This window comes from Phyllobates terribilis, unplaced genomic scaffold, assembly GCF_046119375.1.
Source record: "Phyllobates terribilis strain yellow unplaced genomic scaffold, ASM4611937v1 Scaffold_4__5_contigs__length_816908805, whole genome shotgun sequence".
NCBI lineage: Eukaryota > Metazoa > Chordata > Amphibia > Anura > Dendrobatidae > Phyllobates > Phyllobates terribilis.
Window position 1 is genome coordinate 555,097,934 of NW_027362764.1, and position 288,358 is coordinate 555,386,291.

Sequence of the window (288,358 nt, forward strand, 5' to 3'; positions counted from 1 at the left end):
AGACTGACTCTTATAAAAATGAACAAGGGCGGGATTGGGCCAGACTTCTCAACACCACCGAATGATAGCAGCGTAACATAAATTCAAATGCAGTGGTTTTTTTGGGAGGTGTATTTCCATGCACCTCTTTCCACACACACATGGGTATACGCTTCCTGATTTTGGCTATTTGCTCTTGTCCTCCTCCTTCTCCTCATCCTCATCCTCCACCACAATATCACCAAAAATTATACAGTATGTTCATGTATACCCCCCAGGGGTAAATGTTTGTCAGCCCATACACTTAATGCATGGGCATTACAAGTATTGGAGACCCACTACTTTCTAATGGGAACATTTTTTTATGAGGCCCTCCTCCACTTCTCTTCCAAGGGGCATTGGAGTGCCTCCCAATTTTTGGCAGCCCTTGCATTCACTGCAAAGGCCAACACTATTGGAGACCCTCTCCTTTCTAATGGGAATTTGTCGTTACTGTTGCCCTGCTCTATGTGTCTTTAAATTCTTAGTGGGGTTTTTCCTAAAAATTGGTCAGCCGTTGGACTGACTGCATTCCCTATAACTGTATTGCAGACTCTCTCCTTTCTAATGGGAATTATCGTTACTGTGGCCCTGCTCTGTGTGTCTTTAAATTCTTAGTGGGGTTTTTCCTAAATTTGGTCAGCCGTTGGACTCACTGCACACCCTATAACTGTATAGCAGACGCTTTCCTTTCTAATGGGAATTTGTCGTTACTGTGGCCCTGCTCTGTGTCCTTACATTCTTAGTGGGATTTTTCCCAAATTTTGCCAGCCTTTGCAGTAACAGCATGGGCATTACCACTATAGGAGACCCGCTTCTTTATAATGGGAACATTTTTTTTACTGAGACCCTCCTCTATGTCTCTTAAAAGGGGTATTGGGTTGTGTTCAAATTTTTGGCAGCCCTTGCAGTCATTGCATATGCATTAACAGTATAGGAGACCCACTTGTTAATAATGGGAACAACAAAGCATAGCTGGCTGATGGCCATAGAAAAATAGGCTTTATGACTTTCAGAGTTCCTCCATCATAAATGAAACAGGATCTGTCTGATGATGTGTCACACACCACATTGCCAGATAAGGTTGTAAAATGATAAAATGACATTTCCCGGTGAAAGCATTTGTCTTAAAAAATAACGTAAAAAACCCCAAAACAATAGGATCTTTCTTTAGTATAAAAAACCGCATTGCCAATTTAACCTCAATGAAATCACATTGTTCAGCTCCTGCACCTCCTCCTTCATCTCTGAAATGACCACATCAGTCACAAGCTGAAAGCACTGCAGCACTGCCTTTGCCAAGCGGCAACAGGCTGTGCTGAAGATAGCATGCTTAATACTTAGGTGACAAACCGCCGAGCGCTGTAGAGTTGTTGAAAGCTGTAACACATCAGCCTGATCTGTGGCTCTCACCACTGAACATACAGCCACACAACTCCCACTGAGAAGCTGTTTCAGATTGAAAAACATTGTACCCACCAGAGGATTTGATTCTGAGGGCTCACCTTTCTCCCCCGCTCAAGAGCCCCATAGCAGCTGCAAAGTTAATGCTATCATGAACTCTCCTGAGGTAGAAGCCAGGGCACACCAGAGGATTCTCTGGTGGGAACGTCCAACCCTCCCGAGAAGCAGTCCTGGCTAAGAAAAGTATGTGGGAAGGTTCCCGGACACTCTATGACTGCTTTTTTACTGAGGAGGAAACACACACAAACATGGGGAGAACATACAAAGTCCTTGCAGATGTTGTCCTTGCTGGGATTTGAATCCCAGCACTGAAAGGCTTCAGTGCTAACCACTGATCCAATGTGCTGCCGTTCACCCTCTAATATCTAACAGGCTGGAGAAACTTGTACCTGCAGCCACTCTATCTTCAGCTCCTTTGTGAGAAACTAATGTATTTGGGCAGCCAATCAGTCTATTAAATAAAATTCCTGAGAAGGAAATTGGGGATGGCTTTGCTACTGGTACTGGGGGCAGTGCTAATACCATGGCGTCGTACCATAGTTTACTGGAAAAATTCCAGGCTTGTAGGAGGCAAGCAAATTCCCACAGAAAAGCACCAGCAGTAATGTTCAGGGACCCACACTTGTAGAAGTCAGAGATAACACCGAGAGGAATAGTTACGGCAGGGGACCGAGTATGAACACGAGGCATGAGGTTGTGAAAAGCTTCCGCCTCCACGAGCCTAAAATGTCACATTTCAAGTAAAGTAGCTGCCCAGACATCTGGCAGTTTAGTATTGCGGCTGGTGGGTGGGTGGCTGGGTGCATACTTGCGCTTGCATTTCAAGTAACAGAAAGCTTAGCAGATGGTGGTCTCTATCATCATCATGGCCTCACCTCGGCACTATGAACTCTCCTGAAGGAGAAGCCAGGGCCCACCGGAGGAGTCTCGGGTTTTCTGGTGGGTCCGTCCATCCCTGCCAAGAAGCAGCCCTGGCTAAGAAAAGTGTGGGGGAAGGTTCCCGGACACTCTATGGCTGCTTTTTTAATGTGGATCGGACGTTCTTACTTATGCATGTTATTTCTCAAACTGCATTGCAGATCAGGCCATTGCCCAACTCTGTAGTCATGAAATTAAATGCGCAAAGAAAGATGTTTGTAAGTCAAAGCACCACCGACAAGTGCGAGTTGATGTTGGAAGGGCTGCAATTGCTTCTGCAACAAAATTCATTCGAGGACTTCCTGGGAGAAATGACACCCAGAGTAGATACGGTTTCCCCAGTCCTTTCACTGAGCTAAATACAACTCTCAGCAAAAAAAGCTGCTGACTGGCTCCGTACTGTCCCTGGCCACATTCACCTGTCCATGTATTTGTGGTCAGCCGGTCCTTCCCAGTAAGTGCACTGGGGAGGGGACGGTAATGTTGTGGGACCCGTGCTTGTGGAAGGCGGAGACGATACCAGGAGAAATAGTGGCGGCTGGGGACCGAGTAGTGATACCCGGTCGCCACCGCCATAAGACTGTGGACAGCTTCTGCCTCTACGAGCCTAAAAGGCCACATTTCAAGTGCAAGCAGCTGTCAAAAATTTGGCAGTATAGTGGAGTGGGTGGGTGGGGGGCTGGCTGCATACTTGCGCTTGCATTCCAAGGAATGGGGTAGGGACAACTGAACGCTGCACTGGCACTACGACGTGGACGGTGATTGTTGCAAGTCTGCAATGACAGGTGCATGGCGGGAGGCATCTTCGCATTTGCGAAAGGAGCACTTATGATGGGCACACTTTTAGGCAGTGACCTGGGAGTCGGAGATGCCTCCAGAAGTCTTTCCCATGCTGTTCCCATGTCTTTTCAGCACTGTATGCATGTGTCTGATGATGTGTCACACACCGCATGGCCAGATAAGGTTGTAACATGTTAAAATGACATTTCCCAGTGAATGCATTTGTCTTGGTTGAAAGCAATGCTAAAGGGCAAAAACGCATAAAAAACGCAAGGTGTGGAGGAGTAGTTTTGGTTTTGGTTATTTATTTTGCCTTATATAGAAATTATTACCCTGGAAAGGATGTTCCTTAACATATTTCCCAGGAAAATCCATTTTGGCTTTGATTTTGTATGTTTTATTGTGAGTCTGTAAAAGAGGCGTAATACTCTGACAACATTGTTGACAGCAGTGACCTGGGAGTCAGAAATGCTTTCAGGGGTCTTCCCCATGCTGTTCCCATGTCATTTGAGCACTGTTCCTGTCGATTTGGGCAATTTTTATGCCCTCTGCAGGTCGCCGGGGAGAGCCGCCTGAAAAATACTCCAGCACCCGAGTATTACAATTTGCTCGACCCGAGCAACGAGTACCGGAGCATTTTAGTGCTCGCTCATCACTAGTCACAGTATGTCTATATAGTTATTGTGAAATGCTCATGATATTTATATTTTTAAAAAATATATTTTTCTTTTAATATGTGTTTTTCTTTTGTTTTGTTTTTGATTCATGTATTTATGCATTTTATATTTATACCAGTATCGTTCTGGTTTAATAACATTGTCTGGGGAGTATATACTGTATACCTGGTTCCTTGCGTCTGATGCCATTTTAGATACTGATGATTGGGATCTGTGAGAGGGAACACTCCACCCACAACTAATTAAGTATAAAGTATAAAAGTTTCTATATGTCACTATTTCTTTTACACCTGATGAAGACTCAAAGAAGTTGAAACGCGTTGTGTTTTTAAAAGTTTTTTATGGTAAATGCGGTTTGACAGCAAAATTTGTTTTTAAAACCAATAAATCTAATATGGATATATGGACTGTCTGATCTCCACATTCAAACGGAAGCTCCATCGCAAGTTCTTCTCTCCTTGTATACCTCCTCGTGGAGCAGATTCAGAGTCAGGAAAAGCACACTACCACGGCATTGGATGAGCAGCATACCGGAGGAGAAACTCCAGTCCTTTTCAAAATTTTCTGCCAGTGTTGTGCCTGTCCAGCACAACCATTTTTGGTGAGTTCATTACATACACTTCACCTCTCCACAGTGTTAGAATTAATTACCACGCCCAGGCAGCGTTCTCTGTTCTTTTTCCTCCTATCTTCTCCTGCCAAGGATAATTAATGTCACCAGTGTATAAGAGGTGACAGGCAGTCGCCCTGCAGTTGGGTGCAGGAGATCTCTATGTTTGGCATTTCAGAAATCTTCTTAGATGAGAGCCTCTCTCTAGGACCTAGCTGCTACCTCCCTCTGGTAATTAGCTCCCTGGCCTGTGTGTATATATACCTGGTTTGCCTGAGAGGGAGGTGTCGGCTATATTCATTTCTACTTGTGAAGGCTTAGCAAGAACAGTACTTCGTCCTCTCTGGAACTTGAGGCCGAGTTTGCATTTGTCTGGAGTCATCTAAAGCTAAGCATTCTCCCACTGTTTATTTACCCTTGTTGTCTATAGAGTTTAGTGGAGATTGACTAGTGCTTATCTCCTCCCATCCCTAGCCTTAGCCATATGCCAGGGAAAGACAGGGTGAGGCACGCGTGCGGCGATTGCTGAAGAGGCAATATAGGGACGATAGTTGAGACAGGGTGACACTAGACCTGACTAGGAGGTCTCCATTTCCCCCTTTCCCTAGTGTCTGGGCTCCCTCTCCCTCTTCCCTCTGTGTTGCACTAAGTCTTTCCCACACCTGGCTTGACAATACACCTTACTATTGAAATTTATAGTGCACTCTTGTCTGCTTCTTGTGCTATATCCCATGTGATGTATACATCAGTTGCAGTGTATCCTGTGCTATGTATACAGCAGTCTCAATCTCAGTGTATCCTATGTGATTTTTACAATAGTCTCAGTGTATCCTATGTGATGAATGTAGCAGTTTAATTGTATTCAATGTGATGTACACTGCAGTCTCAGTGTATACTACAGTATTTGATATATACAGCAGTCTCAGTGCATCCAATGAGATATATACATTCGTTGCAGTGTATCCTGTGTGATGTTTGCAGCAGTCTGAATTTCAGTGCATCCTATGTGATGTATACAGCAGTCTCAGTGTATCCTGTGTGATATAGCAATGTCAGTTTATCCTATGTGATGTCTTTTGCATAGGTTTCCAGACCGACCTATGCAAAACTTGAAAGCAGTTGTATGTAGCAACATTATCAATGCTTCCTAATATCACACTCCTCACCAAATAGAAGTTCCAGCCAATGCCTGGTTCAGAGACCTGTCAGTCAGAGACTAGAGGCAGACAACAGGCTGGGAAAAAGAGAAACAGAAGAGCAGCAAATGTAATTCCTATCCACTGCTTTTGCAAATCATTAGCATACATTTTTTAAATATGGATTTCTCTAAAACACCAAAACGGATTGCTGCATGCAAATTAAGGATTTATTCAGCATTAAAGCACCTTTGCATACTGTACATTAGTTTGGGGTATATAATCTTGATGATGGCTTCTCTTTAAATATTAAGCCTAATATAACAAGCAACTATTTAAGTTGATAACTTTGTATGGCCCATGAATGATGTTATAAATATCCAAATGGCCCATGGCAAAAAAAAGTTTCTCCATACCTGCTTTACTGGTAGTTCAAAGGCTCTGATGCAAAAGCAACGAGGCTATCAAAACACAAACATCCAATGCATTTTAATTTTCATAAAACACCTGTGAGGTGAAAAGGGTTGCTACATTTAAGATAAACATCTTGCGGAATGTAGTTTTTAAAATAGGGTAACATCGCAGAAGATTTTTTTTTTTCATCTCAGGGCTTATGTAATTGTTAGTAAATGCTAAGCAATTTAGGTCTCAAATAGATATTGTGATTTTACTTAAGAGCCATGTTGTATGCAAAAGATGAGGGTCACAAGTAATGTGTGATTGTAAACTAAGAAACTTAATAATTAGGAATTTGTATTTTAACAGTTGCTTGCACTGTAATCTTTAATTTTCACAGTTAGATGGTAAAAAAATTGTGAAACTCCTCAAAGGTAAAAATGTTCATTACACCCTCAAAGAAGCACTCCCATCAAAATTTGTATCCTCTTAATATAATGCAATCATCATATACTGTGTACTTACAATTGCTCATTTTGCCCTTCTACCCAGCTAATTCTTCTCTTTTCCAGGAGAGTATGTCCCTAGATTTACGCTTCCCCAGCTCAACATAATATATTAACAGAAAATCTTATGCCAGTGGTTAGTCACTTATTGGCCTTCTTGCTGTAGTTTTGATAATATACTGTTTCGAATGCTGCAACTCTGCTAGTTCTCTTGATGATAAGCTTCTGCTATGTAGTCCTCAATATTCATGATCTCTGGCAAGCCTCCTTCGTCACCTTGATTGGCAGCTTGGCACAATATAGGCAGAAAGGTGTCAACTTGTAACACAGGTGGAAAGTTAATAAAAGCAAATAAAGGTGAAAACTGCAGAAAAAAGACTTGTAAGTGACACAGCTCTGGAATCTATGGCCCTGATTTATTAGGACTGGTGTTTTGTATGCCGTAGGTTTTATGAAAAGGTGCACGTCACTTAATGGTTTTGGCGTATGTAATCAGTCGCACCTCTGTGCGCTTTGCCGGAAAATGTTAATCCAGTTTATGACTAAAGTAGCATTTCTGGTATTTTGTATGCTGCTACGTTTGATGAATTTGATAGCCTCGTCCAGCACCGGCAGCACATCCCCAGCTCCACACCACTTTGGCAAACCTGGCCGAAAGATGTCGATAAAACGGCAAAAGTCAAATTTATTTGATTTGCACAACTTCATGTTTCCATAAAAAGATAACCTAAAAATAAATAGTTGCTTTTTTTGACAATTTCTTTCCCAATTTTCAGTACATTATTTTATTAAAATTAATGGGGGCATTTAAATCTACAATTTGTTGCACAAAAAATCAAGCTCTCAATATGGCTGTGCCGATGTAAAAAAAAAAAGTTAGTGTTCTTAAAAGAAAAAGAAAAATGAAAGGAGGAAAAAATGAAAGGGCAAAATTGAAGTATTGCCTGGCCTTGGAAGAGTTTAAAAATGACAAGAAGGCTGGGAATCATCTGACTCCTGAATGAATCTTTAGTCTGACGCAGACTTTAGTCTGTATCCATCACCTTAAGTGTCCATTGGCTGAAGTGTCTGAAATTTGAATTAATCCTGAATAATATGATGCATGCAGACTGTACCTTACCTGCCATCACCGCACTCTAATCAACATCTGTTTATCCATTCCTCTTACAGGTACGTCACCCAACTTTCCCATGCTGACTTCCATGCCGCCTTCTCTATACCATTCTGTTCCTACTTTCTAATGGTACATCACCCAACTTTCCCATGCTGACTTCCATGCCGTCTTCTCTATACCGTTCTGTTCCTACTTTCTAATGGTACGTCACCCAACTTTCCCTTGCTGGCTTCCATGTCGTCTTCTCTATACCGTTCTGTTCCTACTTTCTAATGGTACGTCACCCAACTTTCCCATGCTGACTTCCATGCCATCTTCTCTATACCGTTCTCTTCCTACTTTCTAATGGTACGTCACCCAACTTAAACCAGCTACCCCCACTTAAATGTATGACCTTGTTTACTCAGTCTTTGAGTATCCAGCATCTGGTTCAATCTAATCAGCTGATCAAGATGAGCACAGACCACTCCCCGCTGGTTCACAGCTGAATGCATTCTGTTACAAATATATTGTGGGCCAGGAGTCTGTGTCAGACTTTAGTCTGTGTCCATCACCTTAAGTGTCCATTAGCTGAAGTGTCTGAAATTTTAATTAATCCTGAATTGAACCTGAAGGGAACTGAAGGTAACTGGATACTTTGTCACAGTAAACAATGTTTGTCTTTGTTTTCACTCTCACCCCCTTAATCCTTCAATTCTTACAACCACCCCTAATCCCTACACCTAGTAATGAACTCTTCATCTCTCCCTCCATTCTCCCCACCCATCTCACCTCCTCCTCCTCAGAGCTATTCCTGAACATACAATCCTTTGCTTCCAATACACAGACAGCCACCTCATGCCTTCTCCTGCTCCCACCTACTAACGCTTTCTCTGCTCCTCCTTACTGCTTGTGACATCTCTCCACATCCCGGTCCTCCTCACCACATCCCTACACTCACTTCCTCCTCCTACCCACGATCTATCCCAAACTCTCGTAACCCTTTTAACCTTATACCCATCCGCCCAGCCCCCGCTTCCCCAGTCCCACTAATAGGAGCTCTATGGAACGCTCGCTCTGTCTGCAACAAACTTTCCTACATTCACGATCTGTTCATCACTAACAAGCTTTCCTTCCTCGGCATCACTGAAATCTGGCTCACCCCCTCCGACACAGCCTCTCCTGCTGCACTTTCGTATGGCGGATTCCACCTCTCCCATACCCCCCGCCCCACCGGCAAGCACGGTGGAGGAATAGGTTTCCTCCTCTCAGAAAACTGCTCCTTCACCCATATCCCACTGCCGCCCTCAATTACTCTCCCCTCTTTTGAAGTGCAGTGCGTGCGCATCTACTCCCCATCCAACCTCCAACTGGCTGTCATCTACCGCCCCCCAGGATCAACCACCACTTTCTTTGACCACTTCACCACTTGGCTACTTAATTTCCTCTCTGTTGACATCCCCACTATCCACATGGGCGACTTTAACATCCCCATTGACACTTCCCTCTCAGCTGCCTCTAAGCATCTATCCCTCACTTCCTCCTTTGGTCTTACTCAGTGGTCTTCCACACCCACCCACAAAGATGGCCACATGCTGGACCTCATCTTCACCCGCCTCTGTTCCCTATCTAACCTCTCTAACTCACCTCTCCCTTTTTCTGACCACAACCTACTCACATTCTCTTCTCTCTCCTCCCCGGGACAACAATCCCCACTCCACAAACTTGCATACCCTCGCAGAAATCTCAATCACCTTGACCTACACTCACTCTCTGAATTCCTCCTCCCTTTTACAGACATTAGTTCCTTACATGATGCAGATGTTGCTGTCACTTTATACAACACCACAACCGCTGCAGCTCTCGATTTGGTGCCCCCCTCACACATTCCAAGGCTCCCACAATCAACAGACAACCCTGGCACACCAGCCTAACTAAAGAACTGCGACGGGCCTCCAGGGTTGCTGAGCATAGATGGAAAAGGTCCCACTCCCATGAGCACTTCATCGCATTCAAACAGTCCCACACTACCTTCAAGTCCACACTCACTGCAGCAAAACAAACATACTTCACATCTCTCATATCCTCCCTGTCTCACAACACCAAACAACTATTCAACACCTTCAATTCTCTCCTCCGTCCCCCAGTGCCTTCTCCCTCTCCTCTTATTTCAGCCGAAGACTTTGCCTCATTCTTCAAGCAGAAGATTGACACCATCAGACAAAGCTTTTGCCTAAAGCCCCCACAGCCCCTACCAACACCTACTCAACCCTCTTCCTCCAAAACCACCTTCTCCACCATTTCTGAAGATCAACTTTCCTCCTTACTCTCCAAATCACACCTCACCACCTGTAAACTTGACCCAATCCCGTCCCTCCTCATCCCAAACCTTATCACTATCTTCATCCCAGCCCTAGCCCACCTCTTCAACCTGTCACTAGCAATTGGTGTCTTCCCCTCATGCTTCAAACATGCCTCAATCACACCCATCCTCAAAAAGCCTTCCCTTGACCCATCCTCTGTGTCTAGTTATCGCCACATATCACTTCTCCCCTGTGCCTCAAAACTACTGGAACAACATGTCCATTCTGAACTGTCCTCCCACCTCTCCTTCTTCTCCCTCTTTGACCGCCTACAATCTGGTTTCCGACCGCACCATTCTACTGAAACTGCACTGACTAAAGTCACCAACGACCTACTAACCGCCAAATTTAAGCGACACTACTCTGTCCTCCTCCTCCTAGACCTGTCATCTGCCTTTGACACAGTGGACCATTCCCTCTTACTACAGACTCTCTCATCTATCGGCATCACAGACTTGGCCCTATCCTGGATCTCCTCATACCTAACAGACTGGACATTCAGTGTCTCCCACTCACACAACACCTCCTCATCTCGCCCCCTATCTGTCGGTGTCCCCCAAGGTTAAGTTCTAGAACCGCTGCTCTTCTCCACACCTTCAGCCTGGGACAGCTCATAGAGTCTCACGGCTTTCATTATCACCTCTATGCTGATGACACACAGATCTACCTCTCTGGACACGATACCACCTCCTTACTAACCAAAATCCCACAATGTCTGTCTGCTATTTCATCCTTCTTCTCTGCCAGATTTCTAAAACTTAACATGGACAAAACAGAATTCATCATCTTTCCGCCATCTAATTCAACCCCCCCAACTGACCAATCTATCAACGTCAATGGCTGCCCACTCTCCCCAGTCCCTCAAGCTCGTTGCCTTGGTGTAACCCTGGACTCTGAACTCTCCTTCAAACCACATATCCAAGCCCTTTCCACTTCCTGCCGACTCCAACTCAAAAATATCTCCCGGATCCGCACATTCCTCAACCATGAATCTGCAAAAACACTAGTGCACGCCCTCATCATCTCCCACCTTGACTACTGCAATCTCCTGCTCTGTGTCCTCCCCTCTAACACTCTCACACCCCTCCAATCTATCCTAAACTCTGCTGCTCGACTAATCACCCTGTCCCCCCGCTATTTCCCGGCCTCTCCTCTCTGTCAATCTCTTCACTGGCTCCCCATCGCTCAGAGATTCCAGTTCAAAACCCTAACTATGACATAAAAAGCCATTCACAACCTGTCTCCTCCATATATCTCTGACCTAGTCTCCCGTTACATACCCACACGCAACCTCCGATCCTCACAAGATCTCCTTCTCTACTCCCCCTACTCAGGAACTCTCTACCCCAACATATCAGACTCTCGCCTACCGTGTAAACCTTCAAAAGGAACCTGAAGACCCACCTCTTCCGACAAGCCTACAACCTGCAGTAACCACCGCTCCACCATACCGCTGCACGACCAGCTCTACCCTCACCTACTGTATCCTCACCCATCCCTTGTAGATTGTGAGCCCTCACGGGCAGTGTCCTCGCTCCTCCTGTATCAGTCGCTGTCACATTGTGTTCAAGATTATTGTAATTGTTCTTGTATTATACCCCTTTTTCACATGTAAAGCGCCATGGAATAAATGGCGCTATAATAATACATAATAATAATAATAATAATCTTTCTGAAAAGCTATTTTATTTAACTTGCACAGTTGAAATTGAGAAGGTTATGGTATAAATAAGGCAATAGAAACAAGCTATGCAAAATATGTTTTTTAATGTCTGGTGTGCTTGAATTGATTACAGTCATTCCCTTTGGTCTGTTCATTAAAAATTAAAATGGAGATATTAAAGAAATGTATGGCTATCACTTTTTATTTTTGAAATATTATGTGCAGTGAAGGGCAGTACGTTAAAAAAATATTTACAAGCTTTTCAATCTATAATTTAATTGTACAATAATCCCTCTGTCTGAAGCCTCTATAGACTTGCCAAGCGCGACACGCCTGCGCAGTCTGGCTCCAGACAGAAAACGCATGGAGCCGTTACAGGTAAGAGGAGTGTGTATGGTGCCGCAATTTCCTCCGGGATAAATAAAGTATATCTTATCTTATCTTATCTTATGTGCATAGCGCTATCCAGCAACATTTTACTGAAGACACATTTGCAGTGTGTCTTCAGCAAAATGGCACCGGCCAGTGCGGTACCGGCACGCGCGAACTCCAGTGCCACACTCCTCCCCCGGCCTCCGTCAGAACAGGACACAGCAGAACTGGAGCACAGGGAAGAAAGGTGAGCATAAGTGTTTTTTTTGTATGTGTGCAGCCTGAAAGGGCTGAGGGGCCACACATACCAGGATTGGGGGGTGAGGGGGCCACACATAACAGGATTGGGGGATGAGCGGGCCACACATACCAGAATTGAGGGATGAGGGGGCCACACATACCAGGATTGGGGGGTGAGGGGGCCACACATTCCAGGATTGGGGGGTGAGTGGGCCACACATACCAGGATTGGGGGATGAGGAGGCCACACTTACCAAGATTGAGAGATGAGGGATACGATACATACCATACGTACCAGGATTGGGGGATGAGGGGTACCATACATACCAGGATTGAAGGATGAGGGGTACCATTCATACCAGGATTGTAGGGTGAGAGGACCATGCATACCAGGATTGGGGGTGAGGGAACCCTGCATACCAGGATTGGGGATGAGGGGTGCCATGCATACCAGGATTGGGGGATGAGGGGTACCCTACATACCAAGATTGGGGGATGAGGGGTACCATGCATACTAGGATTGGGGGATGAGGGGGTCACACATACCAGGATTGGGGGATGAGGGGTACCCTACATACCAAGATTGGGGGATGAGGGGTACCATACATACCAAGATTGGGGGATGAAGGGTATCATACATACCAGGATTGAGGGGTACCATGCATGCCAGGATTGGGGTTGAGGGAATGATGCATACCAGGATTGGGATGAGTGGGGGCCACACATGCCAGGATTGGGAGTGAGGGGACCATGCCTACCAGGATTGGGGAATGAGGGGTACCATGCATACCAGAATTGGGGGATGAGGTGTAGCATGCATACCAGGATTGGGGGGTGTGGGGACCATGCATACCAGGATTGGGGGGTGAGGGGGGCTATGCATACCAGGATTAGGGGGTGAGGGGTAACATGCATACCAGCATTGGGGATGAGGGTGTCATGCATACCAGGATAGGAATGTGGGGTACCATGCATACCAGAATAGAAATGAGGGGTACCATGCATAACAGAATAGGAATGTGTGGTGCCATGCATACCAGGATTGGGGATGAGGGAGCCACACCTAACAGGATTGGGGAATGAGGGGGAAGAGCACAGGGAAGAAAGGTGAGCATAAGTGTTTTTTTTGTATGTGTGGCCCACTCAGCCCTTTCAGGCTGCACACATACAAAAAAAAACGGGGTGAGGGGGCCACACATAACAGGATTGGGGGATGAGGGGGCCACACATACCAGAATTGAGGGATGAGGGGGCCACACATACCAGGATTGGGGGGTGATGGGGCCACACATGCCAGGATTGGGGGCTGAGGGGGCCACAAATACCAGGATTGGGGGGTGAGGGAGCCACACATACCAGGATTGGGGGATGAGGAGGCCACACATACCAGGATTGGAGGATGAGGGGTACCATGCATACCAGGATTGGGGGATGAGGGGACCATGCATACCAGGATTGGGGGTGAGGGGGTCTATGCATACCAGGATTGGGAGGTGAGGGGTGCCATGCATACCAGCATTGGGCATGAGGGTGCCATGCATACCAGGATAGAAATGTGGGGTACCATGGATACCAGGATGAGGGGTACCATGCATACCAGAAGAGGGATGAGGGGTACCATGCATACCAGAATAGGAATATGTGGTGCCATGCATACCAGGATTGGGGATGAGGGAGCCATGCATACCAGGATGAGGGGTTGGGCGCCATGCATATCAGGATTGGGGGAAGAGGAGGCCATACATACCAGGATTGAGGGATACCATGCATACCAGGATTGGGGTTAAGGGAATGATACATACCAGGATTGGGGTGTCAGGGGACCATACATACCTGGATTGGGGGTGAGGGGACCATGCATACCAGGATTGGGGGATGAGGGGTACCACGCATACCAGAATTGGGGGATGAGGGGTACCGTGCATACTAGGATTGGGGGTGAGGGGACAATACATACCAGGATTGGGGATGAGGGGTGCCATGCATACCAGGATTGGGGGTGAGCGGTACCACGCATACCAGAATTGGGGGATGAGGGGTACCGTGCATACTAGGATTGGGGGTGAGGGGACAATACATACCAGGATTGGGGGTGAGGGGTGCCATGCTTACCAGGATTGAGTGTGAGGGGTGCTATGCATACAAGGATTTGGGTGACGGGTGCCATGCATACCAGGATTGGGGGTGAGGGGTGCCATGCATACCAGGATTGGGGATGAGGGGTGTCATGCATACCAGGATTGGGGATGAGGGGTGCCATGCAAACCAGGATTGGGGATGAGGGGTGTCATACATACCAGGATTGGCGATGAGGGGTGCCATGCATACCAGGATTTGGGATGAGGGGTGTCATGCTTACCAGAATAGGGATCTGAAGGGGCATGCATACCAGGATAGGGATGAGGGGTACCATGTATACCAGGATAGGGATGAGGGGTACCATGCATACCAGGATGAAGGTTGGGGTGCCCTGTATACCAGGATAGGATAGGGATGAGTGGTACCATGCATACCAGAAGTGGGGATGAGGGGTGCCATGCATACCAGAATTGGGGATGAGGGGTGCCATACATACCAGGATTGTGGATAAAGGGTGCCATGCATACCAGGATTGGGGATGAGGGGTGCCATGCCTACCAGGATTGGTGATAAGGGGTGCCATGCATACCAGGTTTGGGCATGAGGCGTGCCATGCATACCAGGATCTGTGGGTGAGGGGTGCCATGCATACCAGGATCTGGAGGTGAGAGGTGCCATGCATACCAGGATTGGTGATGAGGGGTGCCATGCATACCAGGATAGGGATCTGGGGGGCTATGCATACCAGGATAGGGATGAGGGGTACCATACATACCAGGATAGGGATGAGGGATGGGATACCATGCATACCAGGATTGGGATGACGGGTGCCATGCATACCAGGATTGGTGATGAGGGGTGCCATGCATACCAGGTTTGGCAATGAGGGGTGCCATGCATACCAGGATTGGAGGTGAGGGGTTCCATTTATACCAGGATCTGGGGGTGAGGGGTGCCATGAATACCAGGATAGGGATGAGAGTAGGACATAACAGGATGGGGGAACCGGATGGGGGCAGCGCAAATACCAGGATTGGGGCAGCACAAATACTAGGATGGGGGCCTCACAAATACCAGGATGGGGGCAGCACATACCAGCATGGGAGACCATATATCAATAAAAATTCTCCCCACCTGGGCGTAGAACGGGCTCAATAGCTAGTAGAACATATGTGCAATTGGCTTCCCCAAAGCTCCATCAATGAACCAAAGACATATATGCTGATTTATAAATGGGCAAAAAAATATTAAAATTGTTGTCCATGTGGACATAGTTTTTTTTTCTACAGTCTGTCCTTCATAGGAGTGCTATGATGGTGGCAATGTGGTCTAAAGGAGGCCCCTGGCTGCCATAGTAAACCACCAGCATCCAGCAATTGCATTGTGGGTGGGGGTTGTTGGGAAAGAAAGTGAAGCTCCCTCAAAACCAAATCAATTAAATGTGGCATCTACAGTAAGTGGTTAAACAGCAGCAAATAGAGTTAGCCCTAAATGCTTCTGGTAGAGAAGAATGCTGTCTGTAAAATGCAGCCAGTATCCACCATGTATAGAGTGTACTCTGGAGTTTTGGAACACTGGAAAGTCGGCTGATTTGATTGTTGGATCCTCAGAGCTATGATCCTAGTTTGCACATTATGCTATACTAGATGGTGGCTCGATTCTAACGCATCGGGTATTCTAGAATATGTATGCGGCCGACGGGGCGCAATCAGCAGAGCGGTGTTTAAATTTGGCGCCAAAATCGCTGATTGGTCGCAGCCGGCGGTCGCGACCAATCAGCAGAGCGGTGTTTAAATTTGGCGCAAATAATGCTGATTGGTCGCGGCCGCGACCAATCAGCAGAGCGGGGTTTAAATTTGGCACCAATAATGCTGATTGGTCATGGCCAGCGGTCGCGACCAATCAGCAGAGCGGGGTTTAAATTTGGCGCCAAAGTTGCTGAATGGTCGCTGCCGGCGGTTGCGACCAATCAGCAGAGCAGGGTTTAAATTTGGCGCCAATACTGCTGATTGGTCGCGGCCGCGACCAATCAGCAGAGCGGGGTTTAAATTTGGTGCCAATACTGCTGATTGGTCGCGGCCAGCAACCACGACCAATCAGCAGGGCGGGGTTTAAATTTGGCACCAATAATGCTGATTGGTCATGGCCAGCGGTCGCGACCAATCAGCAGAGCGGGGTTTAAATTTGGCGCCAAAATCGCTGAATGGTCGTGGCCGGCGGTCGCGACTAATCAGCAGAGCGGGGTTTAAATTTGGCGCCAATACTGCTGATTGGTCGCGGCCGGCGACCGCGACCAATGAGTAGAGCGGTGTTTAAATTTGGCGCCAATACTGCTGATTAGTCGCGGCCAGCGACCACGACCAATCAGCAGAGCGGGGTTTAAATTTGGCGCCAAAATCGCTGATTGGTCACGGCCGGCGGTCACGACCAATCAGCAGAGTGGGGTTTAAATTTGGCGCCAATAATGCTGATTGGTCGCGGCTGGCGACCGCGACCAATCAGCAGAGCGGTGTTTATATTTGGCGCCAAAATCGCTGATTGGTCGCGACCGACGGCTGCGGCCAATCAGCGACCGGTGTTGCTGAGAACGGGGAGTGGCGTTGATGTGCGGGTACTTTCGGTTTGAGTAGCAGGGAGATGAACGGCTAGCGCCGGCCATCTCCAGGCTGCATCGCCGCTGACTTCCATGCGGCTACCATCGGGAGATCAGCGGCTAGTGCCGCTGATCTCCCGACGGTGGCCTGCATGTTTAAAATCTGGCACCAATTCGCGGACATGCTGCGGCAGTCGCTGATTGATCGCGGCCGGCAGGGCGCGACAAATCAGAGAAGGGGGGTTTTAAATTTCGCGCCAATTTCGCTGATTAGTCGCGGCCGTAACCAATCCACACAGCGGTGTTTAAATTTGGCGCCAAGATCCCTGATTGGTCGCGGGCAGCGGCCGCAACCAATCAGCGTCGTATTAGTGAGGACCGGGGAGCGGCGCTGCCTGTGCGGGTACTTCCGCTGTGAGCAGCTGGGAGATGAGCGGCTGCTCGCAGCAGAAGCATCCTGACCGGCGGCGCCGCTCCCCGTTCCTCCGTTCACACTTGTCGTCGGGAGATCAGCGGGCCAAGCCACTGATCTCCCGACGTTAGTCGCATGGAGGTCAGCGGCGCCGCCGGTCGGGGTAGTTCTGCTGCTGGCGCCGCTCATCTCCCGGTTGCATCGGCGCTGACCTCCGTGCGGCAGATGAGCCGCTAACGGCCGCCATCTTTTTTCTGAAATCCCGCGTCGCTGTTTCGCCGCGGCCGGACCAATGAGCAACGCGGGATTTCCTGGACAGACAGCGGCCGGACCAATGAGCGACACGGGATTTCCTGGACAGACAGACAGACAGACGGGATAAGACAATCATATATATAGATTCTTGTGTCTTGAACGTGGAGTGTGATCAGTTATTTGTGTGTTAATTGCTTTGTCTTGGAAATATTGTTTAAGTGACTTCTCTTGGATCTTTTCTGAACAGATTGGATCTGTGCTGTTTAGTATTTATGGAGCGGGCTTATCTCCTGCACTATAAACACGTACCATATATCAGTCATAAATATATGGCAATTTGCAGAAAAGGCTTAACAAGATTTTCCAGGCTTACTATAATAACCTATCCATAGGAAAGGTCATCAATATCAAATCTATTGGTGTCTGACACCCGGCACATCCAGTGATCAGCTGTTTTTAGCTCCATGGTGGTCCCATATAAACAGTGAATAGAGACAAACAACACAGTTCCATTTACAATGTAGTGGCCATTCTCAGGAATTGAAGCTCCACTTCTAATGATGTGGGTGAGGGCTGAGTTGTAGTATCCTAGAATAGCCATTACAAAGTGAACAGGGTCATGTTATTTGACTTTTCTTGAGGTAAAGGGAGATGAAAACAGCTTAGCAGTGGCAGTACGTGTGCGGGATAGATCACCAATACAGGATTGGCCAGAAATGTAGTAAGGCTAAAAAAAAGCCTTTAATACGAATGTCTCTTCTTGTTGAGATGTAATGCTTAAAATTTTAGGCTGTCATATTTCTACCAAAATATCTGCAGGATTGGAAAGGTTTTACTGTTTTACTTTATTTATTTTTATGCCATAATTGACTTTAAAAGAAAAACAAAACCATTTCAATAAAATCTACAGTGGGAACGGAAAGTATTCAGACCCCTTTTAAATTTTTCACTTTTTGTTTCATTGCAGTCATTTGGTAAAGTCTAAAAAGTTCATTTTTTTCTCATTAATGTACACTCTGCACCCCATCTTGACTGAAAAAAACAAAAATGTAGAAATTTTTGCAAATTTATTAAGAAAGAAAAACTGAAATATCACATGGTCATAAGTATTCAGACCCTTTGCTCAGACACTCATATTTAAGTCACATGCTGTCCATTTCCTTGTGATCCTCCTTGAGATGGTTCTACTCCTTCATTGGAGTCCAGATGTGATAAATTAAATTGAAAGGACTTGATTTGGAAAGGCACACACCTGTCTATGTAAGACCTCACAGCTCACAGTGCATGTCAGACCAAATGAGAATCATGAGCTCAAATGAACTGTCCAAGGAGCTCAGAAACAGAATTGTGGCAAGGCACAGATCTGGCCAAGGTTACAAAAGAATTTCTGCATTATTCAAGGTTCCTAAGAGCACAGTGGCCTCCATAATCCTTAAATGGAAGAAGTTTGGGACCACCAGAAGTCTTCCTAGACCTGGCCGTCCAGACAAACTGAGCAATTGTGGGAGAAGAGCCTTGGTGAGAGAGGTAAAGAAGAACCCCAAGATCACTGTGGCTGAGCTCCAGAGATGCATTAAGGAGATGGGAGAAAGTTCCACAAAGTCAACTATCACTGCAGCCCTCCACCAGTCAGGCCTTTATGGCAGAGTGGCTTGACGGAAGCCTCTCCTCAATGCAAGACATATGAAAGCCTGCATAGAGTTTGCACAAAAACACATGAAGGGCTCCCAGACTATGAGAAATAAGAGTCTCTGGTCTGATGAGACGAAGATAGAACTTTTTGGTGATAATTCTAAGCGGTATGTGTGGAGAAAAGCAGTCACTGCTCATCACCTGCCCAATACAGTCCCTACAGTGAAACATGGTGGTGGCAGCATCATGCTATGGGGGAGTTTTTGAGCTACAGGGACAGGACAACTGTTTGCAATTGAAGGAAACATGAATGTGGCCAAATACAGAGATATCCTGGATGAAAACCTCTTCCAGAGTGCTTTGGACCTCAGACTTGTTCGAAGGTTCCAACAAGACAATGGCCCTAAGCACAGAGCTAAAATAATAAAGGAGTGGCTTCAGAACCAATATGTGACCATTCTTGACTGGCCCAGCCAGAGCCCTGGCCTAAACCCAATTGAGCATCTCTGGAGAGACCTGAAAATGGCTGTTCACCCACCAACATGACGGAACTGGAGAGGATCTGCAAGGAAGAATGGCAGAGGATCCCCAAATCCAGTTGTGAAAAACTTGTTGCATCATTCCCAAAAAGACTAATGGCTGTACTAGCTCAAAAGGGTGCTTCTACTCAATACTGAGCAAAGGGTCTGAATACTTATGACCATGTGATATTTCAGTTTTTATTTTTTAATAAATTTGCAAAAATTTCTACATTTCTGTTTTTTTCAGTTAAGATGGGGTGCAGAGTGTACCTTAATGCGAAAAATATGACCTTTTTAGAATTTGCCAAATGGCTGCAATGAAACAAAGACTGAAAAATTTATAGGGTCTGAATACTATCCCTATCCGCTATATCTGATTAAAAATAACTAGAAATGATTTTTCTGAATAGCATTAAAAACTGTCTATCTTTAAAATAACTCTGCTGAGGCATAATTGATAGATTGATAGATGGCAAAAATGTCACCTGTCCAGGTGAGAGATAGTAAAAAAAATATGGTGAAATCTTGAGAAAGTCCACAGTTTTTCTTCACTACCTCATGTGCGGAGGGCTGCAAACTTTGCCATAAGTATATGGAGGATACTGTGTCAATCAAAGTGGCAATCCTTTGGACCAGCAGAGCCTTTGTCAAGCTCAGCAGAGTTTTGCCACTCAGCATGTGGGTGAATAAAACTTTCATCTTTTTGAATTTAAAGGGGCATTCCCATCTCCAAGATCTTATCCTAATATGTAGTAGGTGTAATAATAAAAATATTAGCTAATACCTCCAATTAGAAATGTAGTATAGTTTTTTTGATTAGCACTGTCTCTTTGTACATGTGCAGTCACTGCAAGACCTTAGGTATCCCTGGTTATGACCACTAGCGACTAGCTAAAGTGTGGAAAAAATTATTTAGTCAGCCACCAATTGTGCAAGTTCTCCCACTTAAAAAGATGAGAGAGGCCTGTAATTTACATCATAGGTAGACCTCAACTATGAGAGACAAAATGAGAAAACAAATCCTGAAAATCACATTGTCTGATTTGTAAAGACATTTTTTTCAAATTTTGGTGGAAAATAATTATTTGGTCACCTACAAACAAGCAAGATTTCTGGCTCTCACAGACCTGTAACTTCTTCTTTATGAGGCTCCTCTGTCCTCCACTCATTACTTGTAGTACTGGCACCTGTTTGAACTTCTTATCAGTATAAAACACACCTGTCCGCAACCTCAAACAGTCTCACTCCAAACTCCATTATGGTGAAGACCAAAGAGTTGTCAAAGGATGCCAGAAACAAAACTGTAGCCCTGCACCAGGCTGGGAAGACTGAATCTGCAATAGGCAAGCAGCTTGGTGTGAATAAATCAACTCTGGGAGCAATAATTACTGTAGAAAATGGAAGACATAAAAGACCACTGATAATCTCCCTCAATCTGGGACTCCACACAAGATCTCACCCCATGGGGTCAAAATGATCTCAAGAACGGTGAGCAAAAATCCCAGAACCACACAAGGGGACCGAGTGAATGACCTGCAGAGAGCTCGGACCAACGTTACACAGGCTACCATCAGTAACACACTACGCCACAAGGGACTCAGATCCTGCAGTGCCAGACGTGTCCCCCTGCTTAACCATTACATGTCCGGGACCGTCTGACGTTTGCTAGAGAGCATTTGGATGATCCAGAAGAGTACTGGGAGAATGTCATATGGTCAGATGAAACCAAAATAGAACTGTTTGGTAGAAACACAACATGTCGTGTTTGGAGGAGAACGACTGCTGAGTTGCATCCAAACAACACCACACCTACTGTGAAGCATGGGGGTGGCAACATCATGCTTTGGGGCTGTTTCTCTGCAAAAGGGACAAGGACGACTTATCCGTATACATGAAAGAATGAATGGGGCCATATATCGTAGGATTTTGAGTGCAAACCTCCTTTCATCACCAAGGGCATTGAAGATGAAACATGGATGGGTCTTTCAGCATGACAATGATTCCAAGCATACCACCAGGGCAATGAAGGAGTGGCTTCGTAAGAAGCATTTCAAGGTCCTGGAGTCGCCTAGCCAGTCTCCAGATCTAAAGCCTATAGAAAACTTTTGGAGGGAGTTGAAAGTCCGTGTTGTCCAGAGACAGCCCCAAAACATCACTGCTCTAGAGGAGATCTGCATGGAGGAATGGGCCACCATACCAGCAACAGTGTGTGCTATCCTTGTGAAGAATTACAGAAAACGTTTGACCTCTGTCATTGCCAGCAAAGGATATGTAACAAAGTATTGAGATGTACTTTTGTAGGTGACCAAATACTTATTTACCATCAAAATTTGAAAAAAAAATTATTTCCAAATCAGACAATGTGATTTTCAGGATTTGTTTTCTCATTTTGTCTCTCATAGTTGAGGTCTACCTATGATGTCAATTACAGGTCTCTCTCATCTTTATAAGTGGGAGAACTTGCACAATTGGTGGCTGACTAAATACTTTTTTCCCCACTGTAACTGTCACCATATCAGTGGACATAACCATGGATACCAAAGGTCCTGCAATGCCCTACATAAGGTAAGTGACATAAATATACACTGCACAAAAAAATACAGGGAACACTTAAACAACAGAATATAACTCCAAGTAAATGAAACTTCTGTAAAATCAAACTGTCCACTTAGGAAGCAACACTGATTGACAAATCAATTTCACATGCTGTTGTGCAAATGCAATAGACAATAGATGGAAATTATTGGCAATTATCAAGACACATTCAATAAAGGAGTGGATCTGCAGGTGGGGTCCACAGACCACATCTCAGTACCAACGCTTTCTGGCTGATGTTTTGGTCATTTTTAAATGTTGGTTGTACTTTCACACTCATGGTAGCATGAGACGGACTCTACAGCCCACAGAAGTTGCTCAGGTAGTGCAGCTCATCCAGGATGGCACATCAATGCGAGCTGTGGCAAGAAGGTTTTCTGTGTCTGTCAGCGTAGTGTCCAGAGGCTGGAGGCGCTACCAGGAGACAGGCCAGTACACCAGGATACGTGGAGGGGGCCGTAGGAGGGCAACAACCCAGCAGCAGGACCGCTACCTCCGCCTTTGAGCAAAGAGGAACTGGAGGAGCACTGCCAGAGCCCTGCAAAATGACCTCCAGTAGGCCACAAATGTGTATGTGTCTGCACAAACGGTTAGAAACCGACTCCATGAGGATGGTATGAGGGTCCGACGTCCACAGATGGGGGTTGTGCTCACAGCCCAACACCATGCAGGATGCTTGGCATTTGCCACAGAACACCAGGATTGGCAAAGTCACCACTGGTGCCCTGTTCTCTTCACAGATGAAAGCAGGTTCACACTGAGCACAGGTGACAGACTTGACAGAGTCTGGAGATGCCGTGGAGAGTGATCTACTGCCTGCAACATCCTTCAGCATGACCAGTTTGGCAGTGGGTCAGTAATGGTGAGGGGTGGCATTTCTTTGGAGGGCCGCATAGCCCTCCATGTGCTCGCCTGAGGTAGCCTGACTGCCATTAGGTACCGAGATGAGATCCTAAGACTCCATGTGAGACAATATGCTGGTGCAGTTGGTCCTGGGTTCCTCCTAATGCAGGATAATGCCAGACTTCATGTTGCTGGAGTGTGTCAGCAGTTCCTGCAAGATGAAGGCATTGAAGCTATGGACTGGCCCGCCCATTCCCCAGACCTGAATCCGATTGAGCACATCTGGGACATCATGTCTCGCTCCATCCACCGTCACGTTGCACCACAGACTGTTCAGGATTTGGCGGATGCTTTAGTCCTGGTCTGAGAGGAGATCCCACAGGAGACTATCCGCAACCTCATCAGGAGCATGCCCAGGCGTTGTAGGGAGGTCATACAGGTACGTGGAGGCCACACACAATACTGAGACTCATTTTGACTTGTTTTAAGGACATTACATCAAAGTTGTATAAGCATGTAGTGTGTTTTTCCACTTTAATTTTGGGGGTGACTGCAAATCCAGGCCTCCATTGGTTAATAAATTTGATTTCCATTGATGATTTTTGTGTGATTCTGTTGTCACCACATTCAACTTTGTACAGAACAAAGTATTCAATGAGAATATTTCATTTATTCAGATCTAGGATGTGTTATTTGAGTGTTCCCTTTATTTTTTTGAGCAGTGTACTTCATTTCTAATTGGAGGTATTTGCTAATATTGTTATTACAACTACAACATATTGAGATAGGATTTTGAAGATGGGAATACCCCTTTAAGGTGGGTTTTATTGCTGCCTACACTTTGGATTTGTATGGTGTAGATGAATGAGTGACACCTGGTACATGTGTACCATCTGCTGTATTGAACTTGTGCTGCTTTTTTTCTATTTTTTAGATAGATACATAGATAGAGTCTAATGAAGGAGATGAATGTGTGTTATTGTCCAGTGTCAGTGTATACAGTATGTGTATTTGCACTTGATATTTTGGTACAACTATTAGTTATTTAAGAACATGGTAACAGGTTGACATTGTGCTACTACTGTACAGTGTTCAATAGAGAGATAGAGAATTGTTACCAGTTGTTTCTGAATTGTTTATGTCTAACCTGTCATGTTCACATAAACACTGCCCTTTTCCGTAAATTAAAACTTTAGGCAACATGGCCTAAAATGGCACATCGTGCATTTACAGTACAGAGGCTTTGGCTGGTGTTATGTCAATGAAAGTGACAGTATAATTATCTCTGACTCTTTTTACCAATTCATTTAAAATATACACCTTCTATAAGGTCAAACTTTCAAAATCATTTAAATGAAGGAAAATTGAAAAAATATGCATTTTTATAACAAATCTTAGAAGCTATGTGTTGTCTTTCCAGACAGGGGATCTACTTACTATCTATCTATCTATCTATCTATCTATCTATCTATCTATCTATCTATCTATATCTCTATCTACAAAAAGCAATTGGAGGCAGTACATGAAAGCATGTGTAAAAATAGTGTTTTTTAATGGCCCATAATGGCGATGTTTCGGTCCAAAGTGTGAACCTTTCTCAAGCAGTTAACAAAATGCAAATGCAATATATTTAAGATGCAGTAATCATGATCATAATTATACATCATTAGTAAAATACAAATACATTTCATGTGCCAGAAAATGCGTCAATATATACTGTACAGTGTACAGCTAAAATGTAAAAACTTGTGTCACTGTCTAAATATTGGACCTAATTGTATATGTTTACACTCCCCAACATTGAAAAGTCATACAATTATGAAAATTATAGGATAAATAAACATGCTAAGGGGAGTCTGTCACCCTCAAAATGCAAATTTACCTACTTAAATTTTTATACATGGAAGTTAGCTCATACAGAAATCAGTCCATTAATATACAGTACATTTTAGTGTTATAGTTGCAGATAAATTCACTTTTGAGCCATATGCAAATGAGGGCATTTAGTGCAGCCTTGGCATGGACAATGGCTCGGTGTGCCGTTATGCCCTCTATTTTGCATATCCAGCACTGTCCAGATCTGTGTGTTCGTTATGAGTAAAGCAAGTGCTGTCAATCAATCCTAAATGCCTATCTATTTAATATAATAATATAATCACTTTTCTAATACACTTTCATTAAAAATTTCCTACTGTACCGTCTCAGAGAAGGGACAAGTGGCGGGGCGCAGCAACGTCTATTCCTGGGGCATTGCTGGTCTCTACTTTTCATTCATGACGCTGGGTAATCTTACAACACACGCTGACAGCGTGCTCTCTTGCCAGTTCATTGCTTCTCAGAGTGACCAGGGAGCGCACTGTCACTGTGCATATTGCACACTGGCAGAATTTACTGAAAATCTAAGTAGAAAGAGAACTTTTACAATTGCAAATTGATTGAAGACAGCTGGGGTGACTGTCCTCATGAACTGGTAACAGAATCTCCACACAGAATCCACTGAGCATACATCGAAATTGGCAACCAGTGCATGTTCAGTAGGGCATGACCTAGCCCCACTCCAGAAACAGACATCACTGATGACGCTTTGCTTCACTATCCTACCTTGCGCTGGGATTCTCAAAGTGTCATCAGGGGAAATAGTTAAAAAAAAGTAAAACAGTTAGAGTAGAGAGGGCTTGGTAGGGAATTTTTAATTGAAGTATATTAGAAAAATGATTAGATTACTTCATTAAATAAATAGGCATTTAGGATTAAAATACGTTTTACTTTCAGACCATTCCTTTAAATATACTGCTTGTTCTACAGTATATACCATATGTGTTTATTTCAATTTCTAAACATCAAGCAGCACAACATTTTCTTAAAGGTGCTTCTCAGTTCTGGACTTCGAAATGCATAAATCAAAGGATCAATCACAGAATTGCACAATATAAGTGTGCAGTTTACATATAGAGTTGACATATAGCAAGCACAATAAGGATTTTGAGGGCAAAATATGAATAAGAAGAGATGAAGAATAAAAGGAAACCAGCAACAAATGAAAACACCCAATAAAATTGTCAGTGTAATTGCCCCTTTCATATTTGTCTTCTGCTGCACGGAATTCCATTGACCAGAGAGTGATGATATTTTTCGTACATGTGATTGTGCTAAAAGGAACATATGGATATAAAGACATACTATAAAGACGAACAGCAAAAAGAATAAAGATGTAAAGCACATTACTGTAATAGTATAATCAAAGAAGATGATTATAACTATTCCACATCCACCACCTAATACCCATATAGCAGTCAAGATGATACAAGCTCTTCTGATAGTCATAATGTTGTGGTAGCGAAGGGCATAGAAGATAGTTATGTATCGGTCAGCAGTAATAGCAGACAGACTTAAAATTGATCCAAGTAGTGATAGTATGAAGAGCCAGTCCATAATGTCATCCATCTTTTTCTCAATGTTTCCATTTTTTTTAAGATGACCATGATTTGCCAAAATCATCATAATGTTCTCCATAATTTTATATAGGCTTCCCAGAATGTCAGAAAATGACAAACTGCAAATAAAAAAGTACATGGGCAAGTGAAGTTTTTTGTTTTTGATTACAGCAGTTAAAACAAGAACATTTTCCAATACACCTAGAATGGATATGGTGAAAAATATTTCTTCTGGGACGTTGATGATTAAGCACTGAGTATGATTAGAAGGCATTGAAGTCCCATTTAGGTAACCAGTGTTTTGCTTCATCATTTCTGTTGCTCTCTCCATCTTCTGATTTTATTGATTTGAAATTGATGTTTTACAATGTTTTTCCTCTTGCACTGAAAAACAATGCAGTTTTATTTTCAGCATTATATTTTATATTTCAGGTAATATGTCAATGACTAGATCATCAGGATTTTAGATTGAAAACATAGAATATTCTTATCACAGCTAGCTGCAATCAAACCTTTGTCTTTAGATAGATACCAGATAATGAAAACACTCATAGAATGTGTCTACTGAAGTGACATTCTATTGGGGAAATTTCTGATGCTGAGAACAGCATCTCCACAACAGAAACTGACATGCTGCGGCCCGTAAAGCCACTTCGCCGGTGAGTTTACGAGGCGTCAAATAGAAGCACAGTGGGCATAGAAGTTCTATAAATCCCATCCACTGTGCTTCTAATGTAGAATGCAGTGTTTTGAATGCAGCACAGGTGATCTGGGTCCAAAATGCTGAAAATACTGATCATGGGCACGTACCCTAAAAGTTGATCAGCAGTTTCTAATTTTCCTAATAAAATTTACAAAACCATTTTTTTAGGGACCACATCACATTTGAACTGACTTTGAAAGGCCTATGTGACAGAAAATACCCAAAAGTGACACCATTATAAAAACTCCACCCTTTAAACTGCTCAAAATCACATCCAAAAAGTTTATAAACCCTTCAGTTGCTTCACAGGAACTAAAGCAAGGTGAACGGAAAAAAATGTTACTTTAGCCCCAAATTATTAATTTCCTCAATGGTAGTGATGAGCGAATATGTTCGAGATCCGATCTCCAAACTTAAGTTCAACACGAATATGGCACATTCGAATTCGTGATCGGAAAGGAGAGCAAAATTTGTTAAATTCGGTAACGTTCGGCGAATTTACAGAGTTACATAATTGAGGGCCAGCTACAGTGTTTTTTACAGTTTTGCTAGCATAATGATAGTGTATGATGAGCGGGGAGACGTGGCAGATGAGTGGGGGGGCTGGTGATAGCTCAGAACAGGTCAGATGAGCGGCGCACTTTTTTTTTTCCTGTTGGCGGTAACTTTAAGTCAGGAAAGCGCAGCTAGCCAATCAGAGCACAGGAAGCATCCAGAGTGTCCCAGACACAAGGGCTTCTGCAATTGGCTGCTGAAATCACATGTCCTGCCTATTTAAAAGGCAGCCATGTTCACTCAGCGCCATTTTATGCATGTCACTGGTGTTAGACGCTGCTCATGCACACAGCTCCTATGTAATGAGAGATATTAGCTAGATAGATGGGCGCTTCTGTGGAAGTCAGATAGTGTAGATAAGTCCTGTGCTGTGTACCTGTTCAATCGACCTTGCAGCCCTTTTTTTTTGTTTTTGTGCAATTACTGAGATTCTGACAGAAAGAGCAGGGCCTATGTCAAAGTACAGTGTTGCATTGTCTGTACTCCATGCAGACCTTCAATCTATTTTTGTACTTGCTAATGTGATAAAGCAAGCAAGCAAGCCCTTGTAGGCCACTTTTTGATTTTAACGTTATACAGCAAGTCATATCTTACCTTGTCATTTAGTGTCGCTGAAATTCAGGTGTGTGCAGTGCTGTTGCAGAGGAAAAAAATCAAATTTTGTTTGCTAATAGCATGCTCCTACTACAGTATCTGAGCAACATGTATGGGAAAAAGAGAGGTTGTGGTGGAAGAGGGAATAGGCTTGGTGTTCAAGGTATACATGGGGTAGGTGGTAATGTTAGTGAAAGCACTAGTTAACCCACACCGTCATGTCCTATCCAGAGACAGCTGACAACTTCTGTTACTGGATGGGCTACTCCACTCCCTTTCTTTGGCAGCCACACAGCGAAATGCCTTGTTGATAAGGGCCAGAAAGAGCAGGTGCTCCAGTGGATGGCAAGCGCTGCTTCAAGTGGCCTCTCCTTTTCTTCCTCCACCTCAACATCACACACATTACAGTCCACAGAGGTGGCATCCCAATTACCCTTGCTTCCCCTTGTGTCACAACTGTCCAAGTGCCCAACTGACTGTAGCGAACCACAGATGGGCGAGTCTGTAGAAGTGTTCATCCATTCTTCTATCAGGAGTGTACTCCAAACATTCAAAGAGTCAAAAAGAGGAGGAAAGTGACTTGCCCACTTGGGCCATGGGGTACTCGGCCGGTCCTGTATTGGGGTAGTCACGGTGGCAGTGACCCAGTCCGTGGCCCAGTGCGGTCAAATAAAGAACAGTCAATTGGGGAAATAAAGTTTTGGGGATAAAGTTTGTGATGCCACCCGTGGTACGCAACTATATGGAGCTGCCGCTGCAGTGCAGATCAACTGGGGCTGATGGTTACGCAGCAGAGATAGTGCAGCTCTCCACGGGCAGAGCTACGCTTCAGGGCAGTATATGGTGATTTAAAAAGGTAGATGTTGTCGGCAGGGACAGTGTACTGCAGGGCAAGTGACACGGCAATTAAGTCAATCACACAGCGGGGTGCAGTCTTCAGGTTTTACTCACAGTTGTTAAGTTCCCCAGGTTAAAGTTACCAGCTTGTAACCATCCACGTCGTCTAGTGTCCTCCGGGGAAGTGATCCAGCCAACTCTCAGATATCTTAGGAGCATTTGAACGGGACCCCTTTCGGTGTACCTCTCCAGGTGGTCTCACGGCGCTGGCTCTCACCCTCCTGCCCTGCGCCTCACACACAGTGTCCCGAGCCAGTGGCCATGGGCCTTGTTGGGTGACGTCCAGTCTGTCCCCTTGGTCCTATATGGCCACCTTTTCTGCGATTATGTGTGAACTGTGGCTATGGCACCAAAAGATACTGCAACTGTTATGATCTGCTACAAGCACTAAGGAAAGAAAGGAGATCTGTCCCTACAATAGAACTAAGCTAGATCCCTACGATGTAACGGGGAACCTGATCCTGCAATCAGACCCGCTAAAGTCCTCGGCTAGTCTGTATGAAGACCTATAGATGCAAGGGAGGGATCCCTACAAGAACTAGGGACTGGGATAAAGATGGAAACCTCCTAGCAGAAATTGTAGCAGTAAAAGACAAACACACAACATAGAACATAAATGTCCGAAGACCTAGCTAAACTGACTGAGAAAGGTAACTAAGCACCAGGCTAGATTAAGAGTAGAAATTAAAATGAAGTCCAGCAAGTAGTGTTGAGCCACCCCCGTAGTGTTCGAGTTCGGTTCGGTTCGTCGAACACCCTTGTGTTCGTCGAACTGTTCGTCGAACACCTTCGAACACCGTTAAAACCAATGGCAGGCAAACAAAACACATAGAAACACATAGAAAACACCTTCAAAGGTGTCCAAAAGCTGACAAACTGCTCAGAAGACATAACTAACACATGGAAAAGTGACAAGTACATATAGTCATGCGAAAAGAAAAGAGGTGGAGGAGTAAAAGGAGGGGGAGACACAGATATAGGCATGTCATGCCCTTCTAAAATCCAAAAAGTGAGAAGCCGACACGGCCAGTCCGTTCCTGCCCGTGCCACCTCTGTTTGTGCCAGAGTCGCGGTGGACCCTGACGGCCAGCTCCCCTCTCCCAATACTGGTGCCTGTCTGCTGGTGGGTCGAGCGAGCCCCCCTGGCACGCCATATATTATTCTCTTAAAAAGCTTGGGGTAGGGGTCTAGGGGACCCTTTTATAGCCAAAATCACGGCCCTGTATCGCAATGCTTCACCTAGGCTGAAGATAAATGGAACTGTAGCACCCCGAGGCCTCGGTTGCTGCAGAGGTATTGCACCTCACCCAGAGGTGTGATATCTCACTCTCAGGTAAGGATGGAGTGTGGATCAGGACCCCGACACCTGCATACATTACACCACATTGCCGTGGGGCAGGGCGACCAATATGCCCCTGAGATGGGCACGACAGTCCCTGTCCCTGGCTGGAGTGGGGGGAGGGAACACTGAGGAAGGGGAACCCTGTAATGCAGGAGCAGGGAGGAAGCAGTTCCTGGGTGCATTGAGAAGGGAGTATAAAAGGTGGGCACTATCTTAGTTCAGTGCAGAGAAGTCTGAGCAGAAGTGACAGGGAGCAGGGGCTCTGCATGAGCTCTGCTCCAGAGGCGGGCCTAGCAACAGAGGCCCGGGCCTGGAAGAGGGAGAAGGAAGGAAGAGGAGCGGAGAAGGCTTCAGGAACGAGGAATGAATGGATCCCACGGGTGTGGACGGGCGAGTCGCCACCGCACGCCCGAATCCACCTGCGTGGAGGGGTCAGGCCAAAGGGGGAGACCGGTCCCCGAAACTAGTGGAGGCGGGAAACGACCCTCAGCTAGAAACCGGAGGCTGTGACATTTTATGTGGCGCAGCCCCTCGCTACACCCGCTAAGAGGGCAGCACATAGGGTCAGGGAAACTGGCGCCAAGTTTACCAAGAGGAGGCCCAAAGCAGCCAGACAGAAAGGTTTGTAAGAAAGGCCAGACAAAGGACACACAAAGGGGGTCCTGTGAAGCGCTCCAAAGTTATCTGGGAGTTATCTGAGCCCCTCACCTGGTGAGCACAGTACGATGTGGGCAGCCGTTACCTGCAGAAGTGGTCTGGATAATAAGAACTGTGAGTAAAGGCCCTGGACTGCATCACTGACTCCGTGTCGTTACTGCTGCTGCCCTGCACCATCACCCCCATCCTCCGCATACACTGCCCTGAGGCTATACTCCTCCCGTGGGGAGTTAAGCTACGCTCTGCTGCACCCACAACACCAGCCTCAGCAGTCTGCCCTGCAGCGGCGGTTCACTCTGACCGCAATCCACGGGTGGCGTAGTCGGACATTTAAACATCAAAACCACATAATAGTTCCGCCACTGGTTTGACCGCCCTGAGCCACGGAACCGGGTCACCGCCACGGAGACTACAACCACCAGCATCCACCAAAAAGGGTCTGGCTCCGGATGTCCCAAGGCCCAGGGGGCGCATCAAAACATTTTCATCACATTTCATAATCACCAATGGGACAAGGCAGTGATGTCCTCTGTCCCCTCTCTTATACATCCTAGTGACGGAGCACCTGCTCTCATCAATTCGCCATAACCCCAATATTACGTGGATTGAGGTGGGAGGCACCGAGTACAAGTGCTCTCTATTTGCTGATGATGTCCTAGTATATATCACTCAATCACATAAATCCATCCCTGCTGTTATGGCTGAAATAGATCACTTTGTTACATGGTCAAATTTTAAAATCAATACAGCGAAGTCTGAGGCCCTCGCTGTCTCCCTCCCCAAATCCATACAGGATTCCATCCAGTCCAACTTTCCTTTGCCTGGCCCTCACAGGGTATCAAATTCTTAGGAATTCCTATTCAAAGACACCTCTCCCATCTATGTTATCTTAATTTTGGGCCCTTTATTGAACAACTCCATACAGACCACGGTTGGCAAGTTAGAACTGTAAGATTCACTACGTGAACCACTGGTGTTTTGTGGAAAAGCACATGTACACTGTGTTCCAAATTATTATGCAAAAAGTGTTTAGGAGTGATAAGGGAAGAATTTGTTTGTTTGTCAGTTAAACTCATTGATGGTGATGTGTGTCAGGGCTCTTTATATCACTGTAAGCAATTGCAGACACCTGTGCTAATTAGTTTGGCAGGTGTGTCCAATGATCGGCAAGACTACTTAAGAAGGCTGTCTCACATTATTAAGCAGCCTACATTTTCTGCCAAAATGGGAAAGAAAAAGGATGTGTCGGCTGCTGAGAAGTAACAAATTGTGGAGTGTTTAGGTCAAGGCATGACTACAATCAACATTGTGCGATGATCAGGATGAAGAGTCTTGGCAATCAAAAAGTATGTAGCTGATTCACAGTACACACGTGTGCGTGCTGATAAGGGCAAATTGAGGACTCTTTCCTACAGGCAATTACGTCAGGTTAAAAGAGCAGCGGCAAAAAAGCCTTGTCATAGCAGCAGACAAGTTTTTGAAGCTGCTGGTGCCTCCAACGTCCCCCGAACAGCAAGATGCAGGGTCCTTCAGAAGTTTGCAGCTGTGCATACGCCATCCTGTCGACCTCCTCTATCCACTGCACACAAGCAGAAACGGCTCCAGTGGGCCAAACATTACATGAAGACTGATTTCAAAACTGTTTTGTTCACGGATGAGTGCCGTGCAACGCTCGATGGTCCAGATGGAAGGAGTGGAGGATGGCTGGTTGATGGACACCCCACGCAAACACGGCTACAGCGCCAACAAGGAGGAGGTGGAGTAATGTTTTGGGCTGGAATCATGGGGAGAGAGATTGTCAGCCCCTTTAGGATCCCTGAAGGGGTAAAGATTAACTCGATAATGTATGTGGAGTTTCTCAAACAGCACTTCCAAGATCATTTTCATGCATGATAATGCACCGTCTCAGGCTGCACATAACACATCTGCATCTCTGGCTGATATGGGCATAAAAGGGGACAAACTTATGGTGTGACCCCCATGCTCCCCTGACCTCTACCCCATTCAGAACCTCTGGAGCATCATCAAAAGGAGTGTCCATGATGGCGGGAGGCAGTTCACATCTAAGCAACAGCTCTGGGAGGGTATTCTGTCCTCATGCAAAACAATTGAAGCAGAAACCATCCAAAACCTGACAAATTCAATGGACGAGAGAGTTCAGAAGCTCCTTTCGAACAAGGGGTCCTATGTGCAAAAGTAACATCACCTAGAATAAAGTTTTGCGTTGAAAACTGTTTGATTTCAGTTTCTAATAACTTGCTAATGCTTATAATTTAAAAAATGACCATTTTTTTGGTCTTTATTAAAATGAAAAGGTTGATCGAAGAGTGTGGGGGATCTAAGAGTGTGGCAACCCAGTAGTCAGGATTACTTCGAATTCTGACAATCTGAGGGTCATGTTGCCGGTAGTGCAGCAAGAAGGCACTTATGTGTCTTGCGCATCTCGGAGCCCAAAATTATTTTCCGGGCTAGATGCAGCTAAAAATTATTATTAATTTTAAATCTGGTGGAGCTTAGTATAGATGGCCTAATAGAATCAGTACTGCACACTGCTACAAAGCCCAAATTATTTTCCAGCCAAGATACAGATAAACATGATTAGTAATTTGAAAGCTTAAAACGGTTGGTGAGGTGATTTTAACCAATCATCAAGCTTTTACTCTCCCCAGGATGACACAGGGGTAGAAAAGTCGTTTCGGATCCATGATTTGTTCATCTTTATGAAAGCGAGTCTGTCTACATTATCAGTGGAGAACCGCGTGCGCTTATCTGTCAGCACACCACCAGCAGCGTTGAACACACGTTCAGACAGAACGCTGGCTGCGGGGTATGACAAGATCTCCAAGGCGTAAGTGGCAAGCTCCGGCCATTTATCCAGATTGGAAGCCCAAAAAGAGCAAGGGTCCAGTGACACAGTCATGGCTTCAATGTTTACTTGGAGATATTCCTGTACCATCGTCTCTAGGCGTTGACTATGTGTCAGACTTCTTGTCTCCTGTGGCCTTGCAAAGGATGAGCTAAAAAAGTGGTGAAATGATTCCGCAAAATTGATGTTACCAGCAGATACTGTGTTTCTGTTACGGTTTGAGTGCTGAACACTCGACGGTCCCACGGTTGGCAAGTTGGAACTATGAGATTCACTACGTGCACCACTGGTGTTTTGTGGAAAAGCACATGTAAGATTCTGAAACAGTCTCTACTGATACTCTTGCATGCGTGCAACCCTTTCTATGGCAGGAATTATTTCTGCAAATTTACTTTTGTACCGGGGATCTAACAGTGTGGCAACCCTGTAGTCAGGATTATTTCTAATTCTCACAATTCGAGGGTTATGTTGCAGGTAGTCCAGCAAGAAGGCACTCATGTGTCTTGCACATCCAGGAGCACCAAGTCCCTGATGTCTTGGTGGCGAGGTAACAATCATGCTTCCTTCCTCTGTCCTCTTCCCCCAACCTCGCACAACGGAAATGTGATCAAGGTCTCCCTCATCTGATGAGTCTTCCATCAGTTCGTCCTCCACTTCTTCCTGGGCTCCTGCACCTTCCTCACTAGTTTGGCTGCTACCATGCGCCCTGGTAAAACCATCTCCCCCTCCCTCACATGCCTGCCGCCTTGGTGCTGCCGACCGTCTGGACCTTGCAGATGTTAGCCCTTCCGCATACAACTCCTCCTGCTCTACTTCCTCCACCTCCTCTTGTGCCACCACCTGACTCCGAATTCTGTTTAACATGTACTCCAGCATGTAAATCACCGGAATAGTCATGCTGATAATGGCATCGTCACCACTAAACATCTTCGTCGCCATTTCAAAACTGTGCAGAAGGGTGCATAGGTCCCTGATCTGAGACCACTCCTCCAGCGTGATTTGCCCCACCTCTGGATCCCGTTGGCCCAGGCTATACATCAGAACGTATTGCACCAGGGCTTGTCGGTGCTGCCACAGTCGCTGCAACATGTGCAGAGTTGAATTCCACCGGGTAGGCACAACGCATTTTAGCCGGTGAAGTGGCAGGCCCAACGACTTCTGTAGAGATGTAAGTCGCTGAGCTGCGGGATGCGAACGGCGGAAGTGAGCACACAGCGACTGTGCCCTCTGCAGAAGGCCATCTAGTCCGGGATAGTGGGCTAAAAATTGCTGGACAACCAGGTTCAACACGTGAGCAATACAAGGCACGTGTGTGACATTGCCCCAGTGAAGGGCCGCACCCAGGTTTGCAGCATTGTAGCACACGGCCTTCCCTGGTTTCTGGTCCAGTGGAGACAACCATTCAAGAAATTGGTTCTCCAGAGCTGACCACAACTCCTCAGCTGTGTGACTCACATTTCTCAGACATTTCAAAGTAAAAACCGCCTGATGACGTTGAGCCCTACTGCCAGCATAGTAAGGAGGTGTGCAGGATCCCTTCTGCGCAGTTAGAAAGCTTGTGGCATGACCAGACAGGCTTTGGGTGCAGGTGGAGGACTGAGAGGAGGTTGAGGAGCCAGAGGCAGTGGAGGAACTTTGACATAAAGAGGATTGACGCACAACTCGTGGGGACGGCAAGACCTGGACAGCAGCCCCTTGTCCTGCTGTCACAATAGTTACCCAGTGCCTAGTCAGCGACATGTAACGCCCCTGTCCGTGCCTACTCGTCCAAGTGTCTGTGATGAAATGCACCCTGTCACACACAGAGTTTCTCAAAGAAGCGGTGATGTTGTGTGCGACATGCTGGTGGAGCGCAGGCACACCTTTCTTTGAGAAGTAGTGCCGACTGAGCATCTGGTACTGGGGCACTGCGATGGACATAAGGTATCGAAAATCCTCTGTGTCCACCAGGCGGAAAGGCAGCATTTCTGTAGCCAAGAGCTTGCAGATGGTGAAATTCAACCTCTTAGCTTTCTCATGGCTAGGAGGAAATGGTCTTTTACTTGTCCACATCTGAGGGACTGAGGGCTGGCTGTTGTGCTTAGACAGGGTTGATAAGGGTGTCCCCGGCAAACTGCCGGTCTGTGAGGAAGATGCAGGCAGACATGTTAGGTTGCCTTGATCCAAAGGTGGTGCTATCGATGTCGGACAGCGCTCAACACCAGCTGGTGTTACCACCTCCAAAGAAAATGATGACCTGCCAATCACGCTGGCTGCTGCGGGTAAAGAGGTGGCAGGTCTGGGTCCCAAAACAGGTGTGACTGCTGTCCCCCCAGTCACAGAGGATGAAGACGCCGCAGATGCACAAGATGGGGCAGACGGTGGTTGGCCCGGCCGGCTAGGCCGCAATGTAGCACAGTGAGCTTCCCACTGCAACTTATGCTTCATGTCCATGTGCCAGTTCATGCATGAAGTACTCAAACTATGTATTTTTTGGCCTCTACTTAGCTTTTGTTGACAAATGTTACAGATAACACGAGTTGGGTCATCTTTATCGATCTGAAAAAATGCCCAGGCTATGCAAGGCTTAGCACCCATGCGACCTGAAGAGCCACCACGACTTGTGGTGAGAGGCAGAGTTGTGTTTGAGGATGCAGTTGTTGACGTGCTTCCAGTACTACGTCTCTGTCCAGGAAGGCGCAACCTGACCTCGTCGTCACTAGCATCCTCCTCCACCTCCTCTGCTGACCTCATCTCTTGGCTGACTGTGGGTTGACAGTAAGTGGGATCTCCAACCTCATCATCATCATACTGATTGTTATCACACCCATCGTCCTCAGAGCCAACCTGTTCCTGCCCTGACAAAAAACTAAAGTTGTCGCTCCAATCAGGTATTTGAGTCTCATCATCGTCTTCTTCATTGTCTCCACCAACAGGAGTTACAGTTTGGGAATGAGGGTCTACATTATGGTCAGAACCTTCTGCGTCTGGTCCTGGATCTGACTCATAAAGATTCTGGGCATCAGTGCAGATCATTTCCTCGTCTGGATTCACAGAAGCGATGGAGCCGACCTCTGATTCCCAGGATACAGTATGAGTAAACAGCTCTGCAGACTCAACCATCTGTTCTACCTCATACTCAGATGGGCAGCTGGAGATTTGGGAGCTGTGAGGAAGCAAGTGCGATTGGGGTGACACCTCTGAGGACTGGAGTATTTGTGATGTTGAAGTTGAGGTGGAGGAGAGTCCACTTAAAGGAGCACTTGATATCTGTTGAAGCACCTGCTGTTTTTGTGCCTCATCTGGAATTTGTAGCGATTGGCGTGGCCGTAAGAAAGGGATCTTATCACATTGTCCGCTAAAAGAAGTAGACATTTTAGTTTTGCTGGAACATGGTCTTTCTTCTGCAGATGTTACTGTAGCTTTAACACCTACTCCACGGACACAACCTTTTTTCCCCTTCCCAACACGCCTATTCCCCTTTCCACCAGCAGCAGGCCTTTTTCCACTCATTTTGGTGGTTAACTAATTCACAACTCTGGAGTTGTTTGCACAAAAAAACAATGGATGGGAACCGAGCAGAGCTGAGTGGCATAACTGTGGTATTAGGCCAAAACTATTGTCTGGGTTGGATGCAGAAAAAAATTATATTCAGTTTGCAACCTGATGGAGGTCAGTATAGATGGACTAATAGAACAAGTCCCACACACTGCTAGAAGGCCAAATATTTTTTCAGAGCTAAATGCAGAAAAATATTATATTCAATTTGCAACCTGATGGAGGTCAGTATAGATGGACTAATAGAACAAGTCCCCCACACAGCTAGAAGCCCAAATATTTTTTCAGATGTAGATGCAGAGAAAAAGAATATTCAATTTGCAACCTGATGGAGGTCAGTATAGATGGACTAATAGAACAAGTCCCATACAAAGCTACAAGGCCAAATATTTTTTCAGAGCTAGATGCAGAAGCATATTATATTCAATTTGCAACCTGATGGAGGTCAGTATAGATGGACTAATAGAACAAGTCCCACACACTGCTAGAAGGTAAAATATTTTTCAGAGCTAGATGCAGAAAAAAATTATATTCAATTTGCAACCTGATGGAGGTCAGTATAGATGGACTAATAGAACAAGTCCCACACACAGATAGAAGCCCAAATATTTTTTCAGAGGTAGATGCAGAAAAAATTATATTCAATTTGCAACCTGATTGTGGTCAGTATAGATGGACTAATAGAACAAGTCCCACACACTGCAAGAAGGCCAAATATTTTTTCAGAGCTAGATGCAGAAAAATATTATATTAAATTTGTAACCTGATGGAGGTCAGTATAGATTGACTAATAGAACAAGTCCCACACACAGCTAGACGCCCAAATATTTTTTCAGAGGTAGATGCAGAAAAAAATTATATTCAATTTGCAACCTGATGGAGATCAGTATAGATGGACTAATAGAACAAGTCCCACACACTGCAAGAAGGCCAAATATTTTTTCAGAGCTAGATGCAGAAAAATATTATATTCAATTTGTAACCTGATGGAGGTCAGTATAGATTGACTAATAGAACAAGTCCCACACACAGCTAGACGCCCAAATATTTTTTCAGAGGTAGATGCAGAAAAAAATTATATTCAGTTTGCAACCTGATGAAGGTCAGTATAGATGGACTAATAGAACAAGTCCCACACACAGCTAGAAGCCCAAATATTTTTTCAGAGCTAGATGCAGAAAAAAAATTATATTCAATTTGCAACGTGATGGAGGTCAGTATAGATGGTCTAATAGAACAAGTCCCACACACTGCTAGAAGGCCAAATATTTTTTCAGAGTTAGATGCAGAAAAATATTATATTCAATTTGCAACCTGATGGAGGTCAGTATAGATGGACTAATAGAACAAGTCCCACACACTGCTAGAAGGCCAAATATTTTTTCAGAGCTAGATGCAGAAAAAAATTATATTCAATTTGCAACCTGATGGAGGTCATTATAGATGGACTAATAGAACAAGTCCCACACACTGCAAGAAGGCCAAATATTTTTTCATAGCTAGATGCAGAAAAATATTATATTCAATTTGTAACCTGATGGAGGTCAGTATAGATTGACTAATAGAACAAGTCCCACACACAGCTAGACGCCCAAATATTTTTTCAGAGGTAGATGCAGAAAAAAATTATATTCAGTTTGCAACCTGATGGAGGTCAGTATAGATGGACTAATAGAACAAGTCCCACACACAGCTAGAAGCCCAAATATTTTGTCAGAGGTAGATGCATAAAAAAATTATATTCAATTTGCAACCTGATGGAGGTCAGTATAGATGGACAATTAGAACAAGTCCCACACACTGCTAGAAGTCTAAATATTTTTTCAGAGCTAGATGCAGAAAAATATTATATTCAATTTGCAACCTGATGGAGGTCAGTATAGATGAACTAATAGAACAAGTCCCATACACAGCTAGAAGCAAAAATATTTTTTCAGAGGTAGATGTAGAAAAAAATTATATTCAATTTGCAACCTGATGTAGGTCAGTATAGATGGACTAATAGAACAAGTCCCATACACTGCTAGAAGGCCAAATATTTTTTCAGAGCTAGATGCAGAAAAATATTATATTCAATTCGAACCTGATGAAGGTCAATATAGATAGACTAATAGAACAAATCCCACACACTGCTAGAAGTCCAAATATTTTTTCAGAGCTAGATGCAGAAAAATATTATATTCAATTTGCAACCTGATGGAGGTCAGTATAGATGAACAAATAGAACAAGTCCCACACACAGCTAGAAGCCCAAATATTTTTTCAAAGGTAGATGCAGAAAGAAATTATATTCAATTTGCAACGTGATGGAGGTCAGTATAGATGGACTAATAGAACAAGTCCCACACACTGCTAGAAGGCCAAATATTTATTCAGAGCTAGATGCAGAAAAAAATTATATTCAATTTGCAACCTGATGGAGGTCAGTATAGATAGACTAATAGAACAAGTCCCACACACTGCTAGAAGGTCAAATATTTTTTCAGAGCTAGATGCAGAAAGAAATTATATTCAATTTTCAACGTGATGGAGGTCAGTATAGATGGACTAATAGAACAAGTCCCACACACTGCTAGAAGGCCAAATATTTTTTCAGAGCTAGATGCAGAAAAAAATTATATTCAATTTGCAACCTGATGAAGGTCAGTATAGATGGACTAATAGAACAAGTCCCACACACTGCTAGAAGGCCAAATATTTTTTCAGAGCTAGATGCAGAAAAATATTATATTCAATTTGCAACCTGATGAAGGTCAGTATAGATGGACTAATAGAACAAGTCCCACGCACTGCTAGAAGTCCAAATATTTTTTCAGAGTTAGATGCAGAAAAATATTATATTCAATTTGCAACCTGATGGAGGTCAGTATAGATGAACTAATAGAACAAGTCCCACACACAGCTAGAAGCAAAAATATTTTTTCATAGGAAGATGCAGAAAAAAATTATATTCAGTTTACAACCTGATGGAGGTCAGTATAGATGGACTAATAGAACAAGTCCCACACACAGCTAGAAGCCCAAATATTTTTTCAGAGCTAGATGCAGAAAAAATTGTATTCAATTTGCAACCTCATGGAGGTCAGTATAGATGGACGAATAGAACAAGTCCCACACACTGCTAGAAGGCCAAATATTTTTTCAGAGCTAGATGCAGAAAGAAATTATATTCAATTTGCAACGTGATGGAGGTCAGTATAGATGAACTAATAGAACAAGTCCCACACACAGCTAGAAGCAAAAATATTTTTTCATAGGAAGATGCAGAAAAAAATTATATTCAGTTTACAACCTGATGGAGGTCAGTATAGATGGACTAATAGAACAAGTCCCACACACAGCTAGAAGCCCAAATATTTTTTCAGAGCTAGATGCAGAAAAAATTGTATTCAATTTGCAACCTCATGGAGGTCAGTATAGATGGACGAATAGAACAAGTCCCACACACTGCTAGAAGGCCAAATATTTTTTCAGAGCTAGATGCAGAAAGAAATTATATTCAATTTGCAACGTGATGGAGGTCAGTATAGATGGACTAATAGAACAAGTCCCACACACTGCTGGAAGGCCAAATATTTTTTCAGAGCTAGATGCAGAAAAAAATTATATTCAATTTGCAACCTGATGTAGGTCAGTATAGATGGACTAATAGAACAAGTGCCACACACTGCTAGAAGGCCAAATATTTTTTCAGAGCTAGATGCAGAAAAAAATTATATTCAATTTGCAACCTGATGGAGGTCAGTATAGATGGACTAATAGAACAAGTCCCACACACTGCTAGAAGGCCAAATATTTTTTCAGAGCTAGATGCAGAAAAAAATTATATTCAATTTGCAACCTGATGGAGGTCAGTATAGATGGACTAATAGAACAAGTCCCACACACTGCTAGAAGGCCAAATATTTTTTCAGAGCTAGATGCAGAAAAAAATTATATTCAATTTGCAACCTGATGGAAGTCAGTATAGATGGACTAATAGAACAAGTCCCACACACTGCTAGAAGGCCAAATATTTTTTCAGAGCTAGATGCAGAAAAAATTGTATTCAATTTGCAACCTCATGGAGGTCAGTATAGATGGACTAATAGAACAAGTCCCACACACTGCTAGAAGGCCAAATATTTTTTCAGAGGTAGATGCAGAAAAATATTATATTCAATTTGCAACCTGATGGAGGTCAGGATAGATGGACTAATAGAACAAGTCCCACAAACTGCTAGAAGGCCAAATATTTTTTTTTAGAGCTAGATGCAGAAAAAAATTATATTCAATTTGCAACCTGATGGAGGTCAGTATAGATGGACTAATAGAACAAGTCCCACACACTGCTAGAAGGCCAAATATTTTTTCAGAGCTAGATGCAGAAAAAAATTATACTCAATTTGCAACCTGATGGAGGTCAGTATAGATGGACTAATAGAACAAATCCCACACACTGCTAGAAGGCCAAATATTTTTTCAGAGCTAGATGCAGAAAAAAATTATATTCAATTTGCAACCTGATGGAGGTCAGTATAGATGGACTAATAGAACAAGTCCCACACACTACTAGAAGGCCAAATATTTTTTCAGAGCTAGATGCAGAAAAAAATTATATTCAGTTTGCAACCTGATGGAGGTCAGTATAGATGGACTAATAGAACAAGTCCCACACACTGCTAGAAGCCCAAATATTTTTTCAGAGCTAGATGCAGAAAGAAATTATATTCAATTTGCAACGTGATGGAGGTCAGTATAGATGGACTAATAGAACAAGTCCCACACACTGCTAGAAGGCGAAATATTTTCTCAGAGCTAGATGCAGAAAAAAATTATATTCAATTTGCAACCTGATGGAGGTCAGTATAGATGGACTAATAGAACAAGTCCCACACACTGCTAGAAGGCCAAATATTATTTCAGAGCTAGATGCAGAAAAAAATGATATTCAATTTGCAACTTGATGGAGGTCAGTATAGATGGACTAATAGAACAAGTCCCACACTCTGCTAGAAGGCCAAATATTTTTTCAGAGCTAGATGCAGAAAAAATTATATTCAATTTGCAACCTGATGGAGGACAGTATAGATGGACTAATAGAACAAGTCCTACACACTGCTAGAAGCCCAAATATTTTTTCAGAGCTAGATGCAGAAAAATATTATATTCAATTTGCAACCTGATGGAGGTCAGTATAGATGGACTAATAGAACAAGTCCCACACACTGCTAGAAGACCAAATATTTTTTCAGAGCTAGATGAAGAAAAATATTATATTCAATTTGCAACCTGATGGAGGTCAGTATAGATGGACTAATAGAACAAGTCCCACACACTGCTAGAAGGCCAAATATTTTTTCAGAGCTAGATGCAGAAAAAAATTATATTCAATTTGCAACCTGATGGAGGTCAGTATAGATGGACTTATAGAACAAGTCTCACACACTGCTAGAAGGTCAAATATTTTTTCAGAGCTAGATGCAGAAAAAAATTATATTCAATTTGCAACCTGATGGAGGTCAGTATAGATGGACTAATAGAACAAGTCCCACACACAGATAGAAGCCCAAATATTTTTTCAGAGCTAGATGCAGAAAAAAATATATTCAATTTGCAACCTGATGGAGGTCAGTATAGATGGACTAATAGAACAAGTCCCACACACTGCTAGAAGCCCAAATATTTTTTCAGAGCTAGATGCAGAAAAATATTATATTCAATTTGCAACCTGATGGAGGTCAGTATAGATGGACTTATAGAACACGTCTCACACACTGCTAGAAGGCCAAATATTTTTTCAGAGCTAGATGCAGAAAACAATTATATTCAATTTGCAACCTGATGGAGGTCAGTATAGATGGACTAATAGAACAAGTCCCACACACTGCTAGAAGGCCAAATATTTTTTCAGAGCAAGATGCAGAAAAAAATATATTCAATTTGCAACCTGATGGAGGTCAGTATAGATGGACTAATAGAACAAGTCCCACACACTGCTAGAAGGCCAAATATTTTTTCAGAGCTAGATGCAGAAAAAAATTATATTCAATTTGCAACCTGATGGAGGTCAGTATAGATGGACTAATAGAACAAGTCCCACACTCTGCTAGAAGGCCAAATATTTTTTCAGAGCTAGATGCAGAAAAAATTATATTCAATTTGCAACCTGATGGAGGTCAGTATAGATGGACAAATAGAACAAGTCCCACACACTGCTAGAAGGCCAAATATTTTTTCAGAGCAAGATGCAGAAAAAAATATATTCAATTTGCAACCTGATGGAGGTCAGTATAGATGGACTAATAGAACAAGTCCCACACACTGCTAGAAGGCCAAATATTTTTTCAGAGCTAGATGCAGAAAAAAATTATATTCAATTTGCAACCTGATGGAGGTCAGTATAGATGGACTAATAGAACAAGTCCCACACTCTGCTAGAAGGCCAAATATTTTTTCAGAGCTAGATGCAGAAAAAATTATATTCAATTTGCAACCTGATGGAGGTCAGTATAGATGGACTAATAGAACAAGTCCCACACACTGCTAGAAGCCCAAATATTTTTTCAGAGCTAGATGCAGAAAAAAATTATATTCAATTTGCAACCTGATGGAGGTCAGTATAGATGGACTAATAGAACAAGTCCCACACACTGCTAGAAGGCCAAATATTTTTTCAGAGCTAGATGCAGAAAAATATTATATTCAATTTGCAACCTGATGGAGGTCAGTATAGATGGACTAATAGAACAAGTTCCACACACTGCTAGAAGGCCAAATATTTTTTGAGAGCTAGATGCAGAAAAATATTATATTCAATTTGCAACCTGATGGAGGTCAGTATAGATGGACTAATAGAACAAGTCCCACACACAGCTAGAAGCCCAAATATTTTTTCAGAGCTAGATGCAGAAATAAATTATATTAAATTTGCAACGTGATGGAGGTCAGTATAGATGGACTAATAGAACAAGTCCCACACACTGCTAGAAGGCCAAATATTTTTTCAGAGCTAGATGCAGAAAAAAATTATACTCAATTTGCAACCTGATGGAGGTCAGTATAGATGGACTAATAGAACAAATCCCACACACTGCTAGAAGGCCAAATATTTTTTCAGAGCTAGATGCAGAAAAAAATTATATTCAATTTGCAACCTGATGGAGGTCAGTATAGATGGACTAATAGAACAAGTCCCACACACTACTAGAAGGCCAAATATTTTTTCAGAGCTAGATGCAGAAAAAAATTATATTCAGTTTGCAACCTGATGGAGGTCAGTATAGATGGACTAATAGAACAAGTCCCACACACTGCTAGAAGCCCAAATATTTTTTCAGAGCTAGATGCAGAAAGAAATTATATTCAATTTGCAACGTGATGGAGGTCAGTATAGATGGACTAATAGAACAAGTCCCACACACTGCTAGAAGGCGAAATATTTTCTCAGAGCTAGATGCAGAAAAAAATTATATTCAATTTGCAACCTGATGGAGGTCAGTATAGATGGACTAATAGAACAAGTCCCACACACTGCTAGAAGGCCAAATATTATTTCAGAGCTAGATGCAGAAAAAAATGATATTCAATTTGCAACTTGATGGAGGTCAGTATAGATGGACTAATAGAACAAGTCCCACACTCTGCTAGAAGGCCAAATATTTTTTCAGAGCTAGATGCAGAAAAAATTATATTCAATTTGCAACCTGATGGAGGACAGTATAGATGGACTAATAGAACAAGTCCTACACACTGCTAGAAGCCCAAATATTTTTTCAGAGCTAGATGCAGAAAAATATTATATTCAATTTGCAACCTGATGGAGGTCAGTATAGATGGACTAATAGAACAAGTCCCACACACTGCTAGAAGACCAAATATTTTTTCAGAGCTAGATGAAGAAAAATATTATATTCAATTTGCAACCTGATGGAGGTCAGTATAGATGGACTAATAGAACAAGTCCCACACACTGCTAGAAGGCCAAATATTTTTTCAGAGCTAGATGCAGAAAAAAATTATATTCAATTTGCAACCTGATGGAGGTCAGTATAGATGGACTTATAGAACAAGTCTCACACACTGCTAGAAGGCCAAATATTTTTTCAGAGCTAGATGCAGAAAAAAATTATATTCAATTTGCAACCTGATGGAGGTCAGTATAGATGGACTAATAGAACAAGTCCCACACACAGATAGAAGCCCAAATATTTTTTCAGAGCTAGATGCAGAAAAAAATATATTCAATTTGCAACCTGATGGAGGTCAGTATAGATGGACTAATAGAACAAGTCCCACACACTGCTAGAAGCCCAAATATTTTTTCAGAGCTAGATGCAGAAAAATATTATATTCAATTTGCAACCTGATGGAGGTCAGTATAGATGGACTTATAGAACACGTCTCACACACTGCTAGAAGGCCAAATATTTTTTCAGAGCTAGATGCAGAAAACAATTATATTCAATTTGCAACCTGATGGAGGTCAGTATAGATGGACTAATAGAACAAGTCCCACACACTGCTAGAAGGCCAAATATTTTTTCAGAGCAAGATGCAGAAAAAAATATATTCAATTTGCAACCTGATGGAGGTCAGTATAGATGGACTAATAGAACAAGTCCCACACACTGCTAGAAGGCCAAATATTTTTTCAGAGCTAGATGCAGAAAAAAATTATATTCAATTTGCAACCTGATGGAGGTCAGTATAGATGGACTAATAGAACAAGTCCCACACTCTGCTAGAAGGCCAAATATTTTTTCAGAGCTAGATGCAGAAAAAATTATATTCAATTTGCAACCTGATGGAGGTCAGTATAGATGGACTAATAGAACAAGTCCCACACACTGCTAGAAGCCCAAATATTTTTTCAGAGCTAGATGCAGAAAAAAATTATATTCAATTTGCAACCTGATGGAGGTCAGTATAGATGGACTAATAGAACAAGTCCCACACACTGCTAGAAGGCCAAATATTTTTTCAGAGCTAGATGCAGAAAAATATTATATTCAATTTGCAACCTGATGGAGGTCAGTATAGATGGACTAATAGAACAAGTTCCACACACTGCTAGAAGGCCAAATATTTTTTGAGAGCTAGATGCAGAAAAATATTATATTCAATTTGCAACCTGATGGAGGTCAGTATAGATGGACTAATAGAACAAGTCCCACACACTGCTAGAAGTCCAAATATTTTTTCAGAGCTAGATGCAGAAAAATATTATATTCAATTTGCAACCTGATGGAGGTCAGTATAGATGAACTAATAGAACAAGTCCCACACACAGCTAGAAGACCAAATATTTTTTCATATGTAGATGCAGAAAAAAATTATATTCAGTTTGCAACCTGATTGAGGTCAGTATAGATGGACTAATAGAACAAGTCCCACACACAGCTAGAAGCTCAAATATTTTTTCAGAGCTAGATGCAGAAAAAAAATATATTCAATTTGCAACCTGATGGAGGTCAGTATAGATGGACTAATAGAACAAGTCCCACACACTGCTAGAAGGCCAAATATTTTTTCAGAGCTAGATGCAGAAAAATATTATATTCAATTTGCAACCTGATGGAGGTCAGTATAGATGGACTAATAGAACAAGTCCCACACACAGCTAGAAGCCCAAATATTTTTTCAGAGGTAGATGCAGAAAAAAATTATATTCAATTTGCAACCTGATGGAGGTCAGTATAGATGGACTAATAGACCAAGTCCCACACACTGCTAGAAGGCCAAATAGTTTTTCAGAGCTAGATGCAGGAAAATATTATATTCAATTTGCAACCTGATGGAGGTCAGTATAGATGGACTAATAGAAGAAGTCCCACACACAGTTAGAAGCCCAAATATTTTTTCAGAGGTAGATGCAGAAAAAAATTATATTCAATTTGCAACCTTATGGAGGCCAGTATAGATGGAATAATAGAATGATGCTATGCCCAAAAGGTTTTACTTCACTAGGTGCAGTAAAAAAATGGGTATTCTATACACAGGTGGTGTAGCTTGCAACACATATAGGCTACTCCACTGACTAACACACTCGGCAATAGGCCAAAAAGGATTAGCTTTGCTAGATTTAGCCAAATGCTGTGAAAAAAACTTGCACAGCACTGTCACAGACCTGCCTGGCAAAAACTGATAGGAACTGATCTAACTTAGTCCTGAAAAGGACTGCAATTACAATTAGTCTTTACTCCCAACCTATCTATTTAAGAGCACAGACCTGCCTGATAAAAGTCGTAGTAAATGCTGTAACCTAGTCCTTAAAAGGACTGCAATCACAACTATTCCCTACTCCCAAGCTATCTGTAGATTTGTGCGAAAATTGGCTTGAAATTAACAAGGTATAGCGCACACAGCAACAGCGGTGCCATCTAACACGCAGCTGCAGCACTGAGAAAATGGTGGCGATGGGGAAAATGGCTTGGTCTTATAGGGCAAGGACATGTGACATACACTGCCAATGACACATGCCCTTGCTTGTGTGAAAAAAAGCACTTCGCTCCGTGTGTGCGCTGCTGATAGGCTGACAGATTGCACCTCCCCACTGTAAATGCGGGAAAGAGAAAAAAAAATGGAGATCTTCATTATTCCTGCAGAGATCCATCCCATGCCCCTCCCCCCGCCCCGCTGTACACTCAAACTGCGTATTAACATAAATTTTCATCATTACTGAGAAAAAATCCAGTTATGATTTTGGTGCACAAACAGTTATCGAACATAACCTCGAACAGCCGAATTTTTTTCAAATCGTTCGTGTTCGCCGAACGGCTCGAACACCACCCAAAACAGCTTGAATTTGAGATTGTCGAACAGTTCAAGTCGAACACCGCTCATTTCTACCAGCAAGGCTGGGAGGGCGGAGCAGGATTAAATAGGCAAAAAAGGTCATGTGACCAGCAAGATCGAAAAAACCTAACAGGAGAGTTCTAACAGTACCCCCTCTTCTATGAGGATCCTCCGGATCCCCTAGGCCCAGGCTTATCAGGAAACCTCTTGTGAAACGCTCTGACAAGTCTGGAAGCAGAAACATCATCCGCCCTCACCCATGAGTTATCCTCGGGTCCGAAACCCTTCCAAGCGACGAGATACTGCAAACTCCCTCTATACTGTCTAGAATTTAGGATGCGGGAAATTTCGTATTCTCCGTCCTCCACCACCGGAGGAACAGTGGCAGAGGCGTCTCCATCCGACACATAAGCTCTTTTCAACAGAGAAACATGAAACACCGGATTAATCTTCCAGGAGGTAGGAACCTCCAACCTAACAGCAGATTGGTTAACTACCTGAAGCACCTTAAAGGGCCCTACAAACTTGGGACCCAATTTTTTAGAAGGAATCCTCAACCGCAGCTTCTTAGAGGACAACCAAACCATGTCACCAATAGCAAACAAAACCTCTTGTCGTTTCCTATCAAAGTACCTCTTAGATTTTTTGTTAGCCTCCTGAAGATTACCACGCACATCCATCCAAACTCTCTCCAAATCACCGGAAAAACTCTCCTCCTCAGGCACACCTGATACCAATTTGGAGAATGACCCAAAAGACGGATGTCTCCCAGAACAACAAAAAAAGGCGAACAACCAGCAGAAGAGGATGTATGGTTGTTAAGAGCAAACTCAGCAAGTGGCAGAAACTCAGACCACCCCTCCTGATTGTCTGCCACAAAACAACGCAAGAACAGCTCAACATCCTGTTTCTTCCTTTCTGTCTGGCCATTAGACTCATTATGATATCCGGATGAAAACGACAAATGAACTTCCAACCTGTCACAAAAAGCAGGCCAAAAACGAGCCACGAACTGAGGTCCACTATCAGAAGCAATGTCAGTAGGAACGCCATGTAGTCTGACAATTTCCTTGACAAAGGCCTTAGCGAGTGTCTTAGCGAAGGGCAGTTTGATGAAAGGAACCAAGTGACACATCTTGCTAAAACGGTCCACGACCACCCAAATGACTGTGAAACCCTCAGAGGGGGGAAGGTCAGTAATAAAGTCCATAGCCAGATGTGTCCAAGGTGCACTAGGAACCTCCAGAGGGCAAAGCAACCCCGCTGCAGGAGTATGTGAAGACTTAGATCTAGCACACACCGTACATTGACGCACCCACTTAATGACTTACTTCTGCCATCCAGGCCACCAAAAACTGCGACCCACAAATCTCTTGGTCTCAGAAATTCCTGGATGACCTGCCAACGGAGACTCATGACACTCAACAAACAAATCTCTCCTAAAGGTCCTAGGCACAAACAACCTCCCATGGGGAGTGTTAGATGGGGCATTCTCCTGTGCTTTAAGAATCTCATCTTCCAAAACGGAGTCCAATGCAGCAATCACAACACCTTCTTGTAAAATGCTCCCCTCCTCCTCAGCACCGACCATGGGAGAAAAGCTGCGAGACAAACCATCAGCTTTAACATTCTTGGTACCTGGGATGTAAGTAACGGAAAAATTAAACCGCGAGAAAAAAAGTGCCCACCTAGCCTGACGGGCATTCAAGCGCTTGGCAGCATCAAGATAGATCAGATTTTTATGATCAGTGAAAAACTGAATGGGAAATTCAGCACCTTCCAAGAGATTATGCCAGTGTTCAAATGTGAGTTTAATAGCCAGCAATTCCCGATTACCAATATCGTAATTAAGTTCAGTCTCAGAAACATTTTTTGAAAAAAAAGCACAGGGATGTACTCCATCCTTGTTTTTCTGAGACAACACCGCACCGACCCCCACCGAAGAAGCATCAACCTCAACTAAAAACGGCTTAGTCACATCAGGTTGCATAAGGATGGGAGCAGAGCTGAACTTCTCCTTTAGAAACACAAAAGCTTCAATGGCCTCAGTAGTCCACTGAACCGCATTAGCACCTTTCCTGGTGAGATTGGGCAGTGGTTTGACAATAATAGAAACATTTTTAATGAATTTTCTGTAATAATTGGCGAAACCCAAAAACCTCTGTATCGATTTCAAACCAATAGGCCTAGGCCATTCCTGCACAGCTTGAACTTTCACCGGGTCCATCTCAAAGCCCTCGCTGGAGAAAATGTAGCCCAAAAAACTAATTCTCTGTACAGCGAACTCACATTTCTCCAGCTTAGAAAAAAGCGAATTGTCAATTAATAACTGTATTACCTCACGTACGCTCCGCCAATGAGACTCCAGATCCGGTGAATAAATCAAGATGTCATCCAAATACACAACCACATTTTTGCCGATCAACGGTCTAAGGATGTCATTAATAAGATTCTGAAAAAATGCTGGAGCATTGGTAAGACCAAAAGGCATAACCAGATTCTCAAAATGACCCACAGGAGTGTTAAAAGCAGTCTTCCATTCATCACCCTCCTTCATGCGCAACAAATTGTATGCCCCCCGGAGATCAATTTTAGAGAACCACTTGTCCCCCACTAACTGGTTAAACAAATCAGGAATCAATGGCAGTGGGTAAGGATTGCGTACAGTAATTTTATTAATCTCACGAAAATCCAGACAAGGACGTAAACCGCCGTCCTTTTTTTTAACAAAAAAAAATCCAACAGCCACAGGAGACTTGGAAGGCCTAATGTGACCGGCGGCCAAGCTTGTCTGTATGTATTCCTCCAAAGCCTTTCTCTCAGGAATAGTAAGATTAAATAAACGACTTTTAGGAAGAGTCGCTCCAGGGACAAATTCAATGGTACAATCATAGTCTCTATGGGGAGGCAAAATTTGTGACTCCTCCTCAGAAAAAACTCTCCAAAAATCCTGAATAGGTACAGGTAATTCCCCTTTTTCCACCACAGAAATACGTCCGTTACAACACTTGTCATAGGACTTAGGGCTCCAGGACTTAATTTCATTGGTAGACCAATCCAGTACAGGATTGTGCAATTTTAACCAGGGTAACCCCAAAACTACTGGAGAAGGCAAATTATTTAATACTACCAAATCCAAATTTTCTTGGTGAATACCATTAATAGTGAGGGGAAATTCACAGACCTTGTGAGTAGCACTCTTCAAGGGGGAGCCATCGACAGAAACCACAGCAATAGGGGATGACAAAGGTTTGGGTTTTAATTTAAGTTTTTCCAAGAATCCCCCATCAATCACATTCAGAGTAGAACCACAATCCACAAATACCCGAAATTCAATTAATTCTTCCTGAGCAGCAGTAGTAGCAGAAAGAAATACACCCTTAGTATTTAAACAGGCTATACGGGCGTAACTGACCTTTTTTTTTCCTTTGTTCATACGAAGCACACAGTTCTTAATAAAATGGTCAGATTTCCCGCAATAAAAGCACAAACCTTCAGAAGACCTGCGGTCTTTTTCCTGAGAGCGGGGTGCCATCGCCCCAATCTCCATCGGCTCTCCAATGTCAGTACAGACCCTCTCAAGACTCGGAGCTGACATGGCAGAGGATTTACTCTCTTTAACCCTTGCACGCAGTCTCCTGTCCACCCGTATAGCTAATTGCATTGCCTCCTGCAAGTTTCCAGGTGTGGGATAAGCAATCAGCAAATCCTTAACCCTTTCACCTAGCCCCGCAAGAAACAAACTTTTCAAAGCTGAATTGTTCCACCCCACCTGGGCAGACCACCGACGGAAGTGAGAACAATATTTTTCCACATTACCTGATCCCTGCCTCAAACGTCTCAATTCAGTCTCAGCTGATGAGACACGATCAGGATCATCATACAACAAACCCAAAGCAGAAAAAAAACTATCCACTGATCTAAAGCATGGATCACTAGGTTGGAGAGAAAAGGCCCATCCCTGAGGTTCTTTGCGCAAAAGTGACATTATGAACCCTATGCGCTGTGATTCATCACCAGAGGATCTGGGTCTCAAACGAAAATACAACAAACAAGCATTTTTAAAGGAAAAAAATTCTCGTTGATCACCAAAAAATTAATCAGGCAAACGTACCTTTGGCTCCACAAAATGTGTTCCAGAACAGCTACTCACGTGTTGTTGGAGCTCAGCCACCTCCAGAGAGAGTCCCTGCAGGCGTTGAGCTAAATCCTGAACCGACACCATGATGGAAACTGGAGGTCTTTCCTTAGAGATATTTTTGGGCTGGACTTACTGTTATGATCTGCTACAAGCACTAAGGAAAGAAAGGAGATCTGCCCCTACAATAGAACTAAGCTAGATCCCTACGCTGTAACGGGGAACCTGATCCTGCGATCAGACCCGCTAAAGTCCCCGGCTAGTCTGTACGAAGACCTATAGATGCAAGGGAGGGATCCCTACAAGAACTAGGGACTGGGATAAAGTTGGACACCTCCTAGCAGAAATTGTAGCAGTAAAAGACAAACACACAACATAGAACATAAAGGTCCGAAGACCTAGCTAAACTGACTGAGAAAGGTAACTAAGCACCAGGCTAGCTTAAGAGTAGAAATTACAATGAAGTCCAGCAAGGCCAGGAGGGTGGAGCAGGATTAAATTGGCAAAAAAGGTCATGTGACCAGCAAGATAGAAAAAACCTAACAGGAGAGTTCTAACAGCAACCGGTTGCTAGCTGAGCTGTTAAGTACTCCATTAGTCTGGGTCCGGTCCCCTCCTGCTGCCTCGATCCCTCCACGGTCAGCGTGAACTCGGGCACACGGGTGGCCTCCTGCACTCAAAGTGCCCCTAGGATCCCTTCTGTCTCTCTGGAGCCTTTCCCACTGCTCCGGTCTTCTCTCCTCACTCTCTTCCTGGGCCTCTCTGACTGGGTCCTACTCCTCACTCCACTCCTCTGGAACTGGACTCTTCTAGATGTTTCTACCCTTGATTTTATACTCCTCTGTCAGTGCTCCCCTAAACTACTTCCTCCACCCACCTCCTCTACTTAGTTCCACCTTCCTAACAGGGACCAGGCCTGTGCTCTCCCTTAGGAGCTATTAGGACCTTCCCTTATGAAGTGGTGTAGTGTTGGTTGTGAGTGGTTGAGTCCCGGGTAGTGCTCCCTCCTTACCCGAGAGTGGGGTACCACACCTCTGGCTGAGATGCAGTACCTCTGGGCACCACAAAAGCATCCGCACCAATGCCCAAAATTTTTTTACGTTGGTTTCGGGACAGGACAGAGTAGGATCCAAGCAGGTTCCTGACCCTCGTCACCAGACTTTAACCACCAGGGAGGCAGGTGATTCTTATGAGATTCAGATACCTGAGGCTCATGTGGACTGTACTGTGCTGTCAGGGCAGCAAGAGGAGAAGAGTCACTCTGAGGGCGAGATCCTACTTGGTGTGAACCCAGAGTCACGCAGCCGAGTAGCTCATCTGAGGAGGTGGAGGAGGAAGATGAGGAGGTTACCTTCCACCCTATGGCGCAGAAACAGAGAGATGCAAGCGCAAGGAGCACTGCATCCTTAGCCACAACTGTAGTTGTGGCCAGCAGCGGTCGTGGGTCTGAAGCTCGCAGGGGTGGCAAGGGTTGCCCAGCCTGAGCCTTTTTTGAGACCGTAAGGGATGAGCCAACTCACATTATCTGCACGCTTTGCAAGAAAAAACTCAGTAGAGAGAAAAAGTGCAATAATTTGACGTTACGCTGGGAATCTCACTGCGCTAAAATGCAGATCAGCGGACCTCAACAACCATCAGCTGCCCCATCAACCTCATATGCTGCTTCTTCCTCCTCCCCTGTTACCGTGCCAAGTATTGGTATGCAGGTCTCCCACCGCAAAACTTCTGGTTCTCTACCTGCTCCATTGAGAGCCCGTCAGCTGTAACGGAAGCGGACATGCCTGCTGTTTGTTTCACTGAGCACACCACACGTTTCTCAATCCACCGTAACATCAGCGCCTACACCTCACTCATGGTTCAGCATCTTGTCCGTTTCACCGTACTCCACCCTTTCTCAGCACTGCAGCCAGCCCTCGGTCCCACAGTTGTGGTCACGTAAAATATTGTTTCATCCTGCACATAACAAAGCTAAGAGGCTGAACTCCACCATCTCAAATCTGTTGGCCACGGAAATGCTGCCTTTCTGACTGGTAGATACAGTCGGTTTCCGAAAGCTGATGGCCGTCACAGTCCCCCAGTACCAGTTTCCATTACTTCTCTAAGAAAGTTGTGCCTGCGCTACATCAGCATGTCGCAGACAACATCACCCGTTCCTTGACTAAATCTATATCTGCCAGGGTGCATTTCACCCCAGACACATGGACGAGTAAGCATGGCCAAGGGAGTTACATCTCACTGACTGGGCACTGAAGGACTATGGTGGCTGTGGGGACAAGCGGAGAAGAGGCTGCTCCACAAATCTTGGAATCCCCAAGGCTTGCAGAAGAAACATCTGCATTTTACACTTCCTCCACTGCTTCTGTGTCCTCCACCTCCTGAAGGGCCTCTACCTGCACAATCAACCTCTGCCTTAACGAGACACACATTCCAACAGTGCAGAGCGCATCCACATTACCTCCCTACTGCGCTGCCAGGGTTCACCGAAATCAGGCAGTTTTCAAATTAATATGCCTAGGAGATCGCAGTTATACATCTGAAGAGTTGTGGAAAGCTCTCATGGCTCAGTTTCAACAATGGCTGTCTCCACTGAACCTGGAGCCAGGGAAGGCTGGGTGCAATAAAGGTGCAAACCTGTTGGCGGCCCTATGCTGTGGCCAACTCCCACACATGCCTTGCATGGCTCACGGCCTCAACCTGGTGGTACAGCGATTTCTCCACCACTATCCCGGCCTGGGTGAGTTGCTTCAGAAAGTACGGAAGCTGTGTGCTCACGTCTGCCGTTCGCATCCCTCATGTCATCGACTTGCATCGATACAGAGGTCTTTGTCCATGCCAGTTAACAGGTTGATATGCGATGTGCTGACGCGGTGGAATTCCACTCTGCACATGTTGCAGTGACTGTGGCAGCAGCAACGAGCTCTGACGCAGTGTGTCATGTCATACAGCTTAAGCCAACGCAGTACGGATGTGGGACATATCACGTTAATGGAGTAGGAAGAGATTAAGGACCTCTGCACCCTTCTGCACAGTTTTGAAATGGCTACTAAACTCGTTAGCGCTGACAATGCCATCATCAGTATCACTATTCCGGTCTTCTACATTCTGGAGAAGACTTTGAATAGCATGCGGTAGGAGGTGGTTGTCCCAGAAGAAGAGGAGGATGCGGAAGGGATAAGAATGTCTCAAAGTTCCAGACTGTCGCCACACAGGCGGATGCCAAGCGACGGTGGCTTCCTGTGACCGAGGGGGTTTGGTAATACCAGACATACTGTTAGTGAAGGTGAAAGAGCCAAAGAACAAATGGAAGAGGAAGAGGTGATAGGCAAGCAACAGTCAGAAGATGAAGAAGATAATCATCCCCTCTCTGTTGAACGTGGTTGGCAGGAGGCGACGGAGTAAACATGCATTAGGGTTACGCAGCCAACAATAGAGTCTGGTTTTGGACCTCCTGGAAGAGCCCGACATATGAGTACCTTCTTGCTGCACTTTCTGCAACATGATCCCCGCATAGTTAGGATTCAAAATAATGCTGACTACTGGGTTGCCACTCTGTTAGATCCACGTTATAAGTGTAAATTTTCACAGATGCTTCTCGCCCTGGAAAGGGACACGCTAATGTTGAAGTATTGAAAGAAGCTTTTAAGCAACCTTAATAGAGCTTTTCCCCAAGACAGAAGTGAGGCACACAGTGTGTATCGCAGCTGTAGTCTTTAAACCTCCAGCACGTCAGTTTGTCAACGCCAAAACATTAGCCGCAGCAGCAGCAGACTAAGTGGCAGAAGCAATATCTGTGAGTCCTTTCACACATTTTTTAGACCAGCTCATGCACCAGCACAACACAGTACAAGTCTAACACGTGGAGAACGACTGGAGAGGATGGTGGAAGACTATCTAGAGCTCAATACGAATACCATGAGTGAGGATTTTGTCCCTTTTACATTTTGGTCTTCAAAAATGGATGAATGGCCTGAGCTCGCCTGTCACGCCTTGGAGGTTTTATCATGCCCAGCAGCCAGCGTTCTCTCAGAATGTATGTTCAGCGCTGCTGGTGGTGTCCTGACTGATAAGCGCACCCGGCTGTCCCATGAAAGTGTTGACCGACTAACTTTCATCAAGATAAACAAGTCATGGATCTCAAAGGACTTTTGCACCCCAATTGCAGACTGTACAGAGTAGGCGATGTTATAGTTTTTAGTGTGCTGTATTGATCTTGCAGAATTGCAGGCTGTGATATAGCTTGTGTGCCTGCTCTTGCTGCAGCTGCAGGTTTAGGCCCTAATTTTTGGAAATGTGGAGAATACAGATTTGGTCTCTCAATCCTTTGGGTTGGCTGTAGTGTAAGAGGTGTCCGTCCCCATTATACTACTTATACTCTAGTGAAATTGATGCACCTTTAATGACTTTATGCCAAAATGTTTTCAAACGGGAACAGTCCTGATTGGGTCTCCATCTCATGGGTTGGCTGTAGGGGGAGAGGTGTTGTTCCTAATTGTACAATTTCTACTATAGTGAAGTTGATGCCACTTTGTTGGTGTCTGCCACTAGTTTTTGGAAATGTGAGGAATCCTGATTGAGTCCATCTATTGGGTTGGCTGTAGGTTTCTGTCTCAATTAAACTACTTCCACTCTAGTTAAATTGATGCCACTTTGTTGGTGTTAGGCCCTAATTTAGGGAAATGTGAACACTCCTGGTTAAGACTCCATCTCCTGGGTTGGTTGTAGTGGAAGAGGTTTTGTTCTCCATATATTTGTATAGTTATATTGTAGTGAAATTAATAATTTGGTGCAGATATTGTTCTCCAGAAAGGGGTACACAAACGTGATTAACTCAAAATTGGTTTTCAATAAACAACTATTAGCCGCCCCATCAAAAGAATCTTCTGCTTCTTCCTCCTCCTCTGTTAATGTGCCAAGTATTGTCATGCAAGTCTCCGACCACAGAACCTACGGTTGTATACTCGCTCCAGTCAGACTGAGTGAGAGCCCATTAGCTGTAACTGAAGCTGACATGCCTGCTGTGTTTGTTTCACTGAGTGCAGCACATGTTTCTCAATCCACCATAACATCTCAGCCTGCACCTTACTCACAGTCTAGCAGTTTGTCCGTTTCACCTTACTCCGCCCTCTCTCAGCACTGCAGCCAGCCCTCAGTCCCGCAGTTGTGGTCACATAAAAGATTGTTTGCTCCTACACATGACAAAGCTAAGAGGTGGAAATCCACCATCTCCAACTTGTTGGCCACGGTAATGGTGGTGCCAGGCCCTAATTTTTTGAACTGTGAACCACTCCTGTATGGCTGGATTATCATAAAGGAGTTAGCTCCTTTTACTGTTTTGTGACAAAAAATGCTGGGCGCATAAATTTGTCTGCGACATGATGAGGTTTACAAAATCCTTAGAGAAAAAGACTTTGAAAAAGACTGTTTCTGTGAGGCCGGTGGTGTCAAATTGGTTTCCTGTGGCTCATAGTCTTCTGGGAAATGAGGTCCATAGGGGGTCAGTAATGGTGGGCGCTGGTTCGTTTTCTGTCCTGGGGCATCTACGTGCGGTTCAGTATCATTTGAGGTAGAAGATGAGTCGGAAAAATAAAGGAAGGTGGGATTCTCTCCCTCACTGTCAGTGTCAGAGGCAAGAAAGGTGTATGCCTCCTCCGCTGAATACCAGATTTGGTATGAGCGGGATGATATTTTTTCTTGTGTGTGTGTAAAATAACCAAATTTTATTCATGCATGTTTGTGAGTGTTTGGAGTAAACATTTTTTTTATTTAGAAGAGAGAAAAATCGAATCCTGTCAACTAATCTAAATTATTTTTTTACTGTCTTTTCACACAAAAAACAACAACAAAAAAATATCCAGAGTTCGATCAGTGATGTGTTTCTGATCAGCACTTGACAGCTAACCAAAAGTCAATTCAGTAAAAAATACCATAGTAGATGAAGATTACTACGGTATATTTTTACTGTTCCTATTCTAAATTATTTTATTCTTTAAAAAAAAAAAAAAAAACAACAACCAGTGGTTGATCACTGATGTGTGTCAGTGATCAGCGCTCGACAGCTGTAGGACAAACACATGGATGTGATACTTTTTTTCCACGCACTCTGAGATTAACCCTAACTCAATTCAGTAAAAAATACTGTAACAGATGATGATTGCTACAATATATTTTTACTCTTTACTAACTCAATTCAGTAAAAAATACAGTAGTAGACGACGATTACTATGGTATATTTTTACTCTTTACTAACTAATCAATTCTGTAAAAATACTGCAGTAGATGACGATTACTATGGTATATTTTTACTGTCCCTTATCTAATCCTATCAAGTAATTTAAATGATTTTTTTTTTATTCATTTCTCACAAAAAAACAAAAAACAACCAGAGGCCAGTCAGTGATGCTCATCACCGATCAGCGCTCGATGGCTGTAGAACACATGCATGGATGTGGTGTGAAAAAAAGGATAAAAAAAGGACAGGAAAAAAAAGTACTTGCCAAAAAAGCTCATGAGTGCTAATCAGTGGTATATTTCTGATCAGCAGCTCAATCGTTGCAGGATGCGCACACAGACAGGTGCAAAGGGGTGAGGGGAGAAAAAATAGTCAATGAAAAATAAAAGTTGTGGAAAACAGCGAGCATGCAGGCAGTGTTTTGTGTGGCACCCCAGGGGTCCGGTTGCCACAGTGGCATTGCCTCCCTGACAAGGGGTGATGCCATGCCTGGAAGCAAGCAGGGGTCCCCTAGTCAGGTATACTAGCATGCAACACTTACTGGAGACGAAGTCCTGGCCTACCCCAACTATGGCCAACCCTTTATACTCCATACGGATGCCAGCAACGTGGGATTGGGAGCGGTGCTGTCCCAGGTACAGCAGGGCAGAGAGAGAGTGATTGCCTATGCCAGCGGGAAGCTCCGTTCTACGGAAAGGAACCCCAACAACTATAGTTCCTTCAAGTTGGAGTTTTTAGCCATAGTCTGGGCTGTAACAGAGCGCTTCAAACACTACCTCGCCTCCTCCAGATTTACAGTCTTCACAGACAACAACCCGCTGATGCACCTGGGGACTGCGAAGCTTGGTGCCCTAGAGCAACGATGGATGGCCCGACTGCCTAACTACGAGTTTACCATCAAGTATCGGGTGGGGCATAAAAGCACCAATGCTGATGCACTGTCCAGGATGCCCAACTTGCCAGATCAGGGAGAAGACCCGGAAGATCTGGAGGAGATAGAGCGACCCACTTTCCATCATCACGGGGTGACCCAGTGCTCCCACTGTGTGAGGGACAAGCACTCCGCCAACAGAGAGGCCACGTTCAACCCATAGATGGGCAGAGAAGCAGGATAGCGACCCGGCTATCCGCCTGGTAAAGGAGTTGCTTATACAAGCTGACTCGGACCCTGATCCAGATGCTCCACAGGAGGGCTAACAGTTGTGGAAGGAGAAGGGCAAACTATTCATCTACGAGGGAAAGCTGTGTCGAAGAAGTATCAACTCCCAGACACACAAACTGGTCTGGCAGGTGGTAGTCCCGAGGCGGGATGCTCCAATGGTCTTAGAAGCGTATCACGATGGAGCTGGACACTTCGGGTGGAAGAAGTTGGAAGTCCTGCTACGTGAGTGATTCTACTGGGTTGGCATGAGGAAAGCAATCGAGAGATGGTGTCGAGAATGTGGTCCATGCAACTTGAGATGGAAAGACCGTGACAGCCAGAGGGCTCCCCTGCAGCCCATAATCACCAAACAACCACTTGAACTGGTAGCCTTGGACCACGTGAAGCTAGCCCCAAGCCGGTCAGGCTATGTCTACGCTCTCACCATAGTAGACCATTACTCCAGGTTCTTGGTAGTAGTGCCAGTGAAAGATCAGACGGCTCAGATGGCAGCCAAAGCGTTTCAACAACACTTTTGTCACCCGCACGGTTACCATGAACGAGTGCTGACTGACCAAGGTCCAGATTTTGAAGCAGAAGTGTTCCAGGAATTCTGTAACTTGTACGGCTGCAAGAAAATCAGGACGATGCCGTATCATCCCCAGACCAACGGGTTGTGTGAGAAGATGAACCCGGTGGTAATAGACATGTTGAAGATGTTGCCCCATGAAGAACGTAGCCTGTGGCCAGAGAAGTTACCAGATTTGGTGGACCTATATAACCACATCCCGGTGAACACCACCAACTGTACACCAACTTACCTGATGCGAGCAAGACCTTGTAAGCTACCCATCGACTTAGACATGGGAGTCTTAACACCAGAGATGACATCACCAGATGCAGATTGGGATGCAGAGCGGCAGCAACAATACCGCAGGGTGCAAGAATGTGTGAAGAGAAGTTTGTCCCAGGCGAGACAGAAGCAGGCAAAAACTTACAATCAGCACGCACCTGCAGTTCCCTTATCACCTGAAGAACAGGTACTCAAGAGGAAGAGACGAGTCCATAAATTAGATGACCAGTGGGAGATTGAGCCATACACTGTCCTACCCTCGAATTACGATAACACCAAAGTGTGCCTCATTAGTAAAGATGGAGGGGAAACTTCAGCGGCAGTCTCAAGAGACCACTTGAAGATATGTCCTGAATAGTGTTGAGCGATACCTTCCGATATCGGGAAATATCGGATCGGATTGGATCGGACCGATATCCAAAAAGTATCGGATATCGGATACTTTTTGGGTATCGGATATCGGATACCGGAACCCAATGCAAGTCAATGGGACAGAAATATCGGAATAAAAATAAACCCTTTCTTTCCTTGTAGGTTAATTCTACATGAAGGAAAACAACTAAGAATAGTGTAGAATGTATTGGGGGAGGTGGGGGAGACAATAAAGGCATAGAGGTTTAGCCCAATCTAATGGAATAGCAGGAATTAATATTTTGTTTAAGACGTTCTGAGTTACGTAAATATTGACTATGCTAAGTTTTTTTATATTTTGTCAGATATTTATGCTTCACTACTTCCATGCTCTTCACCTTCTTTTTTACTTCTCCCACACTTTCTCCTTCATCATCCTCAGCATCAGCATCTTTTTCATCAACTTCTTCTTCATCTTCTTCTTCTGCACCTTCTTCGTATTATTCTTTTTTTTTTACATTCTTCATATTCTTCTTATTCAACTATTATTCTTCTTCATATTCTTCTTCTTCATCTTCTTCATATTCTTCTTCTTCATCATATTCTTATTTGTGACAGGCATTCCTGTAGTTGTTATCTATAAAAGTTTGAACATTACACCTTTCGTTCTGCCCGTCACAAAAGATTTACAACAGGATTTGTCCGCGTTCAGTTTGGCCTGCAGCAGCAGGTCTTTTCAAGGGGCACCACGAGGAGGAACGGACTCACCCCATACACTGCTTAGTCATCTTCTGCTTATTATTTAGATAATATATTTTGCTCTGATTTTTAGTCTTATGCTTAATGTTCTTCCGCTTTTTGTTCTGCAGCTTCTTGTACTTCTGCTTCTTGGTTTTCTGTCTCTTGTTCTTCTGCATCTTGCTGGTTGTCTTCTTGTTCTTTGTCCTCTTGGTCATCTTCTTCAGGGTCATCTTCTTGGTCTTCTTCGGGGTGGTCTTCAGGGTCCTCGTCTTCAGGGTCGTCATCTTCGGGGTCCTCGTCTTCTTCGGGGTGGTCTTCAGGGTCGTCGTCTTCAGGGTCGTCGTCTTCGGGGTCCTCATCTTCTTCGGGGTGGTCTTCAGGGTCCTCGTCTTCAGGATCCTCGTCTTTTGGGTCCTCGTCTTCTTCGGGGTGGTCTTCAGGGTCCTCGTCTTCAGGGTCCTCGTCTTTTGGGTCCTCGTCTTCTTTGGGGTGGTCTTCAGGGTCGTCGTCTTCAGGGTCGTTGTCATCGGGGTCCTCGTCTTCTTTGGGGTGGTCTTCAGGGTCCTCGTCTTCAGGGTCCTCGTCTTCGGGGTCCTCGTCTTCTTCGGGGTGGTCTTCAGGGTCCTCGTCTTCAGGGTCCTCGTCAGGGAGATCCAGAGTGATTACAAAGAACCATTTCAAAAAGCTTGAACTTGGAAATGTAGCAGAAGGTACAAGAAGGCTGAGGAACTGCCGAGAACCAGCTGATGGTACAGGAACCCGGATGGGTAGCAGAAGGTACAAGAGCCAATGGAACTACCGAGGACCAGCTGACGGTACTGGAACCTGGTTACTAAGCAGGAGGTACCTGTGCCACAAAGCACTACCAAGGACCAGAAGACGTTGGTGGAACTTGGATACCGAGAAGGAGGCACCTAAGCCAAAGGCACTGCCGAGAACCAGCTGATGGTACTGGAACCCGGATGGGTAGCAGAAGGTAACCCGACTGCAACACGACAGGACAACGTATTGGAGGCAGAGTGACATTGACACTACTTGGAAACAGCTGGTGTGCTGGAACCAGGCTGGGCAGGAGGGAGCACCCGTGCCAAAGACACTGCTGGGAAACAGCTGGCGGTGCTGGAACCCGGATGGCTAGCAGAAGGTACCCATGAAAAAAAAAGTTGCAAGGCCGCGAGCCGGCCGCAGTTACCGAAACCCACAGTCCTACAGGGGGTGCTTGTCTTATTGGCACTATGGAACCAGCTTTCATTGCCAGATCCCGCAGCCCACAGAGGAGTCACCTAAACTGCAGGCACCATAGAGTCGGCTAACCCGACCGCAACATGACAGGACAACGTATTGGAGGCAAAGTGATGTTGACACTACCCGGAAACAGCTGGCGTGCTGGAACCGGGCTGGGCAGGAAGGAGTACCCGTGCCAAAGACACTGCTGGGAAACAGCTGGTGGTGCTGGAACCCAGGGTAAATACTAAAAACAGAGTGGAGCCAGAGGCCTAATTGGAGCAACTTTAAAATCTGTAGTAGTGTGACTGTGGACAGAGCAGGAGAAATTGCCATACACACAGCAGGGGAACAGCTGATGTTACTGAACTCCAATAACACGGCAGCAAGTGTTGACTGTGCCGACGGCACTTCTGAGTGCCAACTGGCGGTGTTGGAGCTCAGGGTAAATACTAAAAACAGAGTGGAGCCAGAGGCCTAATTGGAGCAAGTTTAAAATCTGTAGTAGTGTGAATGTGGACAGAGCAGGAGAAATTGCCGTACACACAGCAGGGGAACAGCTGACGTTACTGAACCCCAATAACACGGCAGCAAGTGTTGACTGTGCAGACGGAACTTCTGAGCGCCAACTGGCGGTGTTGGAGCTCAGGGATAATACTGAAAACAGAGGAGCCAGAGGTGTAATTGGAGCAAGCTTAATATCTGTAGTAGTGTGAATGTGGACTGAGCAGGAGAAATTGCCGTACACACAGCAGGGGAACAGCTGACGTTACTGAACCCCAATAACACTGGAGCAAGCGTTGACTGTGCAGACGGCACTTCTGAGCAGCAACTAGCGGTGTTGGAGCCCAGGGTAAATATTAAAGCAGAGGAGCCAGAGGTGTAGTAGGAGCAAGTTTTAAATCTGTAGTACACTGGATGTGGACAGACCAGGAGAATTTGCCGGACACACAGCTGGGGATCAGCTGACGTTACTTGAACCCCAATAACACTGGAGCAAGCATTGACTGTGCAGACGGCACTTCTGAGCAGCAACTAGCGGTGTTGGAGCCCAGGGTAAATACTAAAAGCAGAGGAGCGAGAGGTGTAATTGGAGCAAGTTTTAAATCTGTAGTACAGTGGATGTGGACAGAGCAGGAGAATTTGCCGGACACACAGCTGGGGATCAGCTGACGTTACTGAACCCCAATAACACTGGAGCAAGCGTTGACTGTGCAGACTGCACTTCTGAGCAGCAACTAGTGGTGTTGGAGCCCAGGGAAAATATTAAAAGCAGAGGAGCCAGAGGTGTAATTGGAGCAAGTTTTAAATCTGTAGTACAGTGGATGTGGACAGAGCAGGAGAATTTGCGGACACACAGCAGGGGATCAACTGACGTTACTGAACCCCATTAACACTGGAGCAAGCGTTGACTGTGCAGACGGCACTTCTGAGCAGCAACTAGCGGTGTTGGAGCCCAGGGTAAATACTAAAAGCAGAGGAGCCAGAGGTGTAATAGGAGCAAGTTTTAAATCTGTAGTACAGTGGATGTGGACAGAGCAGGAGCATTTGCCGGACTCACAGCTGGGGATCAGCTGAAGTTACTGAACCCCAATAACACTGGAGCAAGCGTTGACTGTGCAGACGGCGCTTCTGAGCAGCAACTAGTGGTGTTGGAGCCCAGGGTAAATACTAAAAGCAGAGGAGCCAGAGGTGTAATTGGAGCAAGTTTTAAATCTGTAGTACAGTGGATGTGGACAGAGCAGGAGAATTTGCCGGACACACAGCAGGGGATCAGCTGATGTTACTGAACCCCAATAACACGGCAGCAAGCATTGACTGTGCAGACGGCACTTCTGAGCAGCAACTGGCGGTGTTGGAGCTTAGGGATTACAGTTCAGGTGGTAGAAATATGAACACAACAGGAGACCTGGATACTGTTGCCAACAATTATTTATTCTGGAAGAGGACTGGCAAATTCATGCGAGATCCAGGCCTTGTTCATTTTCAGAAAAGTAAGCCTGTCTGTTAGTACACCACCTGCGGCACTAAAGACGCGTTCCGATAATACACTAGCAGCAGGGCAAGCTAGCACCTCCAATGCATACTGGCTAAGCTCTGGCCATGTATCCAGCTTAGAGACCCAAAACTTGAAGGGGGAAGAGCAGTCTGGGAGTACACTGAGAGGGCAAGACATGTAGTCTGTCACCATCTGACGGAAACGTTGCCTCCTGCTGACTGGAGCCGTCTGTGATGGTGTAGACATTTGTGGCGGCGGGGACACAAAACTTTGCCACATTTGGGCCATACTGGTCTTGCCTTGTGCTGAGGCGCTGCTTCTGCTCCCTCTTTTTGCAGAGCTTTCTCCACTGCCTCGACACACTGAGCTGCTTTGTAAAGCACTAGCAGCACTGCTCTCGGTTGGAATGGAGAACATGATGGAATGCACCAGTGCGTCTTGGTACTCCCGCATTTTACGCTCCCGGTTCAACGGTGTTATGAGGCTTTGTAAGTTGTCCCGGTACCGAGGATCTAGGAGGGTGGACACCCAATAATCAGCCGTGTTGAGAATGTGGGCGATGAGGCGGTCGTTTCTCAGGCACTACAGCATGAAAGCAACCATGTGCTGCAGACTGCCAACTGGCCAAGAAATGCTGTCTCCTGCTTAAGGCGTGATCTCTGCCTGCTCTGCATCACCCCGCCCTCGCTCTAGATGCTGACTACTAGAGCATTGTGTACCTCCCTCCTCTGGACAGATGTCTTCCTCCTCCATTGACTCCTCCTCATCCTCCTCACAAAGTGTCCCCTGCCTAGGCCTTTGTGAGGAACCATATTGCGCAGACTGTAGAGAAGCAGATGGCATTTGTGACTCCTCAATCTCCACCTCTTCCAAAACCTCGTCCCTTAGTGCTTGCAGTGTTTTTTCAAGCAGGCAGATAAGGGGGATAGTCATGCTGACTAGTGCATCATCTGCACTCGCCATCCGAATTATCGAAGGCACGCAAAACGTGGCAAATGTCCTTCATAGAGGCCCACTCAGTGGTGGTGAAGTGTGAACGGCGCGCACTGCGACTTGTTTGTGCCTGCTGCAGCTGATACACCATTACTGCTGCCTGCTGCTCACACAACCTCTCCAACTTATGTAACGTTGAATTCCACCTGGTGGGTAGGTCACATATGATGCGATGTTCCGGAAGACGTAATCGGCGCTGCAGAGCTGCAATGCGTGATTTTGCATTGCTGGAACGCCGCAAGTGAGCGCACTCTATGCGGACCTTGTGAAGCAGTGCATCAAGATCCGGATAGTCCCTCAAAAAACTCTGCACGACCAAGTTGAGCACATGTGCCAGACATGGGATGTGAGTGAGGTTGCCTAGGCCCAGAGCTGCCACCAGATTTCGGCCATTGTCACACACTACCATGCCTGGCTGGAGATTCGCTGGCACAAACCACACGTCGCTCTGCTGCTTGATGGCATTCCAGAGCTCCTGCGCTGTGTGGCTTCGATTCCCCAAAGAAATTAATTTTAATACGGCCTGTTGACGTTTGGCCACGGCTATGCTCATATCGGTCATCATAACAGGTAACCGTTCACGGGTCGATGTAGAGGTAGACCGTGATGGCTCGTGCAGCACTGATTCAGAGGAACTGGAGTATGAGGAGGAGTCAATGTGTACAGACTGGATTCCTGCAATCCTTGGAGTTGGCAGAACACCTACAGCGCCACTCTCAAGATCTGTACCCGGCTCGGGAGCTTTGCCGAGTATGGGCGCCTTTTCTCCCATGCCTGTGCTAACGATGGCTGTAGACTGGCCTGGGAGTGTGAGGATGACAGGGAAAGTGGTGCTGTGGGTGGAATTACACTGTGTCTCTGTACAACAGTGCCAGAGGTTCTTCCATGGCGATCCTGTGAGGAAGCCGAACCAGCTGTGTGTGAGCTGGAGGAAGAGGCTACAACACGAGCTGAAGAGGTGGTAGGTGGCGCTGTAGGGTGGCCTAGGTCTTCAGTGTGATTTTGTAACTCCACCACGTGCTTGGTCGGCACATGTTTCCACAGATTTGTGGTATTGAGGTTGCTGACACTTTTCCCTCTTTTCACCTTCTGATTTCACAGCTTGCATTTGACAAAGCAAATGTCATCTGCAACTGTGTCAAAAAAGGACCAGGCACTGCAAGTCTTGGGAGCACCCGCTTTGGATTTTGGAAAAGCCATGCTCCTAATGGGTGCCGAAGTGGAGGCTACAGGCAACCAAGTCTGCCCCCTCCCTCTCCCTCCTTTTTGGGCCGCTCGGGGAATCTCTTCCTCAGAGCTGCTCCCACCACCTTCCTGTCCCTCACGCCATGATGGGTCAAGGACCTCATCATCTACACCACCCTCTTCAAACAACTGCTTCTCCTGGGTAGTCTCGACAGCACAGTACGCACCAGAAAGTGGCACCTGAGTCTCATCATCAGATGCGTACTGAGGTGTGCTGCTGACCAAAGGCACTGGCCCACCCGCCTCTTCATATTCAGAGAGACAAAACGGTTGCGCATCACTGCATACTACCTTTTCTTCAAATTCTCTAATTCTGCTTGCCTGGCTCCCTCTTTCCAAGCCAAGAGATTCAGAAAACAGAAGTAGAGATGGCTCATGTCCAGGGCTCTCTGACTTCCAGGGCAATTTGGCAGGTGGTGAAGAGACAGATGGGTGCTCTTCAGTGCTCAGGGCCTGAGAGGATCTGGAACTAATTGAAGTCGATGCGTTAGCTGCCATCCATCCGACAACGGCTTCAATTTGGTCCTCCCGCAGCAGTGGGGTATGGCTAGCTCCTACAAAGCTGTACATAATGGACTGTTCCCTGGTAAAACTGGGGGATGCTGAGTCACTGGTGCCCGCAGCAGGCACAGAATCCCCACGTCCTCTCCCTGCAGGCACAGAATCCTCACGTCCTCTCCCTGCAGAAACTCCACGCCCACGACCACGACCACATGCCTTACTCCCTGCCTTCTTCATCTTGGTAGACTGATAAAGACTGATAAATATAGGCAGAAAAGTACTAAGGGCTTAGTGTGCTTATTCCTGAACAGCTGCTAACAGGTATAAGAAACACTAATTTTATAACGTGTGGACTAGACTTTAATATGAGCTAATGTGGCCTACACAACTGTAAAGTGGAGTGCTTGGTGAACTTTATTTAGTTTTTTTTGTCACAAAAAGACACTGGATGTGCCTAAAGATGTAATACCGATAGTATCACAAACTTTTTGCAGCTATTACAATGCAGAAAGGTAACCTACAATGCAATAGATGAGGCTACAAAAAATAGGCTAATACTAATCTGGCTGGGGCTGCAGGGCACAATGCTGCAGAAAGGCTCCTCTATCTACTCCTATATAGTGTGTTTGGAACCAATGTAGCTGAATACGGATGGAACCACCACACTAATAGGAGAAATCAGGAAAAATGATCAATTAGCAAAAAAGGACAATGTATGAGGCAGTGACGCACGCTAAGCGCACTACAACCATACGTGGCTGAAGCACACACTACAGCGTGAGCTGTACTCACACACAGAGACCTTGCAGACAGGCGTGAACAGTGCAGATGCAGAGCACTGTGCACTAGCGCTGCAAGACAAAGAATAAAATTCTCTATCTACTCATATATAGTGTGTTTGGAACCAATTTAGCTGTATACGGATGGAACCACCACACTAATAGGAGAAATCAGGAAAAATTATCAATTAGCAAAAAAGGACAATGTATGAGGCAGTAATGCACACTGAGCGCACTACAACCAGACTTGGCTGAAGCACACACTACAGCGTGAGCTGCACTCACACACACAGACCTTGCAGACAGCGGTGAACAGCACAGAGAACTATGCACTAGTGCTGCAAGGCACAGCGATTTATAAAGTAGCTTGGGTAAAGCAGAATAGAGCAAATAGGTAGCTAAAACTGTCCCTCAGAACAACAGCGTCCTATCCCTAACTGAATTCACAGCAGAGTGAGCTCAAAATGGGGGCGGCGGCTTTTATAGTGCATCATGACATCATTTCAGCAGCCAATCACAGCCATGCCATTAGTTAACATGCCTACATGCCTAACAGGATGTGCCCACACTTCTTATGATCCTCATTGGCTGAATAAAATGAAACTGGCTCATTGCATTATGGGAACTTCCGATTCCGGTATACGATATTCTAAAAGTATCGGAATTAAGTATCGGAATTCCGATACCGCGAATATCGGCCGATACCCAATATTTCAGTATCGGAATGCTCAACACTAGTCCTGAACAGTTGAAACACAAAGAAGAAGACCAAGACAGCCCTCAGCCCACAGAAGAGGTGGAAGAAATGGTCCAGACAGTCCTTGGAGCATTTCCCCGGTCTTGGACACAGGTCAACAGAGTAATTGTGGTACCGGTCCTGACTAGTGTTGAGCCACCCCCGTATTGTTCGAGTTCGGTTCGGTTCGTCGAACACCCGTGTGTTCGCCGAACTGTTCGTCGAACTGTTCGTCGAACACCTTCGAACACCGTTAAAACCAATGGCAGGCAAACAAAAACACATAGAAACACATAGAAAACACCTTCAAAGGTGTCCAAAAGCTGACAAACTGCTCAGAAGACACAACTAACACATGGAAAAGTGACAAGTACATATAGTCATGCGAAAAGAAAAGAGGTGGAGGAGTAAAAGGAGGGGGAGACACAGATATAGGCATGTCATGCCCTTCTAAAATCCAAAAAGTGAGAAGCCGACACGTTCAGTCCGCTCCTGCCCGTGCCACGGTGAACCCTGATGGCCAGCCCCCCTCTCCCAATACTGGTGCCTGTCCGCTGGTGGGTCGAGCGAGCCCCCCTGTGGTGGAGGCAGCTCTAAGCTTTTTAATTTAAATTGTCTCTCTAATTTGAATAAATACACTTTAAATACATTTACAAGGATCTATTGGAGGGCAAGTCTCATGCCAGCAGCCGCGTAATTCCAGCTCCAGTAGCGTCCACTAAAGCTGCTGCAGTTAAAAAGCTTTTATAAGGATCGAGCTCGGCTGTCCACCGCAAGGCATCCTACTGCCAGTCCGAGCCCCTATGCCTTGGGGTGCCTCCTGATGCTCTTCACTGAGTATCCCGTGGTCCCGAAGCATTTCCTTTGAAAAAATGAAGTGTCCAAACTACAGGTGGTGTAGCTTGCTTAACAGCCGGGATAATCCGCTGACTAGCAGACCCTGCTACTAGGCAAAAAGTATTTCCTGGGCTAGATGCAGTTAAAAATTTGTAATTAGATACTCTCGTTGTATGCTGACAAAGCATTCCATAGAGTCTCCTGGCACACCATATATGATTCTCTTAAAAAGCTTGGGGTAGGGGTCTAGGGGACCCTTTTATAGCCAAAATCACGGCCCTGTATCGCAATACGTCACCTAGGCTGAAGATAAATGGAACTGTAGCACCCTGAGGGCTCGGTTGCTACAGAGGTATTGCACCTCACCCAGAGGTGTGATATCTCACTCTCAGGTAAGGATGTAGTGTGGATCAGGACCCGACACCTGCATGCATTACACCACATTGCCGTGGGGCAGGGCGACCAATATGCCCCTGAGATGGGCACGACAGTCCCTGTCCCTGGCTGGAGTGGGGGGAGGGAACACTGAGGAAGGGGAACCCTGTAGTGCAGGAGCAGGGAGGAATCAGTTCCTGGGTACATTGAGAAGGGAGTATAAAAGGTGGGCACCATCTTAGTTCAGTGCAGAGAAGTCTGAGCAGAAGTGGCAGGGAGCAGGGGCTCTGCATGAGCTCTGCTCCGGAGGTGGGCCTAGTAACAGAGGCCCAGGCCTGGAAGAGGGAGAAGGAAGGAAGAGGAGCGGAGAAGGCTCCAGGAACGAGGAACGAAGGGATCTCAGGGGTGCGGACGGGCGAGTCGCCACCGCACGCCCGAATCCACCTGCGTGGAGGGGTCAGGCCAAAGGGGGAGACCGGTCCCCGAAACTAGTGGAGGCAGGAAACGACCCTCAGCTAGAAACAGGAGGCTGTGACATTTTATGTTTTGCAGCCCCTCGCTACACCCGCTAGGAAGGCACCACATAGGGTCAGGGAAACTGGCGTCAAGTTTACCAAGAGGAGGCCCGAGGCAGCCGGACAGAAGGGTTGGTAAGAAAGGCCAGACAAAGGACACAAAAAGGGGGTCCTGTGAAGCACTCCAAAGTTATCTGGGAGTTGTCTGAGCCCCTCACCTGGTGAGCACAGTACGACGTGGGCAGCCGTTACCTGCAGACGTGGTCTGGATAATAAGAACTGTGAGTAAAGGCCCTGGACTGCATCACTGACTCCGTGTCATTACTGCTACTGCCCTGCACCATCACCCCCATCCTCCGCATACACTGCCCTGAGGCTATACTCCTCCCGTGGGGAGTTATGCTACGCTCTGCTGCACCCACAACACCAGCCTCAGCGGTCTGCCCTGGAGCGGCGGTTCACTCTGACCGCAATCCACGGGTGGCGTAGTCGGACATTTAAACATCAAAACCACATAAATAGTTCCGCCACTGGTTTGACCACCCTGAGCCACGGAACCGGGTTGCCGCCACGGAGACTACAACCACCAGCATCCACCAAAAAGGGTCCGGCTCCGGGTGTCCCAAGGCCCAGGGGGCGCGTCAGAACATTTTCATCACCTTTCACAATCACCAATGGGACAAGGCAGGGATGTTCTCTGTCCCCTCTCTTATACATCCTAGTGACGGAGCACCTGCTCTCATCAATTCGCCATAACCCCAATATTAGGTGGATTGAGGTGGGAGGCACCGAGTACAAGTGCTCTCTATTTGCTGATGATGTCCTACTATATATATCTCAATCACATATATCCATCCATGCTGTTATGGCTGAAATAGATCACTTTGTTACATGGTCAAATTTTAAAATCAATGCAGCGAAGTCTGAGGCCCTCGATGTCTTCCCCCCCAAATTCATATAGGATTCCATCCAGTCCAACTTTCCCTTTGCCTGGCCCTCACAGGGTATCAAATACTTAGGAATTCCTATTCATAGAGACCTCTCCCATCTATGTTATCTTAATTTTGGGCCCTTTATTGAACAACTCCATACAGACCACGGTTGGCAAGTTAGAACTGTAAGATTCACTACGTGAACCACTGGTGTTTTGTGGAAAAGCACATGTACACTGTGTTCCAAATTATTATGCAAAAAGTGTTTAGGAGTGATAAGGGAAGAATTTGTTTGTTTGTCAGTTAAACTCATTGATGGTGATGTGTGTCAGGGCTCTTTATATCACTGTAAGCAATTGCAGACACCTGTGCTAATTAGTTTGGCAGGTGTGTCCAATGAAAGGCAAGACTACTTAAGAAGGCTGTCTCACATTATTAAGCAGCCTACATTTTCTGCCAAAATGGGAAAGAAAAAGGATGTGTCGGCTGCTGAGAAGCAACAAATTGTGGAGTGTTTAGGTCAAGGCATGACTACAATCAACATTGTGTGATGATCAGGATGAAGTGTCTTGGCAATCAAGAAGTATGTAGCTGATTCACAGTACACACGTGTGCGTGCTGATAAGGGCAAATTGAGGACTCTTTCCTACAGGCAATTACATCAGGTTGAAAGAGCAGCGGCAAAAAAGCCTTGTCATAGCAGCAGACAAGTTTTTGAAGCTGCTTGTGCCTCCAACGTCCCCCGAACAACAAGATGCAGGGTCCTTCAGAAGTTTGCAGCTGTGCATACGCCATCCTGTCGACCTCCTCTATCCACTTCACACAAGCAGAAACGGCTCCAGTGGGTCAAACATTACATGAAGACTGATTTCAAAACTGTTTTGTTCACGGATGAGTGCCGTGCAGCGCTCGATGGTCCAGATGGATGGAGTGGAGGATGGCTGGTTGATGGACACCCCACGCAAACACGGCTACAGCGCCAACAAGGAGGAGGTGGAGTAATGTTTTGGGCTGGAATCATGGGGAGAGAGATTGTTGGCCCCTTTAGGATCCCTGAAGGCGCTAAAGATGAACTCCATAATGTATGTGGATTTTCTCAAACAGCACTTCCTGCCATGGTTCAAGAAGAAGAACCGTGTATTTCACAGCAAGATCATTTTTTTGCATGATAATGCACCATCTCATGCTGCACATAAAACATCTGCATCTCTGGCTAATATGGGCATAAAAGGGGACAAACTTATGGTGTGACCCCCATGCTCCCCTGACCTCTACCCCATTCAGAACCTTTGGAGCATCATTAAAAGGAGTGTCTATGATGGCGGGAGGCAGTTCACATCTAAGCAACAGCTCTGGGAGGGTATTCTGTCCTCATGCAAAACAATTGAAGCAGAAACCATCCAAAACCTGACAAATTCATTGGACGAGAGAGTTCAGAAGCTCCTTTCGAACAAGGGGTCCTATGTGAAAATGTAACATCACCTAGAATAAAGTTTTGAGTTGAAAACTGCTTGATTTCAGTTTCTAACAACCTGCTAATGCTTATAATTTCAAAAATGACCATTTTTTTGGTATTTATTAAAATGAAAAGGTTGATCGAAAAGTTTGGGGGATCTAAGAGTGTGGCAACCCAGTAGTCATGATTACTTCGAATTCTGACAATATGAGGGTCATGCTGCAGGTAGTGCAGCAAGAAGGCACTTATGTGTCTTGCGCATCTCGGAGCCCCAAAATTATTTTCCGGGCTAGATGCAGCTAAAAATTATTATTAATTTTAAATCTGCTGAAGCTTTAGTATAGATGGCCTAATAGGATCAGTGCTGCACACTGCTACAAAGCCCAAATTATTTTCCAGTCAAGATACACATAAACATGATTAGTAATTTTAAATCTGGTGGAGCTTATTATAGATGGCCTAATAGAATCAGTGCTGCACACTGCTACAAAGCCCAAATTATTTTCCAGCCAAGATACAGATAAACATGATTAGTAATTTGAAAGCTTAAAACGGTTGGTAGGGTGATTTTAACCAATCATCAAGCTTTTACTCTCCCCAGGATGACACAGGGGTAGAAAAGTCGTTTCGGATCCATGATTTGTTCATCTTTATGAACGTGAGTCTGTCTACATTATCAGTGGAGAGCCGCGTGCGCTTATCTGTCAGCACACCACCAGCAGCGCTGAACACACGTTCAGACAGAACACTGGCTGCGGGGCATGACAAGATCTCCAAGGCGTAAGTGGCTAGCTCCGGCCATTTATCCAGATTGGAAGCCCAAAAAGAGCAAGGGTCCAGTGACACAGTCGTGGCTTCAATGTTTACTTGGAGATACTCCTGTACCATCGTCTCTAGGCGTTGACTATGTGTCAGACTTCTTGTCTCCTGTGGCCTTGCAAAGGATGAGCTAAAAAAGTGGTGAAATGATTCCGCAAAATTGATGTTACCAGCAGATACTGTGGTTCTGTTACGGTTTGAGTGCTGAACACTTGACGGTCCCACGGTTGGCAAGTTGGAACTGTGAGATTCACTACGTGCACCACTGGTATTTTGTAGAAAAGCACATTTAAGATTCTGCAACAGTCTCTGCTGATACTCCTGCATGCGTGCATCCCTTTCTATGGCAGGAATAATTTCTGCAAATTTACTTTTGTACCGGGGATCTAACAGTGTGGCAACCCAGTAGTCAGGATTATTTCTAATTCTCACAATTCGAGGGTCATGTTGCAGGTAGTGCAGCAAGAAGGCACTCATGTGTGTTGCGCATCCAGGAGCACCAAGTCCCTGTTGTGTTGGTGGCGAGGTAACAATCATGCTTCCTTCCTCTGTCCTCTCCCCCCAACCTCGCACAACAGAAATGTGATCAAGGTCTCCCTCATCTGATGAGTCTTCCATCAGTTCGTCCTCCACTTCTTCCAGGGCTCCTGCACCTTCCTCACTAGTTTGGCTGCTACCATGCGCCCTGGTAAAACCATCTCCCCCACCCTCACATGCCTGCCGCCTTGGTGCTGCCGACCGTCTGAACCTTGCAGATGTTAGCCCTTCCGCATACAACTCCTCCTCCTCTACTTCCTCCACCTCCTCTTGTGCCACCACCTGACTCCGAATTCTGTTTAACATGTGCTCCAGCATGTAAATCACCGGAATAGTCATGCTGATAATGGCATCGTCAGCACTAAACATCTTCGTCGCCATTTCAAAACTGTGCAGAAGGGTGCATAGGTCCCTGATCTGAGACCACTCCTCCAGCGTGATTTGCCCCACCTCTGGATCTCGTTGGCCCAGGCTATACGTCAGAACAAATTGCACCAGGGCTTGTCGGTGCTGCCACAGTCGCTGCAACATGTGCAGAGTTGAATTCCACTGGGTAGGCACATCGCATTTTAGCCGATGAAGTGGCAGGCCCAACGACTTATGTAGAGATGTAAGTCGCTGAGCTGCGGGATGCGAACGGCGAAAGTGAGCACACAGCGACCGTGCCCTCTGCAGAAGGCCATCTAGTCTGGGATAGTGGGCTAAAAATTGCTGGACAACCAGGTTCAACACGTGAGCCATACAAGGCACGTGTGTGACATTGCCCCGGCGAAGGGCCGCTCCCAGGTTTGCAGCATTGTCGCACACGGCCTTCCCTGGTTTCAGGTCCAGTGGAGACAACCATTCATGAAATTGGTTCTCCAGAGCTGACCACAACTCCTCAGCTGTGTGACTCACATTTCCCAGACATTTCAATGTAAAAACCGCCTGATGACGTTGAGCCCTACTGCCAGCATAGTACGGAGGTGTGCAGGATCCCTTCTACGCAGTTGGAAAGCTTGTGGCATGACCAGACAGGCTTTGGGTGCAGGTGGAAGACCGAGAGGAGGTTGAGGAGGCAGAAGCAGTGGAGGAACTTTGACATAAAGAGGATTGACGCACAACTCGTGGGGACGGCAAGACTTGGACAGCAGCCCCTTGTCCTGCTGTCACCATAGTTACCCAGTGCCCAGTCAGCGACATGTAACGCCCCTGTCCATGCCTACTCGTCCAAGTGTCTGTGGTGAAATGCACCCTGTCACACACAGAGTTTCTCAAAGAAGCGGTGATGTTGTGTGCGACATGCTGGTGGAGCGCAGGCACACCTTTCTTTGAGAAGTAGTGCCGACTGGGCATCTGGTACTGGGGCACTGCGACGGACATAAGGTCTCGAAAATCCTCTGTGTCCACCAGGCGGAAAGGCAGCATTTCTGTAGCCAAGAACTTGCAGATGGTGAAATTCAACCTCTTAGCTTTCTCATGGCTAGGAGGAAATGGTCTTTTACTTGTCCACATCTGAGGGACCGAGGGCTGGCTATTGTGCTTAGACGGGGTTGATAAGGGTGTCCCCGGCAAACTGCCGGTCTGTGAGGAAGATGCAGGCGGACATGTTAGGTTGCCTTGATCCAAAGGTGGTGCTATCGATGTCGGACAGCGCTCAACACCAGCTAGTGTTACCACCTCCAAAGAAAATGATGACCTGCCAATCACGCTGGCTGTTGCGGGTAAAGAGGTGGCAGGTCTGCGCCCCAAAACAGGTGTGACTGCTGTCCCCCCAGTCACAGAGGATGAAGAGGCCGCGGATGCACAAGATATGGCAGACGGTGGTTGGCCCGGCCGGCTAGGCCGCATTGTAGCACACTGAGCTTCCCACTGCAACTTATGCTTCATGTCCATGTGCCGGTTCATGCATGAAGTACTCAAACTATGTATTTTTTGGCCTCTACTTAGCTTTTGCTGACAAATGTTACAGATAACACGAGTTGGGTCATCTTTATCGATCTGAAAAAATGCCCAGGCTATGCAAGGATTAGCACCCATGCGACCTGAAGAGCCACCACGACTTGTGGTGAGAGGCAGAGTTGTGTTTGAGGATGCAGTTGTTGACGTGCTTCCAGTACTACGTCTCTGTCCAGGAAGGCGCAACCTGACCTCATCGTCACTAGCATCTTCCTCCACCTCCTCTGCTGACCTCATCTCTTGGCTGACTGTAGGTTGACAGTATGTGGGATCTCCAACCTCATCATCATCACCCTGTGCGTTATCACACCCGTCGTCCTCAGAGCCAACCTGTTCCTGCCCTGACAAAAAACTAAAGTTGTCGCTCCAATCAGGTATTTGAGTCTTATCATCGTCTTCCTCATTGTCTCCACCAACAGGAGTTACAGTTTGGGAATGAGGGTCTACATTATGGTCAGAACCTTCTGCGTCTGGTCCTGGATCCGACTCATAAAGATTCCGGGCATCAGTGCAGATCATTTCCTCGTCTTGATTCACAGAAGCGCTGGAGTCGACCTCTGATTCCCAGGCTATAGTATGAGTAAACAGCTCTGCAGACTCAACCATCTGTTCTACCTCATACTCAGACGGGCAGCTGGAGATTTGGGAGCTGTGAGGAAGCAAGTGCGATTGGGGTGACACCTTTGAGGACTGGAGTATTTGTGATGTTGAAGTTGATGTGGAGGAGAGCCCACTTAAAGGAGCACTTGATATCCATTGAAGCACCTGCTGTTTTTGTGCCTCATCTGGAATTTGTAACGATTGGCGTGGCCGTAAGAAAGGGATCTTATCACATTGTCCGCTAAAAGAAGTAGACATTTTAGTTTGGCTGGAAGATGGTCTTTCTTCTGCAGATGTTACTGTTGCTTTAACACCTACCCCATGGACACAACCTTTTTTCCCCTTCCCAACACGCCTATTCCCCTTTCCACCAGCAGCAGGCCTTTTTCCACTCATTTTGGTGGTTAACTAATTAACAACTCTGGAGTTGTTTGCACAAAAAAACAATGGATGGGAACCGAGCAGAGCTGAGTGGCCAAACTGTGGTATTAGGCCAAAACAATTGGCTGGGTTAGATGCAGAAAAAAATTATATTCAATTTGCAACCTGATGGAGGTCAGTATAGATGGACTAATACAACAAGTCCCACACACTGCTAGAAGGCCAAATATTTTTTCAGAGGTAGATGCAGAAAAAAATATATTCAGTTTGCAACCTGATGGAGGTCTGTATAGATGGATTAATAGAACAAGTCCCACACACAGCTAGAAGCCCAATATTTTTTCAGAGGTAGATGCAGAAAAAAATATATTCAGTTTGCAACCTGATGGAGGTCAGTATAGATGGACTAATACAACAAGTCCCACACACAGCTAGAAGCCCAATATTTTTTCAGAGGTAGATGCAGAAAAAAATATATTCAGTTTGCAACCTGATGGAGGTCTGTATAGATGGATTGTAGTGCCGGCGTCCCTGCCCTCTGCTAGGCAGGGACGCTGCTCCCCTCACCGCTCTGCTCCGTGCCCGGCATCCTCCCCCCGCTCTGCTGTCAGCGCGCGCTCCGTCCCGGCGTCCTCCTCCTGCTCTGCTCTCAGCGACCGCTCCTTCCCGGACCCTGTGCTTAGGGCGCGCGCGCGCGCGCTCCCCTCCTCTTAAAGGGGCCGCGCGCGCCGCCCTAAAGAGTCCCCGGCCAATGGCCGGAGGACTTCATCATATATAAGGCACCTCCTCCAAAATGGAGGTGCCCGAGCAATGTTGTTTGCACCTGTGTCTCACCTGTGCTTCAGCCCTCAGGTCCCGTTGCCAGTTTCCTGCCAGTTTCCTGCCAGTTTACTGCCAGTTACCTGCCAGTTACCTGCCTGATTCCTGCCTGAATACTTGTTACCTGTCTGCCAGTCTGAGGTCCGACGGTCTGCCTTACTACTCCTGTCAGTCTGTCTAAAGGACCAGCCTGCCCGCTCACCTGGGAGCGCATGTCAGCTACCTGCCTGCTTGCCTGAGGTCCGACGGTCTGCCTTACTACTCCGGTCAGTCTGTCTATGGACCAGCTTGCCCGCTCACCTGGGAGCGCTTCTCCGTTATCTGCCTGCTTGCCAGCCCGGAGGTCCCGTTGTCACGTGCGGTGACCACCAGCTATTCCAGAGACTCTTGCCCGCTCACCTGGGAGCGCTTCTCCGTTACCTGCCTGCTTGCCAGCCCGGAGGTCCCGTTGTCACGTGCGGTGACCACCAGCTATCTCAGAGACTCTTGCCCGCTCACCTGGGAGCGCATCTCCGTTACCTGCCTGCTTGCCAGCCCGGAGGTCCCGTTGTCACGTGCGGTGACCACCAGCTATTCCAGAGACTCTTGCCCGCTCACCTGGGAGCGCTTCTCCGTTACCTACCTGCCTGCCAGCCCGGAGGTTCCGCCGTCACGTGCCGTGACCACCTGCTATTCCAGAGACTCTCGCTTGCTCACCTGGGAGCACACATCTACCATCTGCCTGCTAGCCTACCCGGAGGCTCTGCCATCACAGGTCGTACCTACCCCATACCCAGAGACTGCCCTGATCACTTGCCGTAACTCCCTGTCCGTTCACCCAGAGACTGCCACCCGCTCCCTTACAAGGGCCGCCCCCTTGTATAGTAGCTCAGAGGTTCCGCCTCCCGGACCCGTTACAGTTTGCTCGGGCCATGGAACCCGGTGGCACCCAAGCTCCCTCGCCCACGGACCTGTGTCATGAACTGTCCCGTCAAAGGTCCCAACAGGAGTCCATCCTGGGTCACCTGCGGAATGTCAATACTCGCCTGGACACTCTGACTGCACCACCTGCAGCCACTGCCAGTACCATGACTCGCAACCCGGCAGCTTCGCTACCCACTAATACCATGGTAACCTATCCCGGTCCCCGGCTGTCTGCACCTCCTCGCTTCGGAGGCGACTCCGCCCAGGCTCGGGGCTTCATAAATCAGTGCACCCTGCACTTTGAACTTTTGTCCCATCAGTTTAATTCCGACCGGGCCAAAATTGCCTTTATCATGTCCCATCTCACCGGGGAGGCCCTGGCCTGGCTAAATCCTCTATGGGAGAAAGGAGACCCCCTGGTGTCCAACTTGCCTGCTTTTCTCTCGGCTTTCCGGAAAGTCTTCGACGAACCCGGACGGAAGACCTCATCCGCATCCTCTCTGCTACGCCTCCGTCAGGAGGGTCTCACCGTGGGCCAATATGCCATACGGTTCCGCACCCTTGCCTCGGAGCTGGCCTGGGATAACGACGCTCTGGTATCCGTCTTCTGGGAGGGTCTGTCCGGTCGTATTAAAGATGAACTTGCTGGTCGGGACATTCCTACCTCTCTCGATGATCTAATAACCCTTGCCACCCGGATTGACCTACGGTTCCAGGAGCGTGCCAAAGAGGTCACCCGTGAGAGAAGGATTCCACGTTTAGCTCCTACTTTCCAGAAACCCGTCATTCCCTCCATCTCTCCCCAGGTACACTCTCCTGAGCCTATGCAGGTCGACCAGACCAAGATGGTCAAAACCCGTCAGGACTCACGCCGTGCCGAGGGGAGCTGCTTCTACTGTGGCAGTAAGGAGCACCGGATCCGTGCCTGCCCGGAGAGGTCGGGAAACGCCTGTGTCTAGGTTCGCTCAGAGAGGTCCACCTAGACAAGAATAAATCCTCTCCATCCCTGCTGTTGTCAGTTTCGATCATCTACGGGAAGAACCGTTATTTCGAACTAGCCCAACTTGACTCTGGAGCAGCCGGGAACCTTATTTCACAGTCCCTGGTTGAGAAATACCGCATCCCCACCAAACCTCTGGCTGTACCCTTGTCTGTCGCTGCCGTGGATGGGGGCCTCTTACCTCGCCCCATTCAACTCATCACCGAATCCATTACCCTGCAGGTGGGAATGCTGCATTCTGAAAGTATCTCCTTTCATGTTCTGCCTGGACTCTCTCACGCCCTCTTGCTAGGTCTGCCCTGGCTCCAGAGACATGCACCCGTGCTAGACTGGCAAACCGGAGAGGTCCTTCGCTGGGGACAAGACTGTCATAAAACCTGCCTGGTTCCCGTCCATCCCGTCCGTCCCTCTCCTACCCCAGCTAATCTACCTGGACTTCCGATTCCTTATTGGTCTTATGCAGATGTCTTTAATAAAAAGGAGGCAGAGACATTACCACCACATAGACCATACGACTGTCCCATCGATCTGCTACCCGGTACTACTCCTCCCCGTGGGCGTATCTATCCTTTATCCGCTGCTGAGACCCGGTCAATGTCCGAATATATTGAGGAGAATCTGGCCAGAGGATTCATCCGGAAATCTACCTCCCCGGCGGGAGCAGGCTTCTTTTTCGTCAAAAAGAAGGACGGCTCTCTCCGTCCCTGTATAGACTATAGAGGCCTAAACCTGATCACGGTGAAGAATAAGTACCCCCTTCCGCTCATTCCAGAATTATTTGATCGTCTGAGGGGGGCTAGGATCTTCACCAAACTGGACCTTCGTGGGGCGTACAACCTGGTTCGTATTCGTCAGGGGGATGAATGGAAGACGGCATTCAACACCCGGGACGGCCACTATGAATACCTGGTAATGCCCTTTGGTCTCTGTAACGCTCCTGCCGTCTTTCAAGAGTTGGTCAATGACATCTTCCGGGACCTTCTCTACTCCTGCGTAGTGGTGTACCTGGACGACATCTTGGTCTTCTCTCCGGATCTCCAGACTCACCGGAGGGACGTTCGTCAGGTCCTGCTCAGGCTAAGGCAGAACCATCTCTACGCTAAATTTGAGAAGTGCCTCTTTGAGCAGACCTCGCTTCCGTTTCTGGGCTACATTATCTCTCAGACCGGCCTACAAATCGATCCTGAGAAACTGTCTGCCATCGAGAAATGGCCCCGACCGGAGGGGTTGAAGGCCATTCAGCGATTCCTGGGCTTCGCCAACTACTACCGCCTCTTCATACCACACTTCTCTTCCCGGACGGCCCCAATTTCTGCGCTCACCCGTAAAGGTACTAATCCCAAAGAGTGGCCACCCGAAGCAGAGGAGGCCTTTCTTTCCCTTAAACAGGCCTTCTCTTCCGCCCCGGTGCTGCATCGCCCAGATGGCAACAAGCAGTTCTTCCTGGAAGTTGACGCCTCCTCCTCTGGAGCCGGAGCGGTACTTACTCAAAAATTATCTTCCGGGAGGATGGTAACTTGTGGCTTCTTCTCTAAACTCTTCTCCTCCTCTGAGCGCAACTATTCCATAGGAGACCGAGAGTTATTGGCCATCAAACTGGCATTGGAGGAGTGGCGTTACCTGCTCGAGGGGGCTCTTCACCCGGTAATAATTTACACTGACCACAAGAACTTGGCTTACCTCCAGCATGCCCAGAGACTTAACCCGCGCCAAGCCCGGTGGTCCTTGTTTTTTGCTCGTTTTGATTTTGTCCTTCATTTTCGCCCGGCTGACAAAAACGTCAAGGCAGACGCCTTGTCTCGATCCTTTCTGGTGTCTGATCTCGAGGAGGATCCGAAACATATCATCGATCCCGCCAGAGTAATGCAGGTGGCTCCCGTGAGTCTAAATCGTCTTCCTCCTGGTAAGACGTTCGTACCAGTACCTGATCGGGAGAAGATCCTACACTGGGGTCATTCGTCTAAACTAGCTGGCCACGCCGGTCAGAAAAAGACCCTCCAGCTTATTACCCGGCACTACTGGTGGCCTAACCTGCACAAGGATGTAATAGACTTTGTTTCTGCCTGTGTGTCCTGCGCCCGCAACAAAGTTCCGAGACACCTGCCGGCCGGCCGCCTCCTACCTCTGCCAGTACCTGCTGCCCCCTGGCAGCATATAGCGATGGACTTCATTACTGATCTGCCCGTCTCTGCCAGTTGTACGGTCATTTGGGTGGTCGCTGACCGCTTCTCCAAGATGGCTCACTTCATTCCACTGCCAGGTCTTCCGTCTGCACCCGAGCTGGCTAAAGACTTTATCCGCCACATCTTCCGTCTTCATGGCCTGCCCCGTCACATCGTGTCGGATCGTGGGGTACAGTTCACTTCCCGTTTCTGGAGAGCCACTTGTAAATTGCTGGACGTCACCCTGGACTTCTCCTCCGCTTACCACCCACAGTCTAATGGTCAAGTGGAGCGGATCAATCAGAACCTGACCAGTTACCTTCGGCACTTCGTTAATGCCCACCATTCTGACTGGGTGGATCTCCTGCCATGGGCCGAATTCTCGTACAACAATCACGAGAGCGAGTCTTCCTCCAAAACCCCGTTTTTTGTAGTCTACGGTCAGCATCCTCGGATCCCGTTTCCCGTCTCCACCTCGGCGGACAATCCGGCTGCGGAATCTCTTGTTAACAAATTTTCCTCCATATGGGAGAGTACCCGGTCCGCACTCCTTCTGTCATCCGAGCGTATGAAAAGACACGCTGACAAAAAACGTCTGGACCCTCCTCAATTCCGCCCTGGGGATAAAGTCTGGCTCTCGTCCAAATTTGTCCGGCTCAAGATCCCTTCCTATAAGTTAGGGCCTCGGTTCATCGGCCCACTGGAGGTCATCAGTCAGATCAACCCGGTGGCCTATAAATTGAAACTCCCGGCCAACTTACGGATCCCTAACTCCTTCCATGTGTCTCTCCTCAAACCTGTGGTGCTTAACTCTTTTTCCAAGTCTACAGGTACGTCTCCTGCTCCGGTTTCTGCTGAGGACGAGTTTGAGGTAGAGAACATTCTTGCCACCAAAAGGGTAAGAGGAAAGACCTTTTTCCTGGTAGATTGGAAGGGGTTTGGTCCTGAGGAGAGAACGTGGGAGCCCCGGGAGAACATCCATGCCCCTCTCATCCTAGCTAAATTTCTGTCTGGCCTAAAAAAGGGGGGGCCTAAAGGGGGGGGTACTGTAGTGCCGGCGTCCCTGCCCTCTGCTAGGCAGGGACGCTGCTCCCCTCACCGCTCTGCTCCGTGCCCGGCATCCTCCCCCCGCTCTGCTGTCAGCGCGCGCTCCGTCCCGGCGTCCTCCTCCTGCTCTGCTCTCAGCGCGCGCTCCTTCCCGGCCCCTGTGCTTAGGGCGCGCGCGCGCGCGCTCCCCTCCTCTTAAAGGGGCCGCGCGCGCCGCCCTAAAGAGTCCCCGGCCAATGGCCGGAGGACTTCATCATATATAAGGCACCTCCTCCAAAATGGAGGTGCCCGAGCAATGTTGTTTGCACCTGTGTCTCACCTGTGCTTCAGCCCTCAGGTCCCGTTGCCAGTTTCCTGCCAGTTTCCTGCCAGTTTCCTGCCAGTTACCTGCCTGATTCCTGCCTGATTCCTGCCTGAATACTTGTTACCTGTCTGCCAGTCTGAGGTCCGACGGTCTGCCTTACTACTCCTGTCAGTCTGTCTAAAGGACCAGCCTGCCCGCTCACCTGGGAGCGCATATCAGCTACCTGCCTGCTTGCCTGAGGTCCGACGGTCTGCCTTACTACTCCGGTCAGTCTGTCTATGGACCAGCTTGCCCGCTCACCTGGGAGCGCTTCTCTGTTATCTGCCTGCTTGCCAGCCCGGAGGTCCCGTTGTCATGTGCGGTGACCACCAGCTATTCCAGAGACTCTTGCCCGCTCACCTGGGAGCGCTTCTCCGTTACCTGCCTGCTTGCCAGCCCGGAGGTCCCGTTGTCACGTGCGGTGACCACCAGCTATATCAGAGACTCTTGCCCGCTCACCTGGGAGCGCATCTCCGTTACCTGCCTGCTTGCCAGCCCGGAGGTCCCGTTGTCACGTGCGGTGACCACCAGCTATTCCAGAGACTCTTGCCCGCTCACCTGGGAGCGCTTCTCCGTTACCTACCTGCCTGCCAGCCCGGAGGTTCCGCCGTCACGTGCCGTGACCACCTGCTATTCCAGAGACTCTCGCTTGCTCACCTGGGAGCACACATCTACCATCTGCCTGCTAGCCTACCCGGAGGCTCTGCCATCACAGGTCGTACCTACCCCATACCCAGAAACTGCCCTGATCACTTGCCGTAACTCCCTGTCCGTTCACCCAGAGACTGCCACCCGCTCCCTTACAAGGGCCGCCCCCTTGTATAGTAGCTCAGAGGTTCCGCCTCCCGGACCCGTTACATGGATTAATAGAACAAGTCCCACACACAGCTAGAAGCCCAATATTTTTTCAGAGGTAGATGCAGAAAAAAATATATTCAGTTTGCAACCTGATGGAGGTCTGTATAGATGGATTAATAGAACAAGTCCCACACACAGCTAGAAGCCCAATATTTTTTCAGAGGTAGATGCAGAAAAAAATATATTCAGTTTGCAACTTGATGGAGGTCAGTATAGATGGACTAATACAACAAGTCCCACACACAGCTAGAAGCCCAATATTTTTTCAGAGGTAGATGCAGAAAAAAATATGTTCAGTTTGCAACCTGATGGAGGTCTGTATAGATGGATTAATAGAACAAGTCCCACACACAGCTAGAAGCCCAATATTTTTTCAGAGGTAGATGCAGAAAAAAATATATTCAGTTTGCAACCTGATGGAGGTCTGTATAGATGGATTAATAGAACAAGTCCCACACACAGCTAGAAGCCCAATATTTTTTCAGAGGTAGATGCAGAAAAAAATATATTCAGTTTGCAACCTGATGGAGGTCAGTATAGATGGACTAATACAACAAGTCCCACACACAGCTAGAAGCCCAATATTTTTTCAGAGGTAGATGCAGAAAAAAATATATTCAGTTTGCAACCTGATGGAGGTCTGTATAGATGGACTAATACAACAAGTCCCACACACAGCTAGAAGCCCAATATTTTTTCAGAGGTAGATGCAGAAAAAAATATATTCAGTTTGCAACCTGATGGAGGTCAGTATAGATGGTCTAATACAACAAGTCCCACACACAGCTAGAAGCCCAATATTTTTTCAGAGGTAGATGCAGAAAAAAATATATTCAGTTTGCAACCTGATGGAGGTCTGTATAGATGGATTAATAGAACAAGTCCCACACACAGCTAGAAGCCCAATATTTTTTCAGAGGTAGATGAAGAAAAAAATATATGCAGTTTGCAACCTGATGGAGGTCAGTATAGATGGACTAATACAACAAGTCCCACACACAGCTAGAAGCCCAATATTTTTTCAGAGCTAGATGCAGAAAAAAATTATATTCAATTTGCAACCTGATGGAGGTCAGTATAGATGGACTAATAGAATTATGCTATGCCCAAAAGATTTTACTTCACTAGGTGCAGTAAAAAAATTGGTATTCTATACACAGGTGGTATATCTTGCAACACAGATAGGCTACTCCACTGACTAACACACTCTGCAATAGGCCAAAAAGGATTAGCTTTGCTAGATTCAGCCAAATGCTGTGAAAAAAACTTGCACAGCACTGGCACAGACCTGCCTGGCAAAAACTGATAGGAACTGATGTAACCTAGTCCTGAAAAGGACTCCAATTACAATTAGTCTTTACTCCCACAATCTATCTATTTAAGAGCACAGACCTGCCTGATAAAAGTCGTAGGAAATGCTGTAACCTAGTCCTTAAAAGGACTGCAATCACAACTATTCCCTACTCCCAAGCTATCTGTAGATTTGTGCGAAAATTGGCTTGAAATTAACAAGGTATAGCGCACACAGCAACAGCGGTGCCGTCTAACATGCAGCTGCAGCAGTGAGAAAATGGTGGCGACGGGGAAAATGGCTTGGTCTTATAGGGCAAGGACATGTGACATACACTGCCAATGACACATGCCCTTGCTTGTGTGGAAAAAAGCATTTCGCTCCGTGTGTGCGCTGCTGATAGGCTGACAGATTGCACCTCCCCACTGTAAATGCGGGAAAGAGAAAAAAAAAATGGAGATCTTCATTGTTCCTGCAGAGATCCATCCCCTGCCCCTCCCCCCACCCCGCTGTACACTCAAACTGCGTATTAACATTAATTTTCATCATTACTGAGAAAAAATCCAGTTATGATTTTGGTGCACGAACAGTTATCGAACATAACCTCGAACAACCGAATTTTTCTCAAATTGTTCGTGTTCGCCAAACGGCTCGAACACCGCCCAAAACAGCTCGAATTTGAGATTGGCGAACAGTTCGAGTAGAACAACGCTCATGTCTACTGGGGACCAGGGTAGGTAAGTGACAACAAATGTACTACGTAGATTGACCGGTGTACTAAAGGTCAGCTCTCTGCCCGCTGGAGGAACTAAAGTGTAAGAGAACTAAAGTGTATGTTATATATAGTTGTAACCATTAAATAATCTTGGATATATACAGTTGCTAAATTTATGGACAATAAGACCACAGGACTAGGCGTGGTCAGGACAATATTGGAAATAGTTAGTAAGTGGCCTTGAAAATAAACTGCAGGTGTGGCTGAAGACCAGGCCCACCGAAAGAGTGCCCTGAAGCCACGCCCAGGGACGATACACAAAGTGGGTTAATGCAGTTCCCACCAGCCAAATTTCAATTATCCGGAAAAAGACAATCCCCGGATTGTGGCGTAAAGACTAAGCGCCGCAGTGACTGCTATAAATTTTTGCTGGGTTTTTGTAATTTTTGACTTTGTAAACTATTTGTATGTGAATTGTTATCGTTAATTGTTAAATTCAAAAAGGTATCCTCAGTCCTAGTACCCATGCCCCGGTCTGCTTAACCACCGCAAGTAAAGATAAGAGGAAACCGCCATTATGTTGTGGACTAATTATTAACTGTGCCATCCCCTGCACTACACTGCACAGCAACATCTATAACATCACCATTTCCTGCCCTGGAGCTAATCTCTGCCTGTGAAGAGCTGAACCAACTCTGCTGCGTCATCATCAGCTCCAGAGGATCTGCACCGCAGCGGCGGCCCCATATAGCCGCATACCCCAGGTGGCGTCACGAACATTATATATAGACACTCTATTCCCTTTTCTTTAAAACCCCTTTTATTGAACGCCCTGGGTCATGGACCGGGTCAGCACCAGTGTGACATTCACCAGCATCGACCGGCCCGGCTACCGAGTACCCCACGGCCCAGTGGGCACGTCATTTGCGTCACTGATCAACGTTCGGGGGGTGCTGGACTGGATGCACGCACAAAGGTGGTGCAAAGGGAGGGGGGAATGGATATGGACAAAAAAAAGTCCTGGAAAACAGCGAGCATGGACGTTGATCAATGATTTACGTCATTGATCAGCACACGGCCGCTGCACAATGCACAAAAAAAAAAAGCTGCCAAAAATCGAGCGAGCAAGTACTGATCAGAAATCAAGAACTGATCAGGGCTCAGGGGCAGAAAAGGGGGTATTGGGAGGGGGAGAGGGAGAAATAGGGGAAAAGCAGGGGAAGGTGAAGAGTGGGGTTGGGGCAGATGAGGAGAGATCAGGCAAGAATCAGGGATCAGGAACTCTTCCTTTTTGTTTCTTCTTTTCAGCAGGCAGGAGCAGCAGGCAGCAGGAGCAGTGAAGATCGGGCAGCAGCAATTGTGATGACACAGAAGCTTCTCTGGCACCACCAGGCCTAGCATGGTGCGCAGAGGGACAGAGTGATTGCCCTGTACAAATCCGCAGCTAGAATGAGGAAGTACAGGGTGGTCACTTTGAGGTCAGATTGCATCTGTGCGCTCTGATTGATGCAATTATAGCACCGATCATAGGCTGGACATCAGTGTTTCAGGCAATCTGATAGCCTGAAACACTGAGAAATGCTGAAATTGGCAGCCAATCACAGCCAGTGACCGTAGCTGTGGGGGGAACGGCAACAGCCCCACCTGGGACAATGACACCATATGCCCCATGATGGCGCTGGAATATGAATGTGATCACCGCAACAATGGTCGCAGTGCCACATTTTAGCCAAGATGTACTCTCAGGTGGGTAAGTACATGAGTACTTCCAAGTTCGAGAAGGGGTTAAGAACACCAAAATCACTTTTTTGGTCACCACAACTCCACTAATAAGGCTGTAACAAGCAATCCAAAAGTCACATCTACCCCAAAATAGTATTAATACAAATGTCATATCGCCCCACAAAAAAATAAGCCATCACACAGCACCATCAGCCGAAAAATGAAAATGTTACGAATCTGTAAAAATGACGACACAACCCAAAAAAGTTTTTTTGCAAACTTCTGATTTTTTTCCATCACTAAAATAACTGGACATGTTAGGTATTACCATCATCGCATTGAGGCCAAGGCCCCACTATCAGTATTTGGTCAGTAGTCGGTCAGTATTTTTTCTCAGGAGAGGGAGCCAAAAACAGAATTGGTACACTTGTTTCTATTATACCTTCTCTCTGATTGTTCATCACCTGATTTTGTCTCCCACTCCTGAGAAAAATACTGAACAAATACTGATAGTGGGGCCGTGAACTGATGAGGAAAAGTATATTGCAAGGTCATTTTTGCCACAAAATGTACACCATAAAAACAATACCAAAAAAATAATGTCAGAATTGCATTCTCTCCACAATTTCTCCGCATTTGTAATTTTTGACCCATTTTCCAGTATACTATGTGATAAAATGAATGGTATATATCAAACCTCATATGTCAATGACGAATGCTGCAGTCTGTCTACACCAGAATTGTGCCTGTGATTGTGCAACTCGTCCAGGTGAGCCTGAGCACTATTTGGCTCTAGTATGTTATTCTGAGTGCGCTCACACATCGGAGAGCTCCTATTTATTTTCTTGTTACAAACAGAGAAAAATCCTTTAATTAAACAAAACACTCGCCGACAAATCCCCTCTTTTACCCATCTATTAAGATAAAATTAAAAACAAAAAGATCAAAGCAATCCTCACATGTTCACCGTTAATCCATAATGATGAGATCCCATGACGATTCCCAGATCTGCTACATCTAGATGCAATGCTGAGTGGTGACATCAGTAATGTCTGTTTAGCCTTTGCTGGTTATGAAAAACTAGATGGTGGCACGATTCTAACGCATTGGGTATTCTAGAATATGTATGTGGCCGACCGGGCGCAATTAGCTGAGCGGTGATTAAATTTGGCGCCAAAATCGCTGATTGGTCGCGGCCGGCAACCACGACCAATTAGCAAAGCGGTGTTTAAATTTGGCGGCAATATCGGTGATGTGTCGCTGCTGGCGGCGGCGACCAATCAGCAGAGCGTTGTTGAAATTTGGCGCCAATCTCGCTGATTGGTCGCGGCTGGCGGCCGCGACCAATCAGCAGAGCGATGCTTAAATTTGGCGCAAAAATCGCAGCTTGGTCGCAGCCGGTGGTCGCGACCAATCAGCAGAGTGTTGTTTAAATTTGGCGCCAATCTCGCTTATTGTTCGCAGTTGGCGGCCGCGACCAATCAGCAGAGCGGTGTTTAAATTTTGCGCCAAAATCGCTGATTGGTCGCGGCCGTTGGCCTCGACCAATCAGCAGAGCGTTGTTGAAATTTGGCGCCAATCTCGCAGCTTGGTCGCAGCTGGCGGCCGCGACCAGTCAACAGAGCGGTGTTTAAATTTGGCGCCAATCTCGCTGATTGTTCGCGGCTGGCGGCCGCGACCAATCAGCAGAGCGATGCTTAAATTTGGCGCCAAAATCGCTGCTTGGTCGCAGCCGGTGGTCGCGACCAATCAGCAGAGTGTTGTTTAAATTTGGCGCCAATCTCGCTGATTGTTCGCGGTTGGTGGCCGCGACCAATCAGCAGAGCGGTGTTTAAATTTTGCGCCAAATTCGCTGATTGGTCGCGGCTGGCGGCCGCGACCAATGAGCAAAGCGGAGTTTAAATTTTGCGCCAAAATCGCTGATTGGTCGCGGCCAGTGACCGCAACCAATCAGCAGAGCGCATTTACATTTGCCGCCCATATCGCTGACTGGTCGCCGCCGGCCACCACGACCAATCAGTGGAGCGGGGTTTAAATTTGGCACCAATAATGCTGATTGGTCGCGGCCAGCGACCACGACCAATCAGCAGAGCGGCGTTTAAATTTGCCGCCCATATCGCTGATTGGTCGCGGCCGGCCACCGTGAAAAATCAGCAGAGCGGGGTTTAAATTTGGCGCCAATAATGCTGATTGGTCGCGGCCGGCCACCGTGAAAAATCAGCAGAGCGGGGTTTAAATTTGGCGCCAATAATGCTGATTTTTCGCGGCCGGCGACCGCGACCAATCAGCAGAGTGGCGTTTAAATTTGCCGCCCTTATCGCTGATGGGTCGCGGCCGGCCACCGCGACCAATCAGCAGAGCGGCGTTTAAATTTGCCGCCCATGTCGCTGATTGGTCGTGGCCGGCCACCGCGACCAATCAGCAGAGCGGGGTTTAAATTTGGCGCCAATAATGCTGATTGGTCGCGGCCTGCGACCGCAACCAATCAGCAGAGCGGCGTTTAAATTTGCCGCCCATAAAGCTGATTGGTCGCGGCCGGCCACCGCAAAAAATCAGCAGAGCGGGGATTAAATTTGGCGCCAATAATGCTGATTGTTCGCAGCCGGCGACCGTGACCAATCAGCAGAGCGGCGTTTAAATTTGGCGCCAAAATCGCTGATTGGTCTCGGCTGGCGGCCGCGACCAATCAGCATAGCGGGGTTTAAATTTGGCGCCTATAATGCTGATTGTTTGCGGCCGGGCACCGCGACCAATCAGCAGAGCGGTGTTTAAATTTGCCGCCCATATCGCTGATGGGTTGTGGCCGGCCACCGCGACCAATCAGCAGAGCGGCGTTTAAATTTGCCGCCCATATCACTGATTGGTCGCGGCCGGCCACTACGACCAATCAGCAGAGCGGCGTTTACATTTGCCGCCCATAACGCTGATTGGTCGCGGCCGGCCACCGCGACCAATCAGCAGAGCGGAGTTTAAATTTGACGCCCATAACGCAGATTGGTCACGGCCGGCCACCGCGACCAATCAGCAGACCGGCATTTAAATTTGGCGCCCATATCGCTTATTGGTCGCGGCCCGCCACCGCGACCAATCAGCAGAGCGGCGTTTAAATTTTCCTTCCATATCGCTGATTGGTCGCGGGCGTCGACCGCGATCAATCAACGTCGTATTAGTGAGGACCGGGGAGTGGCGCTGCTTGTGCGGCTACTTCCGCTGCGAGAAGCCAGGAGATGAGCGGCTGCTCACAGCAGAAACATCCCGACCGGCGGCGGCGCTCCCCGGCCCTCCGTTCACACTTGCCATCCGGAAATCAGCCGGCCAAGCCGCTGATCTCCCGACGTTAGCCGCCTGTCGGGGTACTTGTGCTGCCAGCAGCGGGGAGATGAACGGCTAGCGCCGCTCATCTCCCGGCTGCATCGCCGCTGACCTCCGTGCGGCAGATGAGCCACTAACGGCCGCCATCTTTTTCTGAAATCCCGCGTCGCTGATTGGCCGCAGCCTGACCAATGAGCGACGCGGGATTTCCTTGACAGACAGCGGCCAGACCAATGAGCGACGCGGGATTTCCAGGACAGACAGACAGACAGAAAGACAGACAGACAGACGGGATAAGACAATTATATATATAGATAATGGGAATACCACGTCATTTTTTTGAGTCCCACCTTTTTAATGACAAGTAAAGGCTAAACAGACAGCTGTGAGCTGATATTAATAGCCTGCAAACCTTTATGGATATTTATCCCTTCCCAGAATAATAAATCAGCTTACAGCTGTCTGCTTTCCCTCAGCTGGTCATTAAACATAGGGGGGACCCCACATCATATTTTTCATTTATTTATTAACAAGTACAGTAAAGTACACTCCAGAGGTAACCTTAGTTCACAGCCTCCAGATGTTCCAGCAGCTAGAAACTCCAGTGACCTTAAAGTCTCCCTTAAGGTTTTCACAGAGACTGAATCTCATGGTAGCTTGAGTGCCAGACTGATGAGTGCCAGAGTGCCAGACTCAAGGTTGTTCATCAGTCTGGCATTGGCACGGTGCAGCGTAAGAACCAGCTTCTATGAGCTCAGGTGACCTTACAGTAAGGATACCACAGGTCACAGGCTGGCTGTCACGGGTGTGTTGCCACGAAGATCGTCACGAGTACACAGCCTGACTTCTCGCAGCTGACTTGTTGGTGCTTTGTGTTTCTCGGCAGTGAGGGAGTTAATTCTCTCTCTCTCTCTCTGGGCTAGATGAGGTCCAGCCTCGCCCAGCTGCAATCAATACTTCTGTAGTGAGACTCCTTCATATACCTGCTGGTCTGTTTGGGAGGTGTCGGTGAAAGCATTTCATTCAGACTGACAGAGCGGATCGTGGTGTTTGGAGTTGCTGAGATAAGTGTATTTGGAAGTGTTTTTTCCCTTTCCTCGCTTTATCATTTATCTCCTTTCCCGTTGGTTTTCCCTCTGTTGTAGTTGAGAAGTTGTTTGTATGCAAGGTGGTTTTGGTTTTTCCCTTGTACTGTCTCGTTCGTCTAAATACTGTGTTTGGGCATATTATTTCTTGTTCCCTTTGGTTGTGATCGGGGTCCTTCTCAGGACTAGATTACTGAGGTGCAGGGATCTTCAGGAGGTAGGGGTTACGCTGGCGGCCTGGACCTCTGTACCTTTAACAGTACCTCCAGGTTGAGGGATTAGTCAGGGCCCCAGCTTAGGGTCAGCTTAGGCCCCCTACCTCCAGTATACAGAGACAGCGTGACATTTTCACCGACCCACTTAGTTTTTCTCCAGCTACTATGGATCCAGTAGCCGGTCTAGCTCGGCAATTGCAGAGTTTGTCCATGGAGCTGGCGGACGTTAGGTCCAAGGTTTGGCATCCTCAGGAGCAAGCCGGACCAGAACCTAAAGTAGCTCTCCCTGATAGGTTCACTGGGGGGCGGGACAAGTTTTTTGTTTTCCGGGAGGCATGTAAATTGTACTTTCGGCTGCGGCCTCGGTCATCGGGGAGTGAAGAACAAAGGGTGGGAATTGTCATCTCGCTCCTACAAGGGGACCCACAATCTTGGGCGTTCTCTCTTCCCCCGGGTTCCCCGGCTCTCCAGTCAGTGGATAGGTTTTTCGCTGCCCTGGGACTCGTATATGATGACCCAGATCGGATCTCCCTTGCTGAGTCTAAGTTACGTAGGATCCAGCAGGGAGATCGTCCGGCGGAGGAATTCTGTTCGGAGTTCCGTAGGTGGGCCACGGACACCCAGTGGAATGACCCGGCTCTTAGGAGCCAGTTTTGTCATGGTTTATCCGACAAATTACAGGATCTGTTGGCACAGTATGACTCTCCCGTGTCTCTGGAGGCCGCTATGGCCCTCGCTATTCGCGTGGACAGACGGCTTCGGGAGAGGTGCGGGATAACTCTACCCCCTGTGATGACTCCACCTCCTACAAGGTCCCCTCATATGGTGGTTCCCCTGGTCAGTCCAGAGGAGCCTATGCAATTAGGAGGGACATCATTTCGGGGGAGGGGACCGGTGGTGCGCCATAAGGCAGGAAGGTGTTTCTTCTGCGGGAGAAAGGGACATTTTATTGGGGGGTGTCCATCCCGTCCCTTGCAGAGTGAAGAGTCGTCGGAAAACTGTTGATCCCAGGTTGTGTGGTGGACGGCAATCTGGGAGTAGGTATTTCGTCCCTAGGTTCGTCTCAGTTTCTCGTACCGGCGGAGGTGGTGGTGGGTACGAGAACTGAGAGGATATCTGTTCTTCTGGATAGTGGGGCCGGGGCTAATCTGGTTGATGCTCGGTTTGCCCGGGTTCAAGGTATGCGGTTGAGTGAGTTGGCTAAACCCATCCCCATATTCTCGATCGATGCCAGGCCTCTCGGGCAGGGAAGTTTTTTGCAAGTTGTGCATGACGTAAAACTTCAAGTGGGGGCAATACATAAAGAACTGTTGTCTTGCTACGTGTTGGAGGGTCTTCCCACTCCTATTGTGTTGGGCCTTCCTTGGTTAGCTAAGCATAACCCGGTTATTAATTGGCAAACCAGGGAGATAAGCCAATGGAGTAAATTCTGTAATAAAAACTGCATGAACACGGTCATTGGTGCGGTTACTCCTTGGGTCTTACCTCCATTTCTGGCGGACTTTGAGGATGTATTCTTGGAGAAAGGGTGTCAGGAACTACCTCCTCATCGCGTGTATGACTGTTCTGTAAAACTGCTCCCTGAGGCCAAGTTACCTAAAGCTAGGTTGTATAACCTTTCTGGTCCTGAGAGGCAGGCCATGAAGGATTATATCTCAGAAAGTCTGGCTAAGGGGCATATTAGACCTTCATCTTCACCTGTGGCTGCGGGGTTCTTCTTTGTTAAGAAGAAAGATGGAGGCCTACGCCCTTACCTGGATTTCCGTGAACTTAATCGGATTACGGTCCGAGATCCGTATCCGCTCCCACTTATTCCCGATCTCTTTAATCAGATCGTGGGCGCCAAATGGTTTTCTAAGTTGGATCTCAGGGGGGCGTACAATCTGATTAGGATGAAGGAGGGGGATGAGTGGAAGACGGCGTTTAACACTCCGGAGGGGCATTATGAGAACCTTGTCATGCCATTCGGTCTGACTAATGCCCCGGCGGTGTTCCAACACTTTGTTAATGACATTTTTCGCCGCTTGGTGGGACAGTTTGTTGTCATATATCTGGATGATATCCTAATTTACTCGCCGGATCTGGTGTCTCATCAGGAGCACGTTAGGCAGGTGTTACAGATCTTGCGGGATAATAAACTGTATGCCAAGTGGGAAAAGTGTGTGTTCGCCGTACAGGAACTCCAGTTTTTAGGCTTCCTGGTTTCAGCGTCCGGTTTTCGTATGGACCCTGGGAAAGTGCGGGCAGTTCTTGAGTGGGATCGGCCAGAGAATCTTAAGGCACTACAACGTTTCCTGGGGTTTGCTAATTATTACCGGAAGTTCATTCGTAATTTCTCGTCCATGGTTAAGCCTCTCACTGACATGACTAAAAAAGGGACGGATTTTTCTAGGTGGTCTGACAAGGCTTGTCAAGCATTCTCCTCTTTGAAAAAATGTTTTGCCTCGGCGCCCATACTCATTCAACCTGATGCGTCTCAGCCATTCATTGTAGAGGTAGACGCTTCCGAGGTAGGGGTGGGAGCAGTATTGTCACAGGGTTTGTCCCCTGGTAAGTGGCATCCGTGCGCCTTTTTCTCTAAAAAATTGTCGTCCGCTGAGAGGAATTACGATGTCGGCAATAGGGAACTCTTGGCCATTAAGTTAGCTTTTGAGGAGTGGCGCCATTTTCTGGAGGGGGCTGTTCATCCGGTCACCGTCATCACCGATCACAAGAACCTGCTATATCTGGAGTCCGCGAAACGTCTGAATCCCAGACAAGCTAGGTGGTCATTGTTTTTTACCAGGTTTAATTTTGTCGTTACATATCGTCCTGGGTCAAAAAATGTAAAGGCGGATGCCTTATCTCGTAGTTTCCCGGGGGCCGGGAATACGGACGACCCGATTCCTATCCTTCAGGAGGGGGTGGTGGTTTCGGCAGTATGCTCTGAGCTGGAGGAGGAGGTATTGGAGGCTCAGGGGGACGCCCCTGTTGGACCTCCAGGGAGATTGTTTGTTCCAGATCAGTTGCGACAAAAGGTGATCGAGGCACACCATAACTCAGTTTTTGCAGGACACCCGGGGAGTAAAGCTACTGTGGATCTCCTCTCGCGTCGGTTTTGGTGGCCTAATTTACATAAGGAGGTGGTAACTTTTGTCGCGTCCTGTGGGGTTTGTGCGCGCTCTAAGACCTCACATACCCGTCCGTCTGGGGCCCTCTTACCTTTGAAGATTCCGGAGCGTCCTTGGACTCATCTGTCTATGGACTTTATTACGGACCTCCCTCCGTCTTCGGGTAAAACGGTCATTCTCGTTGTAGTGGACAGGTTCAGCAAGATGGCACATTTTATCGCTCTTCCGGCTCTCCCTAATGCTAAAACTCTTGCGCAGGTGTTCATTGGGGAGATTGTGAGGCTTCACGGGGTACCCTCCGAGGTGGTGTCTGATCGGGGGTCTCAGTTTGTGTCCAAGTTCTGGAAGGCGTTTTGTGCACGGCAGGGGATGCAGTTGTCATTCTCATCGGCTTTTCATCCTCAGACCAATGGTCAGACGGAACGTATGAACCAGAGCTTGGAGACATATCTCCGGTGTTTTGTGTCAGAGAACCAGGAGGACTGGGCTTCTTTCTTACCTCTGGCAGAGTTTGCTCTTAATAATAGGCGGAGCGAGTCCACTGGTAAGTCCCCGTTTTTTGGGGCATATGGTTTTCACCCCCAGTTTTGTACTTTCAGTGGGGGGGGCTCTTCGGGGGTTCCTGAGGAGGAACGATTTTCCTCATCACTCGCTTCAGTATGGAGAGGGGTGCTGAAGAATCTGAATACTATGGGGAACCGATACAAACGTATGGCTGATAGGAGGAGAGTGTCTGGTCCGGACCTAAGTGTGAACGATCGGGTATGGTTGTCTACCAGGAATATAAAACTTAAGGTTCCCTCCTGGAAACTGGGTCCCAGGTTCATCGGGCCGTACAGAATCAGTTCTATTATTAATCCGGTGGCATTCCGTCTTGACCTCCCCCCTACGTTTAAAATTCACAACGTGTTTCACAGATCATTGCTTAAGAGGTATGTGGCGCCGGTGGTACCGTCACTTTTACCTCCCCCTCCAGTGGTTGTCAATGGTAACTTGGAGTTCCAGGTATCGAGGGTCATTGATTCACGCTTTAATCGCCGGTCCCTTCAGTACCTGGTTCATTGGAAGGGGTATGGTCCTGAGGAGAGGATGTGGGTTCCTGCGTCGGATATTAACGCAGACCGATTAGTTCGGGCCTTCCACACGACTCACCCGGATAAACCTGGCCCTGAGGGTCCGGAGGCCCCTCGTAGAAGGGGGGGTACTGTCACGGGTGTGTTGCCACGAAGATCGTCACGAGTACACAGCCTGACTTCTCGCAGCTGACTTGTTGGTGCTTTGTGTTTCTCGGCAGTGAGGGAGTTAATTCTCTCTCTCTCTCTCTGGGCTAGATGAGGTCCAGCCTCGCCCAGCTGCAATCAATACTTCTGTAGTGAGACTCCTTCATATACCTGCTGGTCTGTTTGGGAGGTGTCGGTGAAAGCATTTCATTCAGACTGACAGAGCGGATCGTGGTGTTTGGAGTTGCTGAGATAAGTGTATTTGGAAGTGTTTTTTCCCTTTCCTCGCTTTATCATTTATCTCCTTTCCCGTTGGTTTTCCCTCTGTTGTAGTTGAGAAGTTGTTTGTATGCAAGGTGGTTTTGGTTTTTCCCTTGTACTGTCTCGTTCGTCTAAATACTGTGTTTGGGCATATTATTTCTTGTTCCCTTTGGTTGTGATCGGGGTCCTTCTCAGGACTAGATTACTGAGGTGCAGGGATCTTCAGGAGGTAGGGGTTACGCTGGCGGCCTGGACCTCTGTACCTTTAACAGTACCTCCAGGTTGAGGGATTAGTCAGGGCCCCAGCTTAGGGTCAGCTTAGGCCCCCTACCTCCAGTATACAGAGACAGCGTGACACTGGCTCACACATAAGTTACTATGAGAACCACTGCCTGTGACCTGCGGTAACCATAATTACGTCACCGCTCTTCACTGCAGACAGTGGTTCTCACGCTAAGCTCACTGTTTTCCGGATGACCTCAGCTGTCTGTTTTACCTGCGGCTTTCATCAAAAATAGAGGGGACCAATGTCTTTTTTTTATATGATTCACCAGCCAATCATTCCATGCCAATACTTGACATGACTGTGATGGGGCCACAGTGCCAACAGAGGAAAACCTTGCTGATTGGCTGTGCTACAGCCTTCCATCAAGCTTTGTTCAGGCTGCCAAAGCAGAACAGTAACATGGAATTCCGGGAGAAGTCTGTGTTCGGGGGCCGTGCATGGACACTAGGTGTCTGGTACGGACCCTGAACTTTACCGTTCTGATTTGCCAATCTCTAATAAGCAGCACTTTAAAGATGTTTAGTTAGTTGTTTTTATTATTCTGCACAGTCATTTGCAATAAAAAATATATAAACTGAACTCATGAACCTCTGTATAAGACATGCCATCTCTAAGATAATAAAATGATGCTTTATTCCAATATTGGCAACTTTCAAATTGTAATAAATGTGACAAATCATTCATGAACCATTACAAGGGTTATTCTTTGAAATGAATTTATTTTTCATGTGAAGGTAAAAAGGGTTCCAGTTTACTTACCTTGAAAGAAAATAATGAAAAAGACCTGTATAACTAAATGTCAAATTACTTAAAATCCTTTTATTGAATGAATTAGGTCTGTTCTGAACCCAGGGTATTTTGGTGCCCTAGGCAGATGAAGCCAGTGGTGCCCCGCTACCAAGGAACCTTTAGCCCCCAAGTAAAAGAATTAGTCAGAGACTAAGGTAACAGAACCCCTAACACCCCCATCCTCTTGCTATGACGACCACTTCCATTAGTTTGGTTTGTTGTGTTTATTTTTCTGCACAGTGATCTTCAATAAAAAATATAGAACCTGAACTCATAAACCTCTGCATAATACATGTCATCTCTAAGATAATAAATTGATGCTTTATTCCAATATTGGCAATTACATCATTGTAGTAAATATGACAAATCATTCATGAGCCATTACCAGGGTTATTCTTGAAATGAATTGCTTTTTCAGATGAAGGTACAAAGAGATCCAGTTTACTTGCCCTGCAAGAAAATAAGCAATAAGACCTGTATAACTAAATGTCAAATTACTTAAAATCCTTTTTGTAACGGGTCTGGGAGGCGGAACCTCTGAGCTACTATACAAGGGGGCGGTCCTTGTAAGGGAGCGGGTGGCGACCAGGGTAGACGGGCAGGCAGTCACAGCAGGTTACCGGGACAGTCTCTGAATGAACGGGCAGGAGGTCACGGCAAGTGACCGGGGCAGTCTCTGGATGAACGGGCAGGAGGTCACGGCAAGTGACCGGGGCAGTCTCTGGATGAACGGGCAGGAGGTCACGGCAAGTGACCGGGGCAGTCTCTGGATGAACGGGCAGGAGGTCACGGCAAGTGACCGGGGCAGTCTCTGGATGAACGGGCAGGAGGTCACGGCAAGTGACCGGGGCAGTCTCTGGATGAACGGGCAGGAGGTCACGGCAAGTGACCGGGGCAGTCTCTGGGTAAAGGATTGGTACGACCTGTGGCGGCAGATGATAGACGTGAGCTCCCAGGTGAGCAGGCGAGAGTCTCTGGATAATCGGGTGGTCACAGCATGTGACGGCGGAACCTCCAGGAAGTCCAACAGACAGGTAGCAGATGAGCGCTCCCAGGTGAGCGGGCAAGAGTCTCTGGAATAGCAGGTGGTCACAGCACGTGACGGCGGAGCCTCCAGGTAGGCAAGCAGGCAGGTAGCGGAGGAGCGCTCCCAGGTGAGCGGGCAGGAGTCTCTGGAATAGCAGGTGGTCACAGCACGTGACGGCGGAGCCTCCAGGAAGGCTAGCAGGCAGGTAGCAGATGTGCGCTCCCAGGTGAGCGGGCAGGAGTCTCTGGAATAGCAGGTGGTCACAGCACGTGACGGCAGAGCCTCCAGGAAGGCTAGCAGGCAGGTAGCAGATGTGCGCTCCCAGGTGAGCGGCCAAGCTGGTCCATAGACAGACTGACAGGAGTAGGAAGGCAGACCGTCGGACCTCAGGCTAGCAAGCAGGTAGCAGGAATATCAGGCAGGAAACAGACAGCAAACTGGCAGGACTCTGGCAGGAATCAGGCAGGTAACTGGCAACGGGACCTGAGGGCTGAAGCAGAGTAGTGAACAGTACAACAACATTGCTCGGGCACCTCCATTTTGGAGGAGGTGCCTTATATATGGTGAAGTCCTCCGGCCATTGGCCGGGGACTCCTTAGAATGGCGCGCGCGGCCCCTTTAAGAGGGAGGGAGCGCGCGCGCGCGCGCCCTAAGCACAGTGGCCGGGAAGGAGCGCGCGCTGCCAGCAGAGCGGGAGGAGGACGCCGGGCTCGGAGCAGAGAGGTGAGGGGAACAGCGTCCCTGCCTAGCAGAGGGCAGGGACGCAGACGCTACAGTACCCCCCCCTTTAGGCCCCCCCTTTTTTAGGCCAGACAGAAATTTAGCAAGGATGAGAGGGGCATGGATGTTCTCCCGGGGCTCCCACGTTCTCTCTTCAGGACCAAACCCCTTCCAATCTACTAGAAAAAAGGTCTTCCCTCTTACCCTTTTGGTGGCCAGAATGTTCTCTACCTCAAATTCGTTTTCAGCGGAAACCGGAGCAGGAGGCGTACCTGTAGACTTGGAAAAAGAGTTAAGTACCACAGGTTTGAGGAGAGATACATGGAAGGAGTTAGGGATCCGCAAGTTGGCCGGGAGTTTCAATTTATAGGCCACCGGGTTGATCTGACTGATGACTTCCAGAGGACCGATGAACCGAGGCCCTAACTTATAGGAAGGAATCTTGAGCCGGACATACTTGGACGAGAGCCAGACCGTATCCCCTGGATGGAATTGAGGAGGATCCAGACGTTTTTTGTCAGCATGTCTTTTCATATGCTCGGATGACAGAAGGAGTGCGGACCGGGTACTCTCCTATGTGGAGGAAAATTTGTTAACAAGAGATTCCGCAGCCGGATTGTCCACCGAGGTGGAGACGGGAAACGGGATCCGAGGATGCTGACCGAAGACAACAAAAAACGGGGATTTGGAGGGAGATTCGCTCTCGTGATTGTTGTTCGAGAATTCGGCCCATGGCAGAAGATCCACCCAGTCAGAATGGTGGGCATTAACGAAGTGCCGGAGGTAACTGGTCAGGATCTGATTGATCCGCTCCACTTGACCATTAGACTGTGGGTGGTAAGCGGAGGAGAAGTCCAGGGTGACGTCTAGCAATTTACAAGTGGCTCTCCAGAAACGAGAAGTGAACTGTACCCCACGATCCGACACGATGTGACGGGGCAGGCCATGAAGACGGAAGATGTGGCGGATAAAGTCTTTAGCCAGCTCGGGTGCAGACGGGAGGCCTGGCAGGGGAATGAAGTGAGCCATCTTGGAAAAGCGGTCAGCGACCACCCAAATGACCGTACAACCGGCAGAGACGGGAAGATCAGTTATGAAGTCCATCGCTATATGCTGCCAGGGGGCAGCAGGTACTGGCAGAGGAAGAAGGCGACCGGCTGGCAGGTGTCTCGGAACTTTGTTGCGGGCACAGGACACACAGGCAGAAACAAAGTCTATTACATCCTTGCGCAGGTTAGGCCACCAGTAGTGCCGGGAAATAAGCTGGAGGGTCTTCTTCTGACCGGCATGGCCAGCTAGTTTAGACGAATGACCCCAGTGTAGGATCTTCTCCCGATCAGGTACCGATACGAACGTCTTACCGGGAGGGAGACGATTTAGACTCACGGGAGCCACCTGCATTACTCTGGCGGGATCGATGATATGTTTAGGTTCTTCCTCGAGATCAGAAACCAGAAAGGATCGGGACAAGGCGTCTGCTTTGATGTTCTTGTCAGCCGGGCGAAAATGTAGAACAAAATCAAAGCGAGCAAAAAACAAGGACCACCGGGCTTGGCGCGGATTAAGTCTCTGGGCATGCTGGAGATAAGCCAAGTTCTTGTGGTCAGTGTAAATTATTACCGGATGAAGAGCCCCCTCGAGTAGGTAACGCCACTCCTCCAATGCCAGCTTGATGGCCAATAACTCTCGGTCTCCTATGGAATAATTGCGCTCAGAAGAGGAGAAGAGTTTGGAGAAGAAGCCGCAAGTTACCATCCTCCCAGAAGAAGATTTTTGAGTAAGTACAGCTCCGGCTCCAGAGGAGGAGGCGTCAACTTCCAGAAAGAACTGCTTGTTGCCGTCCGGACGATGCAGCACCGGGGCGGAAGAGAAGGCCTGTTTTAAGGAAAGAAAGGCCTCCTCTGCTTCGGGCGGCCACTCTTTGGGATTAGTACCCTTACGGGTGAGCGTGGAAATTGGGGCAGTCCGGGAAGAGAAGTGCGGTATGAAGAGGTGGTAGTAGTTGGCGAAGCCCAGGAACCGCTGAATGGCCTTCAACCCCTCCGGTCGGGGCCATTTCTCGATGGCAGACAGTTTCTCTGGATCCATTCGTAGGCCGGTCTGAGAAATAATGTAGCCCAAAAACGGAAGCGAGGTCTGCTCAAAGAGGCACTTCTCATATTTAGCGAAGAGGTGGTTCTGCCTGAGCCTGAGCAGGACCTGATGAACGTCCCTCCGGTGAGTCTGGAGATCCGGAGAGAAGACCAAGATGTCGTCCAGGTACACCACAACGCAGGAGTAGAGAAGGTCCCGGAAGATGTCATTGACCAACTCTTGAAAGACGGCAGGAGCGTTACAGAGACCAAAGGGCATTACCAGATATTCATAGTGGCCGTCCCGGGTGTTGAATGCAGTCTTCCATTCATCCCCTTGACGGATACGGACCAGGTTGTACGCCCCACGGAGGTCCAGTTTGGTGGAGACTCTAGCCCCCCTCAGGCGATCAAATAATTCTGGAATGAGCGGAAGGGGGTACTTATTCTTCACCGTGATCTGGTTAAGGCCTCTATAGTCTATACAGGGACGGAGAGAGCCGTCCTTCTTTTTTACGAAGAAGAAGCCTGCTCCCGCCGGGGAGGTAGATTTCCGGATGAATCCCCTGGCCAAATTCTCCTCAATATATTCGGACATCGACCGGGTCTCAGCAGCAGACAATGGGTAAATACGCCCACGGGGAGGAGTAGTACCGGGTAACAGGTCGATAGGACAGTCGTATGGTCTATGAGGGGGTAATGTCTCTGCCTCCTTTTTATTAAAGACATCAGCAAATGACCAATAGGGAATCGGAAGTCCAGGTAGATTAGTTGGGGTAGGAGAAGGACGGACAGGATGAACAGGAACCAAACAAGTCTTATGACAGTCCTGTCCCCAGCGAAGGACTTCTCCGGTCTGCCAGTCAAGCACGGGTGCATGTCTCTGGAGCCAAGGTAGACCTAGTAAGAGGGCGTGAGAGAGTCCAGGCAGAACATGAAAAGAGATGCTCTCAGAATGCAGCATTCCCACCTGCAGAGTTACGGATTCGGTGATGAGTTGGATGGGACGTGGTAAGAGGCCTCCATCCACAGCAGCGACAGATAATGGTACAGCCAGAGGTTTGGTGGGAATGCGGTATTTTTCTACCAGGGACTGTGAGATAAGATTCCCGGCCGCTCCAGAGTCAAGTTGGGCTAGTTCGAAATAACGATTCTCCCCGCAGATAATAGAGACTGACAGTAGCAGAGATGGAGAGGATTTATTCTTGTCTAGGTTGACCTCTCTGAGCGAACCTAGACACAGGCGTTTTCCGACCTCTCCGGGCAGGTACGGATCCGGTGCTCCTTACTGCCACAGTAGAAGCAGCTCCCTTCGGCACGGCGTAAGTCCTGACGGGTTTTGACCATCTTGGTCTGGTCGACCTGCATAGGCTCAGGAGAGTGTACCTGGGGAGAGACGGATTTCTGAAAAGTAGGAGCTAGACGTGGAAACCTCCTCTCACGGGTGACCTCTTTGGCACGCTCCTGGAACCGTAGGTCAATCCGGGTGGCAAGAGTTATTAGGTCATCGAGAGTGGTAGGAATGTCCTGACCGGCAAGTTCATCTTTAATGCGGCCGGACAGACCCTCCCAGAAGACGGATACCAGAGCGTCATTATCCCAGGCCAGCTCCGAGGCAAGGGTACGAAACCGTATGGCATATTGGCCCACGGTGAGATTTCCCTGACGGAGGTGTAGCAGAGATGATGCGGATGAGGTCTTCCGTCCGGGTTCATCGAAGACTTTCCGGAAAGCCATGAGAAAGGCAGGCAAGTCGGACACCAGGGGGTCTCCTCTCTCCCATAGAGGATTTAGCCAGGCCAGGGCCTCCCCGGTGAGATGGGACATGATGAAGGCAATTTTGGCCCGGTCGGAGTTAAACTGGTGGGACAGGAGTTCAAAGTGCAGGGTGCACTGATTTATGAAGCCCCGAGCCTGGGCGGAGTCGCCTCCGAAGCGAGGAGGTGCAGAAAGCCGGGGTCCGGGGTAGGATACCATGGTATTGGTGGGCAGCGGGGCTGCCGGGTTGCGAGTCATGGCACTGGCGGTGGTTGCTGGTGAAGCAGTCAGAGTGTCCAGGCGAGAATTGACATTCCGCAGGTGACCCAGGATGGACTGTTGTTGGGACCTCTGACGGGACAGTTCATGACAGAGGTCCGAGAGCGAGGGAGCTTGGGTGCCACCGGGTTCCATGGCCCGAGCAAACTGTAACAGGTCTGGGAGGCAGAACCTCTGAGCTACTATACAAGGGGGCGGTCCTTGTAAGGGAGCGGGTGGTGACCAGGGTAGACGGGCAGGCAGTCACAGCAGGTGACCGGGACAGTCTCTGAATGAACGGGCAGGAGGTCACGGCAAGTGACCGGGGCAGTCTCTGGATGAACGGGCAGGAGGTCACGGCAAGTGACCGGGGCAGTCTCTGGATGAACGGGCAGGAGGTCACGGCAAGTGACCGGGGCAGTCTCTGGATGAACGGGCAGGAGGTCACGGCAAGTGACCGGGGCAGTCTCTGGATGAACGGGCAGGAGGTCACGGCAAGTGACCGGGGCAGTCTCTTGGTAAAGGATTGGTACGACCTGTGGCGGCAGATGATAGACGTGAGCTCCCAGGTGAGCAGACGAGAGTCTCTGGATAATCAGGTGGTCACAGCATGTGACGGCGGAACCTCCAGGAAGTCCAACAGACAGGTAGCAGATGAGTGCTCCCAGGTGAGCGGGCAAGAGTCTCTGGAATAGCAGGTGGTCACAGCACGTGACGGCGGAGCCTCCAGGTAGGCAAGCAGGCAGGTAGCGGAGGAGCGCTCCCAGGTGAGCGGGCAGGAGTCTCTGGAATAGTAGGTGGTCACAGCACGTGACGGTGGAGCCTCCAGGAAGGCTAGCAGGCAGGTAGCAGATGTGCGCTCCCAGGTGAGCGGGCAGGAGTCTCTGGAATAGCAGGTGGTCACAGCACGTGACGGCAGAGCCTCCAGGAAGGCTAGCAGGCAGGTAGCAGATGTGCGCTCCCAGGTGAGCGGCCAAGCTGGTCCATAGACAGACTGACAGGAGTAGGAAGGCAGACCGTCGGACCTCAGGCTAGCAAGCAGGTAGCAGGAATATCAGGCAGGAAACAGACAGCAAACTGGCAGGACTCTGGCAGGAATCAGGCAGGTAACTGAGGGCTGAAGCAGAGTAGTGAACAGTGCAACAACATTGCTCGGGCACCTCCATTTTGGAGGAGGTGCCTTATATATGGTGAAGTCCTCCGGCCATTGGCCGGGGACTCCTTAGGACGGCGCGCGCGGCCCCTTTAAGAGGGAGGGAGCGCGCGCGCCCTAAGCACAGTGGCCGGGAAGGAGCGCGCGCTGCCAGCAGAGCGGGAGGAGGACGCCGGGCTCGGAGCAGAGAGGTGAGGGGAACAGCGTCCCTGCCTAGCAGAGGGCAGGGACGCCGACGCTACACTTTTATTGGATGAATTAGGTCTGTTCTGAACCCAGGGTATGTTTTTGCCCTAGGCAGATGAAGCCAGTGGTGCCCCCCTCCCAATGAACATTCAGCCCCCAAGTAAAAGAATGGGTCAGAGACTAAGGTAAAAGTAAAAGAATGGGTCAGAGACTAAGGTAACTGGTCTCCTATGTCCCCATCTTCTCGCTCTGATGACCACTTTCACTAGTTTGGTTTATTTTTTTTATTATTCTCACAGTGATCTTATATAAAAAATATATAAACTGAACTCGTGAACCTCTGCATAATACCTGCCATCTCTAGGATAATAGATTCATGGTTTATTCCAATATTGGCAATTTCAAATTGTAATAAATATGACAAATCATTCATGAGTAGTGATGGGCGCCTACTGTTCGGGCACGGACCCCGAACACGGACTTCCTCAGGAAGTCCGTGTTAATGTTCGGGATCGCGTGTTTCCTGTGCTGTCACTATGGATAGATAATAGATATATGGCTAGATATATGGATAGATAGATAAATATATAATAGATTGATAGATAGATATATGGATAGCTAGATATATCGATAATAGATAGATAATAGATAGATATAAATATGTGATATATATAATCCGTGCTTTGCGTGTGTACTTTACTGTTCATGTAATTTATTAATAAATTACTAAATAATTTATTTAGGGGGTAATACCCATGGAGCTCCCCATGCTACTAATATCATCCTCCAGCTGTATACTTAGCCTTTACTGTCTATTAAAATGGAGGACCCCCCAAAAAATGACGTGGGGTCCCCTTTTTTTAACAGCTAGCAAAGGCTGTGCAGACTAGAGATGAGCGGTGTTCGACTAGAACTGTTCGCCAATCTCAAATTCGAGCTGTTTTGGGCGGTGTTCGAGTCGTTCGACGAACGCGAACGATTTGCAAAAAATTCGGCTGTTCAAGGTTATGTTCGATAACTGTTCGTGCACCAAAAGCGTGTCCTGCATGTCTGGCGCTATTTAGAGCACCAATCATGCAGGGATTGTCTGCCACTCACTGTAATGCCACAGCCATGCCTGCGCTTCTCAGTGTCTGTGGCGTGGCAAGTTGGATGCAGCTTTCGGCTGCGATCCAGCCTGTTATGTCAATGTAGCAGAGCTGAAGCTGTCGTGGGAACCATGGAAAGGTAAGGATGAGGTTGCTTTATTATTTTACTTTTATTGCAGGAGATCGTTGGCTTCAGCTGGAATGGGCGTGATGGTAAGTATGGTTTAATTTAGTACATTAAAAAATTGTGTGTTTATTTCAATTAAAGGACTTTATTCTGGGTGTTTTGTTTTTTTTAAATACTTTACTAGAAATTCATGGCGGTCATGGCTAATATTGGCATGACACCATGAATTTCGGGCTTAGGGCCAGCTGATAATGCCAAGCTGGCCCTAACCCCTTTATTACCCAGTGAGCCACCGCACCAGGGCCCTGGATGAGTTGGGTGCAGCTTCTATGAACGCGCCATTTTCTGGGGTGGCTGCGGATTGCAATTTGCATCGGGGGGAGGCCCAGAAAGCTTGGGCCTCCCTGCGCTGCGAATTCCACCCCCCAGCTGCCTAGATGTACCTGATCTGGACTCAAAAATAGGGCGAAACCCCACGTATTTTTTTTTAAATTATTTCTCCTCAGTGTCTCGCTGTGACGGCATCCAGATGAGCCGAGGTAATGTCAAATGAACTCGGCTCACCTCATGCACGTCACTGACAGCGTGGGAAAATTCTCCTGCGCTCAGCGCTTGAGCAGGACAATTCTCCCACGCTGGGATGGCATTGAGATGACAGGCTGGATGACAGCTGAGCGCTGCCATCCAGCATGCCATCATTCATAGACACTGCTGAGCGCAGGCAATTCTCCCACGCTGTCAGGGACGTGCATGAGGTGAGCTGAGTTCATTGGACATGAGCTCACCTCATGCACGTCACTGACAGCGTGGAAAAATTCTCCTGTGCTCAGCGCTCAGCAGGAGAATTCTCCCACGCTGGGATGGCATTGTGATGACAGGATGGATGGCAGCTGAGCGCTGCCATCCAGCATGCCATCCTTCATAGACACTGCAGAGCGCAGGCATGCTTGAGGCTCTGCAGTGTCTATGAAGGATGACAAGCTGGATGGCAGTGCTCAGATGTGATCCAGCCTGCCATCTTAATGCCATCCCAGCATGGGAGAATTCTCCTGCTCAAGCGATGAGCGCAGGAGAATTCTCCCACGCTGTCAGTGACGTGCATGAGGTGAGCTGAGTTCATTGGACATGAGCTCACCTCATGCACGTCACTGACAACGTGGGAAAATTCTCCTCCGCTCAGCGCTTCAGCAGGAGAATTCTCTCATGCTGACTGCAAGCGCAGGAGAATTTTCCCACGCTGTCAGTGACGAGCATGAGGTGAGCTGAGTTCATTGGACATGACCTCGGCTCATCTTTATGCCGTCACAGTGAGACACTGAGGAGCACAAGCATGCCTGCGCTTCTCAGTGTCTGCGGCATGACAAGCTGGATGGCAGCTTTCGGCTGCGATCCAGCCTAACATGTGAATGTAGCAGAGCTGAAGCTGTCGTGGGAACCATGGAAAGGTAAGGATGATGTTCCTTTATTATTTTACTTTTATTGCAGAAGACATTGACTTCAGCTGGAAGGAGCGTGATGGTAAGTATGGTTTAATTTAGAACAATAAAGAATTGTTTGTTTATTTCAATTAAAGGACTTTATTCTGGGTGTTTGTGTTTTTTTTTACTTTGACTATGGGGTTAGTAATGGGGGTGTCTTATAGACGCCTATCCATTACGAGCCTGGGCTTGATGTCAGCTGGCATTATAAGCTGACATCAACCCCAGCCCTACTACCCCACTTTCATCGCTACAGGGCAGTGGGAAGAGCGAGGCTAAGTGCCAGAATTGGCGCATCCTATGGATGCGCCATTTCTGGGGCGGCTGACGGCTGGTGTTTCTAGCCTGGGAGGGGGCCAATATTCATGGCACCCTTCCTGGGCTATTAATTTCAGCCCCCAGCTGTCTGACTAGCCTTTGCTAGCTATTAAAATAGGGGGGACCCCACGTCATTTTTTTGGGGGTCCCCCATTTTAATAGGTAGTAAAGGCTAGGTATTCAGCTGGGGGCTGATATTAGTAGCCTGAGAAACTCCGTGGGTATACCCCCTTCCCAGGCTTCAAACATCTGCCCCAGCCATCTGCTTAACCTCCGCTAGAGACTAAAATTACGGGGAACCCCACGCCAATTTTTTTTTAAATAAATCCTTTATTTTAACACTAAATGACAAGTACAGTAATCAACACTATCATTGTACTTCTTATATATGTGACTGACATGTTTCTATGTATCTAATCTATGTGTGATGCTCTATTCTTTCTGTTATAAATTGTCCAGTACCGATGTTGAATTGCCGGCTGGCTTTTTTAAAGAGACAGTGCATGAAAACACTATTTTTTTTAATAAATCCTTTAACACTAAATGACAAGTACAGTAAGCAACACTGTCACTGTACTTCTTATTTATGTGAGTAACATGTTTCTATCTATCTAATCTATGTGTGATGCTTTATTCTTTCTGTTCTAAATTGTCGGGTACCGGTGTATGCCGCTGCTGAATTGCCGGCCGGCTTTTTAAAGAGAGTGTCTTCTGAGCAGTTTGTCAGCTTTTGGACACCTTTGAAGATGTTTTCTATGTGTTTCTATGTGTTTTTGTTTGCCTGCCATTGGTTTTAACGGTGTTCGACGGTGTTCAACGGTGTTCTAAGGTGTTCGACAAACAGTTCCACGAACATCCCGGTGTTCGACAAACTGAGCCGATCCCGAACACTATGGGGGTGGCTCAACACTAGTGCAGACAGCTGGGGGCTGATATTAATAGCCTAGAAAGGGGTCATGAATATTGGCCCTCTCCAAGGCTAGAAACAGCAGCCCTCAGCGGCCCCAGAAATGGTGCATCCATATGATTCCAGCCAACATCAAGCCCAGGTTAGTAATGGAGAGGCGTCTATAAGACGCCCCCATTACTAACCCCATAGTGATGGTGAAATGTAAAATAAAGACACCCACACCCAGAATAAAATATTTTAATTGAAATAAAGGCAGACACCTTTAACGTTCTAAATTAAACCATACTTACCACTATCAGCTGGCGCCTATGATGAGCGGTAAGCTTTTTACCACGGGTCACTGTCACAGCTGTGGCATCATGCAGACACCTGGCAGCATGATGCCACGGCTCTCTGACCACAGTAATGCTATTACCGCTGATCAGAGCCCGTGTTTCTTGCACTGTCACGTAAATGAAAGCCCAGGAAACCAGGTATATTCGGCTCCCCCATTCACATGAATGGGGTCTGTGTTCGGGTTTGGGGTACGGGTACTGTTCTGCTACCCAAACCCAAACTTTTAATAAACTGTTCTGCGTTCGGCTCAATTAGCCGAACCCGAACAGTCACGTGTTGGCCCATCACTATTCACATGAGCCATTACCAGGGTTATTCAGGTGAAGGTACAAAGAGATCCAGCTTACTTGCTGTGATGAAACAGCTTATCAGCCAGATGCCTAGATTTGTTAAGCCAAGAGAAATACACTATTGTGTTTGTGTTGACTTGTGAATGTATGTGTTTTTCTGTGGCTGGTCAAGAAGGACATACTATTATGTGTATAAACCTGAATGTTGACTTCTCTTGAAGTCTGGAAACAATGTTTGCTAATACATTAATTATATATTATACTAAAGCAAGCTAGATGTTGATTTACCAGAGCACCCTGCTATACCAACTATGTAAATTTATTAAATGCTCAAACAATGAGACTTGAGCTTGTGGAATAATACCCTCCCTAATCCTTGACCTGTGGATGTGTACTTGAAAGGAAAGTTGTAACTATTTAAGGTACTTGTGCTTCTATAGCAGAGAGAAATGAAAGAGACTTTACAAGGAGAATCAAAGATCAGTGATCAGTCAGACTCTTCAGAACATCAGCTTGGTAGCATGGCTCGATCCAGAAAGTCACAGATTTGGATTCTACATGATTCCGGTCTAAGGGTACACGGTACTGACTGGAAGGATACAGATCTGCTCCATTAACCATCAGAGAACCCATGGTCCATGTATACATTTGGGGAGACCAGACTGGGATGAGGAAATCACGTGGCCTCATGGATATGTTGTTTGGGGTAGCCAGGTTAGACCCATGGAGACATTCTAAGAAGCCAGACTGGGAGCAGCCAGTCATCTTGCCCCATGGAAACTCTCGGAGAGGCCAGGGTGGGACCCTTGGGTCTCCTGGCCTTGTACCTTGATGGACTGTCAGCTTCCTAAGCTTGCCGATACCTACTATCTGTGGAAGCCCACCAAAAGTGGGGGGCCACTGGTGGCGGTAGTTCGCCCTGGAAGTCCCAAAGTCGCAGCTGTTCTATCCCCGGCGGGCCACCGGAAGGTTGAGACTGTGTAATTTTGCACCATCTTGGGTATCTGCTGAGACTGTTCTATGTGTTTATTGTTTGTTTGATAATTCAATAAAGTATTACCACACTGTTTACCATCACCCTGTGTTGTCTGAGTACTGTTCTGCCCACGGAATACCCTGTGTCTTCATACTTGCCCCGCAAGAAAATAAACAAAAAGACCTGTCCTGAACCCAGGGTATTTTGGTGCCCTAGGCAGATGAAGCTGGTGGTGCCCCCCCTCTCAATGAAGCTTCAGCCCTCAAGTAAAAGAATGGGTCAGAGACTAAGTTAACAGGTCCCCTAACATCCCCCTCCTCCCGCTCTGACGACCACTTCCATAGAATTGTTACCTGTTTTTTTCCCAAAAACACTAGCAAAGTTAAAAAAGTGTGTATTTTAAGTGTAAGGTTCAACAGAGGGTGTGTTTGCAAAGTTAGATATACAAACATTGTTTGCACAATACAAGGGAGAAATAGCAATATTCATCCCTGACGTCCTTTATTTTAAATGTCAGACCCAAGGACAGTCATAGAAGCTAATATAGCTTAGATATAAAGGGGACTGTGCAGCATCTGAAACAACGGATACTGGAAGCCTGTACTAGCATTTCTTCTGCGGTGTTGCTATCAGTGTGTCAAGAGCGAGAGAAGAGGGTTGCATTGACAATCCAACACAATGGGCAGCACTTTGAACACATTTTATAAGTGGTCATAAACTTGTAAATAACTCATGAAAGAATAAAGTTACGTTAAAACCAAGCACACCATTGTTTTTCTTATGAAATTCTCAATAAGTTTGATGTGTCACATGACCCTCTTCCCATTGACAAAAATAAAGTTGGATCCAAAATGTCCAAATTCAAAATTTCCGCCATGGTCACCACAAATCTGGAAAACTTTTCCCCCTCCCATATACTAATGTGCCACAAACAGGAAGTTGATATCACCAACCATTCCCATTTTATTTAGGTGTATCCATTAAATGGCCCACCCTGTAGTATGTGTGTTACTACTCGGTCCTTGACTGGCTTGTCGCCTAACTCTGTTTCTCATCTGCCTGTATGTGTGTTGATTTCAAAACTGTCAACTACTTTTTTGTGTTTTATCCGGGGACTTGAACTACTGCTTTATGTTGACCTTGACTTTTTCCTAAACTACTTTCTTCTTCATTCCATTGTTTGATGCCAATCTGCTTTATCTCTGTGTATGACCTTATTAGTGATGAGCGAGTGTGCTCACCTCTACTCGGTACTCGCCACTACTCGGTACTCGCCCGAGCATCACGGTGCTCGGCGACTCTTTCCAGGTTGCTCGGGTGGGAGCTCGGATCCCTGCCCTGCATTTTTGGTGCTATTTAGATGTTAGAACTCTCCTGTTAGGTTTTTTCAATCTTGCTGGTCACATGACCTTTTTTGCCTATTTAGTCCTGCTCCGCCCTCCTGGCCTTGCTGGACTTCATTGGAATTTCTACTCTTAAGCTAGCCTGGTGCTTAGTTACCTTTCTCTGTCAGTTTAGCTAGGTCTTCGGACCTTTATGTTCTATGTTGTGTGTTTGTCTTTTACTGCTACAATTTCTGCTAGGAGGTGTCCAACTTTATCCCAGTCCCTAGTTCTTGTAGGGATCCCTCCCTTGCATCTATAGGTCTTCGTACAGACTAGCTGAGGACTTTAGAGGGTCTGATCGCAGGATCAGGTTCCCCGTTACAACGTAGGGATCTAGCTTAGTTCTATTGTAGGGACAGATCTCCTTTCTTTCCTTATTGCTTGTAGCAGATCATAACAGTAAGACCAGCCCAAAAATATCTCTAAGGAAAGATTTCCAGTTTGCATCATGGTGTCGGTTCAGGATTTGGCTCAACGCCTGCAGGGACTCTCTCTGGAGGTGGCCGAGCTCCAACAACACGTGAGTAGCTGTTCTGGAGCACATTTTGTGGAGCCAAAGGTACGTTTGCCTGATTTATTTTTTGGTGATCAACAAGAATTTTTTTCCTTTAAAAATGCTTGTTTGTTGTATTTTCGTTTGAGACCCAGATCCTCTGGTGATGAATCACAGCGCATAGGGTTCATAATGTCACTTTTGCGCAAAGAACCTCAGGGATGGGCCTTTTCTCTCCAACCTAGTAATCCATGCTTTAGATCAGTGGATAGTTTTTTTTCTGCTTTGGGTTTGTTGTATGATGATCCTGATCGTGTCTCATCAGCTGAGACTGAATTGAGAAGTTTGAGACAGGGATCAGGTAATGTGGAAAAATATTGTTCTCACTTCCGTCGGTGGTCTGCCCAGGTGGGGTGGAACGATTCAGCTTTGAAAAGTTTGTTTCTTGCGGGGCTAGGTGAAAGCATTAAGGATTTGCTGATTGCTTATCCCACACCTGGAAACTTGCAGGAGGCAATGCAATTAGTTATACGGGTGGACAGGAGACTGCGTGCAAGGGTTAATGAGAGTAAATCCTCTGCCATGTCAGCTCCGAGTTTTGAGAGGGTCTGTACTGACATTGGAGAGCCGATGGAGATTGGGGCGATGGCACCCCACTCTCAGGAAAAAGACCGCAGGTCTTCTGAAGGTTTGTGCTTTTATTGCGGGAAATCTGACCATTTTATTAAGAACTGTGTGCTTCGTATGAACAAAAAAAAAAAAAAGGTCAGTTACGCCCGTATAGCCTGTTTAAATACTAAGGGTGCATTTCTTTCTGCTACTACTGCTGCTCAGGAAGAATTAATTAAATTTCGGGTATTCGTGGATTGTGGTTCTACTCTGAATGTGATTGATGGGGGATTCTTGGAAAAACTTAAATTAAAACCAAAACCTTTGTCATCCCCTATTGCTGTGGTTTCTGTCGATGGCTCTCCCTTGAAGAGTGTTACTCACAAGGTCTGTGAATTTCCCCTCACTATTAATGGTGTTCACCAAGAGAATTTGGATTTGGTAGTATTAAATAATTTGCCTTCTCCAGTAGTTTTGGGGTTGCCCTGGTTAAAACTGCACAATCCTGTACTGGATTGGTCTACCAATGAAATTAAGTCCTGGAGCCCTAAGTGTTATGACAAGTGTTGTAACGGACGTATTGCTGCGGTGGAAAAAGGGGAATTACCTGTACCTATTCAGGATTTTTGGAGAGTTTTTTCTGAAGAGGAGTCACAAATTTTGCCTCCCCATAGAGACTATGATTGTACCATTGAATTTGTCCCTGGAGCGACTCTTCCTAAAAGTCGTTTATTTAATCTTACTATTCCTGAGAGAAAGGCTTTGGAGGAATACATACAGACAAGCTTGGCCGCCGGTCACATTAGGCCTTCCAAGTCTCCTGTGGCTGTTGGATTTTTTTTTGTTAAAAAAAAAGGACGGCGGTTTATGTCCTTGTCTGGATTTTCGTGAGATTAATAAAATTACTGTACGCAATCCTTACCCACTGCCATTGATTCCTGATTTGCTTAACCAGTTAGTGGGGGCCAAGTGTAATGCACATGCCCAGGCTGAGCGGCGTGTGAATGTGTGATTCCACTGGACCGTGCCGGAGAGTGAATGCCTGGAGGGGCGTAACTAGGTATTCACTCGATCCGACCAGGGTCGCACGACGGCATACGACGCCAGTGCACCAAGGAGGAACTGAGCAGAGGGAGCAGGTGCTACTCCAGGACAGACCCCGGACACGGCTGTTGACCCACACAGGGGAATACAGGAACAGACAGGTAAGGCTGGCACACAGACTGGTGGGTATAGGCAGGCACGACTGGTATGCAGGCAGGCGGGTATGCAGGCAGGGGGGTACAGGCAAGCACGGCTAGAGTGCAGACAGGGAGGCACTAGCAGGTAGGGACATAGGCGGGATAGGACCCAGTACACACTGGGACTCAGGAACAGAACCACAGATGTGGCGGACAAACACAGCAGAGTAAGGCCGCCCAGAGTGGTGAGCAAGAGCAGGGCAAGACGAGACCGCCTAGAGCGGTGAGCGAGAGTAGAGCAGGACGAGGCCGCCTGGAGCGGTGAGCAAGAGTAGAGCACGACGAGGTCACCTGGAGCGGTGAGCAAGAGTAGAGCAGGACGAGGCCGCCTGGAGCGGTGAGCAAGAGTAGAGCAGGACGAGGCCGCCTGGAGCGGTGAGCAAGAGTAGTCAGAGCAGAGCGAGACTGCCAGAGCAGAGAGCAAAGGGTCAGAGCAGAGCGAGACTGCCGGAGCAGAGAGCAAAGGGTCAGAGCGAAGCGACACTGCCGGAGCAGTGAGCAAAGGGTCAGAGCGGAGCGAGACTGCCGGAGCAGTGAGCAAAGGGTCAGAGCGGAGCGAGACTGCCGGAGCAGTGAGCAAAGGGTAAGAGCGGAGCGAGACTGCCGGAGCAGTGAGCAAAGGGTAAGAGCGGAGCGAGACTGCCGGAGCAGTGAGCAAAGGGTCAGAGCAGAGCGAGACTGCCGGAGCAGTGAGCAAAGGGTCAGAGCGGAGCAAGACTGCCGGACCAGTGAGCAAAGGGTCAGAGCAGGCCAGAACCGCCGGAGCGGTGAGTAAAGGCAGAGCAGGCTAGAACCGCCGGAGCGGTGAGCAAGGCAGAGCAGGCTAGAACAAGCAAGGCAGATCAGGGGGGACAGGGCTCTGTACACACGGAACAGGCAGGAAGGGAAAGGCAGAACCAGATACCCACAGGGTACTTACAGTAAAGTAGCGAGTGGACCACTAACTCACAAACGGAAGTACAGTGACAACGAGCAGGACTTAGGTACGAGTTCAGACTCTGCAGAAAAAGGAAAGGTACGGACATAGAGGAACACAGGAAACAGGCTAGAAGAGTATACAGACAAGAACAGACACAGTAGCAAGATACAGGAGCGGGTCTAGGTATGCAGCCCCTAGAAGGCGGGAGGAACAGGCCAGGAGAGTGTTCAGACAGGCCTGGAAATACAGCCTCCAGGAAGGGCAGGCAAGCAAACACAGAAGGGGACCTGGCACATTCAGAGTGAAAGAGCACACTGAATGAAACACCATGCTCAGGCAGGGATTCATTGGAGCAGCTGGGCTAAATACCAGGTGACAGACAGCAACAGGCTGAGGACGCACAAGGGGTGTGCCCGCAGCAGGTACAAGAAACAGGAAGTGATCAGGCGCCGCCCTTAAGCAGCAGAAACAGAGGCAAGCAGACAGCATGGAGGGAAGCCAGGCTAGCAGACTGGACTGGAGATCAAGTGCGCGCTCTTGCACAGTGGGAGATGAACCACTATGCAGGGACGCCGCCAGGTGTGTTACACCAAGTGGTTCTCTAAAATTGGTCTCCGGGGGGCATACAATTTGTTGCACATGAAGGAGGGTGATGAATGGAAGACTGCTTTTAACACTCCTGTGGGTCATTTTGAGAATCTGGTTATGCCTTTTGGTCTTACCAATGCTCCAGCATTTTTTCAGAATCTTATTAATGACATCCTTAGACCTTTGATCGGCAAAAATGTGGTTGTGTATTTGGATGACATTTTGATTTATTCACCGGATCTGGAGTCTCATTGGCGGAGCGTACGTGAGGTATTACAGTTATTAATTGACAATTCGCTTTTTGCTAAGCTGGAGAAATGTGAGTTCGCTGTACAGAGAATTAGTTTTTTGGGCTACATTATCTCCAGCGAGGGCTTTGAGACAGACCCGGTGAAAGTTCAAGCTGTGCAGGAATGGCCTAGGCCTATTGCTTTGACATCGATACAGAGGTTTTTGGGTTTTGCCAATTATTACAGAAAATTCATTAAAAAATTTTCTATCATTGTCAAACCACTGACCGATCTCACCAGGAAAGGTGCTAATGCGGTTCAGTGGACTACTGAGGCCATTGAAGCTTTTTTGTTTCTAAAGGAGAAGTTCAGCTCTGCTCCCATCCTTATGCAGCCTGATGTGACTAAGCCGTTTTTGGTTGAGGTTGATGCTTCTTCGGTAGGGGTCGGTGTGGTGTTGTCTCAGGAAAACAAGGATGGAGTACATCCTTGTGCCTTTTTAAAAAAAAAAATTTCTGAGACTGAACTTAATTACGATATTGGTAATCGGGAATTGCTGGCTATTAAACTCGCATTTGAACACTGGCGTCATCTCTTGGAAGGTGCTGAATTTCCCATTCAGGTTTTCACTGGTCATACAAATCTGATCTATCTTGATGCTGCCAAGCGCTTGAATGCCCGTCAGGCTAGGTGGGCACTTTTTTTCTCGCGGTTTAATTTTTCCTTTACTTACATCCCAGGTACCAAGAATGTTAAAGCTGATGCTTTGTCTCGCTGCTTTTCTCCGATGGTCGGTGCTGAGGAGGAGGAGAGCATTTTACAAGAAGGGAGTTTGCAGTATCTCGTCGCTTGGAAGGGTTTCGGTCCCGAGGATAACTCATGGGTGAGGGTGGATGATGTTTCTGCTTCCAGACTTGTCAGAGCGTTTCACAAGAGGTTTCCTGATAAGCCTGGGCCTAGGGGATCCGGAGGATCCTCATAGAAGAGGGGATACTGTTAGAACTCTCCTGTTAGGTTTTTTCAATCTTGCTGGTCACATGACCTTTTTTGCCTATTTAGTCCTGCTCCACCCTCCTGGCCTTGCTGGACCTCATTGTAATTTCTACTCTTAAGCTAGCCTGGTGCTTAGTTACCTTTCTCTGTCAGTTTAGCTAGGTCTTCGGACCTTTATGTTCTATGTTGTGTGTTTGTCTTTTACTGCTACAATTTCTGCTAGGAGGTGTCCAACTTTATCCCAGTCCCTAGTACTTGTAGGGATCCCTCCCTTGCATCTATAGGTCTTCGTACAGACTAGCCGAGGACTTTAGTGGGTCTGATCGCAGGATCAGGTTCCCCGTTACATCGTAGGGATCTAGCTTAGTTCTATTGTAGGGACAGATCTCCCTTTCTTTCCTTAGTGCTTGTAGCAGATCATAACATTAGAGAGCCAATGAACATGCAGGGATTGTCTGCCACCCACTGTAATGCCGTAGCCATGTTGGTTGTGGCATTACAGTGATTGGCTGGCCGCATAGCATCATCGGGTCAGGGTCAGAGAAGGGAGAGGATCTGCTGTGTGAGGGGCAGAATTAGCGGTGTAATAGTTATATGTAGGTAGTGGTACTTCAGGAGTATATACAGCTCTGGTAAAAATTAAAAGATCACTGCAAGATTTTCATTTTCTCTGGTTTTTCTCTTCATAGGTATATTTTTGAGTAAAATGTACATTGTTGTTTTATTCTATAAACTACTGACAACATGTCTCTTAAATTCAAAGCTAAAAATTTTGTATTCATTTGCAACAAATGAGAAATCGTCAAAATAATAAAAAAGAAACAGTGCTTTCAGACCTCAAATAATGCAAAGAAAACAAGTTCTTATTCATTTAGAAACAACAATACTCATGTTTTAACTCAGGAAGAGTTCAGAAATCAATATTTGGTAGAATAACCATGATTTTTATCACAGCTTTCATGCGTCTTGGCATGCTTTTCACCAGTCTTTCACACTGCTTTTGGGTGACCTTATGCCACTCCTATCACAAAAATGTAAGCAGTTCTTCTTTGTTTGATGGCTTGTGATTATCTATCTTCCTCTTGATTACATTCCAGAAGTTTTCAATGGGGTTCAGGTCTGGAGATTGGGCTGGCCATGACAGGATCTTGATGTGGCATGGAGCATTGTCATGCTGGAAAAAATAGTCCTCAGAGTTGGGGAACATTGCCTGAGCAGAAGGAAGCAAGTGTTTTTCAAGGATAACCTTGCATTTGGCTTGATTCATTTGTCCTTCGCAAAGATTAACCTTCCCAATTCCAGCCTTGCTGAAGCATCCCCAGATCATCACCAATCCTCCACCAAATTTCACAGTGGGTGCAAGACACTGTGCCTTGTATGCCTCTCCAGGTCTCCGTCTAACCATTAGACGACCAGGTGTTGGGCAAAGCTTAAAATTAGACTCATCAGAGAAGATTACCTTACTCCAGTCCTCTATGGTCCCATCCTTATGGTCTATGGCAAACTTCAGACTGACTCTCCTTTGCTTCTCATTGATGAAAGGCTTTTTTCTAGCTTTACATGACTTGAGGTCTGCCTCTAGGAGCCTGTTACGAACTGTTCTTGCCATGCACTTCACCCCAGCTGCCCTTTGTCATTCCTTTTGTAGGTCACTTGATGTCATCCTGCGATTGCTGAGTGACATTCGAATAAGATGACGGTCATCCCGGTCAGTGGAGAGTCGCTTTCGCCCTCTGCCGGTCTGTAGCTTTGTTGTCCACAATGTCTGCTGTTTCACCTTGTTGTAATGGACTGCCGTCTTCGAAATTTTAAGGATGCAGGCAACATGACGCTCACTGTTTCCCTCTGCAAGTAAAGCCAGAATTGAACCCTTCTTTTCCTCACTCAAGACTTTTCTTTTCAACTTCTTTGGCATGTTTAAAAGTTATTTTTTCATTCAAATTACTACTGGGCTATTCCTAGGACTTGCTTTGCCATCCAGTTTGCCCTATTTCAAGAGGATTCTGAAGACCACAGCAGTGTTTTTTATACTTTCCCTCATTACATAAGATTTGGTTCAGGTGATCACCTAATCAGAAGCACATTAAGTAGAATGAGGTGTACTTTGGTTGGAATTCAACTGACACTGGAATGGAATGGCTGTCAGACATGTAGAGATGCTGATTTTTTAGAAAACTGTGTAGTGGTCTCTTAATTTTTGCCAGAGCTGCGTATATCAATCCATTTGAACTAACAGTCCTTATGAGGACTAATCCAGCTGCATATATTAATCCTGAAAGCAGGAGTTAGGCAGACAGACATCGTTTGTAGCAGTGTTTACAGCACAAGAGGGTTCATTGCACGTTCTGTCTGCTCCTGCTGTTACAGATATCTGTACACATAGCCACAGATATCAGAGGCCAGGGTTAATTTTTTTTTTATCTTAATCCTGATTATTTGCTTAAAAAGCAATACAGAGTACACAATTTTAGTGCTCCATTTGCATGTTAGCACTGCAGAATACAGACAGATATTTTCTATCATTAGACGTGATCCTATATTACAGCGATAAAAATCCAGAAATTTGTAGTGAACATGGAAAATATTGTCCTCCATTTAGAGTTTTCCATCAGTGTGTCAGTGAAGCAATTCACACGTGGTCGCTGTGAAGAATAGTAGAGAGACGTCTGTCAGACTTAACACATATAACTGTGGTACAAATCCAGCCATTTGTAGTGAATGTGGAAAATATTGTCCTCCATTTAGAGTTTGCAGCAGTGTGTCAGTAAAGCTATTCACACGTGGTTGTTGTGAAGTATGGTAAAAAACAAGGCCGCTATTTAAAACCATGGGTGTCCGTCAGACGTATCACTTATAACTGTGGTACAAATCCAGCCATTTGTAGTGAATGTGGAAAATAATGTCCTCCATTTATAGTTTGTAGCAGTGTGTCAGTAAAGCTATTCACACGTGGTCACTGTGAAGAATCGAAAACTACAAGCCCGCTATTTAAAACTGTCGGTGTCTATCAGAAGTATCACATGTAACTGCGGTACAAATCCATCCATTTGTAAGGAACGTGGAAAATAATGTTCTCCATTTAGAGTTTTGTATCAGTGTATCACACGTGGCCACTGTAAAGAATAGTAAAGTACAAGCCCCATATTTAAAACCGTGGGTGTCCGTCCGATGTATCACAAATCCAGCCATTTGTAGTGAATTTAAAGTCAGCCAGCTGTGTTTTGTTGAACCAATTGACACTTGGTCTCTGACAATAACCATACTATTAGGCGACTGACTGAAACCGTGGCCAACAGACTTGATCCCATATGACTACCATAATAATACAGAAATTTTGTGGAGCATGCCAAATATTCCACTGAATTGAAAGTCAGCCAACTTTGTTTTGCTGAACCAATTGACACTTGGTCACTGACAAATGCCATACTATTAGGCGACTGACTGATACTGTGGACATCAGATGTGATCCCATATGACTGCACTAATAATTAGTGATGAGCGAGCATGCTCACCACTGCTCGGTACTCGCCCTAGCATCTCAGTACTCGAGATGCTCGGAGCTCGCCGAGTACTTTCGAGATGCTCGGGTTGAAGCTCGGGTCCCCGTCCTGCATGTTTGGCACTATTTAGAGCACCAATCATGCAGGGATTGTCTGCCATTCACTGTAATGTCACAGCCATGGTGGTTGTGTCATTACAGTGATTGCCCAAATCGATGGGAACAGTGCTCACAGTGAAACATGAAAAGCCGTCAATTCATCAGCAGCATACACCGGTACCGACAATTTAGAACAGAAAGAATAGAGCATCACACATAGATTAGAAAGATAGAAACATGTCAGTCACATATATAATAAGTACAGTGACAGTGTTGGTTACTGTACTTGTTATTTAGTGTTAAAATAAAGGATTTATTAAAAAAAAATTGGCGTAGGGTTCCCCGTAATTTTAGTCTCTAGCGGGGGTTAAGCAGATGCCTGTGGCAGATGTTTGAAGCCTGGGAAGGAGGTAATACCCACAGAGCTTCCCACTCTACTAATATCAGCCCCCAGCTGAATACCTAGCCTTTAACAGCTATTAAAATGGGGGACCCCAAAAAAAAAATTATGTGGGGTCCCCCCTATTTTAATACCTAGCAAAAGCTAGGCAGACAGCTGGGGGCTGATATTAATAGCCCAGGAAGGGTGCCATGAATATTGGCCCCCTCCCAGGCTAGAAACACCAGCCATCAGCCGCCCCAGAAATGGCGCATCCATAGAATGCGCCAATTCTGGCACTTGGCCTCCCTCTTCCCACTGCCCTGTAGCGGTGGCAGTGGGGTAATAGGGCTGGGGTTGATGTCAGCTTATAATGCCAGCTGACATCAAGCCCAGGTTAGTAATGGAGAGGCATCTATAAAACACCCCAATTACTAACCCCATAGTGAAATTCAAAAAAAACCCACAAACACCCAGAATAAAGTCCTTTAATTGAAATAAACACACAAATCTTTAAAGTTCTAAATTAAACCATACTTACCATCACGCCCATTCCAGCTGAAGCCAACGATCTCATGCAATAAAAATAAAATAATAAACCAACCTCATCCTTACCTTTCCATGGTTCCCAGGATGGCTCCAGCTCTGCTACATTCACATGACAGGGTGGATCGCAGCAGAAAGCTTCCATCCAGCTTGCCATGCTGCAGACACTGAGAAGTGCAGGCATGCTTGCGCTCCTCAGTGTCTGGCTGTGACGGCATCCAGATGAGCCGAGTTAATTTCCAATGAACTTAGCTCACCTCATGCATGTCACTGACAGCATGGGAGAATTCTCCTGCGCATGCCAGCTGATAATACCAAGTATGGTTTAATTTAGAACATTAAAGAATTGTGTGTTTATTTCAACTAAAGGACTTTATTCTGGGTGTTTGTGTTTTTTTTTTAACTTTGACTATAGGGTTAATAATGGGGGTGTCTTATAGATGCCTCTCCATTACTAACCTGGGCTTGATGTCAGCAGGCATTATAAGCTGACATCAACCCCAGCCCTATTACACCACTGCCACCGCTACAGGGCAGTGGGAAGAGCGAGGCTAAGTGCCAGAATTGGTGCGTCCTATGGATGCGCCATTTCTGGGGCGGCTGACGGCTGGTGTTTCTAGCCTGGGAGGGGGCCAATATTCATGGCACCCTTCCTGGGCTATTAATATCAGCCCCCAGCTGTCTGCCTAGCCTTTGCTAGGTATTAAAATAGGGGGGACCCCACATCATTTTTTTTGGGGTCCCCCATTTTAATCGCTAGTAAAGGCTAGGTATTCAGCTGGGGGCTGATTTTAGTAGCCTGGGAAGCTCCGTGGGTATTACCCCCTTCCCAGGCTTCAAACATCTGCCCCAGCTGTCTGCTTAACCTCCGCTAGAGACTAAAATTATGGGGGATCCCACGCCAATTTTTTTTTAATAAATCCTTTATTTTAAAACTAAATGACAAGTACAGTAACCAACACTATCACTGTACTTATTATATATGTGACTGACATGTTTCTATCTATCTAATCTATGTGTGATGCTCTATTCTTTCTGTTATAAATTTTCGGGTACCGATGCTGAATTGCCGGCCGGCTTTTTTAAAGAGACGGTGCATGAAAACACTATTATTTTTTTAAATAAATCCTTTACTCTAAATGACAAGTACAGTAAGCAACACTGTCACTGTATTTCTTATATATGTGACTGACTGAGCCACTGACTGAGGTCACGGGAGTGCATTCAGTCAGCGCAGCTCCGGAGACCTCCTTTACGGCACTGCTGTACAGTGGGAATTTCTCACAGTACAGCAGGGCCGTAAAGGAGCTGACTGGAGCAGCGCTGCCTGAACTCCGGCGAACCCGCTTATGCAATGACGGGGCGGTTCAGAGCGGTCACATTCTATGTGGCTGCTCTAAACTGGAGATCTTTGTGGGACACTCGTGGACTACTACGGAGGGGTATGGATAAGGTTGTGGTTTATTATTTTATATTTTATTTCAGGAGATCGATGGCTTCGGGGAATTAGGTGTCTAGGTGAGTATAGGTGTATTTTTTTATTTTTTACTTTATTTTTGGTGGCGATCGGCGGGGACAGGTAATGTATAAACTAATTTATTTTAGGTAAACACTGGCCACCAATGACATGTATTTAAAATTTATTGGGGACCAAAAACAAAAAAAAAATATGGGGGCCTAAAAAAACATGTATAGGGGTAAAAATAACACATGGGGCAGTTTAAATAGCAGGATCAGGCTGATGGGAACTACTGCTCCCATCAAGCTGATCCTGCTGGCACGAGTGGACGGAGGACAGACATAGGCCGATGCGAGTAGTAGTGTCACATCGGCCTATGTCTGCCTGCACGCACAAACCTGCAGACATCGCACAGACACCCGCACACACCAATCATGATGGGTTTGATGGTCTGCGAGGTGTGGCTGACCTGTGCGGCTGTGGGAAAGCTCATGTGAGTTCATGCAATGAAGTCAAGCATGAACTCACATGAACCCTCTGAGGGCACCGCGGCGACTTCAAATGAACAGCTGATCAGCATCACCTGATACCTCAGCTGTTCATTTGAAATAACCGGCGGGAAAGCGCAGCACAGAACGGGAAAGCCGGCAGTGAAGTCTTTTCACTGCCGGCTTCCCCGCCCGGGTCCTTCGCTCCCCGCTCCTTGGTGCTGTGCTCCCCGCCCGTTCCTAACTTACTAACTTACAATCGGGATGGGAGGTGGCGAGGGGAGCGGAGGATCGGGGTGGGAGGCTGCGGGGAAGCAGTATGGGGCTGTGTGATTGTTTAAAAGCCGGCGGCTTTTTACCGCACGCCGGCTTTTATACAATCAGGAGAATTCTCCCACGCTGGGATGGCATTCTGATGACAGGCTGGATCGCAGCTGAGCACTGCCATCCAGCTTGTCATCCTTCAGAGACACTGCAGAGCGCAGGCATTATAGGAACTTCCGATTCCGGTATTCGATATTGTAAAATTATCAGAACTCAGTATCGGAACTCCGATACCGCGAATATCGGCCGATACCCGATATTACAGTATCGGAATGCTCAACACTATTGCTGACAAATAACATATCTGTGAACAATTTTGTCAGAGTATTACGCCACTTTTATGGACTGACAAAAAAAACATACAAAAAACAAGGTAAAATGGAAAAAAATGTAAAGAAACATTTTTTCCAGGGTAATGACTTGTATATAAGGAGAAAGAAATAATAATAAAAAAGTTATGGACTGTGGAAGAACCCTTTATGTGACCAGAATGAACATGAACACTCATCTGGAGCTGATGATACCACCTAGCCCTATTGTAAATGCATCTAACAGCATTATCGATAGGGAAAAGAATAGATTTTTTTTTTTGGCAGCACCAGCAGCATGCAGTATAAGGCAATAATACCTGGCTGGATGGGTGTAATACACTATCCATACTGCGATACCTCACACGTAAACAAATTTTAGATAAGACAGTTAATATTCTAGTATATAGAATCTATTTGAATTGCCATTCCCATTATTAAGGAATGGGTCTCCTATACTGTTATTGTTTATGCAGCAATTTCAAGGGCTGCCAAAAAGTAGAACGCACTCCAATACACATTTGAAGAGACGTAAAATAAAAATACATAAAAACGCAGTAGGATCTTTCTTTAGAATAAAAACCAGACCCACCAATGTAACCTTAATGTAATCACATTATTAAGCTCCTGCACCTCCTCCTCCTGTTTGGCCTCCATCTCTGAAATGACCACATCAATCACAAGCTGGAAGCACTGCAGGACTGCCTTCGCCAAGCGGCAACAGGCTGTGCTGAAGCTAATATGCTTATTGCTTAGGTGGCAAACTGCACACCGCTGCACAGTTGTTGAAAGCTGTAACACAGCAGGCAGATCTGTGGCTCTCACTGCTGAACATACAGCCAAGCATGATCGTGTGTGACAATGGTCGGAACCTGGTGGCAGAGAAATGACAGCCGTAGTAGATACAGTTTCCCTGTATGCCAGTCTTTTCATCCGACCCAAAGAATATGGCTGTGGTGAAATACAACTCTCTCAAAGAAGTAGCCCTGGCTAAGAAAAGTCTGTGTGAAGTTTCTCGGACACTCTATGGCTGTTTTTTTACTGTGGATTGGTCATGCTGCTTATGCATGTTATTTCTCAAACCGCATTGCAGATCAGTCAATTGCCCAACTGTGTAGTCATGAAATTCAAGGCGCAAAGAAAGATCTTTGTGTGTCAAAGCACCACCGAGAAGAATGAGCTGATGTTGGACGGGCTGTCATTGCTTATTCAACAAGCTTCATTAGAGGACTTCCTCAGAGAAATGACAGCCGGAGTAGATACGGTTTCACTCTATGCCATTCCTTTCACAGAGCTAAAGAATATGGCTGTGGTGAAATACAACTCTCATCGAAAAGTAGTGTCAGACTGAAGAACATTGGGCCCACCAGAGGATTTGATTCTGAGGGCCCACCTTTCTCCCCAGCTCAAGAGCCCCATAGCAGCTGCAAAGTTTGCGCTATATGAACTCTCCTGGTGGAGAGGCCATGGCCTCTTCCAACCCTGCTGAGAAGCAGCCCTGGCTAAGAAAAGTCTGTATGATGGTTCCTGGACACTCTATGGCTGCTTTTTTACTGAGTGGGAAACCCACACAAACACTGAGAGAGCATGCAAATTCATTGAACCCAGGACCCCAGGGCTGCATCTCTTCAGTGCTAACTACTGAGCCACTGTGCTGCCCTCCCTGTTTTCCATCTCATATCTAGCATGCTGGAGAAACTTGCACCTACTACCTTTCAGTATCTTCAGCTTCTTTGTGAGAAATGAATATATTTGGGCAGCCATTCAGTCTGCCAAATAAAATTCCTGAGAAGGAAATTGTGGATGGCTTCGATACTGGTTGTGGGGGCACTGCTAATATCATGGTGTCATGCCATAGTTCACGGGAAATATTCCAGGCTGGTAGAAGCCAAGCTGATTCCCACAGAAAAGTACTGGCAGCAAGCTAAGGAGATGTTGGCCTCTATCATCATCACGACCTGCAAGATTTGCACTATGAATCCTCCTGAAGGAGAAGCCAGGACCCACTGGAGGAGTCTCCTGTTCTCTGGTGGGCCCTTCCACCCCTGCTGAGAAGCAGCCCTGGCTAAGAAAAGTCTGTGGGAAGGTTCCCGCCACTCTATGGCAGCTTTTTTTCTGTGGACTGCCTCTAGCAATCTATAAGATTGCAATCTATAAGATCCCTTCACTGGCTCCCTATTGCCCAGCGTATCCAGTTCAAATTACTAAAACTGACCTATAAAGCCATCCATAACCTTTCTCCTCCATGCATCTCTGAACTAATCTCTCTGAACTATTCCCTTACGTAATCTCCAGTCTAACATGCTGGAGAAACTTGCACCTACTGACACTCAGTATCTTCAGCTCCTTTGTGAGAAAATGTATTTGGGCAGCAACTCAGTCTACCAAATAAAATTCCTGATAAGGAAATTGTGGATGGCTTCACTACTGGTACTGGGGGCACAGCTAATACCATGGAGCTGTGCCATAGTTCACTGGAAATATTCCAGTCAGATAGGAGCCAAGCTGATTCCCACGGAAAAGTACCAGCAGCAAGCTAAGGAGATGGTGGTCTCTATCATCATCACGACCTGCAAGGTTTGCACTATGAACTCTCCTGAAGGAGAAGCCAGGGCCCACTGGAGGAGTCACCGGTTCTCTAGTGACCCATCCAACCCTGCCAAGAAGCTGACCCTGGCTTAGAAAAGTCTGTGGGAAGGTTCCTGGACACTCTATGGCTGCTTTTTTACTCTGGACTGCCTCCAGCAATTTATAAGATTGCAATCTATAATCCCTTCACTGGCTCCCCATTGTCCAGAGACTCCAGTTCAAAACCCTAACCATGACATGCAAAGCCATCCACAACCTGTCTCCTCCATATATCTGTGACCTAGTCTCCCTCTACATACCTGCAGGTAACTACGATCCTCACAAGATCTCCTCTACTCCCGTCTTATCTCCTCTTCCCACAATTGCATACAAGATTTCTCCCGTGCATGTCCCCTACTCTTGAACTCTGTAGCCCAACATATCAGACTCTCACCTACTGTTCAAACCTTTAAAAGGAAGCTGAAGACCCACCTCTTCCGACAAGCCTACAACATGCAGTAACCCTCGCTCCACAATACCGCTGCATGACCAGCTGTACACTCACCTACGGTATCCTCACCCCCATTGAATCCAATGGTGTTCGGCATTGTTCAGCGAATATTTGACAATTACATTGACAAATAATGCAAAAATGATGATCATAATCCGAAACGAATATTGAAATATTCATTCATCTCTAATCGGAAACACCATTAAAATAATTCTGTGAACATGGCATGATGGTCACCCTGGTGATATGGTGGTGGTGGATGCGGAGGAGGGCGACATAAAATAGAACAATTTCTGAAGTGTATAGCCATGTCTGAGTGTGAAGTGGTGCAAGGGAATATAGACCCCCCAAAAAATAGCCACTGAATTTAAGTTTATGGTTGATGCTATCATCTGGTGGTGTTGAGAAGTCAGGCTCAATCCAGCCCTGGTTCATTTTGATAAGTCAGCCTGTCAGCATTTTCAGTTGACAGGCGGATGCACTTATCAGTTATATCAGTTATAATGCCCCCGTCGGTCCTAAAAACCATCTCTGATAAAACGCTAGCGGCCAGGACCTCCAAGGCGTAGAGAGATAATTCATGCCAGGTGCACAGCTTGGATACCCAACAGTTGTAAGGCACAGAGAGGAATCATGGAGGACGCTGGTGCGGTCGCCAAGGTAGTCCTTCAGCATCTTCCAAAACTTTTCCCTCCTTGTCAGAGTACCCTAGGTATCAAGGCCTGGAGGGTCTGAGAAAATTGTTCCAGCCTCTGCCGCATCTGGTTTGTGTCTACATCGCTTGTACTCCTTGGTTGTCCAATAAACTGTCTGTGACCTCTGCCACCAGCATTGTCAGATGGGAATTTTTTTTTGTTATAAATTCTTCAACAAGAGCCTGAACTTAATATCTCTAAAAATGAACTCCTTCGGTTTCCTCCCTCTACTTACTTTCCAATACCTGACTGTTACTAACCTACCTTTCCTATAGCTGACTTTTACTAACCTAACTATATCTGACTTTTATTAACCTGCCTATACCTGACTGTGCAATATCCTTTAGTTGGTGCCACCATAACTCCTACTCTGCACGCCTGCTGTCCTGGAGTCATATTTGACACACAATTTTCCTTTATTCAACGTGGAAAATTACTCACTCGCTCATGTCACCTTCACCTTAAAAACATGTCCAGAATTTGACCTTTTCTCACCTTTGATACTGCTAAAACTCTTACTCTTGCTCTTATTCACTACTGCAACTCTCTTCTAATTGGTCTCTCTCTAAACCAACTGTCTCCTCTCATATCCCTTCTGAATGCAGCAGCCAGGGTTGTATTTCTATCAAGACGCTTCACCAATGCCTCTACCCCGTGCCAGTCATTGCACTGATTAGATTAAACAATCACTACAGAATACAATACAAACTCATCTCTCTCACCCACCAAGCTGTCCACAGTTCTGGAGCACCCTATATCTCATCCCTCATTTCTGTGTATCATCCCTTCCATGCCCTCCATTCTGCAACTGATCTAAGACTGACATCATCCTTAATCAGAACTAGAGATGAGCGGTGTTCGACTAGAACTGTTCGCCAATCTCAAATTCGAGCTGTTTTGGGCGGTGTTCGAGTTGTTCGACGAACCCGAACGATTTGCAAAAAATTCGGCTGTTCGAGGTTATGTTCGATAACTGTTCGTGCACCAAAAGCGTGTCCTGCATGTCTGGCGCTATTTAGAGCACCAATCATGCAGGGATTGTCTGCCACTCACTGTAATGCCACAGCCATGGTGGTTGTGGCATTACAGTGATTGCCCAAATCGATGGGAACAGTGCCAACAGTGAAACATGAAAAGCCGGCAATTCAGCAGCGGCATACACCTTTACCCGACAATTTAGAACCGAAAGAATAGAGCTTCACACATAGATTAGATAGATATAAACATGTCAGTCACATATATAAGAAGTGCAGTGACAGTGTTGCTTACTGTACTTGTCATTTAGCGTAAAGGATTTATTTAAAAAAATAATAGTGTTTTCATGCACTGTCTCTTTAAAAAAGCCGGCCGGCAATTCCAGCAGCGGTACCCGACAATTTATAACAGACAGAATAGAGCTTCACACATAGATTAGATAGATAGAAACATGTCAGTCACATATATATGAAGTACAGTGATAGTGTTGGTTACTGTACTTGTCATTTAGTATTAAAATAAAGGATTTATTATTAAAAAAATTGGCGTGGGGTTCCCCTTAATTTTAGGCTCTAGCGGAGGTTAAGCAGACGGCTGGGGCAGATGTTTGAAGCCTGGGAAGGGGGTAATACCCACGGAGCTTCCCAGGCTACTAATATCAGCCCCCAGCTGAATACATAGCCTTTACTAGCTATTAAAATGGGGGACCACCCAAAAAAAATGACGTGGGGTCCCCCCTAATTTAATAGCTAGCAAAGGCTAGGCAGACAGCTGGGGGCTGATATTAATAGCCCAGGAAGGGAGCCATGAATATTGGCCCCCTCCCAGGCTAGAAACACCAGCCGTCAGCCGCCCCAGAAATGGCGCATTCATAGGATGCGCCAATTCTGGCACTTAGCCTCGCTCTTCCACGCTGCCCTGGTGCGGTGGCAGGGGGTAATAGGGTTGGGGTTGATGTCAGCTTATAATGCCAGCTGACATCAAGCCCAGGTTAGTAATGGAGAGGCGTCTATAAGACACCCCCATTACTAACCCCATAGTCAAAGTTAAAAAAAACACAAACACCCAGAATAAAGTCCTTTAATTGAAATAAAGACACAATCCTTTATTGTTCTAAATTAAACCATACTTACCGTCACGCCCATTCCAGCTGAAGCCAACGATCTCCTGCAATAAAAGAAAAATAATAAAGCAACCTCATCCTTACCTTTCCATGGTTCCCACGACAGCTTCAGCTCTGCTACATCGAGATGACAGGCTGGACCGCAGCAGAACGCTGCCATCCAGCCTCTCATCCCGCAGACACTGAGAAGCGCAGGCTTGCTTGCGCTGCTCAGCGTCTCTCTGTGACGACATCCAGATGAGCCGAGTTCATGTCCAATGAACTCATCTCACCTCATGCACGTCACTGACAGCGTGGGAAAATTCTCAAGCTGAAGCGGTGAGTGCAGGAGAATTCTCCCACGCTGTCAGTGACGTGCATAAGGTGAGCTCATGTCCAATGAACTCAGCTCACCTCCTGCACGTCACTGACAGCGTGGGAGAATTCTCCTGCACTCAGCGCTTCAGCGTGAGAATTCTCCCGCTGAAGCGCTGAGTGCAGGAGAATTGTCCCACGCTGTCAGTGACGTGCATAAGGTGAGCTCATGTCAAATGAACTCTGCTCACCTCCTGCACGTCACTGACAGCGTGGGAGAATTCTCCTGCACTCAGCGCTTCAGTGTGAGAATTCTCCCACGCTGAAGCGCTGAGTGCAGGAGAATTTTCCCACGCTGTCAGTGACGTGCATGAGGTGAGCCGAGTTCATTGGACATTAACTCGGCTCATCTGGATGCCCTCACAGAGAGACACTGTGGAGCGCAAGCAAGCCTGCGCTTCTCAGTGTCTGCGGGATGACAGGCTGGATGGCAGCGTTCTGCTGCGGTCCAGCCTGTCATCTCGATGTAGCAGAGCTGAAGCTGTCATGGGAACCATGGAAAGGTAAGGATGATGTTGCTTTATTATTTTTCTTTTATTTCAGGAGATCGTTGGCTTCAGCTGGAATGGGCGTGATGGTAAGTATGGTTTAATTTAGAACAATAAAGAATTGTGTGTTTATTTCAATTAAAGGACTTTTTTCTGGGTGTTGTGTTTTTTTTAAATACTTTACTAGAAATTCATGGTGGTCATGTCTAATATTGGCGTGACCCCATGAATTTCGGGCTTAGGGCCAGCTGATAATGCCAAGCTGGCCCTAACCCCTTTATTACCCAGTGAGCCACCGCATCAGGGCCCTGGATGAGTTGGGTACAGCGCCAGAAGATGGCGCTTCTATGAACGCGCCATTTTCCGGGGTGGCTGCGGACTGCAATTTGCAGCGGGGGTGGCCCAGAAAGCTTGGGCCTCCCTGCGCTGCGGATTCCAGCCCCCAGCTGCCTAGTTGTACCTGGCTGGACACAAAAACAGGGCGAAGCCCCACGTCAATTTTCTTTAAATTATTTCATGAAATAATTAAGAAAAAAAGGGCTTCCCTATATTGTTGTGTCCGGCCAGGTACAAATAGGCAGCTGGTGGTTGGGGGCAGCCCGTTCCTGCCTGCTGTACCTGGCTGGACACAAATATAGTGCGAAGCCCCACGTCAATTTTTTTTAAATTATTTCATGAATTTCCTGAAATAATTTAAAAAAATTGAAGTGGGGCTTCGCACTATATTTGTGTCCAGCCAGGTACAGCAGGCAGGAACGGGCTGCCCCCATCCACCAGCTGCCTATTTGTACCTGGCCGGACACAACAATATAGGGAAGCCCTTTTTTTCTTAATTATTTCATGAATTTCATGAAATAATTAAAAAAAATTGAAGTGGGGCTTCGCACTATATTTGTGTCCAGCCAGGTACAGCAGGCAGGAACGGGCTGCCCCCATCCACCAGCTGCCTATTTGTACCTGGCCGGACACAACAATATAGGGAAGCCCTTTTTTTCTTAATTATTTCATGAATTTCATGAAATAATTAAAAAAAATTGAAGTGGGGCTTCGCACTATATTTGTGTCCAGCCAGGTACAGCAGGCAGGAACGGGCTGCCCCCAACCACCAGCTGCCTATTTGTACCTGGCCGGACACAACAATATAGGGAAGGCCTTTTTTTCTTAATTATTTCATGAATTTCATGAAATAATTAAAAAAAAAGTACGTGGGGCTTCGCCCTATTTTTGTGTCCAGCCAGGTACAACTAGGCAGCTGGGGGCTGGAATCTGCAGCGCAGGGAGGCCCAAGCTTTCTGGGCCCCCCCCCGCTACAAATTGCAGTCCGCAGCCACCCCGGAAAATGGCGCGTTCATAGAAGCGCCATCTTCTGGCGCTGTACCCAACTCATCCAGGGCCCTGGTGCGGTGGCTCACTGGGTAATAAAGGGGTTAGGGCCAGCTTGGTATTATCAGCTGGCCCCAAGCCCAAAATTCATGGGGTCACGCCAGTATTAGACATGACCGCCATGAATTTCTAGTAAAGTATTTAAAAAAAACACAACACCCAGAATAAAGTCCTTTAATTGAAATAAAGACACAATTCTTTATTGTTCTAAATTAAACCATACTTACCATCACACCCATTCCAGCTGAAGCCAACGATCTCCTGCAATAAAAGTAAAATAATAAACCAACCTCATCCTTACCTTTCCATGGTTCCCACGACAGCTTCAGCTCTGCTACATCGAGATGACTGGCTGGACCGCAGCAGAACGCTGCCATCCAGTCTGTCATCCCGCAGACACTGAGAAGCGCAGGCATGCTTGCGCTCCTCACTGTCTCGCTGTGACGGCATCCAGATGAGCCGAGGTCATGTCCAATGAACTCGGCTCACCTCATGCACGTCACTGACAGCGTGGGAAAATTCTCACGCTGAAGTGCTGAGTGCAGGAGAATTCTCCCACGCTGTCAGTGATGTGCATGAGGTGAGCTCATGTATGAACTCAGCTCACCTCCTGCACGTCACTGACAGCGTGGGAAAATTCTCCTGCAATCAGCGCTTCAGCGTGAGAATTTTCCCACGCTGTCAGTGACGTGCATGAGGTGAGCCGAGTTCATTGGACATGAACTCGGCTCATCTGGATGTCGTCACAGAGAGACGCTGAGCAGCGCAAGCAAGCCTGCGCTTCTCAGTGTCTGCGGGATGACAGGCTGGATGGCAGCGTTCTGCTGCGGTCCAGCCTGTCATCTCGATGTAGCAGAGCTGAAGCTGTCGTGGGAACCATGGAAAGGTAAGGATGAGGTTGCTTTATTATTTTTCTTTTATTGCAGGAGATCGTTGGCTTCAGCTGGAATGGGCGTGATGGTAAGTATGGTTTAATTTAGAACAATAAAGGATTGTGTCTTTATTTCAATTAAAGGACTTTATTCTGGGTGTTTGTGTTTTTTTTAACTTTGACTATGGGGTTAGTAATTGGGGTGTCTTATAGACGCCTCTCCATTACTAACCTGGGCTTGATGTCAGCTGGCATTATAAGCTGACATCAACCCCAACCCTATTACCCCCTGCCACCGCACCAGGGCAGCGTGGAAGAGCGAGGCTAAGTGCCAGAATTGGCGCATCCTATGAATGCGCCATTTCTGGGGCGGCTGACGGCTGGTGTTTCTAGCCTGGGAGGGGGCCAATATTCATGGCTCCCTTCCAGGGCTATTAATATCAGCCCCCAGCTGTCTGCCTAGCCTTTGCTAGCTATTAAATTAGGGGGGACCCCACGTCATTTTTTTGGGGGGGTCCCCCATTTTAATAGCTAGTAAAGGCTATGTATTCAGCTGGGGGCTGATATTAGTAGCCTGGGAAGCTCCGTGGGTATTACCCCCTTCCCAGGCTTCAAACATCTGCCCCAGCCGTCTGCTTAACCTCCGCTTGAGACTAAAATTAAGGGGAACCCCACGCCAATTTTTTTAATAATAAATCCTTTATTTTAATACTAAATGACAAGTACAGTAACCAACACTATCACTGTACTTCATATATATGTGACTGACATGTTTCTATCTATCTAATCTATGTGTGATGCTCTATCTTTCTGTTCTAAATTGTCGGGTACCGCTGCTGAATTGCCGGCCGGCTTTTTTAAAGAGACAGTGCATGAAAACACTATTATTTTTTTAAATAAATCCTTTACACTAAATGACAAGTACAGTAAGCAACACTATCACTGTACTTCATATATATGTGACTGACATGTTTCTATCTATCTAATCTATGTGTGAAGCTCTATTCTTTCTGTTCTAAATTGTCGGGTACAGATGCTGAATTGCCGGCCGGCTTTTTTAAAGAGACGGTGCATGAAAACACTAATATTTTTTTTAATAAATCCTTTACACTAAATGACAAGTGCAGTAACCAACACTGTCACTGTGCTTCTTATATGTGTGACTGACATGTTTCTATCTATCTAATCTATGTGTGATGCTCTATTCCTTCTTGTCTAAATTGTCGGGTACCGGTGTATGCCGCTGCTGAATTTGCCGGCCGGCTTTTTTAAAGAGAGTGTCTTCTGAGCAGTTTGTCAGCTTTTGGACACCTTTGCAGGTGTTTTCTATGTGTTTCTATGTGTTTTTGTTTGCCTGCCATTGGTTTTAACGGTGTTCGACGGTGTTCTAAGGTGTTCGACGAACAGTTCGACGAACAGTTCCTCGAACATCCCGGTGTTCGACGAACCGAACCGAACCCGAACACTACGGGGGTGGCTCAACACTAATCAGAACCTCACACTTTCGTCTCCAAGAATTCTCTCGTGCCATGCCAGTTTTCTGTAATGCCCAAAATGCGTACAACGCGATGGTCACGGTAAAGGCAGCGGAACATAAAAGTCGACCATGTGTGCCCGACTGCCGACAGCCAAGACTTCCCTCTTCTCACCAAGAGGATTACTGTCCATTTTCTCTTCCTCATCCTCATTATCACCCAATCCGCGTTGAGATGAGATGAGGCTGGGCTGAGTAGCATCACCATGTGTAGCTCCTTGCTCCGCCTGCAATGCCTCCTCTTTAATTGTGAGCAGCAAGCATTTCAGTAGTCAGAGAAGCAAGATGATGAGGCTAATTATGGCATCATCGCCGCTCACCATCTTGGTGTAGTCCTCAAAGTTTTAGAGGACGGCACAGATGTCAGACATCCATGCCCACTCATCAGCTCTTATATGCGGAGGCTGACCTGAATGCCGACGGGCATGTTGAAGCTAGTATTCAACAACTGTTCTCTGCTGCTGAAAATCATTCCAAACACCTGCAATATTGATTTCCAATGCGTGGTCATACTGCACACCAGTCGGTGAGCTGGAAGCTGCAAATGCTGCTGAAGCCATGCTAGGGTGGTGGAAGCTGGAGCTGACTTTCTGAAATGGGCACACACATGGCGTACTTTCACAAGCCGCGCTGGCAGATCCAGGTAGGTTTGAGAAACCACTGAACCACTAAGTTGAGCACATGGGCCAGACATGGTGTGTGTGCGAGCTTGCCTAGCTTCAGAACCGCCACCAGGTTCTCTAATACAGCTTTCAACAACTCTGCAAAAGTGTGCGGTTTGTCACCTATGCATACAGTCCTGCTTATTGTTATTGGCACCCGCGAAGTTTAAGTACATAATCTGTAATATCTCCTGAAAAAAATGAATCAAGTGATGGAGATGGAGGCTGAAGAGGAGGAGGAGAAGGTGGTGGAGGAGCTGTAGAATGTGGGGGCAACCCTGTTTGATCCAGGACCCGCAATCTTCTGCGTCAAGAGGACGTATTCCGTCCCAGGGTCCAACCGGGTCCCTACTTCCACAATATTAACCCAATGAAATGCGTCAGTGAAATGCACCGTCCCTGGCCACATTCCTTGTCCACGTGTTTGTGGTTAGGCGGTCCTTCCCACTAAGTAAACTGGAGAGGTCATGGGTAATGTTCTGGGACCCGTGCTTATGTAAGGCGGCGATGACATCGGGAGAAATAGTGGCAGCTGGGGACCAAGTACGGAGCCCCAGCCGCCCCCATGAGGTTGTGTGCACGAGCCTAAAAGGCAACATTTTAAGTACAAACAGTCCAGAAATGTGGCAGCTTAGTATTGCGGCATGGTTGGCTGCATACTTGCATTTGCATTCCAAGCAACAGAAAGCTAAGGAGATGGATGGCCTCATCATGAATAATTTGCTCACCTTCACCTTCAGATGACCATGGCTGTTCAAATCGCTACATGCAATCTTCTGTTGCCCTGCTTGAAGCTGGCTGGGCAAGAGGCCCGAATCTATCAATGGAAAAGTGAACAGCTCTTGAGGTAACCCTGGACTCTAATCTCTCCTTCAAACCACATATCCAAGCTCTTTCCACTTCCGAGGGGACCGAGCGAGAGGCAAGAATCTATAAATGGAAAGATAAACAAAACAGCTCTTTGGAGCGTCCAAGTGTGGGATCAGTTGTCTCAGGGCACTTGGATTGTGGGAGGAAGAAGGATCAGGGTGAGAAAGATGCCAACTCCAAGAAAAAAAAATCTTCCAGATCCGCATAGTCCTCAACCACGAATCTACAAAAACACTAGTGCACGGCCTCATCATCTCGACGACTGCAACTTCCTGCTCTGTGGCCTTCCTTCTAACACTCTCGCATTCCTCCAATTTATCCTAAACTCTGTTGATAATCCACATGTCCCCTCGCTATTCCCTGGCCTCTCCTCTCTGTCAATCCCTTCACTGACTCCCCATTTCCCAGAGACTCCAGTTCAAAACCCTGACCTTGGCATGCAAAGCCACACACAACTTGTCTCCTCTATACATCTGTGACTTAGTCTCCTGGTACTTACCTGCACGCAACCTCTGATCCTCACAAGATCTCCTTCTCTACTCCCCTCTTATCTCCTCTTCCCACAATCGCATACAAGATTTATCCCATGCATCCCCCTTCTATGGAACTCTCTAACCCATCATTTCTGACTCTTGTCAACTGCTGAAGCTTTCAAAAGGAACCTGAAGACCTACCTCTTCCGACTAGAGTACAATCTGCAGTAACCCTTGCTCCACTATACAGCTGCTAGACCAGCTCTATCCTCACCTACTGTATCCTCACCCATCCTTTGTAGACTGTGGGCCCTCTCACATGGTCCTCTCCTGAACCAGTCGCTGTCACATTTTTGTTCAAGATTATTGTAATTGTTTTTGCGATGTATACCCTTTTTTCACATGTAAAGTGCCCTGGAATAAATGGAGATAAAGTAATAATAATAATGTGGTCCAGACTCACGGCTACTGAGACTTGACTATGTGAGATACAGGGTGGTGGTGGTGGCAAACTGACTGGAAGCATTATCTGCTATCCAACCAACAAATGTTTTCACATGGCTCTGGCTTCAATAGTGGTGTTTCACGGCCCCCTAGAAATTGGGACAGGAAGGTAGTTCAACATGATGTGGGTGTTTGTTTTGCTTCCTCAGCAGGCACAATTTTATTTTGCCCACAGCCTTGGCTTCTACTTGCACTATCACTATCACCATAACATCCACTTCCCCGTCCCTTGCCACACACCTTGCCCATTTTAAATGGAGTTTAATATTTGTCACTTTGCCCAAAATGTCTGTATTATTCCTAGAGATGAGCGGTGTTCGACTCGAACTGTTCGCCAATCTCAAATTCGAGCTGTTTTGGGTGGTGTTCGAGCCGGTCGACGAACACGAACAATTTGAAAAAAATCCGGCTGTTCGAGGTTATTTTCGATAACTGTTCGTGCACCAAAATCGTAACTGGATTTTTTCACAGTAAAGCTGTTAATCAATGTTAATACACAGTTTGAGTGTACAGTGGGCGGGAGGAGAGCAGGGGATTGATCTCTGCAGAAATAATGAAGATCTCCATTTTTTTTTTCTTGCCCGCATTTACAGTGGGGAGGTGCAGTCTGTCAGCCTATCAGCAGCGCACACACGCAGCGAAGTGCTTTTTTTCACACAAGCAAGGGCATATGTCATTGGCTGTGTATGTCACATGTCCTATCCCTATAAGACCCAGCCATTTTCCACATCGCCACTATTTTCTCACTGCTGCAGCTGAGTGTTAGACTGCACCACTGCTGCTGTGGAAGCTATACTTTCTAACTGTGTGAATTGCAAGCGAATTTGCTCTTAAATAGACAGATAGGTTGGGAGTAGGGACTAGTTGTAATTGCAGCAGCCCTTTTGAGGGCTAGGTTACAGCATTTCCTAGGACTTTTTGCCAGGCAGGTCTGTTTTAGTGCTGTGCAAGTGTTTTTTCACAGAATTTGGCTAAATATAGCTAAGCAAATCCTTTTGGGCCTCTTGTAGTGTGTGTTAGTCAATGGAGTAGCCTATCTGTGTTGCAAGCTACACCACCTGTGTATGTAATACGAACTTTTTACTGCACCTAGCCAAGAAAAACCTTTTGGGCATAGTAGCAGTGTGTGTTACTCATTGTATTAGGCCATCTATACCAAGCTCCACCAGCTTTGAAATTAATAATAATTTTTAGCTGCATCTAGCCCGGAAAATTATTTTGGGCCTGTAGCAGTGTGTGGTACTCAATCTAATAGGCCATCTATACTAACCTCCACCAGATTTGAAATTAATAATAATTTTTAGCTGCATCTAGCCCGGAAAATAATTTTGGGCCTGTAGCAGTGTGTCGTACTCAAACTATTAGGCCATCTATACTAAGCTCCACCAGCTTTGAAATTAATAATAATTTTTAGCTGCATCTAGCCCGGAAAATAATTTTGGGCATAGTAGCAGTGTGTGGTACTCATTGTATTAGGCCATCTATACCAAGCTCCACCAGCTTTGAAATTAATAATAATATTTAGCTGCATATAGCCCGGAAAATAATTTAAGGCATAGTAGCAGTGTGTGGTACTCATTGTATTAGGCCATCTATACCAAGCTCCTCCAGCTTTGAAACTAATAATAATTTTTAGCTGCATCTAGCCTGGAAAATAATTTTGGGCCTGTAGCAGTGTGTGGTACTCTTTCTATTAGGCCATCTATACTAAGCTCCACCAGCTTTGAAATTAATTATAATATTTAGCTGCATCTAGCCCGGAAAATAATTTTGGGCCTGTAGCAGTGTGTGGTACTCAATCTATTAGGCCATCTATACTAAGCTCCACCAGCTTTGAAATTAATAATAATTTTTAGCTGCATCTAGCCCGGAAAATAATTTTGGGCCTGTAGCAGTGTGTGCTACTCAATCTATTAGGCCATCAATACTAAGCTCCACCAGCTTTGAAATAAATAATAATTTTTAGCTGCATCTAGCCCGGAAAATAATTTTGGGCATAGTAGCAGTGTGTGGTACTCATTGTATTAGGCCATCTATACCAAGCTCCACCAGCTTTGAAATGAATAATAATTTTTAGCTACATTTAGCCTGGAAAATAATTTTGGGCATAGTAGCAGTGTGTGGTACTCATTGTATTAGGCCATCTATACCAAGCTCCACCAGCTTTGAAATTACTAATAATTTTTAGCTGCATCTAGCCCGGAAAATAATTTTGGGCATAGTAGCAGTGTGTGGTACTCATTGTATTAGGCCATCTATACCAAGTTCCACCAGCTTTTAAATTAATAATAATTTTTAGCTGCATCTAGCCCGGAAAATAATTTTGGGCATAGTAGCAGTGTGTGGTACTCATTGTATTAGGCCATCTATACCAAGCTCCACCAGCTTTGAAATTAATAATAATTTTTAGTTGCATCTAGCCCGGAAAATAATTTTGGGCCTGTAGCAGTGTGTGGTACTCATTCTATTAGGCCATCTATACCAAGCTCCACCACCTGTGTATGTAATAAAAATGTTTTACTGCTTCTAACCCAGCCAATCCTTTTGGGCTAGTACCACAGTTTGGCCACTTAGCTCTGCTCAGTTTCCATCCATCATTTTTTGTGCAAACAACTACAGAGCTGTCAATTAGTTAACCACAAAAATGAGTGGCAAAAGGCCTGCTGCTGGTGGAAAGGGGAATAGGCATATTGGGAAGGGACAAAAAGGTTGTGTCCGTGGGGGAGGTGTTAAAGCAACAGTAACATCTGCAGAAGAAAGACCATCTTCCAGCCAAACTAAGATGTCTACTTCTTTTCGTGGACAATGTGATCCGATCCCTTTCTTACGGCCGCGCCCATCGCTACAAATTCCAGATGAGGCACAAAAACAGCAGGTGCTTCAACGGATATCAAGTGCTCCTTTAAGTGGGCTCTCCTCCACCTCAATTTCAACATCACAAATACTCCTGTCCTCAGAGGTGTCACCCCAATCGCACTTGCTTCCTCACAGCTCCCAAGTCTCCAGCTGCCCGTCTGAGTATGGGGTAGCACAGATGGTTGATTCTGCACAGCTGTTTACTCATACTATAGCCTGGGAATGAGAGGTGTGCTCCAGAGCTTCTGTGAATCCAGACGAGGAAATGATCTGCACTGATGCCCAGAATCTTTGTGTCGGATCCAGGACCAGATAAAGAAGGTTCTGAGCATAATGTAGACCCTCGTTCCCAAACTGTAACTCCTGTTGGTGGAGACAATGATGAAGACGATGATGAGACTCAAATACCTGATTGGAGCGACAACTTGAGTTTTCAGTCAGGGCAGGAAGAGGTTGACTCTGAGGACGACGGGTGTGAGAACACACAGGGTGATGATGAGGTTGGAGATCCCACTTACTGTCAACCCACAGTCAGCCAGTCGATGAGGTCAGCAGAGGAGGTGGAAGAGTATGCTAGTGATGACGAGGTTAGGTTGTGCCTTCCTGGACAGAGACGTACTACTGGAAGCACGTCAACAACTGCATCCTCAAACACAACTCTGCCTCTGACCACAAGTCGTGGTGGCTCTTCAGGTCGCATGGGCTCTAAGCCTTGCATATCCTGGGCATTTTTTCAGGTCGATAAGGATGACCCAATTCGTGTTATCTGTAACATTTGTCACCAAAAGCTAAGTAGAGGCCAAAAAATCCATAGTTTGGGAACTTCATGCATGAACCGTCACATGGATATGAAGCATAAGTTGCAGTGGGTAGCGCACTGTGCTACAATGTGGCTTAGCGGGCCGGGCCACCCACCGTCTGCCTCATCTTGTGCATCCGTGGCCTCTTCATCCTCTGTGACTGGGGGGACAGCAGTCACACATGTTTTTGGACGCAGACCTGCCACCTCTTTACCCGCAACAGCCAGTGTGATTGGCAGGTCATCATTTCTTTTGGAAGTGGAAACACCAGCTGGTGTTGAGCTCTCTCCGACATCGAGAGCACCACCTTTGGATCAAGGCAACGTAACTTTTCCGCCTGCATCTTCCTCACAGACCGGCAGTTTGCCGGGGACACCCTACCCAACCCCGTCTAAGCACAACAGCCATCCCTCGGTCCCTCAGATCTGGACAAGTAAAAGACCATTTCCTCCTAGCCATGAGAAAGCTAAGAGGTTGAATTTCACCATCTGCAAGCTCTTGGCTACATAAATGCTGCCTTTCCGCCTGGTGGACACAGAGGATTTTCGAGACCTTATGTCCGTCGCAGTGCCCCAGTACCAGATGCCCAGTCTGCACTACTTCTCAAAGAAAGGTGTGCCTGCGCTCCACCAGCATGTCGCACACAACATTACCGCTTCTTTGAGAAACTCTGTGTGTGACAGGGTGCATTTCACCACAGACACTTGGACGAGTAGGCATGGACAGGGGCGTTACATGTTGCTGACTGGGCACTGGGTAACTATGGTGACAGCAGGACAAGGGGCTGCTGTCCAAGTCTTGCCATCCCCACGAGTTGTGCATCAATCCTCTTTATCTCAAAGTTCCTCCACTGCTTCTGCCTCCTCAACCTCCTCTCGGTCCTCCACCTGCACCCAAAGCCTGTCTGGTAATGCCACCCGCTTTCTAACTGCGCAGAAGTAATCCTGCACACCTCCTTACTATGCTGGCAGCAGGGCTCAAAGTCATCAGGCGGTTTTTACTTTGAAATGTCTGGGAAATGTGAGTCACACAACTGAGGAGTTGTGGTCAGCTCTGGGGAACCAGTTTCATGAATGGTTTTCTCCACTGGACCTGCAACCAGGGAAGGCCGTGTGCGACAATGCTGCAAACCTGGGTGTGGCCCTTCGCCGGGGCAATGTCACACAGATGTCTTGTATGGCTCATGTGTTGAACCTGGTTGTACAGCAATTTTTAGCCCACAATCCCGGACTAGATGACCTTCTGCAGAGGGCACGGTCACTGTGTGCTCACATCCGCCGTTCCCATCCCGTAGCTCAGCGACTTACATCTCTACAGAAGTCGTTGGGCCTGCCACTTCACCGGCTGAAATGCGATGTGCCGACATGGTGGAATTCAACTCTGCACATGTTGCAGCGACTGTTGCAGCACCAACAAGCCCTGGTGCAATTTGTTGTGACGTATAACCTGGACCAACGAGATCCAGAGGTGGGGCAAATCACACTGGAGGAGTGGTCTCAGATCAGGAACCTATGCACCCTTCTGCACAGTTTTGAAATGGTGACAAAGATGTTAGTGCTGACGATGCCATTATCAGCATGACTATTCTGGTGATTTACATGCTGGAGCACACGTTAAACAGAATTCCGAGTCAGGTGGTGGGAGAAGAGGAGGTGGAGGAAGTAGAGGAGGAGGAGTTGTATGCGGAAGGGCTAACATCTGCAAAGTCCAGACGGTGGTAGCAGCCAAACTGTTGAGGAAGGTGCAGGGGCCGAGGAAGAAGTGGAGGACGAACTGGCAATGGGCATGGAAGACTCATCAGATGAGGGAGACCTTGATCACATTTCTGTTGTGCGAGGTTGGGGGGAGAGGGCAGAGGAAGGAAGCATGATTCTTACCTCGTCACCAACACAACAGGGACTTGGTGGTCCTGGATGCGCAAGACACATGAGTGCCTTCTTGCTGCACTACCTGCAACATGACCCTCGTATTGTCAGAATTCGAAATAATCCTGACTTCTGGGTTGCCACACTCTTAGATCCTCGGTACAAAAGTAAATTTGCAGAAATAATTCCTGCCATAGAAAGGGATTCATGCATGCAGGAGTATCACCAGAGACTGTTGCAGAATCTTACATGTGCTTTTCCACAAAACACCAGTGGTGCACGTAGTGAATCTCACAGTTCTAACTTGCCAACCGTGGGACTGTCGAGTCTTCAGCACTCAAACCGTAATAGAAACACAGTATCTGCTGGTAACAGCAATTTTGTGCAATCATTTCACCACTTTTTTAGCCCATCCTTTGCAAGGCCACAGGAGACAAGAAGTCTGACACATAGTCAACGCCTAGAGACGATGGTACAGGAGTATCTCCAAGTGAACATCGAAGCCATGACTGTGTCACTGGACCCTTGCTCATTTTAGGCTTCCAATCTGGAAAAATGGCCTGAGCTCGCCACTCACGCCTTGGAGATCTAGTTGTGCCCCGCAGCCAGCGTACTCTCTGAACGTGTGTTCAGCGCTGCTGGTGGTGTGCTGACAGATAAGCACATGCGGCTGTCCACTGAGAATTTAGACAGACTCTGGTACATAAAGATGAACAAATCATGGATCCGCAAGGACTTTTCTACCCCTGTGTCATCCTGGGGAGAGTAAAAGCTTGAGGATTTGGTAAAATCACCTCACCAACCATTTTAAGCAACTCTGGGGCAATTGATGCCACTTAAGTGGTGTTTGTGCAACAAATTTTTGGAAAAAATGGAGACTCTTTTGGAGTCTCCTTGCTGTGTTTTACGTGACGTTGGCATGGTCAATTACAGGTGGGTTGGGTCTCCCCCCCCCCCCCTTTTAACCATAAGAAACTACATACACTATGGCTTGGGGTAACACAGATGGTTGAGTCTGAAGATCTGTTTACTCAGAGGTCTGCTCCAAAGCTTCAGTGTCTGCTAGTCAGTGTAGTAGCCCAGCTGTGAAGCAAGCCGCACCGCCTGTGTATCTAATAATCATTTTTAACTGCATCTAGCCTAGGTAGACTGTGGGGACCCCCAACCAAACCCAGACGCTCAGCCCCCCTACCGCCCCACTTTCATTGACAATACAATCATGTAACTCTTACTACTGGATGGGTGAGGATCAGTCACAGCTTTATTAACTGTTTATACTCATGACACTAGAAAGGCATTTTATTTCTAAAATAATTCAGCTTGTTGCAGCATGCCCTGTGTCTCCACACCGGCAAGTTGGCCAACAAGTGTAACTCTCCAACATGTCCTTTCTATTTCCAGGCCACGGAGGATCCTGCATACTCGTATGCAGGACTCTGACCCTCATCCATCACTCTTAACGCTTCTTCCTCTCCGTCCTGGAGTCCTGACAGGAATATGTCCAGTCCAATATCCATTAAGTGAACACCGTCGGGCCATATGAGGCCTGCTTTATCTCCTTCCAGTTGTCGGTGTCTTATCACTACACCGCCTCTGTCTCTTAGAAATTTTGCCATCCGAATATTTAATAGCCGCCTTATCCATTCAATGGCCGTGATGTCTTGGGCACCTTGCCATACCGCTCTCGGCACAATCTCTGACCATACTATAGTTATTTTTGTGAAAAATTCTCTGAAGCGCTCAGTGTCTAGTTTCATTATTGCCATTAGTTATGCGCTCTTGTGATAACCTATGTCGCTTCCCCCGGCCTGTATAACTAAGATGACAGGACCTCTTGCCTCTCTCCCTACCTTGATTACCTCCATTAGTACCTGTGGCCATTGCAGGCCTCTAATACCTCTCCAGTTGAAATATGTGTTATGAAACTCAAATTTCCTCCCGCCTGGGTGGACTTTCGCCCTTTTTTCTGCACAATATACAGTATATACGAGTGGCCTATCACCCACTCTTTTGGCTTAGCGTCACCTGTAAAAGAATCAAACCACGTTAGGATAACAAGTCCGGTCTTATGTATCTCGCCAAACACGTGGATCGCCATCTCCCTATCCTTTGAACTTCCGTTTCTGACAGTCCTGCTCTTGCTGCTTCAGTGGCCGTGCCTATGCAGAATTAGTGTGTCCCATAATCTTTGGGGTGGTTCCCTGCCGATGTTAGGCATTTATTAAATATAGCTTGGAACTGGTATCTTGATAATGGCGTTCCATCAACGTGTGATAGGAAGAAATTACTTTGTGTGGTTATATATGTTTTTACTATTGTTACCTGACTCAGTGTACCGTTTGTGGGTTGTAGAAGTACCCAAGTGCCCCTGCCCGCTGGAACCGTTTTCGATTTGCGTATGCGTAGACGTATTGCATTATTGGCTATTACTACATCCTGGTGTAATAAGCCTCCACTGGTGGTAATTTTGGATTGAGGGACTAATTCGCTTATGCATAGCGCCTCGAAGAAAGCGATCGCAAATGCAGTAGACAGTAGTGTTGCTTCGAATTGTGAGTGTCATGTTAATGGTGTTAGGGATATGATGTGAGAAATCAGTTTTAGTGACACGGGACGGGACGTCTACACTCCTGACTTGGCTGACCCCTTTTCCACCCTTTTATGGATTGTCTGATGATGAATCTCTTTGTCACATTTCCCTAATTCAGTAGTTGGAAGTGAAATGCTACTCAAGTCAGCCACCGCTGCGCTGATGCCCCTGATATGCCCCTCATCATTAGCTGGTGGAGAAATTCTATGGTGACTTGTAATCTGGCTTGTTCACATTGGTCAACCCGTTTGCCTGCTACTAGTCGTGTCCACTCTTCCCATGCCTTGCCGTATGCTTGCCACATCGACGGGGCAACTGATGCTCTGATTAATGGCATCAACTATTCGCCACTAGATACCATAGGGAGGCAGGGCAGCTGTTGCCCGATGGGTGGGCGTTGGGGAGGAGCTCTGTGAAAATCTGCCAATTGAATTGTGATAAAGCGTTAGCAGCAGCGTTAGACCCCTCAGCATCGTGGCTAGCACGGACCCATACATTGTGTTTTAGGCACAGGAATGCTAGCCGGCGTAGTAGGCCTAGCACTGGGAGAGATGATGATGCCATATTATTAATGAAGTGCGCTAGGCTGGTGTTTTTTGTTATCAAGCGTATATTTTTGTTAGCCAGGCGCGGGCCACATATTTCTATTGCTACCGCTATTGGAAACAGTTCCAGGACTGTCTGTTTTTTGTCAGCACTTGTTCTGCCCAATACAGAGGCCATAAGCTTGTGCACCATTGGTTATTTAGTATCGCTGCATATCCGCCTGATTCTGCCGCCCCGGTGAATAATCATAGTTCAATGTTGGACTGTTCTGCTGACATAAATAACGTGTGACCGCTGAATGATTATAAGAAGGTTTTCCACACCTCTAAGTCCGCCCGTAGCTGCCTGCTGATTCTGATTGTATGACTCGTTTTAGATGCCCCTTTTGTTGCGGGCGATAAATGAAGAGAAAAAACCCTTCCGACTGGCATCACCCAGCTCACAAACACGAGGGGACCTAGTAATACTTGCATCTGCTGTAGTGTTACTTTCCATACTGTGCAAAAAACCTAGATCAGGTGTAATGTTTTCGTATTTCTTCCCATGGGAGGCGGAACAACCTTGCTGTGGTGTCGATTTCGATGCCTAAGAACGATATCTTTGTTGTGGGGCCTATGTTTTTGGTTGGGCATAATGGGACTCAAAACCAACGGGAGATGTTTGTGAATTCGTTGAGTAAGGGGCAGCGAAAGTGGATGACCAATCGCCACGGCCCGCGGAGGGGCCACAACAGTCAGTGAATCCTTCCTTATTTAGTATAGAGTCTACCAATACTTTGGGTGTAGTAGCCCAGCTGCGAAGCAAGCTGCACCGCCGGTGTATCTAATAAGAATTTTTTACTGCATCTAACCCAGCCAATCATTTGATAGTATTGCTAGTAGCAGAGTCGCATGGGCTCTAAACCTTGCATAGCCTGGGCATTTTTTGAGATGTCTAAGGATGACTCAACTCATGTTATCTGTAACATTTGTCACCAAAAGCTAAGTAGAGGCCAAAAAAACAATAGTTTGAGTACTTTATGCTTGAACCGTCACATGGATATGAAGCATAAGTTGCAGTGCGAAGCTTACTGTGCTACAATGCGGCATAGCGGGCCGGTCCAACCACCATCTGCCTCACCTGTGTCATCCTGGGGAGACTAAAAGCTTGAGGATTTGGGAAAATCACCTCACCAACCATTTTAAGCAACTCTGGGACAATTGATGCCACTTAAGTGGTGTCTGTGCCACAATTTTTGGAAAAAATGGAGACTCTTTTTGGAGTCCCCTTGTTGTGTTTTACATGACGTTGGCATCGTCAATTCCAGGTGGGTCGGGTCTCTACCCCCCCTTTTAACCTTAAGAAAGTACATACACTGTGGCTTGGGGTAACACAGATGGTTGAGTCTGAAGAGCTGTTTACTCATACTATAGCCTGGGAATCAGAGGTCTGCTGCAAACCTTCAGTGTCTGCTAGTCAGCGGAGTAGCCACTGCCTGTAGATCTAGCTACAAATTTTTAACTGCATCTAGCCCAGGCAATACTTTGGGCCTAGCAGCAGTGTCTGCTAGTCAGCGGATTATCCCAGCTGTTAAGCAAGCTAGACCACCAGTAGTTTGGACACTTAATTTTTTCAAAGGAAATGCTTCGGGCCCCCGGGACACTCAGTGAAGAGCATCGGGGGAGGCACCCCAAGGCGCAGGGGCTGGGACTGGCGGTAGGAAGCCTTGCGGTGGACCGCCAAGCTCGATCCTTATAAAAGCTTTTTAACTGCAGCAGCTTTAGTGGACGATACTGGAGCGGGAATTACCACGGCTGCTGGCATGAGACTTGCCCTTCAATAGATCCTTGTAAAAGGATTTAAAGTGTACTTATTGAAATTAGAGAGACAATTTAAATTCCAGAGCTTAGACCTGCTTCCACCGCGGGGGGGCTCGACCCACCAGCGGACAGGCACCAGTATTGGGAGAGGGGGGCTGGCCGTCAGGGTCCACTGCAGCCCTGGCACAAACCCGGCGACACGGAGGTCGCACGGGCAGGAACGGACTGGCCATGTCGGCTTCCCACTTTTTTGGTTTTAGAAGGGCATGACATGCCTATATCTGTGTCTTCCCCTCCTTTTACTCCTTCACCTCTTTCTTTTCGCATGACTATATTTACTTGTCACTTTTCCATGTGTTAGTTGTGTCTTCTGAGCAGTTTGTCAGGTTTTGGACACCTTTGAAGGTGTTTTCTATGTGTTTCTATGTGTTTTTGTTTGCCTGCCATTGGTTTTACCGGTGTTCGACGAACAGTTCGACGAACAGTTCGGCGAACATACCAGTGTTCGACGAACCGAACCCGAACACTACGGGGGTGGCTCAACACTAATTATTACTGCAGTAATATAGGATCATGTCTGATGACCACGGTTTTAGGCAGTGTCCTGGCAGTCAGAGATGCTTCCAGGGGTCTTGCCCATGCTGTTCCAATGTCTTTTCAGCACTGTATGGATGTGTCTGATCATGTCTCGCAGACCACATGGGAAGATACACTAAGGAAGTAAAATGTTAAAATGACATTTACTGGTAAATGTATTTTTCACCCTTGAAAGCAATGTAAAAGTGCAAAAACGCATCAAAAACGCTACATGTGAACAAAGCCCAAAGTGTGGAGGAGCATTTTTGGTTTTGGTTATTTATTTTGCCTTATACACACAAGTCATTACCCTGGAAATGATGTTCCTTAACATTAATCCCAGGAAAATCCATTTTGGTTTCATTTTTGTATGGCATAATACTCTGACAACATTGTTCACAGCAGTGACCTGGGAGTCAGAGATGATTCCAGGTGTCTTCCCAATGCTGTTCCCATGTCATTTGAGCACTGTTCTGATCAATTTTGGAAATTTTTAGGCCCTCTGCAGACCGCCGGGGGGGCCGTGTAAAAAATGCTCGAGTTTCCCATAGACTTAAATTGGGCTCAATGCTCGAATCGAGCACTCGAGCATTCCAATGTGGTCGACTCGAGCAACAAGTACCCGAGCATTTTAGTTTTCGCTCGCACTAGACATTACAGCTTCTTTTACCACTTCTTGCTCATCAGTAGAGATAAGCAGATAGATCTGCTGAAGATAGAATTTGAGTTGAGTTTCCTGAAATCTGATTTATTATTGCAACTTTGAATGCACAGTAAAATTTTCTGTTCTAAGCAAGTTCAAACTGAAGGCAATTAGATTTGTGAGGATCAGTAAAAAACAAATATGTCCAGCAACATTTCATGCTTCTCCATAATGACCTAGAGCAATTTGATCACATGGTATAGCACAGCTAATAAGTAGAGATGAGTGTTGTTTGACTCGAACTGTTCGCCAATCTCAAATTCGAGCTGTTTTGGGCGGTGTTCGAGCCGTTCGGCGAACACGAACGATTTGAGAGAAATTCGGCTGTTCGAGGTTATGTTCGATAACTGTTCGTGCACCAAAATCATAACTGGATTTTTTCTCAGTAATGATGAAAATTAATGTTAATACGCAGTTTGAGTGTACAGTGGGCGGGAGGAGAGCAGGGGATTGATCTCTGCAGAAATAATGAAGATCTCCATTTTTTTTTCTCTTTCCCGCATTTACAGTGGGGAGGTGCAATCTGTCAGCCTATCAGCAGCGCACACACGGAGCGAAGTGCTTTTTTCCACACAAGCAAGGGCATGTGTCATTGGCAGTGTATGTCACATGTCCTTGCCCTATAAGACCCGTCGCCACCATTTTCTCACTGCTGCAGCTGCGTGTTAGACGGCACCGCTGTTGCTGTGTGCGCTATACCTTGTTAATTTCAAGCCAATTTTCGCAGAAATCTACAGATAGCTTGGGAGTAGGGAATAGTTGTGATTGCAGTCCTTTTAAGGACTAAGTTACAGCATTTCCTACGACTTTTATCAGGCAGGTCTGTGCTCTTAAATAGATAGATTGTGGGAGTAAAGACTAATTGTAATTGCAGTCCTTTTCAGGACTAGGTTACATCAGTTCCTATCAGTTTTTGCCAGGCAGGTCTGTGCCAGTGCTGTGCAAGTTTTTTTCACAGCATTTGGCTGAATCTAGCAAAGCTAATCCTTTTTGGCCTATTGCAGAGTGTGTTAGTCAGTGGAGTAGCCTATCTGTGTTGCAAGATATACCACCTGTGTATAGAATACCAATTTTTTTACTGCACCTAGTGAAGTAAAATCTTTTGGGCATAGCATCATTCAATTAGTCCATCTATACTGACCTCCATCAGGTTGCAAATTGAATATAATTTTTTTCTGCATCTAGCTCTGAAAAAATATTTGGGCTTCTAGCAGTGTGTGGGACTTGTTCTATTAGTCCATCTATACTGACCTCCATCAGGTTGCAAACTGAATATAATTTTTTTCTGCATCTAGCTCTGAAAAAATATTTGGCCTTCTAGCAGTGTGTGGGACTTGTTCTATTAGTCCATCTATACTGACCTCCATCACGCTGCAAATTCAAAATAATTTTTTGTCTGCATCTAGCTCTGAAAAAATATTTGGCCTTCAAGCAGTGTGTGGGACTTTCTCTATTAGTCCATCTATACTGACCTCCATCAGGTTGCAAATTAAAAATAATTTTTATCTGCATCTACCTCTGAAAAAATATTTGGGCTTCTAGCTGTGTGTGGGACTTGTTCTATTAGTCCATCTATACTGACCTCCATCAGGTTGCAAACTGAATATAATTTTTTTCTGCATCTAGCTCTGAAAAAATATTTGGCCTTCTAGCAGTGTGTGGGACTTTCTCTATTAGTCCATCTATACTGACCTCCATCAGGTTGCAAATTAAAAATAATTTTTATCTGCATCTAGCTCTGAAAAAATATTTGGCCATCTAGCAGTGTGTCGGACTTTCTCTATTAGTCCATCTATACTGACCTCCATCAGGTTGCAAATTAAAAATAATTTTTATCTGCATCTAGCTCTGAAAAAATATTTGGCCTTCTCGCAGTGTGTGGGACTTTCTCTATTAGTCCATCTATACTGACCTCCATCAGGTTGCAAATTAAAAATAATTTTTTGTCTGCATCTAGCTCTGAAAAAATATTTGGCCTTCAAGCAGTGTGTGGGACTTTCTCTATTAGTCCATCTATACTGACCTCCATCAGGTTGCAAACTGAAATATATTTTTTTTCTGCATCTACCTCTGAAAAAATATTGGGCTTCTAGCTGTGTGTGGGACTTGTTCTATTAATCCATCTATACAGACCTCTATCAGGTTGCAAACTGAATATAATTTTTTTCTGCATCTATCTCTGAAAAAATATTTGGCCTTCTAGCAGTGTTTGGGACTTTCTCTATTAGTCCATCTATACTGACCTCCATCAGGTTGCAAATTTAAAATAATTTTTATCTGCATCTAGCTCTGAAAAAATATTTGGCCTTCTAGCAGTGTGTGGGACTTTCTCTATTAGTCCATCTATACTGACCTCCATCAGGTTGCAAATTAAAAATATTTTTTTGTCTGCATCTAGCTCTGAAAAAATATTTGGCCTTCTAGCAGTGTGTGGGACTTTCTCTATTAGTCCATCTATACTGACCTCCATCAGGTTGCAAACTGAATATATTTTTTTTCTGCATCTACCTCTGAAAAAGTATTGAGCTTCTAGCTGTGTGTGGGACTTGTTCTATTAATCCATCTATACAGACCTCCATCAGGTTGCAAACTGAATATAATTTTTTTCTGCATCTAGCTCTGAAAAAATATTTGGCCTTCTAGCAGTGTGTGGGACTTGTTCTATTAGTCCACCTATACTGACCTCCATCAGGTTGCAAATTCAAAATAATTTATTGTCTGCATCTAGCTCTGAAAAAATATTTGGCCTTCTAGCAGTGTGTGGGACTTTCTCTATTAGTCCATCTATACTGACCTCCATCAGGTTGCAAACTGAATATATTTTTTTTCTGCATCTACGTCTGAAAAAATATTTGGGCTTCTAGCTGTGTGTGGGACTTGTTCTATTAGTCCATCTATACTGACCTCCATCAGGTTGCAAATTGAATATAATTTTTTCTGCATCTAACCCAGCCAATAGTTTTGGCCTAATATCACAGTTTGGCCACTCAGCTCTGCTCGGTTCCCATCCATTTTTTTTTGTGCAAACAACTCCAGAGTTGTGAATTAGTTAACCACCAAAATGAGTGGAAAAAGGCCTGCTGCTGGTGGAAAGGGGAATAGGCGTGTTGGGAAGGGGAAAAAAGGTTGCGTCCGTGGGGTAGGTGTTAAAGCAACAGTAACATCTGCAGAAGAAAGACCATCTTCCAGCCAAACTAAAATGTCTACTTCTTTTAGCGGACAATGTGATAAGATCCCTTTCTTACGGCCACGCCAATCGCTACAAATTCCAGATGAGGCACAAAAACAGCAGGTGCTTCAACGGATATCAAGTGCTCCTTTAAGTGGGCTCTCCTCCACATCAACTTCAACATCACAAATACTCCAGTCCTCAAAGGTGTCACCCCAATCGCAATTGCTTCCTCACAGCTCCCAAATCTCCAGCTGCCCGTCTGAGTATGAGGTAGAACAGATGGTTGAGTCCGCAGAGCTGTTTACTCATACTATAGCCTGGGAATCAAAGGTCGACTCCAGCGCTTCTGTGAATCCAGACGAGGAAATGATCTGCACTGATGCCCAGAATCTTTATGAGTCGGATCCAGGACCAGACACAGAAGGTTCTGACCATAATGTAGAACCTCATTCCCAAACTGTAACTCCTGTTGGTGGAGACAATGAGGAAGACGATGATGAGACTCAAATACCTGATTGGAGCGACAACTTTAGTTTTTTGTCAGGGCAGGAACAGGTTGGCTCTGAGGACGATGGGTGTGATAACGCACAGGGTGATGATGATGAGGTTGGAGATCCCAATTACTGGCAACCCACAATCAGCCAAGAGATGAGGTCAGCAGAGGAGGTGGAGGAAGATGCTAGTGACGATGAGGTCAGGTTGCGCCTTCCTGGACAGAGACGTAGTACTGGAAGCACGTCAACAACTGCATCCTCAAACACAACTCTGCCTCTCACCACAAGTCGTGGTGGCTCTTCAGGTCGCATGGGTGCTAAGCCTTGCATAGCGTGGGCATTTTTTCAGATCGATAAAGATGACCCAACTCGTGTTATCTGTAACATTTGTCAGCAAAAGCTAAGTAGAGGCCAAAAAATACATAGTTTGAGTACTTCATGCATGAACCGGCACATGGACATGAAGCATAAGTTGCAGTGGGAAGCTCAGTGTGCTACAATGCGGCCTAGCCGGCCGGGCCAACCACCGTCTGCCATATCTTGTGCATCCGTGGCCTCTTCATCCTCTGTGACTGGGGGGACAGCAGTCACACCTGTTTTGGGGCGCAGACCTGCCACCTCTTTACCCGCAACAGCCAGCGTGATTGGCAGGTCATCATTTTCTTTGGAGGTGGTAACACCAGCTGGTGTTGAGCGCTGTCCGACATCGATAGCACCACCTTTGGATCAAGGCAACCTAACATGTCCGCCTGCATCTTCCTCACAGACCGGCAGTTTGCCGGGGACACCCTTATCAACCCCGTCTAAGCACAATAGCCAGCCCTCGGTCCCTCAGATGTGGACAAGTAAAAGACCATTTCCTCCTAGCCATGAGAAAGCTAAGAGGTTGAATTTCACCATCTGCAAGCTCTTGGCTACAGAAATGCTGCCTTTCCGCCTGGTGGACACAGAGGATTTTCGAGACCTTATGTCCGTCGCAGTGCCCCAGTCCCAGATGCCCAGTCGGCACTACTTCTCAAAGAAAGGTGTGCCTGCGCTCCACCAGCATGTCGCACACAACATCACCGCTTCTTTGAGAAACTCTGTGTGTGACAGGGTGCATTTCACCACAGACACTTGGATGAGTAGGCATGGACAGGGGCGTTACATGTCGCTGACTGGGCACTGGGTAACTATGGTGACAGCAGGACAAGGGGCTGCTGTCCAAGTCTTGCCATCCCCACGAGTTGTGCGTCAATCCTCTTTATGTCAAAGTTCCTCCACTGCTTCTGCCTCCTCAACCTCCTCTCGGTCTTCCACCTGCACCCAAAGCCTGTCTGGTCATGCCACAAGCTTTCTAACTGCGCAGAAGGGATCCTGCACACCTCCTTACTATGCTGGCAGTAGGGCTCAACGTCATCAGGCGGTTTTTACTTTGAAATGTCTGGGAAATGTGAGTCACACAGCTGAGGAGTTGTGGTCAGCTCTGGAGAACCAATTTCATGAATGGTTGTCTCCACTGGACCTGAAACCAGGGAAGTCCGTGTGCGACAATGCTGCAAACCTGGGTGCGGCCCTTCGCCGGGGCAATGTCACACACGTGCCTTGTATGGCTCACGTGTTGAACCTGGTTGTCCAGCAATTTTTAGCCCACTATCCCAGACTAGATGGCCTTCTGCAGAGGGCACGGTCGCTGTGTGCTCACTTCCGCCGTTCGCATCCCGCAGCTCAGCGACTTACATCTCTACAGAAGTCGTTGGGCCTGCCACTTCACCGGCTAAAATGCGATGTGCCTACCCGGTGGAATTCAACTCTGCACATGTTGCAGCGACTGTGGAAGCACCGACAAGCCCTGGTGCAATACGTTCTGACGTATAGTCTGGGCCAACGAGATCCAGAGGTGGGGCAAATCACGCTGGAGGAGTGGTCTCAGATCAGGGACCTATGCACCCTTCTGCACAGTTTTGAAATGGCGATGAAGATGTTTAGTGCTGACGATGCCATTATCAGCATGACTATTCCGGTGATTTACATGCCGGAGCACATGTTAAACAGAATTCGGAGTCAGGTGGTGGCACAAGAGGAGGTGGAGGAAGTAGAGGAGGAGGAGTTGTATGCAGAAGGGCTAACGTCTGCAAGGTCCAGACGGTCGGCAGCACCAAGGCGGCAGGCATGTGAGGGTGGGGGAGATGGTTTTACCAGGGTTCATGGTAGCAGCCAAACTAGTGAGGAAGGTGCAGGAGACCAGGAAGAAGTGGAGGACGAACTGATGGAAGACTCATCAGATGAGGGAGACCTTGATCACATTTCTGTTGTGCGAGGTTGGGGGGAGAGGACAGAGGAAGGAAGCATGATTGTTACCTCGCCACCAACACAACAGGGACTTGGTGCTCCTGGATGCGCAACACACATGAGTGCCTTCTTGCTGCACTACCTGCAACATGACCCTCGAATTGTGAGAATTAGAAATAATCCTGACTACTGGGTTGCCACACTGTTAGATCCCCGGTACAAAAGTAAATTTGCAGAAATTATTCCTGCCATAGAAAGGGATGCACGCATGCAGGAGTATCAGCAGAGACTGTTGCAGAATCTTACATGTGCTTTTCCACAAAACACCAGTGGTGCACGTAGTGAATCTCACAGTTCCAACTTGCCAACCGTGGGACCGTCAAGTGTTCAGCACTCAAACCGTAACAGAACCACAGTATCTGCTGGTAACATCAATTTTGCGGAATCATTTCACCACTTTTTTAGCCCATCCTTTGCAAGGACACAGGAGACAAGAACTCTGACACATAGTCAACGCCTAGAGACGATGGTACAGGAGTATCTCCAAGTAAACATTGAAGCCATGACTGTGTCACTGGACCCTTGCTCTTTTTGGGCTTCCAATCTGGATAAATGGCCGGAGCTAGCCACTTACGCCTTGGAGATCTTGTCATGCCCCGCAGCCAGCGTTCTGTCTGAACGTGTGTTCAGCGCTGCTGGTGGTGTGCTGACAGATAAGCGCACGCGGCTCTCCACTGATAATGTAGACAGACTCACGTTCATAAAGATGAACAAATCATGGATCCGAAATGACTTTTCTACCCCTGTGTCATCCTGGGGAGAGTAAAAGCTTGATGATTGGTTAAAATCACCCTACCAACCGTTTTAAGCTTTCAAATTACTAATCATGTTGATCTGTATCTTGACTGGAAAATAATTTGGGCTTTGTAGCAGTGTGCAGCACTGATCCTATTAGGCCATCTATACTAAAGCTTCACCAGATTTAAAATTAATAATAATTTTTAGCTGCATCTAGCCCGGAAAATAATTTTGGGGCTCCGAGATGCGCAAGACACATAAGTGCCTTCTTGCTGCACTACCTGCAGCATGACCCTCATATTGTCAGAATTCGAAGTAATCATGACTACTGGGTTGCCACACTCTTAGATCCCCCAAACTTTTCGATCAACCTTTTCATTTTAATAAAGACCAAAAAAATGGTCATTTTTGAAATTATAAGCATTAGCAGGTTATTAGAAACTGAAATCAAACAGTTTTCAACTCAAAACTTTATTCTAGGTGATGTTACATTTTCACATAGGACCCCTTGTTCGAAAGGAGCTTCTGAACTCTCTCGTCCATTGAATTTGTCAGGTTTTGGATGGTTTCTGCTTCAATTGTTTTGCATGAGGACAGAATACCCTCCCAGAGCTGTTGCTTAGATGTGAACTGCCTCCCGCCATCATAGACACTCCTTTTAATGATGCTCCAAAGGTTCTGAATGGGGTAGAGGTCAGGGGAGCATGGGGGTCACACCATAAGTTTGTCCCCTTTTATGCCCATATCAGCCAGAGATGCAGATGTTTTATGTGCAGCATGAGATGGTGCATTATCATGCAAAAAAATGATCTTGCTGTGAAATACACGGTTCTTCTTCTTGAACCATGGCAGGAAGTGCTGTTTGAGAAAGTCCACATACATTATGGAGTTCATCTTTAGCGCCTTCAGGGATCCTAAAGGGGCCGACAATCTCTCTCCCCATGATTCCAGCCCAAAACATTACTCCACCTCCTCCTTGTTGGCGCTGTAGCCGTGTTTGCGTGGGGTGTCCATCAACCAGCCATCTTCCACTCCATCCATCTGGACCATCGAGCGCTGCACGGCACTCATCCGTGAACAAAACAGTTTTGAACTCAGTCTTCATGTAATGTTTGGCCCACTGGAGCCGTTTCTGCTTGTGTGAAGTGGATAGAGGAGGTCGACAGGATGGCGTATGCACAGCTGCAAACCTCTGAAGGACCCTGCATCTTGTTGTTCGGGGGACGTTGGAGGCACCAGCAGCTTCAAAAACTTGTCTGCTGCTATGACAAGGCTTTTTTGCCGCTGCTCTTTTAACCTGACGTAATTGCCTGTAGGAAAGAGTCCTCAATTTGCCCTTATCAGCACGCACACGTGTGTACTGTGAATCAGCTACATACTTCTTGATTGCCAAGACACTTCATCCTGATCATCGCACAATGTTGATTGTAGTCATGCCTTGACCTAAACACTCCACAATTTGTTGCTTCTCAGCAGCCGACACATCCTTTTTCTTTCCCATTTTGGCAGAAATTGTAGGCTGCTTAATAATGTGACAGCCTTCTTAAGTAGTCTTGCCTTTCATTGGACACACCTGCCAAACTAATTAGCACAGGTGTCTGCAATTGCTTACAGTGATATAAAGAGCCCTGATACACATCACCATCAATGAGTTTAACTGACAAACAAACAAATTCTTCCCTTATCACTCCTAAACACTTTTTGCATAATAATTTGGAACACAGTGTACATGTGATTTTCCACAAAACACCAGTGGTTCACGTAGTGAATCTTACAGTTCTAACTTGCCAACCGTGCTCTGTATGGAGTTGTTCAATAAAGGGCCCAAAATTAAGATAACATAGATGGGAGAGGTCTCTATGAATAGGAATTCCTAAGTATTTGATACCCTGTGAGGGCCAGTCAAAGGGAAAGTCAGACTGGATAAAATCCTATATGGATTTGGGGAGGGAGACATCGAGGGCCTCAGACTTCGCTCCATTGATTTTAAAATTTGACCATGTAACAAAGTGATCTATTTCAGCCAAAACAGCATGGATGGATATATTTGATTGAGTGATATATACTAGGACATCATCAGCAAATAGAGAGCACTTGTACTCGGTGCCTCCCACCTCAATCCACCTAATATTGGGGTTATGGCGAATTGATGAGAGCAGGTGCTCCGTCACTAGGATGTATAAGAGAGGGGACAGAGGACATCCCTGCCTTGTCCCATTGGTGATTGTGAAAGGTGATGAAAATGTTCTGATGCACCCCCTGGGCCTTGGGACACCCGGAGCCGGACCCTTTTTGGTGGATGCTGGTGGCTGTAGTCTTCGTGGCGGTGACCCGGTTCCGTGGCTCAGGGTGGTCAAACCAGTGGCAGAACTATTTATGTGGTTTTGATGTTTAAATGTCCGACTACGCCACCCGTGGATTGCGGTCAGAGTGAACCGCCGCTGCAGGGCAGACCGCTGAGGCTGGTGTTGTGGGTGCAGCAGAGCGTAGCATAACTCCCCACGGGAGGAGTATAGCCTCAGGGCAGTGTATGCGGAGGATGGGGGTGATGGTGCAGGGCAGCAGCAGTAACGACACGGAGTCAGTGATGCAGTCCAGGGCCTTTACTCACAGTTCTTATTATCCAGACCACGTCTGCAGGTAACGGCTGCCCACGTCGTACTGTGCTCACCAGGTGAGGGGCTCAGACAACTCCCAGATAACTTTGGAGCGCTTCACAGGACCCCCTTTGTGTGTCCTTTGTCTGGCCTTTCTTACCAACCCTTCTGTCCGGCTGCCTCGGGCCTCCTCTTGGTAAACTTGGCGCCAGTTTCCCTGACCCTATGTGGTGCCTTCCTAGCGGGTGTAGCGAGGGGCTGCGTCACATAAAATGTCACAGCCTCCGGTTTCTAGCTGAGGGTCGTTTCCTGCCTCCACTAGTTTCGGGGACCGGTCTCCCCCTTTGGCCTGACCCCTCCATGCAGGTGGATTCGGGCGTGCGGTGGCGACTCGCCCGTCCGCACCCCTGGGATCCCTTCATTCCTCGTTCCTGGAGCCTTCTCCGCTCCTCTTCCTTCCTTCTCCCTCTTCCAGGCCTGGGCCTCTGTTACTAGGCCCGCCTCCGGAGCAGAGCTCATGCAGAGCCCCTGCTCCCTGCCACTTCTGCTCAGACTTCTCTGCACTGAACTAAGATGGTGCCCACCTTTTATACTCCCTTCTCAATGCACCCAGGAACTGCTTCCTCCCTGCTCCTGCACTACAGGGTTCCCCTTCCTCAGTGTTCCCTCCCCCCACTCCAGCCAGGGACAGGGACTGTTGTGCCCATCTCAGAGGCATATTGGTCGCCCTGCCCCACGGCAATGTTGTGTAGTGCATGCAGGTGTCGGGTCCTGATCCACACTCCATCCTTACCTGAGAGTGAGATATCACACCTCTGGGTGAGGTGCAATACCTCTGTAGCAACCGAGCCCTCAGGGTGCTACAGTTCCATTTATCTTCAGCCTAGGTGACCTATTGTGATACAGGGCCGTGATTTTGGCTATAAAAGGGTCCCCTAGACCCCTACCCCAAGCTTTTTAAGAGAATCATATATGGCGTGCCAGGAGACTCTATGGAATGCTTTCTCAGCATCCAACGAGAGTATCTAATTACAAATTTTTAACTGCATCTAGCCCAGGAAATATTTTGTGCCTAGTAGCAGTGTCTGCTAGTCAGCGGATTATCCCGGCTGTTAAGCAAGCTACACCACCTGTAGTTTGGACACTTAATTTTTTCAAAGGAAATGCTTCGGGACCACGGGATACTTAGTGAAGAGCATCAGGAGGTACCCCAAGGCATAGGGGCTGGGACTGGCAATAGGATGCCTTGCGGTGGACAGCCGAGATCGATCCTTATAAAAGCTTTTTAACTGCAGCAGCTTTAGTGGACGCTACTGGAGCTGGAATTACGCGGCTGCTGGCATGAGACTTGCCCTCCAATAGATCCTTGTAAATGGATTTAAAGTGTATTCATTCAAATTAGAGAGACAATTTAAATTAAAAAGCTTAGAGCTGCCTCCACCACAGGGGGGCTCGCTCGACCCACCAGCGGACAGGCACCAGTATTGGGAGAGGGGGGCTGGCCGTCAGGGTTCACCACGGCTCTGGCACAAACCCGGCGACACGGAGGTGGCACGGGCAGGAGCGGACTGAACGTGTCGCCATCTCACTTTTTGGATTTTAGAAGGGCATGACATGCCTATATCTGTGTCTCCCCCTCCTTTTACTCCTCCACCTCTTTTCTTTTCGCATGACTATATGTACTTGTCACTTTTCCATGTGTTAGTTGTGTCTTCTGAGCAGTTTGTCAGCTTTTGGACACCTTTGAAGGTGTTTTCTATGTGTTTCTATGTGTTTTTGTTTGCCTGCCATTGGTTTTAACGGTGTTCGAAGGTGTTCGACGAACAGTTCGACGAACAGTTCGGCGAACACACGGGTGTTCGACGAACCGAACCGAACTCGAACACTACGGGGGTGGCTCAACACTACTAATAAGGGTGGAAATTGTAAGAAGTATAAAACATAGAGTCAGGCTAACAGATGCCATTTTATGTTTGTACAGTTTAGGGATAGAAGTGCTTTGAGCACACAGCATAGGGATAGAAAAAGGCCTAATACGATTGTGTTGCACTACTTCAGTGCTGATGTACCATATTGACAGTGGTAGTGGTAGCCTCAGACTGTGAATAGGAATCCAAGATTCTCATAATACACAGGGAACTATTGTAGCAGTCTCATCATCACCACTAAGTGTGTGACTGTGAATTATGGAATTTCTGATATACTGCAGCAACAGCCCTTTAATAACTGCTTTCTTTCACACAATGCCAGCAAGCTAGAGGAGTATTAAATCATGTATTTCAGATTTTACAGCTAAATCCAAATTATGAATTTAAGGCTTGTTTCTGTTTGTAATGAAACTGTTATTCTTGTGTTTTGAGATATGGTGCTGGAGGAGATGAACAACACAAATTCAATGACAATCTATGTTGCTGACTTTGCAAGCCAAGGTCGTAGGGATGCTTTTGTGATAGTAGCACTCTGAGCCAGGGTAAACCTCAGGATTGGAATCAGGTGGGGGGAGCATAGGGTGCTAGCCATTTCACACATAATTGGACGTGTCAGTCGAATCATGGATGACGAGGAAAAAATTATGATGATGACTATTCTGGAAACCAGAAAGTGATGATGATAAATTGAGGTGCTCAGAGGAGGAGGTTGCTATTGGTGATACTCAGTGCAGGTGATGTGTGAAAAAAACATCCTATGGAGTCAAATCAATTTATTCTGCAGTCAGCTCTGGAACAGTTAATGCCGCACATGCTGCTGGTGGAGGAGGCTGTACAGTGTCTGAAAAGTTTGGTCGCTGTTGTGGCCAGTTGTACGGACCAATCCGTTGCATTGTGCAGGCTGTGCTTTTGGAAAATAGGCTGGTTACATTCTCACACACATCTAATAGGAATTGCATTACTCAGTTAGCACCTGAACTGACATCACTTGTTCATGTGAAGAAAGCAAACTGACCAGCAAAAAATCTCAATCCGTCCACCTTCCTCTCTTCGTCATCATCTTTCTGGTAACCTGCAAGTAGGGCCTTGCCATTTTCATCAGGGTCATCAAAATCCTCCTTACCTACTACTTTCAATATACTTCTAATTTTGGGTGAAATTAAATATTATTGTGATTGGGTTGAATTTTCCCAGTAGCATCCTGATGAGGATTGTGAGAAAAGGCAAATTTAATAAAAAATGATCAAACCAAAACACATTTCGAACTTCTTAAATGATTTTTTTCTTAAAAAAAGAAAACTTTTGATTGATGGAAATGGCATATTAGCAGGAAAATCTGATTTCCCTTATTAGTGACCCTTTTGCACAGTGAACCATTGCCAACCATATGTCTGACAAGAAGAATCCCTTATCACTCCCTGCAAAGTCAACAGTTCCATGCATGTGCAGCCCTTGCACAGGGCACATCAGAAAGAGAAACATTGTCAGAAAGTGCAAAATTGTTTATAATTAGTGATGGGCAAGCACTAAAATGCTCTGGTGCTCATTGCTCGGGTCGAGCGCATTGGAATACTCGGGTGCTCGACCCGGGCAACAAGCCCAATGTAAGTCTATGGGAAACTCGAGCATTTTTCAGGCGGCTCCCCCTGGCTGTCTGCAACGGGCCTGAAAATTGCCCAAATCGATGGGAACAGTGCTTAAATGGCACGGGAACAGCATCGGGAAGACCCCTAGAAGCATTTCTGACTCCCAGGTCACTGCTGTCAACAATGTTGTCAGAGGCATTATGCCTCACTTTTACGGACACACAATAAAACATACTAAAACGAAACCAAAATGGATTTTCCTGGGAAATATGTTAAGGAACATCCTTTCCAGAGTAATGACTTGTATATAAGGCAAAATAAATAGACAAAAACAAAAATACTCCTCCACACCTTGGGCTACGTTCACATGTAGCGTTTTTGATGCATTTTTGAACTTTTGCATTGCTTTCAACCGTGACAAATGCATTTGTGACGCCCCGCTGCGCTTGGTATCACAGATCCTGGAAGAGTGCATTGATGGAGTCCTGAACAAGAGGCCCCCATAATCATTCACACAACTCCACCTCCCCCCTCAGACCACCAGAGGGAGCCCGTTAGGGATAGATAAATAGGGAAGGTGGAGCCAGGCAGCATTTAGTCTAGTCTGGAGTCGACAGAGAGCCAAATCTGTTGAGAGATTTCCTGCAGTAGAGAAGCCTGAGAGAGGTCAGTCTGCAGTGGAGTACAGTCCAGACTCAGTTGTATTTCAGAGTAGCGAGCTTTAGGTGTGCCGGCGCCATAAGATCGGTGAAGCGTGGCAAGCTGCCGTTAGTGTGTATAGCCTAGAGAGGGCCCGAGTAGGCCGAAGGCGAGGGGAGAGCTAGTACATAGGGGGCAGAGGAGCTTAACTAGCTCACCCCGAAGAAGCGTTTACCGGACTCCGGGTCCGAAGCTTACAGGGATCTCTATGACCCAGTAAGGCATAACCGGAATCCCTGGAGAACTACAAGTCCCAGGATCGCTAAAGTGCTGATACGTAACAGAGCCAGGAGACACATAGGCCCCACAAGCTGAGGAGCGTGTACTCCAAGAAAAGGCCCTACCACAAGGTCAGCAAGCGCAGGGCAGAGACAAAGTTAGGCCTAGCTCCAGGCAGGTCAGAAACTTACTACGCAGAGGCAAGAAACAGGAGGCCCTTCACCCGCTCATTGGGGAGGATCCTGATATGCACCCTTCACCCTTCAGTGCTTCGGGACGTGCCTGAATTTCCATCAGTAAAAGGTACTGAAGTGACTATCGTGTTTGTCCCTGTTCTTGCTCTGACCCGGCTGGGTCTCGCCTGTCCTGCATCCCCCTTCATACACTGCCCTGAGGCCTAGCTCCACCTGTGGGGAGCTATACCATCAAGCTTCCTTTATCACCGGCCTCAGTGGACTGCGCAGCGCTGGTGATTCTCACCAGAAGCCACAGGTGGCGTCACAAGCTTTTCTTAAAAATTAATAAATATCCACCCTTTTAAAGAGAGACCCAAGGGTACGGGCCCAGGAGTCGACCACCGCGACATCCCCAAGGCAAAAGGCCTGGGTACCGAGCCATCCCCATCCCCTGGGCTGGTTATCTCTTCTGGCATCAAGAACAGGATAGCGTGCCCGCTGCAACGACGGAGTGTTATGCCCATTGCCACCGGGTACTGTGCGCCTTTATTAAAATGAACTGTATATTTGACTGTGGTGAAGATAGCTGCCATTGTTGGGTCGCTGAGCGAGAAGAAGGGCGTAACCGCGGGAAAATTAGGGGCGTACCTGTAAAAGAGCGCGAAGCCCCGGACACACCCCACGCCTCGACGTCAAACCAAGAAGTGCCAGGTCCTGTAAGGAGCGTCGCTGAATGCTCTGACGTGAGACGCAAGCGACACAAGGTCCTGAAGACGACCGTCACCTGCGGAGCTGCGGCCTACCGGAAGAAAAACTATGAAGGTAGGCGACTGTTAACTAGGGGGGCGCCAAAATGTCCGACGAGCAGCAGAACGCCGACATGCCAGCCAACGTCCCTAAAGTTCAACCCGCGCCCGACGATGAGCAGGCCGAAGCAGCCGCTCCACCAGCAGCGCCTGTAACCCTTGTCATTCCCATGACTTTACCGTACATTCCTTTAGCAAAGTGGCTCCCCCAGTACAACTGCAAACCAGATACCCTGTCTGGATTTAAATGGAAGATATGTGGCATCTTGGACATGTACTCCATGACAGGCAAACAAAGAGCCGCTGTAGTATTTGGACAACTGACCGGAGCTACGTAACGGGAAGTGGAAACATGGTCGGCCGCAGACCAAGAGTCAGTGTCCACAATATTCCAAAAACTACAGACTGTCTTTGAGGATCTTACTGAGGCGGACCTCCGGATGAGGTTCTACAGCTGTTCCCAACAGCCGGAGGACAATGTTCGGGACTACGCCTGGCGTCTACAAGGGGCCCTGCGGGCTCTGAACGAGGTTAGTCCAACCAGCATCGAAAACACTAATAAAATGCTGAAGGAACAGTTTGTCCGGGGACTGAGGTCTCCAGAGGAGAGCAGGACTGTACGTTGGTGGTCCTTAGATCATCCAGATGCCACCTTTGATAATCTTAAGGACATGGCTATAAAAGGACTGCAGCCCCTAGAGACAAATGCAATCCAATGTTACCAGGGTGGGGCTACCCCAGTACCTGCTACTTCCACCTTTTCCCCAGTGGCTGCTGAAGCTAAGGTTCCAGCAACGTCCCCTAAAGAACTGGACAGTCTGCACTCGGAAGTGCGTCAGTTGAGCAAAACCTTGACCACTGTGCTGAGTGCTCTGCAGCTGCGGACGGAGCCCGAGGAAGGAGGGAAAATCCTGTTAGCCGATAGCCCTGAGGATGTCCCCTGGATGCGAAGGAGGAAGAGGCCAACACCACCCTCACCGAAGACCAGTGACCAGCACCGTCCACAGAAGGACCCTACCTGCTGCCGCTGCCGCAAGACCAGACACATCGCCCAGAATTGTCCTTTAAACGAGAAATCCCTGGGTCCGAGGGCCGACACCCAGGAGTAAACTCACCAGGCCCATCAGACTGGTACTCCTGGTTCGTCGGAGGAAGACCTTTCCTGTCCATTGTACTGGATGGGATCCCGACACATGCCCTGCTGGACACAGGATCTCCATCATAACCATCATGCCTGACGTCCTCTACAAGAGGTTCTGGTCCATGGACGACCTACATCCCCCAGCTCCAAATCTTTCTGTATATGCCTCAAATGGACTCCCCCTTAAACTACTCGGGGTTAAGAATGTGACTGCAAAGGTGGGGAGAGTGGTGCTGAAGGACCAGGGGCTAATTGTAGTAGAGACTAATCCTGATGACACCAACCCGTATATGGTACTAGGCACTAACATTGTTTGTAACAGTTTGGGAGAAGTTGTGTTCTTGCTCCAACAGATAGCCGACACTGCCAGGCCGAGACAGAGGAGGGCACTGCAGAGGGAGATCCGAGTCCTCATGTATCAACAGCAAGTAAGGTTAACAGACGGTGAAATCGGTAACATGCGGGTAACAGACCCCATACCCATTGTCATCCCCTCAATGAGTGAAATGCTTATCTGGTGTAGAGCTGCCATAGGTCTTAGAGGACAGAGCTACCAGGCGGTAGTAGAACCCCTTTGCTCCGAGCATAGACCCACGCTCTTAACCGCCATGGGAGTGGTAGATGTACGTAATGGGAGGGTGCCCGTCCGTCTTCTCAACTGTGGGGAAGATGAGGTCAGATTGCCACGTTATGCCACTGTTGCCAAATTACATGCTGCAAATAACAACTGTATTTACGAGGCGGAGTCCTTAACCTCACCAGAAGAAGAGGAGGATAATGACCCTACAACCCAGGTGGAGGATTGGTGTCAACAGCTCCATGTTGGGACAGACACCACTCCTGCCCATCAAAAACAGGGTGTACATCGGGTGGTTCAAGAATACTCGCAGGTGTTCAGTAAACATCCACTTGACTTCGGGAGGGTTAAGGGGGTTCAACATCATATCCCCACAGGTGACCATCCCCCAATCAAAGAACGTTACAGGCCTATACCACCAGCTCACTACCAGAAGGCTAAGGAAATGCTGCATGACATGAGAAAGGCGGGAGTAATAAGGGATAGTTGTAGTCCCTGGGCAGCTCCCCTAGTGCTAGTTAGGAAAAAGGACAGGAGCATGAGAATGTGTGTAGATTACCGACAAGTAAATCGCATTACACATAAAGATGCATACCCTTTACCATGCATAGAGGAGTCCCTAGCTTCCTTAAAGTCTGCAAATTACTTTTCCACCCTTGACCTCACTAGTGGGTACTGGCAAGTAGCTGTGGCTGAGGAGGATCGGGTAGAAGATGGCCTTCACTACCCCGATGGGACTCTGCGAGTTCAACAGTATGCCGTTTGGACTCTGCAATGCCCCTGGAACGTTCCAGAGATTGATGGAGTGCTGCCAGGGACACCGCAGCTTCGAGACTGTTACTTTACCTGGACGATGTAATTGTGTACTCCAGAACGTACGAGGACCACTTGAAACACCTGGCAGAGGTATTTGAGTCACTGTCCCGGTACGGGATGAAGTTCAAGCCCTCAAAGTGGCACCTGCTCAAGAGAAAGGTACAGTACCTGGGGCACATTGTCAGTCCAAAAGGGGTAGCACCAGACCCGGAGAAAGTCACAGCCATCCAGAAGTGGCTGGAGCTGAAGAACCTCAAGGAGGTGCGTCAGTTCTTGGGACTAGTACGATACTACCGGAGGTTCGTAAAGGACTACACTAAGAAAGCAGCTCCTCTGCAAGACCTCCTGGTAGGGCAGTCCCCCAAAGGCAAAAACCCCCCATTCCACTGGGGTAAGGAGCAAGCGGAGTCGTTTCAGGAGATGAAGGAGATCCTGACAGGCGATGAGATCCTAGCCTACCCTGACTACAGCCAACCGTTCCTGCTGTATACGGATGTTAGCAATGAAGGGCTGGGCGCTGTTCTAAGTCAGAAGGAGAATGGCCAAGAGAAAGTGATCGCATACGCAAGCAGGAAGCTCCGCCCGACCGAGAGGAACCCAGAGAACTATAGCAGCTTTAAGTTGGAGTTCCTGGCCCTGGTCTGGGCCATCACTGAAAGGTTCAAGCACTATCTAGCTTCCAGTAAGTTCACTGCCTTCACTGATAACAACCCCTTGACCCATCTTGAAACAGCTAAGCTCGGGGCACTGGAAAAACGATGGATGGCGCGGCTGTCGAATTACCAATTTACAATTAAATGCCGGGCGGGCCACAAGAACGCCAACGCCAATGCCCTGTCTAGGATGCCTCACCAGTCAGACACAGAAGAAGAAGTGGATGACCTGGAAGAGATTGAGCTACATGCCTTTCACCGGAGTGGGATGATCCCCGAGCAACGAGCCTCCAGGAAGCAGCGAGGAAAGACGTTAAACCCCCTGCCTCACCACAGCTGGAAAGAGACCCAGGACAGCGACCCGGTTGTCAGCCATATCAAGGAGCTGATAACCCAAGAAGGTGCCTCCCTGGAGAAGTAAGCGTCTCTCCAAGCAAAGCAGCTGTGGAACGAGAGAAGCCGGCTGTTTATCTACCGTGAGAAGCTGTGCTGGAGGTACGTCAATCCAAAAACTCATGAGATGGTATGGCAGATAGTGGTCCCTAAGACAGACATCCAGATGGTATTAGAAGCTTACCACGATTAGGCGGGGCACTTTGGCTGGAAAAAGCTAGAGACCCTGCTGAAGTGTCGATTCTACTGGGTAGGAATGCACAGCTCCATTGAGAGGTGGTGCCGGGACTGTGGACCCTGTGGCCTAAGAAGGAAAGACTTCAGCAGCCAGAAGGCACCCCTGCAACCCATCAAGATGACTCGACCCCTGGAGATTGTGGCCCTGAACCATGTCAAGCTATCCCCCAGCAGGTCAGGGTACTCCTATGCTCTGACCATGGTGGATCACTACTCACGTTTCCTGGTGGTCGCCCCCGTCAAAGACCTGACGGCAGAGACAGCAGCAAAGACGTTCCAAGCGTACTTCTGTAGACCCCATGGTTATCCTGAGCAGGTGCTGATGGACCAAGGCCCGGCCTTTGAGGCTGAGTTGTTCAAGGAGTTCTGCCATTTGTACGGTTGTAAAAAGATAAGAACTACACTGTACCAACCACAAACAAAAGGTCTCTGCGAAAAGATGAACAACATCATCATCGACCTGCTAAAGACCATACCACTTGAGGAGAGAAACCAGTGGTCAGACCTACTGCCTGATCTAGTAGATCTGTATAATCATATACCAGTAAGCTCCACCAATTGCTCTCTGGCATATCTCATGCGGGCAAGACCAGGAAAGCTGCCCATGGATCTGGAACTTTGTGTTGTTGAGCCTGAAGCTGATATGACCACTGAGGACTGGAACACGACCAGACAAGAGCAGTACAGGAGGGTACAAGCTTGTGTCGAGGACAGTCTTACTCGAGTGAGAGAAAAGCAGGAAGCGCACTACAACAAAAAATCACCCGCAGAACCCTTCACACCTGGTGAAACTGTATTGAAAAGGAAAAGACGCAACCATAAACTTGATGATCAGTGGGAAAAAGAACCCTACACTGTATTGAGTTCAAGATTTGACAATATGAAGACATGCTTAATCAGTCGTGATGGAGGAAGAACGTCTGCTGCAGTGTCCAGGGACCACCTAAAGTTGTGTCCAAACCTACTGAAACCCCAGGACGAAACACCTCTTACTGCCCCGGAGGAGCATAAAGAAACAGTGATCCACACTGACTTAGGAGACTTCCCAGCAGATTGGCCTCAAATAGGAGGAGCAGTAATCATTCCAGTACTCCAATTCTACGAACGGCCAGAAAACCTTCCACCGCAAGTTGAACCTGTAAGTGCTGCAGAAGAGGCAGCTCAAGAAGTGTCCCCGAATGAAGGATCCCCGGTAGGAGCAGAGCAAGAGGGCCCAGCCAATGGTGAACTTGCCAGCCCAAGAGAGAGGTTAAGGCAGTTTTACAACTTAGTCATAGGTAGAACTGGTAGGGTAACTGACAATGCAGACTCTGACACCACCCAAACCATCGCACTACGCAGATCAACACGTAGCACGAGAGGCCAACCCCCTGCTAGGTACACTCAGTAAAAAGTCGAATTTCTGAGAATGTAGATAGTTACCCCTGGGGTATTGTGTATTAAAATTGAAATGTATTGTATAATTGTGTATTTTCAATGCATATGTCTGCCTTCATTAATTTGTGCTTTACCTTACTAATTCCTTTATTGCTTACCTATGAACTTCGTGGCTGAGGACTGTGTGCAGCCCAAAAACTGCTTTTGTATATAATTGTACTCCCTGGAGTGCCCCTTTAGGTGACCTCAGAAGGAAAACCTGTCTGGAGTGGCTCTATTGGAGATCCAACTCGGGATCTTCATGCCCTGCAGCCACCACAGGGCCTACGTTGAGGGTTTCGGACAGTCTCTCAAAACCACCAAGTACTTTACCCTGTGAGATGGACATCCTTGCTGGGAACCTCACCACAAGAGACTTGAAGTCTGAGGGCGCTTCGTATTTGTTTATACTGTTATGCAACGTTTAAGATTGGTGCCTCCCATAAAGGGAAGATCGTTCATGTTGTTATTGTTTTATAAAAATGTATTTCAGCCCGGGAGTGCTGAGCTTATCTAGGAGGGAATGTGACGCCCAGCTGCGCTTGGTATCACAGATCCTGGAAGAGTGCATTGATGGAGTCCTCCACAAGAGGCCCCCATAACCATTCACACAACTCCACCTTCCCCTTCAGACCACCAGAGGGAGCCCATTAGGGATAGATAAATAGGGAAGGTGGAGCCAGGCAGCAGTTAGTCTAGTCTGGAGTCGACAGAGAGCCAAACCTGTTGAGAGAGTTCCTGCAGTAGAGAAGCCTGAGAGAGGTCAGTCTGCAGTGGAGTACAGTCCAGACTCAGAGTAGTGAGCTTTAGGTGTGCGGCTGCCATAAGATCGGTGAAGCGCGGCAAGCTGCCATTAGTGTGTAAGCCTAGTGAGGGCCCGAGTAGGCCGAAGGCGAGGGGAGAGTTAGTACATAGGGGGCAGAGGAGCTTAACTAGCTCACCCCAAAGAAGCTTTTACCGGACACCGGGTCCGAAGCTTACCGGGATCTCTATGACCCAGTAAGGCATAACCGGAATCCCTGGAGAACTACAAATCCCAGGATCGCTGAAGTGCTGATACGTAACAGAGCCAGGAGACACATTGGCCCCGCAAGCTGAGGAGCGTGTACTCCAAGAAAAGGCCCTACCACAAGGTCAGCCAGCGCAGTACAGAGACAAAGTTAGGCCTAGCTCCAGGCAGGTCAGAAACTTACTACGCAGAGGCAAGAAACAGGAGGCCCTACACCCGCTCATTGGGGAGGATCCTGATATGCACCCTTCACCCTACAGTGCTTCGGGATGTGCCTGAATTTCCATCAGTAAAAGGTACTGAAGTGACTATCGTGTTTGTCCCTGTTCTTGCTCTGACCCGGCTGGGTCTCGCCTGTCCTGCATCCCCCTTCATACACTGACCTGAGGCCTAGCTCCACCTGTGGGGAGCTATACCATCAAGCTGCCTTATCACCGACCTCAGTGGACTGCGCAGCCCTGGTGATTCTCACCAGAAGCCACAGGTGGCGTCACAAACTTTTCTTAAAAATTAATAAATATCTACCCTTTTAAATAGAGACCCCAGGGTACGGGCCCGGGAGCGACCACTGCAACATCCCCAAGGCAAAAGGCCCGGGTACCGAGTCATCCCCATCCCCTGGGCTGGTCACATTCACTGGTAAATGTCATTTTAACATTTCACAACCTTATTTGGCCATGTGGTGTGTGAGACATGATCAGACACATCCTGTTTCATTTATGAAAGATGGACTCTGAAAGTCACAAAGCCTATTTTTATAGGGAAATCAGGCGGCTTTTACTATTCTTAAAGGGCCAGCAGTCAGCCCTCACTATTCTTAGAGAGCCATCAGCCGGCTAGGCTGTGTTGTTCCTATTACTAAAGAGTGGGTCTCTTATACTGTTATTGCGTATGCAGTGAGTGGCAGGGCTGCCCAAAATTTGGACGCACCCCAATACCCCTTTGAAAATTTGGATGCACACCAATACCCCTTGGAAGAGACTTAGAGGAGGGCCTCCTGAAAACAATGTTCCCATTATTAGGAAGTGGGTTTCCCATTGTGTTTGCCTATGCAGCAGGGGCGGGTTGGGCCAGGGGGCAGGAGGGCAGTTTCCCCCAAGGTCACTCACCCAGTAACTGTGCAGGCCGCGTCTCCTGAGTGAGAAAAAAAAAATTGCTGAATGTCTTCAGCCACCGGACACCTTCCTGTGGCTGCAGAGATTCAGAGCAGCAACGGCCGGGGCGCAGGCACAGAGGTGAGTGTTGTCAGTCATTAACACCACTCACTTCTCTGTCTGTCCTGCACCCCGGTCGTCACTCCCTCCCTGCACCCACCGCCGGATCTCCTGCAAGACTGTGCACGCAGGGGACGCTGGGTGGCGTGACGTCATTGCGCCGTCCAGCCAGCGTCCACTGCTGCACTTCACAGAAGAGAGGAGACCGTGGACGTGAGCCTGGATCATGTGAGTATGAGCTCTTTTTTAAATTCTCACATTACTATGAGGAGAGGGCCTGTGCTGATAAGGCGGTGAGATACACTGAGGGCCTGTGCTGATGGGGGGGTTGAGATACGCTGAGCGCCTGTGCTGATGGTGGAGTGAGATACGCTGAGCGCCTGTGCTGATTGGGAAAGGGGGGTGAGATACGCTGAGGGCCTGGGCTGATAGGGTGGTGAGATACGCTGAGGGCCTGTGCTGATGGGGAAAAGGGGGTAAAATACGCTGAGAGCCTGTGCTGATGGGGGAGTGAGATACTCTGAGGGCCTTTGCTGATGATGGGGGTAAGATACGCTGAGGGCCTGTGCTGATGGGGGGGTGAGATACGCTGAGGGCCTATGCTGATGGGGGGGTGAGATACGCTGAGGGCCTGTGCTGATGGAGGGGTAAGATACGCTGAGGGCCTGTAATGATGGGGGGTGAGATACGCTGAGGGCCTGGGCTGATGGGGGTGTGAGAAATGCTGAGGGCCTGTGCTGATGGGGGGGTGAGATATGCTGAGGGTCTGTGCTGATGAGGGGGGTGAGATATGCTGAGGGGCTGTGCTGATGGGGGGGGATACTGAGGGCTTGTGCAGGCTGTGCTGATGGGGGTATATGATGATGGGGAATACGCTGATGGGGGATACGCTGATGGGGCTGTGCTGATGGGGGGATACGCTGATGGGGGGTTACACTAATCGGGCTGTGCTGATGGGGGGATACGCTGATGAGGCTGTGCTGATGGGAGATAGGCTGATGAGGCTGTGCTGATGGGGTGATATGCTGATGGGGCTGTGCTGATGGGGAATACGCTGATGAGACTGTGCTGATGGAGGATTAATAAACTGAGGGGCTGCGAAGATTGGGGAAATAAAATGAGGGGCTGAGCAGAGGGGCATGAAATGAGAATCTGAGCAGGGTGACAGCAAAGTATATGAGGAGCTGTAGTGGACATTTTACTATATATGGGGTCTGAGTTGGTGACAATACCATATATTGTGTAGTGGGACAGACTGAAGAGTGATTATAGTTTGAAGAGGGCAGCGGTGTGGGTAATATGAGGGCAAAGTGTGGAGAAGGTGCACAGAATGGATATGGAGAGGAGACAGCAGGAAAGGGAGGAACAATATGGAGAGGGGTTAGCATGACAGGGGGACAGTGTAGAGATAATATGAACAGATATTATTATGCAGAGGACGGTTTAATAACACTCCTATTTTTAATGGTACCATATGGGGATGTGCTGCAAAAGCCCGGAGAAGGGGGGAGGTCTGCAGAGATGAGCTGTGAATGTGAAAAGTCACCGTTTCATCTAGACAACATGGAAATGAAAAGAAAGAGACGACTACAGAGAAGATGTAATCTATAAGGTACCAGGATGTAAATGTTTATTTGCAATACTGCATGTTTCACATCTGTGCTGTGGTTCTTGTATGGTCTGCATTCTGATGATGTCTGTTAATAACAATTCCCACCTTACCATTGTTAAGAACATACTGGGAGTTGTAGGGTTGTAGGTTCATGCCATACAATTGTTTATGGGGCTAACTTGATATTACAATTGATCATTAAACTAAGCTTAGTTCTTGTATTCAAGTACTTTCGGTTCTGTTTATGTATTCATGTACTTATGGTGGTTCTGGTGATGTATTAATTTACTGATGATGGTTCTGGTGATGTAGTCAAGTACTGATGGTGGGTCTGTTGATGTATTCATGTACTGATGCTGGATCTAGTGATGTATTCATGTACTGATTGTGGTTCTGGTGATGTATTCATGTACTGATTGTGGTTCTGGTGATGTATTCATGTATTGTTGATGGTTCTAGTGATGAATATATCACCAGAATCATCATCAATACATGAATACAGCATCAGAACAACTACATGAATATGTCACTAGAACCACCTTCAGTTGCAAATGTGTATGTAAAATGCAGCAATATCAAATGTGTATTTTTTTTTTTTCTCATTTCTTAATTTTTAATTCGGGGGGGGGGAGGGGTACGATTTGAACTTTTATATATTTTTTTTTCATATTTTTAAAACATTTTTTTACTTTTTACTATATTTGTTAGTCCCCTTAGGGGACTTGAATCTGTGACAAGCTGATTGCTTGCGCTATTTACAGTAATGCCACAGCCTTGCCGCATATAGCAGAAATCACAGTCTCCTGTGAATGCCAGCCACGTGCTGATTTTCACAGGAGTACCGTTATGACAGGTACAAGGTTAGGGAATTCAATTTGTCTTTCCAGTTTTAGGAACAAACAAGTGAAATTAACCCAATAGTGCACAATGGTGTAACTGTACACCACAGTCAGGGTATGTATGGAGTGGGTTCAGCAGCAGAGCCCACCGATGCCCTGCAGATGCTGGCTATGATCTGCTGTAACAGCAGCTATCAGAACTTGCCTCAATCCCTGCTGTTTAACAATTTAAATAGCATGATGGCTGGTGCATGAGCTCACCAACCCTCATCAGCCAACACCCATGACATGCTCCTGGGTCTCTGGTGTTTAGCCATGGCAGGCACCATTTCTGCCATTTTGGTCCTTCCATGAAGCCTAGCATGAGGTTCAGGCTTCTAGGAAAACATTTATTTCACTATGTACTGCAATACTGTGGTATTGCAGTATATACTAAAATTGGTAATACGATCACATCTAGGCAGTAAGCTCGGTTCTGCTCCTGTATCTAGGTAGTAAGCTTGGCTCTGCTCCCGTATCTAGGTAGTAAACTCGGTTATGCTTCCGTATCTAGGCAGTAAGCTAGGTTCTACTTCCGTATCTTGGCAGTAAGCTCAGTTCTGCTTCTGTATCTAGGCAGTAAGCTCGGTTCTGCTTACGTATCTAGGTACTAAGCTTGGTTCTGCTCCTGTATCTATGTAGTAAGCTTGGTTCTGCTCCCATATCTAGGTAGTAAGCTCGGTTCTGCTTCCGTATCTAGGCAGTAATCTTGGTTCTGCTCCCGTATCTAGGTAGTAAGCTCTGATCTGCTCCCATATCTATGCACCAGTCATCGTTATTTTTAAAACCTGCTATCTATGCTGCTTTATTTCAGCAGCCAGGGATAAGCAAGCTAAAGATAGGCCACCGCAAGTCTTGGGCCAGGGCTTTCTAATTGCTAAAATTTGCCAGCTAGCCCCTGCTATGCAGTGAATGCAAAGGTTGTTAAAAATTGGGAGGCACTCCAATGCCCCTTGGAAGAGACGTTGAGGGTCTCATGAAACAATGTTCCCATTATTAGGAAGTTGGTCTCCCATAGTGTTGGCCTATGCAGTGAATGTAAAGGTTGCCAAAAATTTGTAGGCAATCCAATACCCCTTGGAAGAGACGTAGAGGGCCTCATGAAAAAATGTTCCCATTTTTAGGAAGTGGGTTTCCCATTGTGTTTACCTATGCAGTGAATGCAAGGGCTGCCAAAAATTGGGAGGCACTCCAATGCCCCTTGGAAGACACGTGGAGAAGGGCCTCATAAAAAAATGTTCCCATTGGAAAGGAGCGGGTCTCCTATACTTGTAATGCCCATGCACTAAGTTTATGGGCTGACAAACATTTACCTCTGGGGGGTACACATGAACATACTGTATAAACAAATTCTTTGCGGGCATCATAAACACCCTATAAAAAAATTATGTGGGTGTTGCATCACGGACCACGGTCACCCTAGTGATATGGTGGTGGAGGATGAGGATGAGGAGAAGGAGAAGGACAAGAGCAAATAGCCAAAATCAGGAAGCATATACCTATATGTGGGTGTGAAAAGGTGCATGGGAATACACCTCCCAAAAAAAGACACTGGATTTGAGTTTATGTCACCCTACTATCATTCTGTGGTGTTGAGAAGTCTGGCCCAATCCAGCCCCTGTTCATTTTTATAAGAGTCAGCCTGTCAGCATTTTCAGATGACAGGCAGATGCACTTATCTGTTATAATTCCACCAGCAGCACTAAAAACCCGCTCTGATAAAACGCTAGCGGCAGGGAAGGCCAGGACCTCCAAGGGGTAGAGAACCAGTTCATTCCAAGTATCCAGCTTGGATACCCAATAATTATAAGTCACAGAGGAATCACGGAGGACGTTGGTACGGTCGGCAAGGTACTCCCTCAGCATCTTCCCAAACTTTGCACTCCTTGTGAGAGTACCCCCCTCCTCAGGACTTGTGCAATGGGAGTTGTGTCTCTCTCTCCTCTAGTCCTTGGTTGTCCAATGAATTGTGACCTCTGCCACCAGCGTTTTCAGATGGGAATTTTTGTTAATAGTTCCACTACCCCATTTTTGTAGACCTGTCCGCCTCAGGAATAAGAGATATAAAGTTCTCCTTGTAGCGTGGGTCTAGAAGTATCACCAACCAGTAATGACTGTCACCGAAAACTTTCAGAACGTGAGAGTCATGGGAAACGCAGCATAACATAATCTCAGCCATGCGTGCCAGACTGCTAACAGGCAAGACTACCGTGTCCTCACCAAGAGGACGTGTGACCATGCTCTCCTCCTCCTATCTGTCCTCAGGCCATCCATGCTGAACAGATGGTATGACAGTTGTGCAGATAGTACCGTTTATAGCAGATGAAACTAGCTCCTGTTCTCCCTCCTCCTCCTCTTCCTCATTGTAACCCAATCCACGTTGGGATGAGATGAGGCTGGGCTGTGTGTAATCACCCTGTATGGTTCTGTGCTCCGTCAGCAATGCATACTCTTTGATTGTGAGCAGAGAGTGCTTCAGGAGACAGAGAAGTGGGATGGTGACGCTAATTATGGCGTCATCGCCGCTCACCATCTTGGTGGAGTCCTCAAAGTTTTGGAGGATGGTACATACAGTATGTCTGACATCCATGTTCGCTCCTGAGGTCTTATGTGTGGAGCTTGAACTGAATAACGACAGCCTTGCTTATGCTGGTGCTTAACAACTGCCCTCTTCTGCTCACAAATCCTTCCCAACATCTGCAGTGTAGAGTTCAAACGCGTGGTGACATCACACCAGTCTGTGAGCCAGAAGCAGCAAACGCTGCTGAAACACAGCAAGGGGGGCAGAAGCTCTAGGCGACTTTTTAGAATGGGCACACAGGCGGCGTACTTTAACAAGCAGATCCGGCAGCTCCGGGTAGGATTTGAGAAACCGCTGAACCACGAGGTTAAGCACATGGGCCAGGCATGGTACGTGTGTGAGCTCGCCTTGCCTCAGAGCCACCACCAGGCCATTGTCACACACAACCATGCCTGGCTGTAGGTTCAGCGGTGTGAGCCATAGATCACTTCAGCATTGTGCAGTTTGTCACCTAAGCATATTAGCTTCAGCACAGCCTGTTGCTGCTTGACCGAGGCAGTGCTGCAGTGCTTCCAGCTTGTGACTGATGTGGTCATTTCGGAGATGGAGGCTGAAGAGGAGGAGGAGGCTGAGGAGGATGCAGGAGCTGTAGACTGTGGGGGCAACCATGATTGACCTAAGGCCCGCAATCCCCAGCCTCGGGAGAAAGTATTCCGTCCCAAGGTCCGATTGGGTCCTGGCTTCCACTATGTTAACCCAGTGTGTCCTCAGTGAGATGTACCGTCCCTGCCCACAAGCACATGTCAGTGGTTAGGTGGACTTTCCCAGTAACTGCATTTTTGAGGGCACGGCTAATGTTTTGGGACACGTGCTTGTGTAATGCGGGGATGGCACACCGGGAGAAATAGTGGCGGTGGGGGACCGAGTACCGAGTGATGGCTGCTGCCATCAGGTTGTGGAATGCTTCCGTCTTCATGAGTCTAAAAGGCAACATTTCGAGCGCAAGCTGTTGCGAAATGTGGGAATTTAGTAGTTTGGCCTGTGAAGCATTGACTGCGTGTTTGCGCTTGCGTTCCAAGGACTGGGGTATGGACAACTGAACACTGCGCTGAGACAAAGACGTGGACGTGCTTCCTCATCCTGTTAGTTGAGAGTGTACAACTACAGGTTCAGGGCAGGAGGCATCTTCGCATGCACCATGGACAGGGGATTGGCTTGCATGCACAACAGTGGAAGAAGCAGTGGTGTCAACCGTAAACACTGTTCCTGGACGCTGGAGTTCGGCTCACAAAGTCGGGTGCTTTGCTGCCATGTGCCTGATCATGCTGGTGGTGGTCAGGCTGGTCGTTTTGCCACCCCTGCTGATGCTGGCCTGGCAGGTGGTGCAAATGTTTTTTCTGGGGTTATCGGCAGAGTCTTTAAAAAACAACCAGACTCGGAAAGACCTAACAGTTGTACTGGCAAGTTCCTTCGTGTTGGTGTTACGGGGAGCGGTTGCCCACCTTCTGTCTGTGGCCACTACACTGCTTCTTCCTGGCTGTTGGGGTGTTCTGCCTCCCCCCCCTGTGTGCTGCTGTCCTCGCTCTGCATGACTTCCTGCCAGGTTGGGTCAGTTACTATATCATCCACCAAATCGTCTTCTACTTCCGCACCCTGGTTCTCCTCCTGACTTCTGGCAATTGTGTCTCATAATCGTCAACCTCTTGCGACACTTTCTCACCGTTGCCTTCACGTGACTGTGGCTGTTCAAATATTTAGGCATCGCTACATGCGATATCCTCTTGCCCCGCTTCAAGTGGACCGGGCGAGAGGCCCGAATCTATAAATGGAAAAGTGAACTGCTCTTGGGAGCGTCCAAGTGTGGGATCAGTTGTCTCTGGGCACTCGGCATGGTGGGAGGAAGGAGGTTCAGGGTGAAGAATATGCGGTCCATACTCACGGCTACTGAGACTTGACCGTGTGGAAGACAGGGTGGTGGTGGTGGTGGCTAAGGGACTGGAAGCATTATTTGCTATCCAACCAATAACCTTTTCACACTGCTCTGTGTACAATAGTGGTGTTCTGCGGTCCCCTATTAATTGGGACAGGAAGGTCGAGTGAGAAGATGTGGGTGTATGTTTCAATTTCAGCTTACCCACTGCCTTGGCCTCTGCATGCACCATCACCATCACCATCATGTCCAGTTCCCCATTCCTTGCCACGTGCCTTGCCCATTTTAAATGGAGGACAATATCTTCCACGCTCACTAAAATGACTGAATTTGTAGCGAACTCATATGTGATCCGTGTGACGGACAAACCACAGTTTTAAATAGCTGGCCTGTAGGTAACTATTTTTAACAGCAAACCGGTGTCAAAAACTTTGCTGACACACTGAAACAAATTTTTAATGGAGGCCAGAAATGGCAGTATTTTCTGAAAACATGTGTGTGATCCGTGTGACGGAGAAAATATAGTTTTAAATAGTTGGCCTGTAGGTAACTATTTTGAAGAGCAAACTGGTGCCAATAGCTACATTGACACACTGAAACAAATTTTTAATGGAGGCCAGAAATTGCAGTATTTTCTGAAAACGTATATGTGATCAGTGTGATGGAGAAAACACAGTTTTAAATGGCTGGCCTGTACGTAACTATTTTGAACAGCAAAGTGGTGTCAATAGCTTCACTGACACACTGAAACAAATTTTTAATGGAGGCCAGAAATGGCAGTATTTTCTGAAAACGTGTATGTGATCAGTGCAACGGAGAAAACACAGTTTTAGGTAGTTGGCCTGTAGGTAACTGCTTTAAACAGCAAACTGGTGTCAATAGCTTCACTGACACACTGAAACAAATTTTTAATAGATACCAGAAATGGCAGTATTTTCTGCAAACGTATATGTGATCAGTGTGACGGAGAAAACACAGTTTTAAATGGCTGGCCTGTAGGTAACTATTTTGAACAGCAAAGTGGTGTCAATAGCTACACTGACACACTGAAACAAATTTTTCATGGAAGCCAGAAATGGCAGTATTTTCTGAAAACGTATATGTGATCAGTGTGATGGAGAAAACACAGTTTTAAATGGCTGGCCTGTAGGTAACTATTTTGAACAGCAAAGTGGTGTCAATAGCTTCACTGACACACTGAAACAAAATTTTCATGGAGGCCAGAAATGGCAGTATTTTCTGAAAACGTGTATGTGATCAGTGTGATGGAGAAAACACGGTTTTAGGTAGTTGGCCTGTAGGTAACTGCTTTAAACAGCAAACTGGTGTCAATAGCTTCACTGACACACTGAAACAAATTTTTAATAGAGGCCAGAAATGGCAGTATTTTCTGCAAACATATATGTGATCAGTGTGACGAAGAAAACATGGTTTTAAATGGCTGGCCTGTAGGTAACTATTTTGAACAGCAAACTGGTGTCAATAGCTACACTGACACACTGAAACAAATTTTTAATGGAAGCCAGAAATGGCAGTATTTTCTGAAAACGTATATGTGATCAGTGTGATGGAGAAAACACAGTTTTAAATGGCTGGCCTGTACGTAACTATTTTGAACAGCAAAGTGGAGTCAATAGCTTCACTGACACACTGAAACAAATTTTTAATGGAGGCCAGAAATGGCAGTATTTTCTGAAAACGTGTATGTGATCAGTGTGATGGAGAAAACACGGTTTTAGGGAGTTGGCCTGTAGGTAACTGCTTTAAACAGCAAACTGATGTCAATAGCATGACTGACACACTGAAACAAATTTTTAATAGAGGCCAGAAATGGCAGTATTTTCTGAAAACGTATATGTGATCCGTGTGACAGAGAAAACACAGTTTTAAAAACCTGGCCTGTAGGCAAGTATTTTGATCAGCAAACTGGTGTCAATAGCTTCACTGACACACTGAAACAAATTTTTCATGGAGGCCAGAAATGGCAGTATTTTCTGAAAACGTATATGTGATCCGTGTGACGGAGAAAACATAGTTTTGTATACCTGGCCTGTAGGTAACTATTTTGAACAGCAAACTGGTGTCAATAGCTGCACTGACACACTGAAATTTTTTTTTTAATGGAGGTCACATCGACCTAATGGACATGGCTGTATTCTGCAGTTCCAACAAGCAAATGGCGCAGAAAAACAGTGTTCTCTGGATTGCTTTTACAGGAAATAGTGAGGATTAAGATCCAAAATAATTATTCCTGGCCCCTGAGACCTGGGCCTATGTCTAGAAATATCTAACAGCAGCAGCAGCTGACAAAACTGGAATGGAGCCTCTTGTGGTATATGCACTGCAGTCTGCTATATACACTGCCTGCCTAAATACACTGCCTGCCTGATATCTCTGTAGATGGATTAGTCCTCAGAAGGACTGTTTGTTGAGATGGATATGTGTGATATACTTGTGTTCTACCTACACTACCTAATAAACAAGCGAATCTCTCCCTAGCTGAGCAGCACCTCTCCCTACACTGTCTGATTCCGGAGTGACTGTGACGAGCACAGTGACACCAGGCCTGATATAGACCTGATGACAGTGTGCAGCCAGCCAATCACTGTAATGCCACAACCAACATGGCTGCGGAATTACAGTGAGTGGCAGGCAATCCCTGCATGTTCATTGGCTCTGTAAAGAGCGCCAAACATGCATGGAGGGGACCCGAGCTCCCGCAGAGCAACCCCAGAAATACTCGGCGAGCACTGAGCATCTCGAGCAGTGAGATGCTCGGGCGAACACCGAGCAGTAGCGAGCATGCTCGCTTATCACTATTTATAATTATTAGGGATGAGCAAGCACTAAAATGCTTGGATGCTTGTTGCTCGAACCGAGCAATTTCTAATGCTCGGATGCTCATTTCAAGTAGTAAGTATAATGGGAGTCAATGGGAAATCCAAGCATTTTTCCGGCAGACCCTACAAGGAGGTCTGGGGGGTATTGAAAGTGTTGAAATAGATGGAATCAGTGCTGAATGGAAGGAAAACAGCATGGATAAGAGCCATGGAAACATGTCAGACTTCCAGATAACTGCGGGAGAACAATGGTGTCACACTTTTACTCCACATTAAGGACTAACAATAAAACATTCAAAATCAAAGCGAACTTGGAGTTTACCGGAAAAAAAATTTTAAGAAACATTTTTTCCTGTATAATGACTTATATCTAAGACAAAATTTAACAAGAATTAAAAAAAAAATTGTTTAAGCAAATCAAAATTGAATCTTTTAATTGGAAATTTCAGTGTAATTTATGAAGAAAGTAAGAAGTGCCAAAAATTAGGGATTCAGAGGGACTCAGATACACCCTGTATTAGTGGAGAGAAGAAACAAAAATAGAGCTTTTTGGCAATGCAAAGCAACAGTTTGTTAACAGACAGCTCAATGAAGCTTATCACGAAAAGAACACCTTACCAACAGTAAAGCATGGTGGAGGATCCATAATGCCGCAGGGTTGCTTTGCTTCGTCTGGTACTGGAGGTCTTGACCATATCACAGGAATTAAGAAATCAGAGAAATATCAAGAGATTTTACAGTAAATGTGCTACCCAGTGTAAGAAAATGTGGTTTGAGTCGAAAATCGTGGGTCCTCCAGCAAGACCATAACAAAAAGGACACATGCAAAAGGACACAGGAATGGTTGAAAAAGAAAAAATGGACTGTTTTAAAAGGGCTAGTAATGAGTCTTGACCTCAATCCCATTGAAAATCTTTGGGGTGAGCAGAAATCTGCCTTTGGGAAAAAGAACCCTGCAAACATTCAAGAGCTTGAACAAACTGCAAAGGAAGACTGGGAGAAAATTCCAGCTAAGAAGTCCAAGAAGCTTATAAATGGTGACAAGAAATGTTTGGAGGATGTCATTAAAGCCAAAGGGTGTGCAACCAAGTATTAATTAGGGGTGCCTTTATTTCTGCACATGCTGTTTATTCTGTTTCTTCTTTGACATTGCAACATGGAAGTTGAAAAACAATGTTTTATTGTTGTATTACTTTGGACCACTGATTAAAAAATCCTAAGGATATAACTTTGGTATATTTCCATTTATTTCTGAAGATGCTGTGCAGTCTATGAAAAAAATGAAGGGGTGCTAGTAATGATGACCAGCACTGTATGACTAAATAACTATCTTCTGTCTAACTGTCTATTGTCTGTTTTCTACACCTTTCAGCTGCCACTTATGCCTTAAGCACACGCTCAGCTGGGCATCTATTCACTGTCTATCAAAACAACTCGGCCATTTTAATGCTGCTACTTGGGCTGTTGTTGTTGGCCCTGCACCCCCTCACTAGAGATGAGCGTTGTTCTACTCGAACTGTTCGCCAATCTCAAATTCGAGCTGTTTTGGGCGGTGTTCGAGCCGTTCGGCGAACACGAACAATTTGAGAAAAATTCGGCTGTTCGAGGTTATGTTCGATAACTGTTCGTGCACCAAAATCATAACTGGATTTTTTCTCAGTAATGATGAAAATTAATGTTAATACGCAGTTTGAGTGTACAGCGGGGTGGGGGGAGGGGCAGGGGATGGATCTCTGCAGGAACAATGAAGATCTCCATTTTTTTTTCTCTTTCCCGCATTTACAGTGGGGAGGTGCAATCTGTCAGCCTATCAGCAGCGCACACACGGAGCGAAGTGCTTTTTTTCACACAAGCAAGGGCATGTGTCATTGGCAGTGTATGTCACATGTCCTTGCCCTATAAGACCAAGCCATTTTCCCCGTCGCCACCATTTTCTCACTGCTGCAGCTGCGTGTTAGACGGCACCGCTGTTGCTGTGTGCGCTATACCTTGTTAATTTCAAGCCAATTTTCGCACAAATATACAGATAGCTTGGGAGTAGGGAATAGTTGTGATTGCAGTCCTTTTAAGGACTAGGTTACAGCATTTCCTACGACTTTTATCAGGCAGGTCTGTGCTCTTAAATAGATAGGTTGTGGGAGTAAAGACTAATTGTAATTGGAGTCCTTTTCAGGACTAAGTTACATCAGTTCCTATCAGTTTTTGCCAGGCAGGTCTGTGCCAGTGCTGTGCAAGTTTTTTTCACAGCATTTGGCTGAATCTAGCAAAGCTAATCCTTTTTGGCCTATTGCAGAGTGTGTTAGTCAGTGGAGTAGCCTATCTGTGTTGCAAGATATACCACCTGTGTATAGAATACCAATTTTTTTACTGCACCTAGTGAAGTAAAATCTTTTGGGCATAGCATCATTCTATTAGTCCATCTATACTGACCTCCATCAGGTTGCAAACTGAATCTAATTTTTTTCTGCATCTAGCTCTGAAAAAATATTTGGCCTTCTAGCAGTGTGTGGGACTTGTTCTATTAGTCCACCTATACTGACCTCCATCAGGTTGCAAACTGAATATATTTTTTTCTGCATCTACCTCTGAAAAAATATTGGACTTCTAGCTGTGTGTGGGACTTGTTGTATTAGTCCATCTATACTGACCTCCATCAGGTTGCAAAGTGAATATATTTTTTTCTGCATCTACCTCTGAAAAAATATTGGGCTTCTAGCTGTGTGTGGGTCTTGTTCTATTAATCCATCTATACAGACCTCCATCAGGTTGCAAACTGAATATAATTTTTTTCTGCATCTAGCTCTGAAAAAATATTTGGCCTTCTAGTAGTGTGTGGAACTTTCTCTGATAGTCCATCTATACTGACCTCCATCAGGTTGCAAACTGAATATATTTTTTTCTGCATCTACCTCTGAAAAAATATTGGGCTTCTAGCTGTGTGTGGGTCTTGTTCTATTAATCCATCTATACTGACCTCCATCAGGTTGCAAACTGAATATAATTTTTTTCTGCATCTAGCTCTGAAAAAATATTTGGGCTTCTAGCAGTGTGTGGGACTTGTTCTATTAGTCCACCTATACTGACCTCCATCAGGTTGCAAATTCAAAATAATTTTTTGTATGCATCTAGCTCTGAAAAAATATTTGGCCTTCTAGCAGTGTGTGGGACTTTCTCTGTTAGTCCATCTATACTGACCTCCATCAGGTTGCAAATTAAAAATAATTTTTATCTGCATCTACAGTACCTCTGAAAAAATATTTGGGCTTCTAGCTGTGTGTGGAACTTGTTGTATTAGTCCATCTATACTGACCTCCATCAGGTTGCAAACTGAATATATTTTTTTCTGCATCTACCTCTGAAAAAATATTGGGCTTCTAGCTGTGTGTGGGTCTTGTTCTATTAATCCATCTATACAGACCTCCATCAGGTTGCAAACTGAATATAATTTTTTTCTGCATCTACCTCTGAAAAAATATTGGGCTTCTAGCTGTGTGTGGGACTTATTGTATTAGTCCATCTATACTGACCTCCATCAGGTTGCAAACTGAATATATTTTTTTCTGCATCTACCTCTGAAAAAATATTGGGCTTCTAGCTGTGTGTGGGACTTGTTCTATTAATCCATCTATACAGACCTCCATCAGGTTGCAAACTGAATATATTTTTTTCTGCATCTACCTCTGAAAAAATATTGGGCTTCTAGCTGTGTGTGGGACTTGTTGTATTAGTCCATCTATACTGACCTCCATCAGGTTGCAAACTGAATATAATTTTTTTCTGCATCTAGCTCTGAAAAAATATTTGGCCTTCTAGTAGTGTGTGGGACTTTCTCTGTTAGTCTATCTATACTGACCTCCATCAGGTTGCAAACTGAATATATTTTTTTCTGCATCTACCTCTGAAAAAATATTGGGCTTCTAGCTGTGTGTGGGTCTTGTTCTATTAATCCATCTATACTGACCTCCATCAGGTTGCAAACTGAATATAATTTTTTTCTGCATCTAGCTCTGAAAAAATATTTGGCCTTCTAGTAGTGTGTCGGACTTTCTCTATTAGTCCATCTATACTGACCTCGATCAGGTTGCAAATTAAAAATAATTTTTATCTGCATCTACAGTACCTCTGAAAAAATATTTGGGCTTCTAGCTGTGTGTGGGACTTGTTGTATTAGTCCATCTATACTGACCTCCATCAGGTTGCAAACTGAATATATTTTTTTCTGCATCTACCTCTGAAAAAATATTGGGCTTCTAGCTGTGTGTGGGACTTGTTGCATTAGTCCATCTATACTGACCTCCATCAGGTTGCAAACTGAATATATTTTTTTCTGCATCTACCTCTGAAAAAATATTGGGCTTCTAGCTGTGTGTGGGTCTTGTTCTATTAATCCATCTATACAGACCTCCATCAGGTTGCAAACTGAATATAATTTTTTTCTGCATCTAGCTCTGAAAAAATACTTGGCCTTCTAGCAGTGTGTGGGACTTGTTCTATTAGTCCACCTATACTGACCTCCATCAGGTTGCAAATTCAAAATAATTTTTTGTATGCATCTAGCTCTGAAAAAATATTTGGCCTTCTAGCAGTGTGTGGGACTTTCTCTATTAATCCATCTATACAGACCTCCATCAAGTTGCAAACTGAATATATTTTTTTCTGCATCTACCTCTGAAAAAATATTGGGCTTCTAGCTGTGTGTGGGACTTGTTGTATTAGTCCATCTATACTGACCTCCATCAGGTTGCAAATTGAATATAATTTTTTTCTGCATCTAACCCAGCCAATAGTTTTGGCCTAATACCACAGTTTGGCCACTCAGCTCTGCTCGGTTACCATCCATTGTTTTTTTGTGCAAACAACTCCAGAGTTGTGAATTAGTTAACCACCAAAATGAGTGGAAAAAGGCCTGCTGCTGGTGGAAAGGGGAATAGGCGTGTTGGGAAGGGGAAAAAAGGTTGTGTCCGTGGGGTAGGTGTTAAAGCAACAGTAACATCTGCAGAAGAAAGACCATCTTCCAGCCAAACTAAAATGTCTACTTCTTTTAGCGGACAATGTGATAAGATCCCTTTCTTACGGCCACGCCAATCGCTACAAATTCCAGATGAGGCACAAAAACAGCAGGTGCTTCAACGGATATCAAGTGCTCCTTTAAGTGGGCTCTCCTCCACATCAACTTCAACATCACAAATACTCCAGTCCTCAAAGGTGTCACCCAAATCGCACTTGCTTCCTCACAGCTCCCAAATCTCCAGCTGCCCGTCTGAGTATGAGGTAGAACAGATGGTTGAGTCTGCAGAGCTGTTTACTCATACTATAGCCTGGGAATCAGAGGTCGACTCCAGCGCTTCTGTGAATCCAGACGAGGAAATGATCTGCACTGATGCCCAGAATCTTTATGAGTCGGATCCAGGACAAGACGCAGAAGGTTCTGACCATAACGTAGACCCTCATTCCCAAACTGTAACTCCTGTTGGTGGAGACAATGAGGAAGACGATGATAAGACTCAAATACCTGATTGGAGCGACAACTTTAGTTTTTTGTCAGGGCAGGAACAGGTTGGCTCTGAGGACGACGGGTGTGATAACACACAGGGTGATGATGATGAGGTTGGAGATCCCACTTACTGTCAACCCACAGTCAGCCAAGAGATGAGGTCAGCAGAGGAGGTGGAGGAAGATGCTAGTGACGATGAGGTCAGGTTGCGCCTTCCTGGACAGAGACGTAGTACTGGAAGCACGTCAACAACTGCATCCTCAAACACAACTCTGCCTCTCACCACAAGTCGTGGTGGCTCTTCAGGTCGCATGGGTGCTAAGCCTTGCATAGCCTGGGCATTTTTTCAGATCGATAAAGATGACCCAACTCGTGTTATCTGTAACATTTGTCAGCAAAAGCTAAGTAGAGGCCAAAAAATACATAGTTTGAGTACTTCATGCATGAACCGGCACATGGACATGAAGCATAAGTTGCAGTGGGAAGCTCAGTGTGCTACAATGCGGCCTAGCCGGCCGGGCCAACCACCGTCTGCCATATCTTGTGCATCCGCGGCCTCTTCATCCTCTGTGACTGGGGGGACAGCAGTCACACCTGTTTTGGGGCGCAGACCTGCCACCTCTTTACCCGCAACAGCCAGCGTGATTGGCAGGTCATCATTTTCTTTGGAGGTGGTAACACCAGCTGGTGTTGAGCGCTGTCCGACATCGATAGCACCACCTTTGGATCAAGGCAACCTAACATGTCCGCCTGCATCTTCCTCACAGACCGGCAGTTTGCCGGGGACACCCTTATCAACCCCGTCTAAGCACAATAGCCAGCCCTCGGTCCCTCAGATGTGGACAAGTAAAAGACCATTTCCTCCTAGCCAAGAGAAAGCTAAGAGGTTGAATTTCACCATCTGCAAGCTCTTGGCTACAGAAATGCTGCCTTTCCGCCTGGTGGACACAGAGGATTTTCGAGACCTTATGTCCGTCGCAGTGCCCCAGTACCAGATGCCCAGTCGGCACTACTTCTCAAAGAAAGGTGTGCCTGCGCTCCACCAGCATGTCGCACACAACATCACCGCTTCTTTGAGAAACTCTGTGTGTGACAGGGTGCATTTCACCACAGACACTTGGACGAGTAGGCATGGACAGGGGCGTTACATGTCGCTGACTGGGCACTGGGTAACTATGGTGACAGCAGGACAAGGGGCTGCTGTCCAAGTCTTGCTGTCCCCACGAGTTGTGCGTCAATCATCTTTATGTCAAAGTTCCTCCACTGCTTCTGCCTCCTCAACCTCCTCTCGGTCTTCCACATGCACCCAAAGCCTGTCTGGTCATGCCACAAGCTTTCTAACTGCGCAGAAGGGATCCTGCACACCTCCTTACTATGCTGGCAGTAGGGCTCAACGTCATCAGGCGGTTTTTACTTTGAAATGTCTGGGAAATGTGAGTCACACAGCTGAGGAGTTGTGGTCAGCTCTGGAGAACCAATTTCATGAATGGCTGTCTCCACTGGACCTGAAACCAGGGAAGGCCGTGTGCGACAATGCTGCAAACCTGGGTGCGGCCCTTCGCCGGGGCAATGTCACACACGTGCCTTGTATGGCTCACGTGTTGAACCTGGTTGTCCAGCAATTTTTAGCCCACTATCCCAGACTAGATGGCCTTCTGCAGAGGGCACGGTCGCTGTGTGCTCACTTCCGCCATTCGCATCCCGCAGCTCAGCGACTTACATCTCTACAGAAGTCGTTGGGCCTGCCACTTCACCGGCTAAAATGCGATGTGCCTACCCGGTGGAATTCAACTCTGCACATGTTGCAGCGACTGTGGCAGCACCGACAAGCCCTGGTGCAATACGTTCTGACGTATAGCCTGGGCCAACGAGATCCAGAGGTGGGGCAAATCACGCTGGAGGAGTGGTCTCAGATCAGGGACCTATGCACCCTTCTGCACAGTTTTGAAATGGCGACGAAGATGTTTAGTGCTGATGATGCCGTTATCAGCATGACTATTCCGGTGATTTACATGCTGGAGCACATGTTAAACAGAATTCGGAGTCAGGTGGTGGCACAAGAGGAGGTGGAGGAAGTAGAGGAGGAGGAGTTGTATGCGGAAGGGCTAACATCTGCAAGGTCCAGACGGTCGGCAGCATCAAGGCGGCAGGCATGTGAGGGTGGGGGAGATGGTTTTACCAGGGCGCATGGTAGCAGCCAAACTAGTGAGGAATGTGCAGGAGCCCAGGAAGAAGTGGAGGACGAACTGATGGAAGACTCATCAGATGAGGGAGACCTTGATCACATTTCTGTTGTGCGAGGTTGGGGGGAAAGGACAGAGGAAGGAAGCATGATTGTTACCTCGCCACCAACACAACAGGGACTTGGTGCTCCTGGATGCGCAACACACATGAGTGCCTTCTTGCTGCACTACCTGCAACATGACCTTCGAATTGTGAGAATTAGAAATAATCCTGACTACTGGGTTGCCACACTGTTAGATCCCCGGTACAAAAGTAAATTTGCCGAAATTATTCCTGCCATAGAAAGGGATGTACGCATGCAGGAGTATCAGCAGAGACTGTTGCAGAATCTTACATGTGCTTTTCCACAAAACACCAGTGGTGCACGTAGTGAATCTCACAGTTCCAACTTGCCAACCGTGGGACCGTCAAGTGTTCAGCACTCAAACCGTAACAGAACCACAGTATCTGCTGGTAACATCAATTTTGCGGAATCATTTCACCACTTTTTTAGCCCATCCTTTGCAAGGCCACAGGAGACAAGAAGTCTGACACATAGTCAACGCCTAGAGACGATGGTACAGGAGTATCTCCAAGTAAACATTGAAGCCACGACTGTGTCACTGGACCCTTGCTCTTTTTGGGCTTCCAATCTGGATAAATGGCCGGAGCTAGCCACTTACGCCTTGGAGATCTTGTCATGCCCCGCAGCCAGCGTTCTGTCTGAACGTGTGTTCAGCGCTGCTGGTGGTGTGCTGACAGATAAGCGCACGCGGCTCTCCACTGATAATGTAGACAGACTCACGTTCATAAAGATGAACAAATCATGGATCCGAAACGACTTTTCTACCCCTGTGTCATCCTGGGGAGAGTAAAAGCTTGATGATTGGTTAAATTCACCCTACCAACCGTTTTAAGCTTTCAAATTACTAATCATGTTTATCTGTATCTTGAATGGAAAATAATTTGGGCTTTGTAGCAGTGTGCAGCACTGATCCTATTAGGCCATCTATAATAAGCTCCACCAGATTTAAAATTAAAAATAATTTTTAGCTGCATCTAGCCCGGAAAATATTTTTGGGGCTCCGAGATGCGCAAGACACATAAGTGCCTTCTTGCTGCACTAGCTGCAGCATGACCCTCATATTGTCAGAATTCGAAGTAATCATGACTACTGGGTTGCCACACTCTTAGATCCCCCAAACTTTTCGATCAACCTTTTCATTTTAATAAAGACCAAAAAAATGGTCATTTTTGAAATTATAAGCATTAGCAGGTTGTTAGAAACTGAAATCAAACAGTTTTCAACTCAAAACTTTATTCTAGGTGATGTTACATTTTCACATAGGACCCCTTGTTCGAAAGGAGCTTCTGAACTCTCTCGTCCATTGAATTTGTCAGGTTTTGGATGGTTTCTGCTTCAATTGTTTTGCATGAGGACAGAATACCCTCCCAGAGCTGTTGCTTAGATGTGAACTGCCTCCCGCCATCATAGACACTCCTTTTAATGATGCTCCAAAGGTTCTGAATGGGGTAGAGGTCAGGGGAGCATGGGGGTCACACCATAAGTTTGTCCCCTTTTATGCCCATATCAGCCAGAGATGCAGATGTTTTATGTGCAGCATGAGATGGTGCATTATCATGCAGAAAAATGATCTTGCTGTGAAATACACGGTTCTTCTTCTTGAACCATGGCAGGAAGTGCTGTTTGAGAAAATCCACATACATTATGGAGTTCATCTTTAGCGCCTTCAGGGATCCTAAAGGGGCCGACAATCTCTCTCCCCATGATTCCAGCCCAAAACATTACTCCACCTCCTCCTTCTTGGCGCTGTAGCCGTGTTTGCGTGGGGTGTCCATCAACCAGCCATCCTCCACTCCATCCATCTGGACCATCGAGCGCTGCACGGCACTCATCCGTGAACAAAACAGTTTTGAAATCAGTCTTCATGTAATGTTTGGCCCACTGGAGCCGTTTCTGCTTGTGTGAAGTGGATAGAGGAGGTCGACAGGATGGCGTATGCACAGCTGCAAACCTCTGAAGGACCCTGCATCTTGTTGTTCGGGGGACGTTGGAGGCAAAAGCAGCTTCAAAAACTTGTCTGCTGCTATGACAAGGCTTTTTTGCCGCTGATCTTTCAACCTGACGTAATTGCCTGTAGGAAAGAGTCCTCAATTTGCCCTTATCAGCACGCACACGTGTGTACTGTGAATCAGCTACATACTTCTTGATTGCCAAGACACTTCATCCTGATCATCGCACAATGTTGATTGTAATCATGCCTTGACCTAAACACTCCACAATTTGTTGCTTCTCAGAAGCCGACACATCCTTTTTCTTTCCCATTTTGGCAGAAAATGTAGGCTGCTTAATAATGTGAGAGAGCCTTCTTAAGTAGTCTTGCCTTTCATTGGACACACCTGCCAAACTAATAAGCACAGGTGTCTGCAATTGCTTACAGTGATATAAAGAGCCCTGACACACATCACCATCAATGAGTTTAACTGACAAACAAACAAATTCTTCCCTTATCACTCCTAAACACTTTTTGCATAATAATTTGGAACGCAGTGTACATGTGCTTTTCCACAAAACACCAGTGGTTCACGTAGTGAATCTTACAGTTCTAACTTGCCAACCGTGGTCTGTATGGAATTGTTCAATAAAGGGCCCAAAATTAAGATAACATAGATGGGAGTGGTCTCTATGAATAGGAATTCCTAAGTATTTGATACCCTGTGAGGGCCAGGCAAAGGGAAAGTTGGACTGGATGGAATCCTATATGGATTTGGGGAGGGAGACATCGAGGGCCTCAGACTTCGCTGCATTGATTTTAAAATTTTACCATGTAACAAAGTGATCTATTTCAGCCATAACAGCAGGGATGGATATATGTGATTGAGTGATATATACTAGGACATCATCAGCAAATAGAGAGCACTTGTACTCGGTGCCTCCCACCTCAATCCACCTAATATTGGGGTTATGGCGAATTGATGAGAGCAGGTGCTCCGTCACTAGGATGTATAAGAGAGGGGACAGAGGACATCCCTGCCTTGTCCCATTGGTGATTGTGAAAGGTGATGAAAATGTTCTGACGCACCCCCTGGGCCTTGGGACACCCGGAGCCGGACCCTTTTTGGTGGATGCTGGTGGTTGTAGTCTTCGTGGCGGCGACCCGGTTCCGTGGCTCAGGGCGGTCAAACCAGTGGCGGAACTATTTATGTGGTTTTGATGTTTAAATGTCCGACTACGCCACCCGTGGATTGCGGTCAGAGTGAGCCGCCGCTACAGGGCAGACCGCTGAGGCTGGTGTTGTGGGTGCAGCAGAGCGTAGCATAACTCCCCATGGGAGGAGTATAGCCTCAGGGCAGTGTATGCGGAGGATGGGGGTGATGGTGCAGGGCAGCAGCAGTAACGACTCGGAGTCAGTGATGCAGTCCAGGGCCTTTACTCACAGTTCTTATTATCCAGACCACGTCTGCAGGTAACGGCTGCCCACGTCGTACTGTGCTCACCAGGTGAGGGGCTCAGACAACTCCCAGATAACTTTGGAGCACTTCACAGGACCCCCTTTGTGTGTCCTTTGTCTGGCCTTTCTTACCAACACTTCTGTCCGGCTGCCTCGGGCCTCCTCTTGGTAAACTTGGCGCCAGTTTCCCTGACCCTATGTGGTGCCTTCCTAGCGGGTGTAGCGAGGGGCTGCGCCACATAAAATGTCAGAGCCTCCGGTTTCTAGCTGAGGGTCGTTTCCTGCCTCCACTAGTTTCAGGGACCGGTCTCCCCCTTTGGCCTGACCCCTCCACGCAGGTGGATTCGGGCGTGCGGTGGCGACTCGCCCGTCCGCACCCCTGGGATCCCTTCATTCCTCGTTCCTGGAGCCTTCTCCGCTCCTCTTCCTTCCTTCTCCCTCTTCCAGGCCTGGGCCTCTGTTACTAGGCCCGCCTCCGGAGCAGAGCTCATGCAGAGCCCCTGCTCCCTGCCACTTCTGCTCAGACTTCTCTGCACTGAACTAAGATGGTGCCCACCTTTTATACTCTCTTCTCAATGCACCCAGGAACTGCTTCCTCCCTGCTCCTGCACTACAGGGTTCCCCTTCCTCAGTGTTCCCTCCCCCCACTCCAGCCAGGGACAGGGACTGTCGTGCCCATCTCAGGGGCATATTGGTCGCCCTGCCCCACGGCAATGTGGTGTAATGCATGCAGGTGTCGGGTCCTGATCCACACTCCATCCTTACCTGAGAGTGAGATATCACACCTCTGGGTGAGGTGCAATACGTCTGTAGCAACCGAGCCCTCAGGGTGCTACAGTTCCATTTATCTTCAGCCTAGGTGACGTATTGCGATACAGGGCCGTGATTTTGGCTATAAAAGGGTCCCCTAGACCCCTACCCCAAGCTTTTTAAGAGAATCATATATGGCGTGCCAGGAGACTCTATGGAATGCTTTCTCAGCATCCAACGAGAGTATCTAATTACAAATTTTTAACTGCATCTAGCCCAGGAAATACTTTGTGCCTAGTAGCAGTGTCTGCTAGTCAGCGGATTATCCCGGCTGTTAAGCAAGCTACACCACCTGTAGTTTAGACACTTAATTTTTTCAAAGGAAATGCTTCGGGACCATGGGATACTTAGTGAAGAGCATCAGGAGGCACCCCAAGGCATAGGGGCTGGGACTGGCAGTAGGATGCCTTGCGGTGGACAGCCGAGCTCGATCCTTATAAAAGCTTTTTAACTGCAGCAGCTTTAGTGGACGCTACTGGAGCTGGAATTACCGCGGCTGCTGGCATGAGACTTGCCCTCCAATAGATCCTTGTAAATGGATTTAAAGTGTATTCATTCAAATTAGAGAGACAATTTAAATTAAAAAGCTTAGAGCTGCCTCCACCACAGGGGGGCTCGCTCGACCCACCAGCGGACAGGCACCAGTATTGGGAGAGGGGGGCTGGCCGTCAGGGTTCACCGCGGCTCTGGCACAAACCCGGCGACACGGAGGTGGCACGGGCAGGAGCGGACTGGCCGTGTCGGCTTCTCACTTTTTGGATTTTAGAAGGGCATGACATGCCTATATCTGTGTCTCCCCCTCCTTTTACTCCTCCACCTCTTTTATTTTCGCATGACTATATGTACTTGTCACTTTTCCGTGTGTTAGTTATGTCTTCTGAGCAGTTTGTCAGCTTTTGGACACCTTTGAAGGTGTTTTCTATGTGTTTCTATGTGTTTTTGTTTGCCTGACATTGGTTTTAACGGTGTTCGAAGGTGTTCGACGAACAGTTCGACGAACAGTTCGGCGAACACACGGGTGTTCGACGAACCGAACCGAACTCGAACACTACGGGGGTGGCTCAACACTACCCCTCACATCTGCCTGCCCATCTTAGCTCTCTACCGTGCTGCTCCTGCCGCAGCCACATCACTGCCACACTAGTCACAAATGTTCTGGCTGCCACTGTGTTTTATTGTGTTATACTGTACTGCTGCTGTCATATCTACCATTGTTGGCCCTAAACTGCCAACAATCTCATTGCCTGCCCTGTCCTAACTCTTTACCATGCCACTCCTGACACAACTTCTGCACAGTCATGCCAGTCACACGTCTTCTGGCTGCAACTATACTTTATAGTGCTGGACAGTGCTTCTAGTGATGGGAAATGAACACTCATGCTTTTGTACCCTCAAGAAACAGTTCAAGAAATAGGGCCATTTTTAAAAGGCTTGCTGACAATAGGCCCTAATTTCTTCATGTTTAAAATAGTACACCTCCTATGACTCCAGATAAAAGAGAATAATTTTTGGAAGGGTTGATACAAAGCCTTTGTAATTGTCTAATCACTTTGTTATTAGCAAACTAGTTGCAGACCTCAAAAAAGGAACATTTCTCACTCCTGATTGAGAAGCCATATCTACTTCACGTTTACAAAGGATGATTTTTGGACAGCTTGAGAATAATCCTTTGTAATTGCCTAATCATTTTATGGTTAGCAAACAAGCTATGTACCCCCAAAAAAGAGATATATTTTTCACTTCTAGTTGACAATCCATTTCTTCTTTTTATTTAAAACAGTATAGTACACCTGTTTTGTCTCCCTATTAAAGGGATAATGTTTGGACAGCTTATGAAAAAGCTATTGCTTCATCATTTACCGAAGCGCAAAGCTTTTTATAGTCCCTAAACAGTGATAATTGTTGCACTCAACCATGTGAAAATGCCAAGGATTTTACCCCTTGCATCACTTTCCTATAAACAACAGTAATGCATTCATTTACCATCCCAAAAGTGATCATTTTTAGACCATTTTTATAATTTAGATAGCCTTATAGTCTGATAATGCAGTGTGCTGTTAAATATTCTTTTGAATACCTCTGGTTACTATCCATTTTCCTCTAGACAGATAGGTTGAAGTTATTTGGACATTAAGGCTGTGTTTGCACTACAGAGCTCAAAACATGTTAAATTGACTCCTAGGGGAGCTCACAGTGTTCTACATATATTTTCAAAACAACTATTTTATTGATGTTATTTGCACTTATTTATTCTAACACAATTCAAATTTTAGGGAGAATTGGCCAAAGTCCAATTTGAATTTAAAAAGAACTGCTCCTCTTTATCTGTAATTATACTGACTAGTGATGAGCGAACGTGCTCGCCACTGCTCGGTACTCGCCCGAGTATCACGGTGCTCGACAAGCTCGGCGGTGGTCGAGTATTTCAGGGTTGCTCGGGCGGGAACTCGGGCCCCTCCCTGCATGTTTGGCGCTCTTTAGAGAGCCAATGAACGTGCAGTGATTGCCTGCCACGCACTGTAATGCGGTAGCAATGTTGGTTGTGGGCATTACAGTGATTGGCTGGCCGCACAGAGTCATCAGGTCTATATAAGACCTGGCGCCGCTATGCTCGTCACAGTCTACCCCAGAATCAGGCAGAGTAGGGAGAGGTGCTGCTGCGTCAGGGAGAGATTTACTTGTTTAAAGTTATTATAGGTATTCCACAATATGTATATATATATATATATATATCCAACTGAACTAACAGTCCTTCTGAGGACTAATCCAGCTGCATATAATCAGTGTTAGGCAGGCAGGCAGTGTATGTGGCAGACTGCAGTGCTTATAGCGCATGAGGGTCCATTGAACATGCTGTCTGCTGCTGCTGTAATAACTACAGATATTTGTAGACATAGCCCCAGATATCAGGGGCCAGGGCAAATTTTTTTTTATCTTAATCCTGGTTATTTGCTTAAAAAGCAATTCAGGGTACACTATTTTTCTGCTCCATTTGCTTGTTAGCACTGCAGAATACAGCCAGATCTGTTCCATATTTCAGCAATAAAAATCCAGAAATTTGAACAGAACGTGCAAAATATTGGCCTCCTTTTCCATTCTGTTGTAGTGTGTCAATCAAGCTATTCATACTAGGTGTCTGTGAAGAATAGTATTAGTAAATTACAAAATTACAGGCCTGCTATTTAAAACCGTTGTTCTCTGTCAGACATAACACCTATAAGAGTTTTCCAAAATCAGCCATTTCTTCCATTTTCATTTCGTTGCAGTGTGTTAGTCAAGCTAGTCACACTAGGTCTCTGTGTAGAATAATATTAGTAAATTACAGGCCTGCTATTTAAAACCGTGGTTCTCTGTCAGACGTATCACATATAACTGCAGTTCAAATCCAGCCATTTGTAGTGAACGTGAAAAATATTGTCCTCCATTTATAGATTTTAGCAGTGCGTCAGTGTACACCATTTTACATCTCCATTTGCTTGTTCGCAGAATACAGCCAGATTTTTTTTGTTTTATTCATATTACTGTATTGCGGAAGCAGAGGAACTTTTTTCAATGATCAGACGTACGTGATCCATATGACTGCAGTAATAATACAGAAATTTTGTGGAGCTTGCCAAATATTCAACTCCTTTCAAAGTCAGCCATCTGTGTTTTGTTGAACCATTTGACACTTGATGGCTGACACATACTATTAGGCGACTGCCTGAAACCGTGGCCATCAGACGTTATCCCATATGACTGCCCTAATAATCCAGAAATTATTGTGAGCGTGTCAAATAATACACTCCATTTAAAGTATTGCAGTTGAGGGTTCAAACGTATTCTCAGTTGACCTCTGACAAATAGCATATCTGTGAACAATGTTATCAGAGTATTGCGCCATTGTTGCGGACTGACACAAAAAAAATACAAAAAACAAGCTAAAATGTAAAGAAACATTCTTTCCAGGGTAATGACTTGTATATAAGGCCAAAGAAATGAAAAAAAAATAAAGTTATGTACTGTGGAAGACATTTATGCGACCAGAATGAACACTCATGTGTAGCTGGTGATGATACCACCTAGCAGCAGCACCTGTTCCTATTGTAAATGCATCTGATAGCATTATTGATAGGGAATAGAATAGATTTAACATTTTTTGGGCAGCACTAGCAGCACGCAGTGTAAGGCAATAATACCTGGCAGGATCAGTGTAATACGCTATCCATACTGCGATACCTCACTCGTAAAAGAATTTGAGATAAGACAGTTAATATTCTAGAACATAGAATCTATTTGAATTGTCCTTCCCATTATTAAGGAGTGTGCTTCCTATACTGTTATTGCATATGCAATAATTTCAAGGGCTGCCAAAAATTAGAACGCACTCCTATACATATTTGAAGAGATGTAAAAAAACAAACAAACAAGCACAGTAGGATCTTTCTTTAGTATAAAAAACAGACTCACCAATGTAACCTTAATGTAATCACATTGTTTAGCTCCGGCACCTCCTCCTCCAGTTCGGCCTCAATCTCCAAAATGACCACATCAGTCACAAGCTGAAAGCACTGAAGCACTGCCTTGGCCAAGCGACAACAGGCTGTGCTGAAGATAATATGCTTAATGCTTAGGTGACAAACCGCCCACCACTGCAGAGTTGTTGAAAACTGTAACACAGCAGCCTCATCTGTGGCTCTCAATGCTGAATATACAGCCAGGCATGGTCGTGTGGGATAATAGGCCGAACCTGGTGGCGGAGAAATGACAGCCGAGTAGATGCGGTTTCCTTCTATGCCAGTCACCGAGCTAAGGAATATGGCTGTGGTGAAATACAACTCTCACCGAGAAGCAATGTCAGACTGAAAAACATTGGGCCGACCAGAGGATTTGATTCTGAGGGCCCACCTTTCTCCCCTGCTCAAGAGACCCATAGCAGCTGCAAAGTTTGCACTATCATGAACTCTCCTGATGGAGAAGCCAGGACCCACTCGAGGATTCTCCGGTGGGCCCGTCCAATCCTGCCGAGAAGCAGCCCTGGCTAAGAAAAGTGTGTGCGAAGGTTGATGGACACTCTATGGCTGCTTTTTTATTGTTGGGGAAACCCACGCAAGCACGAGGAGAACATACAAAATCCTTGCAGATGTTGTCCTTGCTGGGATTTGAACCCAGGACCCCAGTGCTGCAAAACTTCAGTGCTAACCACTGAGCCACTTTGCTGCCCTCTCTGTTCTCCCTCTGATATCAAACATGCTGGAGAAACTTGCACCTACTGCCACTCAGTATCTTCAGCTCCTTTGAGAGAAACTAATGTATTTGGGCAGACACTCAATCTACCAAATAAAATTCCTGAGAAGGAAATTGTGGATGGCTTCGCTATTGCTGCTGGGTGCCAATACCAAACCACTGGAAATATTCCAGGCTGCTTGGAGCCAAGCTGATTTCCACAAAAAAAATACCAGCAGCAAGCTAAGGAGATGGTGGCCTCTATTATCATCACGACCTCACCTCAGCACTATGAACTCTCCTGATGGAGAAGCCAGGGCCCACCGGAGGAGTCTCCAGTTCTCTGGTGGGCCCATCCAACCCTGCCGAGAGGCAGCCCTGTCTAAGAAAAGTGTATGAGAAGGTTCCTGAACACACTCTATGGCTGTTTTTTTTTTGTTTTTTTTTTACTGTGGACTGGCTCCATACCGTTCCTGGCGACCTTCACCTGTCCATGTGTTTGTGGTTAGGTGGTCCTTCCCAGTAAGTGCACTGGGGAGGGCACGGGTAATTTTCTGGGACCCGCGCTTGTGGAAGGCGGAGACGATACTGGGAGAAATAGTGGCAGCTTGGGACCGAGTATGGACACTCGGCCCCCACCAGCATGAGGTTGTGAAAAGCTTCCGCCTCCACAAGCCTAAAAGGCAACATTTCAAGTGCAAGCAAGCAGTCCAGAAATATGGCAGTTAAGTATTGCGGCCTGTGGGTGGGTGGTTGGCTGCATACTTGCCCTTGCATTCCAAGTAACACAAAGCTAAGGAGATGGATGATCCAACCATCATGAATAATTTGGTCATTGTGTAGGAGACCGAGCACAATATTAACCCAGTGACATGCGTCAGTAAGATGTACCATCCCTTGTCCCCATGTTTGTGATTAGGCAGTCCTTCCCACTTAAGTGCACTGGGAAGGGCACGGGTAATGTTCTGTTAATCACGCTTGTGGAAGGCGGAAACAATACCGGGAGAAATAGTGGCAGCTGGGGACGAAGTATGGACACCCAGCCGCCACCCCCATGAGGTTGTGGAAAGCTTCAGCCTCCACGAGCCTAAAAGGCAACATTTCAAGTGCAAGCAGTCCAGAAATGTGGCAGTTTAGTATTGCGGCCTGTTTTGGCTACATACTTGCGCTTGCATTCCAAGGACTGTGGCAGGGACAACTGAACCCTGCAAAGGAACAAGGCAGAGCGGGAGGCATCTTCGCATGTGCCATGGACAGGGGATTGGCATGCAAACACAACAGAGGAAGAGGCAGTGGTGTCACCCGCAGACACGGTTTCTAGACCTTGGTGTTTGGCCCAGCTAGTAAGGTGCTTTGATGTCAAGTGCCTGAGCATTCTGGTGGTGGTCAGGCTAGTAGTTTTTGCGCTTTTGCTGATTCTGGCCTGGTAGATGTTGCAAATGGCCTTTTTGGGGTTATCTAGACAGGTCTTTCCGAGTCTGGTTCTTTTTTAAAGACTAACAGTTGTACTGGCAACTTCCGTCGTGTTGGTGTTCGGGGAGCAGTTGCCCGCCTTGTGTCTGTGGCCACCACACTGCTTGCTCCTGCCTTTTGTAGTGCTATGCCTTAGAGATGAGCGTTGTTCTACTCGAACTGTTCGCCAATCTCAAATTCGAGCTGTTTTGGGCGGTGTTCGAGCCGGTCAGCGAACACGAACAATTTGAGAAAAATTCGGCTGTTCGAGGTTATGTTCGATAACTGTTCGTGCACCAAAATCATAACTGGATTTTTTCTCAGTAATGATGAAAATTAATGTTAATACGCAGTTTGAGTGTACAGCGGGGCGGGGGGAGGGGCAGGGGATGGATCTCTGCAGGAACAATGAAGATCTCCATTTTTTTTTCTCTTTCCCGCATTTGCAGTGGGGAGGTGCAATCTGTCAGCCTATCAGCAGCGCACACACGGAGCGAAGTGCTTTTTTTCACACAAGCAAGGGCATGTGTGATTGGCAGTGTATGTCACATGTCCTTGCCCTATAAGACCAAGCCATTTTCCCCGTCGCCACCATTTTCTCACTGCTGCAGCTGCGTGTTAGACGGCACCGCTGTTGCTGTGTGCGCTATACCTTGTTAATTTCAAGCCAATTTTCGCACAAATATACAGATAGCTTGGGAGTAGGGAATAGTTGTGATTGCAGTCCTTTTAAGGACTAGGTTACAGCATTTCCTACGACTTTTATCAGGCAGGTCTGTGCTCTTAAATAGATAGATTGTGGGAGTAAAGACTAATTGTAATTGGAGTCCTTTTCAGGACTAGGTTACATCAGTTCCTATCAGTTTTTGCCAGGCAGGTCTGTGCCAGTGCTGTGCAAGTTTTTTTCACAGCATTTGGCTGAATCTAGCAAAGCTAATCCTTTTTGGCCTATTGCAGAGTGTGTTAGTCAGTGGAGTAGCCTATCTGTGTTGCAAGATATACCACCTGTGTATAGAATACCAATTTTTTTACTGCACCTAGTGAAGTAAAATCTTTTGGGCATAGCATCATTCTATTAGTCCATCTATACTGACCTCCATCAGGTTGCAAACTGAATATAATTTTTTTCTGCATCTAGCTCTGAAAAAATATTTGGGCTTCTAGCAGTGTGTGGGACTTGGTCTATTAGTCCATCTATACTGACCTCCATCAGGTTGCAAATTAAAAATAATTTTTTTCTTCATTTAGCTCTGAAAAAATATTTGGGCTTCTAGCAGTGTGTGGGACTTGTTCTATTAGTCCTTCTATACTGACCTCCAGCAGGTTGCAAATTGAATATAATTTTTTTCTGCATCTAGCTCTGAAAAAATATTTGGGCTTCTAGCGGTGTGTGGGACTTGGTCTATTAGTCCATCTATACTGACCTCCATCAGGTTGCAAATTAAAAATAATTTTTTTCTGCATCTAGCTCTGAAAAAATATTTGGGCTTCTAGCAGTGTGTGGGACTTGGTCTATTAGTCCATCTATACTGACCTCCATCAGGTTGCAAATTAAAAATAATTTTTTTCTTCATTTATCTCTGAAAAAATATTTGGGCTTCTAGCAGCGTGTGGGACTTGTTCTATTAGTCCATCTATACTGACCTCCATCAGGTTGCAAATTAAAAATAATTTTTTTCTGCATCTAGCTCTGAAAAAATATTTGGGCTTCTAGCAGTGTGTGGGACTTGGTCTATTAGTCCATCTATACTGACCTCCATCAGGTTGCAAATTAAAAATAATTTTTTTCTGCATCTAGCTCTGAAAAAATATTTGGGCTTCTAGCAGTGTGTGGGACTTGGTCTATTAGTCCATCTATACTGACCTCCATAAGGTTGCAAATTGAATAAAAAATTTTTCTGCATCTAGCTCTGAAAAAATATTTGGGCTTCTAGCGGTGTGTGGGACTTGGTCTATTAGTCCATCTATACTGACCTCCATCAGGTTGCAAATTAAAAATATTTTTTTTCTGCATCTAGCTCTGAAAAAATATTTGGGCTTCTAGCAGTGTGTGGGACTTGGTCTATTAGTCCATCTATACTGACCTCCATCAGGTTGCAAATTAAAAATAATTTTTTTCTTCATTTAGCTCTGAAAAAATATTTGGGCTTCTAGCAGTGTGTGGGACTTGTTCTATTAGTCCTTCTATACTGACGTCCAGCAGGTTGCAAATTGAATATAATTTTTTTCTGCATCTAGCTCTGAAAAAATATTTGGGCTTCTAGCGGTGTGTGGGACTTGGTCTATTAGTCCATCTATACTGACCTCCATCAGGTTGCAAATTAAAAATAATTTTTTTCTGCATCTAACCAGCCAATAGTTTTGGCCTAATACCACAGTTTGGCCACTCAGCTCTGCTCGGTTACCATCCATTGTTTTTTTGTGCAAACAACTCCAGAGTTGTGAATTAGTTAACCACCAAAATGAGTGGAAAAAGGCCTGCTGCTGGTGGAAAGGGGAATAGGCGTGTTGGGAAGGGGAAAAAAGGTTGTGTCCGTGGGGTAGGTGCAGAAGAAAGACCATCTTCCAGCCAAACTAAAATGTCTACTTCTTTTAGCGGACAATGTGATAAGATCCCTTTCTTACGGCCACGCCAATCGCTACAAATTCCAGATGAGGCACAAAAACAGCAGGTGCTTCAACGGATATCAAGTGCTCCTTTAAGTGGGCTCTCCTCCACATCAACTTCAACATCACAAATACTCCAGTCCTCAAAGGTGTCACCCAAATCGCACTTGCTTCCTCACAGCTCCCAAATCTCCAGATGCCCGTCTGAGTATGAGGTAGAACAGATGGTTGAGTCTGCAGAGCTGTTTACTCATACTATAGCCTGGGAATCAGAGGTCGACTCCAGCGCTTCTGTGAATCCAGACGAGGAAATGATCTGCACTGATGCCCAGAATCTTTATGAGTCGGATCCAGGACCAGACGCAGAAGGTTCTGACCATAATGTAGACCCTCATTCCCAAACTGTAACTCCTGTTGGTGGAGACAATGAGGAAGACGATGATAAGACTCAAATACCTGATTGGAGCGACAACTTTAGTTTTTTGTCAGGGCAGGAACAGGTTGGCTCTGAGGACGACGGGTGTGATAACGCACAGGGTGATGATGATGAGGTCGGAGATCCCACTTACTGTCAACCCACAGTCAGCCAAGAGATGAGGTCAGCAGAGGAGGTGGAGGAAGATGCTAGTGACGACGAGGTCAGGTTGCGCCTTCCTGGACAGAGACGTAGTACTGGAAGCACGTCAACAACTGCATCCTCAAACACAACTCTGCCTCTCACCACAAGTCGTGGTGGCTCTTCAGGTCGCATGGGTGCTAAGCCTTGCATAGCCTGGGCATTTTTTCAGATCGATAAAGATGACCCAACTCGTGTTATCTGTAACATTTGTCAGCAAAAGCTAAGTAGAGGCCAAAAAATACATAGTTTGAGTACTTCATGCATGAACCGGCACATGGACATGAAGCATAAGTTGCAGTGGGAAGCTCAGTGTGCTACAATGCGGTCTAGCCGGCCGGGCCAACCACCGTCTGCCATATCTTGTGCATCCGCGGCCTCTTCATCCTCTGTGACTGGGGGGACAGCAGTCACACCTGTTTTGGGGCGCAGACCTGCCACCTCTTTACCCGCAACAGCCAGCGTGATTGGCAGGTCATCATTTTCTTTGGAGGTGGTAACACCAGCTGGTCTTGAGCGCTGTCCGACATCGATAGCACCACCTTTGGATCAAGGCAACCTAACATGTCCGCCTGCATCTTCCTCACAGACCGGCAGTTTGCCGGGGACACCCTTATCAACCCCGTCTAAGCACAATAGCCAGCCCTCGGTCCCTCAGATGTGGACAAGTAAAAGACCATTTCCTCCTAGCCATGAGAAAGCTAAGAGGTTGAATTTCACCATCTGCAAGCTCTTGGCTACAGAAATGCTGCCTTTCCGCCTGGTGGACACAGAGGATTTTCGAGACCTTATGTCCGTCGCAGTGCCCCAGTACCAGATGCCCAGTCGGCACTACTTCTCAAAGAAAGGTGTGCCTGCGCTCCACCAGCATGTCGCACACAACATCACCGCTTCTTTGAGAAACTCTGTGTGTGACAGGGTGCATTTCACCACAGACACTTGGACGAGTAGGCATGGACAGGGGCGTTACATGTCGCTGACTGGGCACTGGGTAACTATGGTGACAGCAGGACAAGGGGCTGCTGTCCAAGTCTTGCCGTCCCCACGAGTTGTGCGTCAATCCTCTTTATGTCATTTTTCCTCCACTGCTTCTGCCTCCTCAACCTCCTCTCGGTCTTCCACCTGCACCCAAAGCCTGTCTGGTCATGCCACAAGCTTTCTAACTGCGCAGAAGGGATCCTGCACACCTCCTTACTATGCTGGCAGTAGGGCTCAACGTCATCAGGCGGTTTTTACATTGAAATGTCTGGGAAATGTGAGTCACACAGCTGAGGAGTTGTGGTCAGCTCTGGAGAACCAATTTCATGAATGGTTGTCTCCACTGGACCTGAAACCAGGGAAGGCCGTGTGCGACAATGCTGCAAACCTGGGTGCGGCCCTTCGCCGGGGCAATGTCACACACGTGCCTTGTATGGCTCACGTGTTGAACCTGGTTGTCCAGCAATTTTTAGCCCACTATCCCAGACTAGATGGCCTTCTGCAGAGGGCACGGTCGCTGTGTGCTCACTTCCGCCGTTCGCATCCCGCCGCTCAGCGACTTACATCTCTACAGAAGTCGTTGGGCCTGCCACTTCACCGGCTAAAATGCGATGTGCCTACCCGGTGGAATTCAACTCTGCACATGTTGCAGCGACTGTGGCAGCACCGACAAGCCCTGGTGCAATACGTTCTGACGTATAGCCTGGGCCAACGAGATTCAGAGGTGGGGCAAATCACGCTGGAGGAGTGGTCTCAGATCAGGGACCTATGCACCCTTCTGCACAGTTTTGAAATGGCGACGAAGATGTTTAGTGCTGACGATGCCATTATCAGCATGACTATTCCGGTGATTTACATGCTGGAGCACATGTTAAACAGAATTCGGAGTCAGGTGGTGGCACAAGAGGAGGTGGAGGAAGTAGAGGAGGAGGAGTTGTATGCGGAAGGGCTAACATCTGCAAGGTCCAGACGGTCGGCAGCACCAGGGCGGCAGGCATGTGAGGGTGGGGGAGATGATATTACCAGGGCGCATGGTAGCAGCCAAACTAGTGAGGAAGGTGCAGGAGCCCAGGAAGAAGTGGAGGACGAACTGATGGAAGACTCATCAGATGAGGGAGACCTTGATCACATTTCTGTTGTGCGAGGTTGGGGGGAGAGGACAGAGGAAGGAAGCATGTTTATTACCTCGCCACCAACACAACAGGGACTTGGTGCTCCTGGATGCGCAACACACATGAGTGCCTTCTTGCTGCACTACCTGCAACATGACCCTCGAATTGTGAGAATTAGAAATAATCCTGACTACTGGGTTGCCACACTGTTAGATCCCCGGTACAAAAGTAAATATGCAGAAATTATTCCTGCCATAGAAAGGGATGCACGCATGCAGGAGTATCAGCAGAGACTGTTGCAGAATCTTACATGTGCTTTTCCACAAAATACCAGTGGTGCACGTAGTGAATCTCACAGTTCCAACTTGCCAACCGTGGGACCGTCAAGTGTTCAGCACTCAAACCGTAACAGAACCACAGTATCTGCTGGTAACATCAATTTTGCGGAATCATTTCACCACTTTTTTAGCCCATCCTTTGCAAGGCCACAGGAGACAAGAAGTCTGACACATAGTCAACGCCTAGAGACGATGGTACAGGAGTATCTCCAAGTAAACATTGAAGCCACGACTGTGTCACTGGACCCTTGCTCTTTTTGGGCTTCCAATCTGGATAAATGGCCGGAGCTAGCCACTTACGCCTTGGAGATCTTGTCATGCCCCGCAGCCAGCGTTCTGTCTGAACGTGTGTTCAGCGCTGCTGGTGGTGTGCTGACAGATAAGCGCACGCGGCTCTCCACTGATAATGTAGACAGACTCACGTTCATAAAGATGAACAAATCATGGATCCGAAACGACTTTTCTACCCCTGTGTCATCCTGGGGAGAGTAAAAGCTTGATGATTGGTTAAAATCACCCTACCAACCGTTTTAAGCTTTCAAATTACTAATCATGTTTATCTGTATCTTGACTGGAAAATAATTTGGGCTTTGTAGCAGTGTGCAGCACTGATCCTATTAGGCCATCTATAATAAGCTTCACTCCTTTTAATGATGCTCCAAAGGTTCTGAATGGGGTAGAGGTCAGGGGAGCATGGGGGTCACACCATAAGTTTGTCCCCTTTTATGCCCATATCAGCCAGAGATGCAGATGTTTTATGTGCAGCATGAGATGGTGCATTATCATGCAGAAAAATGATCTTGCTGTGAAATACACGGTTCTTCTTCTTGAACCATGGCAGGAAGTGCTGTTTGAGAAAATCCACATACATTATGGAGTTCATCTTTAGCGCCTTCAGGGATCCTAAAGGGGCCGACAATCTCTCTCCTCATGATTCCAGCCCAAAACATTACTCCACCTCCTCCTTGTTGGCGCTGTAGCCGTGTTTGCGTGGGGTGTCCATCAACCAGCCATCCTCCACTCCATTCATCTGGACCATCGAGCGCTGCACGGCACTCATCCGTGAACAAAACAGTTTTGAAATCAGTCTTCATGTAATGTTTGGCCCACTGGAGCCGTTTCTGCTTGTGTGAAGTGGATAGAGGAGGTCGACAGGATGGCGTATGCACAGCTGCAAACCTCTGAAGGACCCTGCATCTTGTTGTTCGGGGGACGTTGGAGGCACAAGCAGCTTCAAAAACTTGTCTGCTGCTATGACAAGGCTTTTTTGCCGCTGCTCTTTCAACCTGACGTAATTGCCTGTAGGAAAGAGTCCTCAATTTGCCCTTATCAGCACGCACACGTGTGTACTGTGTATCAGCTACATACTTCTTGATTGCCAAGACACTTCATCCTGATCATCGCACAATGTTGATTGTAGTCATGCCTTGACCTAAACACTCCACAATTTGTTGCTTCTCAGCAGCCGACACATCCTTTTTCTTTCCCATTTTGGCAGAAAATGTAGGCTGCTTAATAATGTGAGAGCCTTCTTAAGTAGTCTTGCCTTTCATTGGACACACCTGCCAAACTAATTAGCACAGGTGTCTGCAATTGCTTACAGTGATATAAAGAGCCCTGACACACATCACCATCAATGAGTTTAACTGACAAACAAACAAATTCTTCCCTTATCACTCCTAAACACTTTTTGCATAATAATTTGGAACGCGGTGTACATGTGCTTTTCCACAAAACACCAGTGGTTCACGTAGTGAATCTTACAGTTCTAACTTGCCAACCGTGGTCTGTATGGAATTGTTCAATAAAGGGCCCAAAATTAAGATAACATAGATGGGAGAGGTCTCTATGAATAGGAATTCCTAAGTATTTGATACCCTGTGAGGGCCAGGCAAAGGGAAAGTTGGACTGGATGGAATCCTATATGGATTTAGGGAGGGAGACATCGAGGGCCTCAGACTTCGCTGCATTGATTTTAAAATTTTACCATGTAACAAAGTGATCTATTTTAGCCATAACAGCAGGGATGGATATATGTGATTGAGTGATATATACTAGGACATCATCAGCAAATAGAGAGCACTTGTACTCGGTGCCTCCCACCTCAATCCACCTAATATTGGGGTTATGGCGAATTGATGAGAGCAGGTGCTCCGTCACTAGGATGTATAAGAGAGGGGACAGAGGACATCCCTGCCTTGTCCCATTGGTGATTGTGAAAGGTGATGAAAATGTTCTGACGCACCCCCTGGGCCTTGGGACACCCGGAGCCGGACCCTTTTTGGTGGATGCTGGTGGTTGTAGTCTTCGTGGCGGCGATCCGGTTCCGTGGCTCAGGGCGGTCAAACCAGTGGTGGAACTATTTATGTGGTTTTGATGTTTAAATGTCCGACTACGCCACCCGTGGATTGCGGTCAGAGTGAACCGCCGCTACAGGGCAGACCGCTAAGGCTGGTGTTGTGGGTGCAGCAGAGCGTAGCATAACTCCCCACGGGAGGAGTATAGCCTCAGGGCAGTGTATGCGGAGGATGGGGGTGATGGTGCAGGGCAGCAGCAGTAACGACACGGAGTCAGTGATGCAGTTCAGGGCCTTTACTCACAGTTCTTATTATCCAGACCACGTCTGCAGGTAACGGCTGCCCACGTCGTACTGTGCTCACCAGGTGAGGGGCTCAGACAACTCCCAGATAACTTTGGAGCGCTTCACAGGACCCCCTTTGTGTGTCCTTTGTCTGGCCTTTCTTACCAACACTTCTGTCCGGCTGCCTCGGGCCTCCTCTTGGTAAACTTGGCGCCAGTTTCCCTGACCCTATGTGGTGCCTTCCTAGCGGGTGGAGCAAGGGGCTGCGCCACATAAAATGTCAGAGCCTCCGGTTTCTAGCTGAGGGTCGTTTCCTGCCTCCACTAGTTCGGGGACCGGTCTCCCCCTTTGGCCTGACCCCTCCACGCAGGTGGATTCGGGCGTGCGGTGGCGACTCACCCTTCCGCACCCCTGGGATCCCTTCATTCCTCGTTCCTGGAGCCTTCTCCGCTCCTCTTCCTTCCTTCTCCCTCTTGCAGGCCTGGGCCTCTGTTACTAGGCCCGCCTCCGGAGCAGAGCTCATGCAGAGCCCCTGCTCCCTGCCACTTCTGCTCAGACTTCTCTGCACTGAACTAAGATGGTGCCCACCTTTTATACTCCCTTCTCAATGCACCCAGGAACTGCTTCCTCCCTGCTCCTGCACTGCAGGGTTCCCCTTCCTCAGTGTTCCCTCCCCCCACTCCAGCCAGGGACAGGGACTGTCGTGCCCATCTCAGGGGCATATTGGTCGCCCTGCCCCACGGCAATGTGGTGTAATGCATGCAAGTGTCGGGTCCTGATCCACACTCCATCCTTATCTGAGAGTGAGATATCACACCTCTGGGTGAGGTGCAATACGTCTGTAGCAACCGAGCCCTCGGTGCTACAGTTCCATTTATCTTCAGCCTAGGTGACGTATTGTGATACAGGGCCGTGATTTTGGCTATAAAAGGGTCCCCTAGACCCCTACCCCAAGCTTTTTAAGAGAATCATATATGGCGTGCCAGGAGACTCTATGGAATGCTTTCTCAGCATCCAACGAGAGTATCTACTTACAAATTTTTAACTGCATCTAGCCCAGGAAATACTTTGTGCCTAGTAGCAGTGTCTGCTAGTCAGCGGATTATCCCGGCTGTTAAGCAAGCTACACCACCTGTAGTTTGGACACTTAATTTTTTCAAAGGAAATGCTTCGGGACCACGGGATACTTAGTGAAGAGCATCAGGAGGCACCCCAAGGCATAGGGGCTGGGACTGGCACTAGGATGCCTTGCGGTGGACAGCCGAGCTCGATCCTTATAAAAGCTTTTTAACTGCAGCAGCTTTAGTGGACGCTACTGGAGCTGGAATTACGCGGCTGCTGGCATGAGACTTGCCCTCCAATAGATCCTTGTAAATGGATTTAAAGTGTATTCATTCAAATTAGAAGGACAATTTAAATTAAAAAGCTTAGAGCTGCCTCCACCACAGGGGGGCTCTCTCGACCCACCAGCGGACAGGCACCAGTATTGGGAGAGGGGGGCTGGCCGTCAGGGTTCACCGCGGCTCTGGCACAAACCCGGCGACACGGAGGTGGCACGGGCAGGAGCGGACTGGCCGTCTCGGCTTCTCACTTTTTGGATTTTAGAAGGGCATGACATGCCTATATCTTTGTCTCCCCCTTCTTTTACTCCTCCACCTCTTTTCTTTTCGCATGACTATATGTACTTGTCACTTTTCCATGTGTTAGTTGTGTCTTCTGAGCAGTTTGTCAGCTTTTGGACACCTTTGAAGGTGTTTTCTATGTGTTTCTATGTGTTTTTGTTTGCCTGCCATTGGTTTTAACGGTGTTCGAAGGTGTTCGACGAACAGTTCGACGAACAGTTCGGCGAACACACGGGTGTTCGACGAACCGAACCGAACTCGAACACTACGGGGGTGGCTCAACACTACTATGCCTCCCTCCCCCTGTGTGCGGCTGTCCTCGCTTTACATGTCTCCTTGCCAGATTGGGTTAGTGACTTCATCATCCACCACTTCATTTCCACTTCCACACCCTGGTCTTACTCCTGACTTTCTGTCCATTGTGTCTCATCATTATCCACCTTTTTCTGACAGTATTTGCACTTTCCCACCGTCACATTCGGGTGACCATGGATCCTCAAATCGCTACATGTGATTTTTTAATGCCTTGCTCGAAGCTGGCCAGTCAAGAGGCCCATATTTATCAATGGAAAAGTGAACAGCTCTTGGGGTAACCCTGGACTCTAATCTCTCCTTCAAACCACATATCCAAGCTCTTTCCACTTCTGAGCGGACTGAGCGAGAGGCCAGAATGTATAAATGGAAAGATGAACAAAACAGCTCTTCGAAGTGTCCAAGTGTGGGATCAGTTGTCCCAGGGCACTCAGAATGGTGGGAGGAAGGAGGATCAGGGTGAGGAAGATGCTGACTCCAAGTAAAAAAAATCTCGCAGATCCGCAGATTCCTCAACCATGAATCTACAAAAACACTAGTGCACACGCTCATCAACTCCCTTCTCGATGACTGCAACCTCCTGCTCTGTGGCCTGCCTTCTAACACTCTCGCATTCCTCCAATCTATCCTAAATGCTGTTACCCGACTAATCCACCTGTCCCCTGGCAATTTCCTGGCCTCTCCTCTCTGTCAATCCCTTCACTGGCTCCAGTTCAAAACCCTAACCTTGGCATTCAAAGCTATCCACAACCTGTCTCCTCCATAAATCTATGACCAAGTCTCTCGGTAGTTACCTGCACGCAACCTCCGATCCTCACAAGATCTCCATCTCTATTCCTCTCTTATCTCCTCTTCCCACAATTATATGCAAGATTTCTCCCGTGCATCCTCCCTTCTCTGGAACTCTCTACCCCACCATTTCTGACTCTAACTTTCCGTTGAAACCATTAAAAGGAAGCTGAAGACCCACCTCTTGCGACATGTGTACATCATCCCAACCTGATTTCCCCAAATGTATCCATGGGCTCTCTGATGGTCAGTTGAGCAGATCCGCAGCGCCTTGTACCCTTAGGCTAGACTCATGTAGAATCCAAATCTGTGTCTCTTTGGATAAATCCATGCTACCAAACTGATGGTCTGAAGAGAGTCTGATCTTTGATTCTCCTTGTAAAGTCTCTTTCAATTTCTGTTTCAGATCTGCCTGCTACAGAAGCATATGTTTCCTAAATAGTTCACATTTGTTCTTCCAAGTACATATCCACAGGGCAAGAGTTATGGAGTGCGTTATTCCACAGGGCTCAGGTCTCATTGTTTGAGCCTTCAATCAACCTACACAGCCTGCATAGCAGGGGGGCTCTTTAAATCAACATCTAGCTGGCTTTAGTATAATATGCAATTAGCATAGTAACAAACATCATTGTTTCAGAACCATTAGAAGACAACAATCAGGGTTATACAAATACTGGTATGTCATTCTTGACCAGCCACAGAAATACACATACATTCACAAGAGAGATGGGCCACAGAAAGTTGTTGTATCCTACTCTGTATGTTGGGATCCCACAAGCTGGAACTTTTGCTAAAAAATCGGCTCTTTTAGGGGGATATTAATAAGAGATATTCAAAAAAAATCCCAATCTGGGGCTGTCCACTCATTTCTTAAACAAAAAAAATGTAGCCTCTGATGGTTTGGTTATAGGTTCTCTTTAAGGCCTCATTTAGACATGCATTTTTTAGACGTCCATTTTTGCAACAGATAGCAAACAAAAACACTGATGGACCTCAAAAAAAGCATGGGCAAGTTTGGTCTGATTTGCAAACACAAGTAATGAGATTATGATATGAATAGACAGAACACAGATGCTATCTGTTTTGCAGCCACGTGTTCATGTTACAAGCACAGATGTGTGAATTTGGCTTAAAATATCATCAGTTTAGTAATCAAAGGCTATATTTACCAGACATTGGAACTTAAACAACAGGAGTTAATTAGGATATAAAAGTGTTTCCTTGTGTATCCTTTTCAGGATAAGTACCTGGTAATTATGTGAACTGAGAAGGTGTGTTTTTGGAATTTTATTGAATACACATATAAAAGAAGCAAAGATTAACCCCTTCACATACCCAGACATACTAGAATATTAAGAACCTCTGGTAGTTTACCCAAGCAATTACTGTCAGGAAGATGATTGTAATACACAGTTAACCTCCCACCCAAACTGGCAATTTATAAAGAAGCCCTAAACCTGCCAGTTAACTCCTTCAGTTTTCTATACAAGCCATATGGTGGCATTGTCAGGAATTCCATTGTTGCCATGAATTCCTGCCCCAGGAACATGTTGAGTGGTATGTATTATAAGGTGCCTGTGCATTTTACTATGCAAAAGCTTAATGGCATACGACAATATGGGAAAATTTTATAGTTTAAAAAAAAATCTTAAATTACAGTCTGTAAAAAAAAAAATGTAAATGCTTATTTAAAATATAGCGTTCATGCAATGACATGAGAGTTTGTATGATTTCAAAAACTAAGGGATAGAACATTTTCACTAAATGATTATTATTTCATGTTTAATAATAACCTATACTTTTTCCAACAATTTTCCAAAATGTTATATTTTTTTAGCAATTCAGCAGAATAGTTTTTGAGATTTGTGCTTTATGTATCATTTCTAGTGGGAATAAACAGTGAAAGATCCTACTGAATATCATCAAAGATCATTATGAGGAATGTATAAATATATTGCATTATTTAAGAATATATAATACTAAGAGAAATAAAAGTATGTGAGCTTGCAGTATCTGCCATGCAGATTTCTCTGCCAAGGTGGTCACAAAAGCTCAGCCCCATTTTTTAAGCCGTTCCTGACAAGCCAACTCCACGTCAAACAAGTGTGTCTTATATTCATTTTCCGCTCCTGAATTTCCTGACAGGATCCTGGACCCCAACAGATATTTGAACCTTTCTATTTGGCAACATGAGTGTATACACACAAGTGTATAAAAAAATCGGCCTCATCCAGAAAAGTGGGACACTTTTTTTCTCACTTGTTATCCATGTGCTATCAGTGTGCAATCTATATGCAATCTATTCTTTTACTCAGGAGCTACTAATCTTGTATAAGACCATTTACAGCTTCCTATACGAGAGAATTGTAATGTATCTGTAAAAATTGGATACTTTACTGTGGCTTTGTATGGCATCCGATATTTTTTTCGCACCCATCCAATTTTGGAGTGAAATCGCAGCATGCTGCAATTTTTTTCACAGATTCTGTCAGTAAAAAAAAACGGTCAACAACTCTATCCCACTGAATAACATTATTCCGAATGCTATCCGATAAAAAATTGTTTGTTGCAAACATATAGAAAGTTTTCTTTCTGAAATGAAGATATGGGAAAAATCCAAACATTTTTTGTCACCCTAATGGCCAAAAGTGTCCTGTGTAAAGCAAAATTTAACTATAAGAGCCCAGCACATTTATATTTGTATAAGAGCGTATTACAGCCTTTATATTTGAGAGAATTGTACACATTCTTCTTTGCTTTTTGTAGAACCATTTAAAATAAATGGAGAGGCATAACAGACAAATAAACCATAAATTACATGTAATTTCATATTGGTGAGTTTTTCCAATAGAATAGCTAGCGATGTGGAGATGAGACCTCAGAACAATGATCAATCAGACACCCACATGGAAAACTTTTATGAATGGTTCTTACACAAATGCCATTTCATAGCAAAACTGTGCAGTGTTCATAAAATGTTACTCTAATAACTTTAAAGAAAATGTGATATACTACTACTACTACTAATAATAATATTAATAATGACTGAAATGTATTCAGTTTTGTTTTGAAACATACCTTAATCTCTAAGCAGTAATCACGTTCGTGAACAATGCAGTGCTCTTAGATGGAAACCTTGCTGAAAAACAAACCACAATATTCTACATAGCATTAAGTTAGTGGAAAAATCCGTCAAGGCAAATTGCATACATCTTGTTTTCACAGCCTTGATGACCTGCCATTTCAGATTGATGTTCAAGAAGAAATGTTCTGGAGAGAAGCAATGAATTTGCTGCACACTATACATTGTGAAAATGACTAATGACAATCCTATATACTGTACATGGAAAGAAATCGTAAAACTTTCAATATATCTAGAATTTAGCATAAATTTAATGACATGACGGTTTGTATGATTTAAAACAATATTAAAGAAATATTCCAGTTTCATTAAATTATTACTAGTCTTTGTTTAATGAAAAGCTATACTTAAACTGTCTAAAACATTGAATTTCTATTGGAAACCTCTTCAGAAAACACTTTTTTGGGGGCTTTTTTGGATGAGTTTTTCCATTCCATGAAGCTTTCCTAAGGGTATGAGCACACAATGTTTTTAATCCAATGGCGTCTCCTATCACAAAACCACTTCAGGAAAAAGCAGGTGGCTTTTTACCTTTAACGGATCCTATGGCAGTTTTGCAGTCATTATCACGCTCCCACACCGCCATCTTTTTCCTGTACCTGCTATAATAGTGACTGGGCAGCTTCCAAACGCAGACTCCCAAAGAATGAGCATGATACTTTTTTAACTGCTCCAAGGTTTCTGAACCCTGAAACGGTTAAGAAAAGTGACATAAGCCAGAACATGTTAAGTCTTAAGAGGAAGTAAAGCATTCATAAGTCTGAAAATATGACTACTTGATTAGCAATCTGTTTTACAATAAAACTGAATAAGAAGAGTCTTTGAAGCGGTCACACTCCAAAAGACTCATCAAAAAACATACCCTTGCTTTTTTCACAGTTTTTGAAATCTCTGCTTCTTGTTATGTAAAGAGTGCCTGACAGCGAATACATGCTGTCCGATACACGGACGGCACGTATCAGGCACTGGCTGCATGAACTCTGCCAGATATATTTGAGTCTGAAACACTGCAATGTTTCTGAGAAAAACATACTTTTAGAACCACCAGCATGTAAGCAGAGATCTGTCAATCCAAGGCAGCAGGATGAGAGAAGCCACCTGTGCGACTAGTCTGTAGCGCTGCTCAGCCAATGCCTACTTTTAGGGTCCGTGTCCACAATGCGTTTTTCAAGTGTTTATGCTGCAGAATTTTTGCAGCGTAAACGCTTGGGAAACGCTTGGAAATCCTTCCCCCATGGTCCCCAATGGAATTCAGCACTTTCAATGCCCATGCTGCGGATTTTTCCGCAGCGTTTTTGATGCGCTCAAAAATCCACAGCATGTCCATCATTTGTGCGTTTAAGCATGCGGAATTGCCATCTACAATGCATTAGAAAATGCATAGCAATTCCGCATGTGCAAAACGCGCGAAAAACGCGTGTCAAATTCCGCACGCGTTTTTCCGAGCAAGGAGATGCAGAAATGAAGCTGAAATTTTCTGCTTCATTTCTGCATTGTGGGCACATAGCCTTAAAGTATGTTGTTCTCTAAGGCCTTGGGCATAGGTTGAGTATTTGGTCAGTATTTTACATCAGTATTTGTAAACCTAAATCATTAGTGGAACTGTCAGAGGAAAAGTATAATGGAAACACGCCACCACTTCTGCATTTTATGTCCACTCCTCGTTTTGGATTACAAATACTGAGGTAAAAAACTCACCAAATACTGAAAGTGTGACCGTGGCCTGAAATGCTGCACCATTTCTGAGTCAAATATACCTTGCTGAGTTCATAAAGCCAGTGCCTAATGCTGCCCCTGAATTGGACATCATATATCAGCTGTCAGGTTCTCTTTATTGGGAAGCTTTAATAGTCATTTCCAGTCGGAGTAAACAATGAAAGATCCTACTGAATTTCATCAAACAGATCGCTATGAGAAATTAAAAAGTATGTCAGACTAGAGAGGAATACAAAGTACTAACATGAATAATAAAAATATGAGCTGGCAGCATCTGCCATCCAAATTTTGATGCCAGGGTGGCCACATTTGCACAGCATTCTCTTTCAAGTGGTTCCTGACAAGCTAGCTCCATGCCAAACAAGTGTGTAACATTGAATTTCCATTCCCGTATCCAGGAACCAAACAAATCAATAAATTATTCAATTTGACTTGTTTCTTCCTATGGTAAATTTGTACATGATGAGACATGTACTTGATTTCAATTAGCCTGCTAGACTGCAGTGGAGGATCATTATTAGAAAGCTAAGTACAGTATGTTGTATTGTTATATGTAGGTTTAAAGGAAGTCTATCAGTGCAGTACCATAAGGGAAATAAGTGCCTTTAATTTTGATAGTAAAAAAGGGAGTCTGTCAGGAGACATTGACTGTTCAAACCAAGCACAGGCTCTCAGTGCAGCCTCTGCTTGACTGAGCACTTCAATGCTCCTTCCCACCTACCTATTTTTCATCTATCTTCATCTTCCACTGACTCATGTAAAGCAACAGCTGTCAATCAAGTAAGAAGGTGATGGTGATAGATGCAAAAAAATGGTGAAAGGGTGCAATGAACATCTGGGTCATGCCAATGGTTAACAGCACCATCAATAGAAGATGAATGGAGGGGGTTCAGTAGCTGAGGCCACCCCATACTCAGCACAGGATGGCCATGTCACTAAGCCCCCAACTGTTAATCTGTTAAATGAAGCTGTCATTCTCTGACAGCATTTACAGCGCATTTCCTGGGAAGTGTGCTGTATTAATTGCTCATCGACACCCTCAAGATACGATCGCAGGATGCCGATGGTATGCCATGACAATCAGAGTCTAAAGACCCCTGTGCCTGTCATGAAGGTACTCAATGTCAGTTTCTGGCTGATGTTTAAAGGAGACCATGAATTGTGCTATATAGAGCAATACTATGATACTGCTGTTTAAAATGCAAACAATCAGATGGTCGCAGATTCAAGTCGTCTAGGGGGATGAAGACATACAGTAAAAAGTGGAAAAATGTATTAAAAATATTTTAAAATAAAAAAATCATAAAAATTTGAATCATCTCCTTTCAAAATGAAATCTGTCTGTTGCACTCCTGATAAAGACTCTGCCTGCTGCACCATCTAGTCTGTCCTACTGGGTCGAGCTGCTGCTCATCCGTTGGTCTGTCCTGGAATGGCACCTGGCATTCATCGAGAGCCAAATCTAACCTCACCATCAGAGGCTCTAGTGAACAGTCTGGTGCTCGCTTAGTTATGCCCCTCCAGGCTCTCTGGGGTCCGTGACAGTGCGCCCTTGCAAGCAGGGTCCTCTCTGCTGTTGTACCAGTCGGTGACCCTTTTGACATGTAAAGCGGAACTGAATAAATGTCGCTGTCACAGTAATAATAATTATAGTATTTGTACTCTGGGTCAATTGATGGCACTTTCCTGGTGTCTACACCTACTGTGATGTTTTTTGGCAGCTTTTGGTCCCGTTTCTAGGTGTTGTCTATGCATTTTTTTGGTCCCCCCATTGACTCCTATGGGATTAGGAAATGTTTGACAAACATTCGGCCAAAAAATTCGGCAAATATCAATTTGTTCGGCCAACTTTTCCGAACCGAACATTGAAATGTTCGCTCATGCTTAGCCATAGCTTCTCAAAAAATGCAATAAAAAGAGGTCTAAATGTAATACTGTATCTGCGCCAAAATAGTATCAATAAATCATCAGGTCGCCCTGCAAAAAACAAGTCATTCTACAGCTCCATCAACCGCAAAATGAAAATGTTACGAGTCTCGGAAAATGGGGAGAATTTTTTTTTCTTTTTTAGTAACTTCAACATTTTTTGTTACTACTTAAAAAATGAAGTTTGGCTCTTTGGGAATCATGCTGACCTGGAAAATCAAGTTTCGTAAAAACCACGGATAGCACTCATCAGGTATAATCAGTCACGAGCTTTTAGATTTAGGATTTTGTATTTTGTTTTGGTAGCAAAAATACCACAAAGGGGTTTAATATTGGTCTCCTAGTTTGCAGTGTGTGAAGAATAATAAAAAGACTGAAGACTTTAAAAAGATGCTGTTACTGCAATATATCTCTGATTAATAAAATGTGTCACAGTGAGATTCAGATAAAGCATTTCCCAATATATCATTTGAATCTCTCCATTAGTATTCACGGACTGGGACTACCAATCCCATTTTCAATCTGCTTGAGCACTGAGTATAGTAGATGCAATAAAATTAGGCCTTTTCTATTCCTATGTGCAATGAGCTGTGCACTCTGACTTTGCCTCACCCTACTGTAGAATCCTAAATTGGAGCTCCTTTGCCAGTCCTGAACTTTTACACTGCCTCCTCCTGCTTGACTCACAGCCTCGATATTGTGTGAATTCAGGAAAGGAGGAGTCAGTGAAGCAGGAGGTAGCATTGTATGAGAAATAGAGCTGGAGTGACACAGGCTTCAGGTATACAGCCTCATTTGCATATCAATTCAAATACTGGACTGGTCTTTGAACGAGCTACAAGTGCATATACATAGTTTGGTATGTGAAATCCTGCTGACAGAATCTATTTAAGTGCCTACATTGAATTTCAACTCAAATTGGCTTCTTTATTGGATTTGTGATTAGATTAAAAAATCCTTTTTTTAAAAAAAGTTGCATCTATTTGAAAAGTGCCAGTTTGTAGTCTGTTGTTTTGGAAACCAGCAACTGTTGATGACTATGTGATGTGTCGCTGTAAAAACCATCAGTTAGCATCAGTAAGGCATATTTTGAAGGGCCAAATAGCTTTTTTTTTAATACAAATAAAGTCAATGACAACACTGATCAAAAAATGAATCATCCGTTAGCATTGATTAAGTATTCTATTGCAATCCATTGAAAACTACTGCATAATACTAATGATTTAAATGTTATGTTACAATTTTTAGATATAATAATAGCAAAACAGATAAATATATGCAACAAGATGATTCCAAAAAATTGTAAAATTGTCTTTATATATGCAGAATGGCTGGGAATTAAATACAATATCTCTCAACAGTTCCATTGTTGTGTAATCTATCAAAGATTGTTAGCAAGCAAAAGTAATGACAGATACTTATCATCTTTCGAATAATTACTAATTAGCATAAAAGAGAGTCTTGAGACAATTAATACAACTGTCTTAAGAGTATTGATGTGTATATTTAACAAATAAAATAATGTTTATATCATATTTAAGGCATCCAGATTCAATTCTGTGATTACTGACCAGCTCACTCCAAAAACTGAAAGTTCCCAGCCTCCTCCCCTCTAGTATAAGTTTGAAGTAAATGATAACCATATTTAAAGTAAATGTATCAATTTTAGCTGCTTATGTGAGAGGATGCATTATTAATATCATGCGTTTACCTTGTTGCTTAGAATATTTTCTCTTTGAGAACACAGCACCATCTACTCTGCTCCGAGTGATGCAGGAAGTGTTGAATTTGTAGACAGCTGGCAATAGGCAGAGCTTAAGGCAGAAACAAGATGATAAAACATGATTGTGCAAATACTGGAATCATGAATAATAAAGTCTTGATTAAAGGTACAGGATGTCTAAATATGACAGATGTGTGTATTTACAGAAGATGTTTAAAAAGTTGGACTATGTACAACTCACTATTTCTCTACCCACAGTAATAGTGGCCCTTAAGTGCCGCAACACATTAATAATGTCCCGTTTATGCCTCCATACAGTAATAATACCCTCTTTTTGCTTCCACATGGTAATAGTGTCCATTTGTGCCTCCAAACAGAAATAATAACACATTTGTGCCACCATATGGTAATAGTACCCAAACAGTAATTTATGTCCCAATAGCAGTTTTTCCTCATGTCCTATTTATTAGTGATAAGCGAATATGTTCGAAATCCGATCTCCAAACTTAAGTTCAACACGAATGTGGCACATTTGGATTCATGATCTAAAAGGCGAGGATTTTTACTTAAAATCGGCGAAAATAGGCACCGTTCGGCGAATAAGTGCGGGGCAGCTACAGCGTTTTTAACAGTTTTGCTAGCATATTACTTGTGTATGATGAGTGGGGAGACATGATAGATGAGTGGGGGGGCTGGTGATAGCTCAGAACAGGTCAGATCAGCGGAATACTTTTTTTTTTCCTGTAGGTGGTAACTTTAAGTCAGGAAAGCGCGGCTAGCCAATCAGAGTGCAGGAAGCATCCAGTGTCCCAGACACTAGGGCTTCTGCAATTGGCTGCTGAAATCACATGTCCTGTCTATATAAAAACCGGCCAGATGCTGCTCCTGCACCCAGCTCCTTCACCCAGCTCCTGTGTAATGAGATATTACCTAGATACATAAGCGCTTCTGTGGAAGTCAGATAGTGTAGATAAGTCCTGTGCTATGTACCTGTTCAATCGTCCTTGCAGCACTTTTTTTTACTTTTATGCAATTACTGAGATTCGAACTGAAAGAGCAAGGCCTATGGCATAGAACAGTGTTGTGCACTGGTTGTACTGTCTGTGCTTCATGCAGACCTTCAATCTATTTTTGCACTTGCTAATTTGATAAAGCAAGCAAGCAAGCCCTTGTAGGCCACTTTTTGATTTTGTGGGGTTGAAATTCAGAATTCATCTGCAGAGCTTGTCAGTGCAGAGCACAAAAACCTTTTTTTTATTTACTTATGTGATAGTGCAAGATGTGTTAGCCCAGTTTGTCATTTTTTTGGTGGATGAACTTCAGCTTTATGCACAGTAAAACCAATATTTTTTTTCTGTTGCTAGCCACAGTCGGCCAAAGATTTTTGTGTGTGGCAAACGTGATATCGTCTGCTAAAAGCCACCTGCAATCTTATTGGTGGTTAACCTCAGCTGTTTTCAAAGTAAAAAAATGTATTTTTTGTCTTGCTAGGCAGAGTCTACAAAAGAGTGTGGCAAACATCATACACTCTGCTATACGTCAGCTACTACGCTAGTGACGGTGAACTTCAGCTGTTTTCAGAGTTAAAAAAATAGATTTTTTCTGTTGCTAGGCAGAGTCCCAAAAATATTTTTTTCTGTCGCAAACGTGTTACATTCTGCTATAAGCCACATAGTCCTCTTAGTGGCAGGGAAATTCAGCTGTATTCAGAGCTTGTGCAGAGTCAAAAAATCTATTTTTTTCTGTTGTTAACGATATACAGCAGGCTAGATCTGAGTTTGAAATAGTTTGGAGAATATCTCCTATGTTATACAGGCGTCATCCACAGTAAAAAAAAATATTTTGTTCGGTTCCTAACACTATACAGCAGGAGCATCTCAGTTTGAAATAGTTTGGAGAATATTTCCTATGCTATACAGGCGTCATCCACAGTAAAAAAAATATTTTGTTCATTTCCAAACACTATACAGCAGGAACATCTCAGTTTTAAATAGTTTGGAGAATATCTGCTATGTTATACAGGCGTAATCCACAGTAAAAAAAAATACTTTGTTCAGTTAGTAACGTTATACAGCAAGCCATATCTTACCTTGTTATTTAGTGGCGCTGAAATTCCGGTGTGTGAGGGCTGTTGCAGAGGAAAAAATCTAATTTTGTTTTGCTAATAGCTTGCTCCTACCACAGTATCTGAGCAACATTAGTGGGAAAAAGAAAGGTTGTGGTGGAAGGGGGAATATGCTTGGTGTTCAAGGTATATGTGGGGTAGGTGGTAATGTTAGTGAAAGTACTAGTGAACCAACACCGTCATGTCCTATCCAAAGACAACTGACAACTTCTGTTACTGGATGGGCTACTCCACTCCTTTTCTTTGGCAGCCACACAGCGATACGCCTTGTTGATAAGGGCCAGAAAGAGCAGGTGCTCCAGTGGATGGCAAGCGCTGATTCAAGTGGCCTCTCCTCTTCTTCCTCCACGTCAACATCACACATAGTATAGTCCACAGAGGTGGCACCCCAATTACCCTTGCTTCCCCCGTGTTGCAACTGTCCAAGTGCCCAACTGACTTTAGCAAACCACAGATGGGCAAGTCTGTAGAACTGTTCACCTATTCTATATCATGGGCATCAGAAGTGTACTTCAAACATTCACAGAGTCAAGAAGAGGAGGAAAGCATCTGCGCCGATGGCCAAAGTTTTTTTTAAATTGGATTCGGGGCAGGACGGATTAGGATCCGAGAAGGTTCTTGACCCTCATCACCAGATGCTAACATCCGGGGAGGGAGGTGATCCTGATGAGATTCAGATACCTGAGGCTCATGCGGACTGTACTGTGCTGTCAGGGCAACAAGAAGAGAAGGGTCACTCTGAGGGCGAGGAATGGAATTGTTATGATCTGCAACATGTACAAAGGAAAGATAGGGGAAAGCTGTCCCTACAGTAAGACTAAGCGACGATGTAGTGGGCTGCCTGTTCCTAGTGAACAGACCCACCTTAGTCCTCGGCTAGTCTGAACGAAGACCTATAGAATTAAGGGAGGGGTCCCTAAAAGGACTAAGGACTGGGACAAAAATGGGACACCTCCTAAAGAGAAGATGTTGCAGAACGCAAAAGACAAACTGACAAAAAGTACTAGAGGTTCCAGAGGACCAAGCGAACTTGACAGAGAAAGGCACAGAAGCACCTGGCAAGAGAGACAGTCAAACACTGAAGTCCAGCACAGCCAGAAGGGTGGAGCTGGAATATAAAGGCAGATGGTCACATGACCGCAAACCACAAGATAGAAAAAACGAACAGGAGGGTTCTAACAGTACCCTCGCTTTTATGAGGATCCTGGGGATCCTCCAGGCCCAGGCCTATCAGGAAACCTCCTGTGGAAAACTTTAACAAGCCTAGGAGCAGAGACATCATCCGTCCTTACCCAGGAGTTGTCTTCGGGACCGAAACCCTTCCAGGAGACAAGATACTGTAATTTCCCTCTATGCTATCTAGAATTCAAGTTACGAGAAATTTCATATTGGCTGTCTTCCACCACAGGAGGAACTGTGACAGTGGGGTCCCTATCAGATACGTCAGTCTTTTTCAACAAGGAAACATGAAACACAGGATTAATCTTCCAGGAAGTAGGGACATCCAACCTAACAGCAGACGGGTTAACAACCTGAAGCACTTTAAATGGACCCACAAACTTAGGACCCAGTTTTTTAGAGTGAGTCCTCAACTGCAGGTTCTTCGAGGACAACCAAACCGTATCACCCACAGTAAACAAAACCTCTTTACGTTTCCTGTCAAAATACTTCTTGGACTTCTTGTTAGCCTCTTGAAGGTTACAATGTACATTAGTCCAAACTCTCTCCAAATCACCGGAAAAATTCTCCTCCTCCGGCACCGCCGACCCCAATTTGGAGAACAAACCAAAAGACGGATGTCTCCCAGTAAAACAAAAAAAAGGAGAACATCCAGCAGAGGAGGATGTATGATTGTTAAGAGCAAATTCTGCGAGAGGCAGAAACTCAGACCACACCTCTTGATTGTCCGCCACAAAACAACGCAAAAACTGTTCAACATCCTGGTTCTTTCTTTCAGTCTGTCCATTCGACTCCGGATGATAACCAGACGAAAATGACAAATGGACTCCCAACCTGTCACAAAAAGCACGCCAAAAGTGAGCCACAAACTGAGGTCCTCTATCAGAAACAATATCCGTGGGAACGCCATGGAGCTTGACAATCTCCTTAACAAACACCTTAGCGAGTGTCTTGGAGCAGGGCAACTTAATGAATGGAACCAAATGACACATCTTACTAAAACGGTCCATGACCACCCAGATGACAGTAAAACCGTCGGACACTGGAAGATCAGTAATAAAAACCATAGAGAGATGCGTCCAAGACGCACTAGGAACCTCCGGCGAGCAAAGCAACCCCGCAGCAGGAGTATGTGAAGCCTTTGACCAAGCACACACAGTACACTGATGCACCCACTTGATAACTTCCTTCTGACATCCAAGCAACCAAATACTGTGACCGATAAGTCTCTTAGTCTCCGAAACTCCGGGATGACCTGCCAACCGAGACTCATGACACTCCACAAACAAATCTCTCCTAAAGGCTCTAGGCACGAACAACCTCCCATGGGGAGTGTTAGATGGAGCATCATCTTGAGCATTCAGAATCCCATTCTCCAAAACGGAGTCCAAAGCCGCCACCACAACTCCTTTCTCTCCTCCTCCTCGGCGCCGACTGTAGGAGAGAAGCTGCGAGATAAAGCATCGGCTTTAACATTCTTAGTACCAGGGATATAGGTAACAGAAAAATGAAACCGAGAAAGAAAAAGTGCCCACCTAGCTTGACGGGCATTCAAGTGCTTCGCAGCATCCAGATAGATCAAATTCTTACGATTTGTGAAAACCTGAATAGGAAATCTAGCGCCTTCCAAAAAATGACGCCAGTGTTCAAACGCAAGTTTAATAGCCAGCAACTCCCGATTTCCAACATCATAATTCAGTTCGGTTTCCGAAATTTTTTTCGAAAAGAAGGCACAAGGATGTACTCCACCCTTGTTCTCCTGAGACAAAACTGCTCCAACCCCCACTGATGAAGCATCGACCTCGACCAAAAAAGGCTTGGTCTCAACAGGCTGCATAAGGATAGGGGCAGAGCTGAACCTCTCTTTGAGATACTCAAACACTTCAATAGCCTCAGTAGTCCACTGGACCGTATTTGCACCTTTCCTGGTGAGATCGGTTAGAGGTTTAACAATTACAGAAAAATTCTTAATAAATTTTCTGTAATAATTGGCAAAACCCAACAATCTCTGTATAGATTTCAAGCCAATAGGCCTAGGCCATTCATGCACAGCCTGAACCTTCACAGGGTCCATCTCAAAGCCCTCGCTGGAGACAATGTAGCCCAAAAAACAAATTTTCTGCACAGCAAACTCACATTACTCTAGCTTAGCAAATAGTGAATTATCACTCAATAACTGCAAAACTTCACATACACTCTGCCAATGGGACTCTAGATCTGGTGAATAAATCAAAATGTCATCCAAATACACAACCACACTCTTACCAATCAAAGGTCTCAGGATGTCATTAATAAGGTTCTGAAAAAATGCAGGTGCATTGGTAAGACTAAAAGGCATCACCAGATTCTCAAAATGACCTACCGGAGTGTTAAAAGCAGTTTTCCATTCATCACCCTCCTTCACACGTAGCAAATTGTATGCCCCCCGGAGATCAATTTTGGAGAACCACTTGGCTCCCACCAACTGGTTAAACAAGTCAGGAATTAACGACAATGGGTAGGAATTGCTTACGGTAATCTTATTAATTTCGCAAAAATCCAGACATGGACGTAAACCGCTGTCCTTTTTTTAACAAAGAAGAATCCTACTGCCACAGGTGACTTAGAAGGTCTAATGTGACCAGCAGCCAGGCTAGTCTGTATATACTCCTCCAAGGCCTTTCTTTCAGGGATAGTCAGATTAAACAAGCGACTTTTGGGAAGAGTAGCACCCGGAACAAACTCAATGGCGCAATCATAATCCCTATGAGGAGGTAGAACTTGCGACTCCTCCTCCGAAAAAACCCTCCAAAAATCTTGAATAGGTACCGGTAATTCCCCTTTTTCCACAGCCGCAATGCGACCATTACAACATTTATCATTGCACTTCGGACTCCAAGAATTAATCACATTAGTAGACCAGTCCAATAAAGGATTGTGCAGTCTTAACCAAGGCCATCCTAGAACAACTGGAGAGGGCAAGTTATCCAAAATAACCAAGTCCAAAATTTCTTGTGACCTCCATTGATAGTGAGGGGAAATGCAGCAGTCTTGTGAGTAATACATTTCAAAGGAGTGTTATCAATTGCAACCACAGAAATAGGTGATGACAAAGGTTTGGATTTCAATTTAAGGTTTTCCAAAAACCCTTTATCAATCACATTAAGTGTTGAACCACAATCCACAAATACCTGAAATTCAATCAAATCTCCCTGCAGAGTAGTACTCCCGGAAAGAAACACTCCTGCAGAGCGTAAACAAGCTACACGGGCGTAACTGACCTTTTTTTTTTCTTTACTTAAACGACGCTCACAATACTTAATCAAATGGTCAGCTTTACCACAATAAAGACATAAACCCTCGGCGAATCTCCGGTCTCTTTCCTGAGAGCGGAGTGACATCGCCCCAACCTCCATTGGTTCTCCGCTGTCAGACCAGATTTTCTGGGAACTAGGACCTGACGTTACAGGAGTTTTTACATCATTCACCCTGGACCTCAGTCTCCTGTCCACACGAACAGCTAACTGCATAGCTTCCTGCAGAGTCTCAGGTGCAGGGAATGCAATTAGCAAATCCTTAACCCCTTCACTCAGACTAGCAAGAAATAAACATCTCAGCGCAGAATCATTCCATTTAACTTCTGAGGCCCATCTCCTGAAGTGTGTGCAATAATTTTCAACATCATCTGACCCCTGATTTAAATGTCTAAGTTCTGATTCAGCAGATGAGATTCGATCAGGATCGTCATATAATAGCCCCATAGCAGAAAAAAATTCTTCAACAGACCTTAAACACGGATCATTAGGTTGGAGAGAAAAGGCCCACTCCTGTGGTTCTTTGCGCAAAAGTGACTTAATAAAACCAATGCGCTGTGATTCATTCCCAGAGGATCTTGGCCTCAAACGAAAATATAACAAACAAGCATTTTTAAAGGAAAAAAAATCTTGCTGTTTACCATAAAAACATCAGGCAGTCCTACCTTGGGTTCGACAAAATGCGCTCCAGAACAGCTACTCACGTGTTGCTGGGACTCGGCCACCTCCAGAGACAATCCCTGCAAGCATTGAGCCAAATCCTGGACAGAAACCATACTGATCCCCGAATTTCTTTCCTTTTAGTTTTTTGGGCTGGACTTACTGTTATGATCTGCAACATGTACTAAGGAAAGATTGGGTGAAAGCTGTCCCTACAGACCCACCTTAGTCCTCGGCTAGTCTGAACGAAGACCTATAGAATTAAGGGAGGGGTCCCTAAAAGGACTAAGGACTGGGACAAAAATGGGACACCTTCTAAACAGAAGATGTTGCAGAACAGAAAAGACAAACTGACAAAAAGTACTAGAGGTCCCAGAGGACCAAACGAACTTGACAGAGAAAGGCACAGAAGCACCTGGCTAGAGAGACAGTCAAACGCTAAAGTCCAGCACAGCCAGAAGGGTGGAGCTGGAATATAAAGGCAGATGGTCACATGACTGCAAACCACAAGATAGAAAAAACGAACAGGAGGGTTCTAACTAGAGATGAGCGTTGTTCTACTCGAACTGTTCGCCAATCTCAAATTCGAGCTGTTTTGGGTGGTGTTCGAGCCGTTCGGCGAACACAAACAATTTGAGAAAAATTCGGCTGTTCGAGGTTATGTTCGATAACTGTTCGTGCACCAAAATCATAACTGGATTTTTTCTCAGTAATGATGAAAATTAATGTTAATAAGCAGTTTGAGTGTACAGCGGGGTGGGGGGAGGGGCAGGGGATGGATCTCTGCAGGAACAATGAAGATCTCCATTTTTTTTTTTCTCTTTCCCGCATTTACAGTGGGGAGGTGCAATCTGTCAGCCTATCAGCAGTGCACACACGGAGCGAAGTGCTTTTTTTCACACAAGCAAGGGCATGTGTCATTGGCAGTGTATGTCACATGTCCTTGCCCTATAAGACCAAGCCATTTTCCCCGTCGCCACCATTTTCTCACTGCTGCAGCTGCGTGTTAGACGGCACCGCTGTTGCTGTGTGCGCTATACCTTGTTAATTTCAAGCCAATTTTCGCACAAATCTACAGATAGCTTGGGAGTAGGGAATAGTTGTGATTGCAGTCCTTTTAAGGACTAGGTTACAGCATTTCCTACGACTTTTATCAGGCAGGTCTGTGCTCTTAAATAGATAGATTGTGGGAGTAAAGACTAATTGTAATTGGAGTCCTTTTCAGGACTAGGTTACATCAGTTCCTATCAGTTTTTGCCAGGCAGGTCTGTGCCAGTGCTGTGCAAGTTTTTTTCACAGCATTTGGCTGAATCTAGCAAAGCTAATCCTTTTTGGCCTATTGCAGAGTGTGTTAGTCAGTGGAGTAGCCTATCTGTGTTGCAAGATATACCACCTGTGTATAGAATACCAATTTTTTTACTGCACCTAGTGAAGTAAAATCTTTTGGGCATAGCATCATTCTATTAGTCCATGTATACTGACCTCCATCAGGTTGCAAATTGAATATAATTTTTTTCTGCATCTAGCTCTGAAAAAATATTGGGCTTCTAGCTTTGTGTGGGACTTGTTGTATTAGTCCATCTATACTGACCTCCATCAGGTTGCAAACTGAATATATTTTTTCTGCATCTACCTCTGAAAAAATATTGGGCTTCTAGCTGTGTGTGGGACTTGTTCTATTAATCCATCTATACAGACCTCCATCAGGTTGCAAACTGAATATATTTTTTTCTGCATCTACCTCTGAAAAAATATTGGGCTTCTAGCTGTGTGTGGGACTTGTTGTATTAGTACATCTATACTGACCTCCATCAGGTTGCAAACTGAATATATTTTTTTCTGCATCTACCTCTGAAAAAATATTGGGCTTCTAGCTGTGTGTGGGACTTGTTCTATTAATCCATCTATACAGACCTCCATCAGGTTGCAAACTGAATATATTTTTTTCTGCATCTACCTCTGAAAAAATATAGGGCTTCTAGTTGTGTGTGGGACTTGTTGTATTAGTCCATCTATACTGACCTCCATCAGGTTGCAAACTGAATATATTTTTTTCTGCATCTACCTCTGAAAAAATATTGGGCTTCTAGCTGTGTGTGGGACTTGTTCTATTAATCCATCTATACAGACCTCCATCAGGTTGCAAACTGAATATATTTTTTTCTGCATCTACCTCTGAAAAAATATGTGGCCTTCTAGCAGTGTGTGGGACTTTCTCTATTAGTCCATCTATACTGACCTCCATCAGGTTGCAAACTGAATATAATTTTTTTCTGCATCTAGCTCTGAAAAAATATTTGGCCTTCTAGCAGTGTGTGGGACTTTCTCTATTAGTCCATCTATACTGACCTCCATCAGGTTGCAAATTAAAAATAATTTTTATCTGCATCTACCTCTGAAAAAATATTTGGGCTTCTAGCTGTGTGTGGGACTTGTTCTATTACTCCATCTATACTGACCTCCATCAGGTTGCAAACTGAATATATTTTTTTCTGCATCTACCTCTGAAAAAATATTGGGCTTCTAGCTGTGTGTGGGACTTGTTGTATTAGGCCATCTATACTGACCTCCATCAGGTTGCAAATTAAAAATAATTTTTATCTGCATCTACAGTACCTCTGAAAAAATATTTGGGCTTCTAGCTGTGTGTGGGACTTGTTCTATTAGTCCATCTATACTGACCTCCATCAGGTTGCAAATTGAATATAATTTTTATCTGCATCTAGCTCTGAAAAAATATTTGGCCTTCTAGCAGTGTGTGGGACTTTCTCTATTAGTCCATCTATACTGACCTCCATCAGGTTGCAAATTAAAAATAATTTTTATCTGCATCTACCTCTGAAAAAATATTTGGGCTTCTAGCTGTGTGTGGGACTTGTTATATTACTCCATCTATACTGACCTCCATCAGGTTGCAAACTGAATATATTTTTTTCTGCATCTACCTCTGAAAAAATATTGGGCTTCTAGCTGTGTGTGGGACTTGTTGTATTAGTCCTTCTATACTGACCTCCATCAGGTTGCAAATTAAAAATAATTTTTATCTGCATCTACAGTACCTCTGAAAAAATATTTGGGCTTCTAGCTGTGTGTGGGACTTGTTCTATTAGTCCACGAATACTGACCTCCATCAGGTTGCAAATTCAAAATAATTTTTTGTCTGCATCTAGCTCTTAAAAAATATTTGGCCTTCTTGCAGTGTGTGGGAATTTCTCTATTAGTCCATCTATACTGACCTCCATCAGGTTGCAAATTGAATATAATTTTTATCTGCATCTAGCTCTGAAAAAATATTTGGCATTCTAGCAGTGTGTGGGACTTTCTCTATTAGTCCATCTATACTGACCTCCATCAGGTTGCAAATTAAAAATAATTTTTATCTGCATCTACCTCTGAAAAAATATAGGGCTTCTAGCTGTGTGTGGGACTTATTGTATTAGTCCATCTATACTGACCTCCATCAGGTTGCAAACTGAATATATTTTTTCTGCATCTACCTCTGAAAAAATATTGGGCTTCTAGCTGTGTGTTTGACTTGTTCTATTAATCCATCTATACAGACCTCCATCAGGTTGCAAACTGAATATATTTTTTTCTGCATCTACCTCTGAAAAAATATGTGGCCTTCTAGCAGTGTGTGGGACTTTCTCTATTAGTCCATCTATACTGACCTCCATCAGGTTGCAAACTGAATATAATTTTTTTCTGCATCTAACTCTGAAAAAATATTTGGCCTTCTAGCAGTGTGTGGGACTTTCTCTATTAGTCCATCTATACTGACCTCCATCAGGTTGCAAATTAAAAATAATTTTTATCTGCATCTACAGTACCTCTGAAAAAATATTTGGGCTTCTACCTGTGTGTGGGACTTGTTCTATTAGTCCATCTATACTGACCTCCATCAGGTTGCAAATTGAATATAATTTTTATCTGCATCTAGCTCTGAAAAAATATTTGGCCTTCTAGCAGTGTGTGGGACTTTCTCTATTATTCCATCTATACTGACCTCCATCAGGTTGCAAATTGAATATAATTTTTATCTGCATCTAGCTCTGAAAAAATATTTGGCCTTCTAGCAGTGTGTGGGACTTTCTCTATTAGTCCATCTATACTGACCTCCATCAGGTTGCAAATTAAAAATAATTTTTATCTGCATCTACCTCTGAAAAAATATTTGGGCTTCTAGCTGTGTGTGGGACTTGTTCTATTACTCCATCTATACTGACCTCCATCAGGTTGCAAACTGAATATATTTTTTTCTGCATCTACCTCTGAAAAAATATTGGGCTTCTAGCTGTGTGTGGGACTTGTTGTATTAGTCCATCTATACTGACCTCCATCAGGTTGCAAATTAAAAATAATTTTTATCTGCATCTACAGTACCTCTGAAAAAATATTTGGGCTTCTAGCTGTGTGTGGGACTTGTTCTATTAGTCCATCTATACTGACCTCCATCAGGTTGCAAATTGAATATAATTTTTATCTGCATCTAGCTCTGAAAAAATATTTGGCCTTCTAGCAGTGTGTGGGACTTTCTCTATTAGTCCATCTATACTGACCTCCATCAGGTTGCAAATTGAATATAATTTTTATCTGCATCTAGCTCTGAAAAAATATTTGGCCTTCTAGCAGTGTGTGGGACTTTCTCTATTAGTCCATCTATACTGACCTCCATCAGGTTGCAAATTAAAAATAATTTTTATCTGCATCTACAGTACCTCTGAAAAAATATTTGGGCTTCTAGCTGTGTGTGGGACTTGTTCTATTAGTCCATCTATACTGACCTCCATCAGGTTGCAAATTGAATATAATTTTTATCTGCATCTAGCTCTGAAAAAATATTTGGCCTTCTAGCAGTGTGTGGGACTTTCTCTATTAGTCCATCTATACTGACCTCCATCACGTTGCAAATTAAAAATAATTTTTATCTGCATCTACCTCTGAAAAAATATTTGGGCTTCTAGATGTGTGTGGGACTTGTTATATTACTCCATCTATACTGACCTCCATCAGGTTGCAAACTGAATATATTTTTTTCTGCATCTACCTCTGAAAAAATATTGGGCTTCTAGCTGTGTGTGGGACTTGTTGTATTAGTCCTTCTATACTGACCTCCATCAGGTTGCAAATTAAAAATAGTTTTTATCTGCATCTACAGTACCTCTGAAAAAATATTTGGGCTTCTAGCTGTGTGTGGGACTTGTTCTATTAGTCCATCTATACTGACCTCCATCAGTTTGCAAATTGAATATAATTTTTATCTGCATCTAGCTCTGAAAAAATATTTGGCCTTCTAGCAGTGTGTGGGAATTTCTCTATTAGTCCATCTATACTGACCTCCATCAGGTTGCAAATTAAAAATAATTTTTATCTGCATCTAGCTCTGAAAAAATATTTGGCCTTCTAGCAGTGTGTGGGACTTTCTCTATTAGTCCATCTATACTGACCTCCATCAGGTTGCAAACTGAATATAATTTTTTTCTGCTTCTAGCTCTGAAAAAATATTTGGCCTTCTAGCAGTGTGTGGGACTTGTTCTATTAGTCCACCTATACTGACCTCCATCAGGTTGCAAATTCAAAATTATTTTTTGTCTGCATCTAGCTCTGAAAAAATATTTGGCCTTCTTGCAGTGTGTGGGACTTTCTCTATTAGTCCATCTATACTGACCTCCATCAGGTTGCAAATTGAATATAATTTTTATCTGCATCTAGCTCTGAAAAAATATTTGGCCTTCTAGCAGTGTGTGGGACTTTCTCTATTAGTCCATCTATACTGACCTCCATCAGGTTGCAAATTAAAAATAATTTTTATCTGCATCTACCTCTGAAAAAATATTTGGGCTTCTAGCTGTGTGTGGGACCTGTTCTATTACTCCATCTATACTGACCTCCATCAGGTTGCAAACTGAATATATTTTTTTCTGCATCTACCTCTGAAAAAATATTGGGCTTCTAGCTGTGTGTGGGACTTGTTGTATTAGTCCATCTATACTGACCTCCATCAGGTTGCAAATTAAAAATAATTTTTATCTGCATCTACAGTACCTCTGAAAAAATATTTGGGCTTCTAGCTGTGTGTGGGACTTGTTCTATTAGTCCATCTATACTGACCTCCATCAGGTTGCAAATTGAATATAATTTTTATCTGCATCTAGCTCTGAAAAAATATTTGGCCTTCTAGCAGTGTGTGGGACTTTCTCTATTAGTCCATCTATACTGACCTCCATCAGGTTGCAAATTAAAAATAATTTTTATCTGCATCTACCTCTGAAAAAATATTTGGGCTTCTAGCTGTGTGTGGGACTTGTTCTATTACTCCATCTATACTGACCTCCATCAGGTTGCAAATTGAATATAATTTTTTTCTGCATCTAACCCAGCCAATAGTTTTGGCCTAATACCACAGTTTGGCCACTCAGCTCTGCTCGGTTCCCATCCATTGTTTTTTTGTGCAAATAACTCCAGAGTTGTGAATTAGTTAACCACCAAAATGAGTGGAAAAAGGCCTGCTGCTGGTGGAAGGGGGAATAGGCGTGTTGGGAAGGGGAAAAAAGGATGTGTCCTTGGGGTAGGTGTTAAAGCAACAGTAACATCTGCAGAAGAAAGACCATCTTCCAGCCAAACTAAAATGTCTACTTCTTTTAGCGGACAATGTGATAAGATCCCTTTCTTACGGTCACGCCAATCGCTACAAATTCCAGATGAGGCACAAAAACAGCAGGTGCTTCAACGGATATCAAGTGCTCCTTTAAGTGGGCTCTCCTCCACATCAACTTCAACATCACAAATACTCCAGTCCTCAAAGGTGTCACCCCAATCGCACTTGCTTCCTCACAGCTCCCAAATCTCCAGCTGCCCGTCTGAGTATGAGGTAGAACAGATGGTTGAGTCTGCAGAGCTGTTTACTCATACTATAGCCTGGGAATCAGAGGTCGACTCCAGCTCTTCTGTGAATCCAGACGAGGAAATGATCTGCACTGATGCCCAGAATCTTTATGAGTCGGATCCAGGACCAGACGCAGAAGGTTCTGACCATAATGTAGACCCTCATTCCCAAACTGTAACTCCTGTTGGTGGAGACAATGAGGAAGACGATGATAAGACTCAAATACCTGATTGGAGCGACAACTTTAGTTTTTTGTCAGGGCAGGAACAGGTTGGCTCTGAGGACGACGGGTGTGATAAAGCACAGGGTGATGATGATGAGGTTGGAGATCCCACTTACTGTCAACCCACAGTCAGCCAAGAGATGAGGTCAGCAGAGGAGGTGGAGGAAGATGCTAGTGACGACGAGGTCAGGTTGCGCCTTCCTGGACAGAGACGTAGTACTGGAAGCACGTCAACAACTGCATCCTCAAACACAACTCTGCCTCTCACCACAAGTCGTGGTGGCTCTTCAGGTCGCATGGGTGCTAAGCCTTGCATAGCCTGGGCATTTTTTCAGATCGATAAAGATGACCCAACTCGTGTTATCTGTAACATTTGTCAGCAAAAGCTAAGTAGAGGCCAAAAAATACATAGTTTGAGTACTTCATGCATGAACCGGCACATGGACATGAAGCATAAGTGTTATGTTCTGCTACCAAAGCTAAGGAAAGAGAGGAGATCTGTCCCTACTATAAGACTCAGCTGAATCCCTACGATGTAACAGGGAACCTGATCCTGCGATCAGACCTGCTAAAGTCCTAATCTAGTCTGTACGAAGACCTATAGATGTGGGGAGGGAATCCCTACAAGTACTAAGGACTGGGAGGAATATGGGACACCTCCTAACAGAAATAGTAGCAGACAGACGAACAAACAAAATAGATAGAACATAGAGGTCCGTTAACCAAGCAAACTAACAGAGTTAGATACAGAGCACAGGCTAGCTAGAAAGTAGATATACAATGAAGTCCAGCAAAGCCAGAAGGGCGGAGCAGGATTAAATAGGCCAACAAGGTCATGTGACCAGCAAAGGAAAAAAAACCTAACAGCAAGGTTCTAACAGTACCCCCCCTTCTAAGAGGATCCTCCGGATCCCCTAGGACCAGGCTTATCAGGAAATCTCCTGTGAAACGCTCTGATAAGTCTGGACGCGGAAACATCATCTGACCTCACCCAAGAGTTATCCTCGGGTCCGAAACCTTTCCAGGCCACAAGATACTGCAAACTACCTCTATACCGTCTAGAGTCAAGGATGCGAGAAATTTCATATTCCCCGTCCTCCACCACCGGAGGAACAGAGGCAGAGGCGTCACCATCCGACACAACAGCTTTTTTTAACAGAGAGACATGAAAGACCGGATTAATTCTCCAGGAGGTAGGAACCTCCAACCTAACAGCAGATTGGTTGACAACCTGAAGCACCTTAAAGGGCCCTACAAACTTGGGACCCAATTTCTTAGAAGGAATCCTCAACCGCAGATTCCTAGAGGACAACCAAACCATGTCACCAACAGCGAACAAAACCTCCTGTCGTTTCCTATCAAAGTAGTCTTTAGATTTTCTGTTGGCCTCCTGAAGATTACCACGCACATCCGTCCAAACTCTTTCCAAATCACCGGAAAAATTCTCCTCCTCAGGCACGGCAGATCCCAACTTGGAGAACGACCCAAACGACGGATGTCTCCCAGAACAACAAAAAAAAGGCGAACAACCAGTAGAAGAAGATGTATGATTGTTCAGAGCAAATTCGGCAAGTGGCAGAAACTCAGACCACCCCTCTTGATTGTCTGCCACAAAACAACGCAAGAACTGCTCAACATCCTGGTTTTTCCTTTCTGTCTGGCCATTAGATTCAGGATGATATCCGGACGAAAACGACAAATGAATTCCCAACCTGTCACAAAAGGCACGCCAAAAACGAGCCACGAACTGAGGACCCCTATCAGAAACAATGTCAGTAGGAACGCCATGAAGTCTGACAATTTCCTTGACAAAGGCCTTAGCGAGAGTTTTAGCGCAGGGCAGTTTGACGAAGGGAACCAAGTGACACATCTTGCTAAAACGGTCCACGACCACCCAGATGACAGTAAAACCCTCAGAGGGGGGAAGGTCAGTTATAAAGTCCATAGCCAAATGTGTCCAAGGAGCACTGGGGACCTCCAAAGGACAAAGCAACCCCGCAGCAGGAGTATGTGAGGACTTAGATCTAGCACATATAGTACATTGGCGCACCCACTTAATGACTTCCTTCTGCCATCCAGGCCACCAAAAACTGCGACCCACCAGTCTCTTGGTCTCAGAGATTCCGGGATGACCTGCCAACCGAGATTCGTGACACTCAACAAACAAATCTCTCCTAAAGGTCTCAGGCACAAACAACCTCCCATGAGGAGTGTTAGATGGGGCATTCTCCTGAGCTTTAAGAATCTCATCTTCCAAAACGGAGTCTAAAGCAGCTATCACAACACCTTCTTGTAAAATGTTTTCCTCTTTCTCAGCACCGACTATGGGAGAAAAACTGCGAGACAAGGCATCCGCCTTAACATTCTTAGTACCAGGGATGTAAGTAACGGAGAAATTAAACCGCGAGAAAAACAGTGCCCACCTAGCCTGACGGGCATTCAGGCGCTTGGCAGCATCAAGATATATCAGATTTTTATGATCCGTAAGAACCTGAACGGGAAATTCCGCACCTTCCAAGAAGTGGCGCCAGTGTTCAAATGCAAGTTTAATAGCCAATAATTCCCGATTACCAATATCGTAATTCAGTTCAGTCTCCGAAAATTTTTTTGAAAAAAAGGCACAGGGATGTAATCCATCCCCGTTATCCTGAGACAATACTGCGCCAACCCCCACAGAGGAAGCATCAACCTCAACCAAAAACGGCCTAGTAACATCAGGCTGCATAAGGATGGGAGCAGAGGTGAACCTCTCCTTGAGATACACAAAAGCTTCAATGGCCTCAGAAGACCACTGAACCGCATCAGCACCTTTCCTGGTGAGATCAGTCAGAGGTTTGACAATACTAGAAAAATTTTTTATGAATTTTCTGTAGTAATTGGCGAAACCCAAAAACCTCTGTGTCGATTTCAAACCAATAGGCCTAGGCCATTCCTGCACAGCCTGAACCTTAACCGGATCCATCTCAAAACCTTTGCTGGAGATAATGTAGCCCAAAAAACTAATTCTCTGTACAGCGAACTCACATTTCTCCAGCTTAGCAAAAAGCGAATTGTCCATTAATAACTGTAATACCTCACGCACGCTCCGCCAGTGAGACTCCAGATCTGGCGAATAAATCAAAATGTCATCCAAATACACAACCACATTTTTACCGATCAAAGGTCTAAGGATGTCATTAATCAGATTCTGAAAAAATGCAGGAGCATTAGTAAGACCAAAAGGCATAACCAGATTCTCAAAATGACCCACAGGAGTGTTAAAAGCAGTCTTCCATTCATCACCCTCCTTCATGCGCAACAGATTGTATGCCCCCTTAAGGTCAATTTTAGAGAACCACTTGGCCCCCAATAACTGGTTAAACAGATCAGGAATCAATGGCAGTGGGTAAGGATTGCGTACCGTAATTTTGTTGATCTCACGAAAATCCAGACAAGGACGTAAACCGCCGTCCTTTTTTTTTACAAAAAAAAATCCAACCGCCACAGGAGACTTAGAGGGCCTAATGTGACCGGCGGCCAAACTTGTCTGTATGTATTCCTCCAAAGCCTTCCTCTCAGGAATAGTAAGGTTAAATAAACGACTTTTAGGAAGAGTCGCTCCAGGGACAAATTCAATAGAACAATCATAGTCTCTATGGGGAGGCAAAACCTGCGATTCCTTCTCAGAAAAAACTCTCCAAAAATCCTGAATAGGAACAGGCAATTCTCCCCTATCCAAAGCTGCAATACGCCCGTTACAACACTTGTCATAACATTTATGGCTCCAGGATTTAATTTCACTGGTAGACCAATCCAGTACAGGATTGTGAAATTTTAACCAGGGCAAACCCAATATTACTGGAGAAGGCAAGTTATTCAACACTACCAAATCCAATTTCTCATGGTGAACACCATTAATAGTGAGAGGAAATTCACTGACCTTGAGAGTAATATTCTTCAAAGGGGAACCATCCACAGAAACCACAGCAATGGGGGATGACAAAGGTTCAGGTTTTAAATTGAGTTTTTCCACGAATCCCCCATCAATTACATTCAGTGTAGACCCGCAATCAACAAACACCCGAAATTCCATTCATTTTTCCTGAGCAATCGTGGAAGCAGCTAAAAATATACCCTTGGAATTTAAACAGGCAATACGGGCGTGACTGACCATTTTTTTTCTTTCTTCATACGAAGCTCACAGCCTTTAATCAAATGACCAGATTTTCCGCAATAGAAACACAAGCCTTCCGAAAAACGACGGTCTTTTTCTTGAGAGCGAGGTGCCACCGATCCAATCTCCATCGGTTCACCACTGTTAGTACACACATTATCATAACCAGAAACTGACATAGCAGAGGATTTGCTCTCATTAACCCTAGCACGCAGTCTTCTATCCACCCGTATAGCTAATTGCATAGCCTGTTGCAAATCCTCAGGTGTAGGATAAGCAATTAGCAGGTCTTTAACCCTTTCACTGAGCCCAGCAAGAAATAGACTTTTCAGAGCAGAATCGTTCCACCCTGTTTGAGTGGACCAACGACGAAAATGAGTACAATATTTTTCGACATTACCTGATCCTTGTTTTAAACGTCTCAACTCAGTCTCAGCTGATGCCACACGGTCAGGATCATCATATAATAGTCCCAAAGCAGAAAAAAAAACTATCCACTGATCTGAAGCATGTATCACTAGGTTGCAAAGAAAAGGCCCACTCCTGAGGCTCTTTGCGCAAAAGTGACATTATGAACCCTACGCACTGGGATTCATCCCCAGAGGACTTGGGTCTCAAACGAAAATACAATAAGCAAGCATTTTTAAATGAAAAAAATTCTCGATGTTCACCAAAAAATAAATCCGGCAAACATACCTTAGGCTCCAAGAAATATGCTCCAGGACAGTTACTCACGTGCTGACGGAGCTCGGCCACTTCCAGAGAGAGTCCCTGCAGGTGTTTAGCCAAATCCTGAACCGACACCATGATGGAACAAAAAAAAAAAAAAAATCTTTCCTTAGAGAATTTGCAGGCTGGACTTACTGTTATGTTCTGCTACCAAAGCTAAGGAAAGAGAGGAGATCTGTCCCTACTATAAGACTCAGCTGAATCCCTACGATGTAACAGGGAACCTGATCCTGCGATCAGACCTGCTAAAGTCCTAATCTAGTCTGTACGAAGACCTATAGATGTGGGGAGGGAATCCCTACAAGTACTAAGGACTGGGAGGAATATGGGACACCTCCTAACAGAAATAGTAGCAGACAGACGAACAAACAAAATAGATAGAACATAGAGGTCCGTAGACCAAGCAAACTAACAGAGTTAGATACAGAGCACAGGCTAGCTAGAAAGTAGATATACAATGAAGTCCAGCAAAGCCAGAAGGGCGGAGCAGGATTAAATAGGCCAACAAGGTCATGTGACCAGCAAAGGAAAAAAAACCTAACAGCAAGGTTCTAACAATAAGTTGCAGTGGGAAGCTCAGTGTGCTACAATGCGGCCTAGCCGGCCGGGCCAACCACCGTCTGCCATATCTTGTGCATCCGCGGCCTCTTCATCCTCTGTGTCTGGGGGGAAAGAAGTCACACCTGTTTTGGGGCGCAGACCTGCCACCTCTTTACCCGCAACAGCCAGCGTGATTGGCAGGTCATCATTTTCTTTGGAGGTGGTAACACCAGCTGGTGTTGAGCGCTGTCCGACATCGATAGCACCACCTTTGGATCAAGGCAACCTAACATGTCCGCCTGCATCTTCCTCACAGACCGGCAGTTTGCCGGGGACACCCTTATCAACCCCGTCTAAGCACAATAGCCAGCCCTCGGTCCCTCAGATGTGGACAAGTAAAAGACCATTTCCTCCTAGCCATGAGAAAGCTAAGAGGTTGAATTTCACCATCTGCAAGCTCTTGGCTACAGAAATGCTGCCTTTCCGCCTGGTGGACACAGAGGATTTTCGAGACCTTATGTCCGTCGCAGTGCCCCAGTACCAGATGCCCAGTCGGCACTACTTCTCAAAGAAAAGTGTCCCTGCGCTCCACCAGCATGTCGCACACAACATCACCGCTTCTTTGAGAAACTCTGTGTGTGACAGGGTGCATTTCACCACAGACACTTGGACGAGTAGGCATGGACAGGGGCGTTACATGTCGCTGACTGGGCACTGGGTAACTATGGTGACAGCAGGACAAGGGGCTGCTGTCCAAGTCTTGCCGTCCCCACGAGTTGTGCGTCAATCCTCTTTATGTCAAAGTTCCTCCACTGCTTCTGCCTCCTCAACCTCCTCTCGGTCTTCCACCTGCACCCAAAGCCTGTCTGGTCATGCCACAAGTTTTCTAACTGCGCAGAAGGGATCCTGCACACCTCCTTACTATGCTGGCAGTAGGGCTCAACGTCATCAGGCGGTTTTTACATTGAAATGTCTGGGAAATGTGAGTCACACAGCTGAGGAGTTGTGGTCAGCTCTGGAGAACCAATTTCATGAATGGTTGTCTCCACTGGACCTGAAACCAGGGAAGGCCGTGTGCGACAATGCTGCAAACCTGGGTGCGGCCCTTCGCCGGGGCAATGTCATACACGTGCCTTGTATGGCTCACGTGTTGAACTTGGTTGTCCAGAAATTTTTAGCCCACTATCCCAGACTAGATGGCCTTCTGCAGAGGGCACGGTCGCTGTGTGCTCACTTCCGCCGTTCGCATCCCGCAGCTCAGCGACTTACATCTCTACAGAAGTCGTTGGGCCTGCCACTTCACCGGCTAAAATGCGATATGCCTACCCGGTGGAATTCAACTCTGCACATGTTGCAGCGACTGTGGCAGCACCGACAAGCCCTGGTGCAATACGTTCTGACTAGTGTTGAGCCACCCCCGTAGTGTTCGAGTTCGGTTCGGTTCGTCGAACACCCGTGTGTTCGCCGAACTGTTCATCGAACTGTTCGTCGAACACCTTCGAACACCGTTAAAACCAATGGCAGGCAAACAAAAACACATAGAAACACATAGAAAACACCTTCAAAGGTGTCCAGAAGCTGACAAACTGCTCAGAAGACATAACTAACACATGGAAAAGTGACAAGTACATATAGACATGCGAAAAGAAAAGAGGTGGAGGAGTAAAAGGAGGGGGAGACACAGATATAGGCATGTCATGCCCTTCTAAAATCCAAAAAGTGAGAAGCCGACACGGCCAGTCCGTTCCTGCCCGTGCCACCTCCGTGTCGCCGGGTTTGTGCCAGAGCCGCGGTGGACCCTGACGGCCAGCCCCCCTCTCCCAATACTGGTGCCTGTCCGCTGGTGGGTCGAGCGAGCCCCCCTGTGGTGGAGGCAGCTCTAAGCTTTTTAATTTAAATTGTCTCTCTAATTTGAATGAATACACTTTAAATCCATTTACAAGGATCTATTGGAGGGCAAGTCTCATGCCAGCAGCCGCGTAATTCCAGCTCCAGTAGCGTCCACTAAAGCTGCTGCAGTTAAAAAGCTTTTATAAGGATCGAGCTCGGCTGTCCACCGCAAGGCATCCTACTGCCAGTCCCAGCCCCTATGCCTTGGGGTGCCTCCTGATGCTCTTCACTGAGTATCCCGTGGTCCCGAAGCATTTCCTTTGAAAAAATGAAGTGTCCAAACTACAGGTGGTGTAGCTTGCTTAACAGCCGGGATAATCCGCTGACTAGCAGACCCTGCTACTAGGCACAAAGTATTTCCTGGGCTAGATGCAGTTAAAAATTTGTAATTAGATACTCTCGTTGGATGCTGAGAAAGCATTCCATAGAGTCTCCTGGCACGCCATATATGATTCTCTTAAAAAGCTTGGGGTAGGGGTCTAGGGGACCCTTTTATAGCCAAAATCACGGCCCTGTATCGCAATACGTCACCTAGGCTGAAGATGAATGGAACTGTAGCACCCTGAGGGCTCGGTTGCTACAGAGGTATTGCACCTCACCCAGAGGTGTGATATCTCACTCTCAGGTAAGGATGTAGTGTGGATCAGGACCCGACACCTGCATGCATTACACCACATTGCCGTGTTGCAGGGCGACCAATATGCCCCTGAGATGGGCACGACAGTCCCTGTCCCTGGCTGCAGTGGGGGGAGGGAACACTGAGGAAGGGGAACCCTGTAGTGCAGGAGCAGGGAGGAAGCAGTTCCTGGGTGCATTGAGAAGGGAGTATAAAAGGTGGGCACCATCTTAGTTCAGTGCAGAGAAGTCTGAGCAGAAGTGGCAGGGAGCAGGGGCTCTGCATGAGCTCTGCTCCGGAGGCGGCCCTAGTAACAGAGGCCCAGGCCTGGAAGAGGGAGAAGGAAGGAAGAGGAGCGGAGAAGGCTCCAGGAACAAGGAACGAAGGGATCTCAGGGGTGCGGACGGGCGAGTCGCCACCGCACGCCAGAATCCACCTGCGTGGAGGGGTCAGGCCAAAGGGGGAGACCGGTCCCCGAAACTAGTGGAGGCAGGAAACGACCCTCAGCTAGAAACAGGAGGCTGTGACATTTTATGTGGTGCAGCCCCTCGCTACACCCGCTAGGAAGGCACCACATAGGGTCAGGGAAACTGGCGCCAAGTTTACCAAGAGGAGGCCCGAGGCAGCCGGACAGAAGGGTTGGTAAGAAAGGCCAGACAAAGGACACACAAAGGGGTCCTGTGAAGCGCTCCAAAGTTATCTGGGAGTTGTCTGAGCCCCTCACCTGGTGAGCACAGTACGACGTGGGCAGCCGTTACCTGCAGACGTGGTCTGGATAATAAGAACTGTGAGTAAAGGCCCTGGACTGCATCACTGACTCCGTGTCATTACTGCTGCTGCCCTGCACCATCACCCCCATCCTCCGCATACACTGCCCTGAGGCTATACTCCTCCCGTGGGGAGTTATGCTACGCTCTGCTGCACCCACAACACCAGCCTCAGCGGTCTGCCCTGGAGCGGCGGTTCACTCTGACCGCAATCCACGGGTGGCGTAGTCGGACATTTAAACATCAAAACCACATAAATAGTTCCGCCACTGGTTTGACCGCCCTGAGCCACGGAACCGGGTTGCCGCCACGGAGACTACAACCACCAGCATCCACCAAAAAGGGTCCGGCTCTGGGTGTCCCAAGGCCCAGGGGGCGCGTCAGAACATTTTCATCACCTTTCACAATCACCAATGGGACAAGGCAGGGATGTTCTCTGTCCCCTCTCTTATACATCCTAGTGACGGAGCACCTGCTCTCATCAATTCGCCATAACCCCAATATTAGGTGGATTGAGGTGGGAGGCACCGAGTACAAGTGCTCTCTATTTGCTGATGATGTCCTAGTATATATCACTCAATCACATATATCCATCCATGCTGTTATGGCTGAAATAGATCACTTTGTTACATGGTCAAATTTTAAAATCAATGCAGCGAAGTCTGAGGCCCTCGATGTCTCCCTCCCCAAATCCATATAGGATTCCATCCAGTCCAACTTTCCCTTTGCCTGGCCCTCACAGGGTATCAAATACTTAGGAATTCCTATTCATAGAGACCTCTCCCATCTATGTTATCTTAATTTTGGGCCCTTTATTGAACAACTCCATACAGACCACGGTTGGCAAGTTAGAACTGTAAGATTCACTACGTGAACCACTGGTGTTTTGTGGAAAAGCACATGTACACTGTGTTCCAAATTATTATGCAAAAAGTGTTTTTGAGTGATAAGGGAAGAATTTGTTTGTTTGTCAGTTAAACTCATTGATGGTGATGTGTGTCAGGGCTCTTTATATCACTGTAAGCAATTGCAGACACCAGTGCTAATTAGTATGTCAGGTGTGTCCAATGAAAGGCAAGACTACTTAAGAAGGCTCTCTCACATTATTAAGCAGCCTACATTTTCTGCCAAAATGGGAAAGAAAAAGGATGTGTCGGCTGCTGAGAAGCAACAAATTGTGGAGTGTTTAGGTCAAGGCATGACTACAATCAACATTGTGCGATGATCAGGATGAAGTGTCTTGGCAATCAAGAAGTATGTAGCTGATTCACAGTACACACGTGTGCGTGCTGATAAGGGCAAATTGAGGACTCTTTCCTACAGGCAATTACGTCAGGTTGAAAGAGCAGCGGCAAAAAAGCCTTGTCATAGCAGCAGACAAGTTTTTGAAGCTGCTTGTGCCTCCAACGTCCCCCGAACAACAAGATGCAGGGTCCTTCAGAGGTTTGCAGCTGTGCATACGCCATCCTGTCGACCTCCTCTATCCACTTCACACAAGCAGAAACGGCTCCAGTGGGCCAAACATTACATGAAGACTGATTTCAAAACTGTTTTGTTCACGGATGAGTGCCGTGCAGCGCTCGATGGTCCAGATGGATGGAGTGGAGGATGGCTGGTTGATGGACACCCCACGCAAACACGGCTACAGCGCCAACAAGGAGGAGGTGGAGTAATGTTTTGGGCTGTAATCATGGGGAGAGAGATTGTCGGCCCCTTTAGGATCCCTGAAGGTGCTAAAGATGAACTCCATAATGTATGTGGATTTTCTCAAACAGCACTTCCTGCCATGGTTCAAGAAGAAGAACCGTGTATTTCACAGCAAGATCATTTTTCTGCATGATAATGCACCATCTCATGCTGCACATAAAACATCTGCATCTCTGGCTGATATGGGCATAAAAGGGGACAAACTTATGGTGTGACCGCCATGCTCCCCTGACCTCTACCCCATTCAGAACCTTTGGAGCATCATTAAAAGGAGTGTCTATGATGGCGGGAGGCAGTTCACATCTAAGCAACAGCTCTGGGAGGGTATTCTGTCCTCATGCAAAACAATTGAAGCAGAAACCATCCAAAACCTGACAAATTCAATGGACGAGAGAGTTCAGAAGCTCCTTTCGAACAAGGGGTGCTATGTGAAAATGTAACATCACCTAGAATAAAGTTTTGAGTTGAAAACTGTTTGATTTCAGTTTCTAACAACCTGCTAATGCTTATAATTTCAAAAATGACCATTTTTTTGGTCTTTATTAAAATGAAAAGGTTGATCGAAAAGTTTGGGGGATCTAAGAGTGTGGCAACCCAGTAGTCATGATTACTTCGAATTCTGACAATATGAGGGTCATGCTGCAGGTAGTGCAGCAAGAAGGCACTTATGTGTCTTGCGCATCTCGGAGCCCCAAAATTATTTTCCGGGCTAGATGCAGCTAAAAATTATTTTTAATTTTAAATCTGGTGGAGCTTATTATAGATGGCCTAATATAATCAGTGCTGCACACTGCTACAAAGCCCAAATTATTTTCCAGTCAAGATACAGATAAACATGATTAGTAATTTAAAGCTTAAAACGGTTGGTAGGGTGATTTTAAACAATCATCAAGCTTTTACTCTCCCCAGGATGACACAGGGGTAGAAAAGTCGTTTCGGATCCATGATTTGTTCATCTTTATGAACGTGAGTCTGTCTACATTATCAGTGGAGAGCCGCGTGCGCTTATCTGTCAGCACACCACCAGCAGCGCTGAACACACGTTCAGACAGAACGCTGGCTGCGGGGCATGACAAGATCTCCAAGGCGTAAGTGGCTAGCTCCGGCCATTTATCCAGATTGGAAGCCCAAAAAGAGCAAGGGTCCAGTGACACAGTCGTGCCTTCAGTGTTTACTTGGAGATACTCCTGTACCATCGTCTCTAGGCGTTGACTATGTGTCAGACTTCTTGTCTCCTGTGGCCTTGCAAAGGATGGGCTAAAAAAGTGGTGAAATGATTCCGCAAAATTGATGTTACCAGCAGATACTGTGGTTCTGTTACGGTTTGAGTGCTGAACACTTGACGGTCCCACGGTTGGCAAGTTGGAACTGTGAGATTCACTACGTGCACCACTGGTATTTTGTGGAAAAGCACATGTAAGATTCTGCAACAGTCTCTGCTGATACTCCTGCATGCGTGCATCCCTTTCTATGGCAGGAATAATTTCTGCAAATTTACTTTTGTACCGGGGATCTAACAGTGTGGCAACCCAGTAGTCAGGATTATTTCTAATTCTCACAATTCGAGGGTCATGTTGCAGGTAGTGCAGCAAGAAGGCACTCATGTGTGTTGCGCATCCAGGAGCACCAAGTCCCTGTTGTGTTGGTGGCGAGGTAACAATCATGCTTCCTTCCTCTGTCCTCTCCCCCCAACCTCGCACAACAGAAATGTGATCAAGGTCTCCCTCATCTGATGAGTCTTCCATCAGTTCGTCCTCCACTTCTTCCTGGGCTCCTGCACCTTCCTCACTAGTTTGGCTGCTACCATGCGCCCTGGTAAAACCATCTCCCCCACCCTCACATGCCTGCCGCCTTGGTGCTGCCGACCGTCTGGACCTTGCAGATGTTAGCCCTTCCGCATACAACTCCTCCTCCTCTACTTCCTCCACCTCCTCTTGTGCCACCACCTGACTCCGAATTCTGTTTAACATGTGCTCCAGCATGTAAATCACCGGAATAGTCATGCTGATAATGGCATCGTCAGCACTAAACATCTTCGTCGCCATTTCAAAACTGTGCAGAAGGGTGCATAGGTCCCTGATCTGAGACCACTCCTCCAGCGTGATTTGCCCCACCTCTGAATCTCGTTGGCCCAGGCTATACGTCAGAACGTATTGCACCAGGGCTTGTCGGTGCTGCCACAGTCACTGCAACATGTGCAGAGTTGAATTCCACCGGGTAGGCACATCGCATTTTAGCCGGTGAAGTGGCAGGCCCAACGACTTCTGTAGAGATGTAAGTCGCTGAGCTGCGGGATGCGAACGGCGGAAGTGAGCACACAGCGACCGTGCCCTCTGCAGAAGGCCATCTAGTCTGGGATAGTGGGCTAAAAATTGCTGGACAACCAGGTTCAACACGTGAGCCATACAAGGCACGTGTGTGACATTGCCCCGGCGAAGGGCCGCACCCAGGTTTGCAGCATTGTCGCACACGGCCTTCCCTGGTTTCAGGTCCAGTGGAGACAACCATTCATGAAATTGGTTCTCCAGAGCTGACCACAACTCCTCAGCTGTGTGACTCACATTTCCCAGACATTTCAATGTAAAAACCGCCTGATCACGTTGAGCCCTACTGCCAGCATAGTAAGGAGGTGTGCAGGATCCCTTCTGCGCAGTTAGAAAGCTTGTGGCATGACCAGACAGGCTTTGGGTGCAGGTGGAAGACCGAGAGGAGGTTGAGGAGGCAGAAGCAGTGGAGGAACTTTGACATAAAGAGGATTGATGCACAACTCGTGGGGACGGCAAGACTTGGACAGCAGCCCCTTGTCCTGCTGTCACCATAGTTACCCAGTGCCCAGTCAGCGACATGTAACGCCCCTGTCCATGCCTACTCGTCCAAGTGTCTGTGGTGAAATGCACCCTGTCACACACAGAGTTTCTCAAAGAAGCGGTGATGTTGTGTGCGACATGCTGGTGGAGCGCAGGCACACCTTTCTTTGAGAAGTAGTGCCGACTGGGCATCTGGTACTGGGGCACTGCGACGGACATAAGGTCTCGAAAATCCTCTGTGTCCACCAGGCGGAAAGGCAGCATTTCTGTAGCCAAGAGCTTGCAGATGGTGAAATTCAACCTCTTAGCTTTCTCATGGCTAGGAGGAAATGGTCTTTTACTTGTCCACATCTGAGGGACCGAGGGCTGGCTATTGTGCTTAGACGGGGTTGATAAGGGTGTCCCCGGCAAACTGCCGGTCTGTGAGGAAGATGCAGGCGGACATGTTAGGTTGCCTTGATCCAAAGGTGGTGCTATCGATGTCGGACAGCGCTCAACACCAGCTGCTGTTACCACCTAGAAAGAAAATGATGACCTGCCAATCACGCTGGCTGTTGCGGGTAAAGAGGTGGCAGGTCTGCGCCCCAAAACAGGTGTGACTGCTGTCCCCCCCAGTCACAGAGGATGAAGAGGCCGCGGATGCACAAGATATGGCAGACGGTGGTTGGCCCGGCCGGCTAGGCCGCATTGTAGCACACTGAGCTTCCCACTGCAACTTATGCTTCATGTCCATGTGCCGGTTCATGCATGAAGTACTCAAACTATGTATTTTTTGGCCTCTACTTAGCTTTTGCTGACAAATGTTACAGATAACACGAGTTGGGTCATCTTTATCGATCTGAAAAAATGCCCAGGCTACGCAAGGCTTAGCACCCATGCGACCTGAAGAGCCACCACGACTTGTGGTGAGAGGCAGAGTTGTGTTTGAGGATGCAGTTGTTGACGTGCTTCCAGTACTACGTCTCTGTCCAGGAAGGCGCAACCTGACCTCGTCGTCACTAGCATCTTCCTCCACCTCCTCTGCTGACCTCTTGGCTGACTGTGGGTTGACAGTAAGTGGGATCTCCAACCTCATCATCATCACCCTGTGTGTTATCACACCCGTCGTCCTCAGAGCCAACCTGATCCTGCCCTGACAAAAAACTAAAGTTGTCGCTCCAATCAGGTATTTGAGTCTTATCATCGTCTTCCTCATTGTCTCCACCAACAGGAGTCACAGTTTGGGAATGAGGGTCTACATTATGGTCAGAACCTTCTGCGTCTGGTCCTGGATCCGACTCATAAAGATTCTGGGCATCAGTGCAGATCATTTCCTCGTCTGGATTCACAGAAGCGCTGGAGTCGACCTCTGATTCCCAGGCTATAGTATGAGTAAACAGCTCTGCAGACTCAACCATCTGTTCTACCTCATACTCAGACGGGCAGCTGGAGATTTGGGAGCTGTGAGGAAGCAAGTGCGATTTGGGTGACACCTTTGAGGACTGGATTATTTGTGATGTTGAAGTTGATGTGGAGGAGAGCCCACTTAAAGGAGCACTTGATATCCGTTGAAGCACCTGCTGTTTTTGTGCCTCATCTGGAATTTGTAGCGATTGGCGTGGCCGTAAGAAAGGGATCTTATCACATTGTCCGCTAAAATAAGTAGACATTTTAGTTTGGCTGGAAGATGGTCTTTCTTCTGCAGATGTTACTGTTGCTTTAACACTTACCCCACGGACACAACCTTTTTTCCCCTTCCCAACACGCCTATTCCCCTTTACCCCAGCAGCAGGCCTTTTTCCACTCATTTTGGTGGTTAACTAATTCACAACTCTGGAGTTGTTTGCACAAAAAAACAATGGATGGTAACCGAGCAGAGCTGAGTGGCCAAACTGTGGTATTAGGCCAAAACTATTGGCTGGGTTAGATGCAGAAAAAAATATATTCAGTTTGCAACCTGATGGAGGTCAGTATAGATGGACTAATAGGGAAAGTCCGACACACTGCTAGAAGGCCAAATATTTTTTCAGAGCTAGATGCAGAAAAAAATTATATTCAGTTTGCAACCTGATGGAGGTCAGTATAGATGGATTAATAGAACAAGACCCACACACAGCTAGAAGCCCAATATTTTTTCAGAGGTAGATGCAGAAAAAAATATATTCAGTTTGCAACCTGATGGAGGTCAGTATAGATGGACTAATACAACAAGTCCCACACAGAGCTAGAAGCCCAAATATTTTTTCAGAGGTACTGTAGATGCAGATAAAAATTATTTTTAATTTGCAACCTGATGGAGGTCAGTATAGATGGACTAATACAACAAGTCCCACACACAGCTAGAAGCCCAAATATTTTTTCAGAGGTAGATGCAGAAAAAAATATATTCAGTTTGCAACCTGATGGAGGTCAGTATAGATGGACTAATACAACAAGTCCCACACACAGCTAGAAGCACAAATATTTTTTCAGAGGTACTGTAGATGCAGATACAAATTATTTTTAATTTGCAACCTGATGGAGGTTAGTATAGATGGACTAATACAACAAGTCCCACACACAGCTAGAAGCCCAAATATTTTTTCAGAGGTACTGTAGATGCAGATAAAAATTATTTTTAATTTGCAACCTGATGGAGGTCAGTATAGATGGACTAATACAACAAGTCCCACACACAGCTAGAAGCCCAAATATTTTTTCAGAGGTACTGTAGATGCAGATACAAATTATTTTTAATTTGCAACCTGATGGAGGTCAGTATAGATGGACTAATACAACAAGTCCCACACACAGCTAGAAGCCCAAATATTTTTTCAGAGGTAGATGCAGAAAAAAATATATTCAGTTTGCAACCTGATGGAGGTCAGTATAGATGGACTAATACAACAAGTCCCACACACAGTTAGAAGCCCAAATATTTTTTCAGAGGTACTGTAGATGCAGATACAAATTATTTTTAATTTGCAACCTGATGGAGGTCAGTATAGATGGACTAATACAACAAGTCCCACACACAGCTAGAAGCCCAAATATTTTTTCAGAGGTAGATGCAGAAAAAAATATATTCAGTTTGCAACCTGATGGAGGTCAGTATAGATGGACTAATACAACAAGTCCCACACACAGCTAGAAGCCCAAATATTTTTTCAGAGGTACTGTAGATGCAGATACAAATTATTTTTAATTTGCAACCTGATGGAGGTCAGTATAGATGGACTAATACAACAAGTCCCACACACAGCTAGAAGCCCAAATATTTTTTCAGAGGTAGATGCAGAAAAAAATATATTCAGTTTGCAACCTGATGGAGGTCAGTATAGATGGACTAATACAACAAGTCCCACACACAGCTAGAAGCCCAAATATTTTTTCAGAGGTACTGTAGATGCAGATACAAATTATTTTTAATTTGCAACCTGATGGAGGTCAGTATAGATGGACTAATACAACAAGTCCCACACACAGCTAGAAGCCCAAATATTTTTTCAGAGGTAGATGCAGAAAAAAATATATTCAGTTTGCAACCTGATGGAGGTCAGTATAGATGGACTAATACAACAAGTCCCACACACAGCTAGAAGCCCAAATATTTTTTCAGAGGTACTGTAGATGCAGATACAAATTATTTTTAATTTGCAACCTGATGGAGGTCAGTATAGATGGAATAATACAACAAGTCCCACACACAGCTAGAAGCCCAAATATTTTTTCAGAGGTAGATGCAGAAAAAAATATATTCAGTTTGCAACCTGATGGAGGTCAGTATAGATGGACTAATACAACAAGTCCCACACACAGCTAGAAGCCCAAATATTTTTTCAGAGGTACTGTAGATGCAGATACAAATTATTTTTAATTTGCATCCTGATGGAGGTCAGTATAGATGGACTAATACAACAAGTCCCACACACAGCTAGAAGCCCAAATATTTTTTCAGAGGTAGATGCAGAAAAAAATATATTCAGTTTGCAACCTGATGGAGGTCAGTATAGATGGACTAATACAACAAGTCCCACACACAGCTAGAAGCCCAAATATTTTTTCAGAGGTACTGTAGATGCAGATACAAATTATTTTTAATTTGCAACCTGATGGAGGTCAGTATAGATGGACTAATACAACAAGTCCCACACACAGCTAGAAGCCCAAATATTTTTTCAGAGGTAGATGCAGAAAAAAATATATTCAGTTTGCAACCTGATGGAGGTCAGTATAGATGGACTAATACAACAAGTCCCACACACAGCTAGAAGCCCAAATATTTTTTCAGAGGTACTGTAGATGCAGATAGAAATTATTTTTAATTTGCAACCTGATGGAGGTCAGTATAGATGGACTAATACAACAAGTCCCACACACAGCTAGAAGCCCAAATATTTTTTCAGAGGTACTGTAGATGCAGATAAAAATCATTTTTAATTTGCAACCTGATGGAGGTCAGTATAGATGGACTAATAGAGAAAGTCCGACACACTGCTAGAAGGCCAAATATTTTTTCAGAGCTAGATGCAGAAAAAAATTATATTCAGTTTGCAACCTGATGGAGGTCAGTATAGATGGATTAATAGAACAAGACCCACACACAGCTAGAAGCCCAATATTTTTTCAGAGGTAGATGCAGAAAAAAATATATTCAGTTTGCAACCTGATGGAGGTCAGTATAGATGGACTAATACAACAATTCCCACACACAGCTAGAAGCCCAAATATTTTTTCAGAGGTACTGTAGATGCAGATAAAAATTATTTTTAATTTGCAACCTGATGGAGGTCAGTATAGATGGACTAATACAACAAGTCCCACACACAGCTAGAAGCCCAAATATTTTTTCAGAGGTACTGTAGATGCAGATACAAATTATTTTTAATTTGCAACCTGATGGAGGTCAGTATAGATGGACTAATACAACAAGTCCCACACACAGCTAGAAGCCCAAATATTTTTTCAGAGGTAGATGCAGAAAAAAATATATTCAGTTTGCAACCTGATGGAGGTCAGTATAGATGGACAAATACAACAAGTCCCACACACAGCTAGAAGCCCAAATATTTTTTCAGAGGTACTGTAGATGCAGATACAAATTATTTTTAATTTGCAACCTGATGGAGGTCAGTATAGATGGACTAATACAACAAGTCCCACACACAGCTAGAAGCCCAAATATTTTTTCAGAGGTACTGTAGATGCAGATAAAAATTATTTTTAATTTGCAACCTGATGGAGGTCAGTATAGATGGACTAATACAACAAGTCCCACACACAGCTAGAAGCCCAAATATTTTTTCAGAGGTACTGTAGATGCAGATACAAATTATTTTTAATTTGCAACCTGATGGAGGTCAGTATAGATGGACTAATAGAGAAAGTCCGACACACTGCTAGAAGGCCAAATATTTTTTCAGAGCTAGATGCAGAAAAAAATTATATTCAGTTTGCAACCTGATGGAGGTCAGTATAGATGGATTAATAGAACAAGACCCACACACAGCTAGAAGCCCAAATATTTTTTCAGAGGTAGATGCAGAAAAAAATATATTCAGTTTGCAACCTGATGGAGGTCAGTATAGATGGACTAATACAACAAGTCCCACACACAACTAGAAGCCCAAATATTTTTTCAGAGGTACTGTAGATGCAGATAAAAATTAGTTTTAATTTGCAACCTGATGGAGGTCAGTATAGATGGACTAATAGAATGATTATATGCCCAAAAGATTTTACTTCACTAGGTGCAGTAAAAAATTGGTATTCTATACACAGGTGGTATATCTTGCAGCACAGATAGGCTACTCCACTGACTAACACACTCTGCAATAGGCCAAAAAGGATTAGCTTTGCTAGATTCAGCCAAATGCTGTGAAAAAAACTTGCACAGCACTGGCACAGACCTGCCTGGCAAAAACTGATAGGAACTGATGTAACCTAGTCCTGAAAAGGACTCCAATTACAATTAGTCTTTACTCCCACAACCTATCTATTTAAGAGCACAGACCTCCCTGATAAAAGTCGTAGGAAATGCTGTAACCTAGTCCTTAAAAGGACTGCAATCACAACTATTCCCTACTCCCAAGCTATCTGTATATTTGTGCGAAAATTGGCTTGAAATTAACAAGGTATAGCGCACACAGCAACAGCGGTGCCGTCTAACACGCAGCTGCAGCAGTGAGAAAATGGTGGCGACGGGGAAAATTGGCTTGGTCTTATAGGGCAAGGACATGTGACATACACTGCCAATGACACATGCCCTTGCTTGTGTGAAAAAAAGCACTTCGCTCCGTGTGTGCGCTGCTGATAGGCTGACAGATTGCACCTCCCCACTGCAAATGCGGGAAAGAGAAAAAAAAATGGAGATCTTCATTGTTCCTGCAGAGATCCATCCCCTGCCCCTCCCCCCACCCCGCTGTACACTCAAACTGCGTATTAACATTAATTTTCATCATTACTGAGAAAAAATCCAGTTATGATTTTGGTGCACGAACAGTTATCGAACATAACCTCGAACAGCCGAATTTCTATCAAATTGTTCGTGTTCGCCGAACGGCTCGAACACCGCCCAAAACAGCTCGAATTTGAGATTGGCGAACAGTTCGAGGAGAACAACGCTCATCTCTAGTTCTGACGTATAGCCTGGGCCAACGATATCCAGAGGTGGGGCAAATCACGCTGGAGGAGTGGTCTCAGATCAGGGACCTATGCACCCTTCTGCACAGTTTTGAAATGGCGACGAAGATGGTTAGTGCTGACGATGCCATTATCAGCATGACTATTCCGGTGATTTACATGCTGGAGCACATGTTAAACAGAATTCGGAGTCAGGTGGTGGCACAAGAGGAGGTGGAGGAAGTAGAGGAGGAGGAGTTGTATGCGGAAGGGCTAACATCGGCAAGGTCCAGACGGTCGGCAGCACCAAGGCGGCAGGCATGTGAGGGTGGGGGAGATGGTTTTACCAGGGCGCATGGTAGCAGCCAAACTAGTGAGGAAGGTGCAGGAGCCCAGGAAGAAGTGAAGGACGAACTGATGGAAGACTCATCAGATGAGGGAGACCTTGATCACATTTCTGTTGTGCGAGGTTGGGGGGAGAGGACAGAGGAAGGAAGCATGATTGTTACCTCGCCACCAACACAACAGGGACTTGGTGCTCCTGGATGCGCAACACACATGAGTGCCTTCTTGCTGCACTACCTGCAACATGACCCTCGAATTGTGAGAATTAGAAATAATCCTGACTACTGGGTTGCCACACTGTTAGATCCCCGGTACAAAAGTAAATTTGCAGAAATTATTCCTGCCATAGAAAGGGATGCACGCATGCAGGAGTATCAGCAGAGACTGTTGCAGAATCTTACATGTGCTTTTCCACAAAATACCAATGGTGCACGTAGTGAATCTCACAGTTCCAACTTGCCAACCGTGGAACCGTCAAGTGTTCAGCACTCAAACCGTAACAGAACCACAGTATCTGCTGGTAACATCAATTTTGCGGAATCATTTCACCACTTTTTTAGCCCATCCTTTGCAAGGCCACAGGAGACAAGAAGTCTGACACATAGTCAACGCCTAGAGACGATGGTACAGGAGTATCTCCAAGTAAACATTGAAGCCATGACTGTGTCACTGGACCCTTGCTCTTTTTGGGCTTCCAATCTGGATAAATGGCCGGAGCTAGCCACTTACGCCTTGGAGATCTTGTCATGCCCCACAGCCAGCGTTCTGTCTGAACGTGTGTTCAGCACTGCTGGTGGTGTGCTGACAGATAAGCGCACGCGGCTCTCCACTGATAATGTAGACAGACTCACGTTCATAAAGATGAACAAATCATGGATCCGAAACGACTTTTCTACCCCTGTGTCATCCTGGGGAGAGTAAAAGCTTGATGATTGGTTAAAATCACCCTACCAACCGTTTTAAGCTTTCAAATTACTAATCATGTTTATCTGTATCTTGGCTGGAAAATAATTTGGGCTTTGTAGCACTGTGCAGCACTGATTCTATTAGGCCATCTATAATAAGCTCCACCAGATTTAAAATTACTAATCACGTTTATCTGTATCTTGACTGGAAAATAATTTGGGCTTTGTAGCAGTGTGCAGCACTGATCCTATTAGGCCATCTATACTAAAGCTTCACCAGATTTAAAATTAATAATAATTTTTAGCTGCATCTAGCCCGGAAAATAATTTTGGGGCTCCGAGATGCGCAAGACACATAAGTGCCTTCTTGCTGCACTACCTGCAGCATGACCCTCATATTGTCAGAATTCGAAGTAATCATGGCTACTGGGTTGCCAGACTCTTAGATCCCCCAAACTTTTCGATCAACCTTTTCATTTTAATAAAGACCAAAAAAATGGTCATTTTTGAAATTATAAGCATTAGCAGGTTGTTAGAAACTGAAATCAAACAGTTTTCAACTCAAAACTTTATTCTAGGTGATGTTACATTTTCACATAGGACCCCTTGTTCGAAAGGAGCTTCTGAACTCTCTCGTCCATTGAATTTGTCAGGTTTTGGATGGTTTCTGCTTCAATTGTTTTGCATGAGGACAGAATACCCTCCCAGAGCTGTTGCTTAGATGTGAACTGCCTCCCGCCATCATAGACACTCCTTTTAATGATGCTCCAAAGGTTCTGAATGGGGTAGAGGTCAGGGGAGCATGGGGGTCACACCATAAGTTTGTCCCCTTTTATGCCCATATCAGCATTATCATTCAAAAAATGATCTTGCTGTGAAATACACGGTTCTTCTTCTTGAACCATGGCAGGAAGTGCTGTTTGAGAAAATCCACATACGTTATGGAGTTCATCTTTAGCGCCTTCAGGGATCCTAAAGGGGCCGACAATCTCTCTCCCCATGATTCCAGCCCAAAACATTACTCCACCTCCTCCTTGTTGGCGCTGTAGCCGTGTTTGCGTGGGGTGTCCATCAACCAGCCATCCTCCACTCCATCCATCTGGACCATCGAGCACTGCACAGCACTCATCCGTGAACAAAACAGTTTTGAAATCAGTCTTCATGTAATGTTTGGCCCACTGGAGCCGTTTCTGCTTGTGTGAAGTGGATAGAGGAGGTCGACAGGATGGCGTATGCACAGCTGCAAACCTCTGAAGGACCCTGCATCTTGTTGTTCGGGGGACGTTGGAGGCACCAGCAGCTTCAAAAACTTGTCTGCTGCTATGACAAGGCTTTTTTGCCGCTGCTCTTTCAACCTGACGTAATTGCCTGTAGGAAAGAGTCCTCAATTTGCCCTTATCAGCACGCACACGTGTGTACTGTGAATCAGCTACATACTTCTTGATTGCCAAGACACTTCATCCTGATCATCGCACAATGTTGATTGTAGTCATGCCTTGACCTAAACACTCCACAATTTGTTGCTTCTCAGCAGCCGACACATCCTTTTTCTTTCCCATTTTGGCAGAAAATGTAGGCTGCTTAATAATGTGAGACAGCCTTCTTAAGTAGTCTTGCCTTTCATTGGACACACCTGCCAAACTAATTAGCACAGGTGTCTGCAATTGCTTACAGTGATATAAAGAGCCCTGACACACATCACCATCAATGAGTTTAACTGACAAACAAACAAATTCTTCCCTTATCACTCCTAAACACTTTTTGCATAATAATTTGGAACACAGTGTACATGTGCTTTTCCACAAAACACCAGTGGTTCACGTAGTGAATCTTACAGTTCTAACTTGCCAACCGTGGTCTGTATGGAGTTGTTCAATAAAGGGCCCAAAATTAAGATAACATAGATGGGAGAGGTCTCTATGAATAGGAATTCCTAAGTATTTGATACCCTGTGAGGGCCAGGCAAAGGGAAAGTTGGACTGGATGGAATCCTATATGGATTTGGGGAGGGAGACATCGAGGGCCTCAGACTTCGCTGCATTGATTTTAAAATTTGACCATGTAACAAAGTGATCTATTTCAGCCATAACAGCATGGATGGATATATGTGATTGAGTGATATATACTAGGACATCATCAGCAAATATAGAGCACTTGTACTCGGTGCCTCCCACCTCAATCCACCTAATATTGGGGTTATGGCGAATTGATGAGAGCAGGTGCTCCGTCACTAGGATGTATAAGAGAGGGGACAGAGAACATCCCTGCCTTGTCCCATTGGTGATTGTGAAAGGTGATGAAAATGTTCTGACGCGCCCCCTGGGCCTTGGGACACCCGGAGCCGGACCCTTTTTCCTGGATGCTGGTGGTTGTAGTCTCCGTGGCGGCGACCCGGTTCCGTGGCTCAGGGCGGTCAAATCAGTGGCGGAACTATTTATGTGGTTTTGATGTTTAAATGTCCGACTACGCCACCCGTGGATTGCGGTCAGAGTGAACCGCTGCTCCAGGGCAGACCGCTGAGGCTGGTGTTTTGGGTGCAGCAGAGCGTAGCATAACTCCCCACGGGAGGAGTATAGCCTCAGGGCAGTGTATGCGGAGGATGGGGGTGATGGTGCAGGGCAGCAGCAGTAACGACACGGAGTCAGTGATGCAGTCCAGGGCCTTTACTCACAGTTCTTATTATCCAGACCACGTCTGCAGGTAACGGCTGCCCACGTCGTACTGTGCTCACCAGGTGAGGGGCTCAGACAACTCCCAGATAACTTTGGAGCGCTTCACAGGACCCCCTTTGTGTGTCCTTTGTCTGGCCTTTCTTACCAACCCTTCTGTCCGGCTGCCTCGGGCCTCCTCTTGGTAAACTTGGCGCCAGTTTCCCTGACCCTATGTGGTGCCTTCCTAGCGGGTGTAGCGAGGGGCTGCGCCACATAAAATGTCACAGCCTCCTGTTTCTAGCTGAGGGTCGTTTCCTGCCTCCACTAGTTTCGGGGACCGGTCTCCCCCTTTGGCCTGACCCCTCCACGCAGGTGGATTCGGGCGTGCGGTGGCGACTCGCCCGTCCGCACCCCTGGGATCCCTTCGTTCCTCGTTCCTGGAGCCTTCTCCGCTCCTCTTCCTTCCTTCTCCCTCTTCCAGGCCTGGGCCTCTGTTGCTAGGCCCGCCTCCGGAGCAGAGCTCATGCAGAGCCCCTGCTCCCTGCCACTTCTGCTCAGACTTCTCTGCACTGAACTAAGATGGTGCGCACCTTTTATACTACCTTCTCAATGCACCCAGGAACTGCTTCCTCCCTGCTCCTGCACTACAGGGTTCCCCTTCCTCAGTGTTCCCTCCCCCCACTCCAGCCAGGGACAGGGACTGTCGTGCCCATCTCAGGGGCATATTGGTCGCCCTGCCCCACGGCAATGTGGTGTAATGCATGCAGGTGTCGGGTCCTGATCCACACTACATCCTTACCTGAGAGTGAGATATCACACCTCTGGGTGAGGTGCAATACCTCTGTAGCAACCGAGCCCTCAGGGTGCTACAGTTCCATTTATCTTCAGCCTAGGTGACGTATTGCGATACAGGGCCGTGATTTTGGCTATAAAAGGGTCCCCTAGACCCCTACCCCAAGATTTTTAAGAGAATCATATATGGCGTGCCAGGAGACTCTATGGAATGCTTTCTCAGCATCCAACGAGAGTATCTAATTACAAATTTTTAACTGCATCTAGCCCAGGAAATACTTTGTGCCTAGTAGCAGTGTCTGCTAGTCAGCGGATTATCCCGGCTGTTAAGCAAGCTACACCACCTGTAGTTTGGACACTTCATTTTTTTCAAAGGAAATGCTTCGGGACCACGGGATACTCAGTGAAGAGCATCAGGAGGCATCCCAAGGCATAGGGGCTGGGACTGGCAGTAGGATGCCTTGCGGTGGACAGCCGAGCTCGATCCTTATAAAAGCTTTGTAACTGCAGCAGCTTTAGTGGACGCTACTGGAGCTGGAATTACGCGGCTGCTGGCATGAGACTTGCCCTCCAATAGATCCTTGTAAATGGATTTAAAGTGTATTCATTCAAATTAGAGAGACGATTTAAATTAAAAAGCTTAGAGCTGCCTCCACCACAGGGGGGCTCGCTCGACCCACCAGTGGACAGGCACCAGTATTGGGAGAGGGGGGCTGGCCGTCAGGGTTCACCGCGGCTCTGGCACAAACCCGGCGACGCGGAGGTGGCACGGGCAGGAGCGGACTGAACGTGTCGGCTTCTCACTTTTTGGATTTTAGAAGGGCATGACATGCCTATATCTGTGTCTCCCCCTCCTTTTACTCCTCCACCTCTTTTCTTTTCGCATGACTATATGTACTTGTCACTTTTCCATGTGTTAGTTGTGTCTTCTGAGCAGTTTGTCAGCTTTTGGACACCTTTGAAGGTGTTTTCTATGTGTTTCTATGTGTTTTTGTTTGCCTGCCATTGGTTTTAACGGTGTTCGAAGGTGTTCGACGAACAGTTCAACGAACAGTTCGGCGAACACACGGGTGTTCGACGAACCGAACTGAACTCGAACACTACGGGTGTGGCTCAACACTAGTTCTAACAGGAATATCATATTGGATGATGACGAGGTTGAAGATTCCACTTGGTTGGAACCCAGTCACGCAGCCGCGTAGCTCATCTGAAGAGGTGGAGGAGGAAGACGAGGAGGTTACCTTCTGCCATACGGTGCCGACATGGAGGATTGCAAGCACGAGGAGCACTGCATTCTTAGACACAACTGTCGCTGTGGCCAGCAGCGGTCATGGGTCTGCAGCTCGCAGGGGTGGCAAGGTTTGCCTAGCCTGGACCATTTTGAGATCGCAAAGGATGAGCCAACTCACGTTATCTGCACAGTTTGCAAGAAAAAACTCAGTAGAGGGAAAAAGTGCAATAATTTGACTACTACATGCATGAACCTTCACATACGCACAAAACATGCGTTGCGCTGAGAATCTCACTGCGATATAATTCCGACCAGCGGACCTCAACAACCATCAGCTGCCCCATCAACCCCATCCTCTGCTTCTTCTTCCTCTGTTACCATGACAAGTATTGGCACACAGTTCTCCCACCACAAAACTTCTGGTTCTCTACCTGCTCCAGTCAGGTTGAGTGAGAGCCCGTCAGCTATAACGGAAGTGGATATTCCTGCTGTGTTTGTTTCACTGAGCACACCACACGTTTCTCAATCCACCGAAATATCTGCGCCTGCACCTCACTCACGGTCCAGCAGTTTTTCCGTTTCATCGTACTCCGCCCTCTCTCAGCACTGCAGCCAGCCCTCGGGTCCCGCAGTTGTAGTCATGTAAAAGATTGTTTCATCATACACATGACAAAGCTAAGAGGTTGAACTCCACTATCTCAAATCTGTTGGCCACGGAAATGCTGCCTTTCCGCCTGGTAGATACAGACGGTTTCCAAAAGCTGATGGCCGTCGCAGTCCCCCAGAACCAGTTGCCCTGTCACCATTACTTCTCTAAGAAAGCTGTGCCTGTGCTACACCAGCATGTCATAGACAGCATCACCCATTCCTTGACTAAATCTATGTCTGCCAGGGTGCATTTCACCACAGACACCTGGACGAGTAAGCATGGCCAAGGGAGTTAGATCTCGCTGACTGGGCACTGGGTGACTCTGGTTTCTGTGGGGGCAGGCGGGGAAGGGGCTACTCCCCAAATCTTGGAATCCTTAAGGCTTGCAGAACAAACCTCTGTATTTCCCATTTCCTCCACTGCTTCTGCCTCCTCCACCTCCTCTAGGGCCTCCACCTGCACACTCAACCTCAGCCTTAACCTTCCAACAGTCAGAAACAATCCACACCACCTCTGTACTGCGCAGCCAGGGCTCACCGCTATCAGGCAGTCTTCAAATTAATATGCCTTGGAGATCGCAGTCATACAGCTGAAGAGCTGTGGACTGCTCTCCAGGCTCAGTTTCAGCAATGGCTATCTCCGCTGAACCTGGAGCCAGGGAAGGCCATGTGCGATAGCGGTGCAAACCTGTGGGCGACCCTCCACCGAGGCGAACTCACACACGTGCCTTGCATAGCTCACATCCTCAACCTGGTGGTACAGTGATTTCTCCACCACAATCCTGGCCTGGATAAGCTGCTTCTTAAATACAGAAGCTGTGTGCTCACTTTTGCCGTTCGCATCCCTTATGACATCGACTTGCATCGATACAGAGGTCTTTGTCCATTCCAGTTAACAGGTTTATATGCGATGTGCCGACGCAGTGGAATTTCACTTTGCACATGTTGCAGCGACTGTGGCAGCAGCAACGAGCCCTGATACAGTATGTCATGTCGTATAGCCTGGTCCAACGCAGTACAGACGTGGGGCATATCACGTTTATGGAGTGGGAACAGATTAAGGACCTCTGAACTAGTGTTGAGCCACCCCCGTAGTGTTCGGGTTCGGTTCGGTTCCTCGAACACCGGGATGTTCGAGGAACTGTTCGTCGAACTGTTCGTCGAACACCTTAGAACACCGTCGAACACCGTTAAAACCAATGGCAGGCAAACAAAAACACATAGAAACACATAGAAAACACCTTCAAAGGTGTCCAAAAGCTGATAAACTGCTCAGAAGACACTCTCTTTAAAAAAGCCGGCCGGCAAATTCAGCAGCAGCATACACCGGTACCCGACAATTTAGACAAGAAGTAATAGAGCATCACACATAGATTAGATAGATAGAAACATGTCAGTCACACATATAAGAAGCACAGTGACAGTGTTGGTTACTGCACTTGTCATTTAGTGTAAAGGATTTATTAAAAAAAATATTAGTGTTTTCGTGCACCGTCTCTTTAAAAAAGCCGGCCTGCAATTCAGCATCTGTACCCGACAATTTAGAACAGAAAGAATAGAGCTTCACACATAGATTAGATAGATAGAAACATGTCAGTCACATATATAATAAGTACAGTGACAGTGTTGCTTACTGTACTTGTCATTTAGTGTAAAGGATTTATATAAAAAAATAATAGTGTTTTCATGCACTGTCTCTTTAAAAAAGCCGGCCGGCAATTCAGCATCTGTACCCGACAATTTATAACAGACAGAATAGAGCTTCACACATAGATTAGATAGATAGAAACATGTCAGTCACATATATATGAAGTACAGTGATAGTGTTGGTTACTGTACTTGTCATTTAGTATTAAAATAAAGGATTTATTATTAAAAAAATTGGCGTGGGGTTCCCCTTAATTTTAGGCTCTAGCGGAGGTTAAGCAGACGGCTGGGGCAGATGTTTGAAGCCTGGGAAGGGGGTAATACCCACGGAGCTTCCCAGGCTACTAATATCAGCCCCCAGCTGAATACATAGCCTTTACTAGCTATTAAAATGGGGGACCCCCCAAAAAAAATGACGTGGTGTCCCCCCTAATTTAATAGCTAGCAAAGGCTAGGCAGACAGCTGGGGGCTGATATTAATAGCCCAGGAAGGGAGCCATGAATATTGGCCCCCTCCCAGGCTAGAAACACCAGCCGTCAGCCGCCCCAGAAATGGCGCATTCATAGGATGCGCCAATTCTGGCACTTAGCCTCGCTCTTCCACGCTGCCCTGGTGCGGTGGCAGGGGGTAATAGGGTTGGGGTTGATGTCAGCTTATAATGCCAGCTGACATCAAGCCCAGGTTAGTAATGGAGAGGCGTCTATAAGACACCCCCATTACTAACCCCATAGTCAAAGTTAAAAAAAACACAAACACCCAGAATAAAGTCCTTTAATTGAAATAAAGACACAATCCTTTATTGTTCTAAATTAAACCATACTTACCATCACGCCCATTCCAGCTGAAGCCAACGATCTCCTGCAATAAAAGAAAAATAATAAAGCAACCTCATCCTTACCTTTCCATGGTTCCCACGACAGCTTCAGCTCTGCTACATCGAGATGACAGGCTGGACCGCAGCAGAACGCTGCCATCCAGCCTGTCATCCCGCAGACACTGAGAAGCGCAGGCTTGCTTGCGCTCCTCACTGTCTCGCTGTGACGGCATCCAGATGAGCCGAGGTCATGTCCAATGAACTCGGCTCACCTCATGCACGTCACTGACAGCGTGGGAAAATACTCACGCTGAAGCGCTGATTGCAGGAGAATTTTCCCACGCTGTCAGTGACGTGCAGGAGGTGAGCTGAGTTCATTGGACATGAGCTCACCTTATGCACGTCACTGACAGCGTGGGAGAAATCTCCTGCACTCACCGCTTCAGCTTGAGAATTTTCCCACGCTGTCAGTGACGTGCATGAGGTGAGCCGAGTTCATTGGACATGAACTCGGCTCATCTGGATGTCGTCACAGAGAGACGCTGAGCAGCGCAAGCAAGCCTGCGCTTCTCAGTGTCTGCGGGATGAGAGGCTGGATGGCAGCGTTCTGCTGCGGTCCAGCCTGTCATCTCGATGTAGCAGAGCTGAAGCTGTCGTGGGAACCATGGAAAGGTAAGGATGAGGTTGCTTTATTATTTTTCTTTTATTGCAGGAGATCGTTGGCTTCAGCTGGAATGGGCGTGATGGTAAGTATGGTTTAATTTAGAACAATAAAGGATTGTGTCTTTATTTCAATTAAAGGACTTTATTCTGGGTGTTTGTGTTTTTTTTAACTTTGACTATGGGGTTAGTAATGGGGGTGTCTTATAGACGCCTCTCCATTACTAACCTGGGCTTGATGTCAGCTGGCATTATAAGCTGACATCAACCCCAACCCTATTACCCCCTTCCACCGCACCAGGGCAGCGTGGAAGAGCGAGGCTAAGTGCCAGAATTGGCGCATCCTATGAATGCGCCATTTCTGGGGCGGCTGACGGCTGGTGTTTCTAGCCTGGGAGGGGGCCAATATTCATGGCTCCCTTCCTGGGCTATTAATATCAGCCCCCAGCTGTCTGCCTAGCCTTTGCTAGCTATTAAATTAGGGGGGACCCCACGTCATTTTTTTTGGGGGGTCCCCCATTTTAATAGCTAGTAAAGGCTATGTATTCAGCTGGGGGCTGATATTAGTAGCCTGGGAAGCCCCGTGGGTATTACCCCCTTCCCAGGCTTCAAACATCTGCCCCAGCCGTCTGCTTAACCTCCGCTAGAGCCTAAAATTAAGGGGAACCCCACGCCAATTTTTTTAATAATAAATCCTTTATTTTAATACTAAATGACAAGTACAGTAACCAACACTATCACTGTACTTCATATATATGTGACTGACATGTTTCTATCTATCTAATCTATGTGTGAAGCTCTATTCTGTCTGTTATAAATTGTCGGGTACCGCTGCTGAATTGCCGGCCGGCTTTTTTAAAGAGACAGTGCATGAAAACACTATTATTTTTTTAAATAAATCCTTTACACTAAATGACAAGTACAGTAATCAACACTGTCACTGCACTTCTTATATATGTGACTGACATGTTTCTATCTATCTAATCTATGTGTGATTCTCTATTCCTTCTATTCTAAATTGTCGGGTACCGCTGCTGAATTGCCGGCCGGCTTTTTTAAAGAGACGGTGCATGAAAACACTATTATTTTTTTTGATAAATCCTTTACGCTAAATGACAAGTACAGTAAGCAGCACTTTCACTGTACTTCTTATATATGTGGCTGACATGTTTATATCTATCTAATCTATGTGTGAAGCTCTATTCTTTCGGTTCTAAATTGTCGGGTACAGGTGTATGCCGCTGCTGAATTGCCGGCTTTTCATGTTTCACTGTTGGCACTGTTCCCATCGATTTGGGCAATCACTGTAATGCCACAACCACCATGGCTGTGGCATTACAGTGAGTGGCAGACAATCCCTCCATGATTGGTGCTCTAAATAGCGCCAGACATGCAGGACACGCTTTTGGTGCACGAACAGTTATCGAACATAACCTCGAACAGCCGAATTTTTTGCAAATCGTTCGGGTTCGTCGAACAACTCGAACACCGCCCAAAACAGCTCGAATTTGAGATTGGCGAACAGTTCTAGTCGAACACCGCTCATCTCTACTCTGAACCCTTCTGCACAATTTTGAAATGGCTACTAAACTAGTTAGCGCTGACAATGCCATCATTAGCATCATTATTCCGGTCATTTACATGCTGTCGCAGACTTTGAATAGCGTGTGGCAGTAGGGTGGTTGTCCCAGAAGAAGAGGAGGATGAGGAAGGAAGGGATATGAATGTCTCAAAGTTCCAGACTGTCGTCACACAGGCGGTTGCCAAGTGATGTTGGCTTCCTGCGATCGAGGGGTTTTGGTGATACCAGACATACTGTTAGTAAAGGTGCAAGAGCTGAAGAACAAATGGAAAAGGAAGAGGTGATGGGTGAGCAACAGTCAGAAGATGTAGAGGATAATCATGGTCTCTCTGTTGAACGTGGTTGGCAGGAGGGGACGGAGGAAACATGCATCAGTGTTACACAGCCAACAATAGAGTCTGGCTTTGGATCACCTGGAAGAGCCCGACATATAAGTTCCTTTTTGCTGCACTTTCTACAACATGATCCCCGCATAGTTAGCATTCAAAATAATGCTGACTGCTGGGTTGCCACTATGCTAGATCCAAGTTATGAGAGTAAATTTTGCCAGATGCTTCCCGCCCTGGGAAGGGACCCGCTAATGTTGGAGTATCGAAACAAGCTTTTAAACAACCTTAATAGAGCTTTTCCCCAAGACAGGAGTAAGGCACACAGGGTGCATTGCAGCTGTAGTCTTTCAACCTCCGGCACGTCAGTTCGTCAACGCCAAAACATTAGCAGCAGCAGAGAAAGTGGCAGGAGCAAATTCTGTGAGTCCTTTCACACATTTTTTAGACCAACTCGTGCATCAGCACAACAAAGTACAAGCCTGACACGTGGAGAGCAACTGGAATGGATGGTGGAAGACTATCTAGAGCTCAATGCGAATACCATCAGTGAGGGTTTTGACCCTTTTACATTTTGGTCTTCAAAAATGGATGAATGGCCTCAGCATTCCTCTCACACCTAGGAGGTTTTATCATACCCGACAGCCAACGTTCTCTCAGAACGTGTGTTCAGCGCTGCTGGTGGTGTCCTGACGGATAAGCGCACCCGACAGTCCCATGAAAGTGTTGACCGTCTAACTTTCATCAAAATGAACAAGTCATGGATCTCAAAGGACGTTTGCACCACAATCGTAGACTGTACAGAGTAGGCGATGTTCTAGTTTTTAGTGTGCTGCATTGAACTTACAGAATTGCAGTCTGTGATATGGCTTGTGTGCCTCCTCTTGCTGCGGCTGCAGGTTTTAGGCCCTAATTTTTTAAAATGTGGAGAATACAATTTTGGTCTCTCAATCCATTGGGTTGGCTGTAGTGAAAGAGGTGTCGTTCCTAATTGTACAATTTCTACTGTACTGAAATTGATGCCACTTTGTTGGTGTCTGCCAGTACATTTTGGAAATGGGGGAAATCCTGATTGGTTCTCCTTCTATTGGGTTTGCTGTAGTGGAAGAGGTGTCGGTCCCCATTATACTACTTATACTCTAGTGAAATTGATGGCACTTTGGTGGTTTTAGGCCCAAATGTTTTCAAATGAGAACAGTCCTGATTGGGTCTCAATCTACTGGGTTGGCGGTAGGGGAAGAGATGTCGTTGCTAATTGTACAATGTCTACTGTACTGAAATTGATGCCACTTTGTTGGTGTCTGCCAGTAATTTTTGGAAATGTGGGGAATCCTGATAGGGTCTCCATCTATTGGGTTGGCTGTAGTGGAAGAGGTGTCAGTCCTAATTATACTATTTCTACTGTACTGAAATTGATGTCACTTTGGTGGTATTAGACCCTAATTTAGGGAAATGTGAACACTCCTGATTAGGTCTCCATGTGCTGGGTTGGCTGTACTGGAAGAGGTTTTGGTCTCCTTTACAATAGTTATACTCTAGTGAAAATAATTTTTGGTGCAGATATTCTTCTCCACACAGGGGTGCATAGACCTGATAAACTCAACATGGGTATATAAATCAGACTGCATCTCAGCTTAAAATTGTTTGGGGAAGATATTATTCTCCACACAGGGGTACAGAAACCTGATAAACTCAAAATGGGTATATTAAGCAAACTGCATCTCAGCTTAAAATTGTTTGGGGCAGATATTCTTCTCCACACAGGGATACAAGACCTGATAAAGTTAAAATGGTTATATAAAGCAGACTATATCTCAGCTTAAAATTGTTTGGGGCAGATATTCTTCTTCACACGGGGGGGGGGGGAAGGTTGGGTCCGAGCAGCTTCCTGACCCTCGACTGTATTGTGCTGTCAGGGCAAAAAGAGGAGGAGGGTGACTCTGAGGGCGAGGAATGGGATAACATATTGGATGATGATGAAGCTGCACATCCAACTTGGTGTGAACCCAGAGGCACGAAGCTGAGTAGCTCACCTGAGGAGGTGGAGGAGGAAGACGAGGAGGTTACGTTGGGTCCTATTGGGCAGACACGGAGTAATGCAAGCACGAGGAGCACTGCATCTTCAGCCACAATCGTGGCAGTGACCAGCAGCGCTCGCAGGTCTGCAGCTCACAGGGGCTGCAAGGATTGTCTAGCCTGAGCCTTTTTTGAGACCGCAAAGGATGAGCCAGGACACGTTATCTGCAAACTTTGCGATAAAAAACTCAGTAGAGGGAAAAAATGCAATCATTTGACTACTACATGCACAAACCTTCACAAGCGCTATCAACATGTGTTACTCTGGCAATCTCACTGCGATAAAATGCGGACCAACGGACCTCAACAATCATCAGCTGCCCCATCAACTGCATCTGCTGCTTCTTCCTCCTCCTCTGTTACCATGCCAAGTATTGGCACACAGATCTCCTACACCACACGTTTCTTAATCCACCGTAACATGTCCCCCTGCACCTCACTCACGATCAAGCAGTTTGTCCATTTCATCGTTCTCCGCCCTCTCTCAGCACTGCAGCCAGCTCTCGGTCCCACAGTTGTGGTCACGTAAAAGATTGTTTCCTCCCACACATGACAAAGCTAAGAGGTTGAAATCCACCATCTGCAATGTGTTGGACATGGAAATGGTGGTGTCAGGCCCTAATTTTTTGAACTGTGAACTCTCCTGTATGGCTGCTTTTTTACTGAGTAGGTAACCAGAGAACCTGGAGGAAACCTCTGCAAACATGGGGAGAACATACAAACTACTTTCAGACGTTGTCCTCAACCATCATAAAGGAGTTAGCTCGTTGTCTAGGAAATCGACCACCACTTCTGTCTACCTTGTGAACATTGTGTTGAAGCTTGCAAGGTGTCACGGGTTTACTGTGACAGAGAGGAGCCAGAAGACCTCAGAGTCTGATTCCTCCCACTCGCAGAGTCACTAAAAAGAAGTCTTTCACCTTCATATTAATCGGTGCAGGGGTTAATCTGCTCAGTTGTGAGCTCCTGGAAGCTTAATGCGATTTATGCTTTGTACAGATTGTCCTATGCATCTCCCCTACTGTGATAATGCTGTACCACAACACATCAGACTGTCGCTTACCATGGAAACCTTGAAAAGGAAGCAGAAGACAAGCGTAGAATCTGTGGGAAGCCTCGCTCCAGCATACCGCTGCACGACTAGCTGTACCCTGACCTACTGTACCCTCACCCATCCCTTGTAGATTGTTTGTGCACCCTCGTAGGGCCCTCTCTCCTCTTGTACCAGTCGGTGACCCCTTTTGACATGAAAAGCGCCACAGAATAAATGTCGCTGTATTAGTAATAATAATTATAGTACTTGTACTCTGGGTCAATTTATGGCACTTTCCAGGTGTCTACCCCTAATTTTATGTGTTTTGACAGCTTTTGGGGCCGTTTGAAGATGTTGTGTAAGCTACTTTTTTTTCCTCCCATTAAATCCTATGGCGTTCGGTAACGTTCGACAAACATTCGACGAATAAATCGGCGAATATTGCAAATTCGGCTATCGCAATCCGAATCAAATATTGAAACATTCGCTCATCTCTACTATTTATGCAAAAAAATAAAAATAAATTAAAAGCAGTTATGAGATATTCCATGCCATGATGCAAGTTACTTCTTAAGCTGTGAATACTTTGGAAATGTGTGGGTTGTGACTTTGTTAATGGTATACTAGGTTTACAAACCCACCAGTGCAACCATCCATTCACAAAGCCCTCCAAACACCCTCACACATTACATTATCTCAAATTAACGAAAGCACAAATGCTGAAGTTTTGATAATTTGTAGAATATTGAGTCTCTTGGCAAGTTGCTGAGACTTCTGCATTAGAGGAAAGATAGGATGAATACTGTGGTGGGAGCAATAGTAAGGGCTAGATGTAGGAGTGAAAAGGTCGCCAGGCGAATATTGACTACAGTATGTGAACATATCCTGGTTTAAGCTGGTAATCAGTGCCCATATTTGTAGCCATTTTTTATTTGAATGGGCATGCTGGTGTATGATGACAATGATGTGCTAGCTGTCCAGTTATTGCAATTTGGGAGGGCTAGCTTCAAAATGGGGGGCAAGCTTTTTAGTGTGCTGCTTCCATAGGACAGGTACTGAAGCCCGTGCTGAATAATTACTTGTGTTGTATTTTGCTCAAACACCTTTCACCTCCTTATGGATTGATGTAGTGCACTGGGACTGTGGTTGCAGATGAAGCTGCAGCACAAGCCTCTCCTTCACACTCTTGGGCTCGCTGGTGGGTTGGCTTTAAAGTTTCTTTTTAATCAAAAACAGTGTTTACTAATTCCCTTGTTATTTAAATGCAGTATTGATTTTACTTACAATATGGTATATGTTCATTTTGTTTCTGTCTTACGTTTTGCTTCTTTAATGGCCAGTGTGATCATGCTCTTATATTTTGCATGTATACCAACTTATACTCCAGTTCATTTTTTTTTCAGTTAAGTATCAAGTTTCTGAACTTAGTGCAGGTAAGGGTGTGGCCTCCCTTTCCTTGAACTGGACATTACTTTCAAATAGTCTCCCACTTGCTAGGTGTACATATTCGGGACCCGGTCCTGCTTGTCTGGTATTCACATTGATGTCACTTTGATACATGATAAGGTTTTAATTCTAGACTTTTGGACCATCGCAATTTGGGTACACCTTAATGCTGGTGGGATGACTTTTATGATTTTTTTTATCAAAAGCAGTGTTTACTAATTACCCTAAGTTATTTATATGCACTATTGCTTTTACTTATTTACTTACAGTAAGGTATATGTTCATTTTGTTTCTATCTTACGTTTTGCCTCTTCAATGGCTATCATAGGGGTGTTGAGTGTAGATAGTAAAATCCCTTAGACCTCCACTTGAAACACTTTGTCTTCCAGTTTCTCTTTAGTGCTGTAATATTAAAGTACACACTTTCAAAATACATTACAGCAAATGGTGTGAAAGAATAATATTCTATTTAGAAAGCAAAAAGGAACATGGCAAAATTGTAAGTACCATATTTATATATAGCCTTAGAAAATGATGTACACAGAAAAAGAACATAACATCTGAGAATACGATAAGCATCTAGCCACATTATAAATAGAGATGAGCGGTGTTCAACTCGAACTGCTCGACAATCTCAAATTCGAGCTGTTTTGGGCGGTGTTCGAGCCGTTCGGCGAACACGAACAATTTGAAAAAAATTCGGCTGTTCGAGGTTATGTTCGATAACTGTTCATGCACCAAAATCATAACTGGATTTTTTCTCAGTAATGCTGAAAATTAATGTTAATACGCAGTTTGAGTGTACAGCGGGACGGGGGGAGGGGCAGGGGATGGATCTCAGCAGAAATAATGAAGATCCATTTTTTTTTCTCTTTCCCGCATTTACAGTGGGGAGGTGCAATCTGTCAGCCTATCAGCAGGGCAAACACGGAGCGAACTGCTTTTTTTCACACAAGCAAGGGCATGTGTCATTGGCAGTGTATGTCACATGTCCTTGCCCTATAAGACCCAGCCATTTTCCCCGTCGCCACCATTTTCTCACTGCTCCAGCTGCGTGTTAGACGGCACTGCTGTTGCTGTGTGCGCTATACTTTGTTAATTTCAAGCCAATTTTCGCACAAATCTACAGATAGCTTGGGAGTAGGGAATAGTTGTGATTGCAGTCCTTTGGAGGACTAGGTTACATCATTTCCTACGACTTTTATCAGGCAGGTCTGTGCTCTTAAATAGATAGATTGGGAGTAAAGACTAATTGTAATTGCAGTCCTTTTCAGGGCTAGGTTACATCAGTTCCTATCACTTTTTGCCAGGCAGGTCTATGCCAGTGCTGTGCAAGTTTTTTTCACAGCATTTGGCTAAATCTAGCAAAGCAAATCCTTTTTGTCCTCTTGCAGTCTGTGTTAGTCAGTGGAGAAGCCTATCTGTGTTGCAAGCTACACCACCTGTGTATAGAATACAAATTTTTTTACTGCACCTAGTGAAGTAAAACCTTTTGGGCATAGCATCATTCTATTAGTCCATCTATACTATCCTCCACCAGGTTGCAAATTCAATATAATTTTTATCTGCATCTAGCTCTGAAAAAAATATGTTGGCTTGTAGCAGTGTGTGGGACTTGTTCTATTAGTCCATCTATACTAACCTCCACCAGGTTGCAAATTCAATATAATTTTTTTCTGCGTCTAGCTCTGAAAAAATATTTCGGCTTGTAGCAGTGTGTGGGACTTGTTCTCTTAGTCCATCTATACTAACCTCCACCAGGTGGCAAATTCAATATAATTTTTATCTGCATCTAGCTCTGAAAAAATATTTCGGCTTGTAGCAGTGTGTGGGACTTGTTCTTTTAGTCCATCTTTACTAACCTCCACCAGGTTGCAAATTGAATATAATTTTTTTCTGCATCTAGCTCTGAAAAAATATTTCGGCTTGTAGCAGTGTGTGGGACTTGTTCTATTAGTTCATCTATACTAACCTCCACCAGGTTGCAAATTCAATATAATTTTTTTCTGCATCTAGCTCTGAAAAAATATTTCGGCTTGTAGCAGTGGTTGGGACATGTTCTATTAGTCCATCTATTCTAACCTCCACCAGGTTGCAAATTCAATATAATTGGTTTCTCTATCTAGCTCTGAAAAAATATTTCGGCTTGTAGCAGTGTGTGGGACTTGTTCTATTAGTCCATCTATACTAACCTCCACCAGGTTGCAAATTCAATATAATTTTTTTCTGCATCTAGCTCTGAAAAAATATTTCGGCTTGTAGCAGTGTGTGGGACTTGTTCTGTTAGTCCATCTATACTAACCTCCACCAGGTTGCAAATTCAATATAATTTTTTTCTGCATCTAGCTCTGAAAAAATATTTCGGCTTGTAGCAGTGTGTGGGACTTGTTTTATTAGTACATCTATACTAACCTCCACCAGGTTGCAAATTGAATATAATTTTTTTCTGCATCTAGCTCTGAAAAAATATTTCGGCTTGTAGCAGTGTGTGGGACTTGTTCTATTAGTCCATCTATACTAACATCCATCAGGTTGCAAATTCAATATAATTTTTTTCTGCATCTAGCTCTGAAAAAATATTTCGGCTTGTAGCAGTGTGTGGGATTTGTTCTATTAGTCCATCTATACTAACCTCCACCAGGTTGCAAATTCAATATAATTGTTTTCTCTCTCTAGCTCTGAAAAAATATTTCGGCTTGTAGCAGTGTGTGGGACTTGTTCTTTTATTCCATCTATACTAACCTCCACCAGGTTGCAAATTCAATAGAATTTTTTTCTGCATCTAGCTCTGAAAAAATATTTCGGCTTGTAGCAGTGTGTGGGACTTGTTCTATTAGTCCATCTATACTAACCTCCACCAGGTTGCAAATTCAATATAATTTTTATCTGCATCTAGCTCTGAAAAAATATTTCGGCTTCTAGCAGTGTGTGGGACTTGTTCTATTAGTCCATCTATATTAACCTCCACCAGTTTGCAAATTCAATATAATTTTTCTCTGCATCTAACCCAGCCAGTACTTTTGGGCTAATACCACAGTTTGGCCACTCAGCTCTGCTCGGTTCCCATTCATTGTTTTTTGTGCAAACAACTCCAGAGTTGTCAATTAGTTAACCACCAAAATGAGTGGAAAAAGGCCTGCTGCTGGTGGAAAGGGGAATAGGCGTGTTGGGAAGGGAAAAAAAGGTTGTGTCCGTGTGGTAGGTGTTAAAGCAACCGTAACATCTGCAGAAGAAAGACCATCTTCCAGCCAAACTAAGATGTCTACTTCTTTTAGCGGACAATGTGATAAGATCCCTTTCTTACAGCCACGCCAATCGCTACAAATTCCAGATGAGGCACAAAAACAGCAGGTGCTTCAACGGATATCAAGTGCTCCTTTAACTGGGCTCTCCTCCACCTCAACTTCAACATCACAAATACTCCAGTCCTCAGAGGTGTCACCCCAATCGCACTTGCTTCCTCACAGCTCCCAAGTCTCCAGCTGACCATCTGAGTATTGGGTAGAACAGATGGTTGAGTCTGCAGAGCTGTTTACTCATACTATAGCCTGGGAATCAGAGGTCGGCTCCAGAGCTTCAGTGAATCCAGACGAGGAAATGATCTGCACTTATGCCCAGAATCTTTATGAGTCGGATCCATTACCAAACGCAGAAGGTTCTGACCATAATGTAGACCCTCATTCCCAAATTGTAACTCCTGATGGTGGAGACAATGAGGAAGACGATGATGAGACTCAAATACCTGATTGGAGCGACAACTTGAGTTTTTTGTCAGGGCAGGAAGAGGTTGGCTCTGAGGACGACAGGTGTGATAACACACAGGGTGATGATGACGAGGTTGGAGATCCCATTTACTGCCCACCCACAGTCAGCCAGTCGATGAGATCAGCAGAGGAGGTGGAGGAGGATGATAGTGATGACGAGGTCAGGTTGCGCCTTCCTGGACAAAGACGTAGTACTGGAAGCACGTCAACAACTGCATCCTCAAACACAACTCTGCCTCTGACCACAAGTCGTGGTGGCTCTTCAGGTCGCATGGGTGCTAAGCCTTGCATAGCCTGGGCATTTTTTCAGATCGATAAGGATGACCCAACTCGTATTACCTGTAACATTTGTCAGTAAAAGCTAAGTAGAGGCCAAAAAATACATAGTTTGAGTACTTCATGCATGAACCGGCACATGGATATGAAGCATAAGTTGCAGTAGGAAACTCGCTGTGCTACAATGCGACCTAGCCGGCCGGGCCAGCCACAGTCTGCCACATCTTGTGCATCCGCGGCCTCTTCATCCTCTGTGACTGGGGGGACAGCAGTCACACCTGTTTTGGGACGCAGACCTGCCACCTCTTTACCCGCAACAGCCAGCGTGATTGGCAGGTCATCATTTTCTCTGGAGGTGAACACACCAGCTGGTGTTCAGCGCTTTCCGACATCGATAGCACCACTTTTGGACCAAGGCAACCTAACATGTCCACCTGCATCTTCCTCACAGACCGGCAGTTTGCCGGGGACACCCTTCTCAACCCCGTCTAAGCACAACAGCCAGCCCTTGGTCCCTCAGATGTGGACAAGTAAAAGACCATTTCCTCCTAGCCATGAGAAAGCTAAGAGGTTGAATTTCACCATCAGCAAGCTCTTGGCTACAGAAATGCTGCCTTTCCGCCTGGTGGACACAGAGGATTTTCGAGACCTTATGTCCGTCGCAGTGCCCCTGTACCAGATGCCCAGTCGGCACTACTTCTCAAAGAAAGGTGTGCTTGCGCTCCTCCAGCATGTCTCACACAACATCACCGCTTCTTTGAGAAACTCTGTGTGTGACAGGGTGCATTTCACCACAGACACTTGGACGAGTAGGCATGGACAGGGGCGTTACATGTCGCTGACTGGGCACTGGGTAACTATGGTGACAGCAGGACAAGGGGCTGCTGTCCAAGTCTTGTCGTCCCCACGAGTTGTGCGTCAATCCTCTTTATCTCGAAGTTCCTCCACTGCTTCTGCCTCCTCAACCTCCTCTCGGTCCTCCATCTGCACCCAAAGCCTGTCTGGTCATGCAACAAGCTTTCTAACTGCGCAGAAGGGATCCTACACACCTCCTTACAATGCTGGCAGCAGGGCTCAACGTCATCAGGCGGTTTTTACATTGAAATGTCTAGGAAATGTGAGTCACACAGCTGAGAAGTTGTGGTCAGCTCTGGAGAACCAGTTTCATGAATGGTTGTCTCCACTGGACCTGAAACCAGGGAAGGCTGTGTGCGACAATGCTGCAAACCTGGGTGCGGCCCTTCGCCGGGGCAATGTCACACACGTGCCTTGTATGGCTCACGTGTTGAACCTGGTTGTCCAGCAATTTTTAGCCCACTATCCCGGACTAGATGGCCTTCTGCAGAGGGCACGGTCGCTGTGTGCTCACTTCCGCCATTCGCATCCCGCAGCTTAGCGACTTACATCTCTACAGAAGTCATTGGGCCTGCCACTTCACCGGCTAAAATGCGATGTGCCTACCCGGTGGTATTCAACTCTGCACATGTTGCAGCGACTGTGGCAGCACCGACAAGCCCTGGTGCAATACATTCTGACGTATAGCCTGGGCCAACGAGATCCACAGGTGGGGCAAATCACGCTGGAGAAGTGGTCTCACATCAGGGACCTATGCACCCTTCTGCACAGTTTTGAAATGGCGACGAAGATGTTTAGTGCTGACGATGCCATTATCACCATGACTATTACGGTGATTTACATGCTGGAGCACATGTTAAACAGAATTCGGAGTCAGGTGGTGGCACAAGAGGAGGTGGAGGAAGTAGAGGAGGAGTTGTATGTGGAAGGGCTAACATCTGCAAGGTCCAGATGGTCGGCAGCACCAAGGTGGCAGGCATGTAAGGGTGGGGGAGATGGTTTTACCAGGGCGCATGGTAGCAGCCAAACTAGTGTGGAAGGTGCAGGAGCCCAGGAAGAAGTGGAGGACGAACTGATGGAAGACTCATCAGATGAGGGAGACATTGGTCACATTTCTGTTGTGCGAGGTTGGGGGAGAGAGGGCAGAGGAAGGAAGCATGATTGTTACCTCGCCACCAACACAACAGGGACTTGGTGCTCCTGGATGCGCAAGACACATGAGTGCCTTCTTGCTGCACTACCTGCAACATGACCCTCGAATTGTGAGAATTAGAAATAATCCTGACTACTGGGTTGCCACACTGTTAGATCCCCGGTACAAAAGTAAATTTGCAGAAATTATTCCTGCAATAGAAAGAGATGCACGCATGCAGGAGTATCAGCAGAGACTGTTGCAGAATCTTACATGTGCTTTTCCACAAAACACTAGTGGTGCACGTAGTTAATCTCACAGTTCCAACTTGCCAACCGTGGGACCGTCGAGTGTTCAGCACTCAAAACATAAAAGAAACACAGTATCTGCTGGTAACATCAATTTTGCGGAATCATTTCACCACTTTTTTAGCCCATCCTTTGCGAGGCCACGGGAGTCAAGAAGTCTGACACATAGTCAACGCCTTGAGACGATGGTACAGGAGTATCCCCTAGTAAGCACTGAAGTCATGACTTTGTCACTGGACCCTTGCTCTTTTTGGGCTTCCAATCTGGATAAATGGCCAGAGCTCGCCACTTACGCCTTGGAGATCTTGTCATGCCCCGCAGCCAGCGTTCTGTCTGAACGTGTGCTCAGTTCTGCTGGTGGTGTGCTGACAGATAAGCGCACGCGGCTCTCCACTGATAATGTAGACAGACTCACGTTCATAAAGATGAACAAATCATGGATCCGAAATGACTTTTCTACCCCTGTGTCATCCTGGGGAGAGTAAAAGCTTGATGATTGGTTAAAATCACCTCACCAACCATTTTAAGCTTTCAAATTACTAATCATGTTTATCTGTATCTTGGCTGGAGAATAATTTGGGCCTTGTAGCAGTGTGCAGTACTGATTCTAATAGTCCATCTATACTAAACTCCACCAGCTTTAAAATTACTAATCATGTTTATCTGTATCTTGGCTGGAAAATAATTTGGGCCTTGTAGCAGTGTGCAGTACTGATTCTATTAGGCCATCTATACTAAACTCCACCAGATTTAAAATTACTAATCATGTTTACCTGTATCTTGGCTGGAAAATAATTTGGGCTTTGTAGCAGTTTGCAGTACTGATTATATTAGGCCATCTATACTAAGCTCCACCAACTTTCAAATTAATAATAATTTTTAGCTGCATCTAGCCCGGAAAATAATTTTTGGGCTCCTAGATGCGCAAGACACATGAGTGCCTTCTTGCTGCACTACCTGCAACATGACCCTCAGATTGTCAGAATTCAAAGTAATCCTGACTACTGGGTTGCCACACTCTTAGATCCCCCACAAAAAATGGTCATTTTTGAAATTATAAGCATTAGCAGGTTATTACAAACTGAAATCAAACAGTTTTCAACTCAAAACTTTATTCTAGGTGATGTTACATTTGCACATAGGACCCCTTGTTCGAAAGGAGCTTCTGAACTCTCTCGTCCATTGAATTTGTCAGGTTTTGGATGGTTTCTGCTTCAATTGTTTTGCATGAGGACAGAATACCCTCCCAGAGCTGTTTCTTAGATGTGAACTGCCTCCCGCCATCATAGACACTCCTTTTGATGATGCTCCAGAGGTTCTGATTGGTGTTGAGGTCAGGGGAGCATGGTGGTCACACCATAAGTTTGTCCCCTTTTATGCCCATATCAGCCAGAGATGCAGATGTGTTATGTGCAGCATGAGACGATGCATTATCATGCATGAAAATGATCTTGCTGCAGAATACATGGTTTTTCTTCTTGAACCATGGCAGGAAGTGCTGTTTGAGAAACTCCACATACATTATGGAGTTCATCTTTACCCCTTCAGGGATCCTAAAGGGGCCGACAATCTCTCTCCCCATGATTCCAGCCCAAAACATTACTCCACCTCCTCCTTGTTGGCGCCGTAGCCGTGTTTGCATGGGGTTTCCATCAACCAGTCATCCTCCACTCCATCCATCTGGACCATCGAGCGTTGCACGGCACTCATCGGTGAACCAAACAGTTTTGAAGTCAGTCTTTATGTATTGTTTGGCCCACTGGAGCCGTTTCTGCTTGTGTGCAGTGGATAGAGGAGGTCAACAGGATGGCTTACGCACAGCTGCAAACCTCTGAAGGACTCTGCATCTTGTTGTTCGGGGGACGTTGGAGGCACCAGCAGCTTCAAAAACTTGTCTGCTGCTATGACTAGTCTTTTTTGCCACTGCTCTTTTAACCTGACGTAATTGCCTGTAGGAAAGAGTCCTCAATTTTCCCTTATCAGCACGCACACATGTGTACTGTGAATCAGCTGCATACTTCTTGATTGTGCGATGATCAGGATGAAGTGTCTTGGCAATGTTGATTGTAGTCATGCCTTGACCTTAACACTCCACAATTTGTTGCTTCTCAGCAGCTGACACAATCTTTTTCTTTCCCATTTTGGCTGAAAATGTAGGTTGCTTAATAATGTGGGACAGCCTTCTTAAGTACTCTTGCCTTTCATTGGACACACCTGCCAAACTAATTAGCACAGGTGTCTGCAATTGCTTACAGTGATATAAAGAGCCCTGACACACATCACCATCAATGAGTTTAACTGACAAACAAAAAAATTCTTCTCTTATCACTCCTAAACACTTTTGACATAATAATTTGGAACACAGTGTACATGTGCTTTTCCACCAAACACCAGTGGTTCACGTAGTGAATCTTACAGTTCTAACTTGCCAACAATGGTCTGTGTGGAGTTGTTCAATAAAGGGCCCAAAATTAAGATAACATAGACGGGAGAGGTCTCTATGAATACGAATTCCTAAGTATTTGATACCCTGTGAGGGCCAGGCAAAGGGAAAGTTGGACTGGATGGAATCCTGTATGAATTTGGGGAGGGAGACATGTAGGGCCTCAGACTTCGCTGCATTGATTTTAAAATTTGACCATGTAACAAAGTGATCTATTTCAGCCATAACAGCAGGGATGGATATATGTGATTGAGTGATATATACTAGGACATCATCAGCAAATGCAGAGCACTTGTACTCGGTGCCTCCCACCTCAATCCACCTAATATTGGGGTTATGGCGAATTGATGAGAGCAGGTGCTCCGTCTCTAGGATGTATAAGAGAGGGGACAGAGGACATCCCTGCCTTGTCCCATTGGTGATTATGAAAGGTGATGAAAATGTTCCATTTATCTTCAGCCTAGGTGATGTATTGCGATACAGGGCCGTGATTTTGGCTATAAAAGGGTCCCCTAGACCCCTACCCCAATCTTTTTAAGAGAATAATATATGGCATGCCAGGAGACTCTATGGAATGCTTTCTCAGCATCCAACGAGAGTATCTAATTACAAATTTTTAACTGCATCTAGCCCAGGAAATACTTTGTGCCTAGTAGCAGTGTCTGCTAGTCAGCGGATTATCCCAGCTGTTAAGAAAGCAACACCACCTGTAGTTTGGACACTTAATTTTTTCAAAGGAAATGGTTCAGGCCCCCAGGGAACTCAGTGAAGAGCATCGGGGAGGCACCCCAAGGCATAGGGCCTGGGACTGGCGGTAGGACGCCTTGCGGTGGACCGCCGAGCTCGATCCTTATAAAAGCTTTTTAACTGCAGCAGCTTTAGTGGACGCTACTAGAGCTAGAATTACGCGGCTGCTGGCATGAGACTTGCCCTCCAATAGATCCTTGTAAAAGGATTTAAAGTGTACTCATTCAAATTAGAGAGACAATTTAAATGAAAAAGATTAGACCTGCCTCCACCGCAGGGGGGCTCGCTCGACCCACCAGCGGACAGGCACTAGTATTGGCCGATGGGGGCTGGCCGTCAGGGTCCATCGCGGCTCTGGCACAAACCCGGCGACACGGAGGTCGCACGGGCAGGAACGGACTGGCCGTGTCGGCTTCGCACTTTTTTGGTTTTAGAAGGGCATGACATGCCTATATCTGTGTCTCCCCTTCCTTTTACTCCTCCACCTCTTTTCTTTTCGCATGACTATATGTACTTGTCACTTTTCCATGTGTTAGTTGTGTCTTCTGAGCAATTTGTCAGCTTTTGGACACCTTTGAAGTGTTTTCTATGTGTTTTCTATGTGTTTCTTTTTGTTTTTTTTGCCTGCCATTGGTTTTAACGGTGTTCGAAGGTGTTCGACGAACAGTTTGATGAACAGTTCGGCAAACATACTGGTGTTCGACTAACCGAACCGAACTCGAACACTACGGGGGTGGCTCAACACTATTCCTGACCAAGAGGACGACTATGCTCTCCTTCTCATCCTTCTCGTCCTCGTTCTTCTCTCCTGAGGCCATCCACGCTGAACAGACGGTATGACAGTTGTGTGGATAGTACAGTCTGTAGCCCAGGAAACCAGCTCCTGTTGCTCCTCCTCTTCTTCCTCCTTCTCCTCATTATCACCCAATCCACATTGGGATGAGATGAGGCTGGGCTGTGTGACATCACCCTGTATGGTTCCTTGCTTTATCTTGCCTTGCTTTGTCTGCAATGCATCCTCTTTAATTGATAGCAACTAGCGTTTCAGTAGACAGAGAGGCGGGATGGTAATTCTAATTATGTTGCCATTCCCGCTCACCATCTTGATGGAGTCCTCAAAGTTTTGGAAGATGGCACAGATGTCTGACATCCATGCCTACTCTTCAGCTCTTATGTGTGGAGGCTGACCTGAATAACGATGGGTGTGTTAAAGCTGGTACTCCATATTTGCCTTCTGCTGCTCACAAATCCTTCCCAACATCTGCAACGCTGAGTTCCAATATGTCGTGACATCACACAAGTCGGTGAGCTGGAAGCTGCTAATGCTACTGAAGCACAGCGAGGGCGGTGGAAGTTGTAGATGACTTTCGAAAATGGATACACATGACATACTTTGACAAGCAGCTCAGACAGATCCAGGTAGGTTTTGAGAAGTTTCTGAACCACTAGGTTGGGCACATGGGCAAGGCATGGTATGTGTGTGAGCTCGCCTAGCTTCAGAGTTGCCACCAGGTTCCGGCCATTGTCACAGATGACCATGCTTGGCTGTAGGTTCAGCAGTAACAGCCACAGATCTGCCTGATCTTTTACAGCAGTCAACAACTCTGCAGTGGTGTGCTGTCTATCACCTAAGCATATCAGCTTTACCACTGCCTGTTTCCACTTGGCCGAGGCAGTGCTGTAGTTCTTCCAGCTTCCGACTGGTGTGATCATTTCGGAGATGGAGGCTGAGGAAGAGGAGGAGGTGCAGGAGCTTTAGAATGTGGGAGAAACCCTGATTGACCAAGGGCCAACAATCCTCGACGTCAAGAGGGTGTGTTCTGTCCCAGGGTCCGACTGGGTCCGGCTTCCACTATATTAACCCAGTGTGCCATCAGTGAGATGTACCATCCCTGGCCACAAGCACTTGTCCACGTGTCTGTGGTTAGGTGGACCTTCCCAGTAACTGCATTGTTGAGGACACATGCTCGTGTAATGAGGGGACCACCGGGAGGGAGGAATAGTGGCGGCTGGGGACTTAGTACTGAGGGACGGCGGCCATCATCAGGTTGTGGAAAGATTCTATCTCCACGAGCCTAAAAGGCAACATTTCAAGTGCAAGCATTCGATAAATATGTGAGTTTTGAGGTGTGGCCTGTGGGGCATTGGCTGCGTATTTGCACTTGCGTTCAAAGGACTGGGGTAAGAACATGTGAATGCTGCACTGGGACAATGACGTGGACGTGGTTGCTGATAGTGGTGGTTGTGAGTGTGCAATGACAGGTGCGCCTGCGCGACAGACAGGAGATTTCCGCACACGCACAACAGTGGAAGAGGCAGTGGTGTCTCCTTCAGACACTGATTGTGAACCCAGGCATTCAGCCCACCTAGACAAGTGCTTTGCTGTCATGTGCCCGAGCCAGATCTGGAGAGGATCTGCAAGGAAGAATGGCAGAGGATTCCCAAATCCCGGTGTGAAAGACATGTTGCAGCATTCCCAAGAAGACTCATGGCTGTACTAGCTCAAAAGGGTACTTATACTCTATACTGAGCAAAGAGTCTGAATACTTATGACCATGTGATATTTTAGTTTTTCTTTTTTAATAAATTTGCAAAAATTTCTACACTTCTGTTTTTTTCAGTCAAGATGGGGTGCAGAGTGTACATTAATGAGAAAAGAATTGAACTTTTTAGAATTTACCAAATGGCTGCAATGAAAGAAAGAGTGAAACATTTAAAGGGGTCTGAATACTTTCCGTACCCACGGTAGATCTTGCTGTGGAATACCTATATCTAACTATTAAACCTACAAATTCTGTCCCTCATTCAGCAGCAGCTCTCCCTACTCTGCCTGTTTCTGGGGTACACTGTGATGAGCATAGGGTCACCAGGTCTTATATACTGTAGACCTGATGACGCTATGCGACCAGTCAATCACTGTAATGCCACAACCAACATGGCTACGGCATTAAAGTGGCCCTGGCATGTTAATTGGCAGTCTGAAAAGTGCCGCCCGAGCATCCTGTAAATACTCACTGAGCAGCGAGCATCTTGAGCAGTGAGACGCTAAGGCGAGTATCGAGCAGTGGTGAGCATGCTCGCTCATTACTACGCCTCTCCATTACTAACCGGGGCTTCATGTCAGCTGCCAATACAAGGCTGACATGAACCCCAACCCTATTACCCCACTTGCCAGCACACCAGGGCAAATAGGGAAAGCGAGGCTAAGCGCCAGTTTTGGCACATCTTATTGGTGCATCAAATCTGGGATGGCTGAGGGCTGATGTTATTAGCCTCAGTGGGGGCTACTATTCATGGCCACATCCCTGACTATTAATATCAGCACACAGCTGTCTAGTTAGCCTTTGCAGGTTAAATTTTTTAGGGGGAAAATATTTAAATTTTTTTCTGAGGTCCCCCTGTAATCTAACTTGTAAATTCTAATCAAACAGCCGCAAGCTGTTCTGTTATTAATAGCCAGGGAACATTTGTGTCTAATGGCCTGTTCCAAGGCTACTAATATCAGCCCGCAGTTGTCTGGTTAGCCTTTGCCGGTTAAAATTTAAAGGGGGGGCCCTGCATCAGTTTTTTTTATGGTAAACTATCTATTATCTATATCTATCTATCTACAGTTATATGAAAAAGTTTGGGCACCCCTATTAATCTTAAGCTTTATTAAAATTGGTGTTTTTGCAACAGCTATTTCAGTTTGATATATGTAATAACTGTTGGACACAGTAATGTTTCTGCCTTGAAATGAGGTTTATTGTACTAACAGAAAATGTGAAATCTGCATTCAAACAAAATTTGACAGGTGCATAAGTATGGGCACCTCACCAGAAAAGTGACATTAATATTTAGTAGATTCTCCTTTTGCAAAAATAACCACCTCTAGTCGCTTCCTGTAGCTTTTAATGAGTTCCTGGATCCTGGATGAAGGTATTTTTGACCATTCCTCTTTACAAAACAAGTCCAGTTCAGTTAAGTTTGATGGTCGCCGAGCATGGACAGCCCTCTTCAAATGATCCCACAGATGTTCAATGATATTCAGGTCTGGGGAGAGGGATGGCCATTCCAGAACATTGTAATTGTTCCTCTGCATGAATGCCTGAGTAGATTTGGAGCGGTGTTTTAGATCATTGTCTTGCTGAAAGATCCATCCCCTGCGTAACTTCAACTTTATCACTGATTCTTGAACATTATTGTCAAGAATCTGCTGATACTGAGTGGAATCCATGCATCCCTCAACTTTAACAAGATTCCCGGTGTCGGCATTTGCCAGACAGCCCCAAAGCATGATGGAACCTCCACCAAATTTTACTGTGGGTAGCAAGTGGTTTTCTTGGAATACTGTGCATTTTTGCCGCCATGCATAACGCCTTTTTGTATGACCAAACAACTCAATCTTGGTTTCATCAGTCCACAGGACCTTCTTCCAAAGAGAAATTGGCTTCTCCAAATGTCCTTTTGCATACCTCAGCCGTCTCTGTTTGTGGCGTGCTTGCAGAAACGGCTTCTTTCGCATCACTCTCCCATACAGCTTCTCCTTGTGCAAAGTGCGTTGTATAGTTGACCGATGCACAGTGACACCATCTGCAGCAAGTTGATGCTGCAGCTCTCTGGAGGTGGTCTGAGGATTGTCCTTGACTGATCTCACCATTCTTCTTCTCTGCCTTTCTGATGTTTTTCTTGGCCTGCCACTTCTGGCCTTAACAAGAACTGCCCCTGTGTTCTTCCATTTCCTTACTATGTTCCTCACAGTGGAAACTGACAGGTTAAATCTCTGAGACAGCTTTTTCTATCCTTCCCCTGAACAACTATGTTGAATAATCTTTGTTTTCAGATCATTTGACAGTTGTTTTGAGGAGCCCATGATGGCACTCTTCAGAGGAGATTCAAACAGGAGAACAGCTTGCAAGTGGCCACTTTAAGTAGCTTTTCTCATGATTGCATACACCTGGCTATGAAGTTCAAAGCTCAATGAGGTTACAAAACCAAAAAAAGTGCTTTAGTAAGTCAGTAAAAAGTAGGTAGGAGTATTTAAAACAAGAAAATGAGAAGGGTGCCCATACTTATGCACCTGTCAAATTTTGTTTGAATGCAGAGTGCACATTTTCTGTTAGTACAATAAACCTAATTTCAAGGCAGAAACATTACTGTTCCAACAGTTATTGCATATATGAAACTGAAATAGCTGTTGCAAAAACACCAATTTTTATAAAACATTAAGCTTAAGATTAATAGGGGTGCCCAAACTTTTACATATAACTGTATCTATCTGTCTATCTATCTATCTATCTATCTATATATATATATATATATATATATATATATATATAGATATCTATATCTGTCTGTCTGTCATCTATCTATGTATATCTCTATCTATCATCTATTACCTATCAATACACAGATATAGATAGATAATATATATCAGTCTATCCATCCATCTATCCATATCTATCTATCTATCTATCCATCTATCTATTATCTATCTATCTCAACAGATAATTAGATATGTACAGTACATAGATAAATAGATAGATAATAGATGGATGGATAGATGCATAGATAGATGGATAGACTTATCTATCTTTCAGTCTATCTATTTATCTACTATCTACCTATACATCTAACTATCTGTCTAATTTACTCTCTTTTATCTATCAATCCATCTATCTATCTATCCATTATCTATTATGTATCTATTTATACCTACAGTATCTATAAATCGAGCTATCTACATTTCTAGATATCTATCTGTTTATCCATCTATATTGACCCATCTATCGATCTATTATCTATAAATAGATGGATAGATAGATAGATAGATAGATAGATAGATAAGAAATGTTCACTGGGTTTATATTTTGAACAGTTATGATGCAGCTTTATAAACAGGCCAGTTGGCCGCACTAGATTTGGTAATTTGCTATATCTTATCACTACTTCACAGGATCAGAGAAAGTAATCAAACCAAGAATCGAAAACTGATTTAATGTTAGCCATGGTCTGGTCAAGTCACTTCTCATGGACAAGCTGTAAGGCAGGGAAGCAAAGAAGTTTGGGGTCAAATACCAGGAGTATACATCAAAGGCAAAGACAAACAAATAGTCAAATGACAAACTCCGAAGTCAAGCAACAAAGATCTGAGAACATCAAAGGCAAAGGGGCAATACAAATGAATAATCAAAAGACAAAGTCTGAGGTCTGACAAAAAAGATCAAAAGAGCAGAACACAGAGCACTAGGAATACAGGAACAATGTACAAAGTTAAGACTGGCAATGGTCTGGCCATTGTCAGCTAGCTAAATAGCCAGGCAATCACCCAGAAGGGGTGACACCTGGAGGAAACTCAGCAGGTTTGGATTAATCGGGCTGCTGGACAATCCTTAATTTGCATGAGGATAGCTTGGCGTGCCCAAGCCATTGATTGGGTGGCTGGACAATCCCATTAAAAAAAACTGACAGCCCAGCATACCCCTGAAATCCATAGGAGGGCTGAGCGGTCAATCACTGTGTCCCTAGGACACAGTGAGCAGCAGAATCATGGACACATATCAAGTGGAAAGGGCAAAAAGTGACAACTAAATGGATTTTCACCATGAAGGCCTCCGCCCTCTGTGCATACTTTATAATATGCATGATTCCACCACACTTGCCCTGGATCACTGGCTTAGCCTGGTTAATTCCACTTGCAGGCCACTGTGTAAGAAATTTCAGTAATTCTCCTGAATCAACATACATGGTGATAGAACAGTCTACCTGATCATAAAAAAGGGATTGGTTTATGACAGTTTATTTTTATTTTAAAAAGTCTGTCAGTACAGTGTGCTATTAAACAGATTGTTTGTTACCATCATAGACTGGTTTGCCCATAGTTAAATATGTTGAGGACACTCACTTTGACGTTTACACATTGGCATTTAAGACAAAGCATAGTTTGAAAAGGCAGATACAATAAGGAGATATGTAACTAGTCCGATGCAGCCCCCAGTCGGCTTCTCCTTGCCACTACAGCTCATTGACAGGAGTCTCCCTACTTACACACATAGGAGAGACCTGTCAATCAACTGGAGTGGGGCAAGATGAAGCTGGGCCAAGGGCTGTGCCAAACTACTCACTTCTCTCCCTATGGTCCCTGACTGTCTTTTCAAACTGTTTTCTATGTAACAGCACGCTTGAAAGTAAAACATGTCAGACTGCAGTAGCGGGGTCAGGCTCTGAATCGTGCTGCCCATGGTTCGGCAGCACGAATCTAGTAACAGGTTCCTGTTAAAGAGCTTGGATATAGTCTGGGAGGCTTCACAGTATTGTACACATCTTTTGAAAGCAAATGGGGGCTTTGGAGTACATTTGATTTGTTGCAAATTGATGCATCAGATATACATTTTTTTCTGGGAAAATTCAGCAAAGCTGGCTAATTCAAATTTCAAATATTTCTACTATATACAGTACAGACCAAAAGTTTGGACACATCTCATTTAAAGATTTTTCTCTAAGCATCTCTGGGAGCGCCTTCAAGATTGTTGGAAGACCATTTCCTGTGACTACCTCTTGAAACTCATCAAGAGAATGCCAAGAGTGTGCAAAGCAGTCATCAAAGCAAAAGGTGGCTACTTTGAAGAACCTAGAATATAAGACATATTTTCAGCTGTTTCACACTTTTTTCTTAAGTATATAATTCCACATGTGTTAATTCATAGTTTTGATGCCTTCAGCGTGAATGTACAATTTTCATAGTCAAGAAAATACAGAAAATCTTTAAATGAGAAGGTGTGTCCAAACTTTTGGTCTGTACTGTACGCATCAATCTGTTTAGCTTCTCCTGCTCTGCAACAATCTGTCCATAGATTGCACAGCATTTTCATGCTGACCAGTTCTCCATACTGTAAGCATTTGTACTACATTTATTTTCCCAGACTTTTTCTATTCAAAGTTCAAGATGCAAGAAAAGCAACACCCTATCTACTTACAAACTTTAATGGGGCTTATATCTCTATCAACCATCACAGAATGTCCCCTCCTAACATCCTCCTCAGTTGCAGAAATATGTCTGAATGTTTGATTAAATCTATGCTCTTAAAAGAAGCCCATGTTAATAATGTACGTCTTAAAGTTTATACAAGTGCACTATATATTTTCAACAACTAAACAAATAAATATACACGCAACAGTATCATAAAACATGTGAACACTGAAAGCACATAATAAATATTACAAAACCGGTGTTGTTCAATTGTGTCAATGAGTTATTACATGCTGGAAATACAAGCCGCCTCTACAAATTAAAAAGTAATGTTTTATACTCCATAACACATACTGAAAACAGATTTCTCACATCTCTTACAATATGCCTTTAGGTGGGAAAGAATATGGAGAGAATAAAGACCTTCTTTAGAAAGATAGTTCTTGGAACCTAAATGTTTAAATGGATGTAATTATTGAATTGA

At 45.9% G+C, this 288,358-nt stretch overlaps 1 protein-coding gene across 1 annotated transcript; it reads right to left on the reverse strand.

Annotated features, from left to right (window-relative positions):
* Positions 1-25,256: 25,256 nt before the first annotated feature.
* Positions 25,257-220,177, reverse strand: MC2R (melanocortin 2 receptor). Its single transcript, XM_073676702.1, has 3 exons — positions 220,079-220,177; positions 214,662-214,722; positions 25,257-26,984 (listed from the first exon to the last, which is right to left on the reverse strand). The coding sequence occupies exon 3, from the start codon at positions 26,929-26,931 to the stop codon at positions 25,993-25,995; it is 939 nt and encodes a 312-aa protein (XP_073532803.1). The 5' UTR covers positions 26,932-26,984; positions 214,662-214,722; positions 220,079-220,177; the 3' UTR covers positions 25,257-25,992.
* Between the last annotated feature and the right edge of the window lie 68,181 nt (positions 220,178-288,358).

Excerpts from the sequence above, each read along its gene's own strand:
- MC2R (XM_073676702.1), bottom strand. The coding sequence starts at position 26,931 with ATGGAGAGAGCAACAGAAATGATGAAGCAAAACACTGGTTACCTAAAT.